Source organism: Agelaius phoeniceus, chromosome 1 (genome assembly GCF_051311805.1).
Source record: "Agelaius phoeniceus isolate bAgePho1 chromosome 1, bAgePho1.hap1, whole genome shotgun sequence".
In the NCBI taxonomy this organism is placed as follows: Eukaryota; Metazoa; Chordata; class Aves; order Passeriformes; family Icteridae; genus Agelaius; species Agelaius phoeniceus.
The window spans coordinates 130,021,350-130,308,608 of NC_135265.1; the positions used below are offsets into that span (position 1 = coordinate 130,021,350).

Genomic DNA, 287,259 nt, shown 5'->3' on the forward strand with positions numbered 1-287,259 from the left:
AAACTGAACCACAATTAAGCGTCAAAGCATTTCTAGAGCCCAACACCAGTCACAGCTGCAGCCTGGCCTGGATCTGGCTTCTCAGGTCCTGACACACACAGTCGCTCTTTCAACTCTCATTACAACTTTCTGACGGGAAAGAGCCCGCCCTAAACCCTGCATGGAGCAGAGCGGCTGACACGGCTCCCGCCCTGCTGGCGCGCCGCAGCCCGCGGGGTACCGCGATCAGCAGTGACCCAGCTAAGCCGCAGCTGTTCCGAGCCGCCCGGGCGGCAGCAGCCGCGGAGCGGCCGAGGCAGCGCGGGCAGACACGGCCAAGCCCCGCGGGGCCGACCTGCCCGGGATCTCCTCACGTCGCGTCTGCCTCGGGTCCCCGCCAACAGCGGCGCCCTGGGCTGGCACGGGCAGTGCCGGTGCAGACCGGGGTGGTCCCGACGCGTGGCAGCGACCTCCCCCACCCCGAGGGTGCTGCCAGGACACAGCAGCGGGTCCCCCGGGCGCGCCCAGCCACGGGCACGGGCCAGAAAGGCCCGAGGAGGTCGGAACCACCGCGCCGCTCTCTCCCTCCCCCTACCCGCCCGCGGCCCCGCTTCACCTCAGCCCTGCGGGGAGCGGGGGCCGCACCGGGGAGGCTGCTCCCTCCCCCGCCGCCGTGTGACCTCATGCAGGAGGAAGCGCCGGGCCGCCCCCGCCGCTCCCACACGGATGCCGGGGAGGGGAGGGAAGGGCACGGCAGGGGGGGCGGGGGCGGCCGCCCTGACTCAGCCGCCGGCGGGGACACGCCGCGCTGACACTCCGGCCACGCCGCCGCGCGGCCGCCGATCACGCGCGGCAGCCCGGCGCCCATTGGCTACCGCCCCACACACCTTTGCCGGCGATTGGCCGGCGGGCGGCCGGGGCCCCGCCCACCCCCCCGCGCGCGGGCCCGGGGGCGCCGCCGCCCGAGTGGGGAGCGGCGAACAAAAAGAGGAAAACCGGGAGAGCGGCGGCGGCACCTCGGGGCGGGTTTGGCTCCTCCGGTGAGCGAACCGGGCATCCCGGGGGTCCGGGCGGCTGGGACGGAGGGAGTCCCCGGGGGTGGTGCGGCATGGGGATCCCTGGGGCATGTGCGGGAGGTACCCCCCGATAGGAGGAACGGCGGGCGGGAGGTCGGGCTGGGGCAGCGGCTGGAGGGGCTGAGTCGCGGTGTGGGACTGGAGCTGCTGGGGTGGGCTGTAGGAGCGCCACCCGCGTGGAGAGCCCTCCGCGGGGCAAGCCGGCGAGGGAAGCCGCGGGAAGGACAGAAACCGCCGAGAACCTGTTGGCAGCGCCGGTCCGGCGCCGTGCAGCCTCTTGTGCCTGCGTTCCCGACCAGGTGCGGGCGCTGGCCTCGGCGGCTGCATGTACCGGGTGGCAGCGGTGACGGAGGAGGAGAAAGCCGGGGGGATCCCAGCACCACGCGGGGTGGGCGGCGCGGCGGCAGGGAAGCGGGGCGGCGCGGCGGCAGGGAAGCGGGGCGGCTCTGCGGGAAGAGCCGGCCGTCACCCCCGTAACCCGCTTCCCGCAGGGTCGCCGCTTCGTTTCGGTTCCCTTCCCCCGCGGCGGGAGGCGTCGGGTGTGGCGGCGCTGACCCCAGCCCGGCCCCCGCCCGCGGTGACGGCTCCTCCCGCCCGGGCTCCTTCCCCCGCCCGCCCTCACAGCCGGCCGCCGCCGCGCGCCGGAGGCGGGGGCGCCGCGCGGGGGAACTGGGGGAAAGGTCGGCGCGCGGCGGCGCCCGATCACGCTTTGTTCAGGTGCCCCGCCCCGGGCCGCGCCCTGCTCGGTGCGGACCAATGGGCGTCCGGCGCGGCTCCGGGGGAACCAATAGGGGAGGGCGGGGGCGGGGAGGGCGGGGGCGGCCGGCGGGGTGCGCTGAGGTGAGGGTGGCGCGCGCCCAACAGCCGGGGGTGGGGCCCGCGCCTGAGCCCCGCCCAAAGCCCTGCGTGAGGGCCGGGCAGGGAATATACAGAGCGGGGGTGCGGACGTGTGTATCTGTACGTGTGTCTCGGTTCTCCAAGCAAGTGATTTCCCTTGCATGTACGTGTGTGTGAGAGAGATCCTTTGAGTATTTTCTAGAACATTTTTTGTTGTTAATACCTTTCGAAGAAAATGTGAATCAGCCCCAATGCGGTTCTTTCTCATGTGCCAAAATAAGCACAATCCTGAGGGCTGTGTGTTTCCAAAGCAAAAATAGAAAGAGGGTGGGATGGTGGAGGAAGCTCTGATTTACTTTTTTGGGGGGGTGTGAAGATTTTTCTTAAGTTCTCAGACACAGCTCTTGCAATGTGGAATAACTTTAACATACTTAAGATCCAGAGTAGTTCTTTTGTCTCAAGTAATTATATAATTTTCATCTGATGGTCATATTTCCTTGCTAACAACTTCAGAAAAATATTACATAAATAAGGAAGGCAGGAAAATACAGGTACACGAAATGGATTTACCTTGTACATGTTGCCCCGTTTGTTTTTACCAATGCCTTCTTACAGGCAGCTGCAAAATACTCAAACTTAGCATCAGGTTTAAAGTTTCTCTTTTTTTGTCTAACCAAAACAGGAGTAAGAAATGGAGATGATGACTGAAAAACAGAGAGATATGAAGTATTTCTGGAACAATACGCCTGAAAAAAGCGATTATGAGGCTGTAGAAGCCCTTATTTCTATGAGTTGCAACTGGAAATCAGACATCAAGAAACATGCAGAAATGAGACCTATAACTCCTGCATCTGACATGTCAGAAGAAAGTGACGAGGCTTTGCTTCCTGGAGCAGCAGACTTCAATGCCATACCAGCATTTGTAAGTTTTCCAATTTGTGTGTGTGTGTGCTTGTTTTTAACAATTAACGTGGTGATGTCCTGTTAGCATCCCCCACTTACTGTGTCTCTTTCTCCTTCACAGTGCCTGACCCCTCCCTACAGCCCTTCTGACTTGGAGATGTCGCAGGCGATCCATCCTCTCGGCAAGGCGCTGCCCGAGGCTGCCAAGCCTCCTCTGGCCACACCTCGCAGAGAAGCAGAGAGGTCTCCAGCAGCCAGGCCTCTGAAAGCTCGAGTGACAAGTGTTATCCGCCACACGGCTGATGCCCAGCTCTGTGACCACAAAACCTGCCCTGTGAGAGCAGCCAGTGTGCTCCAATACCAGGACAGTGCTCGGAGGGAAGCAAACAGGAAGCAGAAGGCCAAGGAGGAGCCCTCCGTGTGCTCTGCCGAGGCACCGAGTGCAGCCACTGCTGAGGCCAGCGAACTGTCCGAGGCAGAGGGAAGAACTGCAGAGCCAGCTGCTGGTCCCGTGCCCTTGACAAAGTCCTCGGTGAGCAAGGAGGAGTCTGTCCCTGAGCCAGCAGAGCAGCCAGCGGGGGCAGCACCGCTGTCCCCTGCCCAAGGCAGCGGGGCCCCCCCTGTGCCAGTGATTTGCCAGATGGTCCCACTGCCCACGAACAACAATGTGGTGACGGCCGTGGTGCCCAGCGCCGCGCCGAGCCAGCAGCCTGCCCTCTGTCAGCCCATGGTCTTCATGGGCACCCAGGTTCCCAAGGGTGCTGTCATGTTTGTTGTGCCCCAGCCAGTTGTGCAGGGCACAAAGGCTCCCATTGTTAGTCCAAATGGCACGAGACTCTCTCCCATTGCCCCCGCTCCTGGCTTTGTACCTTCTACAGCAAAAACCACTCCTCAGGCTGATTCTTCAAGAATAAGAAGTCACATTTGTGGCTACCCAGGATGTGGGAAAACGTACTTCAAGAGCTCCCATTTGAAGGCTCACGTCAGAACACACACAGGTTGGTTACTGCTGCTGCGTGCTAAAATCTAATGTAGGAAACTGTGGTTGTGTGTACACCTTGTTACAGTTGTAGTGATTTCTGGGTCTGTTTATTGAACAAATGGTGGGCCAGCGATGAAACACTCTTTTTGCCAGCGTGCATTATAATGCTGCCTAATCTCTGACGGGAAGTCTCCCCGAGGGGAAGTTGACTCAGCACTTTGTTTGTGCTGGACTCGCTTTGGGTCAGAAGGTGTTCAGTAATGCATCTGTGGAAGCAAGGCCTTGCCCAACGTGGAGCATGCTTTCCAGCGTTAAAGATGCCTCAGTAGGCTTTTCCTCAGGAATGCCTTTGCCAGAATGGGTGAAACTTGGATATAGTTTTATGAGAGGATGTGAGAATCCACTCCAAACTATTCCTGCCTTGGTTATTCTAGAGTAACTTCTCCAGGCTCAGCCCTTAACTGCAGTAGCAGAAAGAGTTCCATGTATTTTCACAGAGGCTCACAGTGCACTTCTGGGGCTCAGTTACATAAAGCACCACTGCAGGCTGCGCTTCAGAGGGGAGTTTTGGGCGTGCTGAGTCATCATTATCCGCAGTTTACACGGAGCTGAGTGTTAAAATCAGCTGTCTTGAGATGTGAAGAGCATTTCAAACAATTTGGTTCCGGAGAATTTTTAACCTTTAACCCTTTTTAATCCTTTAACCCTTACCCATACTACTTAGCCTTGGAGATAGTGAGTCTGCATGTTTAAATATTAGTATATAAACAATTTTCCACATTTTGTGTGTATAATGCTTGCTTACTTAGATTTTTGGTTCAGCTGCCTTAATAGAAACTTTCCTGCCAATTAAGTGAAATCCTGCCAGTTTAGGCAGCGGTGTTTATTGCTCAGTACTCACTGCGTTTTTCCCTTTGTACTTTCTTCCCTTCCAGGAGAGAAGCCGTTCAGTTGCAGCTGGAAAGGCTGCGAGAGGAGGTTTGCCCGCTCTGATGAACTGTCTCGGCACCGCAGGACGCACACCGGGGAGAAGAAGTTTGCCTGCCCGATGTGCGAGCGGCGCTTCATGCGCAGCGACCACCTCACGAAGCACGCGCGTCGCCACTTGTCAGCAAAGAAATTACCCAACTGGCAGATGGAAGTGAGCAAGCTCAGTGATGTAGCCGTGCCACCAGCCTCTGCGACCGCCCAGTGAAAGGACTTGATCTGAAGACGGTGGAATTAACTGTTGTTGCTGGGATGGGCTGGCTGAAAAAAGGCTTTTTCTCCCGGTCTGTGGTTCTCCTGCACTGGCTGCTGCCAGCAGTACAGAGAGGCAAAGGCAGCCTGCGCTCAGTCAGAAAAAATGCTGCTGGGAGAACCAGTGGCTGACTGGAATAGCGGGTGTCTTTTGCACTGGTGAGGAGAGAAAGAAAGGGAAGGCTCTAGAGCCGAGCAGCCACATTGTGCCAGTTTTGAATTTTGCAAATCACTTGTGTATGCTCTAGATCCAGTCCCATGCAAGTGTTTCTGAGGGTTTGCTGCTCATGCCTGAGACCAACTCCAGTTTTAGCTGTCAGTTGTCCATCTTCAGTAGGCGCAGATAAGGACAGCGGCAATGTTCAGGCACAGGCTTGAAAGCCCAGGACCCACCTGCGTAAGATAATCTAAATCTGTTTTGCTACTTCTGCCACCTTTGCTTGGTAGGAGTCTTTTTCTCCTAACTGTTCTCCAGCCCCATCGTAATCGATGATTTGGTGCCATACTCCTGGAGATTTTGGACATCTCCTTCTGCATGGGGTGGTTTACACACCCAGCTTTACACTGCTGTGTCCAGAGGGGCTTGGGATGGGCGTGCAGGGGCAGTGCATGGGCAGCCAAAGGGCAGGAACATTTCCGAATCGTTATTAGCTTTGTAATGTTTTCCCAGCTGCTTTGGCAAGCTTTGTGATTGTTACAGCTGGTTATAGCTGGGCATCGCATGATGCTTCTGCTTTTGTGTTGCTTATGGTTTCCTTTCCACCTTCTCACTGCGCTTGTCATGAGCGGGTAATGGGCACCTTGAAGACAAACTTGGTAGCTGTAAACTACTCTGGTTGATTAAAGAGGAAAACCAAGAATCTTAGGCTTCTTGATTGTGTTATTCTTTGAAAGGCAGTTTATGCTAAAATTGAAAGGGATATATTATATATTGTATTAAATTAGAAAGTTGTGATTCAAAGAGGAAAACAAGGCAGTAAAGACACGGGCCTAGAATTTAAACCAGCTTTTGTGACAATGCATCGATTTTCACTATTTGTATTTTATCATATTATGTTGAGGACACATATCAGAAAGTGAATGGTTTGAAAATAGTGTATTAGATCTGCTTTTTGTGACTACTTTAAAGATTTGCACATTTCTTATGTTGTACTTTATACTTTGTTTACAATAAACCAATTTTCTGTAATGTTGACCTTTTTTTTTAATTCATAGTGGAACTTATCCCTTTGCAAGGAAAATAACCTCAAAATAAAATTGTCCTGACCAATGGAACACTATCTCTTAATTTTTCAATATTTTTAAAGCACTATAAAGCCCATAGGAATGGAGTTTCAAGTCTGTGCTCACTACTGTGCATCTCTTTTGGATTGATTTGGGGTTCTTTGTCCCAGCTTTTCATCCCCCTGCTTTTCTTCAGCACCCAAGCTAATCATGCCTCTGTGGGCCATTATGACTCTGTTGAAAAGTATTTCCTTGACGTTGGTGATTGCACTGCCTTCCCCAGGAAGGAACCTGCTCGTGTTCCTGATGGCCGGGCTGTCGGGCAGAGGTGGTGGCTGCCACCCCACAGTGTGGGATCTGGGTCTCTTGTGGCCCTCCCCAGGGCCACTGGGCATGAGGTGCTGGCACCGAGATGGGCTCCAGGCTGGGGGTTTGCCTGCCCTATTGCAGGTGTTGCTGCAGGAATCCCCTGCCAGGAGGAGAGCAGGGAATTGGGGTTCTCAGGGCAGAGGCTGGGCAGTCTGGCTTCTCTGGCTGCTGCCCTGTGTGCCAGTGCTGGCCATTGGCACCGCTCGTGTGGGCTCTTCCGCCTCCTGCTCAGATCCCTGCACGCAGGGATCCCCACATTTCATAAAGGCACGGATGCTGACTCAGTGCCCTTCCCTGCTGTGGGTTTGGGGCACTCCTTACCTTATCCTGTGTGGCACAGGGCCCTGCGTAGGGAGCCTCTGAGTCATTGCCCTTCTCGTTCCAGGTGGGATATGCCATCATAGCCCAATGCAAAAGAGAGGCTCCTTCCTCAGAAATGGGAGATTTGAGTCCCATTCCACCATCTTGCTTCATGGTATTTCTCATTTCATGGCCATGAGATAAAATATTTTAACAGCTCTTAGGTCTGAAACCTTTCCATATTTGCAAGTAGCCACTGGACTAGGAACAAGGTCCCCTCACCAGCTCTCCTGTCATGCTGATCCTTGAGTGCCATTTTCTGCTGCAGGCCTGCAGAAGAAGAGCATACAGAAGGTGCCACCTCCCCACTGGTACTGTGCCCGTGCAATGTCACTGTCCCTCCTCAGCAGCGCATGCAGTGCGCTTTGAAGCCCCTCTCTCTAAGCATGGAGCTGAACTTAAATCTGACTTTCCAGGCAAGCACTCTCCTGCTGCCATGCAACAACAGAGGAAGAAAGTGGGTTTCCATGCCGTGATCTCCACTGCCTGTGTTTTCTGAAGGAAAAGCAGCTGCTGGTGCTTTTTGAGCAGCAACGCACTCTGGAGGTATGCAGGGGCTGTGCCCTGGGACCACCCACTGGCTGCACTGCTGGGAGGCTGCCGAGGGAAGCTTGTTCCTGGCATGCTGTGAGCTAAATAAAATACAGCTTCTCCCTCTAAATACAGAACTTAACAGCAAGAAGTGCACTTCTGGCTGGTTCCAGCTGAAGACAGAATCATAGTTGTGAATTTACCTCATGCCATTTTTAAAGCTTAACCGTGAAAGCCAGCTGGAAATTACATCAGCTATTTTGGGGTTTAATCCAAGGCTAACCTGAAAAATGTAGTTGAAAGGGCATTATTAGACACCTTTTCAATGCTAACTTTATTGTGCAATCAAATTTGGCTGCATAGTAGGAAGATTGATTTTTATGAATTTTCTACAGATTGCTGTGAATAATTAGAACCTCCTTATTCCTGTATGTAAAACAAAGGCACACCTCGTATTTTTTCCTCCTGTTTGGGTTCAGTGATGAAGCCAAACAGAAATACAAACCAAGATGCTCCCAGCAACGCCCACAATTAGTACTTGGATGCCAACACTGGCTGGCACTGGCTGTGGCAGGCCTTGCCAGGGTGGCCACGACTCTCATTTGCTGTGCAGACACGTGGCTCTGGGGAGTTAATCCAAAGGGATCCAAGAGATAGCATACATTCTTGGTAGATTTTGGAAGGATGGATAAAACCTCCAGCTTGCAGCTTAGCACTGCACTCTGGAGTGAGGCACACACAGAAAAGTTGATGCTGCAGGGCTGACATGGATTACAGGAGCTGGAGTGAGACACATTCTGTGTCTCAGATTGCAGTAGGGAAGAGCAGTGGGGGTGTCACAACAAACTGTCCTGGGAAAGGAGGGAGCTTTTAGCCCCTGTGTCCAAAGCAAAGCAATACCACCCCACGCTCAGTGTCCCTCCCTTAGCACTGGGGAAGAGCAGGAGAGGGAGGCTGAGGGTGCCTGCCTGCCCTGGGTGTAGCACAGGCAGCTCATTCCAGTCACAGGACTGGCATCAGCAGGATAGGTTAGGGGGCTTGAGGTCTGCTTATCCCACCCAAACGGATCAGCAGTAGGGAACTGCAGTGCCAGGGTACCCTGCATACACCCTAAGTACTCTGTGAGTGTTCAGAGATTTCAGTCTCCAGAGAGGATGGAGAGAAGGCTGGAAATAGCAGACATTTTTCCTTGTGGTTTGGAAAAGAATGATTTCCATTACAGCAGGAGTATTTGTGGGAGACTTAGATGCTCTATGAGTGAACTAATATGTATTTCAAAAGAAGAAGGGTCCTGAGCTGGGTCAGCGTGTCTGGACCCCCAAATGCAGCTGAGACAGGAACCAGGGCAGCCTGTCTACCCTTCTTTCCTGGTGAGTGTGGCTCTCTGAGGCTTTTCCTCCTGAGCTTTACCATTCGGCAGCACTATTTCGAGACACCCTTAACCAACCAGTCCTGTAACCCTGGCACAGGCTGTCTTCAGCCTCTGTGCCAGGGTGGGTGCCATAGTGCAGATGGGGCTTGTGCCCAGAGAGCTGAGAGGAAGGACTCGATCATCAGCTGGCCTGAGACTTGCATGCCACATGCAGCGACATCAGGTATTCCCTTGGCAGCTCCCCACTTTTACTGTAAATGGATGATTCATTTGTCTGCTTTGGCAACAAACTTGGATAACCAAGGAAACAATCTGTTAGAAAAGCTGGAGCACAAAATCAGGTCAAGAGAAATGATGAATGAATATGTGCATTATGGGCTCAAGCTTTTAGTTCTGTATTGCATATTTTCTGCAGAGAAACTTTGCTTCTCCTGGAACATGTGGTCAGGGGGAGTAATATTCAGCTAGAACAATTGGGTTTGGGTCTTACAATGTAATTTAACATGTCACACAGAGCTTCCATGTGTAGGAATATGAGGATCTGGAATGCTTTCTGTTGTGCCCAAAAGAAAATGTGATACTTTGGCAGTAAGAGAACAAGAGCAAAACACATCCTTAGCTATCTCATTATATTAATGAAAAGACAGGAGATAAACTTGCCAACTCACTTCCTGTGCTGTGATATAGTAATCATCATATAAAATGCATTAAATAATTCAGAAGCTTTTTTAGGATAACACAGTTTTGATGAAAATTCATACTTTACTATGTAGCCTACTCTGAAAGTCATAGTTGTCTGAGGGAAAAAAAATTCTGCTGTTACCATGACTTCATTTCAACTACTCAGGAGGTTTTGGTAGATGTCAAGGTACTTGCATGGCAACAACTTCCTAAAAAAATGTACACAGCTGTGGTGGGGACTGCCTGTGCACTAACAGCTGTGGAGAGGCACAAGCACACCCTGCCTTAGCTAAGTATTCCCCAGATCCTTAGCAAAACTTAAGTGGCTTTGAATAGCTAGGACAGAATCTCCTCTCTGCCCACCTCATCTCCTGACTGCTTCCAACACATGCAAGAGGATTTGACATTTGTCAAGTCTACCTTTAAAAAAAAAAAACCAAAGAAAATAACAAAAGCCTTCACAAACTTCTCTTTATTGCCATCCGGGCTGAATTCCATACAATTGTCTTTGTTTAATGGTGAAGGCTGGGATCTTCTCAGGGATAGCCAGGAAACTGGTATGGGGTTCTTGTTGTGAGCAACAACCTCAGGCAGTTAAAACCCTTCTGCTTGTGAAACAGAGCCTTTAGTGCTTAATTGCCTGGCAGTCACTTGGAAAGAGCAACCCTCACCTCCCCTAAATCAGAGAGTATTGCATGCAGCCTGCCTGGAATGAAAGAAAAACAGGATACAGAGAGTACCTTAATGGCCTAAAATGCAGGGTTATCAAAACGTGAATGAAACTCCCATCCAGCGAACAAAGCAAGTCCCCTGAGCACCCATCAGCCGTGATGTAACATCACCAGTCGCTGCACAGCAGAGGAGCAGCTGCTAAATAAAAAGGCATTTGGGAGGCACAGCATGACAAGAGGGCAGAGCAGCCATCTTCAAAGAAGCTGTGCAATCAGCTCAATGAAGACAGAACTCTTGATCAGCTGTAATCAGTATTCCTCAGGTAATCCTGACTGAGGCAGTAGGGGCTGCAAAAGCAGAAGTGAGGGCTAGGAAAACCAAAGGGATTCCCCTGTTTGCAGCTGAGTGTGTTGTGCTGCTGCTGGCATCTGGTTGCTATGCAGGTTTAGGGAGTAGTTGCCTCTAATGCTCTTGGTTGAGCATAAGTGGTTTTACTTCCTTTTCTTCTCTCCATCATGACCTGCCCTCACAGTGCCATGCAGGTGCTCTGAGATGTCAGGATTCCTGCCTTCCTGGAGATGAGAGCACCTGTTCCTACCTGCAAGTGGCTGAATGCAGTCCTGGCAAGAGGGACTCCCCCCACTCTTGGGCTGTGGGGCACCTTACCAGGAACTCCCACCACAGAGAATTGGGTTTCCCACTGGTGCCACATTCCTTCCACCTGCAGGTGACAGTCACCCTGTCACCCCACCTTGTGGCACCACTCTGCTCCTGGTTCTTCATCAGCTTCTGCAGCCCAGAGCAGGGCTTGGGGCATGGGAAACCAGAAGCAGCCCTGTGGCACGGCAGCCTTGCTGGGGGCACTGGAGCAGCTTGAACCTCTCATTGATGCTGCTGGCTGCATCCCTCACTGGCCCTGACTCATGGGCTCACCTTCCCTTCCAGCACTGGCACCCACCAAACCCCCAGCCCAGCTTGGCAGCCATCCAAAACTGGGGGCTCTTCTTCTCCTGAAGCCTGGGAGATGTTAGTTAGTGTCTTTGGGTCCTCACCTCCTCACCTGGCTGCAGCTGAGGTGTCCCAGGAGCTTCCCAGGCTGCCAGCAAAGCTGGTGGCTGCTCAGGAGGGTGGTGTGAAACCTCCACGTCCTTTTGCTAGGAAGCTGCTGGCAAGAGAGTCATTCAATTTTTTGAAATAAAGGGAAAACTGTGGCATCCCTGCGAAATTCTCAATGCAGTACACGAGTCAAAAACACCAGTCATTGAGCTAAGGGAAAGAAAGAAATTGTTACTGTCTGGAGGTACCCAGAGGGAAGCAGGGCAGGCAGAAAGGAGGAGCACTTACAGACTGGCTGGCCTAGATAGCATTGCTCTGCCTCGCACTGATTCATCTCAGCATGAGCCTCCCAGCCATGGGACAGCAGGAATTACTTCAGGTCTTTCAGTATGAAGTGGTCAGTTGGTAATCTGCAGCTGGGGAATTTTTTTTCCCCCATTTAAGCAAGGGACTTTTCAATGCCCTATTTAAGTGAAGCAACAAGTATGATGAGTCGATGATGAGTCACCAGGCCAGGAAAAAAGCTGTAGGAAGGCTGGACTATTTATAAAATGTAAAAGAAAGAAAGGAAATATATTCTAGATGCAGTTAGATCTGGACGGTGACTCCAACTTCTCTTGTGGGACAGCCTATTCCCAGGCGCCAGACGGCAAAGCTCTCGGGAGGGAGGGAGGGAGGGAGGGCAAGCGCTGCCAGGGCGCACACGGATTTTCCGAGAGGATTCATTGGCGCGGCAGGGAGCGAGGCGCTCCGCAGAGCCGCCGCCTACCGCGGGAGAGCTCCGCAGTCTGCCCCGAGGGGCACGGCCGGGCAGCCGGGCTGTATCCATGGGAGCGGAGGGACATCGGGCAGCCGGGCTGCATCCATGGGAGCGGAGGGACATCGGGCAGCCGGGCTGCATCCATGGGAGCGGAGGGACATCGGGCAGCCCGGCTGCATCCATGGGAGCGGAGGGACATCGGGCAGCCGCGCTGCATCCATGGGAGCGAAGGGACATCGGGCAGCCCGGCTGCATCCATGGGAGCGAAGGGACATCGGGCAGCCGGGCTGCATCCATGGGAGCGAAGGGACATCGGGCTCCCCGGCTCCCCAGCGCCACGGCACAGGCGTGGGCTGCGAGTGCCGAGGCGGCGCCCGGCAAGCGTGCGTCACCGCTCGGTACCCCGGTGTGTCACAGCCCAGTACCACCGTGTGAATCCCCTCTCGGTACCCCCGTGTGTCACAGCCCAGTACCACCGTGTGAATCCCCTCTCGGTACCCCAGTGTGTCACCTCCCGGTACCCCCGTGAATCCCCGCCCGGTACCCCCGTGTGAGTCCCCGCCCGGTTCCCCCGTGTGTGTCCCCGCCCGGTACCCCCGTGTGAGTCACCGCCGCGGCCGCGCAGGCGTCGCGCTCCGCTGGAGCGGCGGCGGAGGAGGCTGGAGGGGATTCCTCCTCCTCCTCGTCCTCGTCCTCGTCCTCGTCCTCGTCCTCCTCCTCCTCCTCCTCCGCCGGGAGGCCCCGGGCCCGAGCGGAAAGCTCTCTGTAGCTCAGCCCCTGCAGCTCGGCTCCTCAGCTCACACCGCCGTCCCGCAGGGAGGGATGCGGAGGTGCCGCGGGAAGAAAAGCCGATCAAAAGAGCTCTTTGGCAGTAATTGTGTGGTGCTGGCACGGCTGGCAAGGGCAGCAGTGCGAGTGCAAGCCGGCCCAGGGGATCCCACAGACAGGAGACAGCACTGCCTGACAGGAGGCTGGGCAGCGGAAAGCAACGAGAGCTTCACCTCCGGCAAGCACCGCCCGAGCAGATGCCAAGGGCACAACGTGGCATGGCCTCCTGATACAGCAGATATTTGTGTACAATATACACATTCCTTGGCCTTTTGACACTTAAATTCTGGACAGTTGTAGCTGTTCTGGAATACAGCTGCGCAGGGTTGGAGGGAAGGACCCATTGCTGGGAGGCAAAGAGCATCTGAGAGCCTCAGAGTCTCACTTGCAGAGCAAGATCCGTACCTGTGGGAAGGGGTTGGGCTGCAGGAACACCTCGTGCTTTGGGTGCAGAGGGGTCCTGAGCACGGGTCGGGCTGGTGGCTGACACAGCTCTGTCCTCACATCCCTGCCTACGCTCACATCATCCCTACTTCTGGCACTGTGTCAAAATCCAAAAGCCTGACACAAAACCGTGTCATGGCACGGTCAAAGAGGTGCTTAAACAGGACAGGGGGACCAGAAGGTGACAAGCTTTCTTTATCACTTTAGACATGGATTATGTGCTGCTGGCTTGATCCAGCGTGATCCACAGTTCTGATTCAGGACATGGCTTGGTGCTGATGTTCAGCACGCCCCAGTTTGTGGGACACCTGCACACCTAATGAGATTAATACCTTTAGGAGTTTATTTAGGCTCTAGTTTCATAAAGCACAGGATCTGGGGAAGAAGGAGGACTTAGAGTGTTTAGGTGACAGTGTCTCTTGACTGACTGAGTGTACTCAAAGTGAAAATATGGTCAGTACTATTTGCACCCACTTCAGGCTTTGAATGGGCAGCAGCAGTCTGTGAGTGAGCAGTGTGAGCTGAGTGGCAGCTCCTCACCTGCTGTATCTTTAAAGAAACCACCCAGATCAGTGTGTTTCCAAAGAGAAATCAAAGTGATGCCTTACTGGGGAAAGTTAGGTTTTTTTGCCATAGTTAAGAAAGTTGGCTGCCCTTGTTAGCTACAGCCTTTAAGGAACAAAAAGAGGAGTCCAATTTGATGTACTTACAGTATTTTTGGTGTTAGTAGGTAGCAAGACAAAATGTGTTCCTGTGAGGCTATTTCAGTGGCTTTTACCACCACCACCACCATCAATAGAAGCTCTGCAACAAAGGATTAACAGATTTAATTTTTCAGTGCTGCTGCTGGGGAGGAGGAGAATTCCTCAGCAGTATGACAGTGCTGTCTTGTGTTCATCACATCATGTCAAAAAAATATAGACCCTGCCTCCTGAAAGAACTTCAGCCTATGTTGAAGACCATTTCAACCCTAAAGCAAATTTTAATTGACCTGAAAGATGTTGTTTTCTTAAATTACTTCAATAAAAATTATTTTTTATTACTTACTCCCAGTAAGGAATGGATCTGCTTTATTTCTACATGTTGCTAATGTTGGTTGGCTCAAATAGGCTGTAAATAAACTTTTTTTTTTTTTTTTTGCTTGCATTGTTGCAGCATGCAGTCTGTGTTGGTTTGGAGCTCTTGGGAAGGCACTGCCTTACTCCACAGAGGCTGAGCAGGGCTTGCAGGGTCTGGCAGCTTCAAAGCAGGTTTTAGATGTTACAATATCTGCTGCTCCAGTTTAGTGCCAGGTGAGACAGCCTGAAGTGTCCGCAGGCTGGAGACACCTCTCCGTGTCAGTATTTGGATGGTTGTATGTGGTTCTGGGTGTCTTTCCCCTGGACTCACCTTCCTGTCTGGAGCTCTGAGCCTCTGGTTACTCTGTGAGAACTTTGGTTCTTGTCTTACTGGCAGCTGCAGTGGCTGTGCTTGGCAGAGGGGATTGCCTGTGCTGTGTTGGAGAGGAGTCAGGAGGGCCAAGCACTGCTTGGGCTCAAGGGCAAAGGGTGGTTTCCATTTCCCTTCTTTTTTCCTCTGCTGGGTGTTGATTGACTGGGGAGAGGGAGGTGCACTTTGCCCTCCCCATTGTGAGCCTCTGAACTGGTACAGAGGTATTGGTACCTCAGGTGTGGGGCTTGGGGGGGAGGAGAGAACCAGGCAGGAGGAGCAGAGGTTTGGGGCCAGCCCCGCAGCCACCTGCACCAGGAACCACAGCTGAGGCCGTGCCCCTGTGAGTGTAATTAATGCCTGGGTTACAGGGGCACTTTGCAACCCTGAGTACCGATTGCAGTGTCATTTCAGGGCTGGGCTTGACATCACAAGGCTCTCTCTAAGTGTCACCCAAGTAAAATAAATTGTTGCTGGTAATTAACCCTTTTGCCTTTAGGCCTGTTTTTTTCCCTGGTACTTTTTGTTTACACACTGATGTTCTCCTTTCTGTTTTCCTTGTTGCTGCCTACTTACTTCTGTCTTCAACGTGTATTGAACAAATTTAATTTCCTATCCTCTGCACAGTTGATTTGCCACCATTGCAATTTGTCCCCAGCTTTGTGGGTGCACAAGTGGAAGTGGGATGCTTTGATACGCTGGGTTGGATTTTAAAGTTTTGACAAACACTGATATTTCCCATGGCAACAAGCTCCATACAATACTCAGCACAAACCTTGCTCTTGCAGAAACAAATGCAGCTCTGCAGTGTCAACTGCTTAGATATGAAATGGGCTTCTGTGGCTCAGGTAGGATGGGGGAAGCCCCAGGGCTATGCTGGATACCACAAAATTAACCACACAAATTTACTGGATGTGACCTGACACTGTGCAAGATGAAGAGTCTTTGGGTTTTGCTAGGACAGTAGTTGGTGCAAAAACCTCTTCCTGTAAGTCCCCCTTGCTCTGGCACCCTTCTGGATCCCCCAGAGAGCAGGCACCACTGCCAGTGTTCCAGGTCTGGGTACTTGCTGCCTGACCTGTTGACATGTTAAACTGAGCACCCCTCTGACAAGGCATTTCCAGGGCAGCCCAGGACGTGCCCCTATGGAGCCAGCTGGGCTTACCCAGCTCTCTGGCCTTGGTTTGCCTCCTGGCTGGCCAGGCTTGGAAATGCCACTATGCCATGCTATTTCCTTTGCATCCAGTTTCTAAGTACATCTAGGAAAACCCTCCTGATCCTGAGGCCACAAGAAGAAATTTAAATCTGTGGTGGAGCTCCTTTAAGCTCTCCCTTTTTGTACTTCCCAGCATACCAGAGCCAGGACTGAACTACCTTGTGTTTCAGAGAGAAACATATACAGAACTCTGTGTGAGTGTGTGTACCCACTTTTCTTTTTTCGTAAGAATGTACAAAATTGTTTATTCCTGACATTTCATTCTGAACCAGCACTTGCACAGCTGCCTGCTGAGAAGTCCCTGAAAGGTACAGCTTTCCTACATGACACATCATTTGTGTAGGACACACCATGTGTCTTCTAAGGCCTCACAAACCTGCCTGAACAGGGGGACCATGTCACAGGGATGCCAAGGCTTGAGCAACGGGGGAGAACTCCTGGGAGGAGGCAGCAGTCAGGGGAGGGCTGTTGCAGAAGGACCACTTGGACAGTGTGTTCCACTGGGCAGCACCTGTGCTGTGAGCAGTGGGGGCTGGCTGGACACAGCAGCCCCAGCTGTTCTGGCCACTGTGGTGCAGCAAATGGAGCTACAGAGGAGGAAGTTGTCAGTGTAATGGGCCAGGACCAGGTAATAAGTTACATAGACTCCATGCTTTTATAGAAGGCTGAATATTTTTATTTAAATATTTTTTATTAAGAAACCCAGGCTTTTATACCTTAGTTTGTTACAGGTTGACCTAATTGGTCCTTCAATCAAAATACTGTCACCATTGGCTAATTAAAAAACCACCCTTTGCTAAACAAATCTCCATAACACATTCCACATGTTCACAATACCAGGTGTAGTAAGTTAAGAATTGTTTCTTGTTCTTTTCTCTGATCTTCTCACAGCCTTTCCCAGAGGGATGCCTGGGAAAGTTGTCTGTTTCTCTCTGTGGCCAGGGAGCTGCTGCCACAGGAGGCCACAGGGAGCTGCTGGGGGTGCCAGGGCTCTGCTTGTGGCACACGAGGTTTGCTGTCCTGAAGAGAGGGACTGGAGGAAGACTGAAGAGTGAGAGGCTGGGGTGGGAATTGCAATGGGTCCCTGAGGGAGCACAGGGTATGGGCAGGGCAGGGTGTCTCCTGGCACACTGATAGTTTGGAGTTGTGGCTCATGGGGTTCAAAAATATGTTACCCTAGCATTGTGCAAAGCGTAAAAGCTGTAAAAATGACAAATTTAGTTGTAGCTCAGCTTCCCACAAAAAAAAATAAGCCCAAGTAATGTTTTCCTTCTGCTGTTTTCTTCCCATTCTTAAGTGCAGTGCATTGGCATTCCTCATGCATTCCTCTCCTTGAGTCAGACCCCGGGGGGAGAGAGCAGCAAGGGCCAGGCCAGGCCAGGGCTGCAGGATCTTGGCTGCAGGATCCCAGCTCCAGGCCAGGCCAGGGCTGCAGGATCCCAGCTCCAGGCCAGGGCTGCAGGATCTTGGCTGCAGGATCCCAGCTCCAGGCCAGGCCAGGGCTGCAGGATCTCAGCTCCAGGCCAGGCCAGGGCTGCAGGATCTCAGCTCCAGGCCAGGCCAGGGCTGCAGGATCTCAGCTCCAGGCCAGGCCAGGGCTGCAGGATCTCAGCTCCAGGCCAGGCCAGGGCTGCAGGATCTCAGCTCCAGGCCAGGGTGAGGGCTGCAGGATCCCAGCTCCAGGCCAGGCCAGGGCTGCAGGATCCCAGCTCCAGGCCAGGCCAGGGCTGCAGGATCTCAGCTCCAGGCCAGGGTGAGGGCTGCAGGATCTCAGCTCCAGGCCAGGGTGAGGGCTGCAGGATCTCAGCTCCAGGCCAGGGTGAGGGCTGCAGGATCCCAGCTCCAGGCCAGGGCTGCAGGATCTCAGCTCCAGGCCAGGGTGAGGGCTGCAGGATCTCAGCTCCAGGCCAGGGTGAGGGCTGCAGGATCCCAGCTCCAGGCCAGGCTGAGTGCTGCAGGATCTCAGCTCCAGGCCAGGGCTGCAGGATCTCAGCTCCAGGCCAGGGTGAGTGCTCTGCTGCAGGGATCTCAGCTCAGCTGTGTCCATGTCCAGCAGAGGCCAAGGCCATGCTGTGCTGCAGGGTGGCAGCTCAGTGCCATCCCATCCCTGCTCCTGCCTGTCACACACTCAGGAATGATGCGTAGGGAGCACTTGTTTGGGGGCTGTTTTTATTGTAGCTGTTCTTCCTTTTTCCCCTTTCAGAGTTTTGAAATCAAGGGCATGAACTCTTCCAGCAGGGATCTAAGACCCTTTGACAGGAATGTTGCATGTCCCTGGCACAGAGAATGATGGGGAAGAAGGGCTGAATGTGCCTGTCAAGAAGGGAGCGGAGAGCAGCAAAAGCAGAGGAAGCTTTTCTGCTGTGGCTGAGCTGGGAAAGCTGTTACCTGTGGCTCCTGTAACATCACCTGCAACCTCCTTTGAGGCAAGACCTGCAGGACCTGCAGCTGGGAGTTTCATCTTGGCAATGTCTTGTATTTTTTTTTTCTTTTTTCCTGTCCTGAGGTAATTTATTTCCCCTTCCTCCACATAGTCCTAAAATTAAGCAAAAAGGGGCCGAGAGGAGTTTTCTGACACACAACATTCCTGCAAAGCAGGAGACATTCTGTGCTGCCAAGGCTTTGCTCCCCATCCTTGCTGGAGCTGCCTCTGCCTGCGTGTCAGTCCCCAGGAGCCACCGTGGTGGGACAGAACAGCCTTGGCACGTCCTGCTCAGAGCGGGCTCCCCGGAGCCCAGAGCTCCTCCCAGAGACTGAGCCGCGATGCAGGCGGCCACCCCTCCCCTTCTGCTGCCATGTGACAGCCCGGTTTGCAATTCAGGAGAAAAACAGAGAAAACCTGCTTCTATTAATTTTTATTTTGGCATTAGAAAGGCAAATTGCAGTTCTCAGCAGATTGGACTGATCTGATTAAATTCTAAGTGGTTCCTATGCTGATGGCAGCGCTTCAGGTAACTCAGTAAATAGCCAAAAAAATACTGCTTTACTGAGAAATATGGGAGGTTTATTTTTCAGTCCCTGTAGCTGCTTTAAGATTTTATTTTTTTAAAACAAACAAACCAACCAACCAAATCAAAGTAACAAAAATCCCACCCCTCTTTTCTGAATCTGAATATACTGATTTGGAAATGAAGCCATAAACTTTGAAATCCTCCATCCCAAGACCTTGGTGTCTGGGACATGGACACAGCATTTTGTTTCATGCAATGGGGTTTTCATTAGTCAAAGCTGACAAAAAGCCTCCAGCCCGATTCTTATCATTCTCCTGGTGTTTCCAAGGGCATTTAGGGGATCATAAATACAATAAGGGCCTTTAGGAAAGTTTACAAAGGAACACAGGAAGTTTCTAAGCTATGGTTGACCCCCAGAGGTATGAAGGGCACTAGTAACTATATGGAAACCTGATTTTAGGAAGTTAGTTCTGTAGTAAAGTCTGTGCTAACAAAAGATAGAAACAGATCTTCACACAGTGACACTTTCTCTCTGCCATTGCACTGTTGGAAGAAATCTAAGCCAGCACAGCAGGAGGTGTTCAGCAAGTGGTGCCACCTGTGGGGATGTGGGCACCTCCAGAGCAACCCCACAGCAAGGGCTGCCCCTCTCCCAGTGTACAGCCCAGTCACTTCACTTGCAGTTTGCAGCTCCTGGTGCTGAACCAGAAGATGCTGAGGCTGCCCAGCACAGGTTGCCCAGAGACATTGTGGATGCTCCACTACTGGGAGTGTTCAAGGCCATGTGGGACAGGGCCCTGAGCAACCAGATCCATGGCAGTAGGGTTGGGACCAGAGGGACTTAAAGGTCCCTCTTCCCCAAACCATTCTATGTTTTTTGAGCAGGAACTGGTGTGGGGACATGCTGGCCCCAGTGCCAGGCACTTGGGATCTGAGCTGGCTGGGCTAGGTCAGTGGTGAGCAGCATGGGGAACAGCCACATCCTGCCCAGGGAGAGAGCCTGGGACATTCCTCTGTGCCTGCCCGCTCCCCAGCCCATGGATTGCACTGCCCAGGTAAATGCCAGAGCTGCTGGAGCAGCAGTGAGGAGGACAAGCTTGCTCTCTCCTGGCATTGGTCACTGCACCCCTGGAAAGGTCGGCTTTGGATGGTGGGAGAGAGCCCAACCCCTCAGCCACAGCACCCTCCTGAGCACCTGGTGTAGATGCTCCTAAATGGCAAATACAGGAGAGATGCTTACCCAAGGCTGCAGTCAGGAAGACTTTGCCCATTCCGTGCTGTGGGCTTTTCTTGCCCAGCTCTGCCTTTCCTGCCACAGAGACTTGATCTAGGCTTGCCCACTGTCAGCTGTTGCCTGGTGGGTTTCCCTGAGCAGTGGTCCTTTTGGGGCAGGAGGTGGCCCAGGACCAAATCTGCAGCTTCCTCTGTGTGTGATACTGAGATGTTGCTGCAGGAAGAGCCCTGCCAGCACCTGCAGTGGAGCTTTGGAGAGAAAATAATTTTAGCTGGCTAGGCTCAGTGCTCAGCAGAGGCTGAAACAGCCTCTCCAAGAATTTCAGCCCTGTCCAAGACATCTTCAAATCCTGGGAGACCGGAGCTGGGAGCAGAGTGTGACAAACTGCCGTGCTTCTGGGCAAACACTGGAGGTGGTGAGGAGGCTGTGGTGAACCTGGTGCTCCCTGGCACCACCTGGATATTCCTGGTGCTCCCTGGCACCACCTGGATGTTCCTGGTGCTCCATGACACCACCTGGATATTCCTGGTGCTCCCTGGCACCACCTGGATGTTCCTGGTGCTCCCTGACACGTGGGTGCCCTCGGTGTGCTGAGCAAGCACGTCGCTGCGGCGTGGGCAGCTGCCTTCAGCCTGCTGCAATCTGGCTCTCTGCAGAGCAGGAATTGGAGCCAGGTGCAGCAGTGGCCCAGGGAAAAGACAATTTTTTATTTCCTTTTAGGCTCCTAAACTAAACAGAAAATAATTTTGTGCTGCAGATGGTTTTGAATGCTTCTTTTCTCTAAATATACCTGCATCCAAGATCCAAACTGCAGTTTCTCTGTGCCAAGAGTAGTCCACAAACAGCGACTGATGGCCTTCTGTACCAGGAGTGAATGTCCTAAAATAAACAAGCAAAAAAGGGGAAGAGAAAGTTTGATCAAAAGGAATGTCAGTTGATAAAGTAACAAATCCATTTGCTTATGTAACTTTTACAACCCCTTAGAACTGTGGCCAAAAATTGAGCAATTCCCTTACTTCTCTCTGGTGCCAAGTGACTTTCAATCTGCACTATCTATATTAGCTCATATGAAACTCTTTTGCTACTGCTTTGTTGATTTTAAAGCCCAACTAACTTGGTGTTTTGAATTTAAATTACTGTGGCATTTGCTGGTGGAAAATACAATTAATTACTGTGGCTGGTGGAAAACATGAGCCTGTGTGACTTGCTTTTGTTCTTTATTTTTCTTTATTTGAAATTTTAAGTTTATTTCTTTGCCCAGTCAATGACACTGGTGATGGTCACTTTTATTTCAGCTGAAATGTGTCTTAAAACCTGCTGGAGAGTCTCTTTGGCAGTGTGAATGTCTTGTCCTCTGAATGCCACCTGCCCCAGCCTGGGGTCCCTATCCCATCTGGAGGTGACAGGAGCCAAGGTTTATCTGGTCAGAAGAACCCAGTCTTATGTGGTCAGCATGGATGGATTTGTAACCATGTGCCCTCTGTCCTCAGCCCTTTGTGTGGAGCTGGGCACCTCCTGGCAAGCATTTATGTGGTGTAGGAACAAAAGAACAGGTGGGGTATGTGCAAAAGGATTTACCAGCACTTCCTTTAAAATGTTAATGCTGCCTCGGGCCTCTTGAGGGTGTTCAGTGATGTGCAATAAATTGCTTTTATATGGCTTTGTAAGCAGTTGTGAATTTAAGACTGTTTTCAAGGAGCAAGAAGTGGTCTATCAATAATCACAGTCAGGGAGATGGAATAAAAACCTTTCCAGCAAGCGAACATAAAAATATCTGGCCTTTACCTTTTAAGTCTTCTTGATAACGTCTGAAATCCAGTTAAACCTCTATACCCAGGAGAAAACTAGCACAAATAATGTCAGAGAGATTGATGCTAATGCTAAGCAAGGGACAGAGCCTTGGGCTCTTCAAACACATTCACTTACCTTTCCTTCTGTAAAAATAAAAGGAATATTCTAAAAATGTTATATTATTAGAGGTCAGCTCAGCTCCCTACTTGTGATTTGTCATACTCTGCTCTGGCATAATAAATGTAAGTGATGAGCTGTTGTTTCTGCCAGATCTCATGGGCCTTGCCCCATGAATCATTGGGAGCAAACTGAACTTCATCTCTAATTGGAATTCAAAGAGGCTGATGGATAGAAAGCTGTTAATAGGTCAGAAAGAATAAACTGAGGCCTAGAAAGGCACCTGAATTTGAGTGGAAAGTCTGGGTCTCCCTGAGGGGAAGCAAAGTGGGTGAGAAGGGTAGGTGCTGTGGGATGTTTCACTTCCAAGCCGGCCCCCATGATGGCACAGATGAAGTCAGGTCTCTGGGTGCTGTCAGGAGACACTCCTGCACAGATCCCAAGCCTCAGACTTACATCTCCAAAACATGATGGGCCAGGACTGACCCAATATTGCTGGAAGAAAAGAGATTAAGGACCAAAATTCAAATCCTGGAGAAACCAGAGGCTTTCTTGGAGCACTACAAGATGTACAAGATTTACAGACAAAGAACCAATTAAGCTTTCTTGTATGAAGATACCTGTTGTGCAAGAATGTGAGTGTTTAACTGGTAATTTCATCTATTTCTGATTTGAAAGACAAAATTTCCCTTACAGAATACAAAATGTGCTGGGATTCAAGCTGCTGCTGCCATTGGCAGGGGAGGTGCAGGAGCTCCTTCCTACACCCTGTGGTGAGACTTCCCCAGGATGCTCTGTAGAAGCTAATGAGCCTTTCAGACCAGCAGGCACATCAGGCCATCTGTTCAGCACACTGTGCTTCAGACCATTACATCTCAGCTGCCTGTCCCTGAGTTGAGCTAAATCTTGGGCTCTACTCCAGTTTTTGTCGAGAGGAATCCAGTATTGCCATGACACACCATCAGCAGGGGGAAATGCCACCAAAGCTTTTGGCATGTCAGCCATATTCCAAAGCCTGTGCCTCTCCCTGGTTTTGGGACAGGCTATTTGTGTAGCCATGCCCACTATTTTCCTGTTTGCATTGCTCCAAAGCCAGCTTTCCTCCTAACATGCTCTTACGTTTTATGCTCTTACTTTAAATTTGTCCCTCACTCTGATTCCTTCTGATGTTGTTTGGAACCTCTGCTCTTTGCTCTTTTAATATTTTGTCCATGTTTTTTTCACTCAGATGAAGTACAGACTCAAGCACTCTCTGTACCATACTGTCCTGAGTCTCAGACACAGAAGCTTTCTGCCAAAACAGTTGGGTACTGGACATGGTTCTCAGGCAGTCTAAGTGTGCAGCATCTCCCAGCACAATGACTCCAATGTCCTCAAGCCTGTGTTTATCTTGGCTATGGAAATTCTTACCTGAATTTTTTTTTCTGCCACCATTGACCAACCTTATCCTTGTTCTGTCAGTAAAACATTCCCAGAGAGATGGGCAGAAAAACAGAAAGGCCCCAGCACTGTCCTTAGGCAGCACTGCTTCTCATCCTGGGTGACTCCTGTCTCCAGTAGCTGTGGACATGGCACAGCAGAGGCCCAGTGTGCTCCTGGCACAGAGCAGGGGGCACAATGATCTGGCTGCAAACAAGGTGCAGCTTTTGCTTTGGGGTCCCAGCACCCAGGGGACAGTCTATGACTGATAAATTCCTGTCACATAGGCTATTAGAGGGCAAGTTTTGGTTGTGCTGCCTGCAGAGCTGCCTGCTGCTGCTGACACCAACAGGCAAGGCATCCCTCCTCTCCCCAGCTGCACAGTGCTCCATGAGTTCATTTTCAAATGGCCTCTTTTAGAACAGATTTTACCTTGCATCTAAATCTAACCATCTCCTGGCAGGAGCCAAGCTTTCCTGCTCCCTGGCAGCACATGGCCCTGAGGCCCAGGCTGGGGGCTCAGCAGTGGGTGTGCAGCCCTGGTGAGCTGTGTGTGTGTTTTCTTTCATACAGCTCAAGGGTTCATGCAAAATGCACCAAGTGTGCAGCACATCTAGCTGCATCCCATGCAGGGTGTCCCGTGTGCTGTGGTTCCCATGTGCTCATGCTGACATCAAGACCTGCATTGGCTTCTGGCTCAGTCCTCTCCACTTGCTGTCAGGGTGATGCAACACCTCTTTAAAGGTTTGTTTGTGCTTTAGAAAATTCCCCCCAAACACAGCTGGCACATTTGCCCTCACTAGATCCTCTCTGCAAGGGCTCTGGATCCATGTGGTGGGATTGAGGTGGTTGATCCCACTTCCACAGCAGGCTGCAGGCCCCCTGGGAGAAGAATGGGGTCCTGCTGTGGTATTCAACCCTGCAAACACACAAAGTGAGGACCCAGGAGCAGGAAACTTGTTCTTCTTACTATTAATGTCCTTGGGTGGGCTGGTGCTGACGGAGCTCAGCACCGAGGGTGCACTGCACTGTGCCTGCTGGGAGCCAGGAGGACAAGAGCCAGTTTCAGGAGCTCCCATGAGGACAGGGCTCAAGCTGCAGGCAGCAGGACCCTGCCTGCAGGGAGCCCAGGCAGCCTGAGCAAGGCACTGCTGGGAGCCAGCAGGCTGCCCAGCCCCCAGGGCCACTGTCTGGCCAGTGGTTACTGACCTATTTACTGCTGCTCCCTCCCTGCCTGCAGCCATCCTCTGCCATGTCAGGACTTGCTTTTCCTCTGCTTCCAAATGAAGCAAGCACATACAAATGTCTTAATAGTACTACAGTGCAAGCATTGCTCCTGCTCCTTTAGTAGCTGCTCTGAAGAGTAAACAGTGAGTGCTTCCATCCTCCAGGTTGTTTTGGTGCTTTAATCCAATATGAAGTGTCATTCTCTGTGCACACTTTGCATACCTCTCCTAGAAGAAACCTACCATATTGTCATGGAGTCAGCTGCACCACATTTGAAATGTCCTGCTAACTGGGTACCCAGGCCAGACTGGATGGCTTGGAGTTTATGTAGGTCAGTCCTTGGGCTATTTTTAAATATTGAGGTGAGGATTACATTACACTGGTGCACTACCATCCACAAATGTCTCCGGGTGCCAGCCCGGGATTTCAAGCTGAGTGCCTGGCTCTCCAGGCACACCAAGCAGCCAAGAATGGGTGGGTACCTGGTCAGACAAGGTGGGATTTTGACACTTTCCCCAAGATGATTGAATTTTCCTCTTAGCTCTGTGTCCTGGTCATGTAAATATCTGTGTTTCTCCAAGGGTGTTAACTGTGTAGGTGTTCACAGAAATGGTGAAGATCTGCTGTGTGCTGTTGTTGTCCAGAGGATTTAGTGGGAATAGAAAGTGCTCAAGACATGGCATGAGTGGGCTCATAGTACTGGAATTTAAATTTATTCATCTCTTTTCAATGTCCTGAAGCCTTACTGAGTTTGGAGTCAGTGAAACCTCAGCAAGGCTGCATGACTTTTAGCTGCTACAATCAGCTGTTGCTACCTGCTACAGTGCTGGTTTCCTTTTCTTCTGCTGCCTCTCTACCAAAAGATGCTCACTGATCTCTTCTGCATCCTGCAGATTCTGCTCAAATTTAAACATTTCTAGCAGGTTTCCAGAAGAGAGGGAAAAGCCAAGACACAAAGCAATGGTGGTCACAGCTTGGCATTTCTGCTGCAGCTGGCTGAGCAGGAGGCAATGAAGCACCTTGGAGTTGCTCCAAGGGGCTGTGCTCAGGTTTGAGTGTCTTCAGTGCGCCTTGCACGGCCCAGCCTCTCCTCTTCCCCACCCTCTTCTGCTCTGCCAGAGGACAGAGCCTTCCCTCCCTGCTGGGCTCTGGAGAGTCTGTCCCAGTGGCTGCCCATGGCAGTGCCTTGCCATGGCTGGTGTCAGGCTGCTCAGCCCTGGGTGTGACAAACTTTGCCAGGTCCCTGTGCCTTCCCACTGGCTCCTGCTCACACTCTCCTGGAGGCTCTTCCCGGGCCATAGGCAGCTGCTCTGGCTGGTGCTCCTGGTTCTGTGCCTGCAGGAGCACGGCCCTGTGTCCCACAAGCACAGGCAGGTGGTGGCTGCTGGCCGCCCAGGTGGCAGCCCGGGGCCGGGGCAGGGGACAGGCTCGGCTGCTGTGGCTGCTGTGGGCCCTGCCCCTCCCTGACATGGCCCAGGACTCTGCAGGGCTTTGGGGCCCAGCCCTCGGCAGAGAGAGGATTTTGTTTTCTCTTTTGACGTGTTGTAAAGTGCCACATGCACTCGTGTGACTGTGAGGCAGAGCCCTGGCAGCTCTCTCTTTTGCAGGCTTTTCTGCACACACGTGTGGAGATGCAAAAAACTATGGCAAAAAACCCCCCAAACCCAAACAAACAAAAAAGAAGAGGCTGCATTTTATTATTCTAGCAAGTTAAAATCTGTTCTAGTGAGGTGTGGGTGCTGATGATTTTTAGTTTTCAGATTTTTTAATTCTAGCATTGTTGTCACTTGAAGACCTTTAAAGACTCTGTAACACCCCAAGATAGGGACCAGCACAAGCAACCAGAGAGTGCAGGAGAGACCTGCTATTATTGATAATTGATGTTGAAATTGAGAAACACAATTGCATGGAGAGGATTTCACACCACATAGCAGGGCAATTGAAAGGATAACCTCCAGGACAGCAAAACTTGTTTTACATAGAGTGGGGTTTCAAGAGAAGAAGCAAACCCTCACACATCACTTGTCAAAAGAAAGGCCTGACCTACAGCAATTGGAGGGGCACAAATGGGATGGCGGAGGGAATTAGAAGACAGACAAAGTTGGAAAACTTCCTTTTCATTCCAGAGACCAGGGAAAGGACCTGTAGGGTTAAAGAAGAGAAGCAAGAGCCAGTGTCCCATGCTCGTGGAGGTGGCAGCTTCACAACAGTCATGCCAAGCGTGCTGGGAGGATCAGCTTACTCCTCACCTAAATTCAGTGCAGCGTTATTAATGAGGTGGCAAGTGCAGAGTCCAGAATGACAACAAATCTATGGAGTCCTTGGTACAAAGCAGAGTTGAAAACATGGGTCCTGCTCTCTCTTATAAACTCTAAGGGCTTTCTCCAGGGGAGATGATGGAAAACAGGCTTGGAAAATTTACCTAAGAGACTAAGATGCCAAACAGCTTAGCAAGGACAATGGTTATATTTAACTTTAGGCACAAACACGATGGATGGATGAAGCTTCTCACCTCATGAGGAGGTGCAGTAGAGGGCAGCTGCACCAGCCCCACCTAGCTGGGGTGATGCCCAAAGCCTGGCCATGCTGCTGCTCTGAGGATGAGGACAGGAGGTGTGAAGAGTGGAGCTGGCCCCTGTGACAGGCATTTAATTTAGTCCTGGGCAGAAAGAGCCCTGCCAAGTAGGCACTGCCCACTGGGAGCAGCAGCCCCCTGCCTGAGCAGTGCTGTACTCTCAGGAGCAGTGGGCACCGAGGCACTGGGGGAGAGGAAAGATGGGACCTTTTCACCTTCTCATGAAGACACTGCTCTCCCCAGGTTTTCAATAGCAGGGAGAGAAACAACAGTTCAACACGGCCTAAGCCTGTGTAGAGCACAGCAGAGCACTGCCTGGCTGTAGGAAAACCCCTAGAAATTGATGCCTGAGGAAAGGTCTGGATTTAGCATCCTCAGATGACCTCTTGTTACAAATTCCTTGGCTATTTATAAATGCCCCCCATAAGACTAGAGTTCAAGAATGCACTAACATTTAGAACTACAGAGCCAATTCACCCTCGCTGATATCTTCCTCGTGCTAGGGAATTCAGAGAGAGGATCTGCTGCATGAGGATGGTCAAGATTGGCCCCAAAAATAATTTGTTGCAACAACATGCTGAAGAATACATGAACCACTGAAGCTCCTGTTGGGCTGATAACTGTGGCAGAGACAGGCTGGTGAAGGAAATGAAAATGGGCTTAAACAGGAGCCTTAGCTCCATGGGGGAGAGCTGCAGGATCAAAGGTCAATACAATCCAGAGTAGTAACCTAATGGGATGGTGGTCTGTCAACAGGTGGTCTGTCCTGAGAGCTCTTGCACACCCAGAATCACAAAACAGCTCTGTCTCTTGTTCTCCTCTTCACTTGCTATTAGTGTTACAGAAAAAAACGCCAGCTCCAGTGTGTGCCAACCCCATTGCTTTGTGACACCACCCTCAGTGTGCTTGCTCTAAATAAAAGAGTTGCACGGTGGTAAATTTTAAAAAATAGTATCTGCCACCTAGTGGTAAATGAATTTTTTTTATGGGAGATGATGATGTTACAGCTTGCTGGGTTAATGTTGGCTTTCCGAAGGTATTTTCTCTTTGAAAACTCTCAGTACATGTTTATGATAGATTTTGGGCTAAGTTCTAAATTGTTAACAGCATGTAGGTATTAACAAAACTAAGTGACTATTTCAGTGATTTGATTCTATTACAGAAAAGGTCTCCAAGATGCTCCTACCAGCCTAGACTAGCAATTCACAGGATTTTGAAATTATGAATTCAGAATTTTCCTCAGAAAGTCATATCTGTCAATAAGTGCTCAAGAGTGTAATTTGGTTTCAGGAGCACAAGGAGCCTAATTTAGGGACAGAGTGTGAAGAGCATGTGTTAAAGGATGAGCAATAAGGATAAGAGCAGCCATAGCCAGCCCTGTGATTGCCGTGGGACTCGATGTATTCTGCAAGTCATGGGTAGAGGGGAGGTGTTCAAATATGTTTCTCTTTTGCATGCTTAGACAGCTTCTCTAGAAATCATTACAAAGTGCAAAAATCCTGTCACAAAGGGGTTTTGGTTTTATTACTTGGTGGGTTGCTTTGTAGGAAGATGGTCTTTCCCAGTCCATCCCCAGTCCCTATGCCTGCTGTGTGCTCTCACTGGAGGCTCCCTTGCAGCCTCCCAGGTGAGAGAGGTGGCTTAGGTTTAAACATCCTTGGCCAACACCAGCAGAATCAAACTACCTGTGCATGGGCACCCTCTCAGTATATTAGAAATGTCTGTAAGAATGATGAAGAGACACTTGATACCAAGGCCTGTAGTGACTGGAGAAGCAGTTTTAAATGGAAAAAGATTAGATTTAAATGTGACATAAGGAACATTATTTTTTTTTAATTATGAAGGTGGTGATACACAGGTTGCCCAGAGGCCAGGTTGGATGGGCACTTGAGCAGCCTGGAAGATGTTCCTGGTCATGGTAGGGGCCTTAGACAAGGTCACCTTCCAAAACTATTCCATGGTTGTATGGTTCTATATTGACCCAGCTACACACTAAGCCCATACAGTTTAACATTTATTAACAGATGTTATTTTAAGTGATAGCTGGATGCTGAAAGTATCCCAGAAGCAGTTAATTTCTTGCAGCACAGTTAAATTACCAAGCTGTTTCTAGCCAAGCTAAACTGATCCTCAGCTGATCTGTGTGTAACATGTTTGACTGAAGGAGCTCCCTTCCACCCAGAGAACAGGAGCAGGTGGTGATGGAGCCTCCCCCAGCCATGGACTCAGGGCTCTGTAACCCATCCCCTGTGATTCACCACCCTCATGAGGTGAAAGTCAACTGTGAAAGTGAGCCTGTCTGTGTGCAGGCTGTACATAAACGACTGGCTTTGTTTTCTTCAGGTGTGTTTCCAGGGGAATATTCCCTGCTGCAGCAGTGAGTGGGTGCTTTTGGCACTGGGGACCCCTTGGGTGCACTGAGATACATTGATCCAGTTGGTGTGAGGGTCCTTTAGGAGTCAGGGTCTCCACAGGTGACAGCAACCAACTGCATTTCTCAGGCAGGCTAATGGCAGGGACAGCACTCCACTCTGAGAGTTTCAGCTGTGCAGCACACCTGCACAGCAGCAGCCCACAGGTGCTCACCCTCTCCCCCAGCAGGTTAGGGAACAGATTCTGTGCCAGCACAGCCTAAAACATTGAGCTCCCTGTTAGAGAAGTCTGCTGCAGGGGAGTGCATCACATGAAGAGGAGGCAACCTTCCTCCCTCCAGCCCCAGGGGCTCATGAAGCCTGAAGCAGGTGGTGCTCACTGGGGAGATGCTGGCCCAGGTGCCTGGTAAATGCAGGTATGTTCTGCTACACTCCTTTCTGCAGTGGGAGGTAATGCTACTTCCCACAGGAGTGCATACCCAAGTGCTGAGGCTAGGGCAGCAAAATTAAAATTGCCTTCAAGCAATTATACTGACAATTCTCCCCCTCTCCCAACATGAAAAATGTTTTCTTATTATTTTGAAACCATTGATTCAGCAGGAAATGATGTCATTCCCTCCTCAGCTGCTAAGAGTTCTACCCTAATCCCAACTCTTCTAAGGAAAAGCTCTCTGTCCTTCATCCACGGCTTTTCCCAGCCAGGCACTCTGTGCAAGAACCAAGCCAAGGGAACAAAGGGTATGGCTTGATCTTTTGGGGAGAAGGCTCCTCCCCTCAAGGGGTTTCTCTTCAAGATTTTCCTCCTAGAAGTACCCTAGAGCTCAAATGGAAGAGGTTGGATTGAGAGAAGTGTCCTTACAGAAATGTGACTGATCATAAATGGTGCCTCTCAGCCTTTAAAATCCATGAGATTGTATGCCCTGAATCCACCATCTCTAGCCCTGCTTTCAGTACCCAGCAAGTGCCCACAGTCATGTATGCCCAAAAATATCTTTGTGTTTTCCTGATGGCACTCCCCTTTTTGCCCACCAAACCCCTTCAAAATGAGGCTCACTCAACTTGCTCAGAATGCTGTTTTCTTTAATGGAAGAGGTAAGAGAAGCTCTGACACAGATCTAAATGTGACAAGGAGAAGGCTTGAGGCAGAGGAATGGCCTGGCTGGTTTGGCTTCCTGCTGCCGCTCAGTAAGGGCAGAGATAAGGGCAGCACTTGGGTGGCGGGAGGCACTTGGATTCCACGGAGTATGTCACCTCCTTGTCACACACCCCTGGCGGCAGGCAGAATTCCTTCACGAACTTTTTGTAGTTACTGGTCTTTGACAGGCCGGTGTTGCACTCCACCTTGCGCTCCGCTGACACCGTCACCTTCCCGTCCTTCACCGTCACCGTGATGTCTCTGGGGTCAAAACCCTTCACATCGATCAAAGCCAAATTCTGACCGCTGCACGAGTTCAACATCATGCCAAGTCTTTTCGTTCTGGAATTAAAACGAGAGACCAGTCTTTACTTTCCTGTATCCCTTGCAATTTATTTCTCCAAAATGGCTATTTTGCTCCCACCCTACTTACCTGTATCAACCTTTGCTCCCGATAGCAATGTCAAACCTCCCTTTATCCTACCCTAAAGGTTGCCAATGGCCGTAGGAAGCAGGCAGCTCTCTCTTACCTCTCGTTTCTCGCAGCGATGCACCTTCTCCGGAAGCAGGGCTGGGGCAGGCAGCAGCAGGAGAGGACGCAGCGGTTCAGGCGGGCCGAGCACAGCCTCTCCCGGAGCAGCTGCAGCCGCAGGTCCAGCAGCCTCATCTGCCTGTTGATGTGCCGCAGGTTCTGCATGCTGTCCTCCTGGAAGTAACAGTGCGACATTGTCAGGCTGTAAGTGTGTCAGGGCAAGAGCGTTCTGGAGCGCCCTGAGAGCTTCATCTGCTGCTGAGCCTGGGGCAGGGCTGCCGTTGTTCCCGCAGCCTCCCGGCGCTGCCTCACGGCCCGGCCGCCACCGTTCCGCCGTCACCATGGCAACAACGGCCGGGCCCGCGCTCAGCCCAGGGCCTGCAGCGCCCGGCCCGGCCGGGGATGGACATGGCAGGGACAGGCTGGGGATGGACCCGGCAGGGACAGGCCGGGGATGGACCCAGCAGGGACAGGCTAGAGATGGACACGGCAGGGACAGGCCAGAGATGGACACGGCAGGGACAGGCCGGGGCTGGACACGGCAGCAGGACATGTGTGCAGTGGCTGGGCTGCAGAGCCCCCACGGGCCTTGGGGAGCACGACTTGCATGCGGTTTCGTACACAATGTTGCTTCAGCGTGGCTCCCCAAAATTCCCAACAATGACACTGACCATCAGCTTCCATCCTGTCACCTCTGACAAGGTCTGGAGCCCAAGACATGAAACATATTCCCTGGGACTGGCCTGTGACACAAAAGCTAATCCCAGCCTCAGCAGCACCAACACCCATGTGTCTCAGGCATCTGCCCAGTGGCAAGCCAGATGATGTGTTATTTTCCCAAGGTGAAATATGAATTTGGCTTATCAAAAAATCAAAATAGCCATATTATTTTATATTTTTATATTTTATATTATTTTATATTGAATGGTAGCCTCATCCATAAAAAGAAATAAATTGCTTTGTGCTTTATTACTCATAAAAGGCATCACTTTTTTGGTCTGAAGACCAATCTTTTATTTAAAAGCTGAATTCAAAGGCTGACAACACGTGAAGTGCCCCTCTTGTGTGGAGCCTGCACACCCCTCTGATGGCACTACTTTGTCTTTAAAACTCTGACACTATTCTCTTCAGGTCTACATGAAAGAGTCCTTCAGGAGGTCTCTCTTGCCTGCTGAGCCTGAACCCTTTATTTCCCAGAGGGGGTTTTGTTTGCCAAGCCCAGTCTGAAGAGATGAGGTCTGGAGCCAATCACTTGAACTGAGCTGATCACTCTAATCAAGCTCAGTCTCCCTTCTGATACACGAGTAGGGACCACAAATGCCCCTGCAGAGCAAAGATGCTGAACACAAGGGTGTGTATCAAAACTTCTGCAGGGAAAGCAACAGCTCAAAAAACAATTTGAAGCTAAACCTTGCTGGTACATGAAACTGGGGGGTTGAGGATTTGCCATGTGCCCCACAGGAGATTGAGGAGGGTCTGCAGGCAGTGGGTTGCTGACTCCTTTGGGATGCATCTTTCTGCCAAGGGATGTGAGCTTTTCCCCACAGGCATGCTCATCCAGGGAGGCTGTCCCCAGAGCAGGAGAGCATCAGCATGGTCTGCAAGCAGAACACTGAGCAGAGGGGCCTGCAGGCAAAATAACCTTGGGGGGGCATCACCACATACCATACACAGGATAAGCAGGTGTGTGTGGACACAAATCAACCAAGCAGGTGCTGGCCAAGCTCTGCTCTCCTCCACTGCCCCCTTTCCCACCATCATCACAGGCAGAAGGGCAGTACCCAGCAGTGCTGTTGGCTTGCATTGCCTTGGGAGCAGTGTGTGCTTTGCCTTGTCTCACTGTCCTGTCCCAAAACCTCCCAGGAAATCCTGCAGTTGGATGAAACACTGTGCCCACTGTGGAATTAATTAATCCAGGGATGACAACACTGGTTTATAGAGACTTCCCAAAACACCCCTGTGTGGAGCTCCTCATCCCCAAGGGCTCTCTCACACCAGCCACATACCTGCACTTATGTTTGCAAGCAGTGTTTAAAAAACATAAAAGCCTATCTGCAGGCAGGATGTTTTTGTAATGCTCTGAAAAAAAGGGCTGTAGCTTTTAAAACAATGGAAACATAGAGCTCTGAAAGTAATTTGTAGCCTTGTTTTCCATTACTGCAGCAGCTAAGCAATGTTGGTAAAGATTTTCTTCATGCTTCTATTGCTGTTTTTTGTTACTCCCACACACTTCAAACTTTTGGTCTTCTGCTGCAAATTGTTCACTTTGCACATATAAGAGATGGATGGGTGGCTAGACTAGACAACTCAATAATTATGTTTCATCTTATATTTTATGAAATTTCTATGAAGATCTGCATGGCAATCATCCTCAGTGTGACTTCCTGGAGGCTGAGCAGAAGTGGGAACCTGCTGTGGCTGACAAACGACTCTCTTGGTAATATGTACTTGGAGAGAGCTTTGGAAAGTGGTTCCTGCCTCTTTCTACCACTAAGCACTGTTTGCAGATTACAGCAGCTGAGTATTAGAAATTTAATTTCAGTGTTCTCAGATATATGTGGTCATTTCCAGTAATGCCTCCAGAGAGCTTACAGTCTGTGGGTGTCATTTTTAGGAAAGGGGCCCTCAAAAGCATTCAGAGAAGAAGGACTGATCTGTCTCTCTTGGCAAATGAGGATGGGCTGCCTGGAATCCCTTTACAGGCTTTCACTCCCTTTGGGTGCTGGCAGCACACAGAAACCCGTGCTCTTAACAGCTCTAAGGAGTCAGATCCCACCTCAGGCTGGTACATGAAAGCCAAAAACTATTAACAATAAAAATCCCTGAATTACAGCGATTTCTGAAAAGATGTGACTCTGTAATAAGGGTTGGGCTCCTGACTCATGAGAAGTTATTTGATTTACAGAAACAGCTCACTCCTGAGGCAGGCTGATCTGCCATGTGTTAAACAAGCATTTCTTGATAGGCTGCTTCCCACAGCCACAGCCGTGTCCTCCACTTCCTCCCCAGCTTCCCTGCATCAACGTGCTGTGCTGGGCTGGAGCAGCCTCACATGGGGTGGGATGGATGGCTGAGCCAGGCCATGAGGATCAGGCTGGAAAACATCACCCACTGTGAGTAATGCTGCTGCTGCTGCCTCTGGGATGTATCAGGAAGAGTGTTGTACTGCAGGAAGGTGAGCTGCTCTGTAATTATTTCCTGTGAGCTGTGGGACAGCTTGCCTGCCCTTCTGGGCACGGATGGGTAATTATGGGCCCACACTAGAGGAATAAGCAACCTCGTGCATGTGACTTGGACAATGTCACTACTGTGGAGCTGGTGATTCTCAGGCACAAGGAAGTGGCACTCACATTTCTGTGGGTCTGCCTAGCTGGCCTCACTTGAAAGGAGCACCAAACACTTCCTGGAAGGTAGATGGACAAACAAGAATTGTTTTGAGTACAGATCAACTCCACCTTGAGGGTGTGCTGTCTGTCATTTCAAGAACCAACTCAGCTCCATTTCCCTAGGAGAAGGAGGGACCTCTGGCACACAGTGTGTTACTGCACCTGCTGGTGGGGTAGTTCCAGTACTTCTTCTGGTAGAGAGGATTTCTTGGTGTTTCTCTTTCACTGCAAGTCAGCTGGTGCTGCAAATGCAATGTGGAGTTGCTGGTGGCATGCTGGTACGTGGGTGCTGCATGTTACTGGGACATGGACAATCAGCAGGGTAATAGCACTGTGGTTTCAGCTTTAGCAAGTCCCTGCCCACTGAAGCCAAGGTGAATTTTGACTTTTATGAAGACCAAGCCCCATGTTTGGGGATGTTAAGGAAGCGAGTCCACTAATGAGCCTAACTTGCAAGTGCTGCTTTGAAATTGTCTTTACTAATCAATGGAATAGGAAATCCTCCTGTTTTGTATCTGCTGCAGTCCTAGGGAGTCTGCACAGTCAGCTCTGATCTGGCATGAGGAGGAGAATGAAGGAGTACATGTGCTACAGCATCCATGTCTGATCCAGCCCTTGTCAGTCTCACAGGTTGCCTTGAACCCACTCCCACAGTGACCTCAAAGACAACATCTCAACACAGACAAGTCAAACACAGAATAGATTCTTTGGCTCCTTAAGCATCCCTGGCTGTCAAGGTCTTTCTGATACCCATGATGCTGAGAAACTCCTCAAATATAAAAGCACAATGGAGCAATGGAATCTGGCAGATGTCCTTCATTGCTTACTGTCAGGTGTAACTCTCTCCCCTTGTTCATAGCACAGAGCCAGGGACCTCTCCACTCTGAGTCCACTGAGTTCACAGAGTCCAGTGAATTTCCTGGGGAGTCCACAGAGATGGATTTGAAGATACTCCATATTACCTGAAACTCAAAAAAAAGTTCCTAAAAAAAGTCCTCAAAAAACACCCCGCACAACTGACCAAACAAATAACCCAATCCTAAACCTCCAAAACCCCAAAATCTTACTCCCAGGGCTGGAAGCACTGCTATCTTCTTTGCCCTTTCAAACACAATTCCTGAATTAACCATTCCTTCAAGGTTTCTCTTGGTCTCTTTTGAGCAAGAGCACATCAAGTTCAGCAAGTACAGATCAATTCAGAGTGTGGTCAACATATTTTCAATACCAGGTTTTGACAGTGTCTGAAGCACTGATTTACAGGTATCAGGCAGAATCTATCAACACCCCAATCACCTTCTTGAGTGGGGTATAAGGATATCACTTGAAGCTGAGTCTGTACCAACCCTCAGAAGAAATCCAGGTGTTGTTTAACTGAAAGTGCAATTGCATACAGAGCACTGTAGCCACACACTGCACTCAGGTAAGCATGTGCTCAAATGGATAATAATGATCATTTCCTCCTCTTCTCATTTCCATATGGAACAGAAGTAATTAGCCATGTAACTGTGCCCCTAAGTCCAGTCAAGTATTGCTGAAAGGCTTGGAACAGACCCAGGTGTCAGGCTCCAGCTCAGCCTCCTGCTCCTTGGAGTGACTTCCAGTATGAACCAGTGGAATTAACTCCTGGGATGGTATTTCTGGATTGCCAACACACTGTTTATGTACATGAGACATCCTTTGATATTCTCTTGGTTTTTCCAACATATTTAACACTCTTTAACCTTCATAGGAAAAAATGCTCATGCTATATCAATAACTGCTTTTTATATCTTTCCTCAAGGAATTCTTTATCCACTTGAAACTCATAATGGAGCAGTTGAATTCCTTCAATTCAAATTTAAATGATTCATCAAATATTTTGCACTAACTCCTCAAGCTACTGCTCAGACACACTGATGCTTAGTCAACTTTTTTTAAGAGTTGTCTTTTCCTTGTTTTCCTAGTGCTGTCCTAACATGTCTTCCTACTAAATAATGTTTCTGCATTATCCTGGGCTCTCTCCCACTCCTGCTCTCCCACAGTGGTGGGGATCTGAGAGGCAAGACCATATTTTGTTACACCCAAGTGAATAAATGTCCTTCTTCCAAACAAGGTCTGCTCTAAACAGGCCAGATGGAAGAAAAGGAAGAGGGTACCCTTCCCTTTAGCAGCAAACTGGTTAATCAATTCCTGACCTGCTCATGCTATTATTCACTCTAGCTGTGCATGTTTGAATGTAATTAAAGCAGTGACAGGTCTTTCCCCAGCATACTTCAGGGCATCACACTACCCAGCATCATTGCTAAAGATGCTTTGTCCCATGTGCACACGGGATCTTGACTAAAACATCCTGCAGCACCATGCCATGGAGAGCAGAAGCCCATCAGTGGAATGTCAGTGGTGCTAATTCACATGAGGGCCTGGCCTTGCCAGCCCTGCCATTGCTCCTGCACTGGTGGGGCAGTGCAGACTGCCTGGGCTTGCAGCAGCTGCTTGCCATCCTGCACAAGGAGTGATGCTGTGGGAGAGCTTCTCACTCCCTCCATCAAGCCAGTCCCTCTTCCCAAAGGTAGTATCTGAAAGCTGCTGCAAGGCTTAAAGGGAGCAGCCTGCTGAAAAATTGAAATTTTTTTCTCTCTGTCACCACCAGAGTAATTTCTAGGACTCCTTACCACCTTTCTGTAACAAAACGAGGAAGACTGCAGCAGTTTTCAGGCCCTAAAGCTGCTCTGAAAATCCCCTTGCTTCAGCTTTTGTTTTCAGCCAACATTACTGTATTCCTACTGTTCCCATTTAGTACAAATAGCTCAGCTAACTGAGCACCCAGAAGAGATGTAAATTGTGGAGTAGCTGAACATGGTCATTATTTGTGCTTTCCAGTCCTCAGAGGTATGAACAAGGTAAGTGGTATTAGCCAGCCATGTGCAACACCCTGGGTACAAACCCCCATCTGTGAGCAAGTGCCAAGAGCCACTGGTGCCTGTGGAGTTCAGTGTGTAATGTATCTACTGGTTCTTGTTCTTCCATTGAAGGTATCTTGTCCACCTAAGTGCAAACAAAAAGTTATTTGCTACAAAATCTGCATTCTATGTTGTTAGTCAATAGTCTGACATCTGCTTCTGTTCAGGAGAGTCCTCTACAAATGAAACAGTTTTGCTGCAGGAGTAGAAATCAATGTGCTAGTTGTCTCAGTTTGAAAAGACAAGCGTCTGCTAAGGAAGACAGGAATCTCCCTTGAAATGAAAAATGTAAACCCCCTCCCTCCAAATTATTATAATTTTGAAATTAAGGTGGTCTCAGGCAAAGATGTGAGAATAACAGTCCTGTACTAGGAAAATTAAAATAAAAATGCAGTAGTACAAAAAAACCAACCAACCAACCAACCAACCAACCAAAACCTACTGACAGGGTCAGAATATAACCTGACAGCCTGTTGGTCAGGGTGTTGGTAGCAGTCTGATTAAATGGTGGCTGCAGTCCTCCTGGAGTGACAAATGCAGTTCTATTGAAGAAGGGATCCTGCAGAATCAGGGTTCAGTTCTCCTCTGAAGGTCCAGTGGTGGTGCAGACAGTCCAGTCTTCCTCTGGGAATCCAGTGGAAAAGGCTGAAGGTGGTGTTCTAAATCTCAGGTTATATCCAGGTAGGAATGCTTGGCTCCTTCCCCTGGGCAGAGCATCTCACAATGTGAGATTACAGTGATTTTATCAGTCATGCAGTGACACTCAATGGCCCATTAACAGAAGATATCCCCCTGGAGGGAGGATAGTGGGGAAGACAAAGAGCACTGCCCTACCTGGCTTTAACAGATGGTAATAGAATACATACTTTCAGTTACATCTTGCATTGCAGCCTAAGGCACTAGTGCAATATGAGAGAGCTCTCTTTTAACAAGAACTCTCTCATTTCTTCAACATCCATGTTCTCTTCAAAAGAAGACAGTTTGCAGGTGCCTTTTGTTTTCTCTTCTAAAAGATGAAGGTAAGGCCTATCCACTTGTCAGAGATGTGTCCCCGTCATTTGAGCAGTATCAGAAGACCTCTACCTTTCCATCAGCATGCTTCAGAAGGTACTCCCCCAAAAGATGGTATTGGCAATTGATGCTGCTGCCCTGGAAGGTGACCCTGAGCATCCAGTAGGATGTGAGTGAGAATTCCCTTTGTGGCAGGTGTGCTGGACGTTTTGCAGCATCACTGAGTGCAAGGGGAGACTTGTCCATCCGCAGAGATCCTTGAGACTTATGCAAGAATGGTCAGAGCTGTGTGAGATGTCACATTTTCCTGGGAGAGGTGATTATTTCATACCTCCTTTCATTCCAAATTTGGAATGTAATAGAAATATCAAAACTAAGCTTCTTGAAGTCTTTTGTTTACATCCTGGTGTTTGGATTTTTTATGGGATTCATATAAAATCAAAAAGTATTAAAAGCACTTGATAATGGTGTCAAAGCTTCAGTGAAATCAGTGATTATGTGAAACATTTCCACTCTTGTCTGTTCTGCTAGGAAGAAAAAAAAAAGTCAGCTTGAATAAAAAATTAATTACCAATTAAATTTATGCCACTCATTAACATCAGCTGTACATTCCAGGCAGTGTCTTCCTTTGGCAGCCAGCTACCACCACCAGCCTCCCATCATTTCTGTGACAGCTTTTCTCCACACAGATGGAACAAGACTCTTGTGATGACAAGAAAACCCCAATCTTATTTTGCCTTTTTTTTCATTCTTCCCTGTTTAAAGGGGGACGAGCAGTTCTTTTTTGCAGTGAGGATCTCCTTGGCAAGGTGCAGCAACAGCAGTGGCCCAGAAGAATGAGCTGTGAGCTTACAGGTCCTACCTCATGGCACTAAGCATGGTGAAACAGGAGGTGCCAGCCTTACTTTCTTCTGTAAATCTATCCTAGGGTCTCAGAGGTTTTATCTACAATATCCTTAGAGCAGAGGTAAATAAGCTGGTGGCTAAAATCCAAGGGCTTCTGTTATCTTGTTTCTGCAGTGGTTTAGGGCCCCTTACAGGGATGTGAACATCTACCTGGAAATACATCCTGATGTGCCACTCTACAAGAGTTGTTTAACCACTTAAGTACCGTGAAATAAAAAGTTCCTCAATTTTGAAACAAATTTGTCTTTTCTTCTATATTTTTTCCCTTTTCAATTGCTGGTTTCCAATCTGGAGAACACCTGGAGATTACCCAAGGCTTGTTGAATCATTTTTCAGCCTCTGTGAGTAATCATAAAATTAAATAGTTTAAGAAGAAAAAATGGAAAAATTCTTTTTTGAGAGGAAAAATGAATTAGCCTTGGAGCTTGGTGTCCTCTCCCAAGAAACTTGTGAAGTGTGTCTTACAATGTGGGAACAGCAATTTGATTGTATTATAAAACAGACTGGAAAAATGCACAAATCAGACTGACAGGCACTTCCAGTCAGCAGTGATTACAAAAACTCCAGCTCACAGCATGAGCTCTCTCTAATCACATCCAGGGGGTTCTATTTTTGAAAGGGATCAAAGACCTGACAAAAACATTCTCACCATCTCCATTTTAGAAGAATTCTGAATCACTCCATATGCCACGGTGTAAAATTTCAATTCTTTCCCTCCTCCTTTGGCAACACTGTTAGGGTGTGAGACAGGGTCAGACAGTAACTACTTGTATGACTGAGGAGTTTAAAGTTAAGCCTGTGCTTTGATGAACCGTAACAATCACACCCTATTTCAGAAGCACTGATCTCTGAGATGGCCCAGATGCTTTGCACCTCCTAGGCTCAGGTCTGTGAGGGCTGCTGCTTTGGAAGAGGCAATTACCTGTGCACAAGGATGTTGTGGTGATGAGCAAGGCTCAGGTTTGCTCCAGAATCCTGCCTCTAACAGTCCTGCCTGTGCTGGTTACTTTGGGGAAGACCCCTTCTCATTTCCAGCTGGAGACACAGTGCTGCCATAGCATATCCTGATGGGAGGGCTCCAGTGCACACCAGTAGGCTGCACGGGGCTGTGCCTGCTCACTTGGTGTTACTACATCACCTTTTCCCTTTGTGTCACACCAGCCTTTGGACTTGCCTTTCCTGTTTCTCCTCACTACTCAGCTGTCCTGCATCTGAGCAAGACCTGCCCGGGTCCTGCCTGCTCTGCACCAGTCTTAGGCCCATGGCTGTGGTGAGCACAGAGACCCAGAGATGTAGTGACACATTAACTTGTGTGGCTGAGGAGATGATTCACGGGAGGAGCACATCCTTGCTTTGGGGCAGCTGTGCCTACCAGAGGGGCAGGATGGACAGCACAGCTGCAAGGGATGCCTGCTTCAGCCACCCAGCACCAAGGGGAACCTGCATCTCCCAGCACCCCATCTGGGGTGGCTCTGCCTTCAGAGCAGGGAAAGCAGAAGGCTCCCCAGCTGCAGTCAGCAGGCACCTTGATGGGCTTCACCCTCTTCAAACCTCTAGCAAACACATCCACTTCCCTCTAAATTTTCTCTGCAGCTGACAAAGGAGAGGGGTGCTGCTAGGACATGGCTATTCCCATCAGCAGCTATCCAGCTGAGTCCGTTGGGTTCTCGTTTTCCTTACCTGCCATAAGGAAAGTGCAGGGAACTCCCTCAGGTGTGAATGTCACTGCTGTAAAAGCATGTGATGTGGGTGCTACTTTCTGAGTCACCAAGTGTGGAATCTGAGAGTCTTTGAATGAGACCTTGCTCCAGTAACACCACTGGAACTGCTTTCTGTGCATGCACATACTCCTTTCTGAAATGCAGAAAAACCTTCTTTGAACCAAGAAAGCTCCAGATGTTACTATAGCTCTTATCGTTTTCTTGCTCCAGAAACTAAAGGCTTTTCTTTAAATTAACAGCTGAGTTCCTGGCCTTACACACTGTTTTGAGCCCTCCCTCCCACAGCATCTCACAGGGACACAGCTCAAAAGGCTGATAGACCATCAAGTGCAGAGCTAGTCTATACCTGTCAGGAACATACTGTGCTGATTCCATACATTAATTATATGCTGTATAAAAAAGCATTTCCTAAGAGGTTTGTTTTTTTAAGTTAAACTGAAGATCTGGATCTTTTTTATGTGTCAACAAACTAGATAGACCAGAATGGAAAATCCTGTAAGAGCCATACTTCATGTATCAGTATTTCATATCCGCATCACATCTTCTCTGGAGTGCCTTCTTTGTTGTGGAATGAACCCTGTTGTTATAAAAGGAATCTTTCTTTGAAGGAGTGCCCTCAGGTTTAACATGCATTTCTTATTTCTCCTAATTTATTGCTTATCTTTGAAGGAGCAGGAAATCCCCTTGTCCACCTTTTGAGTACTAATGGCTTGTAGGAAGATGGGTGTTTCACCAGGTGGGCAGGGAGGAGTGCAGAATGAAGGACAGGAGTTTGCTGGTGACACACCTTCAGGGGGTTCCCACACAAAGGGAATTTCACAGCCTAGAAATTTCACAGCTCTGGTCATTGTGCTCACAGCAGCCATTCCTCCATCACTGTACCTCACATCACCCATTTTTGCAAAACGCTACCAGGGAAGTGTGTAGACAAGCAATCCTTAGCAACCCCTGATAGACATTGCCTGTCTTAATTCCAGTCATGAGCTGCACTGACAGATGACTTCATGATGAAAGAAAAACCTGGTCCCTGTTGATTCCCCAGTCTTTTACCTTCCAGTTTCCTCATAAAAATGGTCTTAAATGGTTAAACTATGAAGTAGCCATACAAAAGAAATCAAGTGTTAAAAGGATTAAGATACCATCCTTAAGATTTCATCACAGTTACAACTACTTGGTATGAAATTAGGGTTTTAGCGTGTGCAGGCTGACACTGTGGACCTGCAATTGTAACATTTTTGATTGATGCACCTCAGCTTTCTGAAGCATCCCCATGCAGAGAACCCACCTGAGCTGGCAGCATGCCTGCAGGAAATCTCTGCTGGCAAAGCCACCATGCAGGTCAGTGCAAAAGCAAAGTGACTCCATGGCTGTGCCTGCAGAGGGCTAGTCTAGCTTCCAGTTTACCTTCCAGTTTGCCCATCTCAGCATGGGCAAGGTTAGAGCTCACAGAAGCAAAGATCTTTGCTAAGAACCTAATTAAGATGAGTGCAGTCGGGGCAGACCTTGTCTGGACACAGAAGTCAGGGCTTCAGTGTTACTGTGGACAAGACCTTAGTGTTGAGTCTTCAGAGATGGTTCTGGGAAGAGCTTACAGTCCCCCCTGAAGCTGCAGTGACTTAAAATGAGCTGTAAGGCATTTCCAGGTGCTGCATTTATAGAAAACAAGGTGTACTACAATTTTACACCCCTGTTTTTAGGAAATGCCAGGCTGGCAGGTGGTGACAACTCTCTTATAGGTGCCTGTGCTGCAAAACTTTTCCAGAGCACCATAGAGGTTTCGTAGCAACTTCCTTCCATGGTCTTGGTGCTCAGCTATGTTGTTTGCCATCATAAAGCAGTGCTTCTGCCTATTTAAAGTAGTTGAGTTCTTTTAAGCTGGCCAGGCATTGGCAGTACAGCAGCAGTGTCTGATTTATACCATTTTGAGCTTTCTATCCTTATATTCTTTTCCTCCAAAACTAACAAAACCTGAACCAATGTGAGTTTCAAGCTTTTTTTTTTTTTACTAACCAGACCTTCAGCCCATTGCTTAAATAGAAAAACTGAGCAATAGATAAACTCCAAATTCAAAACAGAAAATCCAAATTTAAAAACAAATACACACAGCAGCAATGTATTCTCTGATCTCTCCATCTCTTACATAGCTCCTCTGGCATATCAAAACCAACAGATGTTGATCATGTGCTTTGGACAACTCTTTCCAAATACGTGAGACACATCACATTTTTGAGCCAAAAATGCTCTTAAGGACAAGCAAAACCAAAGTAGCTAAACTGAGATAACCTTTGTGTGCACACATGTGTATCCAGTTTGAAAATGGTCATAGGTTTTAAGCCTGTAAACTCACCAATAGCATCCAGGTTTGAACATATTGAAGTGTTTATTCAGTATTGCTGGTTGAGACAGGCAGCTTCTGACAGGCAGCTTGAAATTACATCTTTAACTAAAAAGAAAGTGTGAGGGAGCAATTTGGTGAGTGGAGAAAATTTTAAAGGGTTTGGGTGTAAGAGGGTGCAAGAGAGAAACCCAGATTACTTCTGTGTCCTGGAGCAGCCCCAAGACGTTGGCTCCTGAAGTAATTCACTACAGAAATACATATTCTGGTGTTTTCCTTGAAACCTGCACTGCTCTGTAAGCTCTCTCACAGAGAGCCATGAATAACTATCACTGTATGATTCTATTGTATGATTCTATGAACTGGAGTGCAGGAGGAAATGTGGATTCAAGTCCTCCCATACTGAAGCCAGAGTCCTTCCTGCCCTCACCAGGATCCACCCCTGCCTGATGCTGAACAAATCCAATATTCACAGGGCGTGGCATCCCACATGAGCATGACTGAAGCACAAACCCAGGCCTTCCAAAACTGCTCAATGTGAATTCTCTCCCTCTTTCCCTGGGCTTGGCTGCCACTATTTTAACCCATCATCAGGCACCTCCACTAGTGATCAGCTGCACTTACATCCTTGTGCATGTTGGGGATTTGCCTGCTCTTGCCATTTGCCAAACTTTACTGCTATAAAATACTGGATTTGTTGCTCAGCACTAGTGCTTGCACCAACGTGACTATGTCAGCTGTTGGCATCAGTTGCAGAGACCAGGGCAAACTTCCAGAGCAGATCAGACCTTGGATTTCTATCAAAACCCATCTGTTCCTGACTGAGAGTTATTCCCACCACCTTTATAGCTGGGTGGGATAATGAGCTATTGAACCCACAAATTAGCACAACATGGAGTTCTTTTAATAGCTTTCCTCTACAGAAAGTCAAGGCTGCTAGTGCATCTTGCGTATACAAGCCAGGCCAGCAAGCTAGAGGACTTAGAGCTGACAGTGTCAATTGTTTTTAAAGTGTTACTGCAGTGCTGGCATTTGAAAAGCAATTTAATATTTCTCCCATGACAGTCACTTCAAATATTCTGGAAACAACCCGTACGAAACCACGGATGACAGTTACAACACTTGTCTTTTCTGAGATGCCCAGACCAGATTTGTGTACAGCTTGTGCTGGGCAGGACTGTGAGGTGAACAATGCAGCAAACACAGCTCTTCCATCCACCTAAATTCACTTGGCACTGGGGGTGTACAGGGGGTGAGCCTCACACCTCAGGCCCTGCCACAGGAGTGTTGTAATTAAAGAGCACAAGGGCTGGAAGGAATTCACGCAGAGCTGCTGCAGCAGCACTCCCTCTGCAGCAAGCTGCAGCACCAAGGGTTAACACTCTGCTGCCTGCCTCACAAATCTGCATAATGCCTTGCTTTGGCAGCTCATTTGCATAATTTTAAATTACTCTTTTGTCTGGAAAATAAAATCTAAAACATAGGTTCAGACATAAGTGGTAGATACTAATGTTTCATATGCTAAGAAGGCTTGGTTAAGTCTATTTGTCTGAACTCGACAATAGAGGTTGTAAAAATAATTTTAACAGAGAGATGTTGTTTCTTTATTGCACAGCCTTGAGTGCCATTTTGACTTCCTAAATAAGGTCTAATGTGCTCACCCACCCCTCACAGAGGGGATGAAGCTTGCTCAGACTCTGGCTCTCCAGAGGGCTCTGCAGCTCCATCCTTTGCCAGGGGGGGCCCAGCCCACCCCTCTCATTAAACTGCAGAAACAACGCAGCAGCTGGAGACTGAATGCCTGTCATCAGCACATCCTTACCAGGAATGGGCTTCCAAGCTGTGGCTGTGTACTCAGAGATGTTGACACACGATGAGCTCCGTGTCCCACCTCCCACTGCCGGAGGGATTCAGCTTAACAGAGGATGGATACCTACATTTCCTCAGATGAATCACACCCAGCTCCATAGACTGCCATAACTAAGTCTCCAGTCTGGGAGATTAGACACCTAAATTCAGGTATCTGTTTTCTGGATCTGATTCCCACTCCAAATTCACCTGACAGCCTGTGAGGTGGTCTTTGTGGGCAGAGCCCCATACCTCTGTTATTTTTTATCTCATACTGGGAGAGAGATACAAAGCACAGTGTCTTTACTCTCCATGATGTGTTTCAGTGTAGGAAAAGGGGCTGTTAGCCTGCACTGGCACTTCAGTGTTTTAAATCATAGCTTATCAGAACAGCAGAATAAATCCTAGGAGATAGAAAGCCAAATGGATAAGTTGTCTGTCATTATGACTGAAACCTGTTTGAACTCCTGCCCTAGTGCCTTACATGCTATAAACTTCTGTACATTCCTCAGGCAAAAGCCTATAGCTTGTGCATTAAAATTGAACAGCATTTCTAAATGAGACATCCCGAACCAATGTATTTGTGCTCTTGCCTCAGTAGTCCCAAAAGCTAGGTGACACAAGAAGACATTTCCCAATGGACATCAGCAGTGTGCCCAGCAGGCATTCTGCCCAGAGGAGCAGCCAAGGAGTTCCCCTGCCAGCTGGAAGGCATGGTGACCGGGAAAATTTCACACAAATTTAGCTGGGTCTAGGTAGGTTGTACAAAGTGTACGGGGGTAAAGGCCAAATGTAAGTACGTAATCATGAGTGAACAGATCTGCCAAATCCTAACAAGTTTATACCTGGCTTACCTGGCAAATTCAAACTTTGAAGTTTCCTGCAAGTGATAATATACTGACTGCCCTCCTTCAGATTCTAGAGGCATTACAGTTTTCATGAAAATGTTTCAAAGATGACTTAGGGCCATATTTCTTCTCCTTTCCCATTTTGCAATACCTAAACCTTTTACTTGACACGTTTGTTAAAAAATAGACTACATACAGTATTAAATATTTAAGCCCCAATAATTAAAGTCTCAGTTCACAGCAAAAGGCAAGTGAAACTACCTGTATGTTCAGTTAGTAGCAAGTAATTCTGAATGTGCAAATCTGCCTGCAGCTTCGTGTCAACTACCTGTCTATAGAAATATGCTCACCAGCACATATACAGGCATACGCAACAGTGTTGCAATTGCTGTTATTCACAATGAAATGCTCAGCCATCAGTTAACTGTGTCCCTTTCCTCTTAACTGCAATGGAAGAAAAACCTTTCACACTATTTATTAATATTTTTTTCCTCCATTGGTTTTAGTGAAGCTAAATGTTAACTGCCAAAGCAGTTCCCAGCACAGCCTTTGTGTGCTGCATTTCCTATTGACCACTGTCTCTGTTGCAATTTTTTTTCTGCCTTTCAGTACTGAAGCACCATCACCATAAAAATCCTGTTTTGTGGGACTCCCAAATGTTAGAGCTACCTCTCTTCACATGAATTTAATATCTACTTTTTTTGACATTTAATCACTTCTGTGACTGGTTGCAAGACCCACTGCAACGGTGTTCTCACCTAGGGAAGATGCTATATGGACATGGAAGAACAGCAAAAAACAACCATCCTGTTCTATGTGAATGTCCTTAGTGATTGAAAGGGGGAAAACAAAGAAGAAAAAAGATTTTTAGCAGAAGGTGCAATCATCCCTGGAAGCAAAACTCATCCTTTAAAGGGAATGGGCTCTGTTTGACACTTTGCCTGCACCTCCTGATGGGAACCTCCAAGTGCTGAAATATGGCAGAGATATTTCAGAAGGGATGGTGGATTTGTAGTCTCTGTGTACACTCATTTTGCCAGGTCAAATTTCTCCTGAACAGCCGCTGTTTATAAGCCACTTCTCAAATGACACAGCCTCTGGTTTGCTTCAAGTGCCAGCTGTAAACGGGGGCTGCTTTGGAGCTATTTCACATGCAGATCGGTTTTCTGTCTGTGTGCCTGTGCTATTGTTCAAATCAGCAGTTTGGGCTCACAACTCGTCTTCCTCTCACCCTCTTCTGTTTGATGTTGTGGAGCAGCCTGAGAGCACACAATGTGGCCTCCTTTGGTTTGGTAAAACCAAATGGGAAACTCTGCTCCCAAAGTGCCTCGTTATCTCTAGGAAAGCTGGGGATGTTCAGTCCATGAGGAACAGTTAGAGCTGACCAACAAAACCACCCTCAGAAGGGGGATGGCTGGGGACTTGGCACCCACTGCTTTGTGCTACACTGAACTTCTCTGGAAATGTTTAATTTTTAATATTTTTTTCAAGGGGAATTAAAATCCAAGAACTATCTATTGTTTCTTCCTGTATTATAAATAGCCATCCATGACAAATGGCTATTTAATGACAGAGGAACAGCAGCTAAAAAGTATGTATGGCTGAAAGAATATATGCTGAAAGGTAAATCCTGGCCCCACTAGAGTCCATAGAATAATTCACTTGCTTTTGACCTGGAAGGTCTCCACTCCTTTCCCTGCCAGAAACAAATTTACTCTGCAATAATTTCAGAAGGCAGTACCTGAATCAAGGCCACACAGAACTATTGCTGTGAATGCATTTCATCCACACATTTTATAATGATGATTTTTTTTTCAAAACTGCCATCTTTGAAGGTAAATATGGTTACCTTCAGAGATGGCAGTTAGCTAAGAGTAGCTAACCCAATCAAATGAAACTAATAGGAAAATAAAAAAACCCATTTTCTTGTCCTAGTTAATCACCTGGACTCCCTTGACAGCCTGCAGACAGATAAGAAGGAGAAGGCAATTCCCTAGGGAACCCAGAAAACCCCCAGGAACATATACCCACCCTAAAGTTGCCAAAGTTCAAACAAATTCTGTCTTTCCTTACCAGGAACTTAAAGGAAGCTGCTCTGATACAAAAGAACACAATTCTGTTTTACAGCTGCCTGCACAGGAACACCTGTGCAGGTGACACAAAGTGTCAGAGGTACTGCCACCATGTACACTATGCACGCCAGCTGTGCCCATGGGACAGTCACACAAGGGGCTGCCCACAGCCTCTCCTCCCTCAGCTCCTGCATGGTGCCCAGGATGCCTGGTGAGCTCCTCTTGTCACACTCAGCTGCATTTGTCAGTGGCCAGGTCTGGTCTACACATAAGGAAGTGATCATGTAAACTTTGTGGTGGGGCCTGGACAAGAAGAGATGTCCTGGATGCCCAGTCAGAAGGAACAGATGTTCAGAGGTCTCTCTGTGGGAGCTGGAAGAGAAAGATGCAAGTAAGGGGCTACAGCCATGGTGAGAAGCAATGTCAAGTGAGTGTCAAATCTCAGACCACCAGGTTCTGGTGGATCTACAAACTCCACTGAACACCGGACAGAGACCTTACTTGCTCCCAGAGATGTTGTGCCAACACCCCCAAACAAAGAAAGCAAACCATACTGTAAAGAAAGGAGAAACAGAGCATGGGCTCCTTGAGTTATTTGGGTTGGAAGGGACATTAAAGAATATCCAGTTCCAACCTCCCTGCCATGGGCAGACATACCTCCCACTAGACCAGGTTTCTCAAATCCCCATCCAACCTTGAACACTTCCAGGGATGAGACATCCACAGCTTCTCCAGGCAGCCTGCTCCAGTGCACCACCACCTTCACACTGAATAATTTCGACCTTATCTTTCACCTAGATCTGCTCTCTTCCAGTGTAAAGCCATTATATGTGCCTTTGTAGAAAGCCCCTCTCCAGCTTTCTTGGAGGCTAAATTTCGCAGAATCCTAATTTGTGTCCCTGGAGTCCTTCACTGCAGAGCTGAAGCGAGGAAATGCAGAGTAGATCAGACTAGGGAGGAGAAGGGAAATCAGGCACCTCCAGAACTGTCTGATTTTAAACAATGTATTTCAGTCCAGGCCGTGTGTCAAAGCTCACCATTTTCACTTCTGAATATCTGAGTCTCAGCCAAATTTTGACACAAATTTCTGGTATCAGAGGTCTCTGCTAGCTTAATTGACCTAAGCATTGGAGAGGCAGCAGGAGAACCACCTAGTCCTCCAGCTAGGGGAAAGATAAAGATCAAAGCAGAGCTCAGCTTTTTTTAGTTTCTGAAGAATCTGAGGACAGAGAAATGATGTGTGCACTATTAGACATTGAAAATCCCAGTGCAAGAAAAGTTCCATCGAAAGCGAGTTTTCATCAGCTCTGCTATGAAAGAACTACCTTGCTTCAGTCTGTGACACAAGGTGATGGAAACCTTGCCATGTACTTTGCTCCTCATTATAGGAACTTCTTTTCAGCCTTGGGAACAATCTAGAAACTGCAGTTTTCTGCACAGCATTCTTGCCTGACATTTCTAGGAATGTTGGCCTCATTTCTTCCAGAGTAACATACTATCTTACGGTGCCTGCCTGATGTCATCTTTGTTGACATGTGGAGTTAACAGCCTGGAAAGTGCACTCTGGAGCTCTCCTTCACTGCCTGAAGCCTTTATTTCAACTCAGGGCCTCTTCCCTGACTTCTGCAGGTCCCATCAGCCACAGCCATCAGCCTGTGGTACACCTGCTGGCATCTGCTCCCACTGTTTACAGAGCAAAGTCCGTTGCAGTCTCTTACCCCAACCCTCCCATCTTTAGCAGGTCCCCTCCGCTCAGAACGAACAGACTCCTGTGTAAGCCACCAGGCCTGCTGCGGCTGCCTAGCAAGAAGTTGGGAATAGATCTGTCCCAGGGAATGTTATTCAGAAGTTCCTGATCCACTGGAACTGAACATTTGTGGAGCCGGAGGCTGGATAACATGACCTCCAGAGATCCTTGCCAAACTGTGTGCTTCTACCAGTCTGAAACCCTCAAGAAACACTGAATCTCATCAAAACTGAATTTCAGACATGACAGCAGTGATTCCACAGGAGTTATTTTGTATGGTATTTCCAAGTTGACAAAACTCTTGCACAGAAAATCTATCAGCAAGAAACTTGTTCTGCTGGTTGGGTGTTGGTGCATTTATAGCTGCACCTTCATGAGGAAGCTGCTGCTTTACCTGCACACCTGAAAATAGCACTATCTACACGTGGAGGAGCTCTGCAACGTAGGCAGCCAAATTTCTTAGGCCAAGACATACAGTGTTGTCTCAAAGATATATTTTGTAAAGAAAAAAATCTGGTTTGGTCCATGACTTGGCAAACATGAATTTAAAATATCATTTCAGTATTGGATGCTCACATCCAAGACTGGGGCAATCGAGAGAACTTCAGGCAAATCTTCTATTTTGAAGTTCTTAAAAAACACAAGTTGTAAGAATGAGTAGTTCTGCAATCAGAAAGCAATTCTATTGAAGTCAAATTCAGATAATCAAAGAGCCATGAAGCTGTAATTATCTTCCAAAAACAAGTGGCCAAAGCAGTTCAATGCTTGCCACTTCCTGGTAATGCAAAAGTCAACCAGTAAGATGCAGCCTCACATCCCTGAGCTGGAGCTTCCTCCATATTCCAAACTCCTGTCAGAATAACATCATCAGCTGAGCACTTGGCTCTGTGTCCTCTCACCTGTGCTTAGCTGCCATTTTAGACAGCAGTGTAAACTCTTCGTCTGAACAAGAGCTGACACTTGCACTACTCAAGTTTATTCTGGCTCTGAATACAAGTTCCAGTGGAATCCATTTTAATTTTTTTTTTCAATTTTGGTCACACTGAGTGTTTGCATTGGCAAAGCCACAAGCAATGGGTAAAACTGGGGTTTAGACACAATGTAAATAAAACTACAGAAAAAGATTGCTTGGAAATGGCCAGCAGCAGAATGCTGAGGCCTAACAGATGTGCACCCTTAGGGCTTTCCCAACTCCTTCCCTGTATCTAGCAGGTTTCCATAACCCATTAACTTTTAAAGGCTGTGTGTTAATGGTGGAAGGGAGAGAGCAATGGAAATCTCTTCCTTATACACATCCCCTTGAAGCATTCCAATGAAAAAGTCATTGCATTTTGAAATTTAAACACTTTGGAGAGCTACATCTTGAACAGAAAACCAAACATAATTATCTGGAACTTCCCAAAACCTACCAAAAATTCTTGACAGCATTCAGAAGGGCTCTGCGGGAAATCATATGACCCATCTTCCTACTGTTCAATGGAAAAAAGAAATGACTGCCAAAGGGAAATATTTATTTTTTTTTTTTTTTGTCTGGGGAAAAAAAATCAAATTGAGGAGCAAGGCTTTTCAGGTGCTTATCAAAACATGCAAGTGATTCTGATAAAATAACTCAAGTCTACATAGCTCATGGGAATCACTGTGATAAACACCACAAATATTTTCAGGGAAAGCATAAATACTGATTTTGGGGGGAAAAAAATAAAAAACCGAACAAACTTAGGTACAGTCAAACACAGAACTAAATAATAAATAAACTCTATGCTCTGTCCTAACAGGGAAAAAATGTAAAAAGGTAAACATGGACCTACTAGTTTGTAAATGCACAGCTACTGCACTGTCTCACTACCAAACAGAATGAGTGCTATTCCATGCCTTGTAGACTTCCAGAAATCTGTTAGTATTTCCTTCCCAGGATAAGCTAAATTACTTATTTGTATTCTTGAAGGCATTTCAGTATCAGTGCCACTTGAGAACAGAACATATGGGGAAACTTCATCTAAGAAATCTGGAATGCATCAATTGAGTACTTCTTCTCTCTATGACATTTCCTCATGTTAATGATAGCTTGGAAAAAAACCTTCACAAACTCCCCAAATCTCTGGGCAGCAAGCAGCTGCATCAGCCTATTCTTGGATTAGCTCCTTTCAGCTGAACTGGAAAAAGAGCCTAGGAAGAAAGAGGAGTGGAAGATGGGAAGTTTCAAAGTTTCTTAAGGTCTGGAAGTGGGGAAACAAACTGAGATTTTTAATGTTCATGATTATACAGACACAGAAATCAATTCTAACTCACTGAACTAGGTTCCAGAGGTTTTTTGCTACCGCTATCATGTGATTACCATAATTCCTCACATGCTAAAAAAATCCAAGTCAGTTTTCCAAATTTCTGATTTCCTGAAAACAAGAAAGAGCAGGCTGCAAAAGCAGTAAATTCCAGTTAAAAAAAAAAATCACCAAAATCAATGCTTGGTACAATCCCTGCTAAGGTGTTTAGTTTCTATAGAAACAAATGGCTGTTCTATTGACTTTGCTACTCAACCTTCGGTACATTGAGATGTTAATTTGTTCAAAACAGCTCCATTGGCAAGGTGTGGAACAGCTGAAGCCTGTCCAGAGGGAAGGCATGCAAGGCCAGAGGCACCAGGAGTTTCACAGCGTGGTAGCTCTTTTTATTCTTATATACCACCAACCCACTGGTTAGCCTAGAGAAGACTGAAGAGGGATCGCATCAAATATATAAATATCTTAAAGGAATGTGTCAAGAGGATGGTGCCAGACTCCTTTTGCTGGTGCCTAGCGACAGGACGAGGACTAAAGGCCAGAAACACAAGTGAGAAACAAGTCCCACTTCAATGTAAGGTAGAGCTGCCTTAGGCAGAGTGGCAGAGCAGTGGAACGGGCTGCCCAGGGATGTCCCTCCCTCTGTGGAGACATTCCAAACCCACCTGGCCACGTTCCTGTGTCACCTGCTCCAGATGACCCTGCCTTGGTAGAGGGGCTGGACTGGATCATCTCCAGAGGTCCCTTCCAACCCTAATGATTCTGGGAACCTCCCTGAAAAACGGTAAAAAACTCCAGCTGCTGCAGGGAAGGCTGGCTAGAAACGCAACAAGAAACGCAATTGGAAAGGACAGAGCCAGCAGCGGCCGCGGAGAGTGGGTGCCGACGGGCGCTGGGCTTGAAACACCTGCGGGCATCGGGGCAAATCCCTGTGCCCCCCACAGGGCACCCCTGGGACCGGCACAGCGCGGCCCCACACGCCCTCGCCCGCGCTTCCTCCCCGGGGCCGCTCGGGCCCTGAGGAAGCGGCTCCGGCTCCGCTCCCGCCCCGCGCCTCAGGGGAAGCCGCGCGCGCCGCCCGCCGGGGAGCCGCTCTGGGCGGGGAGGGGGGGGGGGGGGGGGAAGAGAGCGGGGGGGGTGGGGGGGGGGGGGGTGAGGCACGTGGTGCTTTACGTCCCTCTTGCGCAATGACGTCATCGCGGCCCGCCGCGAGGGCGACGCACCGGGCCAATCGGCGGCGCGCTTAGTGGCAGGGGAGGGAGCCGCGCGCGCCAGTCAGCACGAGGCTTGCACGCGCGCCGCCGCGCGCGCCGGTCGAGCCCCGCCCCTTCCCCGTCGCGGCGCACGGAGGGCGGGGGAGGGGGGAGGGAGAAGGGCCCGCTGGAAGCCAAGATGGCGGCGCGTGCGTGAGCGCGGCGCGGGCCCAGCTCCGAGCGGCGCCGTTGCGGCCGTTCCGCCCCGCCCCGCGCCCGCAGCGCCGCGGCCGCCGAGAGCCCTAGACTCCGCCGGGCGGCCCCGAACCACCCCGGGGGAGGGACGGAGGCCGAGAGCCCCCTCCCCCGCCGCCCCCATTGTGTGCCCGGCCCCCGCCCGCCCGCCTCCCGCCGCCGCCGGGGGGGGCACCGGCGCGGAACATGACCTCGATCCACTTCGTGGTGCACCCGCTGCCGGGCACCGAGGACCAGCTCAACGACCGGTGAGGGGGGGCGGAGGGGAGGGGCCCCCCGGGGGCGAGGGGAGGGGCCCCGGGACAGCGGGGCCGGCCCGACCCCCCCCCCCCCCCCCCCCCATCCGCCGGGCCGCGGTCCCGCCGGGTCCTGGCGCGTCCCGCTCCGAGCGGCCTCTCCCGGCCCCCGCCGCCGCCGGCTTCGCCCCGCGCGGGGCTGGGGGGCCGCCGCTTTCGCCGCGGGCCCGGCGGGGGCTCCGGCCGGCCAGGGAAATCCCGGCGTCCGGCCGAGGAAGGGGGTTCCCTGGCCGAGGGAGCGGGTTCCCGGGGATCCCTGGCGGAGGAGCGAGAACGTGTCCATATTAATGAGGGATGGAGCGAGGCAGACAATGCGGATGGGGGATCGCGGTGTGTGAGAGAGAATGACGGGAGCGGCGATAAAGGCGGCAGCGCTGTCACACGCAGCGCCGGTGTGCGCTGCCTTCCCCTGCTCACGCACCGGGTGTTCGATACAAAAGGAGGCCCGGTCTCCGAATCACTGGTGGTGTGCGGTTTGGCTGAGATGGGGATGACAGCTGCCAGCCTGGAAACCACGCAGCTAACTTTATGTAGAATTGGGGGAGAGAAATTGCAGGCTGGGGAGAAACTGGAGTGCTATGAGAGAAATGAATCCATGAACCAAATTTTCTTCACTGCTTGACGTTTATTTGACAGATCTGTGTGACTGTCAAATATTTCTTCTATAGCAATTGCTAATGGTATGTGTAATAGCTTGCAAATTTTACCTCTGCGCTTTAATACAGGAATTCTTAAAAACTTAATCTTTAATTTCTCACAAATTTATGTGTGAATAAATCGTGATGTTTAATCATCACTGGATAGAAACCTAAGGTGTTTTTACACTACAGATAAATGTTATTTAATGATTCTGAACAATATTTAAGTATTTTTAAGTCTTAAAAAGCATGAGCTCTTGGTTATACTCTCCTGGTTTCGATACTGCCAGTAGGTCAGGGTCCAGGTCGCTTCACAGTTGTTTGTAGTTAGGTCACTCTTCCTAGAGCAGTCTTTGCTGAGATGCCTCTTAGAGCAGGTGAGGTTGAATGTGTACAATGAGGAACAGAGGTAGTTTTAAAGACAGAAATTCTGCCTAGCTACGTAGTCTATATGTTTACACAGGGAAAAGATAAAACAGATCTAAAATCTGAAGTGTGTTAGTGTGGACTGTACTTTTTTCCCATAGCCTGATAATGCATTTTACAGAATCCTACTTCCTAGGAGGCCTAGCCATTCCTACAGAATCGATTTGCTTTCTCCATAGGTACTGCATTCAAATTTGGCATAGACCATCTTCCTTTAGAGTGACAAACTGAGAGATGATGCTGTACTAGGACTTATTGCTTGCACTCTTTTGGTTTGGAGTAAGATCTAGGCCTTTGAACTTGAAAGGACCCCAGTGGGTTTTCTTTTTTTTTTCTTTTTATGTTGATAGGCCCTTAGAAAATATTTAGCATGTAATTATCACACTTTGCTCCAAGTGAGAGAGCTCATCTGTTTTTTCTTTAATGCTACCTCTTCTGTTGACATATTTATATAAAATACCAGTTCCTTTCAGTCTTCATAATGCTTTCTTGTTTTTTAAATTTTTTTTTTCTTCTTACCACAGCAGCAGCTCTTACACCTACTTTTTGATACAGGAAGCTTCAAAATGGGTGGTAATTGATATATGGAGAAAGCTGCAGCAGTGCTGTTAAGTAGTGACTGTTCTGAAAAATCAAGTGACTCCTTGATCTGAGCTGCAAGTCAGAAATTTCGACTTCATAAATGTAATTTTACTAAAAGTGCAGTAGCTGTGTATCAGAACTTGTAATGCAGTGAAATCAGAATGATTCATAAATAGGGTTGAGGCACACACATATGTGCTGGAAATGCCAGTTCAATTTTATCAGTAGCATTGCTGCTTATTACTATTCTGTCAGTGTTGATCAAGATCTAGATAGCTTAATAAATTCTCATACCCCTAGAAGTTAGGATCTTGGAACATCTCGTGTCTCTGTGATGGTTCTTTTCTCTCTCACTTTATAGGCTTTTTTGAGTCTGTGCTGCAGCCAGTGATCAGTCAGGGTTTTTTTCTGTCTGTATTCTGAATGATAGTTGTTTCTCAAAATCAGATTTTGGGATCATATTTCTGTATTGTATGCTTTCAGTAATGGATTTGTGTTCTGCTCTTGAGGAGTAATCACTTAAAACCCGAGGCATTTATTGCTGCAGTCCCGTGTGTTCAGGATACAGGGCACTGTTGAATTTTGTAATTAAGCATTTGATACATTATGCTTAATAACCAGTGTAGATGTGTAAAGGCAGTAGTTTTTGGAAACCATCCTTCTTCTGAAGTGTTGCTCTGCTCTTAAGTAGTTGAAAAAATGTGAGGAAGTAGTTTTTTCCAGTTTGGTGTGGTGCATTTTCTGTCATTCTGTTCTACAGTTCTTATTAGGTTTTCTGTGTAATTTGTTATCACACTTATTCATGCAGCAACTGTGAGAATGGCAAAACACTTCAAAGAAAAGAGGAGAAAGCAGCTGTAGAGCCACAAATAATCAGAGGACTCCTGAACACATCTACTCATCATCTGAAAATACTTCTTACCTAGTGTTTTTGAAAATGTAGGTTAATATTGCACCTTGATGGTAATTATTAGTCCTCTCTTGAATAAGCTGAAACAGTGTTGACTTCTTCACTCGTGTCTGGGAGCTGTGACACTGAAGAGAGTTCACAGAGGACAAGGTCATACTTAATTTTGTTGTTGTATCAGGATTCATCTTTTGAAATGGATAGGGAGGCTAAGCTTTTGTTTAGGATGAACTGAGGTAATTAAGGTTTTTCTAGTAAGTTTATTAAGGAGGACAGGTAACTTGGAATTTTTTCCTCAAGCCATTTGTTGTGAATGCAAACCATGCAAACTGAATATGAGGAGTTTAATGGGAGAAAAATTCAGTATGGCCTGCAGTTTGAGAAACAACTCCATAGGGTATGTGGGATGTAAATAATTAATGGCTTTAGTATTTGAAAAAGAGGTGTCCAGCTTCTGTTGCAATGGGGGTTAGGTATATTTTGTCAATTATCCACCTCTTTTGGGGTTGGAGACTTTGTGCTTTGTGGAGGAAGTTTGACACAGTTTCATAGATAAGTTAATCTGAGTAAATTCTTAATATATTTCTTAATTTTATATTGGGTGAGGAAGTGGGTGTAACCATGACAAATAGCCTTTTCTTGGCTGTTATGAAACCTCACAGGAGTAGTTTAACTTGCTGCTCTGGGAAGGAGAAGGGGAGTCTTTCACCTTACAGAAATGGCTTTCCTTACATGAACTAACCTTCACAGACAGGATTTATCTCAAAGCTTTGACTTTGTTTTTACCTTGTACTAAGAAAATTCTTGTCAGCTACACCATTTAAGTCTTAGCATAGAGTAAGATGTAATTTTTGAAGTGGTCATTGACACAATGTTAATGTGGTCTTTCCTGAAGATGAGATGTAATGAATTTGGTTAAATAGAGGGTATTCTGAATATGAGGGTTTAGAAGTGTCATGTAGTAAGTTTCTGGCAGTGACATCTTTGAAACCAGTAGCACACCTGAGAAAAGTTAATTTGAAGCTTCAGTGAGTCTGTATGTAGAGTCATCTTTGGGGGAAGAAAGGATGATCTCGTTCTTTACATGACTTTGTTTTCCCTTAATAATACATTCAGTGCCTGTCTCTGTTATTTGAATGTTACTTACTTTAGGCCGTGCCTGAACTGAAAATTTGTGTACTTTGCATTGCCTGCATTGTTTGCACTCTCTGAATTTATGTGGAAAAAATAGCTAGCAAGAACATACCTTTTTAATCTGCACATCAATTTAAGGTACTGTGCAAGTGATCTGTGGACTTGTGGCTGCTGCTCTGGGAAACGCCACCCCCCCTTGCATTTACTGATGAGCAAATCTGTTAAAAATCTCAAGCAGATGTTGCTGGAAGGAGCTGGCGTAGGGTGTGGTGTGGCTGTGCAGGGAGCCAGCAGGGATGTGGAGCTGGTGTCTCGGCCCCACACGTGTGCAGCAGCCCTGCGCAGGGAGGGACAGAGAGCTCCTGATAATGAAAGTGTTCCTGTTCAAGTGATACTGCACGACCTGCACCCCCCTCTGCTACGGCTGGGGGAGTACCTGTCCTCTTGTGCAGAGGAAGGCAGCCTGAGCACAAACTTCTCTGCTGGTACTTATGTGTGATCTGCATTGCTGCCCCGAGTTGGAGAAAAGAAAGGATTGACAGATGTGTTCTTAAATAGAGAATCTGCAAGTTTTGTGCAGATAATACAGTACTTCTTTTATCTTAAGTGATTTACTTTGGTGTGCTTTAAACTCTTCCTAAGCTACTTAGCAAAAGTGCAGATTGCCCACCTCAAACAGGAATAGGTGGTTTAATTACTGGGAAGCCATAACTGATGTATTATTTGAATTCCCTGAGTTATAGCTGCTTGATGAACTTTAGTAACAGGCAAAGTGTTGAACTTGGTTTTAGGATTAATTTCTTGAAAGCATAGCCAAATTTAGATTGTGCTCTTTCAGAAGAGAAGAAGGGAACGGTATGACTGTCATGACATTATTATTATCATCAGACTCTTAGATGGAAACACTTTTTAAAATATCAAATGGTTTGGCTGTCCCAAAAGATTTGCACCACCACTCTGGTGCTATAGACTGTTACAAGATTCATATGTGCAGCAGTGCATTAAGATTTGATCTTGCTTAGTATTGTTACTTAAGAACAATAATTTGGGAGGTTAAACATCAGAATGTACAGTGTTATTTCATGTCTGGTTGAATGTGGAAGGTTAGTTTTACGTAGGCCAGTATTCTAGGCCTTTTTGGACTTTGCTCTGCCAGGGTCCTCTTGTGATTGCAGCTGCGTGCTACACCCCAGATGCTGCTTTTTAGAGAGTACATGTGTAATTGTCTGTGAATGTTCTTGCTGAAACTTTCCTGAGATGTTGTAAGTCAAAGTAATTGCTCTCTTCTGAAGGCGGAGGTTTGTTTTCCCCGCCTCTTACATTGCACTAACTGTAAGTTTCTGATCCCATAGGAAACCGACTTCAGTTGCTAAAATGATATAAAGATAGCCCTGGTAAAGTGAAGATAATTTAGTGCATTAAGAAGTTGAACTGGTTTATCTCCTTGTTGCGTGCACATCAGAATATTTTGAGAAGTGCTGCGGGAGGGAGAGTTGGTAGTGAAGAACGGGAAAGAGGAAGCAGGCTTGAGTTCCTTCCATTTTGAAAGCAGCAAGTTTATTTTGGCTACTGTAATGTGAAACTGTACTGTGAATGTGATCTGGGCTGAGAGTAGTTGTGACCTGTCACAAGGAATTTGGTAAAATAGTAATTGGGGCACAAATGTTGCTTTCTTTTTCCTTCTCAAATCGGATATGTAAGGTTTGAGTGTATTTGTTGGACCAATAATAAAGTAAGACTAATTGACTAAGATATTAGTAGCTGTATTTTAAGGTTGGCACTGCAAGTCAAAGCTGTCAGAGAACAACATTTTAAGTCAACAACATTTATGCACTAAATATTTGTAAAAGTTAAAAACTATAAACAATGACATACATTTGAGGTAATTTTTGGTATAGTATTTATGAAATATTCTGATTGCCATGTACAATCTTTGTCACATTTTTGATTCAATCAAAAAATAAACATGAAGGGTATGACACTTTCTTTCTTAAACTATCTGAAGTGGATAACTGTTCAGTACACAATTATACTTACATGAAAAATGACTTGACACTTGAGGAAAAACAACCAAGGATGTACCTAAGCTTGGCAAACTGCAAGGTATTGTAGCTGCCTTTTCACATTCCTGGCACAGTTAATAATTTGTGACTTAAATAGGTGATATTATGTATTTGAAACTTACATGAAGAAAAGAAGGGGGTTCAAGGTATTTTGTTTTAGTGATTACACTAGCAGCAATCTAATTTGCAGTTACTTTTGCAAGATGCTTAGTGTAAAAGCTGCTGTTTTGGCTTTCTTTGCACCAACAGCCATTTATGCAGGAAAAAAAATGCACAGAAAAGCTACTTGTGCTTTTCAGTTGTACAGATTTTTTTTTAACCTTAAGTTCATTGAAGTCCACTAAGGATTTGGTTCTTAGCAACAACTCCACATAGGAGACTGCAGCAGTTGGCATCTGTATGTGCCCCAGAGAAAAGGTGAAGACAAGGCCTGGTTGCAGTAGTTAGAGGATTTTAAATTGGGAGGAACAATTTGGAGAAAAAAGATTTTGAAATAAAAGCACAAACCTAATTTTCACAGTGCACACATGTATTTTGTCCAAACCCTTAAGCTTGACAGTTTAAGTGAAGATGACACAGCATTAGTTACTCCATTACAGGAATAATTATCCAAACTTCAGATCTTATTTGCTCTTTCTGGCATAGAACTATTTTGACAATAAACTCTGTGCTCTATTTCTACAAGTCTTTCTGTGCTTAAAAAATGCAGGTCACCAACATTGCTTTCTTTTCTCTTACCCTTCCCCTGTAGGGAAATTAGTATTTTGCTTCAATTTGAAAAATGTTTTTGTTTTATATGAGAGAGAACACATACTCACTGATACAAAGGCATGAAGTGCAACAATTCTGAGCACATTGAAACATACTGTAAACCCAAACAGAAAGGTTTAAGGTGGGAACTCTGGTTGTCTGCATTTACACCTAAAACTGCCAGTTTGGTTCCAGGTGAGGAGTGATGTAACCATTCAATTTGCTGTCTTTGGAAATTTCGTCTTCATCTCACAAGTCTCGCTGCTACACCCAGCATTGTCAGGGGAATTTCTCATACTAAATATGTTTCACCCAGTCTTTCAGCAAATCCTAGCTGCTGCACTTTAAAGTGCAGTGTGTTTTACAGCAGCAGTCCATGTTGGTACAGTGAATATTTAACATCCCAACTTGATTATTTTGTTGCAGTTCTAAAAATGATTTTTGGTGTAGCATTTTACAGTTTGTCTAACTGGCTGATTTTTGTAATCCCAAGCCAGCTGCTGTTAAGGTGATTTCTCAAATTGGTTATATCTACGGTGGAGATGAACCATGTATTTTCTGTAAGGTTGTTTTGGACAGCTTTTCATCAGTAAACTGGTTACTGCCTTTTATCAGAAAAAATGCCTGAAGATATTTTGGTCTATCTTTCTGATTTAGTTTTTACATTATAGTGTTTATGAAAGAGTGCAGAATAAAAACTTTGAAAACATTTCCATGATTAGTACTATTTTGGACATTAGCTGTGTTGGAATTTCTTGCTATCATTGTTTTATTGCCAGCCATGAGGTCTGCCAGTTTAGTTTGTGGCAGCAGTAGTGTAATGCAGCAGATAAAGGTACCAAGGCTGCTGGAGATTTCAGTAATCTTATGAAATTTGTCTTCAGCAAAAAAGAACCCCAAAAATAATCCACATTTGAGAGAGTGTGTTTTTTGTCAGATGAATCAGTTCAAAATATCTCAAATAGCTGAGGGTGATAATAACCATGCAACTGTAGTTTGTCTGTTCATTAGAAGATAGCCCAGAAACTGCTCTGTGCCCAGGTCTTGCTGGTGTTACTTTCTGCCTGCAGCATGTTTGCCATCATCTCTAGTTTAGATGGGTGCTAATTTTGTCTTTTTTTTTTCTATGTGCTATAGAAGTAGTAGTTGACTACTTTAATCCAAACCCGTGATAAAACAGCATTTTAAAAATTTGCTTACCATCTTTCATTGTGCTTCATTGTCTATTATCTGTTATGTTTCCTCAACCTCTCACCTTTTTCACCCTCGGGATGAATTATCTCTCTATATAGGTAGCGAGTTCTGATACAGAACTCTATGTAGGTAGGGAGTTCTCAAATGAATCTTGGTTGGCATCTCTGGATTCTACTGAAAATTGTAATTTCACTGGGTAGGTGTCAGCATAGAGTCTGACATTGACTCTACATAAACAAATGTTTGTGTTACAGTGTTTTTCCAAAAACTTAACTGGAGAATAAGTATTTGCCTATGGGAATAAAGTTGAATGTACACCTTACTCTGCTTTTGCTTGAAGCCATTGGAGTTTGTCACTTCCTTCAGTAAGGATGGTATAATTTTAATTTTTTTCTCCATTTTGCACAATTAATTTTATTAAATGTGTCTCTGTATTTATTCTTTCATTTATTGTATTAAATTCTTGCTATTCTCTATCCAGCCTAAAAATAGTCAGAGCTGTATTTTTTTTCTCTCTAGTAAATATCAAGATACATTCTTCTGAAGGGAATTTATGGCTTTTAATCTATTTCATATTTTTTTAGCTTGACTTATTGTTGTCTGATCTTTAATGAAGATCTTTCTTAGGTTGTTGGAACTCTTTTCTTTGGCTTTGAACACAGTATATTATTAACAGCAGTTTTTCTTCTCTCATTTTTCATTTTTTTAAGTCATGGTATACACAGTTCACTGACTTTGACAAAATGTGTCTGTCTCTAGAGCAGTAATTTAAAGGTACTTAATTAAACCTTCAAATGAGATGGATCATTACATCTTGTCATTGTGGGGCAGATTGGGTAGGCAGGAGGTAATCTGGCAAGGAGTGCCCTGTTCCTCATAGGAAGGCTGGGGACTAACAGGCTGTTTTGACCAAGTTTATTTTTGTCTCTTGTGGTGCAGAGTATGTATCTGGAAAGATTGTTACCAAAACTAATATGGCCCTAGGCAAAATGTGATGCAGGAGGTACAGAAGTGTGCTGCTTCTTCTAGGGGAACCAAAACACTGGTTAGTTACACCAAGGGAAGCACCTGGGGTTTCATGCCTGGGGTACAGGCAGATGGAAAAAAGAATTGTTTTTTTGGCAGTGCAAAAAAGTATTGGGATGAGCTGTGCACCTCAGAAGCTGGGGTTTCTTACTTTGCCTGTACTGTGCATCAGACAAAGCAATTTGGCTGCTTGTTTTTCTGGCGTGGTGCATGCTCTCTACTCTTTATTCCAGGCCTCAGTCTATTCCTAAATCAAAGATGCAGTCTGAGAGAAAGGTTTTGAAGATGTGTTTTTAGTGGAAGACAAAGCAATCTTCAAAGTGAAGAGGAGGTCTGGTATTTAAAAGGTGGTTTTTAGCAAGTTTGCAAAAATGACATGCAGATAACACTGTGATATCAGAGTTTTGTTGAATATTTCAGGGCTTGGAATTGGAGGAATTGGCAAGTAAAGGACTGGACATACTAAGTGATCTTTCCCTGTTGCTAAAACTAATTCAGAATGAGAATAAGGTCGTTGGACTTCATAGCAAAGCAATTAGAATTCAGTTCTTCTTTGTGCTTTGTTTTTAATAAAATCACTTGTACAAAACATACAGTTGCTTTTCTCTAGTCAAGACACTGAGCATTTAACAATGTGACAGTTCTTACTTTAAAAAATATTTTTATAGCATTTGAATGCTCTAATCAAAGACCATTTTCCAACTTTGCATAAAAAATGATCACAGCTCCCAAAAGCTTAGAGCAAAGGAAAATGGTGAAGAGATGATTTGGGTTCCCGCAGTGGCCTCAGCTGGGACTGGAACCCGGCTCTCCAGGTCTTAAGCTGGTATGCTGGTAAATTCACAGCCTCCCTGGTGGCTTGTTGTGAACTCCTGAAGGAACATCAACAATCTTATCACAATGGGACACAAAGAGGTTCTGTGATTTTCAGTGACTGGATTTTTATTTTGATAGCATTTTTTAATGGAATCACTACAGCACTGTTCTGACTGTAAAAATGGGATTTTTTCTTTTCTTTGTCTTAATGGGGTCTTTTAATTTTCACTCATTCTAGTTAAACAAGTATACAGCTTCCTATCTGTGTTTTGATAGCTAGCATTTTTTTGTTGTTCAGTGTAGTAACACTGCTCATGCTATTATCATGTGTGCATTTTTCAAGTATCCTTGAATTTAGAACCATGGGGTTCCAAATTCCCATTATTCGTGTTTTATTATCACAAGAGGATATACTTCCTAAAATGATGGATAGTTGAATAGCTTACAACCTTAGTTGTTTTAGGATTCAGAACTCACCCAACTGAGGTGGTTGATCCAGTTGTTTAGCTGTGGGGTTCTGGCTAAAGAAATGGTCTGCTAAATGTTAAACAAAACAGCTGCAAGGACATTGTGCAGTTGAACAGAATGTGGGACCACAAAATGATGATTTGATGCATTCTGCACCAGAGAACAGATTTCTATCTGGATTTGCAAGCTATACTTTTGGAAATCTACTGCCATAGAAGGACCTCAGATTGAATCTGACTCATTCTCCTGTAATGTATTTTTCTTTTTTCCCCCCAGAAATGATCGTAGGTGTTTAGGCAACTTGTAGCTATAGATAGACTTCACTATAGACTTCACTACCAAATCCTCTAGATAAAGTACTAAATAACATGTAGGCATGATGTTAACTCCTCTGTGGCAGTCCTGTCAGGATCATACCATTTGTGATTTCTTCCTGTTTGTATTCAGATTGTTAACTGAAAAGGGGCCATGCTGTTTCATAGTTTATGGGTATTTGCTTATTTAAAAAGCATGATTGACTTTGTATTCCCCTTGAGCTAGGCTATGGTCATCCTCTGCACTGTTGCACTGTGGTGTGGGGTTATGGTTCTGTCTTTTTTTTTTTAATTTTTTATTGAGAGGGGGATGTTTTTAGTGTCACTGAAATCTGATGAAGGGGTGTAAGTAGTTTCTGAGCTAGAGGAACCAGTCACCAAGCTTAAGAAGTCATTGCTAGTTAGAGGCATTTCACAAATTCTACAGGTGTCTGCCCCTGGTCTTGCTGTTCCTGCTAAAGAAACAGAATACTTCCAGCTGGATATTTAAGTACCTATGATTTTTTTATGGAATGTGCAACTCTCTGACACTTTCCTGGCTCATTGGTGTAACTTTTTTCCTGTGTCACTGACCATAGAGGGATTCTATGCAGCAAAACATGAGCTCCCAGCTTTTCAATGGCAAATCCCCTCCTTTTGCTCCTGTGCCTTCGAGTCAAATAGATGGAGATCACATCCTGAAAGCATTAAGTCCTCAGAAAGGCTGAGGTTGAAGGGACCTCTGAATATCATCGGGTCCCATTACCAGGCAAGGCCATTTACAGCTGGTTGCCCAGGACTGTGTTCAGGTGGCTTTTCAATAACTCTCAAGGGTTGGGACTCTGCAGTCTCCCTGAGCAGCCTGTGTGAGTAATTGGTCACCCTCACAGCAAAGAGAGTGTTTCCTGATGTTCAGACAGAATCTCCTGGGTTTTGGCGTGTCTCTGCTGCCTCTGGTCCTGTCACTGGGTGCCACTGGAAAGAGCCTGGCTCTGTCTCCTCTACTACCTTTGCTTTAGGTGTTCATATATGTTGAGAAGATTCCCTCCAGAGCTTTCTCTTCCCCATGCTGAAGTCCCAACTCTCTCAGCCTTTCCTCTTGTGAGAGATGCTCTAGTCCCTTAATCATTTTCGTGTCCCTTTGCTAGACTCTGTCCAGTATGCTCATGTCTCTCTTGTAGTGGGGAGTCCAGAAATCCAAATGTGGCCTCATGAGTGAGTGCTGAATAAAGAGAAGGACTGTCTGCCTCAGCATGCTGGCAGTACTTTCTCTATTGCAGCCAGAATGCTGTTTACCTTCTTTGCTCAGGGCATGTCCACTCATGTTCAACCTGGTGGCCACCAGGACTTCCAGGTCCTTTTCTGCCATGCTGTTTTCCAGCTGGACAGTCTCTGGCATGTGGTTGTTCCTGCTGAGGTGCAGGGGTTTGTGCCTTGCCTCCTCTTGGTTCTCATGAGGTTGCTGTGCTCTGGATGGCAGCGATGTCCTGCAGTTGGGTGCCATCAGCAAACTGGCTGAGGGTACCCACTGCCCCGTCATCTGCATTCATTGTTAATGCAGAAGGTGTTGAGCAGGGCTGGACCCAGTACTGACCCGTGGGGCACACAGCTTGTCACTGGCCTCCAGCCAGACCTGGTGACACTAATCACCACCCTCTGGACCCAGATGTTCAGACAGTTTTTGGTTCACCTCACTGTCTGCTCATCCAGCCTGAGCATCAATCAACAGCTTCTATGTGAGGATTTTGTGGAACACAGCGCTGTAAGCCTTGCTAGGCAATATACACTGCTCTCCCCTTGTTCTTCTGTACAGTGATAGGAAACCTGCCTTCTTTCCTTAAAACTGGAACTAAAATACATGTTCTATTTTTGCTAATTTTTCCTGTCATGCGTTAACCTTTTTGTGGGCTGTCTTATACCCAACTTAGGTCATTGTCTATATCAGTGTTGTTATTAAATAGTAATGGTCTACTGTTAGAGAATTTTCATTCTACAATCACTGTATTAGCTGAAGACTATTCAGTGACAGAAAGCTGTTTTCAGGACATTGTTTGGTCTTTTCCATTAGCATTCTACTGCAGGTTCAGCACAATGTATTACCATTGCTCCAGAGGGAACTATGAAGATAAGAGCTAGCTTTATCAACCAAACTGACAATCCTGCAAAACAGGAAATAAAGTTTGGGAGCCATGTTTTGTAAACCTGTGTTGGCTGATACTGTGAAATAAAAGAACAGCTGTTCAAGTCAGACAAGAAGTCCATCTTATTTCCCTCCTGTTTTCTGCTGACAGACCAGTGCTAGATTAACAGGAGAACAGTGTTAAAATAGGGCAAACATACAGTGATCCTTTTCTAACTTCTAAGAATTTGCAGCTTGGGGATTTCCTGAGCAACAGGTGTTGATTTAGTATATAATAACCAAATAGTCCTAATTTATAATTCTTGAAATGTAGAGAGGACACAGTGTAAGTACTCATGGTTCCCCTGAGTACTAACTGAGTAGAGCAATGGGTTTCTTTGTCATCTAGTTCACTAGTTCATTTCAGTGATCTGTGTATTATAGTCTAAACACATTATCCCACTGCCCTGATGAGCAGTATGGGTTACCTTGGAGCCTGTCATTTTGTACTTCTGCTTGGGATTTCTTTTTTTTTTTTTTTTTTAATGTGGATTACTTTATTTTTACAGATAATCTTATTGCCTGCTTTTGTGTGGTACTTTAGCATTTGATTTTATGGATTCTTCTCCCTTTCTACCCAGAATGACTTAAAGCACACTCTAAATCTTCATTTATTCCAGTAGTAGAAAGGTGTAGCTGTGGAAGGCTGCCTCCTTGGAAGCCTCTCTGTAATGTTTGAAATGGCAGTCAGGGTGAGGATCTTTTTCTATGCTGTATTGTGGCACAGAAGATAGCTGGGTGTGACTTTGCATCAATGACAGTATCTAGTGTCAGAGTGTTATCATGGGATTAGGAAACAAGTGTATTTGCTTAAGCTTTTCATTGGTGTCCATTTTCTGCATTTTTGAGACTGTTTTGTGACACTGATAGACTGGCACAGGAGCTCATTTCCATGTGATTCAGGACAGGCAGGTGAGAGAGGTCCTTGATCTGGAGGCTGAGTTGCTCTGCTGGGCCAGATCCTGTGAACTGACCCCAGAGGGGCTTCCCTGGCTCTGGCTCCCTGTGCTCAGAGCACTTCAGGATCAGGGACAGGGATGAAGGTTGTATTTACCTTTTAAATGTTGATAGGTGTGTAATACTGTTCTCCAGTGCTTAAATGGATTGTGTCATATGGGTGTGTCCCCTTGGCTATCTGCTTGTTATTTTTATTACTATAAGTGTTAGACTTCCCTTGGAAAAGCATTGTAGTGGTACTTGAATACTTCTGTCTGCTCTGGTGTGGAAGTCCCATGTTTGTTGGCATACAGACTTCGTTGACATATTAAGTTGTTTTAAACATCACTTAAAAAAATCTACCAGGCCTGAAGTAGCTTTATTTCTTATTTATTTCCCTACTTGAAGTTGTTCATCATACCAAGCTGGTTTTAGTGTTTTGGGATGTGGTTTTTTTTTTGTTTGGTTCTTTCTGTGTGTGCCTGTGTGGTTTTTGTTTGGCTGGTTTATGTTTTGTTTATCTGGTTGGTTTTTTTAAAAAGTACCTTTTCTTCCTCTGCAACTCTTACTTTCAGTATTTTGAAATTGAGTTTCTCTACAACTCTTTTGCATTTTTGAGCCTAACTTGCTTTTATAAAACCAGATATGGTGGAAGGATGGCTCCTGAGATGAACTTGTCTGGAAATAGAAATCTTCTTTGAGAAAAGTAATGTCTTGTGATGAATAAAAGTGCCATGTCAGAAATCTGAGCTGTGTAGTCCTGACCTAGAGCCTTTTTGGTTGCTTAGTGTGAGCATAGATCTCTTCTATTCTGATTAGTTTCTAGTGGCTAGAAATTGGAGCTTCAAAACTTGAAATAAAAGAAATCCCTCCTTGTCTTGGACAAACTGAATTTATTTTCCTCACAACTGTTTTTGGATTAATTTCACTAATAATATTTAAAGAATGTGTGTCTTGATAGAAGCCATCATCACTAAACTTTTTGTCTAAAAGTGTTACCAAGCCTAGTGTATTTCTTCAAAAATGTTTGTGATGAAAATGCTTATTGCTTCTAACTTTGTCCTTTGAAGTAGTTTAATTGCCTTTAATGAGACCTTTTTGAAGTGTAGTCTGTCAAGGCATTTATATTGGAGATTTCATTTACCACAGAAAGGTCTTATGACCTTGATGTGAGAATTGACTAAATCATCTCTGCATTTACCTCTTCCTCCAGAGCACCATCAGTTGAAATTACTGCACTGTATAATTAAAATTAACCTGATCTTAAATAAGCTTTTCCCTTCAGAGGGTCAGTGATACAATACCCTGCAACTGTGCAGGTAGAAAGGCTTAGGTTGCTGCAGGAAATTATTTCAAGTTTTTATTTTCACAGAGACTCTCCATACAGAGTATACAAACACATCTTTCTGCTTTGTTCTTGTTTTCCTCCTGGTTTGGTTTTGTGATTGGTGTTCATGTGAATGCTGGTGCCAGCACAAGAAAGGGGAGGAATGAGGGTGGAACCAGGAGCTCAGCAGGAACAACTCCAGTAGTGTTCTGCATCAAATTCAAGTCCTTGTGGACTTGTAGGAGCATATGAGCAGTACTTGATAATTTTGCTGTTACAGCAGTTGCATATGAGATGGTTGAGGCATGAGATAGTTTTTACTTGTATTTTTCTTCCTATAGAAGAGTTTAGTACTTTCAGCATTGTTGCTTATAGCTTTCTCTGTTCCCTCCTGTTAAAGATTGACAACAGCCTCTTTTCAGCAGTGTTAGATCTCTTTTGGCCTGTGCTTGTTGCAGATAGACCTGCTCTCTTGAGATTGATGTTAGTCATGGATTCATTGCCTATTCAAGTCTTGGCTTTCTGAGCATATTTCTTTCCTGTTATTTCATTTTTTACAGGTATAAAAGGAGTATGATGATATTTTTCAAATTTTAATGCTGATTTCTTTGGTAGTGGTCTGGTCTTGTGACCAAGGCTCAGATAAGGAAGCTTTAAATGTTTCTCATAGACTAGTCTAGTAACCATCTCCAATAAAGTGCTATTCTTTTGCCATCAGCTTTTCTTGAAGGCAGTGCAATGAATTTAAAGGTAGGTTTTCCTATTCTGTAATTATTACTCATGCTTGCCAGGAGAGAAATGTTAATGGGAAACTGCTCAGGATTCCTGTGGGAAATTGTTAGGTGATAAACTCAAGACATAGAACTTCAGGGATGTTTAACTTGTCAGGTATCACACAGCAATCCCTGCTTGCTGTATAAAACCATATGATAAGGTGAGGAGTGTATGCTGTTCAACTTGGGGTTCATTCCATAGTCTCCCACAGTAGTTCACTCTTGTGGGGTACCTTTTGCACAGATTGCATGAGAAACTTGTGTTTTCTCTTGCTTTTGTGGGTTATCTTCACAGAAACCTTGTCTGCCTATGTACTCTTGGCCTGTGTGAAGTAGTTGTGGCTGGAAATTGGGAGTGTGAAATCGCCTACTTACATATTGGCAGCTTGGCTTGGTTAGCAAAAGGCAATTCTAAACACATTCAATTCCATCCTGCTGTCTTCTTTTCACTTCTCCCTTCTTCTTGGGCTTGGAAGTTACTTCTAACAGTATAAAATACCTGGTTTCTCAAACAGATTTAGAGATTTTTTTTCTTTTTTTTTTTTTCCCTTAGGACAAGTACTTTGGAGTTATACACTGTTGCTAATGTTAAGATTTCACTGTTTGGACCTCTAGTCTATTTTCTTTCTCATGCTCAGGGTTTGAAGTAGCTGAAGTCTGATGTCCATAGCCTGTGTGTAGAAACTGAAATTAAGCAAGTAAAAATGGAGGATTTTAAGGCATGGATTCAGAGGAAGACAGTGCTGGTGTGCCTGTTTTTTTGCTAGGTTTAGAAACGTGTTACTGATTTATGCTAGGATGAGCATGGTACCAAAGCTGAGATTTTTTTATCTTATTTAAGACCTTACACAATTTTTACAGAATTAGTCTTGGTTTTATATCTTGATAAAATGCAAGTTCTCTGACTATAATTGGAAGCTCTTTGGGGATTTTTCAGGTTGCTTGTCTTCTTTGGGAAGAAAGGGACCCAAGCTTTAATTGACATTCTTACCTGATATTACTCCTGTGTCTTTGCTGCCCATAGAGGATCTTTCCTCAGTGGATTGGAAGTTACCTTAGAAATTACTCTGTTGCTTTCTGGTTTTAGAGGCAGTGTCCTGTAAGCAGGAGTGGTATATGGGTTGGCCCTTTCTTGTGCTCTGATATTTTGAGCTTTTGGAAACATTGTCTACCTTTAGTAAAGGTAATGTTCTACATAACCCTATAAATAGTGATGTTTCCCTGGATTGTTTCTTCTGTTAGTCAGAATTTGTTTTTGTCCCTTTTGCTGTTGACTTTTGTTCATCTATTTCCTTGTGTTTACTGTTTTGGGGAATATACTGTCATATTTTTGGCTCTCATGTGCCACATACTTGGATTTCTTAGAGGATTTTAATCCTTTCTCCTCTGGGATACTGTATTCAATCTTATACAAGAAAATACAAGTATATCTACAGTTCCTGGTCATTGCTTTATGTGTTTATTTTGTGCATGAAATTGTAAATGGTTGTAACAAGGCAAGAGTAGTGGTTTTTGATAGTGACTTGCAAAACACACAGAAATGCAAGCAAACATTGGTTCTGTGGCAAGGGTTAAACTCCAGAGTAAAACAGCCTCACAGCACCAAGTAGCATTTATATTAAACTTCAATAAATGTGGTGGTAAGTTGTTCCCATAACATCATAAGTATGCTGGGTGAGTGGATGTTGTGGACTGTGGAGTATGTAATCAAATAACAGCTTCGTTTCTTTCTGTTTCAGATTAAGGGAAGTTTCAGAGAAGCTGAACAAATATAATTTAAACAGGTAAGGCATATCATATGCTGCTGTAAATAATTTAGGAAAGTACAATTTTTCTAATAGCAACAAGAATCAGAAGATTTTACAGTAGGTGATGGAACCTTAGAAATCCTCAGTGCTACTTATACTGAAGGCCAGACATGCTTCAGATAACACAGGAAGAAAATGAGGGGTTCTCAGTTATGATAAATTGTATTATTAAAATCTTCATTACAGAATGACTTCTTAATATGAGGTATAAACCCTGTTGTTTATTGCTGATCAGATTAAGTGAAAACTATCATCTTTTAAGATCTTTTCTCTGGATTTTATGTGCTGTGTGCTTCAATTAATGCATGTTTAGTCATTTTTGAAAGTTTTTTGTAGTGGTAGCCACCACTGCACATTTTTCCTTTCATGTACAGCTTGACTTTTTTTTGATTTTCCAGATTTCAAAAGTTCTAGAATACTGTAAATTCTCACTTTTTATTTGCAGCCACCCGCCTTTGAATGTATTGGAACAGGCCACTATTAAACAGTGTGTGGTGGGACCAAATCACGCTGCATTTCTTCTGGAGGTAAGTTCCTGAAATCTTCTCGGATAACAAACTTGAAACCATATAGTTAAAATTAGGTATTCTAATATTAAATTGATTAATACTCTTCAATAACTGAAGACTTGTGTTTTAATTTTTTTGGTAAACTTGACTTACATTTCAGTTTTGAACACTTGCTTTTCTTGTTCTAAATACAGGATGGTAGAGTCTGCAGGATCGGTTTTTCAGTTCAACCAGACAGATTGGAATTGGGTAAACCTGAGAATAGTGATGGGTAAGGAATGCTTTTCTTCTAAGATATTTTTTAAACTCGATAAGCAGCTTGGCTGCTTTTCTGGTTTTGTTTTTATTTGTTTTCAAAGTAGATTTTGGAATCGGTACTTTGAGTAGAGACACAGTGGTTATGATGGTGCAGCCAAACAGCCTAGCTTGACAAACTGGTGTAGGAAGAAATAGTATATGTGATTCTGAAAGACTCACAGACTCTCTTTAACTTGAAGAAACAAGCTACTCCAAAAATAATCCTTAAGAAAGAAGCTGTGTTAAACTGTTAAGCTTAATGTAGAATTCACTCTGAAAGTAGTCCCATCTGGCAAGGCTCACTTTCTAGATCTGTGGTCCTTAGTCCAGGTAAGTCCCCCTTAACAGGACTAATTAATGGTTCACATTTGAATTTAAACTACTTAATATTGAAGTAGCATACTCAGGCTCAGGTTTATAGATAGAACACCTGCTGATTACAATTTGTACATATACACTAATGGAAAATTTAGCACAGTGGCTAACTCCAATCACAAATTAGCTTAATATGTATTTGCATCTGTGCTATTATGGATTGCTGATGTACGTAAGGTCTGTTAGGCATGCTTTCCACTTTCTTTTTCCAGTGTACTTCTTAATATACAGTTAGATTAGTTTGGAATATTCCCCAAGGGTGTTGCTTAAGCTGGTATGTTACCAGACTAAGTCCCTGAGAATTTCAACCTGGGATTCCAGGTTTTGTTCTTAACCCATTTGGGATTGTTTTGTGACTGATTTACCATCTTTTACTTTCAGTTCAAAGTTGAGCAGTGGCTCAGGGGCAGGAAGGACATCCAGGCCAGGCAGGACTAGTGACTCCCCATGGTTTCTGTCTGGTTCTGAAACTCTGGGCAGACTGGCAGGCAACACCCTTGGGTAAGTTTTGATAGGATTGAGGCTGCAATCTGTTTGTTCCATATTTGAGTATATGTGTATACACATATATAAATTGTATGAAGTATGTCTAAGGGGACGTATAACTACAGCAGTTGTGTAGGTAGGGTATAACAAAAAAAATTGATTGACTTGGTTAAAATAACAGACATTTAAGTGACCCTTCAGCACATAGGGTACAGAGAATTTTTCATATATGTGCAAAGAATAACTTGGTTTGGGCTGTGTTGTCTTCTTATGAATGTTTTTTTAGTTCCTTGATTTTTGAAAAACAGGCTTTTAGAGGGACACAATCAATTTAAACCATGATAGGCCAGGAGCATACAGTGAAATGAGTGCATTTGTGTAGGAAGAACCTTCATTATGGGCTCCATTGTTTTGTGCCTTCCACTCCCTTGTCCCAAGTCATAAATGGTGTTTTGATAGCCAGGGTCCTATACATAGTAATGGAAAAGGAACATTTGGAAAAGGTTGTTTCTCAGAACCTTTAAAATTGTACTATATGCAAAATGTACTGTATAGATCCAGATTTCTTGTCATTAGCTTTAAAATTGATGGTGTCCCTTTTTATAGAAATGTAAGTTACATTCCATAATGACAGTGATCTCTTTGTTACGTGTTTTTGTAAGACATGTCTAACTATGCTGATTCCTAATGTTACTGACTGCAGTAATAAGAACCGTGGTTTCTGCATGTGAATGATTTGTTAAGAAGAAGGAACTACCGTGATTATGTAGTATACTAACTACAGTGATTATGAGTATATACTCTATCATACTCATACAGATCATATTTTCCATGATTTTCCAGAAAATTTTTTGTTTTTTCATTACCAAATCAACTAATTTCATTTGGGCCTTAGTTGCATGAAGAATAACCCATAACCTTCCCAGTTTTTTTCTGAAACCATTACGCATCTTAACCTAAAAATCCGTGTGTTAAACATCAAAGACAAACTAGTATTGTCATGTTTAAGAACTTACTGTGGGACATGTAACACTTTTTTTCCCCTCCTTATTCTTAGCTAAGCATAATGTGTTAAAATTGTTTGAATCTTAGAGATTAACCCTGAAGTGTTCCTAATGTCTTCTCTTGAATGTCTCAGAAGTAGGTAGTTGAAAGTCACTGAACTAGTAGAATAGCAGCAGGCACTATAACTAGTCTGTTAAATGGAGGGAGTAATTATCTTAATAAATTTAATCTAAACCCATTCAAACTGTAGAGCCATTAGAGCAGGTAACTGGATTTGAAAAATTGCCAGCATGTTGCTGCATAGTAGAGAGATTTGGTAAACTAGTAGGTGAACAGAAATGAGATGAAAGGTTTCTATTCTATATTAATATTTATTTTAGGTTTAGATGGCTTTAATAGCAGTGGCTGTATCCTTATTTGCCTTAACAGAGCCAGGGTATGACATACAGGGAATATTTGGATTGTTACACAAATAGAAATGGTTTTAACTGTTAGATGTCTAAATGATGCCATTGATAGTTTATAACTTAAAGTAGAAATTGGATCTGTAGTGAGTATTAATATCTAATATAGAACTTTTTCTTTAACCCCACCCCTCCCTGCAGAGTGTTGAATTGAAAGTTACTCAATAGAATTTGACTTCCCCTCAGTCCTGTTCTTTTCCTCTCAGCCACCTTCCTACCTTTAGAACAGTTTAAGTGGCTCATTTTATTTAAAATGTCACATTCTTTAGTATTTTTTCTTTCTTTTATCTGTTTTCAGTAGTATATTTTTATTTTTTAGAATCCTCTTTCTAACTCATGAGACAAGACTTTTCCTAAAGACATAATTGAACTACTTTTTGTCTTGTCATTGTCTGTGGTCTCTAGCTAGAATTCTGACAATGTAGGTGTCTGACAGAGCCTTGTCTTAAGCAAGACACTCGAGTTACTCTGTGATTGCAGGGTCTTGTCAGGAGGAAAAAAAAAACCAATTAAAAAGGGTGCTAGTAATCAACTGAAGGCATACAATGCAAGACAAGTATTCTTACATAATTAGCTTTTAATAGCTTTTGATAGACTTTTAATGTAAATTTATTAGATACTGTTTCAGAGAACGTATCTTTATTTTCATGTCTGATTTTAAATGTATTTTTGAAAGGAGTTTGAGGCTTCAAGTGGTTGATAGCAGGAAGGGTCTGCTGATACAGATTATTAAGTAGCAGTAATACCATATCCAATAACCTTTAAGGTGTATTACAAGATAAAGCTTAGCTAACCTTGAAGAACAAGCTAGAGTCTCTTGTCTTTCATGGCAGCAGATTATCTTGTCTTAAATTCAGAGCAGATTCAATTGACACAGATCTGTGGTGATAATTATTAATGGATAATTGTAACGAAGGTGAGATGTCTATTTCTACAAATCACTGTCTTTTTGTTGCCTTATTTTGATGCTGATTTGTAGAAACAAAGAAACCATTCAGTCAGTTAAGGCATGTTTTTGCAATGTGTGCAGTTGTTGATTTCTGCAATAGGAATACGTAAAAAGTAGAGTATCTCTTGAAAACTATTCCTGAGGATCAGAGAACTATCTAGTGTAAGATTTCTTTTGCTGTAGAGAAGATGACTTGATTTTTCTAGTATAATTTTAACCAATTTCTTAATGTAAATCAAGTATCAGAATCTTTAGAAGATCCACCTAAGCATAGTGATGTTCTGTCAGAGCCACTGACAGTGAAGTTGGTGCATGTGTGCTTTTATAGCAGGAAATTGACAGATAAGTGTTAAATGTTATGCTGCTGCTACTGCTTTTAGAAAAATCTGGGAATTGATCCTTTTATGTGTTTTTGTATGTATACATCCACGCAGCTATATGAGTTGGAAAGAATGCAAGTTCCAGCTGGAGTCCTGTTTTTTTTATTTCTTCTGCATATTTCAGAACTTTATCAATATCCTGGTGTTCTTGTTCTTTCTAGTTTTGAGAGTTACTTTTATAGCGTTTGTCTGTGAAGTCAAGCTGCAGTATTTTTCAGAGGATGTTAATAAGTTATTAGTAATAAAACTAAAGATGTTTGAAGTAGTCCCCAAGGTATGCTGCTGTATTAAAAAAACAAATAATCTAAATCTTCTAGAAGTCGCTGGAGTTCAGGGGTTGGTGGAAGTGGAGGAGGATCTTCTGGTAGATCATCTGCTGGAGCTCGAGACTCTCGAAGGCAGACCAGAGTTATACGCACAGGACGTGACAGAGGATCTGGACTGCTGGGGAGTCAGCCACAACCAGTGATTCCAGCATCAGTCATTCCAGAGGAACTAATTTCACAGGTGTGTGAACTAGAAACTGCTTGTTGCCAAAAACTTGCAGGGCTTCTCAGAGCATGTGTACCAGAATGTGTTGTAGTAGTACCCGTTCTCCAAGGAGTAATGGCATGCAATTGAAAAATTGACTTTCCTTATCTGACTTGGTTTTATTCTTAAGTACGTAGTGGAAGTGACAGACTTTTGGATTAGAATTAGAATTTTCATTTCCAAACGTCACCCAAGACAAGGTGTATGTTTAATGTAGATGAGAAAGGCTGTGTTTGGTTGCAGAGGGGAGATTTAGTGAGAGAATCAGATATTTGAGAATAATATCAAATGTTAAGTTTCTTGAAGGAATGTAATGAAGGAAGGCAGATTGACTCTTTTTTTTTGTGTTTGATAGAAGGAATGATCCATTTCAGATGTAAATGAAAGATAGAAAATTTATTTATTCTCTTGAAAATACTGATAATTTTTCTTCATGGACACCTGTGCTTAATTTTTTATAAATGTGACTTTTATGAATGTTGGGTATATATTGCTCTGCTTTTGCCTTTTAATGCACTAAAGTCTGAAGAGGTGCTTCAGTCTATTAAAACATTTTCCTCTATATTTGAAGAAAAGAATACGTTCAAAATGTGTGACTAGTTAATGCATTTTAACTATTAGATTAGAACTAGTTCCTGGTTGACATTTGAAATACAGAAGTTAGTTGCTAGGCAAAAGATAATCTGCTTTACTTCCTTTGCTGTGATATTTTGCCTTCTTTGTTTAATTTTATTTTTAAATAGCGTACTTTGTTGACCTTCAAAATAGAACACGTCTGAAACATTTTTGAGGTAACTTGAAAACAGAGCAATGGGAAAGATCTTAGCAGATGGTCTGTATACTCTAGGAAGTCTGAAAAATCTGTAAACTTCTGGCATAGAAGTTTATGACAAAAAATTTACCTTTGTGTGCTATTAGAATTTTTTTTTTTGCTTGCCAGCAGACCATTTTATTTGATGCCTTATATTTACTCTGTTGTGAAAGTACTCAGAACTTGTTTCTTACATTCTTTTGTTTCTGATCTTTCAAAACTCTCATAATCTCTGACATTTGGTAGAGGCTAGTCTGGAAAAACAAAGTGCTCTGAGTCCTAGGGTCAGTGGAATAAATCAGAGTTTCTCTCTTTTTTTGTAAATTCATTGTACTTGATGTTTGGGAGGTTTTATCTACATTTGCACTTTGTTAATAAAAACTTCAGTGTTGCAGAAACTGCTGATGATAAGCCTTTAGAAACAGAATAATGAGAAAAATAGAGTCATTAAAGTGGTTTTGTTTGAAGGGCAGTGGAAAGAGAAACCAGTATAAAAGGGATTGAAGTGTAGTTTTGGCACAGCAATTGATTGCAAACTGTTGATTGACATACTAAGTTTAAACACTTTTATAGAAACATACAGAAACTCTCAAAACCAGATTATACTTATTATTTAACTGCAGCATTAAACATTCCAGGAAGTAGATTCTAAGATTCTGTTAGAAAATTTAGTGACAAAGGGGTTCAGTGACCTTACTGGAGCTGAGAGAAGGCTGGATATCAAGTACATGATACTGTGAAAAATTGATAGGAGCCTGTGTCTGTATGTACTGTTATTGACTTGTGATTCTTATTAGACTTTTTTTAGACTTAAGCATTTTCTTATGAATAGTGGTTGGTGATCTGAGAATGACCAGTAACCAATTCACTCTGCTCTTATAGGCACAAGTTGTTTTACAAGGGAAGTCCAGAAGTATTATTATTCGAGAACTCCAACGAACAAATCTTGATGTAAACCTTGCTGTAAATAATTTGTTGAGTCGTGATGATGAAGATGGAGATGATGGGGATGACACAGCAAGTGAATCATATCTTCCTGGAGGTTTGTATCCTGCAACTTTTGATAAAAAATCACCAACATGTTCTTATTTTTCTGTATTTAAGTATTGACAGTGAGTTCTGTGCTGTGCAAGGTACACAGCGAAGACAATTGTTGCTTATAGGAACAAAGTCTAAAGATGTATAAAACAAAAGATGGACTGGGATGTCTTGAGGGATTAGAATAGCCACTGAAGAATAACTGTTGATAGTGTTTGTTGGGGGGCATGAAAGTTATGGGGTTTTTTAGGATCCCAGGCTTTGTAACACTGGATTACTTTCATCTATTTTGCTGCTCAGTGAGATGCTGAGACTGCTGTGTGGCTTGCTCATAAAAGCTAATTCTAAAACTTTCTAGTGACTTGCATGTTTTTTACTACTAACATATATTCTTAATATTCATAAAAGTTTTTAGAGCAAAAATTACGTGCTTTTCTAAAATCAAGAAGCCTTAATAGAGGGCAAAACACTTTACAGTGGTTACAGTTAGATCGAGAATTTAGTCTTCATCTCAGGTTCCCCTTATAAATGCTGTTCTGGCTATAATGGCAAAATCCTGTAATGTAAGTGCAGCTGTTTTTGAAATACTGCCTGTCCCATAAAATTGCTTTTTATAAAAGACTTTGAATCTTCTTTTGCATTGGCTAAATAATTTAGGCAGTCTTTTCTTTCTGAGTGAACAGATTGGAAAACATAGCAGCCAAATCCAGGGTTGTGTTAGTTGCACTGCACGAAAAGAGCACATCTGAGCTCTGACTACATAGTAGCTTTTCTTCTGTGTGTCAAAATGATGTTTTGATATTTTTCTAATAAATGGTTGTATTTTGGTTTTTTCTTTCTGCTCATCTGGTTCACCAGGAAGGTTCATGGGCTTCGTCCATCTTTAGCTTGTCAGTCATGTGATTAGAGAATGGTTTTTTTTTTAATTTCTGCAACAAAAACTTTGCAGTTCATTTTGCTTCTTTTAGTTTTAGTTGCATCTGTCAAGCATCTTTATTTTGCTGTAGAATCAAGACTCTTTTGGTGAAAGGGGTGAAAAGTCTTGAATCTCAGTCTTATTTTTTGGTGATCAGCTCAATAGGATTAGACAGATGCACTGGAGGAAGTTAAATCTCAGAAGTTTCCAAGTGTTCAAAGCACTTCTCAGTCTTAAGGATACCCAAGTGCATTCCTCCAGAATTGACCTTAGGAAGATAAATTACAGTTAGGAACTTCTACTGTAAATTACTGCTTTTAACCATACTAACCAGCCTTCAACAGCATCAGCTGTTCTCTGAGTACCTCTTGTGATTCTAAGGATCAATTAATAGGGACTGTCTGACAACCTGTGACTGGTAACATTTATTTGAAGGTGCCTCCACTACAGTCTGTGAGTCTCATCTATTTGACATGGGTTAAAGTGATATGCAGAGTTTCCTTGTCCTCACTGGATGTCCAGAAAAAAATTTTCTCCTTGGCTTAATCTTTAAATCTTCTTCCCTGTTCAGAGTAAATTTCCTGTAAGGGATTGCAATGTCCTAAAATTAGGTATTTTCCCTGTTTTACCCCACAGAGAAATTGGGCTATTTTTTCCCCAGTTTTTATGGGAAAATATATGGAAATGATGGCAGAAGTGACACTTGATCTGTCTTAATGCCACTCTTTGGAGATGTAATTTCTGATTTGTAGAATGTGCATGCCTTCTCTGTCCTAAGTTTTATGGGTGAAAAACAGTTTGTTGCACAGAAATTGATTCGTTTGGTATGATCAGTTTGAAACTGATCAAAAATCTAGCTGAACACTAGGCAGTGCTATCATAACTCTACTGTTGAAACATTGAATAGTAAAAATTAGCAGCTTTGCTTGTGTCACATGACCATGCAAGCTAGTTTTCAGGAAAACCAAAATGGCCAGAGAAAGTTGCCTATAGCTCTTTTGAAAAGTATTTTTGCTCTAGAAACTTTGCAGTCTTCCTGCTTTCACTTGCCATCTCACATCTGGGTGCCCCTTTGGAAATACAACATCATCAGAGAAAACTGTGGATAACTGATACATGCTATATGCATTCAATTGTTAGGCTTTTTTATTGTTCTGAAAGATAAAGAACCTTTTTTAAAATTATGCCAAATTATGCTTTAAAGCTTTTTGATTTTCATTTCAAGCACAAGAAAAGCAAGTGAGAAGACAGAATTTGCCTCTGGACTTTTGAGGCTCTTGCATTTCAATTAAAAGCATATGTTAATTTTGTCTTTCTGCCTTCTGCATGTCTGATGCTTTGTGACCCTTAAATTTAGGGGTTACTTCTCTAAGCTTTCCAAGCTAGAGAATTTTTTTAAAGCACTTTACATGTAATTAAAAAAAATAAATCATTAATAAGCTGAGATACTTTCCAAGTACTGTGAAATTAATATATTCTTGTTTAATGGATCATATATTATTAGTATTGTAAACATTATCTATCAGACTTTTTTTTGAGGTAGCAAAAAACATGTTTCAATCCTTCCTGAATTCTCAAAATGTCTTAAGTGAAGAGCAGAATGTTACTTTTCTGTACAGATTGCTGTCAATGAGTGTCTCTTAAATATTTATTTTTGGATCCTGGTGTACTTTGATTTTTGGTTTTTCTCATCTAGTCCTGTTTCTTTTGTTCTGTGATAGTTAGCAGAGAGGACTGTGGGTTCATTTGTTTCATAACAAATACGTAAGGAGAATAATCAAGGTAAAAATATATAGGACAAGTTCATTTATCATAGGAAAGACTTGACAGCCTCTATGAGGCTCATCCCAGGCTGTATTAGAGGGTTCTTGTAGGCTTTATGTTCTGTTAATAGTTGGGCTAGAGATGCTGTAGATGTTAAAAGGTTTTATTGTTTGTGCAGTTCAGAGGAGTGCATATTTGCTCAGTAACTTTTGCATGGTACGATGGGTTCTCACTGGTGGGACTTGTGAAATGTGGGTTTGACAACATCCAGGCTGCTTTGCAGAGGAGAGAGATGGGCTGGTGTTGCAGCAAGGCTTCCTGTGCTGGCTTCCAGGGAGGGGAATGGGAACTACAGCCTAGTGTAGGATCAGCTCAGTGGTTTGCCTTTAGGGAAAACAATTAGATAATAGGGTTGGGGGTTTTTGTGGTTTTGTTGTTGTGGTTTGGTTTTCTTTGTTGTTGGGTTGGTTTTTTTTCTCTCTGTTTTTGTGAACTTCAAGTTGGGTAATATTTTGAATAAATATTATCTTATCAAGAATGAATTCTGGAGTTCTGTTTTAGTCTAGTTTCCTAGGAAACCAAAACAAATGTTTCTCTCCCTTCACTGTCGCAGTTTTGCCAATTTAATCCAAACTTGAAAGAGGAGGAGGTACTGAACACATTGAATACTTGAATATTTCATAAAAGTGTGCAGCTGAGAAGAGGGGAGAGAACTTATGATTGCACCCTTAAGGGAGAAGGTTTTAAAAGGATCTCTACTTGTCTAAGCAACGCCTTCAATTGATGAATCTGGTGATAATGCTATTTGATGTTTTGTTTTTTTCCTCTGAACTGGATATCTTTTTCCTTCCAATTTTCTTTGGTATTTAGTAGTGAATCATAGATATTTTCTTACAAAAATAGGTTCATCAGAAGTATCACACTTAGATGTGAAGGGAGCAGTCTGATTCTGGTCTAACACTGCACAAGATGAATGATATAATCCCATGGGATTTGTCTGAAGAGCAGGAAAATAAAGACATAGAGAATGTTTTTTTGGCTTTTTTTTTGGTTTTGTTTTGTTTCGTTTTTTTAAACTCTGGATTCTTAAACTGGATGTAGCCTTGCAGTATCTGTGTTTTCACAGCGCTAAAAAAATTCCAGTGATGTTTGAAGGGGAGTGGATTTGGCTCCTATCCCTACTGGTTTTAGCACCTTTCTTTGCTGATATAGAAAATGGAAGAAGGGGGATCTCTTTCAGAAATACTGGAAGAAAATTAAAATCTGATTTGAAGCTGAAATAAGAGGGTAAGAAAAGGCTTCATTTCGTTACTCATCTTAATGCGTATTTAGCCCAAAGCCACATAGTTTTGGTTCTTACGTCTGATACTTGAATTTTTACCTTTTTTTTTTTGGAAACACAGCTAAACTCAAGATGCCTGACCTGGTGGAAGGTGTGTGTGTATGTGTGTGTTACAAGTTAGTGTGTGTTTTCTGTCGAGAGGATTTCTCACATAGCTTACCTTAAAAAAATCCAGTGTTGTCTGTTTTGAATGAGGGCAGAAAGTTCTTTTCTGTACTGGGCAATTTGGTTCCTAGAAAGAGATCAAAGTTCATTGCAGTTTTTTTTCCTGGACACTGACCAGAAGATAATCAGAACTAGTTGCTAGAGTATGGAGGGGTTGGAGCTTACCTAGGAAAAGATGGTTGTGGGAGGAGGGAGCAATATGTCAATATTGGGAAATACAACAGAATCTCATCTGTGTTCCCAGCTCTGAAAGTCTGTTACTTACAAGTTGACACTGAAGGTAAGGTGTACTGCAGCTTTATAATTGTGAAAAGCCAGTAGCAGGCAGGGTAGGGGTACTCTGAGTGATCTGAACTGTTTTAGATAAAGCCTGTTTGCCAAATGTGAATTTTCTTTCTAAGATCTCCAAGCAGCCTGTCATGGATGACTTCCTAAAGTGTACTGTGTGAACTATGGAGTCCCAAATGGTGTGCTTTTAGAAGCACAGCCTACACTTGAGTGGATTACTTAATTAATGCAAAAAGCATTTATGCAGGTCTTGCCTTAAACCCACTGTGCTCACTGGTTTGCAGTGCTGTTTTTCTGTGGACATTTGGTGGTATGTGTTACATTTCCTGTAGATGAGGGTTTAGAAATACAAGGATGAATATTCTGATGTGCAAGCATGTGAAAGTCTTAAGTGAATTAATACCATCTCTAAGAGCAGACTTCTGGCTCCTTTCAGTTTTTTGATACCCTCTACTTTGGGTTCCTCCCTCCATTTCATTCCAGACACTGAGAAAAAGACCCATTATAATCAGATTCTGCTGTCAAGAATGCTTGTTTTCTAGCCACTGTTTCCTTTTATGCCTATGAGATAGAGGCTGAGAACTGGATGTGCAGGAATTGTGCTGCTGCCAGGGTTCCTGAAGGGAGTCTGTGTATAGCCTCACATGGGATTTGTCGGTGGTTTAAGCTGATGAGGTTGTCTTGCTGCCAGAAGGCACTGTCCTGCCATTCCCTTGCTTGGGGATGAGATTTTTGGGCCTGTGTGGGATAGTAGAACCTAATTTGGGGAGCCTGATTTTTTTTTTTTTTTGGGGTTTTTTTTTTTTTTTTGTTTTTTTAAAGTCAGATTTGCTTGAAGGTTTGGGAAGGGCAGAACTATTTCCTTTGACAGGAAGCAGTAGGGTCTGGTCAGCTTTGCAGCATGTGGTGAAGCTCCACATTTGGGGCTCTGATTACTCCATTAAGTCAGTCTGAAGATCCATCCCCACCTTACTTCTAAACCTAGTGAACTTGTGTTTCAAGCCAGGTGAATGCACTAGTTAGATTTAGAAATCCATCCTTGTCCCAGGGAGGTGCCCGCCACAGGGATAAAGGAGGGAAGTAGGGACTGACCTTTTGTGGTAAGATGGTGGTCAGGTTCACTTGTCTTGACAGTCCATATTGCTGGCCTTCAATAAGTCACGTGAATTTCCAGTAGCCTCTTTTGTGTGTGGATAGAAGCTTTAGGTTAGTTACTGGAAGGAGATTGTTTTGCATTTTAATGATGATCGTTACTCCAGGGAAACTCAAGTTTTCCAACACAGAAGCGAGGGTACTCAGAGTATTTAAGTTCAACCTTTATGTTTGGTTAGGTCTTCTTTTTAAACTGCATGGTATTAAAACATTGTGCTTTTCCCAGATAACTGTTGTTGTTCGTGTAGCTCCCATTTAAAGATTTTTATTGAGAGCTGCAAGTTGCTGGCTTGTGAATTAAATGAGTACATCATTCTCTGAAAGCAACATTGCATGGGGAAAGGTGCAGTCTTTGGCATCAAAGACGTGGCTGTGTGAAAGCTGCCTTTCTCTGTCAGCTCTGTCCTCCCTCCATTCTAGGTCATCCTGGGAGTTCTGCATCGCATGCATGAGTGTGTGTGCACATGTGTGTATATGTCTCCATCTTACTCTAGTGCCTTTAGTTCTTTCAAGTGACAGTCAAAAGTTTGAATTTCTGGGATACAGAACAATATGTTTTGGGAAAGTCTTGTTTGGGAAATGTAGTTAGGTAAGTGACAGAGCAGTTCTTGCAGGGAAGCTGGTTTTGTTCACTAGTTCACCAAGCTTGATTGTAAATGTCGTTGCATAGGAGGCACATGAGTTTGCACTGGTGAATCTGAAGAGCAGAAATTCAATTAATAGATAGGATTTTTTTTTTTTTTGTTTTGATATTTGTTTAGTTGATGGTCTCTCTAGCTGATGTTTTAAGTAGCTGATTATTCACTTAAGATCCTTGTCTCCTCTTATAGAGGATCTTATGTCTCTTCTGGATGCTGACATACATTCTGCTCACCCAAGTGTCATTATTGATGCTGATGCTATGTTTTCAGAAGATATTAGTTACTTTGGTTATCCATCCTTTCGGCGCTCATCACTTTCCAGGCTAGGCTCATCCAGAGGTAATTTTGCACCTTTTTTCTTTGTAATATGTAGTTTGCTGTGGGAAAAGCTAGTGATAGTACACACTGGTGGTTTAGATGCTGATTTAATGTGAAAGTAGACTGTGCTATGTTGTCAAATATAGAGTAGGCAAGTAGATTGCTGCTCATCAAAATTTTTATGAATTCTGACTGTTAGCAGGTAAGTTCTGCAAGAACGTTGGTAGTCATATATTACAAATATAATTGTTGATCATTGCAAGGTGTTATAAAATTATTGCATGTCAAGTTTATTTTAAACTGTAGTGTATGTACCTACTAACATAGATTGCCATATAAATATATAATTTGGTTCAAAAATTAGTAATAATCGATGACATGCAGCATTCTTAATACTTTCTTTTTTTCTTCTTCTTCTTCTTCCTCTTCTTCTTCTTCTTTCTTTCTTTCTTTTGGGTTGCTCTTTGTACGCTGTTCTTCATGTTTCCTTAGTTGTTCCATTACAGAAGTCACCTTTATGGAATGAGGAACTTTAGATAACAAGGAGGGAGAAGAAATCTAAATTTTACTTTTTTGAAGGATTTTTATAGTTGGATAAGGAGAACTATTGGCAGGTGATAAAAAAAGCTCCTTGAGCAGTGTTAGGGCATTTTTTCTTTCAAGCATTATACATTTGAAAAATTTATAGCAGACCATGCAGCAATTTCTTATCTTTTTGAGGGTGTTGCCAGAAATACCTAGAGTATTTCCAAACTGTTAATCCAGCCTCTGATGTGATTGTTTATTTAGTACAGTTTTGTTGCCTTTCATGAACATGTTTAAATATATTAATTGCTGAATATGTAAGTTCCTGTTACAAAATTATTAGTCAAGGGCCAGTGTGATGTTTGCTAGAAAGTAAGTACAGTACTTATATGAAATAGATCTGTAAGACAGGCTGTCGTGTTTGGCTCATGTAAAAACTTTCCCATTTGTCTAATACAGCAAAAGACCCAAGACTTGGTGTAATCCATTGAAACTATGAGATAATAATGCATCATCTCATCAGTATATGTAGTTCCAGTTGATTTTTGTGAGCATAAGTGAGGTACTTCATAGGTTAAATACATTTATGTGCATGTGCGAATATTCAGCATCTGACATAACTCCTTCTAAATTCCTCCTTTTTTTTCCTTTCCTAAGGTTATTCTATATAAAAGGTTGTTCTGTATAAGATGTTACCGTGATTTTCATAGTCCTTGTTTTCCATGTGTAGTTGAAAGTTGAAACTTGTGGAAAGTTAGCTTGATTACCTGATTTAAAAAAAAAATTTCTGCATGAGCGAACTGCAGAGTACTGGCTTTAGAAAGTTTATAGGCTAGTTGGAGGGGAAGCATTTTGGTAAGAACATTTTTCTGTCAGGATCCTTTTAAAAACTTGTCTGACTCTTGAAAAGTTTTCATTTAATCTACTCAAAGCAGATACACTTTAATTTATTAAATCCAGTCCTATAGAATATTGCTTTAAACGAAAGGGGTTGGATTATCAAATATGTATGAGAGCTTTTTTTAATGCTTTCTTTCTTTAACCTTTTCAAATTACTGTTTTTTCTGGGAAAGTTGCTGTGAAACTCTCTAATAAATAACTCTTTTTTGGTTTGCATAAAATCTGGCAGACTGTATAGACTTAAGATTCTTCTGTTAATGTAACTACATTGATAAAACTGCAAAACTGCATATTGTACTAGAAAACTAAATAGAAATGTTAAATGTATTTGGCCTCTTATGATGTAAGTGAAATTTCTCTAGCATTTTCATAGTGCAAAAAACTGTAAGCCTTTATTTCTAGCTTATTTTATGTTTAGTGATTCTAAAGTATATATTCTTGAAAGAGTTAATATGTTGACTGTTGCATGTCAGGACTATATTTTTGATCTGTGTGAGTAGATTAAACTGCTGTTAGTTGCATCCTGAAGGGTCTTTACTAGAGAGTGGCTTACTTTTATCCCACTGGTGTGACCCAATTGCATACCAGTTCTCCTTCTTCCCTTAGAGAGAGACTCTGAGCTGTTGCGTGAACGTGAGTCCGTTTTACGTTTGCGTGAACGAAGGTGGCTTGATGGAGCCTCATTTGATAATGAAAGAGGCTCAACAAGTAAGGAAGGGGAACCAAACCTGGACAAGAAGAATACACCTGTACAAAGTCCTGTTTCTTTAGGAGAAGACTTGCAGTGGTGGCCAGATAAGGTATGGAATTCTTTAATCTATTATTTGCATGCTGAGCAATTGATCTGTTTATTTTTTTTTCTGAATAAATACTGTGAGTTGCCTTTTTGATGATGACTTTTTAGTTTTGTGAGATAATGTAATAAAGCATATTCCTTATTATGCACACGGTTAAATTACACATAATTATTGACACCCTTATAGCTGCCCTTCTGTTACTACTGTTTTAATTTTCTTCTCTGTGTATTTTCAAGATACTGCTGTAGATCATAAGGCTTAGGGTTTTCTGTTTCTTTCTTACATTTATTTGGGTGCTCAAAGCATTGGCAGTAGGGAACTCATGAAACAATCTAAACTATGCTTCATCAAAGAAATGTTTTTTGTAAGCATTATTATTCCTAGAGATACTTTCAGTTTGAGTGGATTGGGCTTTTAAACTACAGTAGTAAAAATTTACATTTACTTGCAGTTGTGTTTTGAGTTGATCAATAACTTGGTTGCTCCTTCAAAGTCCTTTGGCTTTGATTAGCTGTTTTTCTTTATAACCTTAATTCCATTTTCAAGGCAAGAAGTAATAACTGCAGGAGATAAAAGTAGTAGAAACACCAGCTATATGTACCAACAGTTGAATATCTGTGGTCATTGTCTTTGTGAACTACCTAAATGTTTGGGGAGATGAGTTTTTAAAAGCCTAAATAAAATAAAACCCAAACCAAAGAGCTTCCTAAGAATGGAAGTGATCATCTATGTTTAGTAGACCAAATTTTATTGACTTGCTCTAGTGTTCCCATTTCTGTCTGTCCATGGGATCTGTGAGGTTGCTTTTTTGATCTGTCACACTTTCTTTCTCTGTGTCTCTGTTCATTTCAGACTAAATCTAGATAGAAAGCTTGAAAACAGAGGTGAATATAGAGGCTTATTTCTGCTAACAGCAGCAAGACTTCAGATGCAATTGTCTTCTTCTGGGCATTCAGACTGAGAAACTAAGAGACCTAAAAAGAATGTTTGTGTAGTAGTTGCTCTCTACCAGATCTTTTATGTCTAAAGTGTTTTTCCTTTGTTTGTTTTGGGTTTGTTGTTGGTTTGGTTTAGTTTTGTTTTTTTTATCTAGTAACATTGAACTTCTCTGTCAGTGAAAATTGGCAGCTTTCGTCCCCCTAGCTCAGAATGAGAAAATCTAGCTTGGGAGAGAGACATTCCAGGAATTTAACATCAATGAATAAATGTAGTTTAGATTTGGAATACTGACTCATCATCTTTGTTTTGGTAACGTTACTATGGCCGTTATTACTAGTAGGGGTTTTTTGTTTGTTTTGCTGTGATATCTAACTGTATTCCTGTGCACTTTATACTAAACTGCTTCCCACTTACCTGTTTGCATATGCACTCATATAAACCCCAGCTTCTGGGCTTCCAGCTAAATCAAGGTGTCTAACTGGAAAGGCCTTCCATTTTTATTCAAAAGTAATTTAATTTTGCATCATTTCTTCCATCTGAACATTCATAAGAAGTGGTTCTGTGTCTTCTCCTGCTGTAAATCCAGTATGAATTTTTGTTGGTAGCATTTTCCAACAGAAATTCTTGAAGAAGAAAGTCCTGGGAGAGATGGTTTAGCAGAGAGGTCAGTTCAGATGTCTCTTCCACTTTGGAAAATAGGAAGGGGGTCTGGAAAGGTTACTGGAAAAGACAGTAAAGTAGGGGGCAAGTGAAAGCACACGAGAAACCACTACAAAAGAACCAGTCATGTTTGCAAATATTTTTCCTTTGTTTTTCATTATTTGGACCTTTAGCATTTGGGACAGAACTCTGTAGAAGGCTGTGATGAGGGTGGTTAACTTTTGTTTGCGGGAGGTGAAGTACCAACCTGGGAGGCATGGGTGAAACTTTCAGAAAGCTGATAGTGCTCCCAAGTGCATCAGTTTCACCAGCAATCTGAGACTGACAGTGTATAGACATGTTGCTCAGGTACTGCATTTTCTCCACCAAATAAACATCATCAACTGCTCAGGAATCCAAACCAGTGAGTACATTCTTCTGATATTTCAAATATCAGAATATTTGTTACACTGTGGTACTGCCAGTCTGCATTTGCACTGTATCAGCCTTGTGCCACATGTGTGGGTAGTGTAGTAAAGGCAAGTATGGCTGGTCTTTCTTTTCTTGCTTGACTGTAATTTAGGTGCAAACCAAGCCCTTAGTTTTTTCAAGTAGGTGCATTCTGCTTGAGATACTGAGATTTTGCCAGTAGTCTGCATCATCTTCATGTATGTTGATTTCACTGGCCTGAAATCAGAATTTGTTGTTGAACACGAGTCTCAGGTTTACAGAAACAGAGCTGTTGTGTTGTTTGTGCATCTTTGGGCAGTTGGTTGAATGGCCCTCTGGAGGTGAATGCAGCATTGATCCTGAAGCACTTAGGTCACAACTGCTAGTATTTTGATGGAAGGGAATGAAAAAATTTGATTGGCAGGTCTCTCTAGTATTCAGCTTCTGGTACAAAGGTGTTTTGTTTTTAAAAGATCTGTTAGCAAGATGAAAAGTCAAAATGAGAGTGTCTTGGAGCAAAAATTAATTGCCTTCCATACTTAACTGTGAGGCATTAGGCCAGCTAACTTCTGAAGATTCATCTATGCTGATGAAGTCTAATGCATCTCATTAGACTACAGTAGGTTCTGATGACAGTTCTTTCTCAGAATGTACAATGTTTATGCCATGGCATGTATTAATAATCATAATGTGGATTAGTAGTTGTGTTACTTCTTTGCTATGTTGGTAGATGCCCTCCAGAACAAAGTAGTTCTCTAATGATTTAACCAATTCTAGAGACTCTTATCAGGGTATAAAAGAAAATTGCTTGTGATTGCTTCTGTCCTTTCCTCCTGCTGCTTTTCTTTTTCCCAGAAATACTGGTGAGCATTTGGTAAGAGCTGTACTGAATGAATCCTTTGTCACTCAAGGACACATTCACACCTTTTGGAATGTGCACTTCTGGGCATGAAAACAGTAAAAAAATAGTGTAAATCCAGACTTTCAAAACTAAAAGTGTTTCCACTTTTAAACTTCTGTGGTGAAAAGTCTGCTAATTTAGAGGACAGGTAAATGTACTGGATAGTGGGACTTTTTAAATAGCTGAGTTCAGTTTCCCCTCACATGGCTGAAGTACTTAAATGTGGTGAATTGTAATCTGAGAGTCAGTTAAACATACTGATCTGGGGAGATAACCACTGCAGAGAAGACCAGATATCATCTTTCTCATCTGTAGCTGTAGAAGACAGCATTTGATTTTATGCTAGTTTAAGTTGGGTTTTTTAAAAATTTTTTGTGAAGCTGTAAGTGGAAGAAAAATTTGAGTTATTAGTAGTAAGGAACTTCAGAAAGAACATGTTTATCCTATAGCTGCACTTGCTGAGGAGCAGTGAAACTTTACAAATGTTTCTCAGTAAACAGAATTTAATGTTTTGTGAAATCACTCCAATTCTCTGTCGCTTGAGATCTGTTTCAATGCAAGGAAGAACAGGAATTTGCAGAGGTGAGGTTGTAACATTGTATAGTTGCATTGATACAAAACCCAATCTAACAGGGAGGAAATCAGACCACTGAGGTCCCTGTAGGTATAGGATGAAGCAAATGAACGAACTGATGCCATGTAAATAGTAGAAAGATACCAGGTGAGTTTTGATAAAATGTTAAAAAGGAGAAAAGGGCGAGACGAATAACCAATAATTAGAAACTTTCCCAGCATGTCAGATTATCATGATGCATTATTGAGATATAGCACACTGATTTTTTAAAAACTTGATGTTGTTTGCAGTTACTTACTTTCAGAAGTGAAAGATAAGAGTTAATTGACAAAGCAGTGAATTTGATAATTGATTTCTTGGGTAGCTTGGAAAATACTTTCCTGACTATACTTAGTAATGGAATAGTGGAATTATGTTGCATTTTTGTTAATTTCAAACAGCCAGAATTTCAAGCAGAATTTTTTTTTTCAATGTTGCAAGTCAAGAGATCTTCTCATCTCTAATTTTATGGGCTGTGTTGTATTCTTAAAGCACCATATAAGCTCTTAATAAACTGTCCAAGTTAATTGCCATGTATATGCTATTGATAAAGGTCTTGGAAATAATATCTTTCTTTATTCCCTCACTTCATCAGAAACAATGATGTTTGGTGTGAGGGGGCATGATGATCTTGAGACAGTCTGGATATATCTTTATTTTCAGGTTCAGCATTCATGGGTGCTCTGAAAAAAAACCAATTCCAAGTTCATTTTTTTGCATTTATAGATGTATTTATAATATCATTGTCTTAGATTTTGTATTTCTGTGTTTGTAGGATGGAACAAAGTTTATTTCTATTGGAGCTCTATATTCTGAGCTCGTGGCTGTTAGCAGTAAAGGAGAACTCTATCAGTGGAAATGGAGTGAATCAGAGCCTTACAGAAATGCACAGGTACTGTATAGCTTTAAATATTCCCCTTCAGAATTATTTATATGCTTTGAATATCTAAAATACTTTTTTGTTTCTAAAGAATCCTTCACTACATCATCCACGAGCTATGTTCTTGGGGTTAACCAATGAAAAGATTGTGCTCCTTTCTGCAAATAGTATTAGAGCAACTGTTGCCACGGAAAATAACAAGGTATGAAATGTTTGCTGGTTGCTGAATTTGACAAAGCTGGGTTTTTTCAATTGCTTGCAGTATATTGTAGAGAAGTTGTTTCTTCAGCTTCATCTGCACTAGAAAGTACTCAATTCATTTAGTCATTCCTTTCCTTTCCTCCCCATGAAATTCAAAAAGTTTTAAAGAAAGATATCTATCAGATTTAGAGCTGAAACAGTGAAAAGGTTGCCTGATGATATGAAGCACTTGACTTTTTGCTCTTACGGTAGAAACTGACTCTGGTTTGAGAATAGAGAAGCTTGTTAATGTTCTGTAGAGATTTAGTAGAAAAACTAAGGACATTGAAGCTTTCAGTGATGTAAAGTAAGTTAGCTAAATATGCTTTTCAGCCCAGTTAGAGTGAACTTGAAATCGATTTGGTAAAGACACCAACACATCCATATACTTCGACAGGTTTCTCCTTTGTTTTCAGCCTTTTTTGTTAAGGTTGAGGACTGGAAAGAGAGGGGAAAACTAATCTGAAAAGCTCTCTTCTGGGGAAAGAAAGATGGTAGGGGATAAATTTCTGACGCGTATAATTGTTTCTTTGTTTTGTGATACATTTTTCCCCCCATTCCAAACCCAGTAAATATTACATTAAAGATGCAACTGATGTGCAACTTTTCTTTTTCTTTTTTTTCCCCCCCCTTTACCTTCTCTGTTCCTTTCTTTCCCTCTCCCTTAGGTTGCTACATGGGTAGATGAAACTTTAAGCTCCGTAGCCTCTAAATTAGAACACACTGCACAGACATACTCAGAGCTTCAGGGAGAAAGGATTGTTTCTTTACATTGTTGTGCTCTTTACACGTGTGCTCAGCTAGAGAACAACTTGTATTGGTGGTAAGTAAATACTGTGGTTGTGTACAACAGTACACATGCTCTGGATGTCTTCATGTCTCTGGCTCTGAGAAGCATTGCAAAACTGCTGAACCACCATTGTTGATCTTTGGTTCCCTTTATAAAATATATTTATTCTCTTTTTTAATGCCTAAAGCTTCCAATTATAACATCTTTAACAGAATAAGGTCATTCTTTTAGGAGATGCGTGTAAGTGCTTTAGCATTCAGATGTATCAGTACTACACAGGATCAGAGAATAATCTCTATGCCTTTTGGGTCATTCAGATTATAAATATGGAACAAACGTACCCACATATGAGGTTGATGTTCCTCTGTCTGGCTCTGTTAGAAGATTTGGTCTATTAGTTTGTGGTCTAAATCTTAAAGAAGGGGGAAATAACAGCAAATGCTCCCTCTGGAGTTTGTTGTTAAAATATAACCCTTTCAGACATAAAATATGAAATGTTAGTTAAAACATTTTAACGAATAGCTTCATGATTAAGAACTTACACCAAAAAACCACAGACAAAACAAAGCAGAAAATGAACCCTCAAAAATAATACTTCCAAAGGGCTCTGAAATGAGTTTCTAATTTAAGAGAATTAATTGAGTAATACTAATGCATTGTCAGCATGCATTATTTTTCAGTGTGTCAGGAGTCATTGCATTATGTATCATGCCTAAAGTTCAAGTGGCTTTGAGGCATGGATGAGCTCAATACTCAGTGATGAGCTGGAAATGAGAGCATTGAAAATTAATTGTATGAAACAGCTTTCTCATTAAATTCTATTAACTCTGGAAAATATTTAAGTAGACTTGAAGCTATACTTGTAAACTTCTGGTTCTTGGCTCTTTCATTATTTCATGGCTGACATGGCACACTTTAATTACTCCTTGTAGAGATACTGCTAAGCGGTAGCATTAGATAGTTGGCTATTAGAACCTTCCATATTTACTGGAATAATCTGTGCAAAGTACAATAATACTTATTAGTGTTTACATGCAATCTTTGGAAGCAGTTTATGATGTAATATGTCTTTTTCTGGTTGAATGTCAACCATGGTGATTTTATGTTACCAGATTGATACAGACAGAAGCTTCTGTTACTATTGATACCCTGAGTTACAGTGATCTGTCGTACATGAGGCAGGACTTCAATTTCCACTGTTTCACAGGACTGATGCTTTTTACATTTTACCTAACATGGAGGAGCTTCTTGAATCAAAGCTTCTAACTGCATAAGCCACTGACTGAAACATGAAGTATCAAAATAATAAGCATTATTATCATATAAGCTTATTATATAATAAGCTTAGCTGTGTATGCAGGCATGATTTTCAGCTAAACCAAGCGGATCCAATCACAAAAGAAATGGGTTTCCCCCCCTCTTGCAGTGGAAGTTGTAAGAGCCCCAGACACCTTCAGCCATGTGCCCAGAGAGAAAGTGAGGCTTTTCAAAAAATCATGTTCCCCAGAGGTTGCAAATTCTGGAAATTATCACTATTTGTGGGAAAGATATCCTCAAGTTCAGAGAGACAAACTGCATGTTGAAAGCTGTGACTGGAGTATACCACTTGTGACAGAGGTTTTGCAGCACTTCAGACTGGAAGGAAAGCCATTTGACAATGAAATAAGTCATGTGCTCTGCCTCTTCCTCCTCCTCTGTATAAATTGGGGTAGTTGAGGTGAATTTGGAAAGTTGGGGTACATATGGAAAAAGATGACATTTCTGCAGTGCTTTGAGATTTTGGAGAAGGTGGCACACACACACTTGAATGTTTGCTCATGGTTACATTAAGCAGAAGAAATAAACTGTTCAAAGTTCTGAACAAAGCTTTTCTTTCACAGACTTTTTAAAATAACATGCATTTTTCCACAGGGGTGTAGTTCCTTTCAGCCAAAGGAAGAAAATGCTAGAAAAGGCCAGAGCGAAAAATAAAAAGCCGAAGTCTAGTGCTGGTATCTCCTCTATGCCAAACATAACTGTTGGAACCCAGGCAAGTACAGCTGTCACCAGTGGCACTTCCACCATGCTATATGCTGAGCTTACAATGTGCTCTTAAAAAAACAAAAGTAATTAGCACAAAAAGTTATGCACAAAAGTGATAGCAAAAATGGGAAATAAAAATAGTATGTTTGAATTACATGCCTGTAAATGGCTGTGTCCTGTTAGTATTGTTGCTGTTCTACAAGTATGACTCTTGCTGCACAGAAGAACAAGATGTACTCATGCAAAGTACTTCTATTTTAACTTACCTACTGATACTGTATTTTGAGAGAAAGTATAGAAATACAATTCCCCGTAGAACAAAAGGCTTTGTAAATGATGAGGCATTTAAATGCCTACAGTATTAATATCTGGGTTTGATTTATTTATGCAGTGTGATAGACCTTTGCTTTGAAGCCTTTACCAAAAAGGCTAATAACTGATACAGAGGATTTTTTTTGATAAGTACTAGAACTAATATGAGACAAAGCAGCCCTTTCCCAGGGAGCACATTTCTTTTGATTGCAGAGCCATTCTAATTGACACTGTGATGAGTCTCTGTTATTGGATTAATTGTTCCTTTTGTAGTTGAGCATCTAAATATTGTACGTTAAACAGTTTCAATGCTAAAGCTGTTGCTTTCAGCTGTGAATTTCACAACAGCTTCTTTTTTCATACATAATGCTGACTTTCCTCTTCACCTGATTCCATAAGTTTTCTATTTTGACTACTGCATATGCCACCAAGAGAATAAAGTACATATGATTTCCCTCAGTAGAATTAATTTTTCTCATAGAAATAAATATTTCTGTCTCTAGGTGTGTTTAAGAAATAACCCTCTCTATCATGCTGGAGCAGTTGCTTTTTCAATCAGTGCTGGAATTCCTAAAGTTGGTGTGCTAATGGAATCTGTTTGGAACATGAATGACAGCTGTCGATTTCAGCTTCGGTCCCCTGAGAGCTTGAAAAACATGGAGAAGGCCAGCAAAACTACTGAGGCCAAGTAAGTGTGGAGACCATCTGCATGTACACACAGCTTGTTCATGTGGTACTCTCCTGAACTGGGGAGCAATAATGGAAAAGGAGGGTCAAACTTCTGTAATTTTGAAAATTTTGTGATCTTTATGAGGTATTAGGTTTCTTGTAAACTTGGCTAGATGTACAGAAAGGTTCACTGCAGGAAAGGTGTCTCACTTCTGTGAAAGCACGAAGTACATGTGAAATGCAGGAGGACTATTAAATGAAGGCCTCCCTACAGTGTTTCATAAGGTTTCCAAGATTTTATATTTTAATAGCTGAAAATGGAACCAGCTGTTTCCTGGCTCTTCATGAGATTAAACAGATCTCTTTCAGCCCCTCCATAGCTTGAAAAAAAAAAAAATCTTTTGGGTTGACAATGCCATTTAAATGTTTCATAAAGCAGATTTAAACAATTTCAAGTAAAGCTTGAGAATGTTTAGCAGCTCCAGAGTTTCAGGTTACTGTATAAAGCTAATAAAAAAGCTCAAATGAAGCTCATCATGTTTATTTTCTGTAATAGTGTGTCTTTGCTCAGTTAATGTTAAAAAGCTAAGCCCTTATTAAGCAGTATTGTACCATCCCCAGCTTCAAGGTTTATAGCCTTGTTGGTTAGGATGGTTGTTTGCAAGTGTGGAGTTACTTCTTTAAAGTGTTGTTAAAGGAACAATGCTGGGATACACTGGTGCTTTGTCCATTGTCACAGAAAAAATTTCACTTTTTTCTTCCTTCATTTCTGAGTACTAACTTTTATTCTAGACCTGAAAGCAAACAGGAACCAGTGAAAACTGAAATGGGTCCTCCACCATCCCCAGCTTCCACTTGTAGTGATGCATCTTCAATAGCAAGCAGTGCATCAATGCCATATAGTAAGTAATGTGTAGCTCAGAATAAACTTAAATAATTATGCAGATAAGAAGTTTCCATAAAAGGCAATTCTACAGTGATTCTATCCTAATTTCAGAATCCTTTGGTGTTTCAGTCTGTACTGTAGTGTAGGTGAAGGCTTTTCTAATAGACTTCGAATAATCTGTGAATTGTCAGTGTTAAATAAATGTATAAGCAGTGACTCCTTGATGTGAGGTGTGTTTGTGCAAGCGTAACAGTTCTCAGAATCAAAAGTATCCTTCAAGAGGTGATCAAGAGGAAGTTCTAAAGATAAATTTATTTTTAGTTGCAATGTGATAATGAGTTTCTTTGCAGCCAGGAAGTTGAACTTGTTTTGGAAAACTTCTTTAAAGATTAAGCTGCTGTTGAACAGCTTGCCTTGTAGTTGAAAGTCAGTGCAGAAAACAGTAGTTTGTATCTATAACAGAAAATGTCTAAAAGGAGACATTCTTTACTAACATACAAAAGCAGTCAGGGAAGTTTCATAGTACAAGTTGTGCTTAAAAACCTGAAGGGCTACATCCAAATTTGTGCAACTGGACTCCTTTAAGCATTTTTTTCTCTCAATTTCAACACATAAATAGATAAAATGTAATTACAATGCCATCATTTGAAGAAATCTTCTCTCTACGGCTTATTCTTCTGATTGTTCACAGGCTGCAGTTTTAAGCAGCATTGACCTAATGACTCAAATGGCCTTGTGCAGTGACTGAGAATCTCATCTGCTCAGATCTGCAGTACTCACTTATTTTATTAGAAGTCTTCTACTATTGATTTCTTTTGCAGTTCATTCAGCTGTAATTTTCCACTGACTACAACTTTGCTTGGGCTTTTGATCTAGTGTTTGGAATTAACTGTGCAATTAGCTTAGAAGTTCTCTGCTTCTTACTTTAAATATGTTGATAGTATTAATTACACTATATACTCAACTTGGAAGATTAAAGGTTCTTGTCAGTGTTAATTTAGCCATGTTATGTATTTAGATTTGATTATGAGTGTTCTACAGTTGCTGTCCAGATAAAGTCTGCAGCAAATCTAACTGTACTGCAGTTGCCATTAGCCCAAATAGCTATTTTCTGCCTCATTTGCTGTTCTTCTAGAAGTTTACCAAGTAATCCATATGTGGTAGGCAAGCAGACTTTTTGTAAGATTGGTACAAAGCAGTGTAGCAGGGGTGGCTGAATGTTCTCAGAGTCAGCCATTTCACTTACAGCATGAGTATGTAAGCCCTGCCAAAACAGAGCTTGTTCCTTGTGTTTTAATTTTTTGTATTCTAGTTACTGTATTATTTAAAATTTTAAAAAATACTGTATTCTCTTACTTTTCTTAAATATCTTTAAAATTGCTTCACTTATCATATAGGCTTTATTAGTTTCCAAATCCATAGAAAAACATGAAAGTGACATGATACATTTGTTAGGTAGCTCTGACTCTTAAAGTTGTATTCATGTTAACCTCTTGTTAATTTCTGTATTTGACTGCTGATAATCTTTTTGGGGAAAGGTTTGGTGTTTACTGAAAAATGCATTTTGATGCTTTGATGAAGTATGTCAAGTCTTTCTTTTTGGTGCTAACTTTTCTGTCTCAGAGCGACGACGATCTACTCCTGCCCCAAAAGAGGAGGAGAAAGTGAATGAAGAACAGTGGTCTCTGAGGGAAGTTGTATTTGTGGAAGATGTTAAAAATGTTCCTGTTGGCAAGGTTTGTCTAAAATCTAAAATACACTGCCCCACTGTTTTTGGGGAGGGGGGAAGAAAGGGTTTTTCTTTTAAATAAGCTAACTGTTTAAAAAAATCATACTTTCAGGGATGCTTGAGAATGTTTCTGATGAGTATGATTTTAGCTGTGTTTATATTTGTCCATAGCATAATGATAATAATAGAGTGGGTGTGTTGTGAGTAAAACATGATAAATCATAAAAAATTTTGGTATTTTAACTTGAACTACAATATTACAAAAACCAGATGTGGTTTTATCCAAAATACTATTTTGTTGTCTTGAGCAATAACTCCCACATATCCAGTGAGATTGTGAAGGGTTCCAGTTGTTATAACTGACTTTTGCACACAAATAGGTAGAAGATTTGGGTGAATCTCATGTTCTCACAAGCAAAGAACATAAATATTTTTGTTAGAAATTACACACTTCATTAATATGATTAAAAAGTTATTTGATTGATTACTCCAGAAAATCCCTTTGTTTAATCCTTGTAATGTTTTCATTTTTTCTGTAATAAACCTTTGCTCTGACTCAAGAGCCATGTAGAGGAAAATACTCCCTTTTCTTCTTTGGCACTGTTGTGTGATGTTAGGAGGGATTAGGTCCTCTAGACAGTTCTCTGGTATGCTTTTCAAAAATAAAAGCAATGAGAAAACTGATAAGGTTTTCCTCAAAAGGAAAAGATTGGGTTGCTTTCTACTTGATTCATAAAAGATTTAAAAAAATGTTATCAGAAGAGGATCAATAACTGTCCAACAGAAGGCAGCTGAAGTTAGTAAGAGTTATTTTACTTGCATTCCTAATGGATTTACTTGTGTGGCAGTATAAGGTTTGCCTTTAGCAGTATCTTTGAAAGGAGCAGGCTCACAATGAATTTTCATTATCAAGTTTAGGTCATTTCTGCAGAAGGGAATATGGAGCAACTTAGCTCATTGTAACACTTCAGTTTCTCAAAATAAGATTTTGAGATGTAGTTGCTGAATCCATTGTTTTCCTCTGACACCATCTTTGGGAAAATCCCTCTTGTCCTTATCTGTCCTTCTTGTTTTAGATCCCAAGATTTTCAATACAGAGACTGTTCCACTGTTTCTGTATACAGTTGCAGAGGTGTCTGTGCATTGCATCAAGAACTGCTATGATCAGTATAAAAGAGCTTGAATTTTTATGTTTACATTTTCACTGGAGTGCTAAAATCATTATGTGGCATGTCTTCTGAAAAGAGTTCAGTGGTGCTGAGTCTCTTCTAGATCAGTCATTTATGGCAAAAATGCTTCTTTTCCTTTATAAAGCATGCTGTCCTTTTCCAGTGTTGTATACTGCCACTCATGTTTTTCCTTTTGCGGTTTTGTAATACTTAATCTTTAGAGCTTAGGTAGAATCCAGCAGACAAAATCAATGCTGTTTTTTGCCTGGTGGTGTCCAGGTTAAAGTCAGAAATGCAGTTTATTACAAGGCAATTAACAAGTTTGAGCCTTGTTACATGTTCTGTTTGTAATTTGGATCAGCTGTGTGATTGTAAGAAGGAAAACCAGAGGCACCTCAGTCTGCAGAAGTGTTACCCGTGGCAGTTTTCTCCTACAGACTCCAGAGTAATGTTGTTAATTATGGAACAGTAATATTTGTAATTGAGCTTGTTGTGAGCTGAATTATACACAAAGAGGATTTGAATTCTGAATAATCTGACTATTGTATCCATAAGTAATTTTTTAATGTGTGTGTACAGAGGTTCAGACTGCAAAAACATGGTTAGATGGGTTTGGGCTCTTAGGACTTCATGAGTTAAGAAGTTCTACCCTTTTATAGATACACATTAATCTGGTCTTCCATGGTCTTCTCTTTACTGACTGACAATCTGAAAGGTCAGATCTTTGATGTTTTGTTATGGGAGGCTTGAGTGGTATGAGCATCTTGCACGAGAATATACTATTGCAGTGTAACCTGGGAACATGTTAGCCTTGGTGTTTCAGAAAATTGGAAAGGCTTTGAAACAACGTTGAGTTTTAAGAACTTGATGTTACAAATTGTGGTGTCAGTGGAGCAGCACTTAGCTTCTCTCAAAGTGTCATCCAGTAAAATACGTGGTCATGGAGCATTTGAATACTTGAGAATACACACTGGTAATTTGGTGGATATTTTTTGAGCACAGTATGAAGTCCATTGCACTAAATGAATTGATTTCTGAGGCCAAAAATCTTGCTGTGTGTAATGATTCAGATTTGAAGGAGTAAGAGGAATAAAGCAATTATTTTTGTCCTTTTACCTGCAAGAGCATCTGAAACTTTAAACATTTATATTCTTTAAAATAAAACGAATAATGTGTGGTAGCCATGAGCTTCTGTCAAAATGTTTGCTGTCTTTTAAAATGATTTAGATAATTCTTTGTTTTACACAAAAAGAAAAATTTTCACTTAGTCTTCAGGAGTTGGAATTTAGAGGTAGGAAAGGAAGGGGTTCAGATTTACTGATGTACAGCCTGTGTTCCTGAAATGGTTTTGTTTCTAGAAATTTTATGTTCCCATGCTTTTGGATGTATGCAGCAGCTTCATGATGTCTCTAAAAAATGTCTGTTTAAAATCCTTCCATGACCCTTGCTGTGTTCTGTAGAACGATGGGCAGGTAGAAGATGCTGACTTCTAAAGTGCCCCTGTCTCTCTGGGCACTTCGTTGGTAATGTAGCAGCTCTCCCCTGAGTGCTGAGATCCAAGATGAGTGTTTGTGATGCTTCTGATACCAGTAGATTGTGCAATCTGCATTTTACACACTGCTTTGTAAGTGGGGATTTCATATGATGCCAAAGCAGTGAATGCCCAAAGAGTCTGATGAGAGTGCAAAGTCTTTACACTGAGGTGGTGTTGAAAGAGATTAAGAATGCATGTCTGCTAGATTCTCTCTTGTAGTTAGTCATCTCCTTGCTCCTTGGAATTTATTACCTTCCAGTCTCATTTCAATTTAAATCCTTCATGGCTTGGAATGAAATTAAGTCTTTATTCCTCCACATCCATCACTAGATGGGAGAGATAATCATTCCAGGATTATCTACCTGATAAAAGACTGATGGAATGAAATAGCCTGGCACTTGTCCTATCTCTTGTCTGCACTGGTGAGAAGTCTGATGGAGTGTTCTTTAGTGTTGTTGAGAAAAGATATGGGCTGAAATAAGCCTTTGTTACTGCTCACTAGCATCAGAGGAATGAAAGCTTTTTTCTGTTGATCCCATGCACTTTGGGATATTCTACTTCACCACATTAGCTTCTGGATCTGTTCTTCTGAAATGGCTTAAATGGTGTCTGAAACCACTGCTAGAACAGAGGGATGGGGAACCTGGGTTGGAGCTGCTTTTTTCTTCTTTGGCAGCTGCGGTTCGATTTGGTCTGAGGCTTTCCATTGGCAGTGTCCAAGGCCTCCCCAAACTGCTTCTGGTCATCAAAGTTATCCTCAACCAGGTGAGAATCCTGTGTATTACCAATTTTGCAGTTCCTACACCCAGAAAGCCTATCAGCTCCTAGGAATTTTGTAAAACATAAATTTGGATTTAGTAGTTTGTTCTTACTTTGTATTGCATTTTTTCAGTCAGTCACTTGATTTTGTTTTTTCCCTTTGATTCCTGTCTGAGATTGAAGCCTTCCAGTGAGAAGGATAAATTGAAAGAGATCAGACTGGATCTTGCCCTAGAACAGTTACCCACTCCCTATTATGAATCTGTTTGTAATCTTTCAAAGTTAAGTATTTTTTAAAATTGTGTCAGTATTTCTTTGAAGGTGAAGAAATATTTCGTTCTGCCTTTGGGGTGGCGATAGAAGCCTTTTCTGTGATGTTAAAATTTCTTCCATTTCAAAAAGAAGATTGGATAGGAAGTTAAAAATTTATTTTCCCTGGTCTTCTCCTGCTGTGTTTTGAGGAAGAATGTGGTGATTTTGGAGAGGGAAAGATTCAATGATTTCCAGTGGCATTCTGGTGTTAGGGACTGTGGAAGTGGATTGATAGTAAAGATAAAGGAGTTAACAACTGTGTTCATCTTTTAGTTTCTCAAATAATTTTTTTATTCTATTAAAAAGACCAGGTGTTGTTATCTTGTTGCTGAAAATGCACTAAAAAGGTATTCTGCTTTTCAGAAAAAAATCTTTAGTTTTCCGTTTTGTTGCTTGCTTTTTTCATTCAATTCATTCTCTTAATTAAGTCCTAGTAAGGCACATACTGTGTATGTAGTTATGTAAAATGCTTGTTTCTAATTGGTGAAACTTCTGCATTAGCAGTATCAGCAGTACATTACTTGTGTAAGCTAAAGCATCTCAATCCTTTCAGTTTTTGCATTTTATTTTTTAATGAGTTCTAAAATTATCTCAGACTTACGTAAATTCAATTAAAGAGGAATGTTTACGTTGCATATTTATCTTGTTTGGTGCTGGCTCATTATGCCACATCTTTGCTTTGGAGCTTTCTATATCCAGTTGCTATCAAATGCTTCACTCAAGCTCATTGCTCACTACTACATCAGGAGATAGTTTTATTTTCCTTCTGTATAACAACCAACAGCTGTAGTAGTAACTTTACCTAAACTGATTTTAGGTTTGAAGAGGTGATTATCTTCTTAGCAAAATCTTAATAAGCATATTTTCCAGTTTTTAAAGATACATGATTTTCCTGGTGAATGGGAAAGAAAAAATATTTGTCATGTGGAGGCCGTAAGAGTTCCAGCGCTTCAAAACTGTCCTCATTTCTCTGAAGACATCAAAAGTGCTATAAGTGAGAAATTATGTAGTTGGTAACACTATGAGCAGCTAGAAAGCATGCAGTAAAAACTTTTTAATTATGGAGATATGTTAAAGATTGGGGAATTGTATCTTTTCTTAAGGTATGCTTCCATCAGAAAGCAGCCCAAATTTATAGAGTTCTTGGAGCAACATTTGGTCATTTTAAAAAAGAAAAAGATTCTACATGTTGGACTAGAAGCTCTGATTGAACCATTGGCATGCAATTACAGGCCTATAAGTTAGTCTGATTATCTTAGAAACATCTTAATGTACATGGAATAAACTGTTTTTACTAAACCACAGTTTTCTTCTAGAGGGTTGTCTTACCAATCTCAATAGAATTCTGCCTTTGTATAGTCCAGATGATGGTTAATGTTTGTGAATCTTTTGACTAGGTCTGAATTTTGAAATTTTTGGGTAGTATTCATACAGCTGTCAGTGATGCTCTACTACTGGAACTTGTAATTCTGCTTCCAGAGTGAAGTTTCAGCATGTAGGGAGCAGCTGCTGTAACTCTGTCCACAGTAATCTTTGTCACAAAAAAATCTGCTAATGCTTTAAGGTTGTCAATATATCATTTTCTCTAGTGCACTTGATAGGCTGCACTTAGCTAGAAAAATTGGTAGAAAACATAGATTTTTCTTACATACAGTATCTTGAAAATTTGAGACATGCTTTTTATTGTTGGAGACCTTTTAGATAAGTTGGTTACATCTAGAGTTTTGTTTGTTAAGCACTTTCTGTGTAGAAACAGTTGAGAAATTAGGGCTTATTAAAGACTGATGGTTGCTTATATCTAGTTTTGATCAAGACTGAGAGCATACAGAGTTCTTATTTCTGCTCATAATTAAAACATTGTCTCTTCTTTCCCCACCCCCTTCTGGCTTAGCTTTGTTTTTGTTTTGGGAAAACGATGGTCTCAGCTGGAAATTCAAAGGGCATTGCTGTTTGGTGATAGCACAAGAAGTTCCTGTATCAAGGAAGCCTGTTTTGACATGATTAGATATGCATGGCAGCAACTCTTTATAGAGGCTTACAGTCTTGGAAATGCCTGTGTCAGTGTAGAGTTGAATAGCTCCTGTTTCCTTGGGGGGCCAGAGGGCAGACACACACGCACACACATGAAGAACATCTGGATACACTTGTGTGAATCCTTCATTCCTAAGGGACTGAGTGAAGAACTTGATCATTGAGTGTACAGAACAGATGCTAGACTGGTAAACTAAGAAGTCTTTTTTCCCACTGTGTACAGTCCTGTTGAGGAAAGAGGACAAAAAATTTTCAATTTTCAAATTTTCAAAAAAAAAGTCGTTTTCCTTTATCTTGTAATATAAGATCTAATGGGCACTTGAAGAAGGAGACTCAATGTAGACTTTGTTGTTGTTGAATTGTTGGCTAATGTTTGGAATTCACTGCCACAAGAATAATGTTTATTTCCAGAAGTGATTGCACAAATCAATAAGAGAAAGGTCTATCCAGGCCATTAAACATGAAGTCGTCCTCCAGGAGGTGGAAGTTGGAAAGAGACCAGGGGAGTACCAGTAGGAGCTTCTCTAGTCAGTTGATGTTGGCTTCTCTTGGATGTAGGATGCTGAAACGGAGGGACCTTGGATATGAGTCAGGATGCTTATGAAGTCATTAGGAAATCCAAGTTTTTCAAATTTTGGTTATTTTAGCAAAATGACAAGTCCAATGACCAAGAGCTATACGGTTTTATCACTGGATATTGCAAATTTTTTCCTCTCCCTGAAAAATGTGTGGTTTATTTTGAAGCAAATCAGATTCTGTTCAGCCTTTTGGTAAAACTCTATTGTGTTCTGCCTGTAGGTGCTAAAAGTGGATGGTGCATATGTTGCTGTGAAATTTCCAGGCACCTCCAATAATGCAAACTGTCAGAGCAGTTCTAACTCCGATCCTGATCCCTCTTCTCTCCTCCAAGACTGTAGGCTGCTCAGGATAGATGAACTGCAGGTATGTGTTTGTGAAACATGGAGGAAACAATCAGTATTTACAAGTGTCAGCACTGTGTGTGCTTAATTGCAGCTTAAAATTTTACATCTGTTTTCAGGTTGTGAAAACTGGTGGAACTCCAAAAGTTCCTGACTGTTTTCAAAGAACACCCAAAAAGCTGTGTATTCCTGAAAAAACAGAGATCCTAGCAGTAAATGTAGATTCAAAAGGTAAGTAGGATTTACCCCGTTAGTCCAGATCTGTTGGTTCCTTTATTACCTGTCTCTCATCCAAGTGAAAAACACCTGCTTTCAAAGTGACATAAACAGGTGCTTCCATTGATATTAGTACTTTCTTGAAAGTGCTTTAGTTGGGAGTTCTTTTACTATATGCCATCCTTAAAACATTAACTTTTTTCTTCATGTGTTTTTGAAGGAGTGCATGCTGTTCTGAAAACTGGGAACTGGGTTCGATACTGCATATTTGACCTTGCCACAGGAAAGGCTGAACAGGAAAATAATTTCCCTACTAGCAGCATTGCATTCCTGGGTCAGAATGAGAGAAGTGTTGCTATTTTTACAGCTGGACAGGTTTGTGGTTTTGTGTCTCAATCATTTAACCTCGCTGCACATCTGTCATATTTGAATGAGATGGTACAGCCTTCTGTAAGGCTTCTCCGAAATATGGCAAAGAAATAGTTTTTCAAACAGGTTATGAAAAACTTTCTGCTGCCTTTAATATTTTGATGGCATAAGGGCAATAGCAAACAACTTACCTAAGCACATCTTATTAAACTCTACCTTGAATGTAAAAAAGGGGAGAAAAAAGGTGACAGAATGGTTCTTGGATTAGTATCAACTTGTTATCTAGCTGCATTTTGGAATGTGATCTAGCTATATTTTGGAGCTGGGTCAGATACAAATCCACTCTTGAGAATAAATGGAAATATTAACAAATAAAAAAAATTAATCTGTAATTGACTGAAAGTACAGATTCCCTAAAAATGATTGAGGTTTTGTGCAACTCTTCCACAAATGTGGTATACTTTGTTTAGGATAATTGAAAGAAACAGTTTTTGCAAAATAATTGAATTTGAATGTTTAATTTCAATATATTCAACTTGGAGCATTTAAGTAAGCTACAAGTATAGTTACTATTTGTTTCACTGGTAATGTTAATCAATAAATGATTATCAGAAGGAAGATAGTTCTAGTAATATTTATTATGTTAAACACATTTCAGGCATTTGCAAAAGAGAATTTCCTATTTTATGTTGCACTACTTCCAATGATAGGAGTTAATGACATAAATGAGAATCTTTGGTAAACTGTTGTAATTGTTGTCAGTCAAGAACTGGATTTTTTGGGAAGGATAATATTTATAAATTGTGTGGACTTAATAATGAAACCTTTTTCCCCAAATGTAGGAATCGCCTATTATTCTTAGAGATGGAAATGGTACAATCTATCCAATGGCAAAAGATTGTATGGGTGGGATACGAGACCCTGACTGGCTTGATCTTCCACCTATTAGTAGTCTTGGAATGGGTGTTCATTCCTTAACAAATCTTCCTGCTAACTCGACCATCAAAAAGAAAGCTGCTATTATCATTATGGCTGTTGAGGTAAAATATTTTCTCTACTACGGAATTATATGCTTTTTTTTCCTCTTGTTATTATAAAGTTATGCTTAAAAGCAGATTCATGTTTAGATACTGATTTATGTTTTCACTGTTTGAAAGAAGCTAATTTCAACTGAAGATTCTCTTAGAAACACAAAAACACCAACAAAATTGCCAAGTAAAGTGAAAGACCCTTTTGTGGGGGGATGCATGACTTCTCTATCAGGCTTTTAATTAGTAGGGTTTTTTTAGGCATTGATTTTGAAATTGTTACCTTTTTATATCTGCTAACACCATGCAGTTTAATTTGTGTCATGGGTGCACAGTTTTTCTCAGAGATCCAACAACTTGTTTTGGTTGGATCCTTGAGAATGCAATACTTCTTTATTTTTTTTCTATTATTTTAAAATTATCTATTTGGAGCATATACTAGGAAGCTAGGAGAGGAAAGTGAAGGTTTTTTCACTTGAAACACCTGTGGAGTTCTGTCCTCATCAGTGATGTTGTATGAGTAGTTCTGCTGTGAATTTATATGTGATACTTGTAAAATCTTGTCAGTAGTTTGTTAGCTCTGCCGTGTGTTCTGCTGCCACCCGGAGGTACTGTGTACCTGTTAGACTGAGATGGATTTCACAGTGCAGTAGTATTCCATCATTATGGAAAAACTGGTTATATATGGGGTGAACTTCCCAGACCTTCAACAGCTTTTAATCATTCACTTCTCAGCACATAAATCATATGTTTAAAAAGAACTAGGTTAGAACTCATTTGTGTACATCCTTAAGCTTTTTCAGTTGTATCACTTTTCCCACGTTACATGGAGCTATGAAATGGAAGTAATCTATCTTAAGAATCCAAGTGTGAAGCCAAAGGAATGCTTTTGTGAGCCTGATGGCATCTGCTGCTCCGTTCCTTTTGCTTCTCTGTGCCTGAATGCACACAACTCTGTTTTTAACAGTGCTATAATTGAGATGATGAATATTCTGAACAGCTCCTGCACTAACTTCCAGCCAGTGCTGAAGATGAGACCTTCCTATTAATTTCAAAATTAGAAGAAAATTAGAAGTATTTATGGAGCTTATATCTACCTTTTGTGCTTCACATTTCTGAAATATTTTATTCTTTTGAATATAGAAACAAACATTGATGCAGCACATTCTTCGATGTGACTATGAGGCTTGCAGACAATACCTGATGAATCTTGAGCAAGCAGTTGTCTTGGATCAGAATCCACAGATGCTGCAGACGTTCCTTGGCCACAGATGTGATGGAAACCGTAATATCCTGCATGCTTGTGTGTCTGTATGCTTTCCAACCAGCAACAAGGAAACAAAAGAGGAAGAGGGTGAGCTCAACAATATAATGAAAATAATTTGAAAATAATATTTTCATGCATTTTCAAGAAAATATGAAATAAAGGCTGCATTCTTCATATATGGGTATATTAAAAATTAGCACCTAAAATGTGCCCTGGCCTTTCAAAGGTGCTAAGACAACATTTTTATTACTCTCATAAAGTTTTATGAGAATTTTTAAAGAATTCAGTAGTTAAGAGCACTAAGCTGTTTAAATTGACTGTAAAACCTTTTGACATTCACATGTTAATTTTGAGATGAAAAACATATTTTTCTACCTTTGTATCACTAGTATCCCCTTTATATCACTAGTAAAATTTATGAGAAATGGTATTTAATAATTTTGAAGTGCTGTAGAATATGTTAATAGCTTCAATTAGAAATACTACTTGTCATTGATATGTATTAAGAAATGTGGAAGAACAACCTGTTAATGCCAGTTACTGACACAATTTTAAAATGTCTGTTAAATACTGTTATGTAAAAAGCATGTTAACAGAACAAGGTTGCTAAGTCAAGCACTCAAAAATTAGGGAATGGCAGAATTAAGTTTACCCATGTGCTGTACACGGGTGTGCATTGTGGAATGGTCTTTAATTACACCATCATACTATTTTTTCCACAGGACTACCTCATTCAGTGCACAAGATGGACGGTGCTCACCGAATGGGTAGCTATTCAATATTTCTTTTTATCCTCATCATTCAGTGTGTGGCCCCATTCCTTACTCTTGCACACCATACAAACCCTGCACTGAATAATGAATGAACTTCCTTGTGGGATTCTTGTATGGTGCTGTCATTGAATTTTAGTCATTTATAGACCTTAATTGTTCCTCATATCCCTATTTATAAAATGGGGGTAATGTGCAGCTTTTTCATCTCTTGCTTGGAGTTTTATTATAGCTTGAAGTTTTTCTGTATTCAAAGCTATTAACTAATTTTGAGCATTCTGTTTGAGAAGCCTAGGGCCTGATTTTGAGTAGGTGTTACTTCAAAACACTGAATTCTATGACTGGATTAATCATAGTTTTAGTTGTGCTGTGAATGTTAATTATTTCTGTGAGTCAAGCACATTTTAGGTGTCCAGAAATGAGTAAAATGTATCACGATCATCTGTAAAAACTTGTTTCACAAAGTTCTGTGTGCTGATAGATGTGTCAAATAGGTTCTGGTTTTCCAGAGCAATGTCCAGTGTCATTAAACACAACACAGTGTTTCCTCCTCTCCTTCCCAAGCTGTTGCTGCCTTACTACACCCCTCCCTAAGGCTGCAGCAAACAAGGCATAAACAGCCTGCTCTCTGTACAACCCTTCATCTCCAGTGTGTCGTCCATCCTGTGCACTGACTGAGGCAGGGGTATTGTTGCTGGGGTGACAAAACAATCCGAGACAAAAAACCCAAACCAAAATAAACAAACAAAACCAAACTGTGTAACTGAAGATTGTGTTACTATAAACACACAAGGAAGTTGAAATAAGGATGCATGGGCAAACTTAATCCGACTTCTCCTAATTTGAGTGCTTGTCTTTGCAACCTTGACATTTTTTTCAGTAACTTCATTTGGGTGTAATCTAACTTTCTGAAAAATGAAAAACATGAACCTGCTAGACTTGTGACACTCCTCTGCCTCTCTCTTTCTCCCTCATAAAACTTGTCCTTGAAGGAGATTCATGTCTTTAGATTCAGGTCACATTTAGCTTCCACTGTAACTGTTAGTGATGGATATTAGGACAAGCTTATTTTCTGTTTATCATCTGGAGGGCAGTGGTGACTTATGTTACTGTCTGTGAGTTATATGGTCGTCTCTTAAAATGTAAAAGAAGTTTGATTTAGAAGTAAAGAATTCAATTCCAGACATACAGCTATGATGTTTCTTAAAAATTTCTTAACAATTTAGTGCCACTTCCCAGCTAGTACCTACTTGAGATTCTTCACTCTTGTTTATACAGATTTCTTCTTAAGTGCCAGAAAGGAAATATTGAGGGCTGGGATAAGCTTTTTTTTTTTCCTTCTCTTCTTTCTCACATCCTGTGCCTAGTTTAGCTGTAGCTCCTGCAGTGTTGGATAAATGATAAATGAATTGCAGGAAAAGTGGCCCCAGAGCTGAAAAGCTGGGGGAAAGCTGCTCTGCTTCTGTGAATTGATACATCCTCTGTCTTGACAGTAGAAGGGATCTTGGGAAAAGCATCTATAAAAGAAATGTCCAAAACATGTGAAATCATTAAAAAGTTGTGATACTGAATTTCAGCTAATGTCACTGAACATATAAAAACTGAGGGGTTTTGCCTGGAGAACTGGGACAGATTTCATTAGACAATAGAGCAGCAAATCTCCCATTAGAGCCAAAGCATTTACAACTGATGGTTCTCCAAAACCAGATGCTAACTTTGTAAGTGGAACAGTGAAAATTCAGTTACAGATCACTTTCTCCAGAACAGGTGAAACCTCTGCTGCAGAGAGTGGTTGTATTGCTTGAGGGATCACTCTCCAGAGCTGTGACCCCTTGTGTGAGAGGTCCAGAAGTGATGGGTTGTGAGTTATGAGAGCTAATGGGTCTGAGAAAGGAGTACAGCAAAAATACCACGGCAATTCATTTACAACTATGAAGCAACTTGTAGCTAGGGGGACAAGAATAGTATTCTCTCACTGCTAACTGTTTAATAGTTGTCTGCTTTGGGTAGTTGGTGATCTTTGTCTAAGAAACCTGCACATGCTTGTGAACAAGCAAAACCAAGGATCTCTTTTACTTAGGGTAGTGGTGAGTGGAAATACTTAAAGAATAACCTTACAGTAACAGCTGACACACACTGTCAGATTACCTTATTCTTTTCATTCTTTGAATGAAAGGTATTAATAGTACTTTCCTGTTAAAAAAAAATAAATAAAAGGGAACTGTCCAGGCCTTAGTACTGTCACTCATGAAAATAAGTGTGCAGGGAATGGTGACTCTCAGTTTGAAAAGCCTTTGACTAGAAAGTGAGCACTAGCCCTTGCAACTTTGAGACATGTCCTGAAAGAACAACTAGAGTCACCTTAAGAAAATACTTTTCTTTGTTCAGAAATACACCTTTTCTGTCTACTTTTTTTTAAAAATAATATTCTGTATCTCGCTTTTATATTCTGTATCCCACTTGACAAAATTCAGTCCTCATTAGGAATAGAACTGGTAGGTGTTATGATGCTTAGGGTTGTAGATGTTAGAAGAAATGCTAGTTCTTTCTCATGTAAACTGATTGTATACTGCCTTCTTATACTCCAGACATAGCTCTCCTAAGCAGGTACATACCTGGAGTGTGTATATTACAAGCCCACACATTTGCCTTGTTCACAGATGCTCACTGTGCAGTGTGGTGTGTTTTCTTGTTCTCCCAGTCTGGTGTTTTGGTGGTTCTGTTTCTTTATTTGTTTTTGTGTACTTTTTATAGTTGTTTTTGTTTGTATTTTGTTTTCTTTGCTTTTTATAATTTTTATCAAGGCTTTTTTGAATCCTTGACTCAGCAAGTGTCTAGAATCAGTTGTATGATAGGACCTTGTATGTTGATGATACTGAAAGCTTGTTCAGGATCATTGTTAAGCTCATCCAAAATAAAAATTTGTATATGAGCCTAGTGTGTCTCTCTAAATGGGAGAAAAAATAATAGTGATGTTCCATATTTTATACTCCTTTCTTATAATTTTCCCAAGTAAAATTTTAGCACTGAATTTTCTTAATTTTTCAGAAGCAGAGCGCTCTGAGAGGAACACCTTTGCTGAAAGGCTCTCAGCTGTGGAAGCTATTGCAAATGCAATCTCTGTTGTGTCAAGTAATGGTCCAGGAAATAGGGCAGGATCATCAAGCAGCAGGAGGTAAACTGAGTAATGCTTTTTTCTTGTTTTCTGAATGCTAATTTCTGTATTAATTACCAATCTGTTATTAATTCTTTTCTTCAGCCTAGCTTAAGAATTGGCCTCTGTTGCTAGCTTAAAATTGGATTTCAGTTCTTTAAGCACCAAACTAGAGGTCTAGTGTTTTTTTGAACCTTTTTTTGTGTAAGAACTAATGATGGGATATTTCTAAACCAATCCTCTTTTCTGGGGTTCATGCTTTGTCTATCAGTTGTGAAGTGGAAATATTCCTTCTTGTGGGGAAAAGGAATTTGAGGATAAGCGCTGGTGTTCTTTACCAAGAAGTATGACAGAATTACTGTGATGGTGGCCAGGCTTGTTTTAAGAGAATTTCTGTGGGAGATGGTCACTTAAGCAGAGGAATAATAGTGAGACCAACAGAACACCACTGGGGAAGAATTTAAGTTGATTCATTTTATTCTAAGCAGTCATTAAAAAGAAATTCTATCAAGACCCATTTTTTTGTCCTTTCATTAACCTCTTTTTGTAGTTAGATTTTAAAAAGCAGTAGCAACAAAGGCAAATCCTTGCAAAAGCTTAACACTCCTGGCAATGAGCTTGGGCTAAAAAGAATGTCAGATAGCAGTAAGAATGCCCATCAGCTGCTGTCTGCAAGAGGCAGTGCTGTGGTGCCTAGGGATGTGTTCTGGGCTCAGATCTGACTTGAAGCATTGCTGAGTGACTCCTCTTCCAGGACTAAAACATTCTGGTGCAACAAAATGTCAGCAGAAATACCTCCTGGCTCATTCTTACTTATGCTGAAATAAAATGGTGATAAGAGGAGTTTGGTTTCCTTTTTCAATGTGAAATTTTTCTTAAATGTGTTCTAATTATAAATGAAAATTATAGTATTTCTGCCTTGGTTTTGTATTTAGTTTGAGATTGAGGGAAATGATGAGAAGATCCTTGAGAGCTGCTGGATTGGGCAGACATGAAGCTGGTGCTTCATCAAGTGATCACCAAGACCCAGTTTCTCCACCAATAGCTCCTCCCAGCTGGGTTCCAGATCCTCCTGCAATGGATCCAGGTAAGTCTGCTCATATATCACATTAGACTGTAGAAGGAGAGATTTGATAAAGAACCCATGACTTTTAGGGTGAATAATAACTTACTTTAGTCTCACCCTGTAATCTGTCCAATGCCATTAAGGTAGCAAGTGTTCATTGAGATAACTTGAAGAGTTTACTGAAGACTTAACAGCTGTTTTTTAATCCAGTATATGTCTTTTTAATGCTGGTGTCAAACTGCTGGGAAGTCTGCTTTGTAATGCTGAGTTACATTACAGACCTAGGAATGTGGCCGTTTGTGGGAAAGATTGCCAGTTAAATACAGAAAACCTGCAGTGTGTTAGACATTGCAGCAAGAGCATATTGTTAGGGATGTTTTTATGTATTGATATACATCCTGCTGTTCTGTTTACTGAAAGATGGTGACATTGATTTTATCCTGGCCCCCGCTGTGGGATCTCTTACCACAGCAGCGACTGGCACCGGCCAAGGACCCAGCACCTCCACAATACCAGGTGAGGACATCCTGCTTATTTGATTATGCTTTAGAATGGAAATTAGCTCTAAAGCTGTCTTTGCTTGCACAGACTTTCTGCATATGAAAATGCCTCTTATCAGATGAAGATTGGATTGAAGCAGAATCACTCAAGTGTGCAGAAAGTAAATGAAGCACCATACTGTGTTTTATGTAAAAATATACATGGAGAGTGACAACTATGTAAAACTATGGAAATCAGCATGAAATTGGGATTACCCTCTCTATTTCAAATATAATTTGGAACTGAAATTTACAGTGCTTCATTGAAGTATTGCTGAAACCACTGAATAGTCAAGTTACCAGTTATTTACCACAGTGAACGACTTGCTTTTAGCAGGTAGTCATTTTTTGAGGAAAAACAGTTTCTCTGCAATTTTTTTTTCTTGCTGCAGGTCCTTCTACAGAACCATCTGTAGTGGAATCGAAGGATCGGAAGGCAAATGCTCATTTCATACTGAAATTGCTGTGTGATAGTGTTGTTCTACAGCCTTATCTTCGAGAATTGCTGTCAGCTAAGTAAGGATTTTCATGAGAGTTCTTTTGTAATGTTGAACTACCTTAAATCAGCTACATAGAAGCCTTTTTAAAAAGGTTACATAAAGGCCTGTTAGTTAAAATTGAGAATGTTAGAATACAGCTGTGTTGTGTCCTGCCATCCTCTAAAAGTATGTCTGTTTCAGAGGAGTAAAATAAACAAGACTGCTTATTCACTCTGTGTTTTTCCTGTTTGCACAAGCTCAGCAGTGCTAAGTTTTCATGTATTTGCATCCTGCTTCTCCTGTTACAATGAAAAAATTCGGTGTTCTAACTTGTCTGTTGGGGTTTTTTTGCCTAGGGATGCGAGAGGCATGACACCATTTATGTCAGCAGTTAGTGGCCGGGCATATCCTGCTGCAATTACAATTCTAGAAACTGCACAGAAAATTGCTAAAGGTACAACAGTTTTAGTGACTGCTAGTGTGTGGCTTCCTTCTAAACTTTGGTGTGTGTGCAGAGTTGTAACTAGCACTGTAGATTGCTGCATGTTTTGGAAATTCTGCTATTATGGAGTATCTTACTCTTTTGCAGTTTGTGTATTGCAGTAGATTTCTATGAATATTATTGCTTTTGTGTTCTTTGTAGTATTTTTGGCATTTCACTGTTGTATAAACCAGTGGATTAAGGTACTATTTTTTGGTAGCACAGTTGCGTCACATGGAACTTCTTTGGTGAAATTGAAAAAACCTGATATGATACAGTGATATGCCAAGCTAGATCCTATTCCTGAAAAGGCTTATATACAAACAAATACTTTGTGACTCTCTTGTAATATTGGTATTTAATTTTTTGGGAGAAATACATGAAATTGAATTTAGGGAAAAACTTTAACACATTAGAGCTTGTTGCACCACAGTTCTGTAGGACTTTATGTGGGACAAAAATACTTCTTTTAAGAATATCGTCCACAATCCTTCAAAATGGTGGTTAATTTAATTAATTAAAGTATTAGTGAATTTAAAACTGGGGAAGACATAATGGTTGTGTTTTTCAGTCAGGAATTTGCAGTGGCTTCTATAAGAAATAATGTGACAAGCAGAAAGTTTTCTCAAAAAGCTCCAACAGGTTTTATTCAAACTTCTAATGCTGTATGAGATTTTGTAATGGCAAGCATCTGCCAAGAATAGATTCTTTTGCTGGGTATTTTTGGGGTTTTTTGGGGGGGTTGTTTTTAACACTGTTATTCTATTATTTTAGCTGAAGCAACTTCCAGTGAAAAAGAAGATGATGTGTTTATGGGAATGGTTTGTCCTTCTGGTACAAATCCAGATGACTCTCCTTTGTATGTTTTGTGTTGTAATGATACATGCAGTTTTACCTGGACTGGTGCAGAACATATTAACCAAGTAAGTTGCTTTTTTTTTTAAGCAAATAGGAATGTGTTTCAGCCATGTATTGTGTTAGTCTGCTAATCTGATTTTTAAATTATTAATTACATTGTTTAAATTACTGTGACTTTAAAGTCTGGTGTAAGTACTGCCTCCCCAAACTGCTGTGTAGTCTGGAAGCTGATTGTGTTCCTCACAACATGGTTGTTACTGGGTGTGGCTTTTCCCCTCTGGCTAACTTTGGCAGGAATTTTGATGGACATGGCTCTTGGAAATCACTGAATATTCTAATGTAACAACAAAGTTTCACTTTCTTGAACTGACCTACTTCTGAGTTTAGGCATCAATTTAAACAAGTGCAGTTTCATTGTAACCTGAACTAGTGTGATATTGCAAGCACTGTAAGGAAAAAAATGATACATAATATCCCCCCTATCCATTTTTTAGGATATATTTGAATGCCGAACGTGTGGCCTGTTGGAATCCCTTTGTTGTTGCACAGAATGTGCGAGGGTCTGTCACAAAGGACATGACTGCAAGTAAGTATTGTGTTCCATTTCTTAAAATTTAATCAGTATTTTGTGGTTTCCTTTGTTTATTGATGCTTAATAAATTTTTTCATTGTTTGAAGTGTTCCAAACCTAGAGAACAGAAGATAAATGAAATAGTTTCGTGTCTACTCTATAACATTTATTTAATAGGTCAGAATTGAAAGAGTAACCTGAAGTGGTTTTGTACTTTCCACTTTGTAGTATTTAGAGTAAAAGAGTAATTCTCAAAGTGCATAATATTGTGAGAACATTATATCTAAATAATGCTGTGTTTTCATTTTGGGTGCCCCTCAGTGTTTTATGTATCCTGGTGATAGATCATTCTTAGGAATTTTTGGAAATAAATGTAGGATATTAATATTCTAAAAATCAACTGTAACAGAAGGAAAAGTGAGCAAACAATCAAGAAATCTCCGATCAACCTAGCCCAAAGCTTTGAACCTGCATGTGTTCTGTGCTGTTACAGAGTGTAAAAGTTACAGTATTAATATCCCAGCTATAATGAGATAACAAATACAATTATAAGGATATTCTCAGCACCATAACAGTTACTGACATTTTACTGCATGTCATGAGTACTTTCAGCTTAACTTTCTTGGATTGGAGGCTGTTTTAGGGAAGAATAAATGACCTTGGATGAGTTTTACTAAGACATTATGAAAAGCTCTTTAGTTAAACTGCCCTCTTAAGATGAGTGTAGGAAACATGGATGATAAACATCAAGTGCTGCCACATATAAAATCTGTATTTCTCTTTTCTAAGCTAGGTTTGGCATTTTGCTACTATCAGAAACAAAAAACTGCAGAAAGCAATCTAAGCATGTACACTAACACCCTCAGCTTGTGTAGAAAAGATTTGGGATGTTACTGAACAGTGTTGCAGTTCACCTTTTCTATTTCTTGTAGGCTCAAACGAACATCTCCAACAGCCTACTGTGATTGCTGGGAAAAGTGCAAGTGTAAAACACTAATTGCTGGGCAAAAGTCTGCTCGCCTTGATCTCCTTTACCGCCTGCTTACCACCACAAATCTTGTTACCATGCCAAATAGCAGGCAAGTTCATGTTAGCATTGACTAGGGCAGAATTTAAAAAATTATTTTCTAAATATATGTGGTATATTGTATTTCCACTAAAAATTTTTTTCATTACAGGGGAGAACATCTGCTGTTGTTTTTAGTACAGACAGTTGCCAGGCAAACTGTAGAACACTGCCAGTACAGACCGCCTAGAATCAGGGAAGATCGCAATCGGAAAACTGCAAATCCTGAAGGTAAGAGCTGTTTCAGTGAAATAAATGGCAGATCCCATATTTCAGTACCTCTTCCTTATGCTTTCTTGGTTTTTTTGTTTGTTTTATCTTTCTAGATTCTGATATGCCTGATCATGATTTAGAGCCTCCTCGTTTTGCCCAGCTAGCACTGGAACGTGTTTTACAAGACTGGAATGCACTGAAGTCCATGATCATGTTTGGCTCCCAGGAAAATAAAGACCCGTGTGTATCTACACATAGTTGTTGATGTAAAGTTTGATCTAATATTTGACACCTGCTGGCTTACATAAATTTATTTCTTTTCTTCTTGTTTTTTCCAAGTCTTAGTGCAAGCAGTAGGATAGGTCATCTTCTGCCTGAAGAGCAAGTTTACCTTAATCAGCAAAGTGGAACTATTCGCTTGGACTGTTTTACACACTGCCTTATTGTCAAATGTACAGCAGACATTTTGGTAAGCACTCTTAGCCATGTTTTACATAGGCTTTCTGAATAATAGGATATTGTAAGGTATCTCAGGTCATGTGCTTGGAAACTAATTTGAAAGTAACTTCAAGTTAGTTGTGGTTTTGTGAATTTATACTGTTATGACTGTGATCTCCTTTGAGTTTAATCTCTCGTTTCATGCTTCAGAATTGCATGCAACTAATGAGTTGTAATGACCTCTTTCTTCAGCTGTTAGACACTTTGCTGGGTACTCTGGTGAAGGAATTACAGAACAAGTATACACCAGGCCGCAGAGAAGAAGCCATTGCTGTTACAATGAGATTCCTGCGTTCTGTGGCAAGAGTCTTTGTCATTCTTAGTGTGGAGATGGCTTCCTCCAAAAAGAAAAAGTAAGTGGCGAAGATGTATGTTGGTTGTGGTGGTTTTTTTCCTTTATTTACTTTTTTCCCTATATAATGAGTTGATAAAAATCAACAATAGGCAGAAACATCTGAATTATTTTGTATTCTGTAGACAGACTTGGAAAGATGTGCAATAGCTGCTAGTATGTCATGTAATTTCTTAATGCAATGCTTGTTAAACTTACATGTTCATACCAAACTTTTTGTTTATAGCGTATGGGTTTTTGGAAATAGTTTTTTTAAAGCATATTAAAATTACAGCGTATGGTTGGTTGTCAGTAGTAGATTTAGATATCAAGCCTTAGTCTTGAATTATTGAATGATAAATGTTTTTCACTGACTTGAATAGGTGCATATTGTTTCTATACACACAGATGCATGTATCTCTTAAAAATTATTTTTTGAGAAAAAAATTAGGACAATTAATATTGCCATGAAGTTTTTGGGAAAAAAATATGTATTTGACATTTATCTTTCTGTATTTTATCCCCCAGCAATTTTATTCCACAGCCAATTGGAAAGTGTAAACGTGTATTTCAGGCATTATTGCCTTATGCTGTTGAAGAGTTGTGCAATGTAGCAGAATCTCTAATTATACCAGTCAGGATGGGAATTGCACGTCCTACAGCACCCTTTACCCTTGCTAGCACTAGTATAGATGCCATGCAGGGAAGTGAAGAACTATTTTCTGTGGAGCCTCTGCCACCCAGACCATCATCTGACCAGTCTAGCAGGTAAAACTTGTTAAAGCTTACTATCTGTTCTTTTCAAAGACTTCTTAAAGGTGGTTTTATTTTGGAGTTTTTGTTAGCTTTGCATTAAGTGATAACCAGAGGTCCAAATCGACATTTTTTTAGGACTTACTTTTATATATTTTTCTTTTAAGTTCTAGTCAATCTCAGTCATCCTACATAATAAGGAATCCTCAGCAAAGACGAATCAGCCAGTCACAACCAGTTCGTGGCAGGGATGAAGAACAGGATGATATTGTTTCAGCTGATGTAGAAGAGGTCAGTTTTATTTTTGTACTTTTTTTCTTCTCAACATAGCAGACCTAATACATTAGCCCATGCTTTGACATCTGAATCTGAAATCTATGCATTTGATTTGAAAAAGATGTTAAGTAGTACTTCATGAAATCTTACAGTGCTGTAAGCATTTTTAATAGAACTTTGTAATTGTTTTCTATTTTATTTCTCCCTGTTAAAGAAGTTTTTAAGTCTTTCAGCACATGGCAGCTATTATGTAGGTTCTGTTAGAGAGCTAGAAGGTTTTTCATCAGATAAAAGCAGATAATACCTCTTCAGTGTTTAGAAACTAATTGTTGATTTTGCAGTCTGTTTTATCCTTTATGGCATTAAAATCTAAAATCCAAAGCTGTTTTATTTGTGTATGTGATTTTTTTCCCCCCCCAACAATACTATAAACTGTACAGCCATGTACAACTACTGTGGCTGTAAGTTCATTTTTTGTTCACATCAGTTCAATTTTGAGGTCATCTTTGTAAGATGGGTTTTTTTAAATCAAACTTTGCACTCTCTTTTGGAAAACTTATAGGTTCTCTGATATTGAAGATGGTCTGGCATAATATTACCATCTCTTTCCAGGTTGAGGTGGTTGAGGGGGTGGCAGGTGAAGAAGACCATCATGATGAACAGGAAGAACATGGTGAAGAAAATGCTGAAGCAGAAGGACAGCATGATGAGCATGATGAGGACGGTATGTTTAATGTACATCCTGCACACTTACTGCTTGAGTGAGAAAACTATGCATCAAAAAGAAAAGCATCTTTGGAGTCACCAGTGATAATGATTTGGGAGATTTGCACAAGTAGAGAGAATCCAAGGATTCCAGACTGCTCATCTTACAGAAGGAGATGTGTAAAATTTGAGATAACATGTAGTAGATAATACATGAACTTTTTCTGGCTGAGGAGAAAATATTAAGTTCCCAAAGGTATCAGATGTTATTATATTTTTGGTTAACAATGTGTTTTACCTTTTGTATTTGCTACTGTAAAATGTTCTTGATGATGGGCCAATGTCAAACCATGACAATGGTAGATGTGTTCTCAAAAGCAGTTTGTATCCTGGCAAGCTAATTCTCAAACTAATCATAAAGTACTAAATTAGGATTCAATATTTTGTAGACATAATTAATCAATCCTGTATGAAAATGTTTGAAATTATTAAGACTTGTCTTGTATTACTTAGCTTGGGGTTAGATGACCCAAAGCTATGATTTTAAAAAAGTTATCTTCTCTTTCTGACTGTGCTTTGTGTTTCCAGTCAATCCATTTACAGTATAGTAAATCTGTTTACTGATTTGCTGAATATTCAAACATTTCATTCTTAAAGCTTAAAACTGAAATAGAACCTGTATATTTAATAAGGTTTTTTTAAGTTTTCAAGTATTCCTTAAATACTAGTTGAAACAGCATTTGGTAAATTGTCCTAGTACATGTGTATGAAGAGTTGTGGAGTCTTGTTGCTGGAGCGACTTATTTTGAATCCTAAAAGCCTTTATTTTCACTGTGTGTTGAATGTACATGTACAGAACAGAGTGAGAGCGGGTGGTAATTGCTGGAAAATAAGAAAACATGCTCCAGGTATTGCTGGGTGTCTGCACTGCTTTTATGACCCCACTGCATATCCATTAACTTCTGCTGTAGTAAGAGTGTCTGGGGTTTGTTTCTGTCTTATATGAGTCACCACAGTAATTATAATTTTATCTTCTAAACATGAGATGTTTTGTCCGTTGTTTTTATAGGCAGTGATATGGAGTTGGATTTGCTGGCTGCTGCTGAAACAGAAAGTGACAGTGAGAGTAACCACAGTAACCAGGACAATGCCAGTGGGCGCAGAAGTGTTGTCACTGCAGCTACTGCTGGGTCAGAAGCAGGTACACCACATCTTTTTGGGTCTATTCTAGCTGGTTAAATTTAGATATTAGGAGTAAGTACTCTCCTCCTTCCCTAGATTTCCTGTTTTTCCTTTGCTCTAATAGTAAGGTACTGTGCAGACTTTTTGGAGAAGGAAATGCATGAAGTTGTGACCTACATTTTTTGCTCTTACAGAGCGGCTGCATGTGTTAGAAATTACCATGTACTCTTGTGTAGTGAAATTAAATGGTCTCACTGATTTTCAAGTGTAGTAGTTAGAAACAATGGTTTATGGTTTAAATCAATACACAAAACCTGAGCACTCATTGTACAGGTTTTTGAAAGCAACTGCCTTACTGTCCAATTTGGAAACATAATTTTTAGAATTCTTTTCCTAGGGGTAGAATCGGTAAAGTATTTTTAAATCCAGTTACTTTTTAATTTATATTTTGAAGTGTAAGTAATCATACTGCTTTTTCATTACACCTGTGGATAATTAGCAGTATGTTATAATGATAATTTATTGAACCTTTTCAATAGTGGTATTTGAACCTTTTTAGTATCATGTAGTTACTCATGGAAGAAGTCTACTATGCTGACATGATACATGTATACATGCACTAGTGTGGAGCTGTCAGTTATTGCTTATTTTTCTCAACAGGAGCTAGCAGTGTTCCAGCATTTTTTTCTGAAGATGACTCTCAATCAAATGATTCCAGTGACTCTGATAGCAGCAGCAGTCAGAGTGATGACATAGAGCAGGAGACCTTCATGCTTGATGAGCCTCTGGAGCGAACCACAAACAGCTCGCATGCCAACGGTGCTGCGCAGGCTCCCCGTTCCATGCAGTGGGCTGTACGCAACACCCAAAACCAGAGGACTGCCAGCACAGCTCCCTCCAGTACGTCAACCCCAGCAGGCAAGTCTCAGTGAATTGCATGCATGAATGCCAGCTCTGGCTTTGTTCCTTCCTCTGCTTTTGTTTATTCTCTTAAGGATAAAATCTTATCTCCTTGTCGTACTGCTGACCTACTTTGACTGTTAGAGTTCCAGTTTTGAATTTAAAAAAAGGGAAAGATTCGTCGCAATTAAGATCTGAATATGCTTACTGTAGTTAGCAATTGTTTGCTAGTTACAGTTGTGATGTCAGTAATATTTACAAGTTTATTTCTGTAAATCTTGATCATGAAATCAATCAACACACAAACGACACAGCAAAGATTAAATGAGTTCATTAATTTAATCTTTTCTTTTATATTTAGCAAGTTCAGCGGGCTTGATTTATATTGATCCCTCAAACCTTCGTCGGAGCGGTACCATCAGTACAAGTGCAGCAGCAGCTGCTGCAGCACTTGAAGCCAGCAATGCAAGCAGCTATTTAACATCTGCAAGCAGCTTAGCAAGAGCATACAGTATTGTGATACGGCAGATATCTGACCTGATGGGTCTGATTCCCAAATACAATCACTTAGTATACTCCCAGATTCCAGCTGCAGTGAAGCTGACTTACCAAGATGCAGTTAACTTGCAGGTAAGAACATGGAAATCTTCACAGAAAAAATGTAATTTCAATACAACTGGGGTTTTTAAGGTAAAATGATGGAATTGTTGAGATTGAAAGTGCATATTGACTAATCTCAATTTCTTTGAGGGTCAACAGTCTGCTCAGGACTGTCTGGTTATGTTTTGAATATCTCCAAGGATGGAGATTCCACAGCTGCTCTATTAAATGTTTGACAGCTCTCACAGTGAAAGAGAATTTTTCTTGAGTTTAAAGGGATGTACCAAATATTTCAGTTGTTGCCCACTTACCCATTCACTGGGTATCACTAAGAAGAGTCTGGCTTTGCATACTTCATAGCTTTTTGTCAGGTGTTTGTACACACTGGTAAGATCCTCCTGAGTTTGTTTCTTCAGTCTAAAGTATTCCCAGCATTCTCAGCCTCTTCTTATGTTAAGAGAGAGTGTGGGCTAAAGTAACTGTGGTCACTTTTTAAATTAAATTGATAGTATTTCATATACATATATTCTTTCAAAAAAAGGAACTTATGTTGACTTTGTTTAAACAATGTCTGACTGGTACGTAATTAATAGTTAAGTGAGAATTGGCTAGGGATTTCTGCTAGACATCTGTTGCCATATTCTGTTGACATAAACTGTTGAGTCTATATAAGAAGAAAGTTAGTAAGGGCCAAATAATAGAATGAAATAAAAGATTTGTACAGGTAAATGTACTGTTCACTGTCCCTTCCTTCAGGGACATGGTCATTATTTCCATGTTATGCACATATTTTTTATACTGTGCTCTTGACTGTCTGTTTTTGAAAATTTATGTAAAATGCATCTGTAGAGAAAATACATGTCAGACAGCAGTCTTCCCCTTCGTGTATAGATATTAGTTTCAGAGACTGACAAGATTGGAGGGACTCCAGAGTGTTTGGAAAGTATGTATCAACTTGTACCTGGGCATAGTGATAGGGTAAAATTGTATGTACTGAATTTAGTACAGAAGTCAGCTGTGAATAACACAGCTGCAGGAAAGGACTTCTGATTTGGGAGAGGAAGGTTAGAAAGATATTCTGGGATCAAACGCTGGGGTAAACAAACAGGGAAAGAAATAAGAGAGTGTAGTTTTATTATGGAGGAGGCTAAAATAATTTTTTATTCAGGAAATTTTAATGGGAAAAGTGAACAGGAGATCTGTCCAGCTGAGGCAGTAAGAGGTTTGTATTAGCACAGGAAACCTGAACAGTGGAGGTTTCGTTTGGACATAGAAATGGGGTTGAGACAGCATTTTGTTATTGTAGTGCATTAGAAGTGTGAGGGATATTTTTGAAGACCAGAATGCAGAGGAATGAACAAAGCCGACTAATGTTGGATCAAAAAAATCCAACAGGTCAATGGAGTTAGCAGATGATAAGAAAAGCAGGCTGCAGGGCCAGTAGTGGGAACAGGTGAAGCAAAGATGAGACCAAGAGGTGAGACTTGTGCGCAGACAACCTGCAGTTGTCTGTGCAGGTCTTAACTTTGTTGTCTTCAGTGAGTAATTTGCAAGGAGTGAAGAATGGTTAAAGATCTGGCTGATGAATTCCATGGCCAGAAGGAGGGCTGTTAAAGCTAAAAGAAAGTCAGGAATTAAGCTCAGATCATCAAGTTGTGCACACCTGGGAGATGCTGAGTGGTCATAATGGGAGGAGTAGAAGAGATGCCCAAAAGAGAGAGAGATGGTGAGAATGCTTTATAGATATCAAAGTGGTAAGCAATGAGAGCTGCAGTCCACCATTCTAAATCAGCAGTCTCAATAGAGCTTTCAGAAACTGATCATCAGTAATTCTTGAGCATGGTTTTACAGCCTCTTTGTAGGGAATCAGGAAGATTTCATTCTTGTCATCTAGTTCTATTGTTTGCAAAGCCAGTTAAATCTCATTTTCTGTAGAATTATGTGGAAGAAAAGCTTATTCCTACTTGGAATTGGATGGTCAGTATCATGGACTCTACTGAAGCTCAGCTGCGTTACGGTTCGGCATTATCATCTGCTGGTGATCCTGGGCATCCAAATCATCCTCTCCATGCTTCTCAGAACTCAGCTAGAAGGGAAAGGATGACGGCCCGTGAGGAAGCCAGCTTGAGAACACTTGAGGGAAGAAGGTATGAAAATAATTTGATTACTGCATGCAGTATGAATTATCAGTTTTATAGTCAAATCTTATTCACAGACATCTTAGGAATCTAATTCTGCAGCTCTGGAATGCAGTTGTCGTTTTGATTTAAGTTGGCTTCCTGTGTTTTTGCTACTATTTGGTTTATTCTGACATACTAGATTCATCTTGAGCATTAACTGAGCATCTGAGCTGCTTGAGCTATGCTTTTAGCTTGTTATCACTATTTTTGTGTAGAGTTCATTGAGATTTTACATCCACATTTCAAATACAGGGCTTATAGATAAAGTATGTGTTCTCCTGTGATGCCTGATGTCTCTGTATTCAATCCTTTTCCTTCACTAGACGTGCTACTTTGCTCAGTGCCCGTCAGGGAATGATGTCAGCACGCGGTGATTTCCTGAACTACGCACTGTCCTTGATGCGTTCTCACAACGATGAGCACTCAGATGTTCTTCCTGTTCTAGATGTCTGCTCACTAAAGCATGTAGCATATGTGTTTCAAGCCCTTATTTATTGGATTAAAGCAATGAATCAGCAGACAACCTTGGATACTCCTCAGCTGGAAAGGAAAAGGTACTGAAGTTGATTCCTAGAAACAAAGCCTACGTAAAAAAAAAAGCCCTTTTGTTTCAGTCATTGGTATTGTTCCTCAGCAGCTTACATAAACAGATGCATTAATCTGTATGTCTGTGTGTGGGTGTGTGTAGTAACATGCATATCATAAATGTGTGTAGTAACATACATATTATAGAAAGAGTTTTTGTAATGGTATATAATGTACCTGTGTTTGATAAGCCTGTTGCAGTATCCTCTTCACTTCATTTTATACTGTAAAATGTTTTTTTACTGTTGAAACTTGAGTTGAATTTTTCACTCTTTAGCAGTGCCTCTAAAAGACATACTCAGGACAGTTTCTCAGTTAATGATATGAGACATACATTTGACATGATAGCAACTTAGATAGCTGTCAAACATGTTAAAGATGACATTGGAGAAAATGTCATTGTCTGATATAATGGGCTTTGTGGTTTTGAGATTCATCTGATATTTAAAGCACAGTAGGGAAATCAATAGCTGAAAATGTCCTTGAGTTGGAAAACTGCTATTTCAACTATTGCATTTTACAAGGTGCATTTATTACGATGTTTTAAGATTTCTTTTTATTTTTTTTTTCATTTCAAATGCAGTTACAATACTGTGTTCTGTTTATTTTGGTAATGTAAGGTTTGTTATGACCTCAAAGATGTACCAAGGGGGTGTTATTAACAGTAGTTTCCTCACAAGTAAGAATGATATAGTACAGTAATCAACTTTTTGTACTGATTTGAGTAGTTATAGCCACAGCTTTAACCCTTTTCCAGGCAATTACATACTTCCAGAAGCTGCTTTTCAAGAAGGGGAAAAAAAAAAAAAAAAAAAAAAAATCACGTACTGAAATATCTGTCAAAAAACTGTTCATAAAAGAATTGGGAAATTTGCATGAAATGCTTTTAAAACTGTGAAGGCCTAGACCTTTTCAATTAAAAATGAGTGGTTCAAACAGTTGCTTCCATTGGATGACATATTAGTAGTCTGAGTTAAATGTATTTTATCAGTTTATCAATTTCATCTAGTTTCAGAACACATTTCACAATGCATAAGCTGCCAGAAATTAATACTAATCAAAGTTCTTGACAGAACAGTAGTATAATATAGTGAAATCAAGTTTTTTAATCTGCAGCTTGCAGACTTACCTTCTGGAACTACATCAGTGAGATTATTTTTAAATTTTGAAATAGTATTCACTTGCATTTTTCTTCCAGTAATGCAGGATTCCTAGGATTTTATATTGATACAGTGTTTAAAACCAAGTATCACTGCCCAAAGCTGATTTTGATCTTAACTTTTAAGATCAAAGTTGGTAGGTGGCTCTAAGGGTAACTGTGTGAGTGATGTAGTGAGTATGTAATGAAAAGTTCTCTACAGTGCTTCAGTTTTAGTTTTGGTTTTTTTATGTATAACTCTTAAGTACACTTCCTGATTATGCTACAGATATAGATGTTTTGCCTAAGAATTTCTTCAAGACGATTGACTCTTTTTTATTTTCTTCTGTTTTGTTGTTGTTGTTTTGGATGTTTTTTATTAAGAACTCGTGAGCTTTTGGAACTGGGTCTTGACAACGAAGATTCAGAACATGAAAATGATGATGATACCAATCAAAGTTAGTATACAAAAATTGACATAGCATTCCAAAATGCCAGAGTTTCTTAGTGCTTTTTAGTGCTTTTTCCCTTTAGCTAGCTGAGATTTTGAATAAATTTTGCTGCTTGTATATTTAGCATTGTTACTTTACCAAGTTTCTTCTACCATTGCCTATTTCATTGCCTCACATTTCAGGGCCATCTTTTCATCTTCTTTCTCACTAAACTGCAGAATTCCTTACCTACCATTCTACATTAAAATTTGAATCATAGTTAAACTGATCTTTTTTATCTGATGAATAAAAAATGATGAAACTGTGCTGAAAATGGTAGAATATATACTCACACATACAGTGTAGGAGTGCCCGTTCAGTAAAGCTAGGTATAGTAAAAAGAATATAAACTATAACTAAGCAAATTAATAAAGATACAGCATTTGCAGGAACATCCTGTAGAAGTGCTAAATTTGCAGAGATTCTCCTCTAGTCAGGTAGCTAAGAGGGAAGGATATTAATTTTTGGCATTTTATATCCTTTGCTTTTTTAACTGTCAAAACTGATATGAAATCTCTGATCTCTAGGTGCTACACTCAACGACAAAGATGATGACACCCTCCCAGCAGAGACTGGCCAAAACCATCCATTTTTCAGACGGTCAGACTCTATGACATTCCTCGGCTGCATTCCACCCAATCCTTTTGAGGTTCCTCTGGCAGAGGCCATCCCCTTGGCAGACCAGCCACATCTATTACAGGTGACATCAGAGATGGTGTTTTGGAAGAAAACTGCAGTTTGCTTTTTCATTCCTCACCGAAGTGCATTATTGACCCAGAGCTCTTGTGTTGCTTTTCAGCCAAATGCTCGCAAAGAGGATCTGTTCGGCCGGCCCAGTCAGGGTCTGTACTCGTCTTCCGCCAACAGTGGCAAGTGCTTAGTGGAAGTCACAGTGGATAGAAACTGCCTTGAGGTAAATGTAAAGCTTTATTGTTTTAAACAATATGGTAATTTAAACCAGAACCTTCATTCCTTAAAAAGACACTTTAATGTTTTCAGAGAGGATTTTATGTAGCTTTCAGAATGATAATTTAAAAGCTCAGTGCCTGTGAAAACTTGAAGTCTTTATGAAAAGTATGCTTAATATAGAAACTTGATGATTATTGACTTATAGCAGCTTTCAGGTAGTATTTTTAGATGCAGCAGTACAATTCTGAGTTAATTTTAGAATGCTAATTATATAATTATTTTTAAATCTTCCTTTAGTCCATCCAGTGGATTTGACTTGCCTTCAGACTGATCATTAATTGGCAAACATATGAAATGCAAACACACAGCGGGGAAAATAGTTTTTTTTTGTATTTATTGAAATGATTGAGGTCACTGTGTTTTAACAGGTCAATTACAATGTTCACTTTTATGTGATTTAAAATACACACCTATGAATATATGTGCTTAAAATCTTCTACTCTGCTTTGAAAGTGCAGCTAAATTTTACTTCTCTTTTAGGTTCTTCCAACTAAAATGTCTTATGCAGCCAACTTAAAAAATGTTATGAGCATGCAAAATAGGCAGAAGAAGGAAGGGGAAGAACAAAATGTGCCTACAGAAGAATCTGAGAGTTCAAAACCAGGGCCTTCAGCTCATGATCTTGCAGCACAACTGAAAAGCAGCTTGTTGGCAGAGATAGGATTGACAGAAAGTGAAGGGCCACCCCTCACATCTTTCAGGTAGCTGAGTTAAAAATTGTTTTGAAATATTACTGCTCTTCTAAATGGCTGTTTGGGAGTCTGGAAAGTATTTTTGAAATTAAAATGGGTAGCTTAATTTAGTTTGCATTTGTAGTTTGTGATTAGTATCTTCTAAAGTGAATAGTTTAGAAGTCTTCAAAGAGGTCTGTGCAAACTGTAGGCAAATTCCTTTACTCCCTGACTTCCTGCTGCAGATGTGCTGTGACGTCCTGGGCAGCCAGGCTGAGCAGTTGGAATCCACAGCTTGCTATCTCTGTCTGGTGGTGCTGCCCACACTTAATGCAGTTATGAATTGAACTGCAACTGCTCTCCCTTCAAATTACAGCTATTTTAAAAGAAATTGAGGTCTTGGTTGATGGGAGACCAGTAACAGTGCATTCCACATAGCACGAAAAGTTACATGCTTTTGGAGTAATTACCCTTTGGAAGCAAAGGGTAATTTGTGTTTCTACTGAAACTAAGCAGCTTCATGTGCTTTTGTGCACAGACTTAGTGTACTGTGTCATTGTTTATCAGGAATAAAAAACTTAGTTGAATGCAGAGGGTAAGAAAAAGCTGAAGTACACAAAATGTGTCTGAAATTTAACTTGATTCCACGTGTCTGGTATTTTTTCTTCTTTCTGTCAGGCCTCAGTGTAGCTTCATGGGCATGGTTATTTCTCATGACATGTTGCTGGGACGTTGGCGCCTTTCTTTGGAGTTATTTGGTAGAGTGTTCATGGAAGATGTTGGAGCAGAGCCTGGATCGGTATGTATTTCTCAGTGTAAGGACACTTCCTCTTACAACTAAATTGTGACTCTCCCTAAGTATTCTAATTTTGAGGTTTGTCTTTTTTTTTTAATTTTTAGATCTTGACTGAATTAGGTGGCTTTGAAGTAAAGGAATCGAAATTCCGCAGGGAGATGGAAAAACTTAGAAACCAGCAATCGAGGGATTTAACATTGGAGGTAAAAAATGTTAGTTTATCTTCTAATAAATTTTCATTAAAAGTTGAAGTATTACAGTAACTTGATAGGAAAATTTGTATTTCAGAGTCTGCAAGCAGGTGTCTTAAATCATACTTTGTGAGTTATGTTGCGAATACTCTGTAGTTTTTCCCAGTCTGAATGTTATTTTTTGAATCTGTGGAGCAGTGTCCAGAAATCTGTTGTGAAGCTGAAAGTCTCCTAGAATGATAGTTGGTAAAGAAAGAATTTTTTTTGTATTTTTTACTAGGTTGATCGAGACAGAGATCTTCTGATTCAGCAGACCATGAGGCAGCTGAACAATCATTTTGGTCGCAGGTGTGCTACCACTCCGATGGCTGTACACAGAGTGAAAGTTACTTTTAAGGATGAGCCTGGAGAAGGCAGCGGTGTAGCACGAAGCTTTTATACTGCTATTGCACAGGCTTTTCTGTCAAATGAAAAACTGCCAAATCTAGATTGCATTCAGAATGCCAACAAGGGTACCCATACAAGTAAGTGATGCACAGCAGTTAATCTACAGAAAATATGAATAAAAACCTTGGATGCTTTATTTACATAGAAATACTTGGCCTTGTGCCAGAGACAGCTCTTGTTAGCTCAGCCCAGAATCCTTAAAAATTATGCATTAGTTCTCTGGAGCAGGGAAATGGCTCTCCCCCCCTCCACACACTTTCAGAAACAGGAACTTCTTGTTTTTCTTGCAATAGGACTCTGCTTTAGGTGTGCTCAGATTTTTTGAGTGTCCTTCTCTCCAGCAGGTAATAATTGTCAAGATTTTAGCTACTAAGAGCTTATATATTTTATTACAGCTGCTCCATCTGACTTGCCACAAACACATTTTAATGTTTTTGAAAGTATATGTAAACTTTTAGAGTATTTTACCATTTTTAAGTTGGTACAAACACTTCAGGACCTTTCTTAAGTTTGGCTGAACCCAGTCACTGCTTCAAGTGAAATGGTTCTGTCTCAGTGATGTCTGTCAAACTCTTCCAAACCTTAGTCTTCCTTACACTGAAACTTAGGTCGGAGAGAGAAATATAAAGATGTTTAAGTTTATGAGGTTTTTTGCCCTTCAGGTCTGATGCAGAGATTGCGAAATAGGGGAGAGAGAGATCGGGAAAGGGAGCGAGAGAGAGAAATGCGGAGAAGTAGTGGCTTGCGAACTGGTTCTCGGAGAGATAGGGATAGGTAAGTGATAATCTTTATCTTGATGAAGATATTTTGTCAAATACAGTAATTGCCTTGGATATTGTCAGGAAAGATACTTTTACTTCCTCCAGTCAAAGGAGTCTCTTTCAGGAGTGATTTGCAGGGTAATTTCTTGAAATTTGGTCTCTAGTTTTAATTATTTAAAGAATTATTATATATATATATATTATATTATAATGCTTACTTTATCATTAATCGGTTATGTCTCCACCATAGGCCATCAGTTTCTTCTGCTAAAACAGTAACAAAAACTTGTGTACTAGAATAAAATTGTGAGGTAGTTTAGAAACAACAGTGCCATTGGTGGCATGTCTGACAACTGTATCCAAAACACAAGTAATACTAAAATCTCTAGTTTATTTTGATTCTCTCTTTCTGATTCATTCTCTCCAAGCAGCTATGAGCAACACTACTATTCCAGCAGTAAAGCTAATGCTAATATCAATCTGTGTGCAAATAATATTGTCCCAGAGGATTTTTGAATTTTTCCTCTTGAAATGAGTACAAACTGCTCTGATTATCTTAAGGGACTTCAGAAGACAACTGTCCATTGACACACGGCCTTTTAGACCAGCCTCAGAAGGAAACCCCAGCGATGACCCTGACCCTCTCCCAGCACACAGACAAGCCCTTGGGGAACGGCTCTACCCTCGAGTGCAAGCAATGCAACCAGTAAGACTTCCCTAATACACTTAATGATTGTTCTTCTCAGCTTGTAATGTAAAAATTTAATTCCTTATCCATAATTGAAATAATTGAAACATAATTGATAGTATTCAAACATGCAAGACTGATTTTATTTTATTTTTAATTTTGTTAAGATTTTGTTTCTCTAATTTGTTTTTTAGCTTAGTAGGTATCTTGTAATGCATTCTCTATTTAAAATATCAGAACTTTCATAAGATCGTATTTGAAAATAAGAGAACTGGAGGAGAATAGTAAGACCTATCACTCCTTTATCCCCAGGCATTTGCAAGTAAAATCACAGGAATGTTGTTGGAATTGTCTCCTGCTCAGCTGCTTCTGTTACTAGCTAGTGAAGATTCTCTTAGAGCAAGAGTTGATGAAGCAATGGAACTCATTATTGCACATGGCAGGTAAAGTATCAAAAGTGAGAACTAATTATGTGGCCAAAGCACTTGTACTGTTCTACGTCTAACTCCAATACATGCAGCTTATTTCTTGATAGTCAAGATATTTTTCTTTGGACAAGTGACTTTTTGGCTTTGGTTTAATCTATTCTGACTGGTTTCAGAATATCACAGTTCCTTATTGAGAGCAGCCCTGCTGAGAAGGACTTGATGGGTGCTGGTGGATGAGAAACTGGACATGAGCTGGCCATGCAATGCACCAGATGTGTTCTGGGCTGCATCACAAACAGCGTGGCCAGCAGGTTGAGGGAGAGGATTCTGTCCCTCTGGCGAGACCCCACCTGCACTGCTGCATCCAGCTCAGGGGTCCCCAGCACAGAAGGACTTGGACCTGTTGGAGCAAGTCCTGAGGAGGTCACCAAGATGATCAGAAGAATGGAGTACCTGTCTTATGAAGAAATGCTGAGAGAACTGGGGTTGTTCAGCATGGAAAAGAGAAAGCTTATAGGTGACCTAATTGTGACCTTCCAGTCCCTGAAAGGAACCAGCAAAAAGATGGCAAGGGACTTTATACAAGAGCATGTAGTGACAATTCAAGGGGAATGGCTTCAAACTGAAAGAGAGGAGGTTTAGAATAGATAAGAAGAAGAAATTCTTTATTGTGAGGAATAGTGAAGCAGTGCAACAGGTTACCCAGAGAAGGTGTAGATCCCTGGAGGTGATCAAGGCCAGGTTGGGGCTCTGAGCAACTTGCTCTAGAGGAAAGTATTCCTGCCCACAGCGAGGGGGCTGGAACTAGATGATCTTCAAGGTCCCTTTCTAACCCAAATTATTCTACCATTCTGTGAGTCTGTGATGGTGAAATTAAATCTGCCTTTTTATTCCCTTCTCAAGGGAGAACGGTGCTGACAGTATATTGGATCTTGGATTGCTAGACTCTTCAGAAAAAGTGCAGGTAATGAATCACCTGTTGCACAAAATTTATGTAAGATTCAGTTTTATCAGTTGATTTTAATACCAGAAGCAACTAGAAGCTTTATCATGCAAGACAAAGTTCTGTTTAATCATTTTGTTTTGAAAGAATTAACCGTAATTAGTCAAAAGTATAACATGTAATCATTAGGAAATATCAGAGGAATTCTTAACCAAAGGAACCTGAATCTTTGGGTCCAAGCAAATAGCTTGATGTGTGTCAGTAACTGGAATGAAGTGTGTTAATTGCTGCTTTGACTTTGAAAACAGGAAAACAGAAAGCGCCATGGATCCAGCCGCAGTGTAGTAGATATGGAATTAGACGATACAGATGATGGGGATGATAATGCACCACTTTTCTACCAGCCTGGAAAACGAGGATTTTATACACCAAGACCTGGTAAAAACACAGAAGCAAGGCTGAATTGTTTCCGGAACATTGGCAGGTATTCTACCATAAACTTTTTAGTCTGAAAAAATGTAAAAGACAATCATGCACAACACCAGGGAGAGTACCAATGATCCAAGCTGGAAGAAACTTTTTTTTAATGGTCTCTATTTCTCACACTGAGCCTAAGTAGGGGGGAATTTGCATATGTCAACTTAAGGTTTCTTTTCCTGTTAAATTTTAATTTTTTTATCCTTCTTTTAAAAAATTATGTATGCCTATGATTTTTATTTGTGAGCAATATATTTGGAAAGCTGACTCCAGCTTAATTCTTAGATTATTAGAACTCTTAAATGTGAGTTTGCTGAAAGATCTCTAGTGTAATTTCTGCTGTACCAAAACCAACTCCAAATATATTTTTTCAGAATCCTAGGATTGTGCTTGTTGCAGAATGAACTATGTCCCATCACATTAAATAGACACGTAATCAAAGTTCTACTTGGCAGAAAGGTAAGTCGAACATAAAAATTTTAATTTCCTGTAATTACTTAAAACCTCATCCATAAAACTGGGCTTTTTCCCCTAACCACATGTGTCTTAACTAGCTGAGCTGATACAGGAACTGTATGGAGGTCTTCAATTTGAGGACTGTTAATTTTTTAATTTCCTAGATTTTGAACAGAGTGGATATACTAGAAGTCAGGTATTTGACTAAGATGTAATGATTTTGTAATAGGTTAGCCTTCAACTCTCTTCAGAAACTACAAACTGTCTCTGCTTTTTTTCTTCCTGAGCCTCAGAAACAATAGTGTTAGACAATACTAGGCAATAACTTACAGAAAAGCATTTTTCTGGATATTTGAGAGAGCTCATGGAATTAATTTGTAATTAAATTTTGTTTTTGGGGTAGATATAATTTAATTCAGAGCAATAATTACTTAAACTTTTGACTAAAACTGCTACCCTGGCCCAGTAAAAGCTAATCAGGTACTGCACTTTTGATGCATTAGTCAATGGCATTGTAAGTTCTGTCTGATCCAGCAAATTTAAACCAAGGTTTGTTACTACTGGTCTTTTCTTAAATTCACTTTTGATCACATAATCCATTACTCAACATAGTATAATCTTTATTGAAAAAGACTTAATGGGAGAAATGGCCTTTAAATTCCTCCTGGTGTCTTTCAAGAGTGATTGCCTTCTAAATATTCTCTAAAGGTTTTTTTTGTTGAATATGTATTCCTTTCAGTATTCCAATGTACCTTCTAAAGCAGACTGAAAGTAGGAGTTTAACTGCATTTATTTCTGTGTGTTTGTATCTTCTGTTGCTAGTGCATAGATCTGGCACAGGTCAGGTAATTTTGAATACATTGTTAAACACCTGTTATGTTTCAAACTTCTGTGCTTTTTTTATAGGTGAACTGGCACGACTTCGCTTTTTTCGACCCAGTTATGTACGAAAGCCTTCGGCAGCTTATCCTTGCTTCCCAGAGTACAGATGCTGATGCAGTGTTTGCAGCAATGGATTTAGCCTTTGCAATAGACCTGTGTAAGGAGGAGGGTGGAGGGCAGGTAAGCACAGCTAAACTTGTGGCTCTCTAGTGTCAGAGTGTGACAGCTTATGCAGGGTGTAGTGTGCACATAATCCAGGCTCTTCTCAGATGGCAGATAAAACATTTTACTCTTCTTGGATTCAGTGCAGTGTTCTTAGATATTGAAGCCTGGATATTTTTCTTTGAAAATGGTCTAGAGCCTACTGTAGACCCTGGTAACTGTAGTCAGTCCTAGGGACTCTTTAAAACTAACCTGTAGTAGTGAATTTTACTTGGGTTTGGAGGTATATTGAGCAATAAATCACTCTGCAGCATACTGTGGTGGTTGTAATAATCTCATTTCCTTTATATCTCTTTTCTTCTTCCCCTTTTTATATGTTCCTTATTTCTTTGCCATAGGTTGAACTTATTTCCAATGGTGTAAATATACCAGTCACTCCTCAGAATGTATATGAGTATGTCCGGAAATATGCAGAACACCGAATGCTGGTAGTAGCAGAGCAGCCTCTACATGTAAGTTTTTAGTAGAGTTTTTTTAAAAAGAAGGAAAAAAAAATCTGTCATCTTTCCATCAGTTAATTATTCTCCTCATTGTGCTGTTGCTAATCAGGTTTCTTTAAAGTCTTGACAGCTTGATTAAAAGTATTTAATTTTTTTTTTGTAATTGTATAGCTGTTTATGTAGTACTGTGAAGACTAAGTGAGTAATTTATTTTATAGAATGAAAGATAATTTATTTTATTGTAGGTCTCATTGGTTAAATATATATGTTTATTTCTTGAGCTCAAATGGCACAAATCCTCTTGGAAATTGGCTTTGTATTTGGCAGCTACTTTGTTCTTAATAATTTATTACCTTTGATTTGTTTGCATCCTTGTTCTAAGGAAAAATCATTTATAAAACCACTTATACTAGCCTGGCAAGAAACATAAAAATTGACTAGAAAACCATATTAAAAATTATTTGCTTTTTTAAAGCCCTTGTCAAATAACACTTACAGAATAATATATTTTTGTAGACAGTTAATGAAGACCAGTCTGTCATGATGCTACATGTAAACTTGGTTGCTTGTGCTCATTGTGGTTTCCTGCTGCACATCTGAGATAGGGGAGCAGGGCAGATTACCTCTGTGCAGCTGAGGTCCAAATTCTCACAGAAAGAACATGTTCCTGGAATTAAGCTACTTGATCTCCATGTCTGCATATATTGCTAATTTGACTCTTGTTTATTTTAAGAGTTGAAAGTCCTTACACTTGTATTCACTTTGAAATTTTCTAAAGCAAATTGATTCATAGTATTTAATTTTGAATATGGAATTTCCTGTCTTTTCAGGATATTACTTATATAAAATATATGTGTATGTGTGTCTCTGTGTGTAGTATTTTTGAAGCAGAGTTGGCATGTGTCTGAGGAAGTAAAGTAAAAGGAGCATACAAGAGGCTTTTTTTTTTTAATTCTCATCAAATTTAGCGCAGCTTAGCAAAATACCTGAACATTTTAGCATTAGAAGAGTTCCTGTGCTTCTGCTCCTGGTGAAATACAAGCTCAAGCCAGTACTGCTTTCTTTTGCTCTAGTAGGTTGGGTTTAAAAATTGGTGCAGTTCTTTGTTTCAGAAGATTTGCATCTCAGATGATAAAGCTTTAAAAGAAAAGAACAGCTCAGAGAATAATGAATCTTGAGTTAAAGGGAATTTCACATGAACCTTTTGAGTAATGTGTTTAAAGTAAATCTTAAAAGTTACAGGGTTACAACGTGCATTTTTTTGTTTTCACTTAAGGCAATGAGGAAGGGGCTCCTGGATGTACTTCCAAAGAATTCATTAGAAGATTTGACAGCAGAAGATTTCAGACTTTTGGTAAATGGCTGTGGTGAAGTAAATGTGCAAATGCTAATCAGCTTTACCTCTTTCAATGACGAATCAGGTATGAAATAACTTAGTCATAAACAGAGTTGCAGGTACAACTTAATAATGTTTTTTGTATGTGGAGTAGTTACTAGCATTAAACTTCAACTAGTAAGTCTGCCATTAGTTAATAAGCCAGTGAAAGCTGTAATAAAGTTATTACTTGGGATATTTTTTTTACATTCCTTAGAAAATATTTACCTTCAGTTAAGTGAGGGTGGAGAAAGCATGTTTTCCAACTTGACTGTCACAAGATGTTAAATACATGGACTGTATTACTGGTAGTATATCTTACTTGTGAAAATTCTCTAGAACTATAAATGTGATGGATGAAAGTTTAATACTTCTTACATAATTTTTAAACTGTGTTTAGTTGCAGTTGGGCTTTTTGGTAAGGAGGGAGGAGTGGGAGTGGTACTGAGCTTTGTCAGTGTTAGCCTTGCATTCAAAGCTATTCAGTTTGAAATTACTGATCTCCAATATCAGGACTTCATGAATGTGATTGTAGCTGAGATCCAGCTTGCAGCACATGTAAAACAGGTCTCTTAATGTTACTGTCCAGTGCAGCAGCTGAATTGTTATTTCAACTTGTTATTTCACACAGGAGAAAATGCTGAGAAGCTTTTGCAATTCAAGCGTTGGTTTTGGTCCATAGTTGAGAAGATGAGTATGACAGAAAGACAAGATCTGGTAAGTTGTCCATTCCCATTGGAAACATGCAGGAAGAATTGGAATAAGTTGTGTCAATACTGTTCTTAACTGTGTCTACCTGCAGAGACTTTGTGAAGAGTTAAGGTAGCAGAGCAGGGTAGTAGGGTTGGGTAAGACTTGATTCTGGAAACAACAGGTGTGAATGCCAGACCTTCTTGTAACTGAAAGTAAGCGTGGTGTGTTCTCCCTGTTCATAGGTCTCTTACAGAAGCACAGTTTCACGCTGCACAGTTGCTCTTAAGATGAGTAACTGTGGTTATTCAACTCTGTTGTGGGCTGGTAGGGTTTTGAGGTCAAGTTCTCTTCATGCATCATCTACTCACCTGAATTCTGTGTACCCTGAGGGCAATATGTGTGTCCTCTCTGTAAGATGTCAGTAAATGATACCATGTCCTTCTCAAGGCCCTTTAGAAGTGAGAAGCTGATGAGAAGCATGAAAGAATAAGATACTGTTCAGGGGATTTCATTTTTAAAAACTTGCCTGTAAATTTTATTCATAGTACACCTCTTAAAATGGTTTGTTTTTAACTTCCTACTCTGTAAGGTAGTATCTCTCCCTTACAGTCTACTAAAAGGAAACAGAGAGTACTCTGAAAAGTGCAAACCCTAGAGCACATTTTTCAAAGAGTGTCTATGCTTACACCTTGGTGGTGACTCAGTATTTCACACTTGAGATAAAAAACCAAATGCTCTCTGTTGCTCCCTTTTGTCTGTACCAGTACTACATCCTGTAGTCTCTGACTGGTTTGTGAGACATTCCTGCTTCAATTTGTATTGATGGCAGTCACCACCTTCCCAGATGGATATTTGGACATGCTATTTACTGAGGATTTGTTGATACAGGATAATTTTGAGTGCTGCTTTGATCAGTTTTATGAATGAGCAGTTGTTGAAGGAAGTGAAGGAAGGTACTACAGAAGAAAGTAGAATAACTGTGGAGTTTAGTTTGGCATATTGAAGAGAACATAGTATGATCAATCTTGCTGTGATTGTGCAATTCTTTTTTAACCTATCCCTACACAATTTGTAGGCAGTATGGATCTTAATTTTAAACACTGTCTTTTTTCAGGTTTACTTTTGGACCTCAAGTCCATCATTGCCTGCCAGTGAGGAGGGGTTCCAGCCTATGCCATCCATCACAATAAGGCCACCAGATGACCAACATCTTCCAACAGCAAACACTTGCATTTCTCGCCTTTATGTCCCACTCTATTCCTCTAAGCAGATTTTGAAACAAAAATTGTTACTCGCCATTAAGACCAAGAATTTTGGTTTTGTGTAGAGTATAAAAAGTGTGTATTGCTGTGTAATATTACTAGCTAAGTTTTGTAGATTTTTCCATTTGTCTATAAAAGTTTATGAAAGTTAATGCTGTCATACCCCTGGTGGTACTTCAAAGATTTAAATGCAAACATTCCTGTACTAAATTTGTAACATAAAGGCCTAAGGAGCACTAGCAATATGTGATTGCAACAGTTTGCTAGTCAATAACTCCTTTGCCTAACCCCAGCCAAAGATGACAGCAGAACAATATAATTTACACTGTGATTTATCTTTTTGCTGAGGGAGAATATGTAAAATGTTCTGAAAATTCACTGCTGCCTTTGTGGAAAGTGTTTCAGCAAAGGTTCTTGTATAGAGGGAGTAGGGAATTTCAAAATAAAAAATTAAGTATGTTCTGTGTTTTTAACTTTTTTTTATGGTGTTTAATTTGTGGTTGGCTGCAGTTGTGTATCATGTATATTGAACTTGTAAAAAGTTCCTGACAGCTCAGATCCCAGAGTTGGGATTGTTCACTTATGAAACCACTTCCATTGCAATTTTTGTTCTATTGCATTGAACTCTGGCACATCAGATACCATCACTAATATTTTGCATGTAATCTGTACCTTTAGTGGGTTTTTTTTCCCCTGTACATATTTGATGAGGCCAATGCACAGTATTTCATAGTTCACAATCAACATTTTTGTATCCTTGTTACAGTGAACAGACAGTCAGGAGATTGTTCCACTACCAGTTCTAACCCAACAGTTGTACTACATTATCTAACTATGTAAACTCAGCCTGGGCACTTTCTGGTAACTGTAAAATGTTTATAAGATCATGATTATTGAAGATACATTTTTTGGAAAACTTTAATGTTCGTGAGCTGCTTAACTTCTTTTGTATCTAGCCTTTTTTTAAGTATCTTGTTACAGTTTTTTAATAAAGAAATTACAGACAAAATACCAAGTCATACTGAAGAAACAATAGTTTTTATTTATTAAGCCATTTATACTTTAGCTAACAGCATACACTAAACATAGTTGGTCATTAAAAATCTGAATTTTGTAGCTGAAAAATTGACATGCAGAAGACATTTAGCCTACATTTTACAGTTAGCAGAGAATCCTGAAAGAAATGGGCCAGGCAACCCCTCCTTTTAACAGAATTGGTTTGAAGGAAAAGTGGCTTGTTCTGAAAACTTTCAAGGCAGTTAGGTTAGAATAAAATTCTCAAACTTCATTGTAGTGAGTTTTACTGTATGTTCACTTTTGAAGTGCTTGGTTAGTTTTGGGGATGGCAGTCTTTGACCTTGATGTAGGATTTCTTTTCCCTAAGGCTTGAGAGGTTTTGAGTTAGAAATTGGTTGATGAAGAAAGGAGCTACTTTTTCAGTGTAAAACTAAATTTACGAAGCTTAGCAGACTGAAATATTGAGGGATAAGAACTTTTGTGGCAGTGATGTTCTTCTTTCTTGCTTCTGCAAGCCCTTTAGTTCATGTTAATGATTTTTTTTCTCCCTTTTGTTGGGAAGAGCTGAAGTAATGTTCCATCCAAATCCTAGTAGAACTCACCTTTGCCAGAGCTCCTCTGGTTTTTCCTTTCTGTCAGCTAGTTGTAGGATGACCAAAAGTTATCTACATCTGATTTTCCAAAAAGCCTCTTCATTTATTTAGTTGCTAAAGGTATGGAGTACAGTTGATACCACAAATTCTGATCACCAGTTGCCAAATTGATGCTGAAAATCCTCTCTTCTAAAGAAGGTGGATCGTTTCAGGCTTGTGTAGTTAAACTGCAGATAAATAAAAAGATGTAGAATTATTTCTGCAGGTACTAATGCTTTCTCTAAATCGATCATCCTAGAAAAGGGTAGTTTCAATGTATGAGGATTGGAGCTAGATTTCCTGTTGTGACCTCCAGTGTATCTTAAGTTCAAAACTGATTTTACTATGCTAAAAAGCAAAAGCAGTACAGCCTCACAAATCTAGCTAAAGGCATTTTAGTATAGAGAAAAATTGTGCTGGTGTGGCTGTTCTCTTATACTAAGGAGGATAAGTTACAAAGGTACAAAGCAACATCTACCTTATACCTGACTATCAAACTGCTGTGATTATTTCCACTACCAAAACTGCCTCTAACTGAAATGTGCAAGGTTAGTAGAAAGCAACAAAAGAAACTGTTTAGAATAGCACCAAAACTCCAGTCTGTAAAATAAAGCTCTCTCCCTCACAAAGCTTTGTGAGGCTTCATGTACTAAGAATTATCCAAGGCCCTTGGATGAAAGGCCATATATACATGTAAAGTACTGTGTATATATATATGTATTGTGTGTATATGTATATAAGTGTATGTGTATGTATAACATATAAATATATGTTATATGTATATATATTTCTGTATATAGATTAAGCATTTTTTAAGTCCTGTAATGTATAGCTAGACAAAAGCTTTGCAGATAGCACAGTAGCTCACCATATATACACACACAAGGCATTCTGGTAAGCAGAGAGGGAATTTAGAATGATATATGCTGTCGTCATTGACTTGAAATATGTATGTAGCTTTATAAATAGCTTTTTTTCCTCTGTATGGTATATTTAAACTATATCAAGATTTTAATAAGAAAAATGTTTATTAAAATCATACACCTCCTCTCCCTTTGACTTAAGCCCTTCTGTTAGTTCACTTAAAGTGTGATAGAGAAACTAGTTAAATTCTGTAATGTTTATTCTTTTTAATAGTCTAAATCCTTAGCTGTTCACCATTGCTGAGAGGCGATAAAGGTAGCTACTAATAAAATATTATGACCAACTACTAGAGTAGGTCCTAATCTGAATCTAGTGAAACCTTGATACTTTAGTGCTAATTTCTGTGACTAATTCTTGGCTTTGGTTTCTTTTACTTAGCTAGCTGTATCCAACACAAGGTAAATCACTTGCTCCAGCTTTGATAATTTTCCAGGAATGAAAAATTTCATCAAGTGGTCTTTCCCACCTGTGTGGTTTGGAAGTGGTTTTTCTTTCCTACAAGTGAGTAATTTGGTCCCTAGATAACAAGCAGTGACAAAGATGGAAACTGGCAATCTTATGAATCCAAAACCATACCCTTGCAGAGCAGCATTCAGGGAAGCAGAGGAAAGGAAATTTTCCTCAACTCTTAAACAAGGTTTATCCTTGTATGCAATTGTGCAAACCATAGAGACCGGCTGGTTTTCAGAAGTTTACTTCTATGCATCTGAAGAGAAGTGTGTAGTGAGCAGGGCTGCACCTCTCCATGGTAGCTGGAGTGCAGGTGGGGGAAGTTCCCCAGCCACCACCAACTGCCTCCTGTGCGGTTGCTTCTCAGAGAGAGCCGGAATTCAGCACAGCTCCTGGTCACCCTTAACACCACGGGAATGATTGTTCACTAAGTTTGTGCTAACCTCCTCCATTCAATGCTAACTGCTGTGCCCTAACTCCCTCTTTATAGGTCCCACAGCCTGTGGATCATGTCTCTGTGTGCATCTGTAAATACCATGCTCTTCACTTCACTTGGATTTTTCTGGCTTCCTCTCTGTAAGGCAAACTGTGGATACCTCGTTTAGTTGCTCTGATTCCCTTCTTTCAAGCTTTGTAGGATTTGACCTTTTTTCTGAATGCTTTCATTTGCCTATTTAGTAACAGGTCTGCTAAAACCAAATAGAAAATTCTGCATGTCCAGCTTAGCTGGATTTCAGCATGTGTGGCATTATCTTACTCTGAGGTAGAAGGTATATCCACACATTAAAATGTGTCAGTGAATGGGTCATGTGAAAGCTTCAGTGAGTGCCTGGAACTCGCAGTGCTGGAAGTTTCCACATGATCTCCGTGGGGAGGATATGAACAGGCTTCACAACTGGAGTGTGGCCTCCCTCAGTGCAGTCACTGCCCATCAGGACTTCTGGCATTATCAGGAGCTCCAGTGAATCCTTTGCTAGTTGGAAATTGCTTTTGTGGCTTTCATTTGCAGCTATTTCAGATTTGCTGAACTGAGAAGCATGGAGGGCTTTTAATTTTTTATAAATTTTAATGGATTTTTTGTGGAGTTGTCTTAGAGGATAACTTCATGTCTTGCTTTGAAACACAATCCTGTTAGAGAGTATTTTCCACAAACTCCTTTTTTCAGATTATCACCACAAAATGCTATTATAGTAATAGACTGTTTAGCATAACAAGAGGCAGCTGGTTGCTCCCAGGTGTTTCAAGACTTTTCCATAATGGTGAAACTCTTCAGTATCCCTTTGTCCAGTGGCAATGACAACTAACCAAATAAGTATGCTTGAATACTGTAGTCATGTTGGAAAATAGATTGTTGCCACAACCTATGGTAAGGTTTCTCTGCACAGAGACTGCAAGGAGACTTAAAGAAATTTTAGGCTTTAGACATACTGAAATAATTCACAAATTGATTTTCTGAGAGTGAACAGTGCTCAGCTGAAAAGCAGATTTCACTTTAATTTATAAATGAAAATTCTTCAATTTACCTGAAATGGCATTTTCATATACAAAATTAGAATTATAACCAATTTTAAAAGGCAGTTGAGTTTGTTCCAAAAAGTAACACCTTTTGGGGGAGGGAAGGAAGAGCTAGGATGGTTGAAGCAGTGAATACTACATTTGCTATAGCAGGACAGCTGCCACAGCAGTGAGGAACTAAGGGAGGAATACAGCTTCCACCACCTATCAGGGAGCTTGTTCTAAACAGGACATTGTAGGTGCAGCTGAGTAGTCTGAAATCTTGCAGAATTGTGCATAATGCTGTATTTCATTTGTATGTGCTTGTCTGTATTTTAGTGTTGGGTACATGATTTAATTTTTATAAAACAAAGCTAACAGAAGTTGGCAGACTTTTGTGAAGGTGCAAGAACCGTCACATGCTGTTTGGTTAATCCTTTCCAGTATTTTTCTTTTTTTGTGCATCTTTAGGCACCATGTAAGTAAACACAAGGGCAGGCATTTAAGAAGTTATCTCCAAATACTTGAACAATTTTCTATTGCTAATTATATTAATTTATGGTAGATCTTAATCCCTGTCAGGACAGGGCATTTCCTTATTTAGGAACTCTGAAACAGTAGCCAGGACAATCAGATCTGGGGGCTAAGAAAACTGGTAGACCAGTCAATGTCATTTAATATGAATAGTCTGCTGCTTGTTGGTTTTGGTTCCACAAACTCATGCATCTCCCCCTTAAACCACCAGCAAGTTCTGTATTGCACACATCAATAGAATTTGTCTGTAAATGGGTCAGTTGGGTTTGCTCTACATCAATCAGTGTTCCTCTGATTGCTCTGGACAAAAAGCTGGAATCACTCATACTCCATATACTTGGTATGAGTGGAGCTGTTGGATGTAAAGATTAAGCAGCTTGTCTAGGTATCTCTGGGAAATAAAACTTCAAGGATGTCTCAGAAATAACAGTACTCAGCTAACAGCAGATATTGTTAATGTGAATCCAACTTTTCTCCTTTACTTTTTATGTGTTCCTGCTGTGCTTTGAAGTAAGTTGCTCAGTCACGTGTTTCTGCTCCTCAGAAAACTCAATGGAAGAAAACCAGAACTGTTTTTGTGCTTGGTCACAGATCTCACCACGGAACTTTTCTTATCCCCTGCCCTGGTGAGGCTTGGGCGTCTCTCACAAGGCATCAAAAAGCCGCAGGAAACAGATGCAGCCCAGAGGAGCGCAGCTGGCCTGACTCCCCCTTCCCGTGCTTAGGAATGGAGAGAGGGGAGGTCTCAGTCACTGTGGCACTCAGGTGCCTTTAAAAAAAATACCCAAAATTCTTAACGGCACACGAATTCTTAAAGCGGCACCGAAAGTTACCTTTCTGGAAAGGGGACACCCGAATCTTTTGAAGCTCTATCTGCTTGCAAGAAGGGGGAGAAACAAGTATCCATCGTACTGCCACAGACAGGCCCTCGCCGAGCGCGGCCAGGCTGTGTTTGTTACACAACTGCTGAGCCCGCCCCGGGGCGGAGCGGCCTTGGCCATGGCCGTTCCCCCTTCCTCCGCCGCCGCCCCTCCCGGTGCAGTCCTGCCGGCCATGGGCGAGCGCCGGGCCCCGGCGGCGCCGCAGGAGGCGGCGGGCCCGGAGCGGGTAAGGCCGGGCGGGGCGGGGAGCGGGGCCGGGCCGGGCCGGGCCAGGCGGGGGCTGCGGGAGCGGCGGCGGCAGCGCAGCCCTGTCCGGCCGGGCCCCGCGGCCTCGCCGCCGGGCCGGGCCGCCGCGGGGGGACCCCGGCACCGGGGCCCCGCTGCTTCGGACAGCCCTGGAAAGGGCATGGGCCCGTCCCCCCGCGCACTTGTCCCGGCCGGGCTCGGCAGGGCCGGAGCGCTCGGGCACGGCGGCCCGGGCAGCGCTGGCAGCACCTGCGGGGGATTCGGGCCTCTGAGCGGCGGCCGCGGGCTGCGGCACGGGGTCCGGGCAGTGCCGCCCCTGCCGCCCCGGGGGCTCTGCGCCTGCCAGGGCCGGGAAAGTAGAGCTCGTCCTCCTGCCCCGAGCCGCCATGGAGGCAGGTGTGCGTGTTGGTGATGCTCCCGGCTTCCCAGGCCTTGCGGACCAGGAAGGTCTGCCCCTGGGAGGCGTCCGAGCTGCATTTTGGTGTCCCCAGTATAACCATGCTAAACCGGGCTGAGGTGTTCAAGGAGAAAGGATCATCATGGCAGGGAAACCCACGTGGTCTTCCTGAGCCCTTGTGTCTCATCAGCACTCAAGTATCCAAAACCAGGTGTCCCATGTTAAATACAAGTATAAGAAACCCCTTACTCTGTCTCCCTGAACAGTGACGTGCTGTACCCATAGTGAAGTGCATGGTAGTCCTGTGATCCCCTCAAGCATATGAAACCAGCAGGTGTTGTGCTCCTCAGATGCTGTGCAGTGCAAACCATCTCTCCCAGGAATGGTGATGAACTCACTGCTGGCATGGCCTGTGCTGCCCAGGGCTGGCCTGGACACTTTGGGAGCTTGTGGGATGCACATGCGGCCTCTTACTGGGGTGTGATGTGAGGGTTCATGGTCACATACCACTGTGAGTGTGTTCCACATCTCAGTGCTGGCTCTGCCAGCACCTTTAGCTTTTTCCCTGGCTACAGCTGTTGTAACTGTGATGCTTGCACATCCAGCCCAGCAGCTGTAGCTGTTGGGGTGATGGTTGTGTGTGTATGTATGTTAATTATTTCCTTGTTTGCTGAATTTGAAATTAATGGGAGGCGTTTTAGCACCCCTAAGCAGTTATTGTTGTCCATTTGGTTTATTGTCATCACCAGAAGAGTTTTTCTCTCGCAGCATAACTGGGATATGATGTACTGGAGTGTGTCCAGCAAAGGGCTGATGATTAAGAGACTTCAGCATACAGAGAGAGGCCATGAGTACTGGGACTGTTCAGTCTGGAGAGGACTCCAGGGGATTGTGTGAGTGGGTGAAAATACCTAGTGGAGGGAATAAAGGAGACAGAGCCAGGCTCTTTTCAGTGGTGCCCCATGGTGGGGCTAGGGGCATTGGTCACACACTGAAGTACAAGAGGTTGCATTTATGTGTGAGAAAGCACTTGTTTTTCCTGAAAGTGGTCAGATGCTGACACAGCTTGCTCACAGAGGTTGTGTAGTCTCCGTTCTTGGAGATACTGAAGCCTCATGTGCTTGACCCTGCTCGTGCAAGGGTTGGCCTGTGCCCACCAGCTTCAGCTCTTTTACACATTTAGATCATGTTGTCTGAACAGAACGAAGCATGTACACATTATAAACTGGGTGCCCTTTGTCATTATGGTGAGTGTTGACTGTCATCATAGCACTGAGAAAAAGATCTGGGGTGCTCATTGAAGGTAGTGTTGACCTAGTGACTTCTACCTTCTCCTGCCCCTCACACTCCTGCCAGTGCCCCTGGATCCAGGAAGGCAAGGCAGGGAATGTGTTATGCTCCTTCAGCACAAGGTGGTGACTGCTCAGAAGCCTCAGCAGTGATCAGAATGTGCCACACACTTAAAACTGAGTTAGAGAGGATGGGATTGTCTTATAGCCACTGCCTGCCTGCCTGCCAGTTTAGAGCACATGAAAGGCTCCTTTCCCAGCAGTCTACCTGTGAAACTCCTCTGCACCCTGAAGGTGATAAGGGAGGTGAGATATAGGTTGAGCAGGAGGTTCCAGTATGTTCCAGTATACTCTCATTATTTGTTTGAGAGTATTTTCCTGTAACTGATCTTTCCTTTTCTGAAATGAAAAAACCCCAAACAACCAAAACTATCTATTTAACAAAATACTGGTACAGTTTCTAAAACTGCAGGCCAGCCAGCCTCACCTGAATCCCTGGAAAGATGATGGGATGGCTCATCCTGCAGTCCATCTCTAAGCACATGGAAGACAAGACAGTCATCAGGAGTAGACACTGTGGATTCACCAAAGGGGACTTGTGCTTAACCAACCTGATTACCTTCTATGATGGTACAATTGGCTGAATAGACAAGGTAGAGCAGTGGATTTTGTCCGCATGGGCTTTAGCCAGGCTTTTGCCAGTGTCTCCCATGGTACCCTCATAGGCAAGCTCAGAAAGCGTGAGCTGGATGAGTGGATGCTGAGGTGGATTGAGCACTGGTCTAGTTTCAGGGCTGTCACTGGTTGTGTCCCCCAGGGTTCAGTGCTGGGCCCAGTATTCTTTCACTTATCCATCAGTGACTCAGATGAAGGGGCAGATGCCTCCTCAGCAAATTCACTGATGGCACAAAGCTGGGAGGAACAGCCAACAGGTGATGCTCCCTGGGAAGCCGGGAGCATCACCTGTACAGCCCTTCAGAAGGACCTGGGCAGGCTGGAGATGGGGAGAGGAATAGTCTGAAATTCGCAAAGACAAATGCAGGTTTGGGGAGGAATAACCCTGGGGAGCAGTACAGGATGGGGGTGACCTGTTGGAAAGCAGCTCTGCAGAGAAGGATCTGGGGGGTCCTGGAGGACAGCAAGCTGTCCATGGGTCAGCAGTGGCTGGAATAGCAGGGAAGACTTTGTGTTTCCATTTTCAAGGATGTCACCTGGTGCAAAAACAGATGGAATTGGCTGGATGCCATTCCCTGAGCAGGTGTGTGCTAAGTCAAGGTGCTGAACCTGCCAACTCCAAATTCTCCCAATTCCAGTGAGTTACTGAAGCAGTCTATGGCCTGGAAAGTAAAAAAGTTCTTCAACTCTATGGCCTTCAGCAGAAACTCAAGATGATGCTGGGAAATCTATCTCATGTAATCAAGTAGTACTTAGAAATAGAATAAATTGGTAGAATTGTAACCCAGAATAATCTTCAGTGATGTATTCACTGGGCATCTGGTGTATCTATGCCAGCTATGCAATGTGCATGGATGTTTGGGTTTTGTTTGTTTTTTAAAATGTAAATGGCATTATTTGTTTGAGAGTATTTTCCAAATTGAAGTAAAGGAATGCTTTTTATTATGTGAGTAGTTACAAGCAGACTGGGTAGGGAAAAGACTGCCTGATAGCTCCAGGAAGGTAGAAAGAACGGTGTTCAAAACCTTCAGCTCCCCTTCTCTGCTGTATTATATGGAACACCTTGTGTACTGCCTGTGGTTAGTTATCCTCTACAGCAGTGTCAGTGGGATCTTGGAGCCAACCCAGAAAGGCATCCTGCTTGCTGAACTTGTGATCAGTGTGAGTCACCAGCCCTTCTGTAGAGCTTGCACCCTGCTGTCCTGACAGCTCTTCACAGCAGTTGTTTCTGGTGAGTGCTTGGTGACATGTCTGCAGGGATGCAGGGATTGATCCTGGGAGCAGATGTCTCCAGCCAGAGGTGAGGTGAAGGCCCTGCTCAGAGTGAGGTGAAGGCCCTCTCTGCTACTTTCCACTGGCCTGTTTCCTCAATATCAGCTGTCCACACCTCCCCAGTTCGGCTGGGCTGGAACTCTGAAGAAGAGCTGTGCACAGATGTCCTCTGGAAGGCCACACAGGAGGATCAGTGTGGGATGGGTGACTCCAGGCAGAGGTTTTCTTGCTGCCAGCTGCTGGGAAGAGGCACTTTAGCTCCATATTGAGGGAGAGCCTCCAGACCCAAGCTGTTGTGTGGGCTGTCCTCACAGACTGCATACACAAACCTCCATGCTGAGACTCGCTGTGGCACAGGGCTATCCTCTGTCAATTGGGATTAGTTACTGTCATCTCCTGGCTTTCTTAAGGCAGTCAGTCCATCCAGGTCCTAATGGCTGAGCGTGAAGCAAATGGCTGGGAGGTACCTGGGCAGTGAGGCTGGTGGAGCTGTGCTGGTGGCAGCTGCAGCACCGTGCCGTGACCTCACTCGTGTCTCCGGTGTACGGGACCGCAGTGGCTGATGTCGCCCCGGGCAGATTTCCCCCTGTGTGCACACAGACAGGCGCTTCCTGGCGCCGGCACGGCTGGGAGGGGGCGCTTGGTGAGAGCTGTGCTGGTAGAGCCGGGCGGGCAGCGCTGCGGGAGCACTGATGGAGGGCGAGGGGACACCTACCCCAGGGGGCCAGGTGGGTGTCTGTGTGACACGGGTGAGCTTCAAACCACACCTTTGGGATAGTGTGAGCAGGAGCAATAAATGGCAGTAACTTTAACCAGAACTGTGCTTTATTTTCAGAGCTCGTCGAGTGCTGCTGAAAATGGCTCTGACCTTGATGAAGAACCTCTACTCAGAAAAAATCCCCGCCGGTTCGTCATCTTCCCCATCCAGTATCCAGACATATGGAAGATGTATAAGCAGGCTCAGGCCTCCTTTTGGACAGCAGAAGAGGTGAGCCCTGGGCCAGTGGGTTGGCAAAAGACAGACCACTGGGGTCCTGGCACATCTTTCCTAGCTCTGCTGCTGGCTTCTGTGTTGCAAAAGTTGGAATTAATTTCATCAAACATCAGGTGCCAGCACCAAAGCAGAACTCCCTTCACTGACAGTGGAAAGCAAGCTGCTTCCACAGGGTGATTCAGCAGAGCTGTTTTAGTTGCTTAGTTTAGGCTGAGATGGAATTGTGTCCTGGCTTGCTTCTCTGGTTATAGAGAAATCCTAAGTCAGATTGCTCTGATTCATGGTCAGACAGCTCCGACCGTGCTGTGGTCTCTGAACCTGCAACTGACTCCTTGCCCATGTAAGATGCTTTGGGAAATTTCATGCTGTTCCTTAATATTAGGTACCTAAATTTCCAGACAGTGTTAATTTTGCTAAAAATGCATTTAGCTGACTCCTGATTGCCCTGGTGAGGTTCTTGCCCTGGTGAGGTGCTTGCCCCATGTTCCAGTGCAACCTCTTAAGTTCTTCCCCAAGGTTGCTGGTTAGCTGGACCTGAGCTCGTTTGTGGGCAGTGGTCTGCAACTGCAGAGGAGTGAGATGAAAGCACTGGCAGCCTCTAAATAGACCAGAAAACATCATGGGATGATGAGGAGTTGCTGTTTGTCGAGGTGGTATTTCATTGCCTGGCTGGGCAGCTTGCTGCCCTGTTGCAGCAGATCTTCATTTAAACTGTTAAAGAAAAAGCATTTGAACTCCTGCCTTACCAGCATTTCTCTTTTACTATGTTACTGGTTCCTTCTTACACTGTCCTACCATCTGTGGGTGCTCTGCATTTTTCACATCTAACTCTACTTTAGTGCTGTTTTGGTTCAGAAATCCTACAAACAAACAGAAAATGCCCATGTGAAGGAAGCTGTGGTTTTCTCTCATGGCTGGGGTTTGGTCTGATAGACAAGAACAGTTGCACAACATTTGCTCCACACCGTTCTTTGACAACGTGGAGGATGAACACCTGCCAAAGGCAAAGTTCCCTCAGTCCATCTTTTGACATGCTTGCGTCTAGCTTTCTTGGAGTATCAGCATTTATTTCAAGTAAAGTTTAAGTGTCTCAGAATGAGCTGTGGTTATTGGTGTGTGTTCATACTTGTGGCAAAAAGATACTAAGGGTTTTCAAAATCTCATTTATTTATTCAATAGACGTCAATTTTCATTCCAAAATACAAAAGTGTTAACTTGTGAAACAAGTACATGATGTTACTGTTGCAGAGAGAGGCAACAGTACTGCAGTGTCTTTGTTGTCTTTTACAGTCACAAGTATTTAAATTCCCTACATGTAAAGATTTGAAAACAAATGCCAAAACTCTGCCTCAGTCACTTGACTGGGCTACTTGTTTTTACAGAATGATAAATACAGAAGGAGAATAATGTTTTCCTTTTTTTCTTTTCATTAGGTTGATTTGTCAAAGGACCTGCCTCACTGGAACAAGCTGAAAGCAGATGAAAAATACTTTATCTCTCATGTTTTGGCATTTTTTGCAGCCAGTGATGGAATTGTAAATGAAAATCTGGTGAGAAAGACTTACAGAGGGCTTGAATACTTAGTCGTGTTATTGTCTTATTAACTTTTCATTTTGGCTTTTTCACATTAATTCATAGGTTTATTAAATGTGTACTTTTTTTCTTTCCACCTCATCTTTGTCAAGTGGAACAAACAGCTTGTTTGTCTGGGAACAGTGTTCGAGTTAAATTGGGTCAGCTGTGGTCATCAGGGCTCCAAATCACATCACCATTTTTAAGTTCAGTCCCTGGTTGGCTGTGGGATGTGCATTTCTGAATGAATTAATGTAGCCCCATATTTTTCTTGTACTCATGTTAATTGAAAAGTAGGGAATACAGACCATGGCTGTGCTGTGTGTTCCTCATTTTGATAAAATCTGTTTTGTTCTCACTGAATGGTATCCTAGAATCTCTTTGGGCTGCAGGTGGGTGCTGCTAAAAAGGTGGGGAATTCTTCCTGTTGATATCTGTTCTGGGCTGGAGAATATCTTATCACAGGTTAGCAGTGGTATCTGTCTGCAAATGCCCAGTTTAAATCTCAAATGTTTGAATGTTTATAACATTTGAATGTTTATAACATGTAGTATATATGTGCATGTATTGCATGAACATGCCTTATGTCATACTCTTTTATATTTTTAATGATGAACACAAAGTTGGAGGCTTTGTTCAGTACTGTTTAGTACTGCATTATTTTGTTGTTCTTCCCCTTGTATGTGTGTCCTCATGCTTCAGCTCTTAGATGTATTTACTTCTGTATTTACTTGCTTTATTTTCTTTTTTATTTTCTTCTGCACCACAGCTGTCCTATTGACATGTCTGTGAACAAAGTAGGACAGAACTGCTCCCATCCTGTCTCTGTAGCAGAGATCTGTTGTCTCTCCTGTTGAGCTCAGAGCAGTGTCATGCAGGACTGTTTTGTTGTACTCATTGCATGCTTTCTGGTTTTGGCAGGTGGCACGTTTTAGTCAGGAGGTGCAGATCCCAGAAGCTCGTTGTTTCTATGGCTTTCAGATTCTCATTGAGAATGTTCACTCAGAGATGTACAGCTTGCTCATAGACACCTACATCAAAGATCCCAAGAAGAGGTAAACCTCTGGATGTGTTACAAACCTGTGGGAAATCTGTGGCTGAGGCCAGTGCCACTGTAGGGCAGCATGGCAGCTGTCTCCTGTTTTCATACTGACTTTCTGGGGAAGTCGGGGAAGGTTCCTTAAAGCTTTCAAGGAAAGGAGTGTTATTGACCAAGGCTTATTGTGGGAGTATCAGAAGGTTAGTTAATATGTGTATAAATCTTTTATTGCTGGAAGCATGGAGTATGGAAAAATGTTAAAGGTTAGATGGGCTGCTTGAGGTTATCGTGCTCCTGCAGTGCTTGCTCTTACATCAGCAAAGCATCAGCCTGAGGAAATTGAGTGCTCATCATCAAAGTGGTGTTTCCAATATACAGCAGTCAATGTATTGCATCCTTTTTGTCATCAGTGCTTTTTAATGCAATTTGAACGGCTTATTTTTGAATGATTGACTTCACCTTTTTTGTCTGAAGAGCTTCCTAGTCCAAACAGGACACATTTGAAAAGCAGCACTTTCCCTCAGAGACTCCATGGTGATGGTCAGGCAGAGCTTGCTTTTCCATCATCATGTGTTGGTGATGGTGGGAGGACTGCAAGGTTTCCTTTCAGGTTTTCAGCATAGGAACAGAGTCTGTGCACATGGGACTTGTCCAGTTTCTTTTGTGTAGCTGGGCAAGATGACGTTTTGCTCTATGGATAGTCTGAAGTAGCTGGCTTAAAGTCTGAGAGAGACTGTGATCTGGTGGGTGAGCACTCCTGGGATGGGATGTTTGAGTTCACAGCCTTCCTCCCCTGAGCCCTTGGGGATGTTGCATTCTGTACATTTACCTCCCTCTGCCCTTTTTATCACAGATGACATCATGGTTAAACCTGGAAGGCAGCTAACAGCACACAGCAGCACACAGCAGCTCACTCACTGCCTGCCCCTGCCCAGTGGGGTGGGAGAGAACTGGGGAGAAAAGTAGAACTGGTGGTTTGAGGTAAAGACACCTGGATAGGACAGGAAAGGAAAATAATAATGATAATGATAATAATAATATGCAAAAGAAGTGATGCACAATGCAGTTGCTCACTGGCCCCTGGCCAGCTTTCCCCTAGTTTATATTCTGAGCATGACATCATCTGGAATATCCCTTTGACCACTTGGGGTCTGCTGTCCTGGCTGGGTCCCCTCCCTGCTTCCTGTTCCCCCCAGCCTGCTCACTGGTGGAGTGGGGTTAGAAGCTGAAGAGTCCTGGACTTTGTGTAAACACTGCTTAGCCACAACTAAAACATCAGTAAGTTATCAACATAATTCTCATTCCAACTATAAAATACAGCACTGTACAAGCAAACTAGGAAGAAAATGAACTCTATCCCAGATAAAGACAGTACAGATCACCGCTTCTTTGGGGTGGGAGTGGTCTCTTACTTGGGTTAGTTCAGAGCCTTGCGTAATGGCATCCTCTGTCTGGGGGAGCTGGAAGGGACAACCAGGGTGGATTTACCTAAATCATTATTATGATGTTTTGTCTCTGTTTTCTTCTATAGGGATTTCTTGTTTAATGCTATTGAAACAATGCCTTGTGTTAAGAAGAAAGCAGACTGGGCTCTGAAGTGGATTGAAGACCGAGAATCCACTTTTGGTGTGTAGCTTTTTATAAATTTGTTTCTATTGCATATCACAAACTGACCTTCTGTGAGTAAGCTGCACCCCTGGAACATAAAATGAAATTCTCCACAGATGTAGTGACTTCTGGGTCTCTGGTTTAACTAAAGAACTAGGAGTAAATTCTGGTGAGCTTGTATGTTTTTATCTTCAGGTAGAGAAATAAAGTAATGGCAGTGCCCCCTGAAATCATGTTATGAAAAATGCTCTTTTTTTATCTTTATACTGATACCCAGTATTCATTTATACTGAATAACTCTGGTTTCCTCAGTTTTTGCATGTAGACCTTGTTTTCTGGTTTTGATTATTTCTTCTAGATGGTTCTTATTTTTCACTCAGTGTTCAGAACTGGGCAGCTGAAATTCTTGCAAGTCCAGGTATTTTCTGTGTTCATGTTCCTATAGAGAAATCCATGGTTTTTTTTTTTTTGTAACTGAGACATGACTGAGCCTGGACAAAAACGATTCAAGAACCATCTATTTCTGGTGTTTCTGATTTGCTGTTGGAACCAGGTTTCTAGTTTTTCTATCTCATTTCAGAGCTGGGACAGTGGCTCAGCTTCCATCAGTGTGCTGCAGGGCATCCTTAGAAGTGTTCTGCATTCAGCATTACAGTGTTGACTTGGAAGGGTCTCCTGTAGCTGAAATGCATAATGGGTGCACTCTGGTGAATTTTTTAAAGGAAACATCCTCTATATTTTGAGAAAGTGTAGGAGATGGAGAGATTCAGCCTGGTGAACAAAATAAATCTGAACATCATTCTTTTGCAGCATCTGTTCACAGCTCGTGTTTGAGAGAGGGTCTTTTTTGTAGCTCTACATTGTTCTGTCCTGGCTCCCACTGCCTCCCTGGTCTGGCTTTGCTTGCTGTGTGTGAAACCCCTTCATCATCTCTTTGTTTGGCTCCCAGCAAGTGTGGGGTGTGCCAGGAATCAGAAAGTTCCCTAACTCAAAAAGCAGTGTGCCCCCCTGCTCCCTGCCCCCAAGCTTAATGCATTTTATCCAGATAAGTAATCAGTCTTCTGCTTCATTAAACCTATATTTTATAAGCAGCCTTTCTCCATTCCTCTATAGCAGTAGATTTTTCGTGTTGCCAGAAAAAAATCTTTCTTTAATAACTTCTGTGATAGTTGTAAGTTGGTATTGCTCTCTGTGCTTTTTCCTAATTTGAATTTCTTCTGATCACCCAGTGGTTGGCGTTTGTATCTCATAGAGGAACTGGAACATCTGGCTACTTTAGGTTATTTTTTAAAACAAAATTCTGTGCAGTTCTTATTGGGAAAAGGCACCAGAACTTAGTGCCAAAGCTCTTCATGTCAGAACATACGCAATGAGTCTGTGAAGTTGTTTGAAGTAGTGTACATGGAGTGTTGTGGCTTCACTAAACAGTCAGATGGTCTTGTAGTCTGAAGAAATACATTCCTGTAGAGAACAGGAAGAACTGGTACCAATAATGCCTTGCTTTCTTTGGATTGAAGGTGGGATAACACAAGTAGTTATTTGTGTCTTGACTTATTTTCTGTAGACTTTCACTCCTTTAAGAATATGGTTTATGTAGATTCCCAGCAAGAAGAAATTGTGGTGTAGGGTTTTTTGTTTCATTTATAAGAGATTGGCCCTTTTTTCAGTTTTGGCTGTCAGTCAGTTACACAGCTGCTTTCCTGCCTTCCAGGAGAAAGAGACAGTGGAGTACTAATGTCTTGGTCACTTTGGACAATTACCTTCTTTTCCTTCTGACCTGGTTCTTCAGTTATGCTGGGGTTGTTATGGCTGAGTGCTGTGCGATGTGTAGACCCACTGTGCATCAGGATCTGATGACAGATGTGGTCAAAAACAGTATCTGGTGCTGCAAGGGAGATTGCTTTTCTCCAGCATCATTCTGTCTGATGCAAATGGTGCCTCTTGCTGATGAGCAATACAGCAATTTGTGTCTAACAAAAAATGTATTATGTTAAACAGGTGAGAGAGTGGTTGCCTTTGCTGCAGTGGAAGGCATCTTCTTTTCGGGTTCCTTTGCTGCTATATTTTGGCTGAAGAAGAGGGGCCTGATGCCTGGATTGACTTTCTCCAATGAACTTATTAGCAGAGATGAGGTAATGTGGCATAACCTACACACTATTTGGGAAGAAAAGTGAGTTTCCAGGGTGAGGGTAGAATTATGTTTATGAAGAACCTGTAGTCTTGACAGAGGAAAGAAGCAGACTTTTATCAATAATTATAGAATCATAGAATCATTTAGATTGGAAAAGACCTTTAAGATCACTGAATCAAACTGTTAACCTGCCACTGCCAAGTCCACCCCTAAACCATGCCCCTAAGTGCTACATTCACATGTCTTTTAAATACTTTCAGGGGTGGTGATTCAACCACTTCCCTTGACAGCAGTTTCCATGAAGTTTTTTGTAATATCCAATCTAATCCCCTGCTTGATGCAACTTGAGGCTATTTCCTCTTTTCCTGTTGCTTGGGAGAAGAGGGTGACCCACACCTCACTACAACCTTCTCTCAGGCAGTTGTAGAGAGCTCAGGTCTCTCCTGAGCCTCCTTTTCTCCAGTCTAAATACCTCCATCTCCCTCAGCCAATCCTCCTAAAACTGGTGCTCCAGACCCTTCACCAGCTTTGTTGCCCTTCCCTGGACTTGCTCCAGTGCCTCAATGTCCTTCTTGTAGTGAGGGGCTCAAAACTGAACCCAGGATTCAAGATACGACCTCACCAGTGCCAAGTACAATCACTGCCCGGGCCTTTTGCCACGCTATTCCTGACACAAGCCATGATACTGTTGGCCTTCTTGGCCACCTGGGCACACACTGGCTCGTGTTCATCTGCTCTCAACCAGCACCCTCTGGTCCTTTTCCACTGGGCTGCTTTCCAGTCCCTCTGCCCAAGTCTGTAGCACTGCAGGGGTTGTTGTGGCACAAGTGCTGGACATTTGGCCTTGTGGAACCTCTTACCATTGTCTTCAGTCCACTGATCCAGCCTGTCCACATCCCTCTGCCTTCCTAGCCTCCAGCAGATCAACATTCCTGCCAAACTTGGTGTCTTCTGCAAACTGACTGAGGGTGCACTCAATGCACTTTACCACTGATAAAGGTATGAAACAGGACTGGCCACTCAGGCCAGTAACATATATATGTATATATATCGTACATAACACACAACTGAGCCCTGGGGAGCACTGCCTGTGGCAGCCACCAACTGCATTTAATTCTTAGCATGTTTTTTGGCCTGGCCATCCAGACAGTTCTATACCCAGCAAACAGCACTGATGAACTTAAAGCCTGGGTGCCTCTGGGTCCCTCAGCAGAAATACCTGTTTTTAAAGGGAGCAAACATAAATACTGGTGTCCCAATTGTGATTTAACCCCAGCCAGCAATCAAGCCCCATGTAACTCTCTCACTCCCCCACCAGTAGTATCAGGAGAGAATAGGAATGTAAAAGCTGGAAAACTCGTGGGTTGATATGAAGACAGTTTAATAGTCACACACATGAGCAAATCAAAACAAGGAATTAATTCAGTGTTTTCCATGGGCAGGTGTTCAGCTGTCTCTAAGAGAACAGGGCCCCATCAGGTGCAACAGTGACTTGGGAATACAAATGGCATTACCCCAAAGGCACCCCACCCCCTTCATTGTTCCTCCTTCCCCCCATTTTATATACTGAATGTCACATGGTCTGGAATATCCCTTTGGTCAGTTTGGTCATTTGTCTCAGCTTTGGACAGGTGTTGTGTCTCCTCCCAACCTCCCATGCACCCCCAACTTCCTCACCTGGGTGGCAGTACAAGAAGCAGAAAAGGCCTTGGCTCTGTGTAATCCCTGCTCAGCAATGGCAAAAACATCTCTGTTATCAACCCTGTGTTCAGCACAAATTCAAAACACAGCCCATACTGTACTTGAAGAACACCAACCCTACCCCAAAACAGCACACCAGCCAAAACCAGCACACCAGTGTACATAGTATTATCAAAAAGATGGACTTTTTAGATCGAAGGGGATGTTTGTTTTCCTGTGCTGTGAAGGGAGGCAAAGGCCCAGCTGCTCAAGGGATGGGGTGGAATTGCATGGTCCCCAGCTGCAGGGGGGGCTGGCTGGAGCAAGGATCTGGATAATGCATGACTGAGACTTGCTGTGCCTCAGCTGCTTCAGGCAGGTTCAGCTGGGCTCCAAGTAACACTCCTCACTTGCTTCTGGTTGTGGGTCCCAGAGCTTGCAGACAGCCACCTGCATCCATCACCAAGGCAGCTGTGGCAGGTTGCTGCAGAAGCAGCAGATACCACTCCTCTCCATGGTCTTGTGTTGCTGCACAGCAATAGAATCTCCTGGGAGAGGGCAACCACAGATCTGCCTTTGAGGAGAGTGGATCTTCACTTAAGATGTGAGGTGTCTGGGGGGCTGCAAGTCAGCACACCAAATATGACAAACCATGTGCTTACAGGTGCCCCTTCTTTGCACTGCTTCCTTCTTTCTTTTTCCTTGCTCCTTGCAAGTTGGCAGCTGTTGTTTATGGCTAGGGACTGTGTACTGCACTGCTTATGTCACTGTCAGCACTGAAAAACTAGAAAGACCAGTTTTGTATGCAGTATAAACATGCTAGTGGTTGTAACTTAGCTGAGTTGGTTTCAATGTGTAAAGAGCATTTTTATAATGGAAGTGATTTTCATGGGTTAGATAAATTGCTTTGAAATGAGACATCTTAAGATATGTCTTTAAAAGACACTTGAAGAAAGTGATATGATGAGTAAGGAAAACCAAATAGTTCTTCAGCCTTCACCTTCCTTGTTTCTTTTGTGAGTCATCATGAACTGATCCATTTGAGTGAGGCAGGATTTGTTTGTTACAAGGATCAGTTGCAGGTGAGTGAATGTAACTGTACTTTTCTGCAGAGTCAAGCACCAAAAGACTAAAATTTTCTTGAGCTCTGCTGGCATAATTCCAACTGCAGTTCTGTTATGAAGGTTAAAGCTTGGTGTACAGAGCACCTGCACTGAAACCCAGTGGCAGTAAAAAGAATCCACAGTGGAAAACTACAAACTGGTTTTTGATGCACCTGGACAGATAAAGGATCAACGCTCAATGTGTTTTTTGAGCTACTGGCTCTGTTCCCAGGCATTGTTGAGCTGGTGCATCTCTGATACTGAAAGGTGCAAAGCTGATGGGTGCACCAGTCAGCAGAGCACATGGTTCATGGAGAAGCCAGCCATGTCCTGTATGGTGATGTTGCCCTGCATAAGACCATGGGAAACCTTGCAGCAGGCAGCTAATGCAGTCACTAGAGGGGGGGATATTTCAGGGCTGTTTCATGACCTTAATCAGAAGGATTCTATAGACTTTCCAAAAAGGTTTTCACAGAATCACAGTATTGTTAGGGTTGGAAGAGTCCTCTGGAAATCCAAGCAGGGTCACCTGAAGCAGGTAGCACAGGAAGGTGTCCAGGTGGGTTTGGAATGTCTCCAGAGAGGGAGGCTCTGCAATCACCTGGGCAGCCTGTTCCAGTGCTCTGTCACACTTGATGTGAAGAAGTTCTTCTTCGTGTTGAGGTGCAACTTCTTGTGTTTTAGTTTACAGCCATTGCTCCTCATCCTGCTGCTGGGCACCACTGCTAAGAGTCTGGCACCCTCCTCTTGGCACCTACTTGTCCTGGCTTCAGCCAAAGACAGGGTTAATTTTTTTGCAGTAGCTGTGAGGGGTGGAGCCTGAAGCTGTGTGGCTAAGACTCTACTGTTATTGGGTACCATCTCAGATCATTGACAGGTGTGGGGAAAAGGGACTCCCTCTCTTGCTCTTGAGAAGAATGGTGTTCCTTCCAGTGGGAAAAAAATGTAATTGGGAAGAGCAGGTGGGTATTTGTTGTGGGTTTCCATGTAAATAGGTTCTTTGTCTTACACATTTTGTTGTTCATATTGCTGTTAACCATTCCTTTTGTTATCTTGTTGCTGTTTCCAGTAAATTGTTCTTACCCATCCCATGATTTTCACCTTTTGTGCCTCCCTTTACAGAGCAGGAAGGGGCAAGGGGAGGCCAGGGGTGTCTTGGTGGGGGTGGGGAGCAAGCAAGTGGCGTCTGGTTTGGGAGAGTCTTGGTAAGGGCACTGAACTGGGGAGTACCATTCCTAGACCACGACACCGCCTTTGAGATAATTATATGCATCAATGAGATCCCCTCTCAGTGTTCTCTTCTCCAGATTAAGCAGACCCAGCTCCTGCTGTCTCTTCTCATTAAAAGATGCTCCAGACCCCTCGTCATTTTTGTGACCTCTGCTGGACCCTCTCCAGTAGCTCCTTGTCTCTTCCATACTGAGGATCCCAGAACTGGACACAGCAGTCCAGATGTGACCCCACCAGGGATGGGCAGAGGGAGAGGATCACCTCCCTTGAGCCGCTGGCCCCACTCTTCCCAATGTACCCTGAGATACCTTTGGCCCTTCTGATCACAAGAGCACTGCAGGCTCAGTCAGCTTGTACCCACTGAGACTCCCAGGTCTTTTGCAGCAGAACAGCTCTCTAGTAGGTCAGCTCTCAGGTTTTGTTTTGACCCTTGTTAGTGATAATATTGGATTGTCTTGTAGCCCATAGTCTGCCAAATTCTTTCTGATTGGTTTTCACTCTGGATGTGCCCTCTTGGTGTTTATTGGCTGTTTGGCTGTAATCACCACCTTGCAGTTGAGAGGAGAGATGGTAGCACAGTGCTCCTTCAGTCTCACAGTGGTAGGTATGGTTGAAGCAAGTTAAAGAGAAGCTGAGGTGCCTCTTGGAGCAGCTGTCTGGGGTTGCTTGTCTCCTGATATTTTCTTACCTTGGCAGGAGAGTTTTCTGGAAATCCTGGAAAGGAGCACAGTTTACTAGGCTCTGTGCAGGATAGCTGAGTGAAATGAGAATGAGAGTTTAGTTGGGGAAGAGATGATTTGTTAATCTTGGGTTTGGTGGCTTTATTCTGAATCTGCATTTCTGAAAATGCTGTTGGGAGAAGCAAGGGAAGAAATGCTACTGAAAGAATTTAAATCAAGTATCTCAAAGGAAGGAGCAGGTAAACAGCCTGTTTTAACTTTTTAACTGTTTTAACAAGTAGTTTTGCAGGTCTTGATGTAGAAGTCTTTCAGCAAAATCATCCCTGACAGGAGGCAGAGACCAGCAAGGCTCTGTGTAGGATCACTCACAGTAGAGCAGCCCTCAGAAAAGTTTTACCTGAGAAACCTGTTTGCTGAACATTATTTTGGCACAGGTGTTAGATGTGAGATGTTACTGGATGGTAAACTACAAGTCCACACTATATGTGATAACATTAAGACTTTCATAAAAGCAGGAGGCTGGGAAACTTCAACCCAAATGACACTGCCTGAAAATAAGAGCAAACTATGTGGAAGAGGGAAAAACTGACTGTGTTTTTCATTGTTCTCTTATTTCAGGGTCTGCACTGTGATTTTGCTTGTCTAATGTTCCATTATTTAGTGAACAGACCATCAGAAGAGCGAGTGTGTGAGATCATCGTTAATGCTGTAGAGATTGAGCAGGTAATCCTGGCTGTGACAACATTGTGGGCAGCTCAGGCTCAGTCTGAGGTGTGAAAATAAACAAATTAACTTCTAAGTTTTGGGATTCCATATTTGATTCTTGGCTCAGGCTTGATTCCTGATGCATTATACCATTCCTTCCCTCTTCCTTAATGGTGACAATAAGAGTCAGAGACTTTCTGATTCAGTTGTCAAGCAACTGGGGCAAGCTGAAGCTGGCAGCTGGTTTTCTCCTTAATGACAGAAAGGAAGAAAGGCTGTCTTATTTGATAGTAAATAGAATAGTTACAGTTGGAAGGGACCTACAGTAATCATCTAGTCCAACTGCAGCTGTCTCTTAGACAGGAGTTTGTTTACATCTGTCCTTTCAGGATCTTTGTCTCTCCCTATTGTATTCACATCTCTGCTTATCCTCAGGAGAAGGCAGGGTCTGTTCTGGCCATGACTATCATGCTGTCTTCTGGCTTTTCCTGAGGTTGATGTCAGGTTCTTTCATGTGAAATGCTGCCCTTCTGCCGGCACAAGTTTCTGCATGGCTGAGTGTTTGGCAGGATTTTCGTTCAGCTTTCTTTCCTGCTGTTATCTAACAACTGTGATGATGACAAATGTTCCTGCTTTGTCTCACAACACTGAAACAGGTATGCATTGGTGCCTGAATATACACATGAGTTCAGCACTCATACATATCACTGCCCTCTGATCTGTCACTCTAGTGGCTGGAAGCCAGGAAAACTGGTGATTTCTTGATCTATCCCTGCTCCCCCTAGTTTCGTCTGTAGGTTTATTGAAGTTGGAGCTTAAGCTTACACTGAAGCTTATGCTGGGGGATTGGAGAAAAGCAGATTAGAGGGGCAGTGATAAAAATCTTATGCCTTTTCCAGAGTAACAGGCTAAAAATAAAGGAAGATACAAACAGTTACTGAAAACAGAAGATATTTGTTGAATTTAGTGATGCAAGTTATTTATTTAGACAACTTCCTGGGGAGCCTGGAACATCACAAAGTATGTTACTGTGAAACACAGGTGTCTTCTCTCTTTTTTTTTTTTCCTTAAATTTCATTTCTCTAAATGTCATCTGTATTTTAACTTCTAGGAGTTTCTAACTGAGGCATTACCTGTGGGTTTGATTGGAATGAATTGCACCTTGATGAAACAATACATTGAATTTGTTGCAGACCGGTTACTAATGGAGCTTGGGTTCTCAAAGGTAAGAGATGCAGTTGCCCCAAATGCTGGCCTGCCAGTGCAGCCCAGGAGAGCTGTCAGCACAAAGCACTCCCTTGTCATGCTGGGGAGCAGGTCATATTTAGCACATGGACTTCCTGTGAGTGACAGCTGAAACCACAGCATTCATACCTATGCTTCACTGTAAAAGAGCAAGAACAATTTAGGCCTTTGTTTCCCTTCAGCTGCTCAGCAGGTTTGTAATGGGAAATGTAAGCTGTGGTCAGATGCTGCAGTGCTTGAAGAATAGCAAGCACCTTGCACAAGTGAGCTAAACCACAGACCAAACTCCTGGGAGTGGCAGTGCTGAGTTTGCTTAGGTAGGGGTCCATAGATCCTCTAGGATATTGCAGCCAGAGGTGGTCTAGTTTGAAAGAGTTTGACAGTTTTGTTTGTGGTGGGGTTTTTAAAGCATTATTTCCCTGTCAGAATCACCAGTGTGTTTTCCTTCCCCAGGTCTTTAATGCAGAAAATCCTTTTGATTTCATGGAGAATATTTCTCTGGAAGGAAAAACAAATTTCTTTGAGAAGCGGGTTTCGGAATATCAACGTTTTGCTGTTATGGCAGAAACAATGGACAATGTCTTCACTCTGGATGCAGATTTTTGACAAATTGGCAAATGAATGGTGACTGTTTCCCTCTCCTCATCTCCCTTTATGCTGTGAAGTTGACTTAATTTCTTCTCATGGAAATCAGAGTCTACTGGGATATTTTTCCTGGGTTTTCATGTTGTTTGTCAGAGGAGTAAATATATTTCTCTCTGTGTCATTTAAAAAAAAAAGGGGGATCATTTGTAAAAACTTTCGGCTTTGTAAAAGGATGGCCTTTTTAAGATTCCCTTGACTCATCTGCTGTCAATGCTGTCTTTAAAAATGACATGGAATGGATGCTACTACTTTTTAAGACTTTGGTAGTGTTTTAAGAAAGCAAACTGCATATTTACCTCATGTTATGGTATTTTAATCTGAAAACCAGCTGAGGTATCACTCCATGTAAAATGTTGCTATAAATTAATTTCCTCTTTCTTGTTTTCATGTTTATAGATTTGGTATAGAGTAAAAGCTCTTCTGTTTCATCCTGTTGCAGATACAGTAATAATTGAATGTGGGAAAACATTAATGAGGTCTGAATAGTAATAGAATATTATTAAACCTGGGAATTATGGGTAATGTCCCCATTAACCTGGATTCTGGTCTGAAAAATTTTTTACTCAGGTTGGAAAATTGATGGGTCTTGGTAGGCATTTAATTCAAATACATTTGATTCTTGTGTTACAGCTGTTACTGAACAGGTCAGTGGACTTTGAATGGTCCTTGAAAAGGCACACCTGTTAACAGTGGAGAAAAACCACATCCTATAGTTCTTTGGCTTGTGCTGCCTGTTTTCCCATGCTTCACTGATCAAGTGCCTTATTAAGCAATCTGTAGTTGTATTTGTAATCATCTGACACTGAAACAGCCAGCTCTGGATGTTGTCCATCTCCCCTTGTCGTGCTGGGTGGTTTGATATTCTCCCCTTCTTGGTTGCACTTGTGCACTGAAGGGGTGAGAAGACATGTCATTCCAAGGGATTATTCCTTGAGGTGCTACAAACAGACTCCTGGGGCTGTAAGGAAGCACCCAGTAATGTATGAAGGTACATCAGGTTGTGTGTCTGATGTGAATCATTGGAACCATTGTCACAGAAGAGCTTCTGAAAGAAGGTATTAAACATTTCAAAAACAAACCAGAAATAGTATGGAGTAGCAGCATCTTACAAATGGCTGTTTGGTTTTTGATTGTGTGCCTGAAAACTGTTTGTAATTTTTTGATACCACATGGAGAGAATGGAGTGCTTGAAGAGTGGTTAATGCACTGCAGTGGTGCTTGGGGTGGAAGGGATACTATTCAGCTGTACCTGGCTTATCTGCAAATAAATAGGCTCTTTTTTCCAAGATAAGTGAATATACAGGAGCTAGACAAAGGGTTCTGCTTTATTAAACCCAAGCATTTTTCATAATATTCATAATTTTGTGGAAGAGCTTTTGTAAGTCTTACGGTTGCAAATATCTTATGCTGCTTTTGATATACCTGGCATGAGCCAAACTGACAGCCCATGATGGGGTAGCACATGTGTTATTTCCCTGCCAGCCCACATCAGCCATAGTCCTTGGTACCTGAGTTCCATGGAACAGGTCCACTACCTTAGCATAGTTCCCAGTGAACAACTGTCCCTGCTGTAAAAATAAGCAGCAAAATTTACTCTTGTTTTTTTAGACTCTTTTTAGTAAAAGATCAGGAGTATGTACTGAACATGGAAATGGAACAGCTTTTTTTTTTTTCCTAGAGAAGAGCCTGCATCATTTGACATAAGGTACTTGGAAGAGGGCAGAGTGGAACATTGAGAATACAGAGAAAAGTTGGAACTGGTGGCCCTCACTAACATCCTGGAACTGTGAAAGAACTGTGGACTCAGAGGGAAAACTCAGTGCCTTTTGGAAATTCTGAGTTGATAGGGCAGAAAGAGAAAATACTGTAAATGGGTCTGTTGTTGGAGTAATGGAAGCTATTATGTCACTGAAAGTACTAAAAAGTATTTATTTTGAGTCTTGTGAATTATAATGAGAGTATAGAGAGCGTTCTAATATGAAACTGCAATGTGCTCAGGTTCTGTAAATGTCTATGAGATACCAAAGTCTGGTACAACGGCTCCCACTCGATTTGTATGTAAAATATGTGTGTTGTTTCAATAAAATCTGAGTGTGGGGAAGCCCATGCCTTCATTTATAAGTTACATGCTTCCTTGTGAAATCCAAAGTGATAAAATTGGGATATGACAGAGTAAGTCAGTATTCACAGCTTTTGGATTGTGGGAGAAAGTTGTGAGTGCTCCATATATTGTCTTGCACTTTTTGGAGCTCTTGACTTGCTCTTTCTTGTTCCTGGAAATAGGTTTTGCAGTCTAGTGAGCAAACAAGTGGGTTTGGTGTTTGTTTGTTTTGTTTTGTTTTTATTTGGTATTTTCTGGCACAAGGAGAAATCTTTTGGGTGTCTGTAAGGTTCAGTGAAGAAACACTCCAAAAATGTATTGTCAGTGGGTGGTACCTGATACATCAAGAGCATCATGCCCTTGGGGCAGGCACCCTGACTGCCTGGGCACAGCATCATCAGGTTCAGGCCCCAAGCAGGGGCCAGCCAGGCACCTGCCTGAAGCCAAACTCTGATCACCTGGGTGTGAGCTGGCACAGCTTCACACCTGCTCATGTGGGCTGTCAGGGCTGTCATTTCAAAAGTCCTGTCCCTGCAGCCTCCTTGAGACAGGCATGACAGGCAGAAGGCGCCTTCTTCCCCCAGCACTGGGCACTGAGCAGAAACCCCATGGGCCTCTGAGGGCTCTGTGTGTCTCACACTGTGGCCATCAAGCTTAAGAAAGCCTGGTGGGTGTGTGTGTGGGGGAGAAGGTGCAAAGCATCCCTTCAGTGTACATGGTCTGTGTGCCCTGAGTTGGAAAACTGGTGTGTGACTTCAGTGTGACAGTGAAGGTGCTTCCAGGTGCTTCCTGGATGGTGAAGAACATCTGCAAGGGTCAGATGAGTAGAAACCTCCTTCTGGGGCCTGCAATAGGAGCTGTAGCTCATGGGAAGAATTCCCACTTTTAATTCCAAAGTGGCCTCAGTAGTTCCCATTGTTCCCATTCAAGCAGACATGTGTCTCCTGGCAAGTCCCCTGAGTTGGTTATCAGTAGCCACAGGCAGACATGGTGCTCCCAATGCTCTGCTCTGGCTGTGAAACCACTGCCCAGTGCAGTAGGTCAGTGAGTATTCCCAGCCCTTGCTGGGAAATCAAAGAAAGCAGGGGAAGGCAGGGCAGTTAGCAACCTCTTTCTTAGTGTTTCTGGACTGGTAAGATTTTTGCAGCAGATGAGGATGCTCTGTATGTGGCAGCACCCTCAGAACTGCTGCCAGCCCCTGGCCAGCTGACACTGTGCTGATCCACTTCCACCACATTTCTTGTCCTTGTCTTTGAGTGATGAAAGCTTTGAAAGAGCAAGTGTGGCCTCCCTGCTGGTCACCCAGCCTGCCAGAGGAGCATCTTCCTTCTGGCATTCCTAGGGGGATGATCTGGGCTGCTTTTTCCTCCTGGTGGAGCCCTTGAGTCAGCAAATATTGATGTTTCTGTCACTGTTATCCTGCACTCCTTCTGGGAGTCAGTCCCTGGCGATGCTGATGCGTTGCTATGTCATGCAGCCAGGTCTGTGTTTGCCAGGCGGCTGCTCCTGTGCCTGGGCCCGCTGTCAGCACCGCACGCTGCAGGGATGCCCAGACCCTGTGTGTTGTGTGTGTGTGTGTGTGCACGCCTGGCACACGGGTGTGCGTGCACACCACACACACCAGCACAGCTGAGGGGAGGAGCTGTTGAATGGCAGCTTTTAGCAAACAGGGCAAGGTGGGCACTGTAATATCACTGTTAAGAGATGCTATTCTTGATTTGCCAGCAGCTCCTGCCTTGCCCTGGTTCCCGTGGCCTGGGCACAGATGACAGCAGCAGCACAGCCTGGCCACAGATGGGCAGTGCTCCCATCCCATCAAACATAATCTGGCTCTAGGAACCAGGGCTGCCCTGAGGATAGAACGGTGCTCTGCTAACTTTAGCTGAAGTTTTTCAGCTTGAAACACAGGTAAATCTCAGGAATGGCTGGTTTTGGCCAATGTGGAGCACACATTTCTGCTTTGAACAGTAATTTTGGCATTTGGCTATTTGAGTGTACTCACGTGGGCAGGCTGGGGAATTCCCTGTTGAATTTTGACCCTTTGAATGAAATAAAAGGATTTGTGAATGACAGACATGAATTTCCATGACAGGCAGCAGTGCTGCCAGTATTGCAGCTTCTTGTGGAGTGCTGCTGACCGGGGGCTCCTGCCCTGCAGATCCTGTCTTACAAATATGCTGAAGGACTTACCTGGGAAATCTCCTTCTTCTATTGCTTTAGCCAGCCCTGCTGATGGGTTCACAGGAGCAAATCTGTATCATCCATCCCTTTTTGTGCTGTAGTACGACTTGGTTACTGTTACTGTGGGAATGGCTCCTATAACTGCTGCAGCATCTCGAGGAGAGCTGTCACTGAGAACTGCCTGGCATTAGGGTGAGGTGTTGACTCCTGCCACAGGGACAGGCCATCTCTGGGGCTTGTTCCAAGGCCTTGCCTGTTCCTTTAGGAAATGCCTCTTGCTGCAGAGGCAGGGGGAAGTCCTCACCAGCAGATACTGAAAAGAGATCTACAGACTGGTGAAAAGTTATTTTTGATTCTTCTGTGACTTCACCAGCAGGGACCGATTTTGGATTCTGTCCCTCTGGTGCTCAGTGAATGTCAAAAAAACCATCTGTGCCAGCCCAGTGACAGCTGGATGTGATCTGCTCAAAGCCTATCCTTGAAAGTCTCTCCTAAATGCCATATTCCACTCCTACCCAAATCAGGCCACTGGGATGCCGTAAGCAACTCTGCTGCTCGCTGCTCTGCCCACTCTGTGTGATGGCTGGCAGGGTGCTGCTGTGCCCTTCCAGCTGCAGCTCAGGCTGAAGTCCTGCCTGGCTTGGACTTGGCTCTTGCTGGTCCCAGTGTGCAGTGCCAGAGCCAGAGGAAAGGCCTGCAGTGAAGCACTGGCCTCTCAGACTGGGGCAGATGCTGACCAGAACCTTGTTTGCTTGCCCCAGCCTGGGCTCAGAGGGAGCTGCATGCTCATGAGGCTGGTGTGGTTTTTATAAGCCCCTCAAAGAAGGCCCTCTTTTAGGTCATCCATAAGTTACTTTTAGTGAAGAGGCTGCCAAAATCACACTGGAGGCTCTCGTTGGATACCAAAGGAGTTGGTGGGGTTTTTTTTCTTGTCAATGGGCAGATCCAAGAGAAGTGTTAAGAACAAATCTCAACATCCAAATACTTTTTACTGATCTGACAAACGCCTCTGGCAGTGCAGCTTAAGCTGAACTTGAGAGCTTCAGGGAAAGTCTGCCTCCCCATCACTATTCCTTAGCCCACAGACATGGCTCTGAAGAGATTATACTGGGTTTGATTTATGAGGAAATGCAAGAATCCTTTTCACAGCTGGTGGCCTTGCCATGCAGGAGGTTGTCCAGGCTCTGCAGCTGGGCTGTGTCTGCAGGTCTGTAACCAAGCAGCCTGTCCAGGGCCCATTGTGTGCTGATGATGGTCACCACTGCTGGCCTCTGCCATGGGGGTCTCCAGGATGGGATGGGCTGCTTGCTGCTTCACAGGCAGTTTTGAGAGGTTAATTGAAGGCAAACTGCTGTGGCACATCAGCCACCTCCTAAGAGACTGGAACCACTCAGGGAGGGATGGAGAATCCTGAAAGCAGTGACATGCCTTGGGTAGGAAAGGCATGACAAGAAAAAAATGTGCTGGTGGCAGTGGGAGTGACAGTGAATTCACTGCTCATTGCTTAGATGCCAGCAGCAGTGCCACAAAAGTGGCCATCATACACAGACTGGTGTGGTCACTCATGTCCTGCAAGAGCTTCCCTGAGGGCTTCATCACCCAGCTCTGGGGAACTGAACCCAATGGTGAGCAGCACAAATACTAACTAATAAATATCTAATAATAGTACTGAATAATCACACTGGTGCTACCATCTGCTCACTTGGAAGTCATGGCAGAATTAGCTTTGGGAGCCTGGAAAATCAGAATTTCTGGGAATATTGCCTGCCAGTGTTAAACATGAGAAGCCCAGAGCAGACCTGGAGAGGCCTGAGCCCTCAAAGCTTCAGCCCCACCATGGCTGTTGCTGTTCTGACCTTGGCAGCAGCAATGCTGAGGACTGAGATGCCTCTGCTCTGAGCCACAGGCCCTCAGTGGAGAGATCCTCCTTGCCCAGAGCAAGGCCTGTGCATGAGGACAAGCCCTGGCAGACACAGGAAGCTTTAGATCTCTTTGAAGAGGTGATTTACAGCTTTGGAACAAGTGTGATTCTCTACTGAACAGAATGTTTCATTATTAGGTCTCTAGCATTTGAAAATATTTCTATGGGCCTTTACTGGTTTATTTGCTACTGAGTTAACTTTTTCTGAGCTCAGGCTTGCTTTAATCCTCACAGTATGGAGCAGGACTTGGGGTGTCCTTTGGAAAGTGGCAGCTGTGGAGCAGCTCCTCCACACCAGGCCTGAATCCAGGTACATCTAAACCATCTTTTGATGCCCAGAAACTCCCCCAATAGCTGCTTCTCTCTCAGACATCTCAGCTCTCCAGGTGGGAGGAAACCTGGGTTGCTGGGACTAAAAGGGAGAACGGGCATTAAACGATGCTCCAGGAAAGCAAGAGCTTTAAAATTTACCTCAGCTATTGAGTTCCTCTTGGTGAGGTAACTATGGAGAAGAGTTTCCATTAATGAATTTAAGCCAGGTTAGTGAATAAAGGCTGTTCCAATCTTGGTTGCAGGGTCCCAGGGCAGTGATAAAACCCATGGTGCAGACGAGTACCAGTTTAGAGTTGTTATAGCAAGCATTTCTGCCCCGTGAGAAGAGGCTTGCCTATCAGTTATTGATTTCTTTTTTCTTTCAGTTTGAAGGGAAATAGATTTAGATTACAGCTTATTAGACTGACTGGAGAATTGAATGTTTTTATTAAATCACTTCATTCACAGTGTGAGCAATTGCTGGCTTCAGAGACAGGTGTTATGATAAGCCCTGACAGAGCTGCCTTGCTCCTTGCTCAGTCATCCCTCTGTGGGATGCTGTCTGGAGGGCTCCTACTGCCACTACCACACGTGCCTTGTTTTTGGATTAACATCATCATGGAAAAAACAGCACTGCTTGGTTTGTTTCTCCAAGATTCCTGTTGTTAGAAGCCCCTTCCATGAAGTTGGTCCAGTTTGCTTAATTCCTCATCAGCAGAGCAGGGTGTAAACCCAAAAAGTGTTTTCCCAGCTTCTCCCACACTGAGCAGGGCTTGAGGGCAGAGTGAGGATGTCACCTGCCTTTGGAGCAGCTTTGAAAGGACAGCAGCTGGCCAATGGCAATGCCACAAGCCCTGCACCCAGGCAGAGGGACAAGGTGATGAGTCTTCCTCCTTGTAACCCCTCATAGCTCTTGAGCTGTGAGGCTGTAGGGTAGTGGCCACAGCCATGGTGTCACAGACATCTTTTATGGAAAATCCTTTCCTTATGATTTTTCCTCCTGAGAAGCTGAGAGGCCTCAGGAACAAAATGTAAACATTGATTATCTGCTGCTGTGGAATGCAACAGGTGGATCTTTGATTGGCCCATGTTGGATGCTTGTAATTAATGGCCAATCACAGCCCAGCTGGCTCGGACAGAGAGCTGAGCCACAAACCTTTGTTATCATTCCTTCTTATTCTATTCTTAGCCAGCCTTCTGATGAAACCTTTTCTTCTATTCTTTTAGTATAGTTTTAATGTAATATATATCATAAAATAAGAAATCAGGCCTTCTGAAACATGGAGTCAGATCCTTGTCTCTTCCCTCATCCAAGAACCCCTGTGAACACCGTCACAGCCATGGGATGCACATCCTGCATTTGGTGCAGGCAGGAAGTTTTATGGCTCTCCATAGGCTGCTGAGGCCAGACAAACTCATGGGGAAACATTTCATGCTGCTGAGATCAATGCAGGGATTCTCCCAGCAGGGCATGGCCTACTGCAACACTAAGTCACTGGATAAGAATTCCTCTGTATAATTAAAAATTTTAAAAAATTAAAATTATTATTAAAAATAATTGTCTTTTTGGCTGTCCTGATTTTTTCTTTTTCTCCCCCTGCACTGGCTGATTTTATTCACCTTAGGCCCATTAGATGTGCATACTTGAAAACCATGAGGTTCTTGAGATGTGTCTTAAAGCTCTTCTGTAACTTAGAATATTAACCTACATTTACTCTTGGCGCTGCTGTACCTTGTGGTGTGATACCTGCATAAGCAAATCTTTCTCTTCCACATCCATTAGATGTAAGTAGCAGCATTGGCACATGCTGATTTTAAGCATTGGCACTGTATTTTAAGCTCAAATAGTGTTACTCAAAGTCCATAAAACAGAGACCAATTGCTGCCACTTCTGTTTCATTTGTGTCATGCCAATTCATTTCCCTGTTGCTCCTGAGTGTAGGTCCAAATTAACAGGGACTGGTTAGTCTCACGCTGACCACACAAAAAGTCAGGGGTTTGGCCAGAAGTAGGGAAGGCAGTTTTTCCCTCCAGACAGGTACTTTTGCTTGTGAGGCTGAAGAATGGAAGTTTACCACAGTTGGACATGCAGCAGTGTTGTTCCACATAAATACTGCTTCTACAGATGGATGGCTGGGGCTGGGGTGAGGAGCATTTTCCATAGACCTCAAAGATGGGAGGGCAGATCCTTACACAGGATACTGGTGAGTACAGAAGCACAAAATCACAGAATAGTTTGGGTTGGAAAGGATCTTAAAGAGAATTTAGCTCTAATTCCCCTGCTATGGGCTGGGACACTTTCCACTGACCCAGATGGCTCAAAGCCTCATTCAGCCTGGCCTTGAACACTTCCAGGTTGCTTCTCTTGGCACCCTGTTCCAGTGCCTCAGCACCCTCACAGTGAACAATTTCCTCCTAATATCCAGTTCAAGACTGCCCTCTTTCAGTGTCATGGGGAGCCACTGGAAACACTGGACCCAGTCAGTGCCTGACAGATGTGAGCCTGGAAGTGTGGCCTTGGTGTGCTAAGCACCTATAAAGTCCCATTCTCTGCTTTTTCTGCATAAAGCAATGCTTACCCACAGGTGAGAGGGTAAGATAGAATAGAGTTTGTGCCATGCTGGGCAGGTGCTCACCTTCCCTGAGGGCCAGCAGCGTTTTAGACTACACTGGAACAAACATCCATTTAAAATAAACTGAGAGAGCTACAAAGCTGCAGCCCATTGGCAGAGACTGGCAGCCCTTGTGCTGTTCTGTGCTGTGCAGTGCAGGGCTGTGCTGGGCTGTTCTGTGCTAGGCTGTGCTGGTGGGGACCCAGCCCTGCAAGCAGAAGCCAGCAGGGCCCCTTGCCTGACTGCCTGGTGCCTCCTGGCAGGATGAGGTTGGGCAGAGATTGCCAGGGGCACTTTACAGTGCTGGCTTAAGCAGCATTCATTTATTTCCCAGTGACCACCCTGAAGACCTTATCCAAAGCTAATTAATTGGCAGCAGCAGCAGCTGTCCCAATTTAATCACAACTGTCTGGCTTTTGCAATGAAAGGCAAGATCATGAGAGGGTGGTAGACTTTGGTTCAGGGACAGCAAAACCTCCAGGGCAGTGTCCATCCATGTGGGGCACCCCAGCTGCCAGCTGGCCTGGGTGCCACCCCAGCAGTCGTGGGCTGCAGGCAGCTGGTGATGTTTGTGGTGAGGAGCTCAGCCTCCCTGTTTCACAGCTTCCCTCCCTCTGGCCCCTTGGAGCAGCCTGTGCCACATCCCAGCACTGCTCCTGTTAAAGGGCTGTGGTAAAGCCCACACAGGTTATCCTTGGCTTCTGGGGCCATTTTGTGGCAGGGAGCATTTACGGGCTCATAAACTTTATTTGAGAGCCCTTGTAGATTAGCCAATAAACTTTCCAGGAGTGAAACATGATTCTGCCCAGAGAGGGGTTTTGCATCCAGAGGTTTTCCTCAGTGGCCAAATGTGTGGTGGTCTGGGACTGTGCTGTGCATGGATCTGTCAGCCAAGATAAGCAGCACAGGCTGAAAGGTGCCAGTGGGGCTGCCCTGCAGACTCTCTTACTTGTCCTTGCCCTGGGGTGTGAGGAAAAGGAAGATGTCTCTGTGAGATGCAGGTGGGTCTGAGAGACAGCCACAGCAAACACTGATCTGCAGCAGCTCTTGCTGTGGCTCAGTCTGTTGGGACCTGAATGTGCCATTCGCTGTCTCTATTTACATGTGCTGGGAGAGGAGGAATGAGAGGATCATGTGGAAGGCAAAATATACTTTACAAAATTAAAAATAAACCACAGCCCCCTGCTCAGCTGTTCTTTAGCATCTACTCCTCCATGGTAGGAGCGTCTCCTGTGGCTCTCCATTAGTGATTGATGAGTTGTTTTTCCTAGAGACACTGGCCTGCATGATGTGGCATCCTCCCATGTGGAAGTGGATGCCAGCTGCTCCAGGGTGCCAGTGGCTCCCCCTGCTCAGGGATGAGTTGTGCCCATGGGAAGGAAATGCCACCAAGAAACCTGGTGTCTCCTTCCCTCCCTTCATCCCCTTGAGCAGGGCTTTCTGCTCCTGTCCTGGATGAAAACCAACCCCTAATCCTGATGGCCCCTGGGGTGGGTGCTGGCCATTCCTTCCTGCTTTTGTGCCACTGAAGCACTTGCTTTTTGCCCAGAGAAGCTCCCTGAGGAAGCACATGGGTGTTGGTGCCTTAGCTCTGGGGTGTTCCATGTACCACTTTTGGTTTTGCAAGGCACTGGGCTATAAGGTAGAATGGAGCATGGCTGCTGGGCAGTCACTCTGTAATGCAGTAAAATTGTGTTTGTATTTCTGGCTACACATTAGCATGGATCTTGCTCTAGGGGTGTAATTAGTGTAAGTTATGAGCTGGGGTGCTTGAGGCAGAAGTTGGTGTGGAAACCAACTCTGCAAGCACCAGAAGAAGTAAATTAGAAAAATCTTGATGTGACCTAGCTTAATTTACACCTTCCTCACGTCCTTGCAGCTCTCTTCCAAACCTACAGAGTGTCAGCCACACAAGTTTTGGCTGCTGATTAAGAAAATTCATGGAATCTGTTATGTGAAGAAATCAGAGGAAGATTTCACTTAAATGTGTTCCCTTGGGATACACAATATCCTTCTGGACTTCTGGTAACACTCAGGCTGCGGTTCCAGGTGATGTTCATTGCACAGGACTCCAGCCCCAAGCTCAGAAAAATGTCATGGAGACTGGGACATTGGTGGATACAGGGCAAGTTTGACCCTATGAATTTCCTGGGTTTGCTACAGGACCTGTGTTATCTAACACTAAAGTCAGAAGAAAGGAGAAACTGTAGAGTTTTCAGAGTACTTGAGGTCCCCTGGGTAAACTTTGCCTTTCCTGAAAATTGCCTGAGGGAGCAGTTCAGTCACACTTTCTGTGTTAAAAGCTCCAGAGGTGAATCATGAAAGGTTTCCCAAGCACACTGCTGAGTAGGAACTGCAGGTATTGAGTGCAACAGGTAAATTCAGCCATGGCTGCTTTATAGCCATTGCACTACCATCATTTGTTTAGCACACGCAATCTCCTTCTCTTCTTCTGGGGTCATGAAACAACCTGCCCCTACAGCCTTCTCCCCTGCACCCTCACAAACCATGGCAGTTTGTCTGTCTCTACCCTGTTGTTGTTCTACTTCTAGAGTTCCATACTGTTGTTATCAGATTTCTAAAGTCCATACCTCCTCAGCATATTCTTATGGCTGCAGATCTTCACAGCACAGACTCCTTCTACATCTTGTTCTCTCTCAGTTCAGGACTCCTCCAAGGCTCTTCCTGACTGGCTAACCCACCCCCTTTTATCCCAGTCATCTTCATTGGTCACAGCTGCAGCCCAATTAAGGACATAGCTGCAGCCCATCAAGGACAACCGGGACCTCCCGGGGCAAAGCCTCTATACAGATATTCAAGTACAGATATTCAAATACAATACATTTCCTCTACTATACTACCCAGCAGGCTCTGGTGCAGAGCAGTAGCTAGAAAGGTGCTGGTGTGGCTGACAGGAGCTGGATCCATGCTGGAAGGTTGAAATCTGCACATGGATGCAGGATGGTGCCTGAAGTTGTTTCATCCCCTGTACACATAGGGACACACAACACATACGTCTGGCATTGGCTCAGCACCAGATCCTGCCTTTCAAATGTGGAAGTGGCTTCCTGAGGAACAATATGGGTTAAACCACAAGGTACTGGACATGATTTGAGTCCTTCTGGGAGCAGTTTTGGCCAGTCATACTGGAAATTGGAGCAGATGATGAACATCTATCATTGAATTTATCAGTTCATAATGAAGAACCTCCAGAAGTAGAAATGTATAGTAGAGGAAATGTATTGTATTTGAATATCTGTACAGAGGCTTTGCCCCGGGAGGTCCCAGTTGTCCTTGATGGGCTGCAGCTGTGATGTCCTTAATTGGGCTGCAGCTGTGACCAATGAAGATAACTGGGATAAAAGGGGGTGTGTTAGCCAGTCAGGGAGAGCCTTGGAGGAGTCCTGAACTGAGAGAGAACAAGATGTAGAAGGAGTCTGTGCTGTGAAGATCTGCAGCTATGAGACTACACCAAAGAGGTATGGACTTTAGAAATCTGATAACAACAGCAGTATGAGACTCTAGAAATAGAAGGACAACAACAGAAATGGTTTATGATGTTGATTCTAAGGTGATTACAGCTGAGAAAGCACTTGGTAGATGTGAGGGATAAAATAATGTTTTGCTTCAGCCATTGTAACTAGCTATAAGAACATGTGCTCGTGTCACCTTTGCAAAGGTGTAACTAGCACAAGGCCAGGCCTCATGAGAGTGAGGGGGAGGAAAAGGGGAGCAAATGATGCTGGCTGCTGGGGAGAGAAGGGAAAAAGGAAGAAGGTGTTGGTCTGAGCACAGTAGATGGTTGGGTGTGAATTCCTGAGTACCCGGCCCAAGGAAAAAAGGGACAGGGACCCCCATGGGCCAGGGAAGGACACAAAATTTTGTGCATTTTGAGGGGAGGTGTGCCTCCTCAGTGAGAGGCACCTGACTCAGCTGACTTGTTTATATTAATAAATAGTCTTGCTTTGATGACTTTTGTCTTTTTCCAACTTTATTGGTGAGTAAGTGTTTCTCACAGTAGATGCCCAGCTGCAGGTCCCTTCTGAGGAGCACCAAATCTTGAGGGCAGTCTCATGTCTCTCAGGGAGGAATCCACTTTCTACCACACTTATCTCCTGGCTTTGCTTGGGAGGTAGATTATTGTTCTGGAGATAAGTTTGTCCTCTCTGCCCTGCAAAGCAAAGGATGCTTTTCAAGAAAGCGGAAAACCAAACCAGCATGAAACTTCTTTTTGGTTTTCTAAGCTGGGCCCAGTCAAGGCCAGACCTCGCTCTCCAGTTACCAGCTTCAATCTTGGTTCATTAGCTCTGTCACATCTGCCTCATCTGGTCTGTCAAACCAACCTCTTGGGGTGACAGATTTGCCTCTGCTTGGTGGAAAGTGCTCAGGGAATTTATTTTAGCTTATGTGGTCTTCAGTGCCAAGCAGCTTGATCTGATCTGATGTATCTGATCTTTTCATGTGCCAAGTGTGTCTCACATTGTGGTGTTAGGAACAGCTCTCACTGCTCTTGATCTTTCTCCCTACCTTTTAGCACTGTTTCTTCAGTGGCTCCCATGTTCTGGTTTGCTCCTCTGGGGCTGGGAGGGGAACTGGCACATCCTCTGCAAGTGATGAGTTAGCTATCCCCCATTCATATTGTCACATCTATCTGAGGAAAAAAGCTCCAAGTGCTCCCATCTTCCTGGAAGGTGGAGATGTTAGTGTACTATATACTCTAGCAGGAGAAAATAAATGTCTGTAAGAGACATCAGCTGGGACCTGGCAACCTCTTGTTACACCAGTGTAAGCTGGGGGAGAAGGTGATGGATGCTGGGGATGGTGCTGGAAGGGATTGATTTCTTCCACGTTGAACTTCCATTCATATTAAAAAAAATTGATCCCAGCTCTTTTAAAAGACCACATGCATTACTACAGAGTCATATTACAAACCTGCAAATTTAGTGATGTATTTGAGCTCTCAGATGTTTGTTATTACAGTCTCAGTGTACCTTCTTTTCCTCTGAAGTATCCTTTTTGCAAACAATGTCTTTCCCATTGCTGCGTGTCCCTTTTCCTTCCCAGCTCCACCCCTTGCACTAGGAAGGCACCGTGGCCAGGCACTGATAGGCTGATGTTGTTGGGATGTTTGCAGGAGTGAATTTTCTTTAGTAAATTGAAAAGGGTCTCAGGTAAGTGAAAGTTCTCTCTAACTGTGAGTAATTGACAATCTCAGCTGGTAGTTTCCTCACTGCCTTTAGGCTGGGACAAGGCAGTTTAGTTTTGCTTTTAGGGTCACCCTTGTTACCATTCACATAGAACAAGCTATCTGAAAAATGTATTAGGTAAAATCAAGTGTATCAAGGAGCTATAGTTCTTTTCATGGTGGGTTTTAAGGTAGAAAAACCACTGTAACTTAGAGCATAATCTCAATTTAATTTTTAATAAATAACATCCATTTTTAAAAATTCAATGCCTGTTCTTGATTAAGTTTTGAAGAACTGTGTGTACTGGATAACAAGATGGAATTGCATTAACATTCATAATTTAATTTCTCATCAAACTTCAAAAGAATTTTCTGCTCACGTGAAGCAAATTTCAAAGTTGTTATGGTTCATCTTCCAAAAGTCCCATCTTTTTGATGTTAGTGTAAAAATGTATTGCACAGACCATGGGACAAGCAAAGTATGAAGTAATTTTCTTCAGCGTCTTTCTTAAAAGGCCATAGAATTTTGACTTGTTTGTGAACAAGCAAATACCTAAAGGAAAATCCTTTGGTTAATCTGAGCAAAAATGTTTATTTATATTATCCCTTTTATCTAAGTTGTCTTGAAATATCTTACAAACAAGCTAAAAAAGGTATTTTAAAGTAAAACTGCATGAGTTGAAATGTAACTTCATCTGTAAATTATGGCAGAAATATTAGAATTCTCCAGAAATGTAATTCAACAGTTTAGTGTTGGTCTGAGCTTTAGTTACCATCTGGAAATTTAGAGAGGTTCAGGAAGGGACGCCTCAGATACAATTTCAAAGGATTAAATCTAGATTTCCCTGGTTTTTTGCCAAGTTTCCAATGGGTCTGTAACAACCCTACTGGATAAGAATGTGTCATTGCTGATGCTGTCATGCCCAAAACTAATAATTCTGTGGCTGTATTATATTAAAGCTCTTATCTGTCAATTGCTATCTTAAAAAACAAAAGTTTTTTGTTCTCAGCAATGTTCTGAGGTGAAAATAGATGACAGGAAAGATAAACAGTCTCAGACTGCAATAAAATCCAGTGAAACAGGAGAAAAAAATCAGACCTTGTATTTTGAAGGAAATAACATGGGCAGAAAGTAATACATAAAAGAAAACAATTTTGAACACATGTGTAGGATTATCACTGCAATTTGCCAATATATTATTCAATAGCTTAGTCTAAAGGGAATGTCCAAACCCATAAAATGTGTAATTGGAATTTGTGCCTTGACTGAGACCTATTTTGGTCTGTGTGAACTGCTCTTGTTGTATAAAGAAGATAAGATTGAGAACTAACAAGAGGACTCATTAAGATAATTCTGACTGGCTCTAAATAGCCAAGAAAACTCATCAAGATAATTCCAGCTGGCTCTAAATAACTGGGGGTGTACCAGTTACTTTGCTGACAAATGTCATGACCATGAAGACTTCTATAAACTCAATGGAGTGTGATTCAAAGAACATTAAATTTTCATTACAAGCAGGTTTGTACCTCCTAAAACAAATTATACAGTGAGTCAGATTTCAGCTTTGGCAATCTGTGTGCATGCAGCATGGGTCAGTCACTGATGCTGCACTGTGATGCTGTGGGTAGGATGTTCAGCTGAGAGCCAAGGTGTAGTGGCACTGCATGGAGTAGGGTAACAGCCCCTTCAGCAGCCACTGAGAAGCTCTTCAAATGTATCAGCACAAGGTAAATAATCAAAAACCTGGTCCTTGTGACATAAAGAATGTGTGTTTTGAAGCCTTTAGGGTTTGCTTCATATGAAGTCCAGAAAAACCTTCCTGCTGCATGATCTCATTTTTCTTGAAAGCCTTATTTGATTTTCTAGACACATTATGTTTAACTACTCAGGATAAATAAACACAGACATTCTCACTTTTCTTGATCCTGTGGTGGATATTTTTCACTGTGTTGCTGCATAAATCTTTTGGTTTTGTGAAACTCACCCATTCCATCTTAGACTTCCAGGCCACATCTACAGTACTAAATTAAATGTGCCCATGTTTTTTAGCTGTTCCAAGATCAAGTTGAATGGGGCAGCCTGGTCTTGCACTGTTATCATCTCACCCTTGGTGCAGGGCTGCATCCACAGCACCTGCTGGGACAGCACTAACTCCCACATTTGGGGCTTGTTTGGGAGAGAATTGCATGATGTGGGCCAAGACCCTGCCAGGGACTCCTAAAATAATTGAACATCCCACAGTGTTCACAAGGCATCCCTCATGAAAGTATCTTGACATTCTCTTTATTTCCAAATGAAGCAGCAGCCTGTTGGTCTGAAAGAGAGTGATCTGGAACAAGGTAAAGATCAAAGGATGCTCAAACCCATCTGAGGAGAAATGAGGCCCAACTCTTGCAGTGTTGCATCAATGACGTTTTCAGTTGCTGCTTAATGAAACAAGTTTTGTATGGTATTTAAGGCATTCCTCCTACACTTCATGTTTTATGTATTTGTGTATTTGCATATGTGTCTGTGCCTTTTTTGTTTGATTTGCTGCCTATCAGATGCTTTCTGATGTCTTCCATGTGACCGGATTAAAAAAAAGTATTTACATCACTTTTCTTCCATCTTGTTAAGTCTTCATCACTGCACATCTTCCCCAGATGTTTTGATTGGTCTAGCACATTACTTAAACTTAGGAAAAAAAAAAAATTGTTACAAAAGATATGAGAAATAATAGCTCAGCTGACATGGTGCAGGGCAGTCTGCTCTGGGTGGGCCAAGCAGGGTCTGGGACCAGGTCACTTCCAGAGATCCCTTCCCACCTCAACCATTCTGTGAGTCTCTGAGGGCATGTGTGTGGGGGTTAAACTTCATTATTGCTCCCCAGATTTGCCATGGCTGATTAAAGTCATGGATCAACATGTCCTGGGAGAGGATCTTGGAAAGTGTTGAAAGTAGCCCAGTTCCCATCAGGCTTATCCCATGCTGACCCCAAGTGCTGTTGCGGAACAAATCCTGTCTTCCTGCTAGGGACACATGGCTTCACTGCCTACTGATTGCCAAAAATGCAGCAGGGTTTGGCCTCATTTGACAGCCTTGTGGGTGATTATGCTATATATGTATTGATTGTGTGAATAATGACTATTTCTCCAGGTTTTGTTTTGCTCTGGACTGCAATCTGTTTCCAGTGTGTAACAATATTCCTCTACATATGGACTTCCTATAAATACCTTGCTGCAAGTCTTTTCTGCAGTACAAATACAGCAGAGTCCCACTGATATGCTGGCCAGTCTGTGATCAGCAGAGGCTTGATTTTAATGAAGTTCAGATATGGCACAGGGAAATATGGCAGCTTAAGTCAACAGTCTGGAGTAGGATTGTCATTACTGTAACTGGGCAAAAGGGATGGAAATAACAATTGTGAGGCATGGAAGAATAGGACTGGTAGGGTCCTCAGGAGACCACCCCAGTCATTCCTGTTGGCTAAGGCAGCACAAATCACACTTCTGTCAATCCTTATGTAATAGCCAAGCCTGTACTTGACAGGACAATCCAGGCTTCACTGCTGGATCCCATCATCATCCCAGGCACTGAAACCCAGTGTGTCACCTTAGGCAGTCTCAAACAAGCCTTCCTTCACAATATTTTAAAATTCCTTTACTTTTTCCTCACCAGGAGTGCAAAACAAACCCCTCAAAATGTAAGAAGTTAACTCACTGCCACTGTGTGGTTTGTGTTTGAAGAACATTCTGAATAAGCTGCCCAGCCTTGTCTTCCTTGCCTTTCCCCATGGGTTATGGTGAACAATCCAGCTGCCTCAGCAGTCCTTCTGAGTCCCCTGGCCATGCCTGTCAGTGTTTGGTGCATCACAAACCACGAGTCTTAGGGGTAAATGTCACAGATGGCACTGCTCAAGACATCTGGCTCCTCTCATCAGCACAGACAGTGCTCTGCACCACATGCTCTGGCCATGGTGGTTGGGACCCATTTTCTGTTGGCCATTGCCAGAAGAAGTCTTGGAGCAGGAGAAAAGGACAGGTAATTTTCCACACAGAACAATGAAAAAGACAAAGAAACCAACAGGGACAGAGGAGAAAAGGCATCTCAAATTTAGACTGCCCAGAATGAGTTTCTCCATAATTACAAGTGACCTAATACTGCTCCTAGGGGAGTACCTGCCTCCTTTTGCTGGTTTTCTTGAAAATACGTCATTTTCTGCAGAAGGAAGTCAACTTCAAGTGCCCTCTTTTGAGATCCTTTGGGAATTGAAGGCATTTAGGCTGTTTCAGACTGAGACTACCATCCTGTTATTGGCTCCTCACCACTAACTCACTTCTCCTAAAGCTGACTCAAGCCATTGGTACCCCATGAACAGAATGTGATTTTTGGAAATGGATTTGTGAGAATGGCTTTTTGAAAAACTTAATTTCAGGTATTTTTTCTGGAAGGATTTCTGAAGGAAATTCCCCAAAGGCCTTCCTCTGTTCCCATCTCTGCCCCTTGTGCAAGGACACTAAGGTAACCTTAACTGCTGTCCCCTGCCCCTTTTGCCAAAACACCCTGATTGCTGGAGTCAGGCTGGCTTCCCACTGACATCCTTGCTGAATTCAGCTGGAGCTGCAAGGCATCTTTGCTTTACTTCCCTGTTCTTCCCCTTTGCTTGCTGCAGTTTTGTCTTGCCCGGATGGCACAGTGCCATCTGTGACCATGGCCACCACACTGCCATGGGCTGCAGGGTGCTGCCCTGGGCAGGGAGGCCCTGCTGCCCCTGGTGTGCCAGCAGCTTTTCCAGAGGGAAAGCACCACGTGCACATGTGGGGTGCTGCTCTGCGGGGTGTGCCACTCAGCAGCTTTGTTTTGTCATTCTAGGGACACTATTGGAAATGACATTCATTGTAATGTGTTCATCCTACTGGATTTAATTAGAAACATTCAGCTTTAATTAAGTGTTTGTTTTGCAGTCCCAGTAGTTCCATTTTGATAAGGGTCTGTCATGCAAATGCCAAATGAAGCTGAGGAAGTAGATTATTGCATGTCATAGTTCCTGAGTAATGATTAAAGACAATGCAGTGTGAGATACAGTTGCTGAGAGTGGGAGGCAACTCTGCTTTTCTTCAAGTGCTTGCTTCATGCTTTCCAGGAAATTTCCTGTACTATTAGTTCTCTCTGTCCTCAGACTCATTCTTGGCTTTCCAGCATCCTCCTCCCACAACATTTTCAGGGACTGACAGGGGTGCAGTGGGGACAGGCAAGGTTGTGCTGTGCCACTGACTCCTCTATCCTTCCACCCAGGACAGGGGAGCAGAGCTCCATGCCAAAACTGTAGGCTTCTTTTTCTCTCTCATTTTCTCAGTAAACCTGCAATTTTTCCTTTTTATACAAGAGTTTGGGTGCTAATGCTGCAGCTGTCTGACTTGTCCATGGATGGGTCACTATATATAAAAAAGCTGCATATTCTGCAGCTGCTGCCTCTGTTAATGGTTTTCTCTACTTACATACAAACCTTTATTGTTTGAAGTGTAACTTGAAGCTTAGCAGAGAAATAGGTTCCAGTTATAATTAACACATAGGGAACAGACCGAAGCAAGAGTTTTCTCATGAAGCCTTACTAATGCATGAACTCTTGCTTTACAGCTTTACAGATGAAGATGTTTTCCACATCAAACATCCTAAATACTATTTTGGGGGGGTTTTTGAGAGAGAATGAGCAGAGAAAAGAATTCCACACCTCAGACCCAGGAACATAAATCAGCTCTGACTGAGGAATTTCTACCTGTGAAGAGCCACATGATGACAGTCTCTTTTTCCCTTGATTAGGCCATCATCAGAATGAACCCTTTGTTGTTGGCCTGGTGTCCTCTCCCTCTGGAAGTTCAGTCCTGAAGGAGATGAAAGATTATTAAAGGAAGACAAATCCCCACTCAAACAGATTTTGCAGTCAGACTGTGATTTGTGAGCAGATGAAGCAGCTTTGTGCAGAGCTTCTGAACCTCTGGAGGTTGCTTTTCTGGGGAGACAGAGCAGGTAGAACACCCAGGGCAAGATACCCTTGCCAGTGCAGTGCCCTGCAGGTAGAGTTTGCCCTTCCCTTGGAAGTTCCTCTGTCTCTGGGTAGGTACACAAGCAGATTGTTATTTGTCTTTTCTGTTCGCTCTTTTCTGTGCTAACAGCCTCTTGCTCAGTCTTCCTACTTCCTACTCTCACCCTGTCTTTCAATCTCTTCATTTTGCTCTTGGGAGTTTTTCTGCTCTCCTTCTGTCCTTTCCCTTTTCCAGCTTGATTTTCCCAAGGTGATCCAGCTTCAGTAAACAGCTGCTGATCTCAAGAACCTGCTGTTGTTCCTGGCAGAGACATCCCATATAAATCAAAGACAGGAGTTCCTCAGTCAAGAAATTTCCACAGTGGGAGCTTCATGACACTGTTCAGAGCCAGATCTCCAAATGTTAAGGTACTCAAGCAAAAACCATAGTTTAATATGTGAAATGTTAACAGTATTTACATTTTATGCCATAGCATAAAAGAATTTGCATTTTAAGAAATGCAAATTGCCTTCCTTGAGTTTATTGTGTCTTCTGTCCTCCAACAATCCATCATGAGAAGCAGGCATGACAAACAGCCACAGAAGTTCCCATGGTGGTTTGAAGCCTGCTAAATACACCACACACAGCAACAGAAGCCTTCAGAAGTCAGCTTTGTCTCCAGATTTGAAGTGTCCCTTTGGCTCTGCAGTGCTCCTGGCCAGTCTTCCAGCCCCTCTGGAGAGCAGCCTGATATGGGTTACATGCAGGAGCCAAGCAGGAGCTCCTCCTAGTGCAAAATATGGTGGAAAGAGAGAATCTCCATGCATGGGGTGTTGGGATGAACACATGGGCTGTGCACCATCCCCACCTCACTGAAACTCATGCCAGGAAAGGAGCAGACCTTCTTGCCTTGGCTGTGGTTTCCCTCCCCACAGGCAGTCATTGAGAAGCATCCACACTTTTTCTCTGAGGTAGAAAGAAGTGAGAGAGAATGTTTTGAAAAGTGGGAGGTGAGGACTACCACACAGCTGCTCTGTCAGCTCAAAAACCTTTCAGTGCAATGATAACAACAGCCTTTGAGTGAGGCTTTTTCCTTTCCTTGATGGAGCCTGAAGCAACTAACTGTGCAGCTGGTCTGGGGAAATGGAGGAAGGACATAGGCCTGGGCATGGGCTTGGACAGGGGTACCTCCTCCTTCTCACAGAACATGGGATGCTGCAAACTTCCCTGGTGCACGTGTAGAAGCTTTGTGAGGGAGCACCATGGTGCATTCCAGGAGTCACAAATAGCTGGTGACACACAGGAGGGGACCTTTGCCACGAGGCAGATCAGACCCCCTGCTACTCAGTGAGAGCAGTGGAACAGGGAGGGGACGTGCATGGAGGCTGTGGCACAGCTGAAGAATGTGCCACCCAAAGGGCAGAAAACAGTCATCCATTCCCCCCTCCTTCCACTGATTTGGGGGATGAGTGCTTGGGCATCCACCTTAGCAGAGGCACAGGCTGTGTGGCACTGTGGTTCCAGAACCAGAAGCCCTGAACTTAATAGTGAGGGCAAGTAAGACCTTTCTAAATAATATTTGTTTTCTGGAGCTGACAAGTGATCTGAAAAAACATGAAGCCTTATGTAACTCCATCTGGGTAGGTGAAAGTCTTCTCCTAACTCCAGCCTAAAGCAAATTGCTTGCCATTTACTTTCTTTTTGGCTTGACAAAGTAGCTGTTATTAAAAGCAGATCTTAACCATGAAGAAATGCCCTTTGCACTACTGTCTACCCCTTCCCATGCTGCAGAAGCTGGATGGGATTTCAACAGCATGTTTTGGGATTCTGGTAATGTTAGCCTGTTTTGGGGCACTGGTAATGTTAGCCTGTCTCTCCCTTCTCACACTGCCTTCTCTGCTTGTCTGTGGGACACATTTTCCACAGCACTTCTTCCCACACACTTCAGATTCGCTCTCCCAGCATTGTAGCAGTGATTTATGTGCTTCTGTGCTGGCAGCCCACCACTGTGTATTGGTAGGATTACATAAAGATGGGTGACAGGGAGAGCTCTTAATCACTACATGAAAAAAGATTTAACTGTTACCTGTCTCACAATGAGGAACAGCACTTTTAAAGCACTTGTGACATTTCCATGCTTTCCATGCTTCAGAATTTTATTTCAAATTTTCTGTCATCACATATAAGCCTTGATATTTGGTACAAGAATTAAAAATATTTGTGTATCAGCTTTCAGGGAAAGAACATGCAGGGTGTTAATGGCCTTTTGAGTTCAGTTTTTGGCTCCCATTCTGAGTTCCTATTCTCTCTGGATGTCCTGTATCAAAAACAAAGTCTCATTTTCCTTTGATATGCACATGGACACACACAAACACTGAAAAGCAGATTGCAGAAGTGAACTGACATGCTGCCTGTTTATGAATACCCATTTCTCAAAAGCATTCTGGAATAACTTCCTCTGCTAACTTTTATTCCAAAACAACGTTTATACAGTGGATTATAACCAAACAGCTAAAATACAGCAGGGTTTTCTTTTGCCTCATAACAAAACTTAAATGTGCTCCCTTTCTATTCCCAATGTGATTTATTATATGTACAGCCTCCCCCCAAGGCAGACACCTCATCTTCTTTTGTGTCTTGAACACACAGCAGATGTTTAGGAAGTAGCAAACTTATAGTGTAACAGCAAGAGCTAGAATATAAAGATATGTGATTGTAATAAATGTTGTGGTAACAATATTAGATTTTTGCGGTTTGCAGTTTCAACTTTGACTTTCAGAAAGTGACATTTATATGTGCTCTGGGAATGTGATAATAATCTTGGTACTCCAAAGTAGTTTTTCAGTTTGAATGGTAATATAAAGCAAATTAATTTGTGTTCTTAGATTAAGCATCTCCCCTTCCCTAGATGGTAATGAGTCAAAGCTACTACAATAAAATTTAATGCCTGCTGTCCTCTTTGTGAGGTTTTTCCTTTAGCTCATATGCATTCAGTAAAACTAAAAATCCAGAACTGTTGATTAAATGTCTTTCCATACAAAAAGCTCCTAACGTTGACCATTCTGTGCACTCACAAATTAATTATAACTGTAGTGTTTAAGAAACAAACCAAACTAAACCAAAACAACAAAAAACTTTATTGCACTACACCTCTGTTTGCACAGACTCCACTTTTTCCCCTTTAAAATATTTACAAGGACATTTTCCATTCAGTATTTCCAGTGGGATGCTGCCCAAGAAGTGTTGCAGAACCCAGTGGGTGCTGACTGCAGATGCCACTGAACTTGATGAAGGTGGAAGACAGGGTAAATGCAAAGAAGACTGATAGGTGCATTACTGGCTGGAAATAAAAAGTCCATTTGAAACATTGATGTTCTTTAGCCTCTCAATTCAAATGTGGAGCAGCAGAAGGGACGACAAAGTGTCCTAACAAAGTATCCAGATGACTATGTTAAAAATCTGATCTTGGTTTCCAAGGAAGCTTTTTTTGTTTCAGCTATCAGAAAGATGCTATCAGAAAGAACATCGTAAAATTGTTGCTCCATTCTGGAATGAAATAGAGGTGTTCTGACCTGGGGAGAAATTCAGAGGGATGTCTTTAGTCTGGAGCCTCTGTAGGGGGTGTGGACCTCAAGCTCCTACCAAGAGAAGCACAGATACATTTGAGTATCTTCTAAGGTTGTCATATATGCACACAGAACCCTGGAATCTGCTGTTCACTGTTGGGCCCCTCACTACAAGAAAGACATTGAGGTGCTGAAGTGTGTCCAGAGAAGGTCAATGGAGCTGCTGAAGGGTCTGGAGCACAGGTCCCCTGAGGAGTGGTAGAGGGAGCTGGTGGTGTTTAGCCTGGAGAAAAAGAAGCTTGGGGTGACATTTTTGCTGCCTACAGCTGCCTGAAAGGAGGCTGCTGTAGGCAGCAAAAGGCAGCAGGTGGGGATCAGTCTCTTCTCCCAGGTAACAGGCATAGGACAGGAGGAAATGGCCTCAAGTTGCACCAGGGAAGGTTTAGGGAAAAATTTCTTCATAGAAAATGTTACCAAGCACCTGAAGGCTGTTCAGGGAACTGTTTGAGTCACCATCCCTTGAGGTATCCAAAAAATGTGTGGATATGGCATCAGGGGACATGATCTATTGGCAGATTTGTCAGTGTTGGCTTAACAGTTGTACTTGATGATCTTAAAGGTCTTTCCCAATCTAAATCATTCTATAATACTGTGAAAAGATGCTACTTTGGATTGGGGGTTTGACATTGTCTTTCTGATGTGCTTCCCAGTATAAAAAACTTTTTTATCAGCAGAAAAATGAATATTGAGGGTATTTTATAGTCATTAAGAAGAAGCTTAGCTACATTCATAAACACAAGTATCTTAGCCAAGGCACACAGAGAAAGCCTAGTGTTTTGTTTACAAGGAGATAGCTGCCCTTCAAATATTTACAAAGAATGAAGGCAAATTCAAGAACAGTTGGCAGAAGGACTGGAAGCAGTATTGAGGATCTTCATGCAAGCTTATTATTCTTGGGGTGAAAAAAGATTTAGACTTTACAAAAATAGTTAAGTCTGAAATTATGAATGTAACTATGAAAAAAAATTTGAATTACAACAAATGCCAAACAAGTTCTGGATCTGCAGACACATTACATGATATTGCCCTTTCAGTTTCTTTGATCAAGGAAGATTATATGCTGGAGGGAATACATCTTTGTGTTAGCAAATGTGAGTTACAAAGAGGTTAGGAATGTTCACACCTATCTGTGGACAAGGACAGTGTGTGCTACACGTTTTATTTAAAAAGGCATGGCAGGTGAGAAGAGAGGAATGTCTGTTTACCACAGCCTGACTGAACAGGTTGAGTTTCCATGCCTGGGGATGGAAAGCTGTGCCTCAGCTGGGAGGAGTGTGAGTAATTTAGGACAGGGCAGGGAGGAGTGGAGAGAATGAGCAAACAGAGAACTCAAGTGCATGGATGGACCAAGGGACCTGGGGAGGAGAGGACCATATCTTGGCCCCTGGGATGGTGGAAAGGAGGGGCCCTTCTCAGGGGACCATGCAGGCTAAACTGCTGATGGGCAGAAAACAGAAGACTTTCTTCACCAAGCCAGAATGGACTGGGGGAAATTTGTTTTCTGGTCTTACTTTTTTAACATTTTACTTCCAGCAATTCTGATTATTTGCTTGTTGCTGGTTTTGTTTACAGACAGCAACTGTTTGCCTGGCTCTAGTTCATGATTTTGCCTCGTGATGAGTCATTCCTGCAGATGTCAGAGGCATTTCAGTGTGCCTGTTTGAAAGCACAGGTGAGCCAGGTCTGCCCTGAGGCTCTGGCCAGCACAAGACCTCACTGAGGTGTTTGGCCATGCTCTGCTACCCTGTGTGCAACTTGGCAGACGTGGTGCCATCTCTGCCAGTCTTACTGTGGGCGTCTTGCAGCTATGTTCTCTTTCAAAGACTTTGCACCATGCATAAAGGGAGTGATAGTTATCTGCTTTCCACCTCACATGTAGATTTTTCAGGGCTGTTTCTGTTCTGCTTTGAATGTGAGTGGAAAGTGCTTGGCCATTTCATATGGCTCAGGCTGAGCTTTTTTCCCCCCCACTGGGGAAATATCTGCATCTGATGGCTCTTCACACTCATGAGCATGAAGAGCTGATGGCCACTGCCTTGTGACAGAGGATGCCAGTGCATGCCATTTGTCAGAGACTAGTTTTATTTATGTTGTTTGAGGATCATTGGACATTTTCCTCAACAGATTTAGAGGAAGAGCTTAATCTTCTTCCCCTTGATTTCCTTGAGTTTAAATTGTTGGAATGAATTAAGGACAGAAGGCATTTTCCTAAACATTTAGGCTGTGAGATTAGGTACTTCACCTCAGTACAGTCTTCACAGTCTTGCTGGTGTCAGATCCTCATGACTGCAATGGTTAAAAACTCAGTTTCCATCGTAGAACTATTTGAGGCCCATTTATAACTATTTGTTCTTGTTCCAAGGCTGTCTTCCAGTTTGAATAGCTCTTTTAACTCCCTGGTATTCCCCTTCCTCGAGGGATATTTATAAAATCTCTCCTATCACCTTTCAGCTTTTGCTTAGAGGCTGAGCAAGGACATCTTTCTTAATCTCTCCTGAAAATTCTGGTAGCTTTTTTCCTGCACTTCTTCCCATTTGAACTCTTCTTGGATATGGCTGATTGGAGTGATCAGCAGCAGTTTACTATCTGTGCTGCTGTGGATTGAGGAGTGCTTGATTTAAGATCTGTCTGCTAGAGCTGCCTATTCACTTTTAACCCTGTTGTGCAAGTAACAGCAGGAGTTCTGTGGGAATGAACAGCCCCACTCCCTGCTCTAAGGCAGATACATCCATCTCAGGTATTGGATAGGGGAAAAAGGAAAAAATAATACAATACAGCTGACACAAGCAGATCTTCACAGAAACATCTTGGAGCCATCAGATCTTGCAAAAAATTATCTGAAATCCGCACCATATGAGCCACCCTTGGGTAATGCACTTGATAAACAAACAAGATGAGCAGGACTGTCTCATCTGACTGGAAGACCCAGAGGTCTGAAAATCAAACCCTTAACAATGCAGCTGCAGCAAGTCTGCCTCTGTGGGGGTCAGGAGCACGAGACAGTCTTTTGAGGCCAAGAACTGGTGAATCAGAGACCTGCCATGGAGCAATCAGACTTGTGTCCCACTGACACTGCTGCAAACACCAGAAGTCCTGTCAGCAGACTTTGGCTCTGCCCTTGGACAGTGGCTCACTGTGCCCTGCTCCAAAGGAAGAACTGCAAAGGTCCAGCAAGACCAAATCATCCTCTGCCAAAGATATAGATATCTTTATTTCCAGAAGGCATTTCATGTACTGAGCTCTGGAGGTACAGCACCATGCCCAGATTCTCACACTGCCCTACATCCTCCTCTCCAACATATCCTTTCCTGCTGCTTGGCCTTGCTGCTCCATATCCAGCTGCCAGTTCTTGCCACTGAGCCTCAGCTTCATACCTAACACTTGGTGATGCAGCTATGGACCCCTTCTAGCCACTGCAGGGAAGGCAGGTTTGATGCTGTGAACAAGTGGGATGCAGACTGAGATGGAGAGTGATGCAAAGACCACCAATGACATGTTGCACTTGGAACAGGCCAACTTCCTGGTGCTCAGCTGTCATCTTGGGATGAAGTTGTGCTTGGTGTAATATTTGGTGGCAATATTTTTCAAGGTTTCCTTGTGCCCAGAAAGCTACTGTGAGAGATTTTCATTCTGTGGAAGAGATACTAAACTATTTTTTGAGAAGCTGCCAAACATTGCAATTAAACTGCTTGATCAGTCCCCAAATTCAGGGGACTTAGGCTGTAATTTCTGTTTAGTTGGTGCATTTCCCCAACCCTCTGTGTGGAAAAAATTGCTAGAGGCACAGTGCTGCTGAGTAATTGAAAAAACAGTGGCTGATGAAGTCAGTGTTTTCCACTGCAGTATGGACTAAGTTCCCATTCTCTCTGGGATCTGACAAACCAGAGAAGAGCAGATCTTAAACAGGCTGATGTCTACTCTGATAAGCTGCTTACTGTGCTGCCTGGCTTGCAGCATGTGATGTGATTTCATAAATGTAAGTTATTCTCTCCTGCACTGCACAATTTCTCTTGAAATGCTTCTCAAAGCTTCAATGCCATGAGCTAGAGTAAGGCTTATCTGTCCCTATTACACAACTTTTTGTCCTACTGTCCCTCCCCACCATACAAGACAGCTTATTTGGTCTCAGGGTGAGCTGAAATTACCCCAGCTTGAGCACCAGTTCTTACATGGTTCTGGCCCTTGGTTACTGTGCTCAAGATGTTTTCTCTTTGCACCACACCACACACTTGCCCATTCATTACTTCTACTTTCCTCCTTGCTCCTCGTCTTTCTGTGCTGGATCTTTCCACTCTTTCCTTTGACAATTGTCTTTGACTTGTGTGTCTTTGACAATTTGTGCTGTCAACCTCCTCTTCCAGGTCCTCTTTTTCTTCGTGCTTTCCTCCATTAAATTAACATTAGTTTTGCTTGCCTCGGTGTCTTTCACTGCACATAATTTCTTGGTTCCTTTATGTTCTTTTTTTTTTTTGGCTGCTGTTTTTCACACATTGAGGGATCTGCTGCTGGCTGCCACACTCACTTACCAGTTCGCATGGGAATCTTCTTGGATGGTTTTTACAGAACTGGTCATTGACCACTGATTTTGCAGGAACCTTCTGTTCCAACAGAGCAAAAGCTCTGGCTGTCTCTGTGCACTGTCCCAGTTTGTGGATGGTCAAGCATCTCCCCTCCCCTGCAGGGGCTGCTCAGGGCACAGCATCAGAAAGCCAGAAATGGGGATAGTAGAGAGCCCTGTGAGCCCTACCAGTGCATGGCAGCACCAATTCTTCCAGCATCATTCCTGCAGTCTGCAGGGGGTGATGGTGCTGCTAGCTCTGCTCACCCTCTGCAAAGCTGTTTCCCAGGCTGACACAGGGAATATTTACTGCTGAGAGACAGACTGAGGGGAGAGAAGAGACTGTGGGTGGTGGATGAATGATACAGGGGGAAGGATGGTAAAGAGCAGCTTGTGAGGGTCCTGCTTGCGGGACCAGGTTGCTCTGGAGCCTTATTTCAGGCAAACAGAAAAATAAAAGGGTAATTCTGGTCATATTTATAGAAAAACACAGCAAGGCAGAGTTTTACTGGACAGAATGTTGGATACATGTTGGAGTGGGAAGTCTGGTAGTAAGATGTTCCTGTTGGAGATGTGCAAAAATATTAAGCATCATGGTTAAGAGCTCATGCAGTTTGCCAGAAGAGACACGTGTTCTCCTAAGGAACAGACCTGCAAACTGTGGGCCTGCTGTGCAGAGTAGCTTTTCCTTCTGCTGCTGGTTTTCTTGACTTTTTCCTGCCTGTCTTCACCTCTACCCTTTGCAGCTCTTGGTCACACCTTATCCTGATTGCTAAAGATTAAATGCTGTTTCACATAAGCCTGTGCAGGTCCCTTGCGGTCTTTTCCTTTCTGGTTACTGTTTCAGATGGAGTGGAAAAGCCTTGGCAGGAATTTCAATAGGATTGAGGTGCAGACAGAAAATGCTCATTGGCTTCAGGGCAAATCTAGAAGCAGGATCTGCTGGAAGATTTCAGTCTGCACATGAATGTGGCCTGTTCCTAAAATGGGGATTCTTGACTCTGCACTACAGTGAAGGTGATGGGTAATGGTAAAGATGGGAAAGTGGGTATTTTTGGTGGAGTAGCAACTCTGATTAAAACCTGTGCATAGAATTGGATTAAACTTGAAATGGTCACCTGAATCAAAATCAAGAGATGTTGCCATCATTACTATTTCAACCCAGTCCCTAAGAGTGTGTGGCACATCCAAACTGAGGTGTGCATCTGTTTTTTTAACATTTTAGCAGAGGCAAGTGGTTTTCAGATTTTTTTTCTGATTATAGCTATCTGCTGCCTGATATCAAGCTTTTAGGTCTGTTTGTTCTGAAAAAGAAATTATGGACTTGAAGATGAGATTTTACCTGTTCCCACTGTTTTTCATTAAATCTTTGACTGAACTCTTGCTATTATCAACAGAAACTGTCTTTGGGATTGCTCCAGCTGTTTTTTATGAAAAATGTTTTGTGTTTCCAGGCCAAAGGATGACATGATCCTGAGTCATGCTTAAAAGTCTAAACTGCCATCATTTTAATAAGATTTCAAGGCATTCATCACTTCACCAAAATTAGTAAATAACATAAGAAACATTCACAGCTTTACTCCAAAAATTCATAAAAGTGCAGTGATTCCTTCCAGTGATTTCCTAATGAAAACACCCCAGAGTTTATGTATTTGTGCTCAAATTCCAACATTTCAATATTCCTGATGCTGTAACTATTGGCTGCCCCAATTTAAATGTAGGAAGAGTTTCAGATTTTATTGTGATAGCTTGGAGCTTGCAAGTACAGCCTCCCAAGAAAGGTGAAGCATTTCAGGGTCTCTGTAAAGCTTCTATCTTAGTTGCCCTCCTCTCTCCACAGAAGCAGTTGCAGAGAACACACATTACTAAATGTCCAGACACATGAGATTAATTTCTGTCATGTGCAAATGGACCTCAAGTTTTCATCTTGCTGATCTCTGAATCTCACCAATTATTCTGAAGCTGGTTTAGGCACATGGTAACTTGTGGGCATTTTACAGCACAAAGAATTGTCTGCAAGTCCTATTGAAATACCAGTTAGGCAAAAATGTTCTTAAAGAGAAATCTCTATTAATTTTGATGCTTTAATGTAAACTTCCCCATATCTGCAAGGGTCACCATGTGATTGTGATATTTTTTATTCTAAAATCTGGCAAACTGAAACATAAAGCATTTGAAAGTTATTTTGATTTTAAATTTCTGGTGACATTTTAAGAGAAGAAAAGTAAACAATATCCTTTAAATCTCTACAAAGCAGGGTTATGATGGACTTCTCAGGTATCCTCCCTTTTGCTCAAAAGCCTTTGTTAGTATAGCATAAAATTTATTTTTGTATCCTCTTGGGAGGAAGGACAATCTGAGTGCACCAAAAGGCTTTGGATAGGGAAATACCACTCTCCCAGAAGTTACTAACCATGATGTGGGCATGAAAATGTGCAGGACTGCACATCAGTAGGGATTTTATAGTTTATAAATACTGCCACCAGTAGGACTGGACTGGATTTAGTTCTTGATGAACAAAGAAAGATTAGAAAAGTAAGCAAAATTCTAGATTCAAAAGAATTTTTTTAAAATATCCACATCATCATGCCAACCCATAAATTCATGGGACACCTTCATCTAAAATACTTGTTTCAGTTCTGGTGGTCCTCAAGAAAAAACATACCAAACTCTTCTGGACATTTGCAATGGAGGTGGTGAAAATTATTTAAAAGGCTGGAGAAATTTCTGTGGAATCAAACTGGACTCTTCAAATGTGAGTTGCATGAAAAAGGACTTAGTAAGGATGCATAGAAGAACAGGTCACAAGGAGAGGCAAACAACATCTGACCAACATGAAATGGAGTATGACAAGGCATTATATGTCCAAAAAAGTGATAAGAAATACAGAACCCACTCTGACAGTGATTATGTTTGTAGCATTGTGCTGTTGATGACAAGTATCTGTACTTGGTTTATACAGCTTGAGACAGAGTGTTCACAGTGTATGGGCAACAGAGCAGAAGGGATGTGGGAAGTCCCAGAGCATCCCTTTGCTCTGATTTTCCTCCTAAATGGAATTTTGAATATTTTATTGAATAGCTGCCATGAAGTCATAGCAAACACTGTGTTTGCCTGTTTTGACAAATGTGTGACAAATGCAACTCAGTGTAAGCTCTGGCATGTCTTGTCCCCACCCAGCTGCTGTAGCACTGGAAGTGTCCCTTCCAGCAAGGTATCCCCACCTGCCCCTTGGAGAAATCATGTCTGATGCTGATCTCTTCCAGGAGGAAGGTTATTGGATTAAATGGACCAGTAGCAGGGTCTGTGTGGTGATATGATAAAAAGAGAAGTGGGGGTACTGCAAAATGAAATCCCTTAATCAAAATAAATATAATTCAAGTAAGTTTGCCCCTGTTCCTGGCTGCAGCTGAGCCTGAGGAGCTCTCTCAGTGTGTGTGTGCACTCAGGGTGTAACATTCACTGTGCATTAAGCAAATTGCCTTGGCACCTCCTGACAGCCGTGCTCCTTGTGCCTCTGAGGCCAGGTAAGGAGCCTGCTCTGTGCAACAGCACCAAGGGTAGGCTTTCATTAGTTACTACTGAAAATATCAGTGGATGCCTACAGGTACTGCTGGTATCCAGTCACACAGGAGTTTGTTTTTCAGCTGTTTCTTCCTGGAGTGGATACTGGCTGGATTCTAAAATTATATATGTTGTATATTATCCAAGTGTCTGCCTATGGTCTCTGAACTGTAAGTTACTGTTTTTTAAAGTGTAATTCTTTCTTTCTTTCTTTCATACAATGGGGAAGGTTTTCTACAAAAATGATAAATAAAATTGTTTTAAAGCCAATTCAAAAATAATTCTTATTTCCTAACTTCTACATTTCCATATTCAGCCTCCACATCTGTTAATGTATGAATAATGTAAAAGCACTGTACTATTAACAATTGTGGGCAGGAATGCAAAAGCAGAGCTAGCAGCAAAGGGCAGCTACTCACTTACTGACCCAGAGCTCTGACAAATTCTTAGTTTTTCTGGGCCTGAGAGATATATTTATTTTAAAATGGATGACTTCCTGCTGTATTTCTTGATAATCAACTTCATCCAGCACTGAGGTCTGTAAGATGTTTGCATTTCTGCTTCCCCATGCCTGTTTGTAAAGAACATACAGAAGAGAGAAATTAATCCACCAGTGCCTCTCTCTTCTCTTTCCTGTCTTTTCCTGACCTCCCACTCCCTTCTGCTTTTTCCCATGACAAGACCAATGGACTGAGAAGCATCCCCTGGTTGGTGTCTGCCCTGGTGCCTCCCAGGGTCACAGAGGAGCAAGGAGCCAGGGTGAGGTGTGCTCTGGCTGTGGGAGCTGCAGGTGCCTGGCTCCTTGTCCTCCCTCTCACACTCCTGCATGCTCACAGGCAGCTTCTTTCCCTGCCTATGGTCCCCAGAGCCAGGCAGGGAACTGTCCTTAGCTGGCAATGACAAAGCAGTGCCTGCAAGGTACTATCTTTCTGGAAAAGTTAATTAACATCTTCCTATATAGAGTATTTTCAGCTACTGTATCTGCCAAGTGACTCTCAAAGCAGCTTAACCTTCAGTACTGCTGAGCATTGGGGATTTCAGTTTAAAGGGTTCCAAATACCATTTTCTGCCTATTTTCTGTCACAGAGCTCCACTATCCCAGAGGTACAGAGTCATTGTTTTGACACTACCGAACACAAAGGAAAAAAGGAAAATTATTATTTCTGGCTGGTTTTTTTTAAAGGATTTTAGTGTGGAAGAGAAAATGCAAGGGAAAGCTTCCTTTTGCTGTTTGGTAGTATGCTTCCATGGCAAAAAATAAAGATGTTATGAGGCTTTTGCAAAGCATATGTGTGTGATCAGGGGGCAGAGAGGTTGAGAGGAAAATATTATTAATAGATATAACATGGGAAAAATTCAAATTACAGTTCCTCACTTACGCATAAGGAAACAAATTAGAGGAGACTGAAGAATATCTTACCCAAAATGAGAATCTGATCAGACCAAATCTGTCCAAATCCACAGTTCAAGCAAAAGAAAATTACATGCCAGGAAGCCAAACAGCAGAGAACATAGAAACCTCTACAGGTTCATTCTCTATGGTCACTTCATATGGCACACTGTCCAGATGGGAAGAAATGTGAAGAGTGTTTTTGGGAAGAGCAGAGGCTCTGCCAGAGCAGGGATGGAGGGGCAGCGTGCCTCTCCCCGTGACTCCGCGACAAACCAGGCTGGAGATGAGCTCTGCTTTATCCCAGCAGGAATCCTGCCTGGCAGCCAGCCCTGCCTCTTCTGAGCAGCAGAATCAATCTGATGCATGGCCTGAACAATCAGGTTTAGATTATGAACATTAGGGATGCTCTTTCTGTGTGACACTTGATCAGGAATGAAAGATGATGGGAAGGAGTGAATGGTAGTGCATGCCACAGCTTATTGCACTCCTCCTTTGGGTGACATTCTTGTTAACCCACATAAGTGTCACTCCAGCATTCAGCTCTGCTTCCTAAGGCACCTACCAAACCCATTGCTTTCTTTATTAAATCAACAAAGAATTGTGAAAACTGTAGTCTGGGGGTTTTTTGTTCTTTAATGACAGGCATTAGTTCATAGGAATCAGAGTGCTACAGACAGGAAGAGTTTGTGTATATCAAATCTGCAGCTTTTTTGGAGCCAAAGACCTGTATATTGTCTCATAAGCTTGAAACCACAGAGATTTGGTGTGTGGTGAGAAATAAAGTCTTTCTCTTTACTAGGCCAGGATTTCACCCTCTCTTAAGTGGTCCTTGGTTACCTACCTGTACCATGCAGAGGTGATTTAAGCTGCTCTTATGGGGCTCAAGCCTCTTCAAGGGGTGGGATTTTGATTTTCCTCTGATGTAATATATTTGAGAACCCTATCTTGGGTAACTACCTGCTGGTGGAACGGGCCAAGTCTCTACTGACAACTGTTGTGGGACAGAGCTGGAGGCATGGTGGAAAACATTGCCCTTTCTCTGACTCAGACATCACATCTGTGCATCCTTTCTGGAATTTCAGCTCAAATCATCTGTTAGCACACTGTGCTTCTCTCTCTGAAACATCATCTGGTTTTGCCTTCAAAATGATACCTTGCTCCCTCTGTGTTTCATCTGCTGGCTGTTAATGAAATAGTTAATTACAATGACCCTTGGCAGCACTCAGTGCCCTGCTGGCCTGAACAGCCCCGTGCCACAGAGCTGGGGTGTTACTTAGTCAGTAGCTCCTTCTGGGCTTTTACACCTATCTCTAAGAATCCATTCAAGAACCTGTATATTTTTCACAATTATTACTACATGGAGAATTTTTTACCTGAGTACAACTCATGGAGAACCCTGTGTGTAAACAGGCTGTTGACAAAAATGCTTTCTTCCTGTGGTTCCTGTCCCTACACTTGGAATCAGATTCTTTCAGACAACATTTGGGAAAAGTACTTGAGTTTGATTAAAAGCCAAAATTCCCACATGGAGTTTTCTGTGTCAGATTAATGTTACCCTGCTAGAACAGGGCAATATATCCAAAGCATCATTTAAGGTAAATGGCATCCCACCAGCTGGGACACCAGCTAACACATCGGATTTGTCTAGTTAAGTACTTATTTTGTGGTTTATTACATCCTTAAAAGGAGATGCTGAACTTCCATGAATCCAGCTGACTGTAGCACAGATACAGATACTCAACATTTCACAAGACTCCATTTCACAGAGCTCCATCTCTGGCAGATACATACAGCAGTTTGGTCTTCACACTGCTGGTTGCTGCTCTCATTTTGAGTGCCAAAGCACAGAGTGAGACTGAAGTGCAGCAAGCACTTGGCTGACCTGTGCTGTGGAAGAGGTTGGTAGCCTAGAGAAGGCTTTGCTGAGAGCTCCAGCCTCTGTTCCCAGCAGTACCCTGCCTTGGCTGTGCCTTTTGCAGGAGCAATCTTTGTGTGTGCTGCCATGAGGGGCAGATGATGAGGTTTGTTTGTGCAGCCCTCCAGCAGCAGGAGCAGGGGCTGTCCATGTTCCATGTTCTCTGTTCCATGATCTTTTGCCAGCAGCCTGGGCTTGCTCCATTGCTGGTAACAAACCATTTGCATCATTCTTCTGCATGTTTTAGTGTGAGCTGTGACTGGCAGTGCCTATGGCTGGATGCAATGTAGCAGGGCTAAAGCAGCACATGCACGATTTTGAACCTGACTGTGACAAAAGACAGGGAGTGTTTCCTTGCAATGGTTGGTCAAGCTGTGTAAAATGACCAAATCAATTATTTGAAATGTTTCTTTTCTGGCCAAACAGTGGTTTTAGCATGCCCAAGGGAGAGAAGTACCTGAAGATAAATGGAAGCTGCCAATAACACTGAAAAGAATCCAAACTAGGTAATTATAACAGTGCATTGAGTTGTTGTAGCATCACAGGAAATTCTCAGGGGAGTAGGAAAGACTTGTACCTGGCTAAAAACCCAGGGAAAAAACTGGTATGTGAGGATCTGTCCTAAACCCATGCTCACTCTAAGATGAAGGTCTTGTCTAAAGACTGAAAGCTGTGCAAGGTTGAAGAAAAGAAGGTGGAAATCCTGGAGCTGAATACATGTTTTGAGTAAATATTTTGTCAGTCTTCAAATTGTAGTAGGTAATTTAATTCTTTACTTCCCCATAACATTAATCCACTGCTAAGAAGGATCTTCAGAGGAGGTGGCAACCTAGGAATTTGTATGCAAGGAGAGGTGAAGCATAGAAGAACTAGTTCAGTTTCTTGCTGCCTGCCATTCTTGTACAAGGTGAAGGATATTTCAGAGTGAGAGGTTTTCCTCCAACAACCAGCACAGGTAACTGTGGAATCTAATCATCACTTCTGAAGAGGTATTTTCCAGTGACAAGCATGAACTAGACTCTCTCTGACATTTGGCAAAACAGTGAGAACTGCTCCTGACCTCTGAAACTCCTTCTTACCAGTTTGTGGTTGAAAGTCAACAAGATATACTGTAGTCAATAAAACCAACAGATTATTCATAACAATATTGAGATGTTCTCCTGATTCTGCTATAGTTTGAAAATCTAAATGTGTTTTTCAGTAATTACAGCTGTATTTTATTTAAGTAACTGGCATAACTGACCTGTCAAAATATGCATGTACACAGTTACTTTGTGAGGATAATAATATGTTACTAGAGCCTAGGGTTTGTTGATAAAAGTAAAATCTAATTTTTGAGACTTAGTCTTAAAAAGAACAGTGTGAAATGTATTTTACAATATTAAAAGAGTATGAAGTGCTTTTCAGAGTAGACCAAAGTTCTTTCCAGGAAATTTATGAGACCACATGTTACAGTGTATTAATAATGTGATGTGCAGATGAAGGTTACAGTAAAAATGATCTCCCAAATCATGTATAGACCTTGGTAAATTAGCTGAAGGCAACTTGTACTCCATTTGTAGTTCTTATGGTACTCAAAGACCTTTTCTTGACATTTCATTAGAGACACTTCTAGCATGTTATGCAGACATGCACATCTGAAGCTGGATCTTGCACTGTTTCTCATGTCCCTCCAATGGTGCACCACAGTGGTTGAAGGCACAGGAGGAGCAAGGCATCTCTTGTATCCCCACCATTCAACTGCAAACAGCAAGGTCTTGTGACACCAGATAACAGATAACAGACACCAGTCAAGATTGCAGTTCAGTTAATGCCAATTCAGGGAGTCAGTTGTTTTGCTGATTGTTTTTATTTAAAGCCTTTGCTGTAAGCAACATCTCTCCTGCATGGGGCAGGCCCTTCCAAAGACCATGGCTGGCTGCTGTGGTGTGATCCAGGGAAGAGTGTGGCAGTGCTTTGCAGATGAGGTGGGCTCCTCCCACACATGCACATGCTTTGTGCTTTCTTTGAGCAGCATTTGCACTGTAAGTGTGGACAGCAGTCCTGTCAGGACACATTTTTCCCTTTGCAAAGGGAGCACCTTGGGGTCTTCCTACGAGACAGCAAATCTGTGCCAGTTTCAAAGCATCTTTCTGAACATTACCAAAGCTTCCATGGCCTTCTCAGCACAAGGTTCCTACCAGTCAGGAGCTGTTGGGGGCACTGCCTCTTCAGCTGGAAGCAATTTAAGCAAGCAAATGGGGGTTGTGTGCCCGGGATATGTAGAAGCTTTATTTCTATTTTGAAATGACAGCCATTCCTCTCCTCCTGACAGGACAAGCTCAGAAGAGAGGGTCCTCCTGTGAATGAATCCTCAGGGGTCTCCAGCAGGGCCTGGGAAGTTCTCAGGCTGCTGATGGGCTCCTATAGGGCTTTGGGCACTCCAGGCCAAGCTCAGCAGGAGTAGGAGGAAAAGCATCACTTGCTGAGATCAAAGGAGCAGTGCCTGCTAACACCCTGGCTCCACCTGGCCCACCAGCCAAAAGCCCCAGAGAGCAGCTGTGTTTGCCCAGAGCTGTCTGAAAAGTGACTGCTTCTGATATAGTTTTAAAAATAGGGGTTTTGTCATCATAAGTCTTAATTCTGTGCTGTATTTTATGGAGGAAAAAAACCAGCATTAGTGCCAAAAGATGTAAAGAGCTGAAAGGAGGAGCCCTCTGCAGAGTGCTATTTCTCCTGTTCCATCCCTGCCTCCCCCAGCCTGGAGCATGGAAGAATGCTAAAAAGCATCTGTGTCTCCTGGGAGAAGCGCAGGGAAGCAGCAGCCATCCTGAAATGCCCGAATTCATGTGTGGGTGCTGGGAGCCCTGCCTGGCTCTGGGAGGTCTCTGTGCTGCTGCAGGCTGGATGGCTGAAGGGGAGGGTCAGCTCCCCACCCACCTGGGACAGGCTCCAAAGGTTTCCATCCTGCCAGGACAGGAACGTGAGTGACAGCTGCTTCTTTCTTTCATTCAGGGCCTGACAGTCCTGCATTTAATTTCATGGAATCATGGAATACTTCATGCTATTATTTTTATGTGTCAAAGTTCCACTGTGCATCCTAGTGAGTATGCTTAAGTAATGTGTATGTATATGTAATGTACCTTAAGCAAGATGCATTTCACATCTTACACTACTTCAGATACTTTCAATGGGAAAAAAGAGTGAGGCAAGGAACCCAAAACATCTCACTCCCTTCACATAAAAATTACTTTAAATTTAACAGTTAAAGAGCAACATAACAGTTTAGTGGTTTTAATCTCAATTTATTGATATTTTTCATCAGAAATCAGAGCTCCCCAAAAGTTTCCTTTACTATGAAGTATTTCGAAAGCTTAGGTATTAACAATGTTTTGAATATGTTTTATTTTCTGTGTCACTGTTCATTATTTTGAATTTACCATCAAGCTGCATGCTTCCTCACCCTCAATAGACTTCTCTGATGTGCAAGCTCTGCTATCAAAGATATTCAAATCAGTAAAGCACTCAAGTGTTGCAACATAGTTTAAAGTCACCACCATAAACACCAATCCCAGCATGCAAATTCATAGCTTTCAGCCTTCTCCATAGTATGTAGCTCTGTGCTGAAGAATAAAAATCTTATTTCTGCTCTGTTTACTCTTTAAAAATGCCTAGCTGGATATTTTAATAGAAAATGAGCACTTCTGAAGTGACTGACCCCTAAGCAAGTCCACTTTTCCCTATTTACAGAATAGATAAGAGACTAAAATAGACATTATGCTAAGTTAGAGAAACCAAAGCCATGTGCATGCACTTGTATTCTGTTTTCCCATTTCTGAAGGCAAAGAGCAAGCAGTTCCAGATCCTTAGCTGTCCTCCAATTATTTCAGCAGAAGAGGCCAGGTCAAAATACTACAAGTCTGGGAGAAAATCTCTGTATACAGAAGCAAAATTTGTTTTCTTCACAATGAAGGGAAAGCAAAAAATACTCTGACCAATGTCACAGTAGCCCTGCAAACAGAACCTCTCTGTCAGACAGCCCTGACCCTTCTTGTGCTGGTGGGGATCCCTCTTGTTCACCAACACAAGTCTGAGCATTGCAATAGAGATAGAGCAGTGAAAGATAAGAGGCAGCACAGGAGGTGAGAGTGGGGGTGTACAATGAAGAGCTCTGGGTTGCAGTTAGCTAACCTCATATTCCTCTGGATGTAAGAGGTGTCCATGGAATGGTGTGGGTGTCCAGGATGATGTGACCATCCATGTCCTGCTAGTGGCCAGAGATCTTATTTGGGAGCTTGGTAGACACTGTGATTATCCAAGTGGTGTCAAAAATTCCAGCAGGATATTGTGTGGGTGACACACACACAGACCAAAAGCGAGGAACTTGCCACCCTCAGCTGCAAACTGTGCCACAAATTTCCCACATTTCAGTGTGGCTGTTGACTTGAGCAAAGCATAATCACTCTGCTCATTATGCCTGGTGGCACATGGAGGTCCCTTGTGGGCTGGGATGAAGCAGACTATTTGCCAAGTGCATGCAGCATGCAAAGCCCATTGGAATATACCTCATTTGTCTGGAACACAGAATGTGAAAAAGCCTGCAAAACTCCTCACAGGTTGTTTGGTAATTAATAACTTACTCTACTCCCAGAAATTTTACAATTCATCCTCCTGAGTAATTTTCATTATTCAAATGTAATTAGCTGTGGGAAGAGGAGGTGGGAACCACTTGGGACATGAGGATGAACCAGGAGGGAAGGTGTAAGGTGACCTGAGTACTTACTCAGAGCATTGGCCATGGCCATGTGGTGATGATCATTTATTGCTGCCTGGGACCCTTCTCCAGCCCATCTCACTCATGGGACCTGGAAGAGTGGAAATCCTTCCCATATGAATTAGGGTTTTTCATTTCCAACTCCCTTGGTGACAAAACAGAAAAATATTCAGATCCTGACCCTGATATGATCTCCCAGTCACGATAAGGGACATCTCCTGCAGCTTCTCTGGACAGAGGGCTTGAGCCATTCACTTTTGCATATATTTTAAGTGTCCCTTTTCCTTTGAGATTTTTACCTTGCTATCTTTTCTGACTCACCAGTTTTGAATAGGAAGTTGTGAAGGAGTCATTAAAAGGAGGGTTACTAGAAATACTCAACATATTTTTTGTACAGGATCTCTTCAGGCCAGACCCTGCTGGTAAATAGAGTAGGGTTCTTGAACTGAACAGCCCCACACCCATGCTGATATTTCAGACCAGGCTTTGTATAAATATACATCCAGTGGAGGCATCTCTAATGAATTATATTTTTTCCCAAATGAGAAATCTGTCTCAAGAACTGATTTCTACTGTGACTAGCTGAAAGCCTATTAAACAGTGCAACAAAAGTCTTTAAGTTACATTATGTGTTGAGGCAGACCTGCTAATAAGTTGGATTTTGTGTGGACTAGAGCATCTCTTTTTAGTGGGTTTGTGCTGTGCCTGTGCTTTTGCCTGTCTCAAGCAGCAGGCTCTGGGGGCTGTTCTGAGAGCTTCATTAAAAAATGCTTTATGGAAGCCCTCAGATCTCAGCAGCAGGCAGGAGAGACCATGGCTGTATAACCTTGCCATTTGTACAGAGCAGGGGGTAGGCACCTCTCCCTAATGTCCCCTTCTTTTCATGCTTTAAATAGCTCTCCCTGGCACATGGCAATGAAAATGGCTTACTGACATGTTTCTCTTAGCCCTGTGGCTATAGAGTCTGTTCTCTAAAGAAAAATAGATGTGCCCACCATTTGGCTTAAACCCCCTTAAGCAAGTGAATAAAATTAATCAGCTGTCTTTTAACTCTGATTCATTTTGCCTTTAATTCAATTTACAAAAATGTACGGGCAGAGTCTGAGCCTGTGGGCATATTAACATTAATAAAACACAATTAAGCAAATGTTATTATGTTGCCAGCAACAAAAGGAATGCCCCTGAGTATAGAGCTTCCCCTTGCTGGAATAAATACACAGATACAAGAAATGGGTCTGCAGCCCATTGCTTAAGCTCTATTAAAACACCAAAATACCCACTCTGGTTAGTACAAAGGATGAGAGTTAGCACACCAAGCTATAACTTCCTGAGGGGGAGAAATGAGAGTGACAGGTAGGAAAGTTTTGCCTTTTGTAGTAAAATTTAAAGGTTTGGACTTGATTGATAAATGTGAGATACAGAGCTTTTGGCTGAGACCTTTGAGAATGGTCACATTTTCTCACTGCTTCTAGAGTGGGCCACAATCAAAACTCCACTCCCAGCAAGAACAGAGGAATAAAACTAATGAGCTAAGAAATCAGGCATATTAATAAGTAAAAAGGAAAACAGACATTTTTAAAATGAACATTAACTACCTAAAGTGACCGTAATATAGAATTATGTTTATATGTGTATACATTCATACAACATTGGTATGAATTGGAAGAACACCTAATATATATATATATATATATATATATATATATATATATATATATATATTTATGAAAGTTAGTTTTTCATGCTATTGCAGACTTTGCAAGTGCACAGTAAGTATGCACATGCTCTGTAGGGTCGAGAAGAGTCACAATTTACCAAACTCAACAGTGAACCCCATTCATGATTACCCCAATAGCAAGACTTTACATAGTGACACCCCTCTAAAAAGCACTGAATTAATTGTTGTCAGGTGACTGTTAAAAATATCAACAAAATGTAAACATCCGGTCAACAACGTTAAAGTGGTTTCTTTGGCCTTGTGTTCTGAATTCAAAAATGTGTGTTTCTAAAGACTGGAGTTGACAGCTTGTGTTGAGCAGCAAACCTTTTCCCAGTGTTTTAACCCTAGGTACTGAGATTCTCTATTATTTATTCCTTTCTTGGACTCTTTTCCTTGTTACCTCCAGCTCTGCCAAGTTAGGATAAAGGTTTATGCTAATCCACTGGAAGACTCTGAGTCGTTTTATTGTTTCATCAAAAAAAAAGTGATTCATTGTTCCTGAGGAGAGACTAGGGACTTTGTTTTGCCAGGATGCAATCTCTAAAGGCATTCAATTTTAATTCTTTAATGAGCTAGTCTTTTGGGGAAACCAAAATCTGTGTATGGGTGCTCCTGCCTGCAGCCATCGCTGCTCAGGGCAGCCCCCATGGTATCCTGGTGCTTTGTTGGACTGAGGCAGGGAGGACACATCCCATTGGGACCCCAGGGCTCCATCTGCAAAGGAGCAGGGCCTGTTATCCAGAGAAACACTGGCTGGAGTGGATGCAAACCTGGCCACAACACTCCTGGTCTGGGCACACTCCACTGCCTGAGCAGGTGGGACTGCAGGGCTGGAGACAGAAGCACACTCAGGATCTTGCTGCCTCCAGCCCCACATTTGCCCTTTGCTGGGGAGAAATGAGATCTCACACAAGGGGTGGGTCCTGCCTGGGTGGGCAACTCCAACCTTTGCTAGCTCTGTTCTTCTGCTGGTGCCGTTTTCTGCATGAAAGGCCAGAGGTGAGGATTGATGAGCGACAAGAACAGCATCAGCCACAAAAGGGAGGTGAACCCACAGGAGGAAAGAGAAAGAGAAAGAAAGAGAATGAGAATGAGAATGAGAAAGAGAAAGAGAAAGAGAAAGAGAAAGAGAAAGAGAAAGAGAAAGAGAAAGAGAAAGAGAAAGAGAAAGAGAAAGAGAGGGAAAGGTCCTCTGTGTCCTGCAATACCTGGAGAAGTGATGGCCACAGACTTGGAGCTATCTCTGCCAATGTGGATTGGGAGGGTGCTTTTACTCAACATGCAAGGCAAGAAGGAGCATAAAGAGTTGGAGAAAGGACCCAAAAGAAATAGGAAGCAGGGCAGTAAGATGCATGAGCTTTATAAGGAAAGCCTGAGCAATGCTGGAGTTGTTTATCCGATAGAAGATTGATACATGATAGCCATTTCCAAGCACATCAGAAATTCCTAAAAGAGTGTGATTGTTCTTTATGTCTGCTCCACTACAGCCAGCAGGATTGGAGCAAGGGAGGTTTCCTGTGAGAAGAAATTTTTTACTGTGAGGATGATGAGGCACTGAACAAATTGTCCAGAGAAGTTGTGGATGCCCCATTTGTGGAAATGATCAAGGTCAAGCTGGATGGGGCAACCTGGTCCACTGGAAAGTGTCCCTTCCCCTGGCCAGAGAAGGTTGGAACTAGGTGATCTTTAGGCTCCTTTCCAACATATTCTGTTCTGTTCTATTCTATTCTATTCTAGTCCATTAATATTAGAGATTTCCCAACATTTTCTAATTTTTGGGAGTCAGAAAACTGAGCAGAGTGCCAAGGGAAGCTGTCTACTGCTTAGGTTTGCAGGTTTTGGGAAACAAGAAAAGTGTCATTGATAGGAATGGTTTATATATAATTTATCCCAACCTGGTGCTTGTGGATGGACTAAACAGCTTCTTGAGCCCATTCCAGCCCTATTTGCTGAGATTTCTGTCTTGTATAAGCTTCAGTGTAGGTCTAACCCAGCTGAAATGTTTTTGCTGTTAAGCAAAACAAAAGGCTTACAGATGTGAAAATCAAATTAAGTACTGTAAATTAAATCTCTAAGTAATTTTGCACGGCCTTTTCATATTGTATTTATATTACATGAATGTTATTTTAGTTCACTGCATATAAATAACAAGTTGAGAATTGCTGTCCTTAATTGAAACCATCTCTACTTGTCTGTGAGAGAGATTACCATTTTTAACAGACTCTTTGTGATCCACTGGGGTTATTGGAGGATTCCTTTGCATTGTTGCTAGGCAGCTTCCTTCATGCCAGCAGACAGATACTGCTGGGTATGTCATGGCTAATTAAAATTCTGTGTATTTCTGAGTATACAGCAGCCCAGGTTTTCAGAGCTTACTGCTCAGGATAAGGTCAATTTAATTGGTATGAAGACTGATGAGACAAAATAATAGCAATTGTGCCTGTTGTAAAATAATTTGTTGTTTAATTCTCAGGGTGAATGAAATGGCAAATATCTAAATATTTATTTGGGAATAAAGAGAATTGACCTGAACTATCTTGACATTAACTTTGTACCAGTAATTTCAGAAAATGAGCTATCACATTCAAATATTAGAATAATTGATATAAGAATATTTAGCATGGAACAATCAAAAATTTTTAAATTGATGTAAATTATTTCATTTCTATAGCGCCAATTGCCACTAAAGAGCTGTTCCTAGTTATTACCAGCTCCACAATGGCCATATTTTTTGAATATTGGCCAGCAGACTAGGTAAAATTGCCTCTGCAGAATGAGCTGAGGGGGGTTTACAGCAAGATAGATTAGTGCTAGGTGCTAAGCAAGTGCAAAGGCAGCAGCTGTGTCGGGGTGGCCCCGGGCAGGGGATGCTGCTGGGCATCTCCAGCTGTGGCACTGAACATCACTGGAAACTGCCCCTGTGCAGGGACACAAGGCTGCACTGTTCAAAGGACTGAAAGCCTTGGGCAGCTTTCCTTCAGGTGACTCACACTGGGTGTCAGTGCACACAGTTAGCAAATATTAGAGAAGAGTCCTTGTATGAGTTAAATGTGTACAGGATCAGTTACAGCTGCTTTGACCTCCATTCAGCCTCAGGAGAGCATCAGAAACTGAACATTTCTGCACAGAGGAATATGGGTCAAAGAATAAATCTTCATTTAATCTCTTAGGAAGTTACCATTTAATAAAATTATTGAATGGCAGGCTGAAGTATGGGGATTATGGGAACCAAGGACACCTGATAGAGAGATTTATTGGAGGGAATAGATTTAATAGGTGCTCGGATTTTCTTTTTTCCTTGGAGGGATTGTTTTTAATCTGGATCTACTTCAAGAAAATGAATAGACTGAAAGAAGCTTTAAACTGCTTCTTCATCTAGGCAAGAATTAGATTTGTAGGGATCTTTGTGGAAACTTTTGAACTCTTTACAAATGCCTTTTACATAAGGTAGGTGAATAGTCTTACAATGAAACTTTGAACAGACAGCAGAAACCACCACCTTCTTTTCTGCTTTAAAACCTTTTTTAACCAGTTGTTTTTTATGTGCCCCATCCCTTCCTCCCTAAGTATATTGTATTTCTTCTACCTGTTCATGTAAAACACACTTTGAAGGAGACACACTGGTTTTTCCCAATTGTTGGGCAGTTGGTCTTTGTGCCTGGCACCACTTTCAGGGGTGGAGGTCTGGACTGCTGACCTTTTTCTCCTTGACAAAGATATTTATTTCAACTGTTGTGTCTGCCACTGGTCTCTGAGAGAAGAAAGTTCAATCTCTATTAAAACAAGAAATCTGTGCTCAGTCAGAGCTTGTTGGTTTCTTGGGAATCCCTGATGATTTTAATAATAGAATTCATGTTAACTGGGTCTGTAGAGAAGTGTACATTGGTCCCAAGCATGGACTGGCCGTGACATGAGGACAACTTCAGCAGTGGCTGACACAAGGAAATTGAATGGGGTCAAGTTCATGATGAAGACATGATGCCTAGCTGAGAAATAAGAATAGCCCTAATCAGTGGAGCAAAGACTGCATATATCTTTTAGCTAAAGAAATGAGAACATCCTTGCTTGATCAGTGGTGTTCTGAAGGAGCCATGTGTGTCAAGGCACTGTCGATGAGTTGCCTTGTCTCAACCCAGCACTGCTGTAAAGTGAGCACGGTGTGTAGCAGTGCTCCTGCGACACAGGGTGGAGGAATTTACCCTGGCAGCCACTGAATGATTTAGAAGACATTGCATTCTGTAAGAGTGCAATTATAGGGCTTGAGGGATGCTCTGACAGCACCTTTAGGATTTATCCAAAGTGGCTGTGGTGGGTATGGCCTCTGCAGGCCCCCACCCTCCCTCTGCAAACTGCGGTAACAGAGCAGGAGCTGGCAGCACTGGCAATGGGGACAAAGGACAGGCTTGGTCAGAAAGCCTGGTTTCTTCTAAGGGGAAGTTTGGGCTATTCTCTGCACCACACTCTAGCTCAGCACACATCCATAGCTGGGGGGGGTGAAGGGCAGATGGAGTGGAAGAGCACAATGGAATCTGTATGCCTGTTGGATTGTCAGAAGTGCTGAGGAGATACAGTTCCTCTTGCCATGAAGGCACTGTACTTATATTAGCTATTTTTAACATGTGAGAGAAAAGCATTTATACTTTTAATATGCTATTATGTATGATGGCATATTCCACTCTCTGCAAACATATTTACCTCCACCAACATAGGTATTCAGCTTAGTGTTTGTGTTATTTATTACTTTGAATTCTGCTTTAAATGACAGCTATGGTTGTTTTCCCGTATTCCTCTTCTCAAATTCTTCCTCTTTCTTTCCTTTTGTTCCTATAGAAAAAAAAGCAAACAACTTCATTTTTTGCTGGGATTATTGACTCTGTATTCTTGCAAAACTCCTTTCTCAGCAGTGAGGCTGAGACCTGGGAGCTGGAGGATGGTTTCTTGACACGCCGTCGCTAAGGCACTGGGGATTTTTTCATGCAGAAGGATTTTTAAAAATAAATTTATAAATCCTGTTAGTATTAAATTACTGCAGAAATGCTCTCTCAAGTTCATTTTAGGGCAGTCTCTGAAGATCTAAATCTCCTGGCAGGGATCTTTCACATCCACTTAGCAGGGCAGTAGTATTTTGGCACTGTAATGACTCCTCCACATCCTCGACACTGCATGCTGAGCACTTTCTCTTCAGAAGATGCTTCTGAAGGAGAGTCATGTGGTACTGGCTTTCTCCAGCCTCTGAAGCCAGTCCCCAGAAATACCACTGACCTCAGAAGTGGGGCAGGCAGTGCTGGACCTGCTCTGGCAGTGCTCTCAACATGCAGAGAAGGAAGAGGAAGCTTAAGCACCCCATCACTGTCAGCCCAAACACAACTTTGCCTAATTAGGTGGGTGAAATGGATCCAGTACAGCAATCCTGTTACTGAAAGGGTGTTTGATGTCCCTAAAATCTCAGTAAGAGGCAAAAAGTAACCTGATTATGTTAGGACATAATTTAATTACAAGAGGCATGCTGTCCAAAATCAAAGACTGACAATTCTCAGTACATTTATTTAACATTAGGGTCTGTTTTAACTTTCACTGTGGAGTGAAGGATGGGTTTAATTAACTCCCTGATTTCTTGTGTTAAAAGAAATTAGATTTCCTTAAACACTATGGGGAAGAAAAGGCTATCATTTTATATATCTCTAGAGCGGTAAATTATTCATACCAATTTCATTTTAGTTAAAACAGACTTTGCCCAAACTGAACAACAGCTCTCATGTTCTGCACTTGCCTGTGTTTGCTGGGATGCATCAGATGGTGTTCTGTGCCCAAACTGAGCCTTGCTTCCCCAGCCAGTGCCACGAATGGCAGCACCCACTGTTTGCTGAGAGCCCCAGAGAGCACAGGCTGCAGACCCAGCCTGGCCAGGGAGCTTCCACACCAATGGGTCTCTGTGTGTGCAGCCCAAAGGCTCCTACAGCAAGGGGGTCTGGGTCACCCTCCTCAATGACAGCCCCAGGAGCATCCTTGGGTTTGATCTTTGGTGGCCTCTGGGGCAACAGTGTGGCAAACACACACCCCCAGCCTCGGCAAGTCAGCTTTCAAAAATTGTTCCATAATATTTCTTTGCAATGGTATGTTCAAAATCAAACATCAGAACTCAGTTTTCTATAATTACACCAGTTTATAGAGCTGTCATCACCATGTCAAGACAGCTAAGAAATTAGTTTGGCTTTTATTTCTAAAAAAAAATAAGTCTTTTAAGGAGTAAAAGCCTTTCAAATATTTAAAAAGAAATAGAACAATGCCAGTATAGAATGGGCTGCCAGTTAATGACCGGATTTATCTTTAATTAAATACTGATAAGAATGAATATGCTCTGTCCAGATTTTGTATGAGTTAAATACATTTTTCTGCTTTAATTGTACCTTTGCAGATCTACAGTTGGAATATATTAATTACAGTCTTGTTATATTATAACTGGTGAAGCAGAAGTCTGTGCATTTTCTACATTGAAACATGACTGAAATAACTGTTGTCCCATCATAAAATGTGAGCCCATTTCCTTTTATATTTTGTTATTTATTATAATATTGTCATTTTTATTTTATTTAGTTTTATTATATGTATTTATATATTTATTATTCCACCTGTACATGCACTTGGTGATAGCACCATTGGGAGTGTGAATACTAGAGCTAATAATTCTCCACTGAATTGCTAGTTTTATTTATTTAAAAAAACTGGGTTTGCCACATCAATGAACACTTTGATGATGACCTTTTTTCCTTAATTTTTTTAAATTTTACTGAGAAGATCATATTATTTAGAATACTTTGCTCCATATTGAAAAAGTTTAACTTGTTGAATTATGTCAAACAGAAAAACTCAACTCTCCAATGAAGTGAGGGTCATAATTTGAGTCTGATACCCTCCTTCATCTCTGTTATCTGTGCTCTTTGGTTGATGATACCTCTCTCAGTAATTATGCTGCTGATTTTCCCTCTCATTTTTTCTTTTTAAAAGGCTAACACAGTGGTATTTACAGAACAATAACATTCCAGGAAAAAATATCTTTGTGTAAAAATACAGCAGCTGGAGTTCCTTAGCTAGGGGTGGTCTACTGTTGTACCAAGTGGTGGAATTTGTACCCACAAGAGTTAGAAAGCCTCCAGATCCTTCATGATAATGATGGGAGGACAAAGAAGAAAAAGAATCCGAAGAAAAGAGAAAGGTATGCTTCTACTGACTTACCTAACAAGTTCCTCAGTTAGACAAAAGCATTTGGATGAGAAGGATTCAAGAGGTGGCAGCATGTGTGGAAAAGTGATGGGGTTCTTCTCTGTTGTCCTTTCTTGCCCCACCTCCAGCCTATTTCTTGCTTTTATATGCTTCTGCCTATCTCTGTGAGGGAAGGCACAGTGCCAGATTTGGGGGTGCTGAGAGTTCTCTCTATCACCCCTTACCCAAAATCAGAAGGAGCACAGCCCCAGAACTGCTCACCCGCTGTCCTCGTGGGACCTTCAGAGCTCCTGTCCAGAGCAGCTGCTGGGAGCAGCACAGCTCGGGCTGCAGGGCCAGGAGAGCAGAGGCTCCTGAGCCTTCTCCTTCCCAGTGCCCCAGCCCAGAGCTGTGCTCCCTGGGCAGGAAGGGAGGAGCTGCTGCAGCGGGGCAGGCACTGCTGCCCTCGCTCACACTGCGGGAGCAGAGGTGGAGCACAGTCCTGTGCACTTTGGTGTCACATCTCCACAGACTCTGACATTTGCCATGGTTCCTCTCATGAGCTCTGCTGTCAATTCCCACACCAAGGGATGTGGAGGAGGATGGGGAGAGGTTAGGTTGCACAGCTGAGTTTGCAGAAATGCCAGTGCATAATACTGCAGCAGAGAGTTGGTACTGATGCTAGCAGTGAATCACAGAATCATCAGTGTTGGAAGACACCTTTGGGATCATCCAGTCCAGCTGCCCACCCAGCATGTCACTCTAACCCCTAAACCCCATCACCTAGAGCCAGATCCAGATCCAGACACCTCTTGAACACCTCCAGGAATGGTGACTCCACCATCTCCTTGGGCAACCCATTCCAATGCCTGACCACAATAACACCGAAATTTTTTTCCTTGTATTTAATGTGAATCTCCCCTGTCTCACATCAGGGCCATTTTCTCCCATGCTCTCACTGCAGGCACAGTAGAAGAGCCAGACCTCCACCTCACTACAGGCTCCTTTCAGGGAGCTGGGGAGAGTGATGGAGTCCCCCTGAGACGCCTCTTCTCAAGACTAAACAAACTCAGCTCCCACAGCTGTTCCTCATAATGTTCCTAATTATTTATCTTGCTGATTTTTGTCACTACATCTTAGATCACAATCCATCACAATCCATCACAATCCACCAGGAGGTGCCTGACTTAAAGACAGACTTTAATATGCTACCAGAAATTTTTCCATGGAAAGGAAAGATCTGTAGAGAGATGCTTTGGCAAGGAAGCAGCCAAGTAGTATAGCAATGAGGTGAAGGGGAGGGCAGGGGGGAACTGAATGGAACAGAGGAACTAAGAAGAGGCAGAAAACTACTTGTAGTGCTGTAGAAGTCATGGCATGTGTCTGTTGCTGCAAATTGCAGTGATGCTGCTTCAATGCCCAAAGAAAGTGTGGCTATGAACCTCGGATTTTGAGTTTGGTAATACTGTAGTCAAGGGTTCCAATATAATTCCTGCAAGCAAAGCTCCTTAAGACAAAGTAATTAAAGTGAGGAAATGAGACAGCTTAAAGTAACATGTCAGTACAAGGAGATATTTTAAGAAAGTGCTTCATTAAGGGACTCCTCTTTATAATGTAAACAGGGCATTTTCCCAGCACAAATGCATATTTGCAAATGCACCAAAAGCAGTCTGTTAAAGCACCAGTGCATGTTCCCATTTCCTTGACTTGGTCAGGAGAGTGATTTAAAAAGGCACCTGTGGGTAAGAGGAAGGCTACACTGGGTGTTTGAGTGGGACACCCCATGCAGATTATTCCCATCATGAGCTGCTAGCCCCACTGTGTGCCTCAGCCAAGTGTCCTGGGAGCAGGGCCTGCCACCCTGGCCCCAGCCCCTGCATCCCTGCATGAGCTTTTTGCAGCTTGACTAGGGCTGGCTTTTCACAAATACCCCTGAAATTTCAGCTGCTGGATGCCAGACAACATGATCTATTTTTTTCAGAAATGCAGATCCTCTGTGCCTGTGATTCATAGTGTCAAAAATAGCCATTAAATCTGGAGTTACCACTAAACTGAAATCCAGCTGGAGCTGTGGATGGGTTTCACAGCCTTGGAAGTTAATATTGGTCTTTTAAGATTGATTCTTGGAATTGCAGCCATTGAAATAAAAGTATATTACATATGAAAAACCCTATACCAAAACCACAATGCTATAAGAAATAATCATAATTTTTTCTGCACTTAGCTGCCTCCCTGGTACCACAGCCTGCTTTGGGTTTCTGTTGCAGCTTTATTTGTCAATGTTTGTTTGCTGCCTCCCAATACTTATGAGAAAAATGCCTTGTTAACAATGAAAGCAGTAACAGTGGAGTTATTTGCTGTTCAAATATCCCAAAACACTCTGCCAAACAATAAGTAGGAAATAATTTAATTACCAACTCAAACCAATTGCTCCAGCCTACAGGAAGATTTTTTGTTTCTTGTTATGTAGAGTTTCTTTCTCATGGGTCTTGTTACTGATACCATTAAACAGGAATTGGTAGTGAGGTCCCAGATTGTCTTAGCCAGGATGTTCTATCCCATTTGATCTGAGTAATTAGATGCTGCTGGGCTAAACTTCCTGATGCAGTTTCAATGGAATACTGCTTTCCTTATGTCTAACCCTGATTTATCATAAAGTGTCAGGGATGATACTCATTGGCAGGATGAACGTGGTAGGAGGAGGAGAGATTTCTTATCTAATAAGGCCTAATGTAACATGAATTTTAAAAAGCTAGCAGATTACAGCATGTTAGTTTAGAAAAACACTTGTGATCCTTACAGTGATCCTCCCATAAGAAGAGAGCAATATGTTAAGATGACAGGTACTTTTTCAACAAGTAAATAAACTGATTGAAGTAGGTCACTTATGCAAGGAAAGAATTAGACTTTGGAACCACTTCTTTTTCTAATTGTGAGCTGTGTAATGATATGTAATGGGTGCATCTTTTAAAAAATGCATGAGGCTTAAGACTTGCTCCAATCTTACATATTTTTCTAATAGAAAATTCTCTCATTATGTGATCTCTTGCCATGTGCAATTTTTTCCTGAAGAATGTTTGTTTCTACCATCTTCCAAGGTTTTTTTTTCCTTTATTTTGCTTATTATTAATATGCTAGTGATTGGATTAAACAAACCTGAGGGGAACAATCTGCTGCTGTTAGATGTAGAAGCATGGCTAGGGGTATCTGTAGTAATTATTTTTCATACTGTTACCATGGAGACTTGTCTATGTGTTTTAATTTGGTGTGATTGGTGTATGAATTTTAAGATTTTCTAGAGGCTTGTCTGGACACAGGCAAAGCCAAGGGCTTGGCTGGGCCCAGAGCAGATGGGATGCTGAGCCTGTGGAGCCAGGCCAGGGAGGGAGCCAGCCATGGCTGAGTGCCCCTGCGGCTCCAGGCGAGGGAGTGGAATTCCCAAGGGGGTCATTCAGCCCCTGTCCTGCTCCTCTTTCCCCAGAGCTGACCCTGGTTACAGATGAACCACATCAGAGCTGTCCATGACCACAGGCTCCTTTTGGGCAGTGCACATGGCTGCAGAGCCCTGTCTCTGGTTTTGCTTGTGGAAGAGCTGAAACCAGGACGTGCTGTCAGCAGAAACTCCTGCACCTGTAGGGTTTTGAGCTCTCCTGCTCTGCTTGAGTGAAAGCTGACCATCCTTCCCTCTCCCCTATGGGAAAAGAGATGTCTTTTGCCATGTACGAGCTGAAAAAAAACCAAAAACAAGATAAAATCTGAGATTTTGGGACAGCCTTCTGGTGGGTAGCCTGTTGGAAGGAAGGGATCAGGGATAGGTGTGGAGGTCACTGGATTTCGTGGGAGGGAAATATCTGGCTTGAAAAGGAGAAGAAAAGGAAGAAAAGCCATGGTCAGAAAAGTGTCATTGAACTGTCTGCCAAGGAAAAAGGCAGTGAGCCCTTGGAAGGTTTACCTGAAGCTCCTGGGCAACTGAGCTGGTGAAGGATGGTGCTTCCAGGGCAGGTCCAGGTGGGTCTTGTCCCTTCACAAGAAGAAGTGAAGTGATTCAAACAGAAGTAAAAGTGATTTGTGGCTGGATGCAAGACCTGTGTGACAGTCTGATGCCACATGTCCTTCTGGAGGACATGAAGTGCAGATTTGGTGGCCTGGTGGGCTGCCTGTGTGTGGGCTGTGCTGTCCAGAGGTGTGTCTGCCACACGCAGGGCTGTCACTGCAGATGGGCTGGGAGGACCAGTCTTTGCAAAAGGGTAAGTGAGAAACAGTCTGTGTTCAGGCACACAGAGGGCCTTCCTGAAATGAAAAAAAGAGGTGCAAGTCGTTTCAGAACCTCAGCATTTTGGTAAATGATGGATTTATTGTTTTGGACCTGCTGCCTTCCACCTCACCCCAGCAAAACCCATGAGCCTACTGGCTGAAAAATGTAATTCCTTTCCAACTTGTAGAGAAATTCTTCCCCCTCATTTTTTAGTAGAAGGGAAACCTAAAAGATCATTTTAGACTGGTTTTAAGTACATCACTCAGTCAAAAATTAAAATTCTTTTTCCCATGCCATAATTTAGAACTAAAATTTTAAGTGAAAATTGCCATTTTGAATGAAGTCAGGTCAACTTTATAATTAAGAAAATGAGACATTACATCCTAAAAATGCTGAAATTACATGTTCTGATGCTCAGTCTCCTGGGGTAACTGATTCTTGGGTTTTTTTCTCTCCTACCCTTAATTTCCTTTGCAGCTGTACTTATTGAAACTTTTCTACATGCTCTAACTGTATTGTAACACATCAGTCTTTTGAGTGCCCAAACAGTGAAGTGTTACTGATAGTATATGACAAAGGTATCTTTGTTTCTCATTTTTTACTGATCACAGAGGACAAACAACTGGAATTCCTAAAATTGGGCAAATTTTGTTCTTGCTTATGAGCAGATGTATAGGTACTCTGTTTATACATTGCTTAAATTATATTTAAATCTGAGTATTTGAAACTGTGCTTTGGCCTCTGTCTTTAACAGATAAGGAGGGGAAAAGTCAGGTGAAGGATTAATGTTAAAGTCCATCAAGCAGAAGCAAAGAACTATGACAATTATTTTCCAAGTAAAATTACAGAGAATTTAGCAGTAGGGTAGTGCCATAATAGTTTGGCACTATATAAAAAAAACAGAATAAATAAATAATAAGCCCTCTACAACAGGAAGACGATGAAAGATTCTGTGACTTACTAGGAGATATTTTTCATTAACAAAATCAGTAGTTCATCCACATTAGACTTAATCATTTATTAACAGGAAAGAATGGGTTTGTGGTTGAGTCCCAGTGAGTTTCATGATCTGAGGTTAATTACTTAATCTTTCTGTGTCCTATATATTTCCTTTGGGCTCAAGAGAGATTAAATGAAACATTTATAATGTCTATGATAGTGATAATATTTACCTGCTTTGAATAAATGCTTTAAAACTGGATTAACCATTTTGTAAATAGATTTAAAACTATTGAGGAAGATGGATTATTATCAGTTCTGGCAATCTCACTGTTGACTTTACAAGATCTTAGGGCTTCATTTTTGAGGAAGTTTTTTTCTAGGTAACATTGAGCTGGGCACTTTTAATCCTTTGTTTTACTTTGTGTCTGCTAAATAGTGTTACACGCACTATGAAGTTGTTATCTGCTTCCCACCTTTGAATTCCCTTCAGAAAATGCCTCAAGACAAAAGATAGGAAATGGTGAAGAGGAATGATGTGAATTCACTGTGGTAAATTTATCGCATGTACAAAAAGCAAAGAACATACTAGTAAATATGCTGCAAAGGGAAAAGCAGTAGTGGCAGAGGTAGAGGAACATTTAGATACCTTCCAGATGTAAACCATCATGCTACTGAGGCCTTCCCAAACATGTTCACATAAAGGTCAGCCAAAAATGGTGAGGAAGAAGGATGAGAGAGATCAACAGAAGACAAGAAATATTTAAAGACTTTTGGAAAGAAGCTTGCTGCATAAGGAACCCCATGGAAAAAGGAATAGCACCAATCTCAAGAAGCTGGATACCTTGTTTGAGGTCAGCTTCAGAGCAGGCAGGGAGGTACTGGTCCAGTTGGCCTCTTCATGAGCAGCTATATAAATGTGGGCTTAAAGGAGGTGCATGCCTTTTTTGGAGGAGGAAGAAGACTGGGGCAGAACAAAGACTCTGTAAAATTAGCTAAAACTCCTCAAAACCAGACTGGAAAAGGAAGCCCTGAAAATATGCCTGGCAGCATCCACCCCATGGAAACAACAGTGCTATAAATAGAGCCTCATGAGCAATGTTGGATCATCCACACTTCCATGGAGCTTCATTTTCCAAGGTGTAAAAGAATTCTCTTGTAAAGTTATGTTGATATGGTAGCCCTGCTTTACATTGCAAGCCAAACCTTGGGAGAGGCAATGGGGAGAGGACAGAGAAAGACTGAGAGCAGCAACAGAGTCCAGGCTAGAATTATCAAAGCAGCTTGTACCACAGGCCAGCATCTGGGTGTGGGGCTGGCCTCTTTCAGCAGGGTGAGGAAGACAACCAGCCCTTGAGCACGCCAGGAAGCAGTGTTGCCCTTCTCTCCACCATCAGCAGCACAACCATCTGGGCTCTGTGCAGGTGTGGGGCAGCAGTGCCAGCTGTGCCCAGAGCAGCAGTGCCAGCTGTGCCCAGCAGTGCCAGCAGTGCCTGGGGCAGCAGTGCCAGCTGTGCCTGGGGCAGCAGTGCCAGCTTTGCCCAGGCCAGGAGTGCCAGCTGTGCCCAGCAGTGCCAGCAGTGCCCAGGGCAGCAGTGCCAGCTGTGCCTGGGGCAGCAGTGCCAGCTGTGCCCAGCTGTAGAGAGTTTTTTGGATAATTAGTTAGCTGAGAAAAGACATTTCCATGTGATACTGATAGATAAGGATAGGAGAAACAAGCTGAGAACTGAGCAACTAGTGTCTAATCACTGACAAAGGTCACAGTGACTTTCTCTGAAACGAGAAGACGGGGGAGAAAATCGCTTGCTAAAAAATGTAGATATTTTAAGTAGAGAAGTTAGAAGAATGCAAACATAGAAGCAAAATAATTGTTAGAAGATAGAAGTAAGTGTGGTTGATCTAAGTGTGCTTTAACTAATAATGAGCTCAGCTTTTGCAATATGTATAAGCTTCATTAACACTAATATAAATATGTGTGAGTTTTCAATAAACTTCGAGATTTGCTATTCACACATATAGTGTGTCGCATTTCTCCCGCCGTTCACGACACCCAGCAGTGCCAGCAGTGCCCAGGGCAGCTGCCCCATCAGGTGGAGAGTGACCAAAAGGAGATGAGGTGCCAGGTTTGTCACAGCCAGCCATGGCTGCAGCCCTCTAAAGGAGCCACAGAGAGCACAGGCAGCTGCCTGCACGTGTGTTTGAGCTGCCAAGGCTTGGCTGCCCATCCCACACCCAGTGATGCCAGATTGTGGGGATTTGTCAGAGTCTCTGGAATTTGATTCACTTGTTTAAATTCATCCTTAGGATAAATCCACCAGTCTCGGCTTGGTTATGTAAGAGCTGAGCTTGGCTGGGCATCTGAGGAAATCTCACTTGCAGAAGTAATTCAGAGTGGCTTTTATGTGAGCAGTTTGCAGTTTCTGGTTGATTGAAAATTGGCTGAGAAATTGTAAACATTGTGTAGTGATTAACAGCAGTGAAATAAGCCACAAGGACTGGCCAAAGGAACTGGAGTTTGGTCTTCCTCTGCATCTTTAATTGTAATTAAAACCAAACATTTAAAGGATTGTAAAGTCAAATTTCCACTCAATAACCAGTAGCTGTTGCATCACCCTACTAAAAGAATACTAAAAAGATGAAAAGGTGGGTCAAAAATTAAACAGGATTAATGTCTGAAAGCACTGAAGTGGCTCCTGGGGAAAGCAGTTTGAAATGCTTACTTGGGGAGAAGTAGAAAATTTAGGAATGAGTAATTCACCAAATACCTTCTTACAGGGCAACAGGAGTCTGCAAACTGATGCTGACAGAAACCCAGCATGATTTTGGACCTATATTGTGTATATATTTACACATACACACACATACACAGAGTTCATGTGGAAACTTCCTCTGCAGGACTATACAGGCCTTTTGTGCAAACACATGGCATGGACCCCACCTCAGGTATCTGATCTTCCTTGGAAACTACTGCCAAGCAATATCTAAATGTTCCCTTACCTCTGCCACATCTGATTTTCCCTTGCAGCATATTTACTAGTATTTGGTACTAATTCTGAATTAGCTCACTCACAGTACCTTTGGTTTGAGAAAAACCAAATAAAATTTTGGCAAGTTCTGGGAGAGCTTTGCCTGAATTGAGATAAGCAGTTTGATAAAACAGTGCATTTTTTTCTGATCTACTTCCCTGGCAGTCAGCTGTGTTTCCAGGCTCCATGCCTTGGGACCAGAACAATGCACATGCATGTAAACTTGTCTCCCACGTTCCCTGCAATGAGGTTTGACAGTCCTCAAGCAGGTTTCTGAGGCTCTAGGGTGTGCAGCCTGCCCTGAGACAAGAAACCTCAATGCTTCTGTGGTCTGCAACTGCAGGGGAGGAAGCCTGGAGTCCTGCTCTAGGTCAGCATGGCCCCTGCCTCTTCAGATCATAGAATCATGGAGTGGTTTTGGGCTGGAAGAGGCCTCTAAACATCATTTAGTCCAACCCTATTGCCATGGGCATGGACATCTTCAACTAATTCAGATTGCTAAGAGCTTGGTCCAACCTGACCTTGAATATTTCCCAGGATGAGGCATCTACCATCTCCCTGAGCTATTTGTTCCAGTGCCTCACCACCCTGATCATAAAAAATTGCTTCTTTATATATGGTCTGAATCTATTCTATTTTACCTCAAAAACCAATAGCCCTTGTCCTATCACAAGAGGCCCTGCTAAAAATTAGTTCCCCTCTTTCTTACAAGCCCTCTTTTAGACACTGGAAGGTGCTCTAAGGTCTCCCTGGAGCCTTCTCTTCTCCTGCTTGAACAATCCCAACTGCCTCAGCCTGTCTTCATGGGAGCAGAGGGATGGACTTGAGCCTTCCAGTGGCCCCACCAGCACTAGTGATTCTAGGAGTCAGGAGCAGCTGCAAAAGGACTGGTTTCTGTAGAAAGACTAAAAGCTTCTCTTTGATCAGTCATTTTACCGACATGTTCAGGGCTGTGTGTTCATCCCAGAGAGGAAGAAGGGAGTGTTTGGTGCATGTTTTCTTTCCTGCCACCAGCCAAAGAAACAAACTCTACAACACATTGCTTGCTGGTCTGTAATTCCCTGCCCTCTCTTCCATCCTACAGGGTAGATGGTGGAGATGGGCCAGGCCTGAGCATGGGCTCTGCACAAACTCATTGCACAATGTGGGCAGCACAAAGGCACGACTGTAGAAGACTGGGCATTGAATTAGAAACTGTATCAAGTCCTTGTACATTTGATTTTAAAGCCCTGCATGGTCACAGTGTATCGCTGGTTTTCCTAATTTCCTAGTATGTCCAGAGCATTGTGAAAGGTGCAGTAAGTGACAATGCAGCACTGCTTGGTATTTGCCTGGTGTGTTGTATGAAAGCTGAAGACAGTGTTACTGAATGTCCTTAAACTGTTTGACTTTCCCCAGTCAAGGAGGAGGCAGCTAGGACTGGAGCAGGAGAACCTGTGCACTGCACAAATGAGGGCTGCAGCAGAGTTGTGCTGCTCAGTGGGTGAGCTGGTGTTTCCTGGCATGTTTCCTGCCATCCAGACTGTGTCCCCAGCCACAGGTAAACCATTGCATAATCCTGAAGGAGCTTATTTGGAGAACAACTTGTGAAAGGTAAAAATTAAAATGGAAAGTAAAGGGTAAAGGTGGCAGAAATCCAAACACTCATTCCTAGCACTGGCTGCTGTGAGTGGGTGGAAGCTTGTCCTCTGAGCCACGCTGCTTCGTGATTTCAGTGCCTGCATTTTCTCCAGACATCTGGTACTAGGCTTCTGACTTGATATGGTACTGCAGCACAAGCTTCATGAACTATCTGCCTCTTTTTCTTCTCCCTCCCTAGGGTGAAATCTTTCTCTAGCCTTCCTTGTCATTGCAATGGATGGAAACCCACAGCCATGTGTAAGTGCTGTCCATGCAGCAGTGTCAGGCATGATGTGAATTGCTGGTACTTTCCCAGTCCTGTGAGGAGGTTTCAGTTGCTGATTGCTGTTGGCAAAGGAGGGAAAATCACAGAATCATGGAATGGTTTGGGTTGGAGGGAATCTTAAAGGTCCAGTTCCAACCCTCCTACCATTGGCAGGGACATCTTCCACTAGAGCAGGTTGCTCTGGGCCCCATCCAACTTGATCTTGACAGAGGTTGCAGGAATGAGCAGGAGGCTGAATAATTATACTGCCAAAGGAGATGAGGAACTTGGAGGGGTTTGTGGAGGTAACAAAGGGGAGGATGGGGAGAAGGAGAGGTGGAGGGAGGGATGCAGCTAAGTCAGAGAGCCAGCAAGAGCAGGAGAATTGGTGCAGGCTTTGGCTGCTGATGAGGCATGACTAGGAGATGGGATGGGCAGCTTAATGCTATGGGGACAAAAATAGAAGAGTTCTCAACCACCAGAATGATGTTTGGTGGTCATGTCTGAGCCTGGGCAGGTCCCACATTGGCCACTGCTGGAAGAGTAGGTGGAGACAAACAATATCCTGGCAAGGTATTACCTGGCAAATCTTTTCCCTTCCCCTGTGTTGAGAGACCCTCCTCGTTGTCCCTGGTGAGGTTGAGGAAGCAGGTTTTTCTTGGGTACCCCTGGACAGGTCCTGCAGAGGGGCTGGAAGGTGCTGGCAATGCCCTGCTCTGCCCCAGCCCCGGTGCTGTGCTGGTACTGCTGCTGTGCTCCTGCAAAAATGCACCGGCTGGGAGTGCCAACAGCTAAACTGAACCTTGATAAATCAAAAGGAGAGGGGCTTTTCAAACATTATATTATATAAATGTTGTAAAATGAGCTTTAATGCTTTGCTTCTGTGACTTCCAATGAGTTAAACAAACTGCTTTTACATTCACCCACGGAACAAGGCTTGATTAGTTGCAACTCCCTTCTGTTTCAATACATATTATGATTGTCAACAGCATGAACAGAGCTTTTGTTTGATGAAGAGATAACCAACTAGTAAGAAGCATTTAGTAAACACTGAGACCTAAGAAGAGTAATTTTTTCAAGGTTTGTGGTGTTCATGCACTGGAATGAGTGGTTTTCAGGCCTAATGGACACATAAGGTTTCCCACTGGTGAAAGGATGCAGAGTTGTGCTGCTGGTGGAATGTGTAGGTCTGCAGACAATCTCCTTCTGGTGTCCTGGCAATGTGCTGGGCATGGCACCATGGAAAAGTGCTGTGCAGGGTATCAGCTAGAAATGGAAGTGCTAAAAAAGTGCTTTACTCAAAACAGCTCTAGTGAGCAGGCTCTCCTCATAGGTTGTAATGCCAGATTACAATTTTTGTGTGTAGTGTGCACCAGACAAAATGAGAATATCATCTATCTGACAGCTGCCCTCAGCTGACCAGGGGGATATCCCACACCATATGGCACCATGCTCATCATACAAAGCTGGGGGAAGAAGGAGGAAGGGGAGGATGTTCAGAGTGATGTCATTTGTCTTCTCAAGTCCCCCATTACCCATGATGAAGCCCTGCTTTCCAGGGGATGGTTCTTCATGGAAACCTCTTTGGAATTAATGCCTTGTTTTGATTTGGTTGTGCATGTGGCTTTTGCTTTCCCTGTTAAAATGTCTTTAACCACAAGTGTTCTCACTCTTATTCTTCCAATCCTGTTCCTTATCCCTTGGGGGAATGAGCAAGCAGTGGTATGGGGTGGGTGACCATCTAGGGTTAAACCACAACACATGTGAGTCTTGCTCAGTTTTGTTCTTAAAAGCTTCTGTTCATTGTTTTGATGGTGACTTGATGGTTCTTGGATGGTGACTTGATGATGTAATATGGAAAACCAAGAATTCTTGTGTTTATTCTGTCTTTAAAAATTGTCCAAGCCAGTAACCAGCATCTGCCATTTTCTGTATCTGCCTGAGCAGTGTTTACCTACAACAGGGCCTTCCTGACTCCTTCACGTGGGTGCCCATATCTTCATAATGAACAGATGTTTCAAACTGAAAACAAGCTCTTTTCTCTGTATTTATTTTCCTTTATGCTAAGGATTTATTATCCTTTAGTGATGCTGGAGAGCAAGGAAACCAGCAGAAATTATCTTCCTTCATTTGTGTCCAGAACACCTGACCATTTTGCAAGCTCTGTGCCAGCTGTGATGTGCTTGCAGGCTGAGAGACCCCATGGAGAGATGAGCCCCTGCAGGGGACAGGGGACATGGCTGAGGGCTGGCTGCACAAGGGTCTGGCTGAGCTCCCTCGCAGTTCACGCCTCAGACTGAGCTCTGCTGTTGTGTTCAAATGCAGCACCCTACTGCCCTCTCCCTTGAAGCAGAAATCAAGTGCAGGTGTTGGCTGTGGAGACTTCATCAGCTTGAACTTGTTTCTTCAAGAGGGTCACTGTACCCCTCCCAGCCCAGGAGAAATGACCTGGCAGGGCTGAGTGACAGAGCTGAAAGACCCCATTAGATTCACCCTGCAGCCTAGATGGCCAAAGCATGGGTTGAGCTTTAAACAGCTCAGAAAAACCTGTGTGGTGGTGTAACACCTACCAATGTCCCTTTTTCCAATCCATCACCTTCTCCTGCTCTCCAGCTCCATCTCAGCTGGTGAGAAGTGGCAGATTTGGAGCCCAGAGTCTGGTGTGGGTAGCTGTGCAGAGTGCTGCACACTCGGGTTTGATGCTGTGGCACAGCCAGGCACCCACTCCCCAGCTGTGTGCTGCAGGAGTGCCCAGCTGCTGAGCAGAAGGAGCAGCCTTGGTGCCTGCAGAGGGCTGTAACACAGTTTGCTTTGCTTAGAAAACACCCAGTTCTTGGCTTTAGTTAAGTAAGGAACCTTTTTTGAAAAGACTTTGTTTTTTGAAGCTTTTAATTGACTGCAGTTTATGAGCTTATACGTGAGTGAAGGAAGAAAAAGCTTTAAAAATGCCCCATTACATGGAAATACGTCTAGACTGTTTACAAGTGGTCCTTGTTTTGCATTCAGAGCCCGGATCTTTGACTTCCTTTTGGACTATTCTCCACTGGAAATGGGGATTTGCTGCCAAAATAGTCTACCTTTCCCTGAAAGGTTTGGTATTAATAGTTTTGACAGAACATCTTGTTCCTGTGTAATACTGGAGTCAGTCTAGCAGTTGGTTCTGATCAGAGGTACAAAATGTGGTTGCTTGACTTTCATTTTGAGATGAAGTATCTGCAGTTTAACAGAAGAAAGTCTGAGTCTGTGCCAGCATGCATCTCTTGAAGTTAGGAGGAAAGTGTTGGTGTTACTGGTGTAGCAGATTACTGTTCTTGCTTTTGTTTAAGGAAATGAGTAATTTTTATTGAAATGCAGCATGTGTGATTTGGAGTATTTCAGAAATGCAGTTGTGGTCCTTCAGGTCCCCAGAGAGGTCTTTTCTCATCCTCCCCTGTTATGAATGGATGTGGGGGTTTGGGTGAATCTTTGCCTTTTGCCCAGGCCTCAGCAGCAGGCAGTAGCTTAACTGAGGCAGCCAGCACCCCAAAACCCACCCTCATTCACAAGTTCTTTAATAATGAGAGCATATTTGTCTAGTGCCACACTGTAAATCAGAAGGTGGAAAGCAAGGGGAAATCTCTTCCCAGGAGTTCATGACAGGGGCAAGAGAAGCTCTTATATTTTGTGTTTTAAAAGCAATTGACAGTGTGCAGTCACCCTAAGGGTGTTGGAAGCCTGCTGATGAAAAGAGCTGCAATCCTGAATTTTCACCTTTTGATTATCACACCTGAGAAGCGGCATCTGTTTTTCTATTGTGTGCAGCACCGAGCAGAAAAACTGTTTGTAGTTTTTCATAAATGACTTGGTCTATTATAGAGTATTCTATTCTATTCTATTATAGAACTGAATAATAGAATATGATATATTCCATAATATTATTCTAATTATATTAGAATTATATATAATTATATTATATAATAATATATATTTTCTATATGATAGAATATTCTAGAATATTCTATTCTAGAATATTTATTTAATAGACAGAAAACTCACAAACATAAGACTAAAACAAACTTATACTACACAGGAATCAAAATAAAAAAGGGGAAACTACTAGTAGATATATACAGCATGAGGTTAAAGGTACCTATTAATGTTACAGCTAGTGAAGAAATAACATAACTTAGGATTCAATGTACCATACCATCCAATGTTTGGTGGGGCACATGTCAAATCCTTTCCCTCAATCCCTAGAGAAGTAACCACAGAACCTGAGTCCATGCTCTGGGGGGAGGTCTCCCACACTTTCAGGGTGTGTGTAAAGGCTTCTCCCTCTGGGATAATTTGTGTGTCTTTTATAGTTTGTAAAGCAGTGTCTCTTGGTCAAGAATATTTCCTTTATCTCTCCCCACATCAGCTCTCCAGGCTAAGAAGCTGATTCTTAGCTGGGGCCTGAGCCCTTTTGGTGCCAGAGGGAAGCCCTTGCTGAGCCTTCCAGCCCCTGGGTTATCTCTTCTGTGTGCAGCAGCCATCAGTGCACAGAAGAGGGGATGTAGGCTCCTGCACAGAGGAGGGGATGAAGGCTCCTGCACAGAGGAGGGGATGTAGGCTCCTGCACAGAGGAGGGGATGTAGGCTCCTGCACAGAGGAGGGGATGTAGGCTCCTGCACAGAGGAGGGGATGAAGGCTCCTGCACAGAGGAGGGGATGTAGGCTCCTGCACAGAGGAGGGGATGAAGGCTCCTGCACAGAGGAGGGGATGAAGGCTCCTGCCCATGCCCTCCTGCCCCTGCCTGGGTGCCATCCCCAGAGCTGCCCGTGCCACCCACCTGGCCCAGCCAGGGACTGGCACAGACCTGGAACCCCAGTGCAGCCACAGTGAAGAACTCTGCTGATGCCTTTGCTGAAGCATCATCAAGCTTAGATGCTCTTGACCTGGTGCATGTAATAAAAGCAATTCCAGACTTGGCTAAAAGCTCCTTTGGAAAGTCTCCTGACATCTTCTAATTTATTCTTGGTTTCCACTGTTTGATTTTGGTTGCTATTTTTAATGAGCAGCCACTGCAGCCATGTGAAAGGGAATGAATTATCTTTGATAATAATAATTTGTTTCTTGTGGTAGACAAAAAAAAAGGCAATTTATATTCTTTCAAGAATTTTCCCAAGCAGAGCTCAATAATTAATGCCGCAGACTGTAACACACTAACTGAAATGGCATTTTGTGAATGTTTTCCTGAATGTTTTCAGGCAATTTTACTTTGCTCTGTACCTGTGATTGCAGGATGGCTGTATACAATTATTGCCATATATAATTTGATTTTTCCAGCAATTAAACAATATCGTAATTTATTCTGCTAGACAAAGATTTCTTTACTCGTACATAAAATCATGTTTGCACATGTCAAAAATGCATTTTTTTTCCACACAAAGGATGAAGTGCAATTATAGAAAGAACAGTTAATAATGGCTTTAGGGGAAGATGGTTTTTACCAATCTCTGTGACTGGCAAAATTCCATAATATCCTTCTTAACACTGTTGCTTAAATTTACCTAAATTAATGGAAGGGACCAATCCACCAGTTCAGTCAGGCTCCAAGCTGCTAACAGTATGTGTTAAAGAAAATGGGCCCAGACTTTTAGGTTTTTGTAGAATTTAATTATTTTTGTTACTCTCTAATTTTTTAAGGTATAATCACTACATCGGTGCTACTACCAGTTTGAGACTGGGCCTCTGTTGTACAAGTAAAAATAAGTTCCTAATTCAAACAGAAAAGTTTTTGTGTCTATTGATTGAGCAAACTCAGAAAGAAGATACCTGGCATTATTAGAGCTAAGAACTAAAAATTTGCTTTAGCAACAAAAAGATGAAGTCCTTTTTTTCCTACCATGATTTTTTATTTAGAGAGAATCTTTTCTAAAGAAAAGACCCTGATAACTCAGTTGAAAGAAAAAAAAAAGCATTAAGTGCCATTTGAGAAGGGGTATAAAGCGGATAAGGAGTGAGGGTAGGGGAAACCATGCTTGGTTCTGCTGGTAGCTCTCAGGTTGCTGTGCTGGTTTTGACCTTGTTTCTGAAGAAGAGGACAGCTGGAGATGGAAGCACACACAGCAGAGAGAGGGGCACAGCACAAAGCACAAGGCTGCACTCTGGCTCTGCTCTTTGCAGTTCAGCTGCTGTAGCTGCAGGAGGACTGCAGAGGTTTCCAGCACAAATGCCCATAGCCCCAAAATTGCCTGCTTGGGTGCTCACCCTTGGTGCCATCAAGGCACAAGATCAAAGATTTGCCAACTGGTTTGCAGAAATGCAGAATGACTGCAGGAATGACAAATTTGTCTGGTCAAAATAGGTCAATAAAATCATATTTCTCTAATGCCACACTGTAAATCAGAAGGTGAAAAGCAAGGGGAAATCTCTTCCCAGGAGTTCATGATAGGGGCAAGAGAAGCTCTTACATTTTATGTTTTAAAAGCAATTGACAGTGTGCAGTCACCCCTAAGGGTGTGTTGGAGGCCTGCAGATGAAAAGAGCTGCAACCCTGAATTTTCACTTTTTGATTATCACACCTGAGAAGTGGCATCTGTTTTTCTATTGTGTGCAGCACCAAGCAGAAAAACTGTTTGTAGTTTTTCATAAACTAGACCTATGCTTGTAGCCCTCCATACATTTGTCTTACCTTTTCTGTCTCTGCAAACAGTTTCTGAGCAGCACAGGGCCAGTGTAGCCACATGGGTTACAAAACAATGTGAGCATCCTACTCCTGGGGATAAGAGTGCACATCACTGCTGATTTCACTGGAAGCCAGGCTGGGACCAGAGAGAAAACAGCAGCATAAAGCAGATCTATCAGATAAAAATGGTGCCTTTTCCCGCAGGGGACCAAGGTCTCAGAGGGATTTAATGGGCCGCAGAGAGCGCGTCCCTGTCCGTCCCGGAGCGCCCTCTCTGCTGGCCGGCAGCAGGTCCGGGGGGATGCAGGCTCCAGGGCTCCCTCCCACCCACCCGGGGCCGGGGTCTACCGAAGGTAATGCTGGCACAGAAATGTCGTTTCCCATCCAGGCAGCAGCCAGCAAGGAGGAGTTAAGGGAAGGTTCCTGCTGGGTGGCAGCCCAGCAGCAGACCATGGTGCTGTAAGTGGCTGGAACAGGTAGGAATCATTTGCACCCCAGTCCTGCCTGTGCATCGTCTGCTTTAGATTTTAGAAGTATTCTTGAATTGTGAAAGCACCTATAAAACCTGAGAATCTAATTTTTTATTGTTTTCAGTAATTTTCAGAAGCATCAATCTTTGGTAGAACCCTATCAAATTTCCTCACAGCATCTCCTCTTTAACTAATTTATTTTTTCCACAAAGTCAAGTTCAAGTAATTTTTTTCCCAAAACAGAACTTCCCATCTCTCACAACTTATTTCTTTTTATTCAACTTATAGACAAAGTTTAGTTTCTTATAGAAAGAAGCTAACAAAACCATCAGCATGTGGCAAAGAGAAGAAAACAAAGAGGGTATTTATTAGTTAACTGATGTATGAATAGGCAGGAGGAGAAAATTTTGGTCTAAGAGTGAATGTTTTGGCATAACTCTTTGCTGTCTGCTTCCCCAGTACACAGGTAGCTCTGCCACATGGCTACTAGGGAATGCTGCTAACAGAGTTTAAGATATCATTTTTATCTGTAAAATTAGATGGAAGATTTAGTCAGGATTTTATTATAATTATGAAAAGTATATGACATTTCTGCTGGAGGGAAGTATCCTTTGACATCTGCATGGTTCCCACTCATGTGTGGGGGGGATGCAATCTGGCCAGAGATCATAGCCTGCAGAGCAGTATGAGAGTCCAGGCACTGCTTGGTGACAGTGATAAAGCTCACTATCAGTTCCGAACTGTCTGCAGAGGAAATTGTTTTCCACCTCAGGAGCAAGAAAACCAAGCAACTAAACAATCATTTTGGATTCATGTCCTCAGACATGTGCATATATCCACACAGACATTTACCTAGAGAGGGAATCAAGTCCAATGCTCAGTCACACTGAGACCAGAAAGTGACAGGAACACTGATGATGTCCATAAATAGATCAGAGATCACAGTGAGCAGCAATTATTTGGGAAAGGACAAAGCTGGCCCAAGACCATCTGTGTGTGAGTTGTTGTAAATAAAGCAGATATTAGAGGCGTGTGGGTGAGTATCAGAGCAAGCTGCCCAAACCATTAACAATGCAACAAGGATTTTTACAAGGCAGAAGCTGCAGTGCAAGGTAGCAGACTCGCTAAGCTGATCCTTTTCAGTCATACAGTTTACATTTCTAAATTGCAAGTAATTAATGTTTTTACACACTACTTATGCCTATACATTTGCATGTTCTACCATACAGTGTGTGATGGCATCTCTTGCCTTCCCTCTACAGGTAAATGTGTGTGTGGATATATGCATCTGTCTGTAGAGGATGAGAAATGAATGATACTGCCACTGCAAATCTTTACATGTTTATCATTAATGTCACAGAATTTTAACTCCCTACTGCCTAATCGAGTGTTTTTCTTCTGTAGCAATAAATACCCACTTTTTGTAACACTCTCTGGCTGACAAGAAGGAAGGGTAACCATATTCTGCATTACTTTTAGGCAATGCTCACTGGCCAACACTGCTGAGTACTCTGGCTTTACATCTGTCAGCCTTTCTAAGCTATAGATGCTGTGATTAGTCATTAGTCCAATGGGTCACTCTCATTTCCTCATCCAATCTCTTTTTTAACTCTTTTTTATTTTATTTGCACATTTTCTCCTATCACAAGAGCAGATGCTCTTTCTGAAGTGTGAGTACATCCCAAAGCCATAGCTGCAGAAATATTGGTAAGGAAAGAAGACTTCTCTGACTCCAAGCTGAGTTTTCTCTCACAGATGTTTTATGAACAATCTTTCTGTTTCCGTAGCAGGTGCTGGAAACTTGAAAATTGGCAGAGAATCCTATTCTAGCTCTAGACTGGTGAAAAATGCTGTGTGTTGGATGTTTGTCATATGTTCCTTAAGATACAGTTTAAAAAGATATTTTTTGATGAGGTGCTGACCCTCTCTGATTACTGTCCTGATTATAGGATCCTTGCCCATGGGTGTGCTGCTGAGAGCCTTGTGGGGAATCACAACTCCTCTTGTACAGCATCAGCCATGTGCAGGAATAATTCTAAGTCAGCAAAATATGAACAGTATCCTTCATCTGTGTGAACGGGTCTGTTAACTAACTGGGTGTGTACAAAAACCACTGACAGGATTTGAAGCTTAAGAATTAAAGTATCAGTGTCTGGAAAAAATGAAGTTAAGGTGTTATGCTTCTTCTTTGGAAGAGAACAGGAAAGAGAGAATGTGAAAGAAACAGCCTTGCAGCGAATCCTTTACTTTTTTGTGATTGCCACTAACTGTTTTTCCTTTATTAAACTGTTGCAGGTCTAAAATTTGGTATGTGTCATGTTCATCTGCTAAAACTAGGTTAGAGTCAGTTTGCTTCCCTGCAAATAGGCATTGCATGCTTACTCTTAGATCTTCCTAAATAGATGAAAAAATGATGACTTCTGAATGGTTGTGTCATTCACATAATGTTTGGATGTGTTTGTTTTTGTTACAACACTGTTGATGTTTCTGTTATTTTTATTCCCCAAGTGTTGTGTTACTCCTATGCTGCTATTTCGTATTTTGTCAGTTCTTTCCTGGAGGAGGTTTCTCTGGAGTCTATTTATCTTTCAATTAGAAATGTTTTCTTTGCAGCCCTACTGATTAATTTATTTTGCTTAAGCATGAAACAAGTTGGATATGCAGCATGGCAAATGTAGGAGTAAAACAGCAAGGACACTTCAGAACATTTTTTTGAGTTTTTATTTCAAATACTTTCCTGGATTCTTCTTTAAAGCCTTTTGTTAAGTGCTCCCAAGGGCAGGATGCTGGTTTTGTAAATTTGTGGATCTTGCACCTCATAATACAGAATGCAGTAGCACCTCCTGTGGGAGAGCTGTGCAGAGCCACTGCAATTTCATCAGTAGTTGTTCCTGTGCCATTTCACTAATAAGGATATTAATTACAGTGTGGCAGCAGTTCAGTTTTGAAAACACATTTTGATATCTGGATGTACAAACATGAAAACTCTGTAAGCTCCTACACATCTCATGCAGATGGGATCATGGTAGGCAGGTGCATTTGAGAGGTTCAGGGAGTGCATAGCCCAATTTTTAGCTATTAACACCATGCTCAGTCATGGGCAGTGGGGAGCAGGGCTTCTGCACAGCTGCACACAGGAGCTCATTGGTTTTGATACTGCATGTTTCAACTGCCTGGACCATATAAGTGACCTTCCACTTGTTAACCCAACCAAGCCCTTCAGCCAGGCCTAGTGCAAGGGACAGGTTTCAAGCCTTGCAAAGCTTCTTTCATTTGGGATATTTGTTATCTTTAAAAAATCAGTGTTGGTGGGACCTCTCAGTGCCCCATTTTTCTTTAGGTTGCCCTGACACAAAAAGTGTCCATACAGCCTTACTTTGCAGCCACTCTTTGCCTTCCTTCCAGGTCTTCTCTGGACCATGATTTTGATATCCTACCACTGAAGAATGATAATAAAATAAAGCCATAAAGCTATTCTAAGGTCTGTGGATGCAAAGGAAATTCTTGCCTGAAAACTGCTCTTTGCAGGGACATCAAACTCATCGCAGTTCTACCTGTCCACATGGTTCAAGTGTAATCACTAGCATTTGTCATCACCTTTATTTCCATCCAGATTTATTATAAATAGCAGTGCTCCTTTCTAGAGCAATTTGTACTACTCCTCATCTCTGTTTCAAAGGCATTTTCAGTAAACAACCTTATTTTAACAAAGCAGATGGAAACCTTTTTATAGCTGTGAGGCACTGGCAGTATATACACCCCTGAGCCAGCTCTGTTCTGCAGTACTGCTCTCTGCTTTACTAAGGAAATGTCTGAAGTCATTAAAGTGTTGGCTATAACCCATCCCACTTCAGATAAGGTGGATTTTCAAGGTTATAATATTGCTGAATTAGTTTTACAGCTACTCCAAAGGTACCACTGAGCAACTTACATTGATTTCTCTGGCTTCTTGTTAGAAGCTGTTCTCTGAAAGCTGAAAGCAAAGTAAAGCAATCAGACTTCCTTGAGAAAGGCACTGGAGAACGCTGGGGCTCAGAGATCATGTATGTGCCCACATTGTGATGGTGCCTCTGTGCTGGCCTGGCCATTGCACCTTCCCACCTGTGGGACAGTGCTCACCTCATGCTGGAGCCTCAGCAGTGGCAACTGGACAGTTGCTGCTTTTGAGGGATTGTCCTCTTGCAGTGCAGGATGGACAGGTGCCACAGGAGGTGACAGTGTCCCTTTTTTGCTGTTTCCACCATTCCAATAGGCAGCTGCAGGTTTCTGACCTTGTTCAATCTTGCAGGACAGCATCCTGGCCTTCAACAAAAGGAGTACCTTATCGAGTGGCCACATTATTAAACATATCCGAGTGGGTTATTTTAGTTAATCCCTGCCTCACTGCACAGGTCCTTCATAGGTAGATAATTTCTAGAAAAAAAGAAAATACCCAGAAGAGAATACTTCTCATACCTCTATATTAAGTCAAATATGATCATGGAGCTATCCCTAGAGCTCTGGTTCTGGAATTCTCCTTCCTGCCCTGCCTGGAGTCCCTTTGTTGCATCCCAGGAAATGCTTGGCTGCCATTCCAAAATCACAGGAAGGGTTTGTAGCATTAGACATCAGCATCAGGTGAGTGGCTGTTTTGGAAGGTGATTTGAAAAGCGAGGGAGTTGCAGGGCACACACTCCACGGGCAGTATGGAAATGAGGGGTTGGGCTGAGAGGTCACCACAGCTACGGGGATTGGACACCTCAATGCTGCTCTGGCCATGCTTGCTTCCTCCTCAGCCTGTTAATTATAAACTGTTATTATCTGGTGTCTAATCAAATCCTTCTTTTAGCAAATTTATCAAATGACAAGATACAACTGACATTCAGGTTCCCTCTCACTAAGCTCCTTCAGTAATTTTTCTTCTTCAAACCCTACAAGAGAACCAACATGCAACCCTGAGACCTCGCAGTGCCGGGCTTAGTTGGAGTAGAGACTGCTGTTGCTGAGGCCAGGATTTTGAATGCAAGTTAATAATCTGGGCTGCATTTGTTTGAAGTGAAAAGACAAAGAGGAAGATGAATAAAATATTGTTATTTTGTCATATGAAGTGACTTGAGGTAATTTCAATGTTTAGTTTCTTGCCCATCATGGGAGCATTCATGAATTCCCAGCTTTGTCAGGAAAATATAACTTTTTTCATTGCTGATTACCCTCCTGGTGTGAACTGCACAATTTCTTACTCAGAAAAAAGATTACTGTAGCCATTTATTTTCTGGTTAAACTGGTGTAAATAAAACAATTGCACTGAAATGATTGAATTTTCTCTTTAAAGCATGAAACACAGATGCAGAATACACAGTCCATTAAAAAAATGTTCTTACTTCCAATCAAATTTATATGAGAAATTTATCAACAAAAATATACATTTTTTGCTCTCTGTTTGGGGAGAAAAGCAGAACAAGGCCATATGCTGAATATGCTTCCACAGTTTATGGAGAATTCATGCAAGATAATGAGCTTCTGCTCTGTGCTAGGGGACATGGGGCTGACCCTTTATTCCCACCGAGGGGCTTTTAGTGTTCACACTAATTATTCCCACTGATAAGGAACCCCAAGGAAGTCAAGCCATGAATAACAGTGCAGACACCACAAGGGATGGATTGCTTCTGTTTGGGGAGAAGAAAGGAAATGGGAAGGGGGGTAGGTAGGAACCCCCTGTGCTGGTCGCTCCAGGGCTGGGTGCATGAGCAGATCCATCCACTGCAGCGTTGTGGTGAGGGAGCAGAAACCTAACTCACCCCGAGCTCCCAATTACACGACTGCTTTACTCCTTTGATGAAGGCTTATATGGCTTGGCTCTTCTTCTTTTGATGTCAAATTAATTCTCATTGGCCTTTTTCTGTAGCTCAGGGCAACAGACATCAGTTCTTTGCAGGATGATAAACAGCAAGCAGCCACAGTTGCTCCCGCACAGAACCTAAATCGATGGCTGTTCTGCAATTGTGGTTAGCTAAAGATGCTGTCCTCTGGCTTCTTAAGAAGTAGTTTTCCCATGGGGAGCAGAAATACAGAATTCCTTAATATATTTTTGGACCTCTTTTCAGTAAATCAAGATGTGAAATTGACTGTTCATGACAAGCTTCTGGGTAGGTGAGAGGCTGGTGACATTTTCTCTGCCTGTTAATTATGTGAAATATCTTCTTATCTTAAATTTTGCCAAAGTGTTTATTGGTCTCTGGAGATTGCAAATCTCCATTGCTTATGGTGAGCTTTCCAGAAAGCAGTGCTGATGCCTCCCTGGTGTTGAAGGGTCATAAGCAATCAATTCACTCATGAATTATCTGCACTGCTTGTCATCTGGGGTTCATTAGCATGAAAATATTTAAGCAATAGAGACACAACACATTTCTTGCCTTTCCACTTCAGTGGATATTTTGGATTTTCCACCTGCTCAGTGGATAAGATGGAAACAAATGCCATTTACCTTTTGTCTTGCTTGAAGCATTCTTTCTCTCCATGCTCTCCAGCAATCATGTAATTTGATTTCTTACTTTGAGGCCTAGAAAAGCTATTTCTAAGAGAAGGAAAACATTCAGACAAGGTTTTGCCATTGCTATATGCATCATTATTTTGTGTTTTTCTAATGGCTGTAATCAACTCTCATACTGCTCAAGAAGTTGTACATAAAATGTGTGAGATAATACATATATAAGTACTGTCTTCTGTCAGGGCCTATTGACCTGCCTGTGCCCTAAGAGACCAGCACTGGAAGAAAGTATTAGACTAAGGATCTTTCAATTACAATTGCTTATATAATTTTTCAGAAAAATTTTCCAGAATTTTTCTCTAGCTGTATTGGAAAAGGTAAGCTGGAATGTGAAACTATACCTTTACAGAGAAGTGTTCTTTACCTTTGGATGCTGTATTAAATGGAATTATTTTCATCAAATCTCATGAATGCCAATGCATTTCAATGTGCAAATATTGAAAATGTGGGGAAGGAATCTACAGCCATCAGGGAATACACAGCTTCCTGCAGGTCATGAGCTTTTCCTGATCCAGGGCAAACACCTGACTTTTACACCTGGCTGACTCTGGGCTTGGTTGCAGGCACCTTGCTTCAGTTACAGCAGCAGTAAAAGCCTTTCACTAGACTGCCCAAAGGGCTGTGGGAAAGGCTGCTCAGATGCACTAAGAATCATAATTTTTTTTTCCTCTGGCCATTAAAGTTGGCTTTTATTTGGGCTCTGCTCCATCAGGCAACTAAAATGATGGATTTAAGCATTTGATTAAAATGTTTACTTACCAAGAACATGCATTTGGTTTGTTTTTTCCCAAATGAAGTAGGAACAGAGGCGGAAACAGAGGTCAGTTTTATTGCACCTGCTCCCAGGTCCTACTCCTGTCCCAGACAGCTCCTCATCCTAAAGATGCTTTCCTTTGTTTTCTGTCTGAGATTTTTCCCAAGTCTTCTCCTTCACTTGGGTGACCTCCTGGTGCTGCTCTCTGTCTGCAAAAATCCTGCCTTTACCTAAGACATTTCTCACCTCTCTATGTGTGATCTGTGTTTTGGAGGCAGTTCCTTGGTTTGGGTTTTTGGATCCTACAAGGCAAATTTGGCTGCATCTTTCATTCAGGTGGGATGAAGCCTTGCTGTCATGCTAAAAGGTTTCAGCTACAACAGGCCTGCAAGCACAGGTCCTGTTAAGAGTCATGTTTACCCAAAACCAGCAAGGATTCCTTATTTGCATAGGAGGTGAATTTGAGCTACTTACCTACCTACACTGGCAAAAATTTAATTTTCAGGCATATTGTCCCTTTCTTTCGTACCTTATTCTTTCCCTCTTTCACTTAACACATTTGCCATCATCCTTCCTTATGTCCTTTCTCCAAAAACAGCCTCTCTCTGCACACCCCACTCCCTGTAAACAACCAGCAGCTCTGGAATGGGCTCTGGAAGCACTGGCTCAACCTGGGCATCTTCCTCCTGGACACCCGTGGTCAAACCACCCTCCCCACTTGCCACCCCTCCCTCCACTCCTGCCACCCTTCACACATTTTCCTCCACCCCATCTCTGCAGGGAGGTTGACTTACTTTACATCTTGTTCATTTTTGTTTCAAACCCCTCTGTAAACAGACTTCTCCATTGCAGTGTGTGTGTGGCTGAATACATTTTCACCTCCCATGAAGCCATCCTAAAAGCTTTACCCCTTTTCTCTCCAAATCACTCACCAACCAAGTCCCAGCTGTATATCCTCCACAAACACACTACCAGCACTCCTCCTCCACTCCCAGGGAGGCAGGCTGCTGAAACCAGGAATAATAATACAAGAAAAGTAGGTCATCTGCTCTCTGAGAGCATGGAATACAAAACTCAGCCACTGAGAGCCGGGTGAGCACAAAGAAGTTAAATCAACTATCACATCAAACTGATAGAGAGCAGAAGTTTTCCTGCATTTTAATGCAGAGCTTTTCTCCTCAGCAGCCTGGCAGTGCTGGTGCTGGCAGGGCTGAGCTGCCCGTGGCTCTGCTGCCAGCTCCAGCCGCTCTGTCTCTGCTCTGCTGGCTGGACACAGCAACAAGCACTGCATCATGGATATGGATTTGAAGGCACAAGTTTGCTACTTCTCAGCATTGCCAAGTGTTTTTTAAAAAGTATCATTTGCTGCTCTTTGCCTCTTCATTTTGCTGGGGAGCATTCTGCAGTATAACATTTAAAATGTGGCCAGAACCATTGAATTTTCCTATGTAGAAATAATAAGAAGGGAGAGGGAGCGTACTATACACACACATATTGCAGTCTTTCTATTCCAGCACCATTTCTCCTAGGCTGATATGCTTCTGAGAGATTATAAAAACCATGAAACAGTCAGAAATTGAATTATCCGTTGAGCAAGAAGTCTTTCTAGCTTTCATTACTTGGCAGGGACTTATACCTTAAAGCTTGAAGCTGTATTGAGGTGCCTGTGCAAGGAGCTGGAGCAAACTGTGCTGCCTTTAACAAGGCTACAATTTTACAACCATGCAGAGTGAGTACAATGTCATTGTGTCTGGCCAAAGAGTCCCAATCCTGTTGAAAGGCATTATAATGAGTGAATCAGTGAGCACCTCTCCACTGTAAGCCTGCTGTGAACCTTCTGAACAGCGTTTAAAGGACTTTGGAGATGGATTTCCACTGCTGTGTTATCAGTTTCTGCCTTTCCCAGTGTGTTGCTCTTTCCCTGCTCTTCTTTCTGCATGCTGCCCTTGTCCAGCAGAGCAGCCACATTTCCCCACATCTCATCTTTGTGCCCCATTCATGCTCTGCAACCTTTTTCTTTTACAATGTCCTCTGTGGTTTTTTCCAGCTTATACCAGACCCATCTCATTTTTTGAAATGCATACTTTCTCCCTTTCATTGAGCTAAGCTCTGAGGAATAAAGGAGCATCTGATGTGATGGTGCAGCTGAGGAGACATGAACGGTGTAAATGATCAGACATGAAAGGGGCAGAAAAACAGTTGGCCTTATTTCATGCTTTCATCAATATTGCACATACTGTAGTTGACTTTGTATTTTCCTTGGGAATGGTGTAGAGAAATGTTGGCAGCATGAATGAAGTTACACTTCTTCTGTGCAAAGCAGGAGCCACAGGAAGTAAAATTAATGCTTCTTCCATCAAACCTTTTGCTGAAAGCTTGATGATTCACAATTCATAGTTTTGGGGGTTTTTTAATCCTAAAGATGTATAAGCAGAAGGCATGCTCTCACTAGAAACCATTGTGGTACAGGAATAATGCAATTCCCTGTGTCTTTGGGGATGGTCAATATGTTGTTCATTGCAGGTTGCCATAGAGATGCAGTAATATTTTCTTAGCTGAGCGATGTGCACTGAATTATAATGCTTTCATAGGAGTGGCACAAGTTAATAAAATTCCTTATGGCTCAAAAAAATCATCCTTCAAATAACATTTGAAATCAAGGGGTTTGTTTAATGTCCAGTTTCCCTCAGCCTGACTGATGTGTGGTGAGAGAACAGCATAACTAAATCTATGCATCTGTGTTTAAATGTTCTGCCACACATTTTGACTTCTTTTGTGAAGGATGCTATTGTATAAAGATGCACTGGATTCATTATAATGGGGAGCAAAGGGAAAGGAGGACTGAGAGCAATGGAGAATACAAACCTATAACTTTCCAGAACAAGAGTGCTTGAGTTCCTTCCATGTGGATTAAGATTCCATATGGCCAATCACTTTCTAAAAGCCTGTGAGCAATATTCAGTTATGGACATGAGTCTCAGCACTCCTCATTATAGAATCACAGAATCACAGAATGGTTTGGGTCAAAAAGGACCTTAAAGATAACCTAGTTGCAATCCCTCTGCCATGGGCAGGGACAATTTCACTAGCCCCTTTGCTGGGCCCCATCCAGCCTGGGTGTGAACACTCCCAGGAATGGAGCATCCACAGTGTCTCTGGTCAACCTGTTCCAGTGCCTTATCCCTTGGATAGTAAAGAATTACTCCCTAGCATCTAATGTAAACCTGCCCTCTCTCAGTTTAAAACCATTGTTCCTTCTCCTGCATCTATCTGCCCATATGAAAAGTCCCTTTCCCTCTTTTTTGTAAGCTCCTTTAGTTACTGGAAAGCCACAGTAAGGTCTCCCCAGAGTTTTCTCTTTTCCAGTCTAACAACCCCAGCTTTCTGAGCCTGTCTTCATAGAAGAGGTGCTCCAGCCCTCTGAGCATCCTTATGGCCCTCCTCTGGACCTGATCCAACAGATCCACATCTTTCTTGTGTTGAGGACCCCAGGTCTGGATGTAACACTCCAGATCAGTCTTGTGATGGCAGACAATAGATGGAAAATCACCTCCCTCAACCTGCTGCCCATTCCTCTTTTCACAGAATCACAGAATAAGCTGAGTTGGAAGGGACCCTGAGGGATCATCAAGTCCAACTCCTGGCCCTACACAGCTCCATTCCATCCCCAGGACTCACATCATGTGCCCAAGAGCATTGTCCAAACACTTTTTGAGCTCTGTCAGGCTGATGCTGTGACCACTTCCCTGGAGAGCTGTTCCAGTGCCCAACCACCCTCTGGGTAAAGAACCTTTTTTGTGATATCCAACCTAAACCTCCCCTGACACAACTTCTGGCCATTCCTTGGGTCCTGTCACTGGGCACAAAAGAGCAGGGATCAGTGTCTGCCCCTCCTCTTCCCCTCACAAGGAAGTTGCAGGCCCAGGTATAGAACTCCAGCATGGCTGCAGATGTCAAGCACTGCACCCTTACCTCAACAAACAAGAAATGGAGGAAAGGCTTTGAGCTTGTCAGAGCCAAAGCTGGGGCTTTGATACATTTCTGGTGATAATTCTGAGTGAGGGGAAGATGCAGAAAGCTCAGGCTGAAGAAAGAACATCTCTGCAGACTGGATTTTTTTGTTTGATGGGGAAGATGTTTTGTTTGCTGAACATTAAGAGGGTACAGATAGCCATTGTTGAACTTATGACTTCCACATCCACTCACCCCTCATGGAAATGTTGCTTGCACAAATTCTTTAGATAGTTTTGCACCACAGCCACCATGGTTACCTGTGCTGCAGCTGCCTGAGGCAGCAGGCCTTGAACTAAACAGTGTTAAATGCTGACTTTTAATTTGCCAAGAGTAATTAGAAGAGGTATGAAATTAATTTTTTAGATAATATTGAAGTCACTGCCAGAGCTGGAAATGCCAAAAAATTTCTTGGCAAGATAAATCCGTACATCACCAAGCCAATCTTTGCCCAGAAAACCCCCAGTTTGAGGTTGGCCCCTTTCCTGTGTTCTGCAGGGGTGAAGGATGCTGCAGGGAAGGGTGTGCTGGGGTTTCCTGCTGGGCTAATGGCTGCTGGGACCCCCTCATCATAGCCCATTATGGTGCCACTCGAGCACTTGTGTGTGTTGGGGAAGATGAAACAGGAAAGCCTTGTAAATATGATTGCCTGGCAAAAGATTTTGAGAATATAGAAACTATAAGCGAGATTGAAATGAAAGCAAGCTTTGAGATCCCTTAGTTACTGAATGACTGGAAAACAACGGTGTGGCTGGCTGAAGGTAATCCTCTTTTGAGGAAACAAGACCCTCTGCTTGCAGAGAGGCCCAAGGGTCAGAGCAGACCCCACTAGCTTAGCACAAGGGGTCCAAAGAGTAGTTTTTAGGGTTTAAAATGCAGCACAGTATAGTAATGTAGTGATTTTATAGGCTGTATGGAAATGCTATAGGATTTGTATCTTGTACTAGATTGGTTAGTGAGAATTAGAATATTCAACACAGAAGATGATTCATTGTATTGTAACGGGAACTTCTCTCTCTTGCCCTTCTTGCCCCTCTTTGCTCTTACTCTTAGCTCTTGCCTCTTAGCTCTTACTTTTCTATGCTCTCACCCCTTTTACTCTCTTATGCTTTTACCCTCTTACCCTCTCATCCGCTCTCCCCCTCTCTTCTCTTGGGGCTGCTCCAAGCTGTGGCTGGCAGCTCCCAGCAGGGCCCTGCACCCAGGCCCTTTGCAATAATCCCCAAGTTCCACGACCTGGCTGCAGAGATCTCTTGTCTCCATCTGTCCTGACGCTCCTACAGTGTGTAAGATTGGCAAGTTAGACACAGCCCAGTCAGCCCCATGGGCAGATTTGGGATTTCCTGGGTGTGGCTAATGAAAGCCTCTGCCATGGAGCACAGTGATCTGCATGCTGTGGGAGGACTGGGAGTGTCCCACTCAGACCATGCCATGACCAGCTATTCCTGCAGCCTGGCCATGGGCTTTGGGTGCTTTGTCTTGTTCTTGTATACCTCTGTAAAGCCACCTGTGTTGTGTGCCAGGTGGCAAGCAGAAGTGACAATCACTGTGTTTGGTGGCATTTGTGTGAGACCAGATGTTATCCATGAGAGGGTTTCCTCCTTTCAGGATTCAACAGTGCAGGGTGCTGAGCTCTCACTTCCTCTGAAACTGAGGTTAAGAGGCTCACAGTATTTCAGGATAGTTTTTTGACCTGAATAATTGATTTAATAATTATTTTTAAGCTATTTGATTTAATATTGAATGACTACATCAGAACTGGATCATGCTGGCTGCTGTACAATGGCCAGGCCATTCCCTGCAGATTCAAGACATCCTGGACAGAGAGAAGAGAAAGTAAGTGTATTTTATGCAAGATCACAAAAATGTTTTGGGAATCTTATCCCCCTCTCTTGTGGACCTACCTAGGGCTCCCTTCCCCAGACTGAAGTTTCTTTCTAACAGGTGAGCAGGCACACTCTGTGTCCTTACCTGAGGTTCAGAATATATATATATATATATAAAACAGAAAGGAATTCTCTAGTCTTATATGCAATGAGAAGTCAGTAGAAAAGGTGGGGTTAGTTTTAATATCTATGAGTTCTTGGTCACAAGAGCATTATTTCAGTGTATTAGAACTGCTGACATTTGTTTCAGTGTTTACATACCAATTTAAAATTCTCTTGGTAATTATTTCCAGAATCCTAAATGCTTAAAAGATAGACTTTAGTCTAGAGCCCAGACTATAAGTGTAGATATGATGGTAGGCTTTCTGTTTTGTAAAAAAGCCTTAATTTGTATCAGATCATTTGACTTCCTTTACAAATAATACCAGCCCACTACTTTTTACATAGGGGATGAAATATTGGCAGTGTCTGGACACCAGTGTTACTTCATATCGAATTGCTGAGTTTGTTTACATTTTCTCTTGTGAAACCATGGGCTAGGAGGATGCTTGACCTTTTTCTGGTAGTAACCTAGCTCAAAAGCATGGGGCTTCACAAATATGAAACCTCAAGGTGATAGTTAGCGTGTCTTTGCAAAAGGGAGTTAAATTTAAAGGGTTCCTAAAACTGAAGTATTTTAGGAATGCAAACTCAGGCTTATAAGCTCCACATGACCTAGCAATGTGTTTTTCTCCTTTGTATAACTCAAAGCTGTACTTTCCCTCCCTGGAGCCTGTGAAAGATCCAGCAACACATAAGCCAGCAAAAGGCAGGCTGTTTCTGACCAGTTTTAATACAGAAAGAGGTCCCTGGTGAAGGACACCCCATGGGTATTCATTCTTGGGTGCATCATCCCCATGGACCAGTTTGAATTTTTCAAATGAGCCCCACTTTGGGACTCTTCTTTCACTGTTTTGACTGCCCTCACTGCCTCTGTGGGCGTGGGAAGAGCTCAGGACCCCACAGTGGGTGCTGAAAGTCCAGAGCAGGTTCTTTCTCTGGGCTGTTTCATGGAGGATGGGTGTTGTAAAGTGGATGCTGCAGCCTGGGGTCTGTGCCGGTGCTGGAGCCCATGGCCTGCCCCTGCCTGCCGTGCCAGGGAGCCCAGCAAGGTCTGTGCTGCTGGGGCTTGCTGCAGGCTGCAGGGATCACTGGCACAAGCTTAGCTCTAACTTTTTTAAGCTGACTTAGCAGCAACTGCTTCACTCTCCCGTGTACGTCAATAAAATCAGTCAAGGCTTGTATCTGACCTAAATCTGTGTGACTGCTGCAGAGCTCGTACCCGCCTGCATCACACAGGGGCTTGCACTGCTGCATCCAGCAGAGAGGTCCCAGATCAGCGGAGAAGCCCAAGAACTTGGCATTTTGGGTGCTTGTGGATAGGATACAAAAGGCTTAAATCCTGGCATGGCTGAGACTTGGCAGATCAGCTGCAGAGAGACACCTGACCTCCTGCTCTCCCAGGCTATGTCTCCCTCCACAAACCCATCCCTGTGACATCCTCAGGTTGCACACCTGAAGATGTCCATGCTGGCCCATGAGTGACTGTGGTATTCACATGCCCTCTGAACAGAGAGAAAATGTGAGACAAGCAGAGAAGAAGGAAAACACAATTCTTACCTTGCTTGCTGTGCCTGTGCTGTGCTAAAGTAGAATGCAATATGGAGATGGTTTACCCAAAGTGAGGATGTTTTGTTCCCTTGGCCTACTGGAGCCAGTGTGTGTGTGTGTCAGGCTGTCACAGGACAGTCACGAGGGAAAGAGATGAGTGCAGTGTGAGCAGTTGTGAGCAAGAGTGAGTGCACAGCAGATTCAGTCTAGATACAATGTACACAGTATAGTATAACAAAGCAATTCTTTAGCCTTCTGATGATGGAGTCAGATGCATCATTCTCTCTCCCCTTTGTCGGAGTCGCCTTTGATTTACAATAAGTGACCATGCTGGGGAGCTGGGCACCTCTCCCACATGAGATTTCATCACTGCTGGATAGGAGCCAACTGAGCTGTGTTCAAGCCTGCTGGGAAAATCCAGGTGAAGTAAAACACATCTGTCTTTTGCCAATGAGTTCAATGGGTAGAACAACGGCACAGGGAAACAGAAAGCCTGGAGTTTACATTAAGAGGTCTTAATGGGACAAAAAACATTGCCAGCAGATAAGACAGATAAGATCTCTGTAATTGCATATCTCCTTGTAGATCCAGTCCTAGGGCAAAACTGACAACTTCATATCAGTAATCTCTGTGGCTGTTTAGAAACACAACTAAACACTGGGTTGACCTGTGGGTTTGCATCCCAAACCAGAGAGCCACACAGCTGGAACTATGGTGGAGTATTAACATTGCCTAACACTTTCCACAAAAGCATCACAGTTTCTCTTTCTTTTGACTTTGCCAGTTTTCAACTACTGGGGCCAAAATTCTGCATACCAGGTGTTTGCCTCAGGCTGAGAAAATCTAAAACATTTTAGCCAAAAAATGTGTTCCTTTTGTGAAGGGATGAGGTAAAGGGACAACTCAGGTGAGTTGCCCATCCAAGAAACTCTGGAAGGGTTTCCTCTGTGTGGCTCCTAGAACCTGACTTTGGGAGCCAGGTCTCCATCTCTGCCATTCCACCGTGTGTCAGGGAGCAGCTTTCTGCCTGTGACAGTACAAGGACCCAAATAAGACCAAGTCTGTGCCCACACTTCCATTCCAGCAGCTGAAGCAGCTGAGATTTCCCAATTGTGACGGACACCTGCCTAATTTTGGGACTGCCCAGTGACTGAGTATGTGCTGCCCTGGGCACCCCAGTGCCCTGAAACAAAGGAGGAGAAGCTGTCTCTTCCCTTCCCAGACACCATGCAGTGCCAGAAGGAGGGCACTGGTCTTGGAGGAGGTTCAGGAGATAGCAAGCAGTGAGTCAGACCAGTGCATCAATTTTATTTCCAGGACTTTCAGAAAAATTGCTGCTCCTCATCCAGTCCTGCCCACCTGGAGTAGGACAATGAGCAATGAGCAGTTGTAGAGTACAGCACCTGGGGCTGTACTCTACAAAGGAGAAAACAGAAAGTACAGACAGGGCAACCCAAGCTGGTGCTATTTGGTTCTGCCCCACCAGCAGCATCCAGCCCACGTCCTGCTTAACTCCTCAGTCACTGCCTTCCCACTGCCCTGTGTGCTGGTGAGGTGGGTAACTGCTTTCAGGGGCAAAAGGTGGCAGCTTTGAGCCTTCAGACACCAGAGAGCACCACAGGTAGTAGACAGCCTCCTTTGCTCTCCTCCTGTGCCCCCATGTTTTGAACAGGCAGTCGGTGCCTTGCCTGTGCCCCCCATCTGCAGTAATCCTGCTCGGTGTGGGCAACTTCCTAGAGCAATGCTGGGGATATGGGAGAGAACTATTTCCTAAGATAAATTAAAAATACCATTATCAAGTCAACTGGACAGTCTGCCAGCATTAAAGATTTTGGCAATAAGCTTTTTCTTGTTCTTTCTGTTTTTCTTTTCTCTTTCCCCATGACTGTATCTTGGCTGAAATCCTGCATTGTGGGTTTTGGAGGACTTCAGTAGTGTACCCAGCCAGAAACAAATGCAGATATGACTGTGGCAGTTATGGGCTGTCATCAAAGGGTCAACCCAAATGCCCACCACCAGAAAGTGGCAATGATGCAGATTGTTTCAGAGGATACTGAGAAGATGCAGCACCAATGGAAAACCTACATCTTGTTTCTCTGTGTACACATACTCCTCCATGTGCTACTGAGTCCTACTGCATGTAAGAGTGCTGAATATTGCATCTAGGCCAGCTAGGGAAAAAAACAGAAAGAGACATCATTAGAATGCCCAAGGGCTTGTTCACCAGGCTGTGTGTGCTCTTGCCTTCCTCTGTTTCTTTTTGATCTCTCCTCAGCTTCTTAGGCTGTGCTGTCAGTCCAGCCTTGCTCATTCATGCATTCACAGTTTATCCAATTATTGCATTACTGGCAGTGAGGAGCTGCAATAGATTCTTTCCTACCCACTGCTAAGAGCACATGGCAGGGGAAAGTGTGTGTGTAAGTGTGTATATGTGTGTGTGTGTGTGTGAATGCAGATTGCTTGGAACATTCTCTAAAGCTGCATGGAAAATTACAGAATATGCTAGGTGGGTAAAAGTGGGCAGGAAAGGTTTCTTGCTAGAAAGATTCTATTTAAGGAAAATAAGTTGTATTAATTTAAACACATTCACTAGCAATTTTTTTGGTTTTTTGGCTGAGTTCCTTGCAACTTCTAACTTGTTTCTACTTCTGCAGAATGACCCTTTGGTGCAGAAAACTTTCATGATCAACGAATTTTTTTCTAAGAGAATTTCTGATACAAGCCTGCCATTGCTCCTAATGCTGACCACACCTCAGAGCTGAGGCATCATCCCTCAAGTCCCACTCTAACACTCACCTGCCTCAACTCTCCCTCCCACTTGCTCTTTAGCATCAGTGTGGATCCCCAATTTTGGGTCCAAAACCTGCTAGGGGATGGTAAAAAATAAAGAAGCTCATCAATTGCTGGACTGTGCTTTGATAGAGGTGCTGAAATCACTCTCCAAACACAATTTCTTTGCTATGTTTTGGCCATTGCTGGTGGGCTGGTGGGGTGTCATGCATCACTGACTCTGGAATCTGAGCAGCAGCCTTTGCTTTGAATCAGTTTCTAAATTGTTTCACTTTGGGGCCTCAGGGAGCCTTTGTCACCCACGCTGTGCTATTAACAGTGTCTGCTGGGACTGGAGGAGGCTTCAGCCACCACCACATTCACATAATGTCAACAAGAGAGCTGGGAGGCACCAAATAACAAGCCCAGGGGCTCCAGCTCCTTCCCTGGCATTGCCTCCTGTCCTTCTGCCCCTGCTGCATCTCTGCTCTGGTGGCCAAACCCTGCAGCTGAGGTGCCTTTGAGGTGCCCAGTGTCCTCTCCAGAGCTAAACCTGCATCTGCTCTGGGCTCTGCCACTGCAGAAACTACAGCTTCTTTGAAACTATCCACAGAAACCTGTTCCCTCTGTGCCCACCATAGCACTGCCTTACTGAGACTGACAAAATCTAGCTCCTCTAGAGCATTTTCCTCAGAGTTGAGACCTTTTCTGTTAGCAGCTGATGACTGCAAGAGCTAACACACACGCCTGGGGCTCCAGTGTCTTCCCCACTCAGGTCACAGGCTCTTTGCACTGCTTTCCTTTGACCTCAGAGATGCTTTACCAGACTCACAGCTTGGGGAGTTTGACCCTGAGCTGGCCAAAGTTGTATGACCAGAGAACTGGGATAGGTACTCAGTGGTTTCTGCCACCAGTAGGATTGTGAGTGTTCCTGGAAACACATTAAAAACAAATGTTGGCTAGGTGGGATCCCCAGATCCTTAATATGTGTAAGAGACAAATCCTGGCAGGATTTTCCAGTGACCCTTTGTAAGATCTCTTACTGAGCACACCTCTGCACTTGTGCTTGCCGAGGAAACACCTTTGGGGCCAGGTGGGGAGATGGGTATTTGCTTGTCTGCAGTGTAGAGTTACTGTAACCTGTGGTGTGATGTGAGCAGGCAAAGGGGAAGATGACCTTTTGGTTTTGTTTATCTTCCAGCTGCCTGCAGTATTTTTCATTTCCATCTTACAGAGTGCTCACTTCTATCTTACAGCTGCTCACTTCTGTCTGAAAAGAAATTGAAAGCATATAACTGAAGAGCTGGTTGCTAGCAAGGTGAAGTCTTGATGCCTGTGACCTCAGAAGAAAAAACTCATCTTAAAAAACTAAATCTGAAATGCTCTGGGACAAATTATATTCTCAAAAAACCTCCCATATATTGTTATTGGATCAATTTTTTTATGGCAGAGTTAAAAATAATTCAGATGTTGGTCTGACTTGTGGGTGACAGTGAGAATTTGCAGCTGTGGGAATTAAATCCCAGAGGCCAAAAATGATAGTTGCAAAAAACCTCATCTGAAGCAGGAATGTATATAAGGAGGCCAGAATAAGGCTGAGATGAAAACCAGATTTCATGTCTGATGACATCTTTAGGCTTCTGTCTTTTCCAGGAGATAAAAGACCAATGAGTGCAATAGCAACTGGTAGCTCTCTCCTGGCCAGTTTAAAGTATTGCTGAGCTCTGAAGCTCTTAAATGAGATTTATTGCATCTACCAGAGTAATGTACAGTGGGTCTTCTGCTGAGGATTTCCATGTCTGTGGAATATTTCTTCAGTTACACCATTATCAAATTGTTAGAGAAAAAATGCTACCCAGTCAAAAGCAAACGTAAACTAGCTTAGCTATTGTAGAGAGAATTATTTGAAAACATATAATTTATCTGTTAGGGACTGTTTTGTTTTGGGTGATTTAGCATGCACTGCATGCTTCCTGATTCAGCAGGAAGATCAGTATCAAGAACTCATCTTGGAAAACAGATCAGGTGAAAGCAGTAGATTTTTAAGCAGAAATGGCAAATATGGTACTGGTCAATATGACCAAGTACTGGACACTCCTTTAAAAATAAGGAATTTTGCTAAGGTTTTATCTTGTCAGAGTTTGGGATACACTGAGAAAACAATGTTGTTGCTTCAAGACTTGCCAAATAATTTTCAGACAAACGTTGAAATCCTCAAGGGCTCTGTTAAACTCTCATAATTTCCAACACTGAAATTGCATCTTGCAGAGGTGAAATTGCCTTCAATCTGATGAGCCTCTGGCTTCCTTTGATCTAAAAATAGCCTGTCTGAGCCTCAGGCACCCATCACCATGCTGCTTCATCTCCTGAGGCAGGCGGATGCTGAAGGGCAAGAGGCACATCAGGGCTGGGGGAGAGGGGAGCCCCATTCCCAGCTGGCAGGCAGAGAGCAGCACCCTGCAGCCCAGCCCTTCTGCCCTGCACAGGCAAACCCAGCTCCAGCTTCAGGTCACAGCAGGAGCTGCTGTCAGAAGGAGTTTTGTGTGGTACTGCAGGATGCCAGCTGTGTGTCATGCACAGTCACTTAGCAAAGAGCCCTTGGGTCAGAACAGAAGGATGGAGCCCTCTGAAATGGTTTTCTGATGTGAAGAGATGGGGCTGAGGGTGAGCTTTCTCCCTGCAAGGGTCCCTGAGCATCCCCTGGGAATGCCTGTGTCCCAGCCAGGCTGTGCACCCCCAGCACCAGGTGCCACAGAGGTGACTCTGTCCTCTTCTGGGCCCTGGGGAATAGGAACAAGAGGAAGCTACAAGAGGACATGAGAAATACTTCTCATGGATGCCTGGAGCCAGAGCAAGGGCTCCCACTGCATCTCAGCCCCATGCCATTGGGAACCCTGCCTGTTCCAAGTAATGCACATAATGATCTCTGAGTGAGATGGCTTCTGGGCAAGGCTGGGTTTAACCCTGTGCTCAAATTTTGCTCCATTGCCTATTCTTTGCCAGCCAGAAAATACCAGAGAACTTTCTTAATGATTTCTTTGGTTATTTTACATTTTGTGACGGACCAGTTTCAAACCAGATCACAAATCTGTGACTTCACAGCAGCTGGATCACAAGTGCTGTATTTTTTTTCCTGTAGGTAAAATACCTGTATTGATTTCCAGTATATGCTTTGTTCTGGCAAGGAGATTTCCATGGTCATTGAGTTGTCCACTGGATGGTGCTTTTTCTAACCCATCTGAATTTGTTCTCATCCCTATTTAAATTGTTGATGAAGATGTAATTTACATTAAAGCAATTTGCAGAGAACACCAGCCTGGCCGTGAGTCAGCATGTGGGTGCCAGGACATTTATTTCTGATGCTGTCCTGCTGTGTGAGATTGGTGCTTGGGGCTCTATTTTCTAACATCTGTGAATGTTGTTTTCCTTGACACCTCCAGTAAGTGGACAAGAACACTGCTTACACTTAGGGAGACAAAATCTGTACAAACAAATTTTCCTCCAGCATTTCTGCAGAACAATCCTTCCTCTTCATATCAGCTTTATTCAAAGCTCTGGTAAGAGAGAACTTCGCTATTGTTTCTTAGATTGCAGCTGCTAATGCCAAAACAAAATATTTTAAATAGATATATATAAAAATATGTGCTGTATTTGCTAATTTGGTGCATGGGTGTTATGGCAGCAGCCCATTTTTGAGTATATGCCCTTAGCTGAATGGCACATTACAGCACCCATGCTCTTTCCTCTATTTCATCCCTGTGAAGCCCTTAAAATTTTTTTCTTCAAACTTTTGGTAAATTAAGATGCCATTAATTTTTTTTTCTCTAGTCAGGTGTGTCCTTTTTACTTCTGCCAGTAATTCTGACAAGGCACACTTACAAGCAGGTGAATTTGCTTCATGTATTTCTGCTCTGCATTTCTTCCCTGACAGATGCTTGACAGTTGCCTGTGTATGGAGTTTGGTCTCCTCTCTGCTTGGTTAAATATGAGGCTTGTACCTTGTCTCAGGCACATCTAAACAGCTGCTCTCAGAACCAGGAGTTTACCTGCTGAGAGGTTTAGATCAGTGCTCATAATTGTGGTGTGCTAAGGACTCATTTTCAGTAATTCTGTTTCAATAACAACAATTGATTGTTTAAGATAAAACAAAATGCTGTTTTTCCAAGATTCTTGAAACAGATAAGCAGATATACATATATACATATATATATACACATCATACATATATACACATATATATATTTGAGGCCTCCATGTTTAATAAACACATTAATTGCAGTTGGTGTTATTGAATCACCTTAACTGTTAAGCTTTGTCTTTTAAAAAGAGCAATCACGTCTTCAAGCATTAACTAAATGTGGAATATTTTGTCCCAAACAGTGATCATCACAAATTAAGTTTGAGTAGAACCAGAGCTCTACAGCTGAAAATGTTCAAAGCCATCATTATATAATGCCACATACTACCTCCTTTTGGCTTAGGACTCTAATAGTGCAGAAAAGGCTGGGACCAGGTATTCCTGTGCCTGATGCTCCTGGCAGAGCCAAACTGGTGTCTTGTCACAGAGGCACCTGTTCTGCAGCAGCTGTGAGGCAGTAGGTTTACAGGACCTGTTGGCACTTTGAATTAGAAAACCACAATGTGCTGGTTTGACAGGAAATGTGTTTTTTGGGATGCTGTGTTTTGGGCCAATGGATATTCAGGCTTTAATATTGGCATTTAACCTGGCCATTGGGACATGGACACGCCTCTGAGAACACGGGGTTAGAAGCAGAGCTCTCCCCTGGGAGGGCCTCTTGGGTTTCCGGCGGGAAAGAGATCGGCAGGGGGAGGGAAAAGCCATGTGGCCGGGAGAGGTAGGCCTGAGCCCGGGGGTGGAAGGGTGGAAGAGAGAGAGAGAGACACCGGGAGCCATCGGGCAGCCCCCCCTGAGAGACACAGAGAGAGAGAGAGAGAGAGAGAGCTGCTGCCTGGGACTGTAACCTTGAGACTGGATAAACATGGGCCTGTGCCGGCAGCACGGCTGGGACGGAGATGAAGGGGGGGTTCAGCCGGCTGCTTGTAGGAGCTTTTAACCCCTTTTTGGAAAATGAGAACTTTACAGATCATTGACCTCTCCTAGAAGATAGAGTGGAAGATGAGGAAGGAAATGTCCAAGTGTGAGAGAGGTCTGGGCGAGCAGGGATAGTAGAAGAGTAGAGAAGAATCCTAGTGGGAAGAGATGATGGAGTGGCTTTTGCTGGACTCTTCTTGTTATAGCCATGGACAGAACCATGTTCCTTGTGACACAGAGACTGCATCTAGGGGGAGGCAATGGCCACAGAACCAAGAGGGTTCAGTGTTGATGCCCCTCGGCCCCAGGGGGTGAAAAATATGGGGGGGACAGGTGTCCCAAAAGAGAGATTGTGGGCACAGGTGTCCCAAAGGAGAGACTGTGCCTTTTTTGGATCGGGACAGAGCATCCTTAAAAAAGACAACCCTAGAAGCAGCTCTGGTCCGTGTTCAGTGGTGAGAGCACTGGACATGAAAGGAAGAGGTCACGACGGCAGATGTACTCCGGGCGGTGCCACGAGTGACACAGAAACACACGAGGCTTCAGCTGTGTTTCCAGGGGAAGCCCATGGTACAAGAAGGACTCCTCTCCTCTTGATGAACTGAGGATTGATTGTTTGAAGGGTGGTTCTGGACTAAGAGTTGGTGATTTGGGGAATAGATGCATTGTATTGGAAATTTGGTGGGGGGAGGAGGAAATGTATTTGTAAGGTTTTCATTTTCCCTGTGTGTGTTCTTTTTATCTATAGTTGTAGAGTAGTTAATAAAGTTCTGTTTTCTTTCCTAAGTAGGAGCCTGCTTTGCTTATTCCTGGTCACATCTCACAGCAGAAACCAGGGAGAGGGTATCTTCATGGGGGCACTGGCATTGTGCCAATGTCAAACCATGACACACAACTTATTCTGTCTTGTGTGAACAGGCATAGCAAGAGCAGGATCCTGCATGATCCACCAGCAGGCAAACCCTACTGAGCAGTGGGTCTATGGACTGGCTTCTCATGAATAATACTTAACTGATTTATTGTGTTTGCATGGAAATACAAGCCTTGACAGGAGAGATGTGAGACCCCTCATCACTTCTGGTTGACTTGTTGCAGTAGCAAAGAGCTGCAGCAGTTATCTTCAGGCTGAGATGATTGACTGGAAGTGATTTTTCACCAGGTGACATTTGCAATAATTACATGGTGCTTTATTTGCTTGGGAGGAAATAATCAGCACGACCTTCAAAAGGATCTGTGGAAAGCAGCTCTTGCAAAAACAATTATTTGAACCTCCTACTATGACAGCTCCTGGTACAGCTAGGAAATGGGGGGAGTGTACTGCATGTATGGGAGCTGCTGATGGCTGCCAAAAAGACAAGCAGAGCCAGGAGGGAGAAGTGCTAAACTCAAGGGAAATCAAATTTCCTTCTGAAATCCTGTGTCTTCTCAGCATCTGCTTCTCTCTGCCAGGCTGCAGGTGGTGAAAAAAATCAAAGTGAGTGGCTGGGGAATCAGGTTTATTGCACAGGGTGGAGCAAGGCTGGGGATCTGACCCCCTGCTCCATCCTATGGAAGAAATTTTTTTTGGTACTCACTTATTCCAGATTTTACAGCATAGTGTGAGACAAGTAATTACTTTACATGCTTTCTGCCCTGAGGACAGGACTTTCTCCATGCTCCCTCATCCTGTGGCACTGAAAAACAAGCCATTTGTACCATGGTGAAACTGGACAGCTCTCTGATGCATGATCCTGTGGGGTCAGCATGCCCTGTCATGTCCTGGGACACAGCCTGGTCACTTGGGGGCACCTCTCTGCCCCAGCCTGCAGGAAATGTTGGACCCAGTGGGTGTTTCCACTCCTCTTCCAAGCCAGTGGCAGCCCAGGTCTCACTCTTCTGAACTCATCCCTCTATTAAATAAGGTAATGCCATACAAAAATAGCAACCTATGGCTAGCTGGTTTATTGAAGCTCCCAAAAGAAACAGTTAGCAACAGAGTTATGCAATATAAATAACTTTTCTGACATCCCCACACCCACCTTCTTGCTGTCAAACTGAGACCAGCCTGGAATATTTAAAATGGGATTTAAAAAAAATATGAAAGTATACTGAATTACTTTTAATTAAAAACACAAGCCAAAAGGGCTAAAAGACAACAACAATCTGAAGAGACTTTAAATAAACAAATATATGAATAATTATTCTCGGGCCAAGAAAAAGTTGGAAAAATTACTCATTTTGGGTAACCCTGAAAAGGAAGCCAGTAAAACTTGCTGTTTCATCAAAGAAATCTAATTAACATTTTGTTTTAAAGGAGCTCGTTCGACATCTGTGACTAATGTGTTAGGGATGTGTGCATGGCACCAGGGCTTGTCACCCCTCACTGCCCGAGGGCAGTCCCTACCTCAGTTTCCCAGAAGAGCTGCCAGCATTCAGCCTGTGCTGGGGCAGTGGATGGACAAGGGGCATTGTTTTGCCTTGTCAGCTGTTTGAGAGAAAGCAGAGTGCTGCCTTGGGCCCCCTGGGTTTTGCAGGTCCTGTGGGAATCCCTGGAGCTGGTGAAGGGCTGTGCAGGGCACCAGGAGCTGCTGCTGGGTCACTGAGCCATGCCAGCACCTCACTTTGCCAAACCAGGTGCACCATGAAGTCACCAAAGCTAAGGGCAGCTGAGGGGTGGCAGGTTAGAGATTTGGATGATTTCCACAGCACCTATCCCTGTAGGCACCGTTCCCATCGCTGGGGCTGCTGGCTGTGGACACACAGCCGCTTAGGGGAGGGAGTTTGGCCACATTTCTGGCTTCTTGCAGCACTGGGACAAAGGCTTGCCCAGTGCTCTGTTTGCTCAGCTCTCTGGAGAGCACTGGCTGTGTTTGCTTATGGCTGCCTTGTGCAGAACCTGGCTGCATTCCAGCAGGAGTCCCTGAGCTCAGCCAGGATGTGCCCTCTCTGCTCCCAGGGAATTCCCCCTTTCTTTGGGACTGCTCCCACTTTAGGCTCTGCTTCCTTGCACAGATCCTGAGGGCTGGATGAGTTGCTTTTACCTGCCCTGCAGGTAATGCAAAGCCCATGCTGGTGTTCCCTGATGCCCAGCACCTCTGTTAGTAAGGGTGTTGCCCATCACTTTCCAAGTTGCACACCCTTGTAAGGCAATGGATGAGGCCTGTGAGTGTGCCAGTGCTTGGAGTTAAATGCCCTGCACCTTCTGAACTGGAGCCCAACCATCTGCTGCACAACTGGGGATTGGTCAGAAAACTGCTGGTGACTCAGTAGAAGGAAGCAGAGGCATGGGCAGTCTATTTTTAGCTGTCAGTAAATGTACTAAAGTGGCTTACTGCTGAGTTGAAGAAGGGACAGACAATCCCTGCTTGCCCTATTTAGGGAATAAATGTGAAATACTTGCATCCATTTCTAATGTCTAAATTATAGGTGCTGCTGGAGAGAGGTGTGCTTGGGAGGACAAATCTCTGGCCATCCCTCTGTGTGGCTCAGGACAGGCTTTGCTTCACAATGCAGCAGCAATTTAAAAGGCAACCAGCACTTTTACAGAAAGAAGAGTAAAGGAAGAATGTGGCATTCATCTGGAAGTGTGCTGCAGCTACCTGACAGTGCTCAAGTCTGCTCTGCCCTTCCTGAAAAGGATGTAAATAAGTGATGGGCAGCAATGAGCCCAGGGGGAGTGTTAAGGCTTTTCTTTTACAAAGGGGAGCAGTAAAAAGGAAAAATTTAAACAAAATTTTATATATATGTCTTGAATCAAAGATGATAAACATATATAAAATAATCATAGAATATACTGAGTTGGAAGGGATCCAATGTGGACTTTCACAGTGCAACTCCCAGCACTGCACAGCATCCCTCTGGGAATAACACCATGTGCATATATGTAAAAAGTTTGTGTTCACTTTGTATCAGGATATGAGAAAATATCTGGGGAAACTAAGAGTTTGTATATTCACAGCCAACAAACACTTTTGGCTTACCCAGTGAAGAATTGTCTGCAGATACAGCAAACTTCAAAAGTATTGTAAGGTTGCAAAGAAGGTGAGCTATTAGTGGATATAAAAGGACACACAGAGATGTTAGTAAATTTTAACAAATCTCATTTTTGCCTGAAATGTCTCCTGCTACCATAGACAGTAACTCTGATTGAAATGGAGAAGAAAGAAGTCACTTTTCTTTGTATGTGGCCGGGTCACAGTTCCTCCTCTGGTCTTTGTTTTCAAGGCTTCCACGCATCCTTTCAGAAGGGGTAAGGGTTGACATTCAAGGGACGGATGTTGGCAGGGATAAATTTGCCTAGAAAAATGTGCTGGCCAGGGCTGTTGCTGGGATAAGATGCCATGAAGGAGTGACTGGACCAGTGTGGGAAATGAGCCAAATGGTAAGGATGGCAGAAAATAGGTCTCAGCAGGGCACCTGCATGTGGGTGTCTGGGGCTGGACCTGCGGGAGGGGTTTGCCTGATGGGAGCTGAGACATAAACTAGGGGAGACTCTTGCAATTGGATCTGCAGATTGTTGTTGCCATCACATCAGCTCTCTAAAAAGAGACTAGGAAAGCTTACTCCATCTCCATCTGTCAGTGGGAAAGGCTGCTCTGCCACAGGCACTGCTGCTCTTTAAAAGCTTCCACATGCTCCTTGGCTGAGCTGCTGCCGAGGCTGCTTTCCCTGCGGTGGCCGTGGTCGCAGAGCAGCGGGATGGGCTCACGGCTCTGGGAGGCAAAGCATCTGCACTGAAACAACTTCAGCATGGCAAAATGATTTGATACGTGGGAAAAAGGAGCTGGGGGAGATAGAAAGAAGGAATGACCCCTAAAAGATAAAGGGAAGAGGATAAACCGCCTCTTGGGTTTTATTCATGATATTCTAAGCATTAGCAGTTACTAATGGAGATCTAGGGGAATCTGTGCAGTGCAGATCAATATTCTAGGGGGAGGGTTAATTAAAAAGATGTATTTTCTCTTTGGCAACATTATGTGCTGGAGCTGTAGGGATGGTCTGTTGGCTCTCCAGGACTATTCACACACAGTCACTTGCAAATCTTGCAGAGACTGTAGCTTTTCCCATCAGGTACCTGTGACCTACCCCTGACAGTGTCCCCATAGAATTTGAAGTAGGTGTTAAAGGGCTCTGCCTGTTCCTGACTCAACCATGTCCAACCCCATGCTGTGCTCCTGGGAATACCACTACTGATAGTCATCTTGGCATCTGCCTGTTCCTTATCCTCACCTGCCTTCCTCCCATCACCTCTGTGGCTGGAGGAATAGGGCTTGCTTGTCTGCTTTGGCAGAGGAAGGCACAGGAGCACTTTGAGTTTTCCACATTGTATTATTGGAGTAAATGTTGGTGAGAAACCAAAGACTGAATGTTTAAAAGCATGGGAGGTATTAGAGCCACATGGGTTTGGTGGTTGAATCGCCCAAAAATAATCTCCTTAACTTGCTGGGCCAGGATAAAAGTCACATCTCTAGGAATACCACATAATAAAAAATCAATTTAAAAGTCAATACTCTTAAGTTTTCCCTGCAGAGAGCCTGTCTGGATTTGCATTTCCTCACAGCTGGTCTTTATGCACAAGATGTTCCTAATGCAGAACTCCAGTTTCTGCTCACTCTGTGCTCCTAAAGCTCCAGCCCAAGGCTGGCAAGGCAAGGCACTGGTGTTAAGGAATCTTGTGCTGCTGTGAAACATGACATTTATGAAGCACCAGTTCCCTCTTTTCAAAATCAGCCTTGGCAATCCTTTTCTCTCTGTGTCTGTAGAAGACACTGTGCTGGATGTGAGCAGGCTCCTGGTATCCCTTTGCTGCAGCTGTCCCTCAGACATTGCTCCCTTCCCTCCTGTGCACTTGGGTCTGAAAGTGTACAGGGTTGCTCTGCAGCACACTCCAATTGATTTTTGTAGGTGGCTGCCCAAAACAGGAGCACTTGCATGTTTGCATTTCTTAGAGGATGATATCAGTCCTCAGCTCTGACCACCCATACTCTTTATTTCCTGCTGGATCTTGAATTACAAAGTATTTTCTTGTCATTTTGCTCTGGAAGAAATGGAGCATTGGTAAGAGCAGGGATTCTGGTCAGTGATGATGAGGGAAATGGTCACTCTTCTCCTATTGCTGCTGCTCCCCTGGCTTCCCTCCAGTTTCAGTCTGTGCAAAATCAGAGGGAGGACTGTGAAACACCCCAGCATACAGTGGTGAAAACATCTTCCTCTCTGGGGCTTTGGCAATTTTGAATGGGAACCTTGGGTTATTCCAGGGCTGGACATTGCACAGGCCAGCCTTATCTCTGCTGATATTTCAGTTCCTGTCTTAGACCCAGCAAGACCATCAAACTTCACATTGTCCCTGGGATCTGTCCTTAGGGGTATTTTTGACTTTGAATCACTCAGTCTCCTAACTTGGCTCTTCTCTTGCACTTGACATGAAGTTGTATAATCTGGGTCTCTTGCGCTGGGATCTTTTCACTGATGCTTTCCTTTGGCTTTAGTTTTGTGCAGTTTTGTTTATCAAAACCTTCATGAAGCTTCCTGCTACTGCAGGCAATAATTTTTCTTATGTGTACAGACACTGCACTAGAAGAATTTCCGTTGCCTCTGAACATACCTGTTTAGTATTAAAATATGGACTTGGGCTATTTTTGGCAATTGCCTCGTAATGGTCTTTGCTGCAGAGACGTTTTCTGACCACTGATTTCATAGTCAATGCAGCCTTCTCTCAGACCTAGATGTTCTGTTGCTTGTGGGTTTGTGTTTTACCATTGCCACATCTTCATCTTTAGACATTCATTTTCTTCTATAGCTCTGAAGAGCAACACTTTATTTAATTATTTTTCTTCTGTTACGTGGGAAAATGCTTCTTTGTTGATTCGACCACTTGCACTTTGAAACCTTTTGCCTGGTTTTCATTGTTTTGTTATGTCTTGGCTGAGCCAGTGTAGCTCATCAGCTTTAATTGGAGAGAAAGCACAGGGTGTGTTTGCTTTTCCCTGAAAACCATTTCTTCTTCATAACAAATTTTAAAGGCCTATAAAATTAATTAATAGCCTGCCTGAGTGCAGCTGGTGCTGAGGGGAAGCACAGCCTGCCCTGTCACAGAGCAGTAGGGAGTCCACCATGCTCTTCCCCCTTTCTAAAGGCACTGTGTGTGTTTTGGGGCTAGAAAAAATACTCCAGGAGTAACTCAGCAAGCAGCCAACCCTCTGCATATCAGTGGGATTTCTGCTTGGAAAGAGTGGTAGACTATCTCCAGGAGTGGGTACAGGTTGCCTTTCCTCCAGCAGCCCCTTCACAGCTCCCATTGCAGGGCTGGGGGACCAGCAGGACTGTCTGGAGGGGAGCAGGAGCTCCCCTGTGGGGGCTGGTGGTGAGACAGTATGATTTCAGTTCTCCTGGGGGTTAAAGGAAGAGAATTTGCCTTTATTTTAGTTTGGTGTAGCTGGGCCTCTGGTGCTACCAGTTCAGCCTGTGGTGTGCCCACCCAGCCACCAATTGCTTATGAAAGCTTCACAGGAAGAGATGGTGGCTTCACTCTGTACCTTCCCCTTTCCTACACTGCTGCAGCCCCCCAAGCCCCCAGGGCTCTGCTCAGGCTGGCTCTGCACTGGGCTGTGCACAGGGCCAGTCCTCTATTGGCAGTCCTGTGGGGCAGGAATAAAAGATGGTGGGACGGGGGGGGGAAATGCCCACTGGGGAAGAGGCTGGCATCTGCCTTGTTGCAGAATGGTGCCAATTTTTTGCCCTCTCTGATGCAGACACAAGGATTTCCTTCTGGAGGAGAGCTTCAAATGAGTTTTGGACTCCTGGTTTAATATACCAAGGATGAGCACCTTAAGCAGCTGTGTTATTGCCTGTTCTGGGCTGAGTTCTCTTTTTAGCCTTGGTCCATCCCAAAGGACCACAACTCCTCCTTTCTTGCAGACATGATTTCTTTCCTTAAGTGTTTCCATTCAGATATTACTGCTGCAGTGAGTGGAAAGGTCAGTGACTTTAATGCTTTCCTCTGGAACGCAGATAGAGGAGTGCTCCAGCCCCTGCAAACCTCCTTCCACCTTCTCTGTGTGAGAGATGCACAGTTTTCCCAGGCAGGTCTACAATGGTCTCTTAGTGCCTCCTTAATGACTTATCCTGACTCCAAAATCTTTGTTATTTTCTTGAACGCTTTGTGTTCTCAGGGACCTTCAGGACTTTTGACTATGAAGTTGTTCCAAAGTATTAATTTGCTCTGTTAAACATTAAAAAGAGCAAAGAAAAGGCTGCAGTTGACTGTCTCATTGTGTAGCTGGCAGAAATAAAACCAAGCACAGGTTCGTCTGGATCTCAAGAGACGTGTTCCTGGCTGGACAGCCCTGAAGGGTGATGCACTGGGTCTGCAGAGCAGTGCAAGTAAGTGTAGGGCTAAGGATGAGGTGTAAGTACAATAGGAGGGGCAGAAAGCAAGCCCTACTTGGCTGTCTGCAGCTGCTGGGCCACCAGTGTGATGGCCCAGGTGCCACAGAGCTGAATATGGGCATGTACTTCAGGAGATCAGCTGAGAATTCCTGAGCTGTCCTCACATGCTCCCTATGGGGGGACAGCTCCACCTGAGTGTGTGATGGCTGGTGCCTCGTCTGCACCTCATCCTGCAGGGTGCACTTCACACCCTCCATCTCTGGCACTGCTGAAAGCCCCATGTGGTGTAAGTAACAGCCACAATCAACACACCTCTGTGGAATCAGAGAGCAGCACCTGGCCATGCCTATGAGGCTTGAGCAGAAGCCAGGCTGTGTGGGTGGAGGGTTTCCCCAGAGGTCTGGCGATGGATTGATTACAGCTGTGTGTGAGGGGGGTTAAAAATAGCTCTGCAGCTTTCCAGAGGAATGTATTTGTTATGGAGTCACTGAAAGGCTGTAGTAAGAGATCCAGGAGCAGCCTCTGGGAGCAAGCCAAGAGACAGAGCTTCTTCTGGGCACTGTGCTCCCTGGAAAGGCAGGCTTGGGCTGCTGAGCAAGGAACCTGCTCCTGTTTGTTTGCCCTCTGTGCTCAGGGAAACAAGACTCTGTGTATGTCTCATGCAATAAATAAACATTGCTGCACCAAGGATATGCATGACGTATCATCCCTTGTATTGTACTGGAAACAACCTGGCAAGACCCCACTTATTGGCTAATCCTCAGGCCAGATGGAGGTAAAAATATGTTTCAAATGTTAATTAACTACTTCATTACGTGTCTGCTTTTCTGGTTTTAAACAAATAACTAAGAAATCTTGTCTGGAATTCAGGACATCCCTCTGGCTGTTCTGGACTGCCAAGGACCCCTGCCAGGGGGCTCAGAGACCCTGGCACAGAGCCCAAGACACCTGTGACTTTGATTATGAGCCATGGAAAAAGTTACCAACCTTATATGAGGATCTGCAAGCCACGAAAGTATAAGTAGAATAAAAATCAGTTTGTCACGGGGTGAAAAATAGATTTTTTGGAGTTTTTAGAATGGAGGTTCAGGAGGCAAGATGGAGAAATCTGGGCATGTCCAGACTTTCTCCTTCTTCTTCTTGGCCCCCAACTTCTGCTGTGATGTTGGCACTTACAGATTGGCTTAGAGTAGAAGCTCACTGTCTAACATAGGTGATAGGTATTGGAAAGTAATTGTAAACATTGTATACGTAGTTCTTAGTATAAAAAGATAACACCACCCTGGGCAGGCAGAGTGCCTCTGACTGTCTTGCTGAGCAGACCTTGGCAGGACAGGAGAAAGAATTTTATAGATAAGATGCAATAAACAACCTTGAGACTGAGAAATGAAGAGTTCTGACTCCTTCTTCGACCACCAGGCTGGGAAAAGAGACTTTCTAATGCATCTCTGGGTCACTCTGACCAGCAGAAGTCCTGAGAAAAGCTTGGTTAGCAAATGTATTTACTGGTGCATCCTGGTTCACTGCTCAAACCCACAAGATCTCAGTCTTAATGGTGAAATTGTGAGCTTGGGTGTAAGAGCAGAGCTAATCACTAACTCATTGGGAGCAACAGAGCCAAAAATCTGCAAATAGACAAGGACTATGGCAGGGAACTGAAATAAGGAACACACGTCCTGCCACTCTGCAAGAAAAAGGTTTCCACCTTTCAGATACGCAGAGGTCCTAATTAACTGATGCATTGGGATGAAAGGGGTTCCCATGAGCATGGAAACAATGCACAGGTTCAGGTGAGTCTTTTCCCAAATAAGATCCCTAAACCACATCTCCAGCTTACACACTAGTATGGGTGGGAAAGAAGCAGTGATATTCAGGCTGGTTAGGGCAGAAAATGTGTATGGCTTCAATGGAAAGGGTGGAAATCCCTTAAGAAAGAGCAAAATAGAAGCAAAGGTTATGACAAGGGAGAAAAAGGTGGTGGAACTGTTGTGCAGGGTGGGGAGATCCTGGAGGGCAGGCCAGGGGGATCCCAGTACAGCACCATGGAGCAGCAGGGCTGTGTCCTCAGGGTGCCAGGATAAACTCCAGTGAAGTGTGGCCTTGACAGCACAGAGGAGCAGAGGCACTGGCTGTGTGTGCAGTGAAAGGCAGGTTAGTCCTAGAAGGAATGGGAGCTTGCTGAGACTGAGGGGAGTTGATTCAGATCTGTGGTTTACCCTGCATAAACCCCTGGAACTACACCAGCCTCACCAGCATGCATGAAAGAACTGTTTGGGCCTAGGAGGCATTTATTGGTGGACAAGTTGGCTTTTTATTTCAGGGATAAGTTTTTGGAGATGGTCATGAGGAAAATAACTTTAAATGCAAGCAGTAGGCATTTGCCTGGGTGTCTCAGAGAGACCAGAGCTCTTGCAGAGCGTGGGTTTGCAGATAACCTCATCTTCTGGCCACAGCCTGCTGTGGGTTTGCCTGCAGGGTTACATTGTTCAGGAAATGACAGGGAGATTGATGTGTAGAGATAGATCTCACTGTGTTGACTAGATGCAAGCAAGCATCAGGATGAAGGCTTTGTGCCTGCCTTTTGGGACCCTCTGCCAGTGGACACATTCTTCCTTTTGGAGCATCTTACACCCCAGAAGTTGGCACAGAAAGTCAAGGCAGAAAAAAATCCATGCTGTAAACTGCACATCCTTCCAGTGGCACCAGCCTGGAGCTGTTATTTAGTCTCACATCTCAGGGAACAGATTTGCCTACTGCAAGAAGACACATGGAGGAAAGGGTTTCTCATAGTTACAAGATGGTGTTCATCAGTTTTCAGACCTGCTGTAAGGAGGAGTCGATTTGGAAGACATGAGGAACAAAATGAGGTCATATTTTTCCAAAGAAGAGATGTTTTTCAAGTCTTTTATGATCAAGTAAGTGCAGAAACATGATTGTTTCTTCTCAGGTTGAGCCTTGACTTCTATTTCCTGGAATAAGTGCATGCATGGAGGTCTAAGTGCTCCAAACTAGATTACATAACCTTTTAGCCTATAAATCAGCATTTTTGTGAGTGCTGCATCAGATTTGTTCTGAGAAGAGCGGTCTCAGAGCTATACAAATGTTTCAGAATCATTATTTTATATTTTTATTAAAAAAAAAAAGAAAAATTAGAAGAGAAAAAAAAAATTGCTGCAACAAAATCACTTGAATTTTGGGATGCCAGTGGGGCATGATTCTCCCTTTCATGGCTTTTTCCAGCATCCTCCCACAGTGCAAACACAGCCTTGGGTCTGATTGCTCCCACAAGCCCTGCCAAGCACCCAGCATCACTGGGAGCATCCTCCCACCATCCATCCATCCATCCACCCATCCATCCATCCATCCATCCATCCATCCATCCATCCATCCATCCATCCATCCATCCATCCCTCCTTTTCCTGTCCTTGAGCACCCAAGGAAAGGCACACATGAGAAACATACCTGGGTGCACAGAGAAGCAAAGAAGTGCAAGATGTGATTTTACGATATGGGTTAAGCAGACCCAGGGTGCTTAGCTCACACTGCTTTTCCATGAGCAAGGGCACTTCCACCCTGAGAAACAGCCTGTTGGTCAGACTTCTGGCATGCTGGGCAGCAGAGCTGTATCTATCCTGGAAACAGTGGTGACAACAGGTTCAAAACACTAGGAATAGCATTTAGCAAGTTTACTGTAGGTGCATCAGTGATTAGATATGCCTTGTTTTGGAAACATCTCAGCAAGGCAAGCTTTGAGAAGGAATTTTCAGGCAAATATGATAGCTGCAGGTTATGTTTTTCTGGAGTGGCCTTCATCTTTTTCCTTTCTCTAAGGGGAAAAAAGTAGAAATGAAGATAAAAATAGAGGTTTCATGTTGGCCAAGCAGCCTTGAAAGGGCTGGAAGAGAAAACCCAAACAGCAGAAATGTTGCTTAAAAAACCAATTTCATGACATTTCACAAAATCTGAATTTTTCCATTGCTGCCTTCAGTTACATAAAGACCTTTCATATACCCAGGTCTGTTGATCTCTGATAAAATTGCACACAGGAGGCAGCTCATTAACCCTCACTCTGCACTGAGCATGTTTTGATGTGCAGATTGCTGACAGCACAAAAAATCCTTTCTGGCTGTGTACGTAGGGATAATAGCAGTGTTGATAATGGGCACCTGCTGCAGGCAAAACACAGGGGATCCCCATCTCCTCAGCACTTCATCTCAGGAGTAACAACCAGGGAATGTGAACAGTGATTGTGGAGTTAAACCTTATACAAAGTTCCTGTAATTGAAAGCCCACTACAACATCTCAAGTCAGACTCTTGAAATAAACACTAGCTTTTAAAAATTCCTGCCATTACTAGCTAGTTATTGATTAAAATAATAATTTCATTTTTATAAAGGTTTTCAAGCTCTCTTGTGTACAGAAGACTTCTCAAACATTTAACAATTCCAGGCATGAACAGTTTATTTGAACATTTATCTTGCAACACTGGAGACTACAAACAAATAACTGTTGTGTTGGTCTGGGGAGGCAGAGAGCAGAACTAACTCACCTGCTTCAGTCGACTAAACTGGATGGAATTAAACAGCATAAGCAATGAGAAAGTTACATTTAATGGATCATTTTTTAACTAGAGGATGTTGGACATCAAGACTGGTATCTTTTAAAAGAGAAAAGCATACCTGAGTTGTTGGCAGCACACCTGAGTGCATGAATGATGGGCATGTGGCTTTGTGGCTGTGCTTTGATTTCTTTCTCTCTGCTCCAAAATCACGAGGATCATGGAGAGATGTAAAATGGCTCCATTAGAGTTAAATGCTGGTGTTCATTGAAAGAACAAAAACGGAAAGCAAACAACAAGTGCATTGCTACAATGCTTTGGGTGCTTCATTGTCCTAGCTAGTGTCCTTCTCTCTCCCTAAACCAGGAGAAGATGGTTTCAGGTCCGTTTCAGGCCCATTTCAGGGGGGATCAGTTTGCCTCAGTAGATATAAACATGATGGGCTTGCAGTGGTGTGCAGCAATGTCTGTGCAGTTTTGGGGTGGCTGTTGCTGAGCCAGAGCTGCTGGGCCAGCAGAGACCATGGTCTACCCTTCCCTCTCCTCTGCACTGCCCCCAGGTCAAAGCCCAGGAGTGTCCACACCATCACCCTGAGTGGGGAGGCACACCTGCAGGGAGTGACCTGGGAAGGGAACACCTGTAGCAGGGAAGTGGTGATTGCACAGGGACCTCCCCAGTCCCCAAAAATCCCAGTCCTGCTGGTGGCACAGCTCTCCAAGCAGAGCACAAGGAGGGGCTGCTTTGCTCCTGCTCACAGCCCTCCCTGGGCCCTGGTGCTTGCTCCAGGCTGGCACAGCCCTGCTGCAGCCATGGCAGCTTGTGGAGACAAACAGGGTCTGCATCTGTGCTGCCACATTCCCAACTCAGCTGGTCCAAAAAACTTTGTCTCTATGAATGGCAGTCAAAATCAGACCTAAGGAAAGTTCAACTTTAATGTCAAGTGCCACTGTTTCATTATGCGGATTTTTCAGAGCTGCAGCCAGATCTGTCCAGTGCTGCTTAATTGCTTAATATGATAAATTATGTCTTTTGCCAACTGCTTGCCTAATTATGTATTTAATTCCTTGTAAACATCATTTCTGAGATGATGGAAGGGAGGCTGTGCAGTTTCCACAGCCAATCTGATGGGCTGGAGTACAGCAGCTATTTCTGCAGCTATATTTATCTTCCTCTCATCAATGTGACTGACATGGACCTCCAAGAAGTTATCTTTTATACCCTACTCTTCAAAATGAGGACTCTCTTTGTCACTTCTCCAGGGAAGCTGTTTTTGAATCTATTATAAAAGGTTGTTTATCTCATCTCCCAAGGACTTGCATATTTTCACAAAATATCATTTGGCCTCTTGCCATGTTTTCAGTCCAGAGTGTCAGAGGCCAGGCCAGCTTCGGGCAAGAACTGGGAGGCTCCTCTCTGTCTGAACTCCTCCTGCATCACACCAAGACACATGATTTTTGGGGAATTTTTTTGGTGGATTTTAGTCCGGACCAAGAAATTCTGACAAACTAGAAAAATACTGTTTCTGAAGCCACTAAAAGTTGAATTTCATGTCTGACCAAGTTTAACTTTTTACGCTGGAAATGGAGGGACAGGTTGCATGTGGATTGCATGTGATGGTGCCAAGCACTCAGCAGCCCAGAAGGGCAGCAGCCCTCTGCCTTGGGAGCTCACAATATGATGTCTGTTTGTACCAAGAGAGGTGTATAATGCTGTACTTTAAAGTGATGATCATTAGAAATAAATATTTGGGACATTGCAGCTGAAGAGAAAAGGATCCAAGTCATCTGTATCAGCACTGCAAAATATAAATGTGTCTGTTTCATTTATCAACTGCTTAAAACAAAAGATGTTTAACTTCACAGGATTTAATATTGGTTTAGACTTTTCCCTTCTGATAGTGTACAAGATGAACCATGCCTGGTTGAATTTTGAAAGCACAGTTCCCCTCTTGCAGATACACTGTACTTGGTTAAAAGAGAGCAGCTCAGAGAAATGAAGACCAGAGTTCCACTCGCAGAAATCTGTGTAGAAAATGTGAGCAAAACTGCAGAAGCAACTATCAGAGTCACATGTGACAGCTGAACAACCCTGCACACAATGAGGATAAAAGGGCAGTTCCCCCTGGGCAGCAACTGCATGATGGATGGCTGCAGCTCGCTGCACTGCAGCTGCACAAGAACCTTTCGTATCTTTTTTATGCACATTCATTTCATGTGAATGGAGGCCATGCTTCCTGTGTTGAAAAGAACATTAAAATATATTTCCATCGAAATTCCAAAAGCTATTAGATTTATTCTTACATTTCGTGAGTGATATTTATGTGCTTCCCAGCTTTTTTCTTCTTTCCTTCTTTTGTCCCTTTTTCTGTAGGAGCTGAATAATTCATCATAGAAGGAAGCACATGGATTTTCATTTTTTATTTTAGTAAAACAATACTTCAAAGAAATCAGTGTCAGAGGTTTGCTCATTGTGACTCAGATTTATGGAAAAGGCACTGCAAAGTCTCTGGGATCTCATTTTAGCATGGATATATTTGTAGGTCTACTCTCAGTCTTAAATTTTCTCAATATAAGCTTGAAAAAAATTATCCTCAAATTTAAGAAATTCTGCCACTACAAAGTCTGTACAATTTGACCAACAAACATCATAATATTATGTATTTTCATTGTTTGGTCACAGCGGAAATGTTTAAAATATTTTATTGGCTTTTTGGGGGGGAGGGGGCATGTGTTAAATTCATGCTGAATAAGTTAGTAAATTTCATCAAAATCAGCTGAGAATTCTTCTGCTGAGGAAACTATGCATTTTTTGAGACTTTCTTAGCAATAAAACTGCCAGGGCAAGATTCAAAAGCTTTATCTTTTTTATCTCAGTCACACTTAAAAAGCAACCCATGTTTGTAGGAGAAGATCAGAAGTTCCAAAATTCTCAGTTTTTGAAGGTTGACAGTTCAGTACTTCACATGGGACCAACCCCAAAAGCAAAATGTACCATCTTCAGAAGGAAGGCTTTGGTCAGCACTGGCTGGCTTCAAAGTGCTCTCCTCTGCCCACTGTGATATTTAACTCTTAAATCTGTCTGACACTTGAGGTTCCCAATAACCCACTATACACATATAAGGCACTTGGAAAGTGTAAACACAGCAGGTCCCTACCAAAATGTAAATCTTGTGCTCCTGACAGGGCTAGCTGGAGTGAAAAGGTCTGGGGGAGCGAGGAGTTGTGACATGCAGACACAGCAGGGACCTCTGCTGACCAACAGGCTGGGAAACACTGGTGGCAAAGCTTGCAAATTCAGATGAAATAAATGGCAAATTGTCCAGAAAGATAGGGTGTGCATGGGTTAGTTTTGCTCATTCTGTGTCCCACAACAAAGATGAAGAATTTGGGTAGGAGATGCTATAGGTAGGAGGGTCTCAATCCAGCCTTTCCTTAGAGTTTTCCCTCCTGTTTGTCCATGCCACAGAAAATAGTCCTGTTTTTAATACATTCAGGAATTAGATCACAGTCTTGGAGTCTTTGTTGTGTAGCTCTTCAAGACAAAGTTCCAGGCCCATGGAGAGGTCTGAAAAAATGTCTCTGCATCAGCAGAAATGATTCCTTCCACCTTTGCAGCCCATGAGCTGTGGGGTGTTAAGCACAAGGCACTCTTCTGGTAGGGAGAGGCTCTCACACTGGCTTCTCCAGGTTCTGCACAGTGTCTTGGCAATGCTAAACCTGACAGGGACCAGCTCAGAGCCTCCAGGGATTGCTTTGTTGGGGTTTTGGCTCTGCTGTTTCAGGTAAGTACAACACATACTTAGGTACTCATTGCACATCATAGGTACCATCTCTTTTCTTGAGTATTTACCTTTTAAACCATTCTGTTTAAATACCTATTTTTTCTCCTAAAGGCTAGCAAATTCTGCTCACCTCCTGCTTCTTTGGGCATTACTGGCATTTGTCAGGGATCTGACACACTCAAGTGCATTGCTCTTCAAGGCACAGAGACTCAGCTCTCCACTGGGAGCTATTATTTAGGGCTCAATTAATCTTTTGTCCATGTTTTGCCTTCAGTAGCTCAGCAAAGCTCCTCACAGTGCACGCTGTGCCGTGTGGTGGATTGTTGCAAGGACTGTGCTGGCCTTTGTCTAACACACCAGTTTGTCTCACTCTCTCCTGGATTATCTTCTGACCCAGCAGCTCTTATCAGCCATAGCTGTCCCAGGATTCCTCAGAGCCAGCAGTGCGTATGGTGTTTATATGGGCTCAGAGGGGAACCCTCTGTTGTGAGTTCATAGGGGTTGACAGGGCCCTTTTTGTCCTCCTTATGCTTTGCATGTGAATTTTGTATTGTTTCCAGACAAAGTGAGACTCAGTTGTGTGTGGTGTCAGGAGCCCAATACATTTTTCCTCTCTTTCTCTTGGAATTGCAATGTGAAAAATGGTTTATGCTCCTTTGAGAAGAAGCTGAGCTGCTTTATCTGACATCAGGGACGTTACGTGGGCAGTGAATGGAGCCCCTTGTGCTTCCAGGGCACTGGAGGGTTTGGAGCAGGGCTGCAGGCTCCAGCCAAGGGCCAGCTGTGACCAACCTTGATTTTTCTCACCCAACAAACTCTCAAGCTACATTAGATGTTTTTTTTTAATAGAAAACTGCAGGCTTTTGTGAAGGTTCAGCATTTGAGTGAGGGCTCTTACCCCCTTAAGGAACAACTGAAGCATATTTTGAAGCAAATACACTTCAGCAAAATGCCCACAAATACTGCAGTGAGGGAATAGGCTTTAGAAAATCTAAATTTGGATTGTTAAACTTTGGTTTGGTGTGGCTCTTACTTTGAGACTTACCAAGAAATTAAGGCAATGTGGGTGGTGTTAAAAAAAATGTCTTTCAGTAACATTTAAAGACTCCTGAATTTTTCCTTGTAAAAGTAGATCATTCATTTTCTTCCAGGCTGGGGTGAAAGCTGGGTTACCCTGAGACATGGCTGGCAGCTGGGCATGTCTCCATACCACTTGTCATCTGGCATCAGCAGTACACCTCAGTGCATTCCTTCTCAGGTGAGTGGAACTGTGGTTGGTGCTCACCTCTTGCATAAACAACAAATCAATTAAATGCTCAGTCTTTGTGACTGTGGCAACTTCTAGAGATGTTTGTAAGCCCATGCTTCTTTTTTGTCCAATTTTGTGTGAGTTTTATGCAATAGAAAGCAGAAATACTTTGATCTATCAAGTTGGGTGCTCTTCCTCCTGCAGCATCCAGTTGTGTCTTGTTGTGGTGTGAAGCAATATCCTGTTTCACCTTTCCCAGTCCCTCAGGTGTGCAAATCTCTCCCTTCCCCTCCTCCTTGCCCCCTTGCTAAGTGCTGTCCGTCAATCTTAACATCCCAGCAAGGGCATTGTCTGGTTGGTGAAGTTCAAAAGATGCCGCTCAGCCCTGGGGCCATTGGCCAGTCCAGGTGTCATTGTCCTCTGAGACTGCCCCCCTCCCACCTGGTTGGTGGCACACCTGTCCCTTCCCTCCCCCTTTCCCTGGGCTTAAAAAGACACGGGACCATGCGGTCGGGATTCTGTTGGAGCTGTTACAAGATTCAGATCTGTGACCCTGGAATAAAACTCTGGATTAAACCCTCCGGCAGAATCCATCTCCTTTTCCTTCACCTCACCTAAAGCCTTTCCACCAGAGGTAAACCTGAGTTCCTGCTTGCCTGGACATGTTCCAAGTGCCAGCTGCAGCATCCAGCCAGCCAGGGGTGTCTCTGAGGTGAAACACCACAGCTGCCACCTTTGGTCCAGCAGCAAGGGTCAGACGAGCCCAGGCACGTTCCACCTGCTAATATTGGGATCATATTCTAATAGTGTCTAAGCCAATTAACCCTTTTTTAAAATGCTGTCATCCTTCTTACATAAATAAATACCCAAGAAACAATGAGGGATGCAGGGGGCAAAAAAAATGGTGTGGATATTAATGTAGAAATTCTTAAGGGTGCCTTTGAGGTAGGAAACATGGAATTTCTGACTACCATTCCCTCTATTCCCTTGCTTGGGGCTTGTTTACCTCTACTTATGTGAACACAAAGCCTAAGCTATAGACTGAAAGCAGCAGAATGGACCAGAGAAGCCAAAAATCTAGAAGAGAGAGTCTGGCTTGTAATGCCTATGGGAAATCAGTATGGTGGGAACACTGGTTCTTCCCCTCCTTGTATTTTCTAATTGCAAATGGCTCCATCCTTCACATCCTTTGTTCTCAGTTTGCTTGATAGGCAAAAGAGCAGGTCCTGCTCCCCCAGAGGGTTCTGGCACTCCTACCAAGCCAGCTTCTCCTGGGCTTTGCCTCCAGGAGACAAATTCCCTCCAAGCATTCCAGGAGGGAGCTGAGCAGGAGTGCTCAGAAAATGGGATTCCTGTCTGGGGTACCCAGGAGACAACACAAAGTGTTGGGAACCTGTCCTGTGCTGAGGGTCACAGGAGATTTCCAATTTCCCTGAGGGCATGTGCATTCCCTATCCCACAAAATACAGGAATAATTGAAAATACAGAATATAATAACACAGCCACCATGTGTCTGAAAGGGAACTGTAGGCTCCCAGTCTTGGGGGTGAAGGTTCCCCAACTTCTCTGTTGGTTGTGCTTGATATCACCAGAAACCACCAGGACATTAGATCAAATGGTGCATCTTGTATCCAAACTGTTTGTGGTCAAAAATGAGGGCAAGAGGCCACACAGAGGCTCCTGTAGGAGGAACACAGAGAATGAGGACATTCTTGTGCTTGCAAGGGACCAACACCAAAAGCAGTTTCTCAGATGTGTTCTCACTTCAGGGAGGTGTGTTGGTAAAAGGTGGCTCTGCATGCCAAAGCTAAAGTTTGCTTCTCCTTTTGCATCTGACATGAATGGCTTCCCCCATTCTAAGAAAAGCCAGCTCCTTTGAGAGAACCCATGAGCACAAGGAGTATTTACATTTTCCAGGTGCCAACCTTGCAGCTGGATATAAGGTGGGAAGGAGCAAGGACTTGCCTTGCCTTGTCATCATGGGCTTAAAACCAACACTTTGACTCTTACGGATCTGGTAAGAGATCCATGAGCTCTCTACTGCCTCTGACTTACCAGACTGATCTTCCAGCAGTGGCTTTCACACATCCCAGGAGTCCCCTGTGGAATGGGCATTGACCTGGTGGGATGGGACGTGCTCTGGGGGTTGGAGGTGATCCCTTCTGCTTGGCTTCCCATGGATGGTAGCGCTAGGGAATGTGGGGAAGGCTGCAGCCTAAAACAAGAACAAGTTAACCCAGATACTGCCTGTTCATCTCCCCATCCCAGCCAGCACCAGCCCTAGCTCTGGACCAGTCCTGATTTTGCCCAGAGGAACCATTCCCAACCATGGACTGTCTCTGTGTTAAATAGACACAGTGAGCCCGGTGCAATGCTCTGTGTGTCTGCTGTCACAGCTCTTTGGTTTCATGCTTAAATTAAGATAGCTGATGAATACTTAGACCCCTTTGATTTTTCTGTTTCCCTGCTCTGTTTTCTCCTCTGTTCAAAGCTCTGTTAATTCTCTGCATCACCTGGTCCCCTGAGCAACTTCTCATTTCATCTTGGGAAGAAAATTAATTTAGCAGTGTTTTTTAAATTCTTACCCTATGCCCAACAATGTGAATAATGTATGTGCTACCAAAGCCATTTGTAATTAGTGCATTGTGCTGCTAAACAAAATCTTAGGACCCAGGGTTTTGATAACAGCAGGTAGGAAGGCTTTTGGCAGGTAGGAGAGCTTTTGTTACTGATTTTTTTTTGTGCTTCACTTCTTTGGTCATATGCTTTTTATCTCTGCCATTGTCTGACTCGTTGATAGTTTCTGTTTCTAAAGAAGAAAATCACTTTGGATCCATGATAAACAAAGGCCTCAGATAAGTGAATTTCAGTAGGTAATTATGTCACATTAGCAGTGACAAAAATGAAATCCAACTATCCTCACTGGCATGCAGATGAGGTAGTGGCAGGGTGAATGAATATTTGAGCCTCAAAGTGTGCCTCTGTTTTGCTAAGAAGTGCTTGAATTCTGTTTGATTATTTTAAATGTTCTGATTTATTTCTCATGAGCTCATTACAGTGTGCCAGTCATCTTAAAGACATTTACCAGTCAATTTTTGTGTTCGTTCTCTCTCTCTCAGTCTGGATTCTGGCATCAAGACACATTTGTGTGGGCAGTTTGAGCCTCCTCTGCAGCCAGCCATTATCCAGGAAATGCTCTGAGAAGCCTTTCCTGATAAATCAAAAAACATTTATACTTCCAAAATGGCCTTTTCAGTTCCTAGAATAACTATTTTAGGAACATGCTCCATTAGCCCAGTTATGCTTATTAACTACACTAAGACTAACAGCTTCAGCTAATAAGATGCAAAGTTTGAGCCTCAGGATCATGTCTAGTATTGAAGAAAATATGAATATTTATCAGAAAAGAGCTCTTTTAAAAAGAAAAAAAGCCAAAAAAAAAAAAAAACCCAACTCAAAAAGCAAATGCTAAAAAAATAAAAGGCGGCTAACCATGTACCTGAGGTAAAATGGTGACCTAAATGGCCATGTTTTTGCCCTGAATCTTTTGCTTTGTGTTTCTTTTTAATTCCTAACAACAACAGACAAGGATGATGCTAAATGCAGGGCTGTACACAGTTTCCAAAGGGCCCTGTGGTATCACAGGTCAGGCTCCTGCCCCTCTGCTTTACCTGCACCAGGGAGGTGGCTTTGTCTGATGTAGAGCACAGCACTGCCAGCCCCTTCTGAGGCCAGAAAAGAGGTGTGTATTGCTAAAAACACTTGTCTAGCTGCACAACCAACCTGCATCTCACGCTGTCCTTTGAAGAAGCATGTGTTAAATTGGTTGTGAAAGGCTGAGCAGGGACAAGGCAGAGTTTTAGAAAGTTGAGGACCAGCTGGGCACATTTCCACTTTCTCCCATTTGACATCTGGTAGGAGTTTTTTCCATGCCCTGCTCAGATATGCTGCCTGGTTAATAAACTCAGGTGCAGGGCAGCAGCTTGCCTGATGAAAATGAGTAATTATGTTTCACTTTCCCTGACTGGAATTTTGATTGCCACAGACATGATTAATAGGATTTTCTGACCATTGCTTAAAGAAAGCTTTAACTCCTAGGAAATAATTTAGTATGTGGGAGCTGTAAGCAGGCTTTAAACCATCAGCAAAGATAAGGGATAGTGAGAGACTGAGGGAGCACTATTGTGAGAGGAGGTCTGACATTTTGTAATTGTCTTGGAGAATAAGCTGATGGGAAAGGACACAAACAGCCCAGTGACAAACTGGACACACCACACTGTATCAGGTGAAGCTGCAAGGCATGGATATTGTTCAGGGGACTGGGAAATGACATCAGATCTGTGATACCTTGGAAAAGTAATACCATCCCTCCTTTTGGAGAGTTTGGGGAGGAGTTAACATGAGCCAGATGTTCATTTATCAAATAACTTTATTACAGCAACCAAATACAGTTGAATAAACCATAGCTGAGTGTTGGTATACCAAGCATGAAGAAATTGCACTGTGTCCTCAGAAAGCATTTTTTAAAAATAAACACTTCATCTTGTTCATGTTTGAAATATCTAGCAGTCAGTTTTGAACTGGCACAGTGGGAAGAAGCAGGACTCAAGAGCAGAAGTTCTGGGAACCATGGTTTCCATTTCCATACAGCTGTGCAGCTTTCCCGTGCGTGACACGCTGCGTGTGGGGAAATCTGTCTCAACCCACACAGCTCCAGTGGCACTGGAGCTATCCAAGCCTGGGTTTTGAGGATGTAGAGCCTTGCAACAACCTGATTTTGGTAACCAGGAAAGGGCTAACCTTGGCAGGAGCTTCCCCTGCAATGGGGGTGCCCATGGAAACCCAGGAATCCTGAATCATTGGAGATGTCCTGGAGGGAGCAAGCAGCACTGGGGCACAGGAGGAGCTCTGCCTGCCTGAGTGCTGGCTCAGACCTCCTGCCTGTGTCAGGGCATGTGCCACACTCCCATCACCCTCCCTCCATTAAGTCTGCCTCAGTGCCTCTGCAGTTATGCTCACAACAGCCTCTCTCAAATGTTATCTGCTCCCTATCTCTTGGCCAGGCAGATGAGGAGCTCTGGATCAGTGCAGTCAGTGCCCTTCTTTCTTGTGCTTGGCAGGGGAAATTTCTCTTTAATGACACAGGGAAAAATCCAGGAGTTGCATTTCAGGAGCCTTAATTCCTTTATCTCTTCTCTTTCACTATATATTTGGATGATTCTTTGTCAGGAGAGATGGTTTTAGATGGGCTTCTTGCTTGTCCTTCATTATTTTGGGAATTCTGCATTCCTCCACTCAGACCATTTGTTCCTTTGCTCTCTTCTAAAGGGGAATCTTTCCTCCAGCTTCAGTGAGACCTCAGATTGTGTCCACCCCTTCCCACCCACCACATTCCACTCTTGCATCCAAGCCTGCTTTCCCCACAGTGGTCCTTGCTCCTCAACCTGCCCCTCCTCCCCACACCTCTCTGACTCCCAGACTTCCTCTTCAGCCTGCTCATCTCCTATATGGCCCCCACCTCCATCCATTTTCCTGTGTCCCTCTGCCCAGATGTTCCAGGATCCCCTTTCATCCCCTGCTGCAGATGGCTCACTGCCCCTGCTGCCCCTCCCTCTGTCTGGCACTCATTGACCAGCCCTGGCCCTGGCTCCTCCTCAGCTGCAGCAGGACAGGTCCATCCTTCAGGAGCTTTCTGGTCATGGAAAATACATGGCAAAGAGACTTCTAGCTCCCATTTTCAGGGCTTGATTCCAAGGGGCTTGGCTGTTCCTGAAGTGCCTGGTTTTCTCTGTACTTGTGGAAATGCTCCCAGAGAGGTCACCAGCATCTTCATCTGGATGGGACAAGAAGCAGACAGGAGCAGGCATCCACCCAGCTAGGACAGGCTCCCAGAAAAACTTGAGCTGTTGAGACCTTGCAGCTTTTCCTAAGAATGTGCAAGTGTGGTTTTTCAGGCAGCCTGAATTTGGAGCTCTGCACAGGTGGGACACAACCCAGAGTTTGTGGGGCTGGTACTGGCATCTCCAGATGGGTTACATCTCCAACCAGAAGGGCAGGAGGGGTAATAGTCTTATGGGGGAAAATATTGCAAAGTTTAATGCTGGAGAACAGTTTTGTCTTTTACTTGTTTATATCAAAACAGCAAGAATAGCTTGGGTTTATTTTCCCAAAAAAAGCCCCAAATTCAGCCTGTAATAGCTGGAAAGGCAATCTGTAGCCCAAATGGACAAGTGCTGGCATTCTTCTAAACATCTGTGTCATCTCATAATGAGAATTCTGGGCAGGGTTAACAACATCAAATGTACTCCAACAATCTTTCAGAGGGATGGGGGGTCACCTCTCCAGCCTAATTGGGGGCCTTCAGGAGAAGCCTCATGAATATGTCTAAGTAGCTGGAAAGATGCTGTGAAACTCAGTTAAGTCTTCAAATTGTACATAATTGTGCAATCATGGTGAAGGCTGATAAAATGTACAATTACTTAGAAAAGAGAAATCAATTGTGAATATTCAAGCTGAGTCAGGCACATGAGATGATACAAGAGGGTTTCCTACTTAATAATAACATTCTTCTCCCAACTTCAGCTATCTAATATCAGTTATGGAGGCTCCACGATTCCTCCAAGACATTTGTCTGAATTTCCCATGCCAGATAAAACATTGCTGATAAAATATTGAACTATGTGTGGGAGCATTTTAAAAATGTCTCTGCAAGACCAGAAACAAAATACTTCAGTAAACAAAAGTATTTTCTTTACCATTGGATGGGATGGAGGCAGCTGGCAGGGATATGTATGGGTGTGGCAGGGGCAGTGCATGTGGCTGGGGGAACTGCAACTGTTACAAAAAGGTTTAAAAGTTAGGAAATTTAAACTTGGTTACATTTCTGCAGCCTGTATGATCTCCTGCTGCAGCAGAGAACTGCTTGTCACTGTGCCCTTCCCAGCTGGTGGCCTTGTCTGCCTGATTAGAGGAGTTCTGGAAATGCAGAACTCCTTTGAAATGTAGCATGTATTCAGAAAGCAATCACAGGCATCACCGCTCCAAAGACACAGTGCAACACCCCTGCAGTACTTGGTTATTATGAAGAAACTGGCCATTATTTGTATTAATATATTGTCTTAAAGACCTTTTTGTGTGTCCTGTAAAATTACCAAAATGCCAAAGTGAGGGACAAATAGATTAAAATGTTGATGAACAATTCTATGGGGTGGTCAAATGTATTAAAATACTCTCAGCTAAAATGCCTGTCAGTTTGAACTCTGCTGAATGACACTTTGTAATTATTTTTGTCTATCATTCTTTGCCTGTTGTGCGATAATTTGATATTTTTCTGGAACAATTATGCAAACCTCACAATAAATAGGAGTTGTAATATATTAGTATGAGAGCACCTAGGAAAACACTCTGCAGCTTGTCTAGGTTTGAAGGATAACCCTTGTAATACAGGTTTTGAGGGGAGTTTTATGAATTTCTGCTGACTAGGTTAATTATTTTGTGTCACATGCTACTCCACTTTTCTGAGCAGCTTTGGTGGGAATACCACAGACTGATCTTGGCCTTTCACATGTGGGACTGAAGTGTTTAAGGTGATGCTCTGAATGACTTGTGCTTGCTACACCAGACATTCCAGGTTTTTTAGCTTAGTGACTCGGGGGAAGAGCATGGCACAGCTCTCCAGAGTGTGCCCATCAGTCTGTGCCTGGTGTGGGCACAACCAGAGGGCTCTGCACTCTGTATGTCAGCACGCAGTCAAGCCCCTGAAGCCACAACTAAAGAGGTTGTGCTCCAAATGTACTCATGCTCTTTGGTTTTAGTGCCTTTTATCTGGTTTCTTTGAAACTCAAATAGTCCCAGAGCTACATGGAAGGGAGACAGGCTTGTTCATCTTCCAGGGAACCATGTGAATGGTTGTGTATAGGAGAACAGCTGATACAGAGTGAAGCAATCATACTTTTTTTGGCAGGCTTGAAAGTAGGTGGTTCCTGCTACGAATACCAGATGTGTCACCAAGTGTTTCTGTGTAAAACCAGCCATCAGTCCTGAGGCCATATCACTACTTTCTCTTGGCAAACAGATTTACATCTGTTAGGTCTGCCTGGCTTTATCCTGCACTATCTGAATTTGGAAGACAGAAGGTGTAGAAATCTCACCTGCAAAGAGATTTCTGTCTTGCTCTGGACCTGTGTACTCTTCTAGCCATCTTCCCAAAACCTTTCCCTGTGCAACTCTCCAAATGGGCCTGCTGAGGTTCCTTTATTGACTCTCCTGTGCTCCCTGCCCTTGGTGAGAAGAACCATCCACACCAATCTGTGTGAAGCTTACACATAAATGGAGGAAGGCAGTGTGCTGTCTTGCAGGTACTACTAGAGAACATGTAGGGTTAGAGCCATCCCAGCCCCTAAGTCCCAGTAAGTCAGTTATTGGTACATCAGAGTATGTTATTAAGGTTATTTTCATTAGCCAGTGAGAATATGAGATAGTGGTTGGAAAGTGCCAAAAAATGCCTCCTTTCATTTGTGGTGCGTGGGGACAATTGCCTTGCAATCCCAATAAATAATGCATGCAGTCTGTATCACATTTTGTGAATCAAAAATGTGGCCAGAGCCTAAACTAGAAAGAAATGCATCTCAATGGGAAGTGAAGAGAGTGCAGAAGACTTATTTTCTGCAGACTCAGCTCTTTTCACTGCCTCTGATTCTACCATAGGTTTTTCCCTACATCAGAATTTTCTGATTTGGCTGTACCATTAGATTCAACTCCCATTCCATTTTGTTCTAATGGAGGTGGAACAGAGCCTTCATTTCCTTGGAAAAGGAACTTGCTTCCTGCTGATGATTACATAACACCAACATTGGCTTCTTGAGCTTTTCTCTCCCCACACTCTCGTGTCTATCTGTGGTATTTAGAGGAGTGTCCCTGGAAATTACAGAAATGGCTGTGTCCTTGCTCCTGACATGTGATTGATGCAGACTGGCTTCCTTGGCATGGTGCATTTGGGTACTCAGGGTATGGTGAGTCTGGCTGGTATCTGCCAGGGCAGTCTGGTTCTGAAGGTGGCCTTTTCCCTGTGTGGTTGGTGGAGATACAGTGACTCCAGAAACCAGTGCTGACGGATATCTCTTGTATGAATTTGACCCCAGGAAGTTTTTTTCCAGAGCTGATTTGTACAAAGCTGCATTTCTGTTTCAAATGTTTCAAATCTACTTGCTCTAATAGTAGTAGTACCTCTACTCTTGCCATAAACACAAGTTCAGGATGCCTAAACCAGAGATTTTGGTCTTCCCATTAAACTGCATCTTACTCAGGTATTGGGCATACCTCTTCATCCTTGTACTTTCAGTCTGGGCATCATCCTCAGGTTGAATATTTCTAAAGGTCCCCATATGCAGGCAATACCTACATCTTGCAGACTATTTCAGTGCAATTTTTCCTCATTTCTCTCTGACTATTCTCCATCCTAATAGTCTTATCCAGATTTTCATATGTCTCAATTGTGGCAAGGTTATTGCCCTACCAATGTATCCATCCAGATCCTGCTAAGATTGTTTTCCTAGCTTGCTGTTTTGAACATGCCAGCTCTCTCTATCCACCCTACCAACAGCTTCCCTCCTCTCCTACAGTGCTATTCCATTCCTTTCCCTGGCATCATCTCTCATATGCTGTCAAAACATCCGTGCCTGCCCCAGCAGGATTGCCTCCCACCCTTTCTCCCACCACCACTCGCGGGTTCCGTTTTGTTATCAGCACTTACGTGTTGTTTGTGCTGGAAGAAGCTCCTCACAGTCATCCAAAATGCTTCTTTCTCACCTCTGAAAACTTTCTGAGCAATCTTTTTTGTTCTGACACCTATAACCATCTTAGAACAGGAAAGTGGCTGGGATATGGACAGAAGAGAGCACTCCCTGTTTTATTGACCAACACTTTTGGGCTGCTTACCTGAATTTATCTTTTCTATGTTTAAGGGCGGCAGATGTTAGAGCACATGTGATTCCTAATGGCTAAGGTCCACATGAACTGGCCTTTTGTGCCAATAGATCACTTAAAACAATGCTTAATTCTCCTAGGCACTGTGTTAATACCAAAGAGGACAGCAGATAGCTCTCCAAACACACCCCTTCCCTGACACATTTTGAGAGCTGCCCATTGCTTCCCTGCAGCCCTCAGCCCCAGGATGACTTTCCCCTGCTTTTGAAGGCAGCATCCTTTGGTTCAGAAAGGCTTCACTTGGGGTTTTGGCTGCTCAGCACTGCAGATGTACTGGCTCAGCACAGATGCAGAAGGCAGTGTGAAAGAGAGGTATGCATCATGTGCATGCTGCAAGGCAGCTGCCCTTCTTCTCCTCTGCTAGCACCACCACAACGTGGGACTGCAGCCCCCAAACAGGACAGCCCCCTCCCACCTCCCTTGCTCATCCATGGCTTCCCCCAGCCTGGCACAAAGGGGGGATATAACAGTGCTAGGAATTGTTAAAGGTACACATAGAACCATTGAGGTCAGAAAAGACCTCTAAGGTCATCAAGTTCAGCCATTAACCTCACACCACCGTGTCACCACTAAACCATATCCTTACAAGCCACACCCATGAGCCTTTTGAACACTTGCAGGGATGATGATCTCACAGTTTAAAATTGGTTAGAAGACCTTTGTGTTTTATGAAACAAAGACTAAAATACTTTGGCTGTGTAAATGAAAAAATTCATGACTAGATGGAAAAAAGAATCTCCTTTCCTTTTAAAAATTCATCCTTCTGAAATTTAATGTTTGTTAATACTAATAGTATGAATTAAAAATGACCAAGTGTTGAATTCTTAAATAAAGTGCCTCTAAGAATGTTACTCTAAACCTTCATTGCAAAAACATTTTTAAATACTTCTGTTGTTTGTGTCTGCACAGCTTGCAGTATATTATCACATCTGGGTCATCTCCTGGCCATCACAAGCCCACTCAAAGCACCAGCCAGTGTCACTCTGAACTAGTGCTCTGCAGGTCCATGTGAACCCCTGGACAGAGCTATGCAGAGCAGCCTACTCTGTTTTCCACTGTAACTGTTCTAAGCCACCTCTTTCCCCATGGTTTAAGCAGTCCCTATTTTCAGCACTGCTGGGGAAGGTGACACCCTTGGGACAAAGCAGCATGCCTGACTCCTCTGAGTCATCGTGGTCATGGGTCCCATGGCTGAGTGGTGTCTGAAGCCACAGCTCTGCCAACATGAGACTTCAGAGCTGGCCTGAGCACCCAGCTCAGACATTAGGTCCTCCTGGTGTCCTGCAGTGCTCTTCAATGCTGAGCATGAGAGAGATGAAATCAATTAGCAAGGGGCACACTAATCACATAAATGGCTTCATTATCTTGCTCAGACCCACCCACAAGCATAACTGGAGTGCCTGGCAGTGCAGTGAGGCAGGTCCAGATCAGATGGCAGGGAGAGGGTGTAAGGGCTGACCTTCACACTAGGAGTGTCCCAAGCCCTCTGTTCCGTGCATGAGTTTGTATCAGATGTTTGTAGAGTCAGAGGTACTTGTGTTGGGGGCATCTCTGGGAGGACAGACTGAGGTGATCTGGCTTGTCAGTTTGAAAATGGGGTGACAGGGGAGCCTACAATGCCTCATGAGCTTCTGGTGAACAAGTCCTGCTTTGGTAATGTTTAAACAACAAAGAACAACAACAAATATCTGATCATTTAAATACTAAATGATCAGATATTTGATACTGAATTTGGTTCTGGTATGGGATCTCATGCCTTAAAGTTTCACTCCTGTTTTCATCCTGCAGGCTGAACTGATGACTTAAATGGGGATTTCTCCTTTTACCTTCTAACAACATAACCTGGAAATACAAGAGAAGTCCTTTTTTAGGGAATATTTCTGAAGACAGTGAAGCTTGATAAAACAAGAGAGGATGTATGGCTTGTGTTGGAATATCAGTATATTTTTGATATGCATACAGAGAAATTTTGTTGCTACTTTGTCCTCTTACAGCAGAGGAGTCTCCATTGCTGTGCTGGCCTATGTGCATTCTGCTACTTCAAGAAATCAGACACACAGTAGGTTTTGATGTATTTGTCTTGTAATGGAGACTTTTTTTTCTGGAATGAATCCCTCTTCCAATTTAAAGGTAGTAGAAGTTGATCTGAATTTTTGGACCTCCCTTAGCAGTAACAGATGCATGAACTTTGAATATGTTGCTATATAAATTACAGCCTCATATTGGTGCTTCTTGGCAATTGACACACAAAGGAGAGAGAACACAGCCTAATACCAATGTAAAAATTGCTTTATATAGCTTAAGTTTCTCTTTTTGAGCACATTTTATTTTTAACATTACATTGGTTACTTTCAAGGCTGTGGTGAAATGCAGCCAGGGGAGAGAGAAATGAGTACATGCATTTGGCTTTCCTGCCCCTGTTCCATGCTGATGCTGCTGGGAGTGAGGCACCTCTCCTGCTGCTCCTCTGGTTTCTGTCCCACACACTCCTCTCCTTCCCAAAAACGAGGAGCAGATCTTGGAGCTGCATTTTACACCTGCCCTGTGCTGGGCCCATTGCTCCCATTGTACACACATTTGAAGGAGGTTGCAATGCAGTGTGAATGCTGGGGGGCTGGGAGAAGGAATGTGTGGCACGGGGGTGATGTTTTGGCACAAAAGCCAGTGATTCATACATGCAGTGAGAAGTAATGCTCCTCCCACCCAGACACTGGTGGGTCCCACCCTGCTTCCCACAGGGTTTGGCTGGGTGCTGGTGTCACCCTGAATGACTCCACAGGCAGCAGCAGCAGCAGCCTTGGGCTTTGACTTCAATGATACCAACCTTTGCTCTTGCTTGGGACAGACCAGCTGTTTGTGTGTTCTTCTATCTCTTGCCTTCCCACCCCAGTAGCTTGTCTCATCCTCTGGCTCAGCAGCTGCAGCCATTTTCACTCCCTCACACCTTCAGCCCCATCAATGGGACAGGGGCCCAGAGGGAGGGAGCACATTATCCCTCTCCAGGGCAGGACCTGCCTCTCAGCAAGGTGGAGGCAAGGCCTACAGGAGTCCAGGAGAAAGTGCAATGCAGTAATGAGGGAGGGAAACCCTTGTGTGGGTTTCTTCAGCACAGGGCACAGCTTCAGTTGTAGCATCAGAACACATTTCCTCTACTATGCTTGTCCATAAGCTGGTGCTGGATATTTTCTTGGGAAATGAGCTTTCAGCCTTTCCATCCAGCTGGCATTTTAACACCAGGGAGGGATTGAAGTCCTGCCTGGGGAGGTGTCAGATTTCTGCCTGTGTCCCTGCTTCAGGTGAGCAGAACTACTGCATTGGATGGGCAGCACAAGCCTGATGGGCAGAGTGCTGGGCTTCAATACTTGCTCTGGTACAGGTACCACAGGGACCTGAAACTGAGTGTCCTCCAGCCCCATAACAGTTTGGCCATGCAATATCACAGCCTGCTCCTCTTGCTCATTTTTGTCTCTTGGTGATGGGAGTGCTGTGCAGGCTCATGAAGCAGCTCAGCAGAAGAGCAGCACCCTGCAGGCTGTGGTGCCTGGTCTGGCTCAGGGGTGACAGGCAGCACTGCGCGGGGGCACCCTGAGCTGTGGCTGCTGGTTCTGTCAGACACGTGTGGGAGGCCTGGGAGAATCAAAATTTGCTGGGAGAATCAGAAGGGGAGGACTCCTCTTATTATGAGCCATGTCAAGCAATGACAGCCACAGCTCAGACGTCCACCCACAGCACTTCCTCCTCCTCTGGACCAGCTGCTCGGCTTGGCTCCATGGGGAAATGCTCAGCCAGAACCTCATAATCCATATCTGACTCCTCAGTGTAAAATTAAACCACCCTGCTGTAAGAGCAAGGAGGAAGGCACAGCTGGTGCTCAGCTTGGGGGGTGATGGGGAAAAAGGGCTCCTCATGACCAGAACTGAAGGGTTCAAAGGCAGTTGGTGGAGCAGTGGCTTTTCTGGACATCCATCACAGCAAAGTCATTGCTGAGATCTTTGTCTCTTCCCTGCCCTGATTTCAACTCGATTCTTTTTGTTTTTCTGCCTCTTCTACATTTAAACTTATGTTCAGCCTTGCACTTACCTCTAGGAATTTCTAAGCATTTGGGATGACATCCAGGATAGCTCTTTTTGTTTGCAAATTGATTTAGTCACCTCTCAAGTTCTCAGCATAGGGACTGTGTATTAGCTGGCAATGCTACATAGGTTCTGCTGGGGAGCTGGAGATAGATGAGAAGTTGGGAGTATTTTATGAGCTCTCCTTACAGAAAGCCTGGGGGACCATCATGGCTATAAACTCTAGTGAGAGATCCCCAGTGGCCTACTAACAAAGATTTTTTTAAAAAAAACAATTCATAACTAAGCTTTCCTTGAGCTCCCCTTGTAATGGTGCTGATGCTTCTAATGCTATAGGCAGGGAATTAATATTTCTTAAAAACTCAGTTCTACATGATATCTTGCTCGTCTCCTGGAAATCTCTGGGGTGTAGGATAAGGCAATCCAGGGATAATGAGATAATACAGCCATTCACAACCATGACTGGCAGATGAAAGGAGCCTGATCCTAACCTGATCCCAGACAGCACCCCAGAATGTGGACTCATGAGCTGCACCTGTGCTGCTGAGCTCCATGAAGACAGGGGGGCAGCAGAAGTCCCTTCCTCCATTCTCCTGTCCCTTGTACTAAACCTGCTCAGCAGCCTGTTTAAATACTAATCATTAACACTGAGCCCCTTATTTGCCATGGTATGTGCCATGCTCTGGAGGATCACAGATCTCACCCATGAACAGGGTGGGTTTGGGGTTCTCCTGCTGCAAAAGTCAATGTGTGGTTTGTAACTGCTCTCCTTCCAGTGACTCTGCTGCTCTCCTGGCTCCTGGAGCAAATGGGGTTTTCATCCCTGAGAAGGGCTTAGCAACCCCACCTGGGCTTAATGAGTAAACTTTTATAATCTATTAGGTATTTTGGGGATTTTACAGTATTTTATTTGTATGAGGTAAATCTGTGCAAAAAGGAAGAGCTTCACCACCCAAGTTCAGTAGTTTTGTTTGCAGGTAGGAGGTGCCATTGGTTCAGCTCCTTGGAGCAGGAAGAAGGAACCTGCTTGAGCATCAGCCTCAAGTTTAGCTTCTGCTAAGGGGAGGCAGGGAAAAGCTGTCCCTTTGACAGCCCTCTCCTTAAACCTCCCTCCAAGGTGAAACTCCTGTGGAGGGAAAGGCTTACTTAGCTCCTGGTGAGTTACAGCAAAGACTTAAGAGACTTTAAAATGATCCCTGCCACTGTCTGGCTGCCTCATCTGAACAGGAAGTAGATTTCCCTAATTGCTATTAACAGTTTGTCACTTGGCACGGGAAATCTAACTGTGGGTTCAAATCTGTGTGTACAGTCTGGATCTTGACCTGACTGCTCAGAGCTCTGTAATTTTAATAACTTTTTTTATGTCATTATTGGGTTATTTTATTCTATGCTTTGCTATGCCATTCGAGGTGTTATGGCTGGTTGTGATTTTGCAACATGGGCAGTACTGCCAGCTCTGGATGGAGGGCAAGATAGGCATCCTGTTTAACACAGTGCAGGTGCCTGACACCTCTCCTGGAGAGCTTCAAGGCAGCAGAGGCATTTTCCTCATAATGCAAGGCCAGAGGACAATGGCTTTATTTTAACAGTATGAGTGCCCAGTTGGAGGAGCTGTTCAGTGCAAGATGTGTGATCAAGCATGAAGGTGAAGGTGGGGGTAGGTGCATGCCAGCACATTGGTGGCTGCTGCTAAGGAGAGGTGACCCCTGCACATGCTGAGGATTCCCATCAGCTGGAGAGTACCTGGTCTGCCTCACCCCAATCTTAGCTTGACCTGGTTCAAATAAATCCTCTGCCAGGGATTGTCTTCACTGGCGACTTGAAATAGCAACATCTTCATTAACTTAAGCCTTCTCTTGAGCTTTGTGGCTGCTCTGTCTCTGAGCCTTTTCTACCCCTATCTCCAACTGACAGACCAATCCTTATTATGCCTAGTGCTAAAGGCTCCAGGCTTAGGGGGATAGCTTAAGGCTGGTGTGTGGTCCAGCATGGTGGTCCATGGGCAGCAGAAATTTGCCCTAGGAAAATATCTCCAACAGTCCTCACAGAGGAGCAGGCTCCTTCCTTCCTTCCTTCCTTCCTTCCTTCCTTCCTTCCTTCCTTCCTTCCTTCCTTCCTTCCTTCCTTCCTTCCTTCCTTCCTTCCTTCCTTCCTTCCTTCCTTCCTTCCTTCCTTCCTTCCTTCCTTCCTTCCTTCCTTCAATCAGGGCTCTCCATGTGGAGCCATGGATCCACCTGACCTCTGAGGAGGGTCACACAACCACCCACCCACCAAGAGAAGCCTGGATGGCCTCCAGTGAATGAGGAGGATGAACCCTACAGCTCCCCCAGCTCTGAAAGGGAAGCCAGATTTCAGCACAATGACAATTCATATCCCCTCAGAGGTCTGAGCTGTAGTGTTTGTATCTGTGCTAAACTGCCAAATAACCTCTCAAATACTGGCTGGGGAGTACAGACCCACCTGCTGAGATGGGTAAGTGCTGTAGAAATGGAATCATTTCAATCTCTCTTTGCCAGAGTGAAGCAAACCAACAAAAAGCCCATTCATCTCTTTGATAAAACCTTTTCTATTTTTGTAATCAATATGGTTCAGATCTCTTTTATGTAACACAAGGCTCTAATTCAGCTGAGTAAAAAGTGTAATGTAATTTTGAGAATCTATAAAAGCTCTAACTGTGATGTATTTAAATACATCTATTCTGACTAGGAAGCAGAAAAATTACTTATATGACCATTAGGGATGGAGTTTACTATTCCAGAGCAAACCCCAGTAATTAATCTCCCACACACTGGCAAATTCAGTGCCTTCCAGCATTGTGGACACATGTTCCTTAACCCTTTACTCTGTTGAAATAGCCATTTAAATAGAACTTTCCAGTCAAGGCATGATCTGATTCTTTCCATTCTTCTCCAAACACATTCACACCCAGCACTGCTCAGTAAGCTAACTTGACCTGGTACAAAGTCTACAAAGATTTTTGGTAGTATTGAAAAGCTCAGTTTCAAGAATGGAGAGCATTTCACTCCTAAAACATAGCAAATCAGTCAGGAGAAAATGGAAGTGGCTCTGGACAATCTTGTTTTCTCAGGACAAGTTACTTTAAAATAAGGAGAGAGAGGTGTTTATAGACTCCCTGCCATCACCACTGGCTCCATGACAGGCTCTTGGTCCTCTGAAACCCCAGCCAACAATTCAGTCTCTTTCCAAGGAGTCTTCAGAGGGCTGGAGGGCAGGAAATACTGCAGCTGTGGGCAACCCTCTGGAGCTGGCTGCGGCTGGATCTGCTTCTCCCACCCATTTCTTTCCACATACTGCATGCAAGACAGCAGCAGCACCCTGTGAATCTGTAAATCCTGGAGAAAACCAGCTTAGTGTATTCCCAGACATTGCTACAACCACTGAGTTTTGCAAACCAAAAGAGATTCAGGTCCCCAGCTGAATCCAAGCTGCAGTTTGTCTTGCACTCAACCATGAGCTGCTCTCAGGCAGGAGGTGCCACCACCAGCACTGCAGGGATGGGCCACAGAAGAGGCTGGGGCATTTCCCTACACACCTTAGA

At 43.1% G+C, this 287,259-nt stretch overlaps 4 protein-coding genes across 8 annotated transcripts; 3 read left to right on the top strand and 1 right to left on the bottom strand.

Annotated features, from left to right (window-relative positions):
* The first annotated feature begins 822 nt into the window (after positions 1 to 822).
* Positions 823 to 6,205, top strand: KLF10 (KLF transcription factor 10). Of its 3 annotated transcripts, XM_077187349.1 has the most exons (5): positions 823 to 1,019; positions 1,219 to 1,354; positions 2,575 to 2,814; positions 2,917 to 3,793; positions 4,713 to 6,205. In XM_077187349.1, exons 3-5 carry the CDS (start codon positions 2,584 to 2,586, stop codon positions 4,970 to 4,972), a joined length of 1,368 nt encoding a protein of 455 aa, XP_077043464.1. In that variant the 5' UTR covers positions 823 to 1,019; positions 1,219 to 1,354; positions 2,575 to 2,583; the 3' UTR covers positions 4,973 to 6,205. The 3 variants fall into 3 exon arrangements, with proteins under 3 accessions (XP_077043464.1, XP_054491982.2, XP_077043468.1); XM_054636007.2 differs by lacking the exon at positions 1,219 to 1,354 and having other exon boundaries at positions 825 to 1,019; XM_077187353.1 differs by lacking the exons at positions 823 to 1,019; positions 1,219 to 1,354 and adding an exon at positions 2,034 to 2,055.
* A 24,501-nt stretch (positions 6,206 to 30,706) lies between these two features.
* ODF1 (outer dense fiber of sperm tails 1) lies at positions 30,707 to 53,146 on the bottom strand. 2 transcript variants are annotated; one of them, XM_054646714.2, is made up of 4 exons: positions 53,065 to 53,146; positions 35,524 to 35,615; positions 31,309 to 31,484; positions 30,707 to 31,120 (listed from the first exon to the last, which is right to left on the bottom strand). In XM_054646714.2, exons 1-4 carry the CDS (start codon positions 53,129 to 53,131, stop codon positions 30,826 to 30,828), a joined length of 630 nt encoding a protein of 209 aa, XP_054502689.2. In that variant the 5' UTR covers positions 53,132 to 53,146; the 3' UTR covers positions 30,707 to 30,825. The 2 variants fall into 2 exon arrangements, with proteins under 2 accessions (XP_054502689.2, XP_077043483.1); XM_077187368.1 differs by lacking the exon at positions 53,065 to 53,146 and adding an exon at positions 37,620 to 37,640 and having other exon boundaries at positions 35,524 to 35,658.
* A 581-nt stretch (positions 53,147 to 53,727) lies between these two features.
* On the top strand, positions 53,728 to 138,801 carry UBR5 (ubiquitin protein ligase E3 component n-recognin 5). The gene is made up of 59 exons (XM_054648191.2): positions 53,728 to 54,095; positions 71,395 to 71,439; positions 71,909 to 71,990; positions 72,167 to 72,243; positions 73,026 to 73,145; positions 76,246 to 76,435; positions 78,153 to 78,312; positions 84,766 to 84,915; positions 86,908 to 87,119; positions 91,434 to 91,550; positions 91,630 to 91,740; positions 92,447 to 92,601; positions 94,480 to 94,597; positions 95,406 to 95,590; positions 96,364 to 96,473; positions 98,081 to 98,193; positions 104,790 to 104,933; positions 105,031 to 105,142; positions 105,348 to 105,502; positions 106,339 to 106,536; positions 107,668 to 107,878; positions 111,610 to 111,736; positions 112,651 to 112,802; positions 113,202 to 113,297; positions 113,713 to 113,836; positions 114,156 to 114,253; positions 115,055 to 115,203; positions 115,633 to 115,724; positions 116,642 to 116,788; positions 116,888 to 117,006; positions 117,102 to 117,228; positions 117,328 to 117,457; positions 117,679 to 117,839; positions 118,346 to 118,585; positions 118,738 to 118,861; positions 119,459 to 119,570; positions 120,621 to 120,752; positions 121,394 to 121,651; positions 121,995 to 122,263; positions 124,169 to 124,380; positions 124,737 to 124,967; positions 126,521 to 126,594; positions 127,155 to 127,327; positions 127,427 to 127,540; positions 128,077 to 128,297; positions 128,946 to 129,066; positions 129,168 to 129,266; positions 129,535 to 129,778; positions 130,364 to 130,475; positions 131,024 to 131,168; positions 131,463 to 131,593; positions 132,482 to 132,542; positions 132,830 to 133,005; positions 133,373 to 133,457; positions 134,361 to 134,516; positions 134,897 to 135,010; positions 136,275 to 136,419; positions 137,005 to 137,090; positions 138,181 to 138,801. Exons 1-59 carry the CDS (start codon positions 54,034 to 54,036, stop codon positions 138,391 to 138,393), a joined length of 8,397 nt encoding a protein of 2,798 aa, XP_054504166.1. The 5' UTR covers positions 53,728 to 54,033; the 3' UTR covers positions 138,394 to 138,801.
* Positions 138,802 to 144,191: 5,390 nt separating this feature from the next.
* On the top strand, positions 144,192 to 164,896 carry RRM2B (ribonucleotide reductase regulatory TP53 inducible subunit M2B). 2 transcript variants are annotated; one of them, XM_054643866.2, is made up of 10 exons: positions 144,192 to 144,486; positions 148,975 to 149,127; positions 150,567 to 150,683; positions 151,627 to 151,760; positions 153,276 to 153,370; positions 155,351 to 155,484; positions 160,795 to 160,899; positions 161,993 to 162,106; positions 162,580 to 162,750; positions 164,450 to 164,896. In XM_054643866.2, the coding sequence occupies exons 1-9, from the start codon at positions 144,379 to 144,381 to the stop codon at positions 162,730 to 162,732; spliced, it is 1,113 nt and encodes a 370-aa protein (XP_054499841.2). In that variant the 5' UTR covers positions 144,192 to 144,378; the 3' UTR covers positions 162,733 to 162,750; positions 164,450 to 164,896. The 2 variants fall into 2 exon arrangements, with proteins under 2 accessions (XP_054499841.2, XP_054499832.2); XM_054643857.2 differs by having other exon boundaries at positions 144,193 to 144,486; positions 162,580 to 164,896.
* The last annotated feature ends 122,363 nt before the right edge of the window (positions 164,897 to 287,259 follow it).

Excerpts from the sequence above, each read along its gene's own strand:
- KLF10 (XM_077187349.1), top strand. The coding sequence starts at position 2,584 with ATGGAGATGATGACTGAAAAACAGAGAGATATGAAGTATTTCTGGAAC. Across the intron at positions 2,815-2,916 it reads TCAATGCCATACCAGCATTT|TGCCTGACCCCTCCCTACAG; the intron begins GTAAGTTTTCCA and ends TCTCCTTCACAG. Across the intron at positions 3,794-4,712 it reads TCACGTCAGAACACACACAG|GAGAGAAGCCGTTCAGTTGC; the intron begins GTTGGTTACTGC and ends CTTCCCTTCCAG.
- ODF1 (XM_054646714.2), bottom strand. The coding sequence starts at position 53,131 with ATGATCCAGTCCAGCCCCTCTACCAAGGCAGGGTCATCTGGAGCAGGT. Across the intron at positions 31,485-35,523 it reads GGAGAGAGTTACACCTGACA|GAGGACAGCATGCAGAACCT; the intron begins GTAAGCAATGAA and ends TGTTACTTCCAG. Across the intron at positions 31,121-31,308 it reads ATCGCTGCGAGAAACGAGAG|AACGAAAAGACTTGGCATGA; the intron begins GTAAGAGAGAGC and ends TTTTAATTCCAG.
- UBR5 (XM_054648191.2), top strand. The coding sequence starts at position 54,034 with ATGACCTCGATCCACTTCGTGGTGCACCCGCTGCCGGGCACCGAGGAC. Across the intron at positions 105,143-105,347 it reads AGTAAATGTAGATTCAAAAG|GAGTGCATGCTGTTCTGAAA; the intron begins GTAAGTAGGATT and ends GTGTTTTTGAAG. Across the intron at positions 119,571-120,620 it reads TGATGAGCATGATGAGGACG|GCAGTGATATGGAGTTGGAT; the intron begins GTATGTTTAATG and ends TTGTTTTTATAG.
- RRM2B (XM_054643866.2), top strand. The coding sequence starts at position 144,379 with ATGGCCGTTCCCCCTTCCTCCGCCGCCGCCCCTCCCGGTGCAGTCCTG. Across the intron at positions 150,684-151,626 it reads GAATTGTAAATGAAAATCTG|GTGGCACGTTTTAGTCAGGA; the intron begins GTGAGAAAGACT and ends TGGTTTTGGCAG. Across the intron at positions 160,900-161,992 it reads ATGCTGTAGAGATTGAGCAG|GAGTTTCTAACTGAGGCATT; the intron begins GTAATCCTGGCT and ends TTTAACTTCTAG.